At 39.6% G+C, this 207,020-nt stretch overlaps 3 protein-coding genes across 3 annotated transcripts; 2 read left to right on the top strand and 1 right to left on the bottom strand.

Moving 5' to 3' along the window:
- Positions 1 to 3,377: 3,377 nt before the first annotated feature.
- Positions 3,378 to 31,233, top strand: PCCB (propionyl-CoA carboxylase subunit beta). The gene is made up of 15 exons (XM_060768054.2): positions 3,378 to 3,578; positions 8,457 to 8,576; positions 9,958 to 10,026; positions 16,680 to 16,736; positions 17,491 to 17,604; positions 18,638 to 18,748; positions 20,057 to 20,165; positions 22,085 to 22,205; positions 22,778 to 22,859; positions 24,010 to 24,133; positions 25,823 to 25,930; positions 27,235 to 27,335; positions 29,035 to 29,133; positions 29,289 to 29,382; positions 30,818 to 31,233. The coding sequence occupies exons 1-15, from the start codon at positions 3,405 to 3,407 to the stop codon at positions 30,937 to 30,939; spliced, it is 1,605 nt and encodes a 534-aa protein (XP_060624037.1). The 5' UTR covers positions 3,378 to 3,404; the 3' UTR covers positions 30,940 to 31,233.
- A 7,057-nt stretch (positions 31,234 to 38,290) lies between these two features.
- STAG1 (STAG1 cohesin complex component) lies at positions 38,291 to 150,786 on the bottom strand. Its single transcript, XM_060768053.2, has 34 exons — positions 150,621 to 150,786; positions 111,626 to 111,762; positions 92,008 to 92,110; positions 79,765 to 79,929; positions 78,820 to 78,916; positions 76,338 to 76,414; positions 74,499 to 74,703; positions 72,494 to 72,645; positions 70,237 to 70,310; positions 69,486 to 69,609; positions 68,858 to 68,956; positions 60,434 to 60,513; positions 58,767 to 58,874; positions 56,404 to 56,518; positions 56,010 to 56,127; positions 55,253 to 55,356; positions 54,791 to 54,883; positions 54,596 to 54,685; positions 54,224 to 54,427; positions 52,300 to 52,370; positions 51,586 to 51,673; positions 50,296 to 50,376; positions 49,733 to 49,825; positions 49,108 to 49,282; positions 47,960 to 48,099; positions 46,874 to 46,975; positions 46,278 to 46,426; positions 44,990 to 45,118; positions 43,842 to 44,047; positions 42,235 to 42,406; positions 41,153 to 41,263; positions 39,803 to 39,917; positions 39,292 to 39,372; positions 38,291 to 39,192 (listed from the first exon to the last, which is right to left on the bottom strand). Exons 2-34 carry the CDS (start codon positions 111,652 to 111,654, stop codon positions 39,169 to 39,171), a joined length of 3,774 nt encoding a protein of 1,257 aa, XP_060624036.1. The 5' UTR covers positions 111,655 to 111,762; positions 150,621 to 150,786; the 3' UTR covers positions 38,291 to 39,168.
- A 35,366-nt stretch (positions 150,787 to 186,152) lies between these two features.
- Positions 186,153 to 205,873, top strand: MSL2 (MSL complex subunit 2). Its single transcript, XM_060768055.2, has 2 exons — positions 186,153 to 186,376; positions 202,244 to 205,873. Exons 1-2 carry the CDS (start codon positions 186,232 to 186,234, stop codon positions 203,815 to 203,817), a joined length of 1,719 nt encoding a protein of 572 aa, XP_060624038.2. The 5' UTR covers positions 186,153 to 186,231; the 3' UTR covers positions 203,818 to 205,873.
- The last annotated feature ends 1,147 nt before the right edge of the window (positions 205,874 to 207,020 follow it).

Raw genomic sequence — 207,020 nt, 5'->3', positions numbered from 1 at the left:
GGTATGGGGGGGGGGGGTAGAGGTATAGCTGTAGACCCTCATTTCTTGATACAAATATGCGGATGTATCTGCATGACCGAGCATGCATCTTCCAAATATGTCAATCCTTTTGCTCCCCGACATACACCACAAGACAAGACACAACATAACACGACATAGTTAAAAGTGACTTCCATTCTGTTTTCCAATGGGTTATCCATCTGTACCTTTTGCTCTCCCTTTACTTTCGGGGGAGCTGGAATATATATATATATATATATATATATATATATATATATATATATATAGACCCTTCCTTCTTCATATTTATGCTATCTTCCTCTCACCTTATTTATTTTATTTATTTTATTCTAATGTTTTTAAGTGTCATCTATTTTACCATATTCGTATTCCTCCAGGCAGGCCGAGTCCGTCATGTTCGCTGGTCTTCCCAGGCTGTTTCTTAGGAGGAATGTCAGCTTATTTACTCAAATGTAATGCTAAATTGCATCATGAAAATTAGGTTGTGCATTAGATTTGGGTAAATACTATATTATTACATTTATTTACAACAACAATTCTTTATTGATTAGTCAGTTTTGACCATATCAAAACATGCAAAACATACAAAGCATTTATTTATATTTCACTTTTTTTCTGTAAAAGAGACTGAAAGCAGCGATAAAACAATAAAAGATAAAGGTAAAGGTTTCCCCTTGACATTAAGTCCAGTTGTGTCCGACTCTGGGGATTGGTGCTCATCTCCATTTCTAAGCCGAAGAACCGGTGTTGTCCGTAGACACCTCCAAGGTTATGTGGCCGGCATGACTGCATGGAGAGATGTTACCTTCCTGCTGGAACGGTACCTATTGATTTACTCACATTTGCAAGTTTTCGAACTGGCAGAAGCTGGGTTTAACAGCGGGAGCTCACCCCACTCCCTGGATTCGAACTGCCGACCTTTCAGTCAGCAACTTCAGCAGCTCAGTGGTTTAATCCGCTGTGTCACTGGGACTCCAAACCTATGGTAGTACTATTTAAAAATTAATAATTAGAATAATTTAAATAATACTATTTTTGCCTTGCTGTGAGTTTTCTGGGCTATCTGGCCACATTCCAGAAGCATTCTCTCCTGACATTTTGCTCATATCTATGGCAGGCATCCTCAGAGGTTGTGACGTCTGCTGGAAACTCGGCAAGTGAGGTTTATATATCTGTGGAATGTCCGGGGTGGAACTGCTTGAGGCAAGTGTGAATGTTGCAATTGGTCACCTTGATTAACATTTAATGGCCTTGCAGCTTCAAAGCCTGTTTGCTTCCTGTCTGGGGGAATTCTTTGTTGGGAGGTGCTAGCTGGCTGATCGTTTCGTGTCTGGAATTCCCCTGTTTTTTAAGCGCTGCTCTTTATTTACTGTCCTGATTTTTGAGGTTTTTTTAATACTGGTAGCCAGGTTTTGTTCACAAATAATATTTTTAGGCAATGAGTTTAAATCCCCTCTTTAGGTTGATTCTTAAGAGAAAATCCCACATTATCTGAGTATGGACTCAGATAACTCAGTTCAAAGCCGATATTGTGGGAGTCTCCTCCTTGATATTCTGTTATATACTTACTTAGGCAATCCCTCGTTGTCCAAGTAGGATTGTCTTCCAAGATCAGTGTACTGGCAGTGGGTCTGTAGGTGACTGTAGACCTGCATGTTCTCCCTCAGTGAGGACATTGGTTTCCAGGTGGGAGGCAGAGGTTAGCTTGACGCGCCTTCCTCTTGGCATGCTTTTCTCTTTCGCCCTCCATTCGTGCCTCTTCAAATTCTACACCACTGCTGGTCACAGCTGACCTCCAGCTGGAGCTCTCACGAGCCAGGGCTTCCCAGTTCTCGGTGTCTATGCCAGAGTTTTTAAGGTTGCCTTTGAGCCCATATTTGAATCTCTTTTCCTGTCCATCAACATTCTGTTTTCCGTTCTTGAGTTCGGAGTAGAGCAACTGCTTTGGGAGACAGTGGTCAAGCATTCGCACGTGCGGTCCAGCGGAGTTGATGGTGGCGGACCATCACTTCTATGCTGGTGGTCCTCGTTTCTTCCAGCACACTGACATTTGTCTGCTTGTCTTCCCAAGAGATTTGCAGGATTTTCTGGAGGCAGCGCTGATGGAATTGTTCCAGGAGTTGCATGTGATGTTTGTAGACAGTCCACGTCTCGCAGGCGTATAGCAGGGTTGGAAGGACCATAGCTTTATAAACAAGCACCTTGGTATCCCTACAGATGTCCCGGTCCTCAAACACTCTGAGCTTCATTTGGGGAAAAACTGCACTCGCAGAGCTCAGGCGGTGTTGTATTTCAGTGTCAATGTTGACACTCCAATGTTGTAGAGAGGTGGCTGCCAAGGTAGTGGAAATGGTCGACATTTTCTAATGTTACACCATTAAGCTGTATTTCTGGCATTGGAGAGGCTGGTGACTGCTGGAAGAGCATTTTGGTTTTCTCGATGTTCAATGACAGGCTGAACTTCTCGTATGCTTCTGTGAAGGTGTTTAGAGTGGCTTGTAGTTCTTCTTCTGAATGCGCACAGACGACGTTGTCATCAGCATATTGGAGTTCTATAACAGATGTTGTTGTAACCTTGGTTTTGGCTTTCAGTCTGCTGAGGTTAAATAGCTTGCCATTTGTCTGACAGATGATTTCGACGCCGGTGAGAAGCTTCCCATCAACAAGATGAAGTATCATAGTGATATGCCATTGTAGAGTGAACCTTTAATATCCACTGTAGTTGGATATTAGTTGGAGCCCCCGGTGGCGCAGTGGGTTAAAGCACTGAGCTGCTGAGCTTGTCGATCGAAAGGTCGCAGGTTCGATTCCGGGGAGCGGCGTGAGCTTCCGCTGTCAGCCCTAGCTTCTGCCATAGCTTCTGCCAACCTAGCAGTTCAAAAACATGCAAATGTGAGTAGATCAATAGGTACCGCTCCGGCGGGAAGGTAACGTCGCTCCATGCAGTCATGCCGGCCACATGACCTTGGAGGTGTCTACGGACAACGCTGGCTCTTCGGCTTAGAAATGGAGATGATCACCACACCCCAGAGTCAGACATGACTGGACCTAATGTCAGGGGACTACTTTTACCTTTACCTTGGATATTAGTTGTAGTTGTAGTAGAATGGTGTCCCTGAGGCTCCTCTTCTACACTTCCATATATCCTAGACTATCAAGGCAAATAATCCACAATATCTGCTTTGAACTGGGTTGAGCCCACACTGCCATATAACCCAGTTCAGATAATTGAGCTATGTGGAAGAGGCCTTAGGATCCCATTGCATTAAGGCATGGTCATTAAAGCGGTGCCTAACTGTATATATAGGCCGTTTAGAGGCGGAGCTAAAAAAGAGGCCTTCTGCGCATGCGCAGCCTTAGCCCAACTAGTCAGTCAGTCTGTCATGGCGGCTGTGCGGCTGCTTCTCGCCTCCTGGCGCCCGGCGTCGAGGCTTTGCCGGCCCTTCAGCACCAGCTCCTCGCCCCGCGCCCTCACGGTCCCTGAGCGCATCGAGGAGAAGCGCCGAGCGGCCTTGCTGGGCGGGGGAAAGGCCCGCATAGAGGCCCAGCACCGCCGGGTGCGTGAGGGGACTCTCCACGGCCTTGAGAAGGGGAGGGAGGGAATGAGGGAGGGCCATAGAATAGCCTTCTGTGCCAAAGAGTGCTGGTGCCTCCCACCAGACTGCAGAGCCCAGGATTCCATTGCATTAGGATGGCAGTTAAAGCTGTGTCAAACAGCAGCATACAGTTTGGGCAAACTTGGGCCCTCTAGGTGTTGTGGACTTCAACTCCCAGCATTCCTAACAGCCTCAGGACTCTTCTCTTTCCCCCTCAGCCGCGGCTGAGGTGGAAAGAGAAGAGTCCTGAGGCTGTTAGGAATGCTGGGAGTTGAAGTCCACAACACCTAGAGGGCCCAAGTTTGCCCAGGCCTTACATATATTCACACTTCACACTTGGTGGATTCCTTGACCATGTCTGAAACTTTTCCTAGGCTCCTTCCACACATCCATGTATAAAATCCTCATTGAACTGGATTATATGGAAGTGTGGACTCAGATAATCCAATACTGTAGATCAGGGGTCCTCAAACTGTGGCCTGGCGGCTGAATACGGCCCTCCAAGGTCATTTACCCAGCCCTCGCTCAGGGTCAACCTAAGTCTGAAATGACTTGAAAGCACACAACAATCCTATCTCATCAGCCAAAAGCAGGCCCATACTTTCCATTGAAATACTAATAAGTTTATATTTATTAAAATTGTTCTTCATTTTAATTATTGTATTGTTTTTAGGTGCTTTTTGCACTACAAAAAAGATATGTGCAGTGTGCATTGGAATTCATTTATGTTTTTTTTTCCTTCAAATTATAATCCGGCCCTCCAACAGTTTGAGGGATTGTGACCTGGCCCTCTGTTTAAAAACTTTGAGGACCTCTGCTGTAGATTATCTGCTTTGATATTCTGTGTGGAAAGGCCCTTAAGAGACAACTTGGTTATGGGGAAATTATATCCTTCGTTGACAGAATTAGACATCTATTCCCTACTCTGTTTTGTTTCCCCTTAAGTGGACAGTTTTGGGAGTATTTCAGATTTTGGGATTTAGGATAGGGGATCTCCATTCTGTACTAGAAATGAAGACAACCACTCCCCTGTTAGGGCAGCTCCATTGGTTGCATGTCTGCTTCCAGGTTAAAGACAAAGTGGTGGTTATTACCTTTAAAGCTGTAAATGGCTCGGGTCCAGGCTATTTGATTAATCGCATCTCCCCTGATACACCCAACTCGGACACTGTGGTCATCGGAGGAGGCCCTCATCTCGGTCCCACCCCGTCTCAAGCATGACTTCTCCTAGATCCCCCTCCCCACCTCTGGAACTCATTCCCTAAGAAAATTAAGAGTGCCCCACCCCTCCTCACTTTCAAAAAACAACTGAAAACATACTTCTGCTCATTGGCTTATGAAGAGCAGGAGGATTAGATAATGATACTATTACTATGTTGTTGTTCATTCGTTCAGTCGTCTCCGACTCTTCGTGACCTCATGGACCAGCCCACGCCAGAGCTTCCTGTCGGCCGTCACCACCCCCAGCTCCTTCAAGGTCAGTCCAGTCACTTCGAGGATGCCATCCATCCATCTTGCCCTTGGTCAGCCCCTCTTCCTTTTACCTTCTACTTTCCCCAGCATAATTGTCTTCTCTAGGCTTTGCTGTCTCCTCATGATGTGGCCAAAGTACTTCAACTTTGTCTCTAGTATCCTTCCCTCCAATGAGCAGTCGGGTTTTATTTCCTGGAGGATGGACTGGTTGGATCTTCTCGCAGTCCAAGGCACTCTCAGAACTTTCCTCCAACACCACAGTTCAAAAGCATCTATCTTCCTTCGCTCAGCCTTCCCTAAGGTCCAGCTCTCACATCCGTAGGTTACTACAGGGAATACCATGGCTTTGACTAGGCGGATCTTTGTTGCCAGTGTGATGTCTCTACTCTTTACTATTTTATCGAGATTGGACATTGCTCTCCTCCCAAGAAGTAAGCGTCTTCTGATTTCCTGGCCACAGTCTGCATCTGCAGTAATCTTTGCACCTAGAAATACAAAGTCTGTCACGGCCTCCACATTTTCTCCCTCTATTTTCCAGTTGTCAATCATTCTTGTTGCCATAATCTTGGTTTTTTTTATGTTTAGCTGCAACCCAGCTTTTGCGCTTTCTTCTTTCACCTTGATTAGAAGGCTCCTCAGCTCCTCCTCGCTTTTGGCCATCAGAGTGGTGTCATCTGCATATCTGAGGTTGTTAATGTTTCTTCCAGCAATTTTCACCCCAGCTTTACATTCATCAAGCCCCGCACATCACATGATGTGTTCTGCATACAAGTTAAAAAGGTTGGGTGAGAGTATGCAGCCTTGCCGTACGCCTTTCCCAATCTTGAAGCAGTCTGTTGTTCTGTGGTCAGTTCTTACTGTTGCTACTTGGACCTTGTACAGATTCCTCAGGAGAGAGACAAGGTGGCTTGGTATGCCCATCCCACCAAGAACTTGCCACAATTTATTATGATCCACACAGTCAAAGGCTTTAGAATAGTCAATGAAGCAGAAGTAGATGTTTTTCTGAAACTCCCTGCCTTTCTCCATTATCCAGCGGATATTGGCAATCTGGTCTCTCGTTCCTCTGCCTTTTCTAAACCCAGCTTGAACATCTGGCAACTCTCGCTCCATGTATTGCTGGAGTCTTCCTTGCAGGATCTTGAGCATTACTTTACTGGCATGAGAAATAAGGGCCACTGTACGGAAGTTTGAGCAGTCTTTCGCATTTCCCTTTTTTGGTATGGGGATATAAGTTGATTTTTTCCAGTCTGATGGCCATTCTTGTGTTTTCCATATTTGCTGGCATATGACATGCATCACCTTGATAGCATCATCTTTTAAGATTTTAAACAGTTCAGCTGGGATCCCGTCGTCTCCTGCTGCCTTGTTGTTAGCAATGCTTCTTAAGGCCCATTCAGCCTCACTCCTCAGGATGTCTGGTTCTAATTCATTCACCACACCGTCAAAACTATCCTCGATATTATTATTGAGGTGCTCAAGCTCCAGCGCCACGACAAGGCGGTGATCTTTTGCTGGAGACTGTTACTATACCTCTGATTAATATTTGTCATCCATATTCGGGCCCTGTTTACCTTGCTAGCCTAGTTAACATCTTTGGCAATAATCAAGGAATTCAATCTGTTCTGGCCAATTGAGGCGCCTGTTTGATGCTTTGTTCTATGTTGATATAACTTATTTGATCTTAATTTTAGATGTTAAGTTATATTTTTAATACGTTGGGTTATTATTTGTTGCTATTATGTATGTATTGGTTTTTGTATTCAGGCATTGAATGTTTGCCTTTTTGTGATTGGAATCTCCCCATAGTACCTTTGGGGAGATAGGGCGGAATATAAATAAAATTTTATTATTATTTATATTTTACTGACACAAAAACATAGAATGCCACAGCAAACGAGATATATATGCTGGATTTTGTATCACAAAATCACAAGTCAAACACTTCCCAAGCGTCTAGGACTGTGCGATGTATTATTATTATTATTATTATTATTATTATTATTATCATCATGACCTTTCACAGGAAACCCGTATTAAGTTGCTATGACTATATGTGCCTTGCATTAGTTTGTTTAGCAAATCTGCAAAAGTAGAGAAATTACAAAACCTGGACTGCAATTTGTAATATCCATCCTTATAGAAATTGCATTCTTTACATTTCTGGGTTTTATTTGGATAGAGCACATCATATGGCATATATTCTGTATCTCAAAAGCTAGAGCAGGTGGCAGGAAATTTGTGCCGTGTTTGGAATCAGCACATCAAATATACCCAGGAACAGGGCTAAGATTTCAGACACCAAACTGTAATCATTCTTTTACAAAACCAAGTCATTTAAGGATTAGATGGTTAACTATTCTCAGACTTCCTAGTTGTGTTTTTTTCTTTAAGATTATCCATAAACTTCTAAGTTGGATCTGCTGAAATTCAGTGGTTCTCAACCTGTGGGTCCCCAGATGTTTAACAACTCCCAGAAATCGCAGCCAGTTTACCAGTTGTTAGGATTTCTGGGAGTTGAAGGCCAAAATATCTGGGGACCCTCAGGTTGAAAACTATTAGATGTAGTAAAAGTACATTTCTACTTGCTCCACCTGTCAGAGAAATGCAAATTACTAAACTCTGCTTTTGTTGTGTTTAATCTACATGCAACTAGATTGCTGAACATTTATTATGTCCTATTAATTACAATAGGAAGATTTGAATTCTAGTCTCAACTGAGCTATGAAATTCACTGATCATGGACTTGTTACTAAGCAACCTTAGGTCAGTCTCTCAAGGCTATTGAGAGAATAAAGTGGAGAGATGAAGAGTTATGTAAACCCTCTTCGGCTCTCAAGTACAAAGAAAGGATATAAATGTAACTACTAGATTAATACATCAATCCGTTGCCGGTGCAATTAGAAATATATTCATCTTACAGTGGAGATAATCCTTTCCCCCTTGATAGTCCCCTCTTCAACTAGAGTTCTTTACATGTCAGTGATTTTGCTTTTCCACATGCGCAGTTTTCCATGTTTGAAATGAGAAATATAAAAAGAAAAAGCAATAAATTTCAAGGAACATGATGATGACATAGGACAACAATTTATAAAAGAGAAGGGTAAGATAGTGAGAATATTAAGGAAATAGCAGAAATAGGGAGCAAATTAGTGCCTGCATAAAATTTTAAATTGGAATTATTTTCAATATATACTGTATTTCTTTCTAAGATTATATTATTTTCCGTTGGTACTGAAATTAGTGGGCATCTTACAATTGATGGCACCTTAGAATCAAAGAAATGCATTATTTCTAACAATGTGTAATTCCAATTTAATGTAAAGGACTCAAGTTTACCTTGTTAATGCTATTCCTTCTCTTCAGGGTAAGCTCACAGCCAGGGAGCGTGTTCTTCTCTTACTGGATCCTGACAGTTTCGTAGAGTATGACATGTTTGTGGAACACAGATGTTCAGATTTTGGGATGGAGGATGACAAAAACAAGGTACCTGATTTTACTTCTTTATTTTACTTACAGTCTTGTGTACTTCCATTATTGAGAAACATGTTGTTTCATCTACAGCATCTGGGATGACCATTGGTATGCTCTAACAGAATGGATTGTCTCTGTTTTTCCATATGCATAAGCCTGTGTTACATATAAAATTGCTAAGTTTAAGAATATATAATTGAAAGTCTACATTCATGTCTTTCTGATTTCTGTGCGTGGTTACAAAAACCAGATAGTGAATAAATCTGACAGGAAGAGAATCAACTAAATTGAAATGTGGAGCTAGGAGGAGAACTCTACAGATTCCATGGACTTTGAAAAACACAAATGGGTCCTAGAGCAAATCAAGACTAAACTCTTCTTAAAGGCCAAAATAACTAAATTGAGGCTCTATATCATGGGTTAAATGATTCATTGTACAAAATAATAATGCTTGGTAAAGGAGAAAGTAGTACGAAAAAAGGAAGTATTATTGAGTGATTGATTTAGTCAACAACAACATTTTATTATGGTCCAGAGATCTTTATTGTACTGCAGGGTCTAAATCCTATGGATTTGGTCAAAGAAGCCATAGCCCTGGGTTTCAAGACCTAAGCAAGACTGTTAATAGTGTGGTTTCTTGGAAGTTTCTCATTCACCGTGTCATCATAAATTGAAGTTAACGTAATGGCAAGCAGCAGTGGCAAGCCTCACTTTTTTTGTCCCAGGTTATTTTTATGTAGTAAACAGAATTGAAGGAGGCTCTTGGATATGTTTTCCTTTTTCTGTGGATGATAATATTTCTTTCTGATCTGATAATTTCATAAGTGCATATAAAGAATTGTTGAAGGATCTAATTGGAAATGTAAAGACCCAGAGTTTCAGATTAGCAAATACAGGCAGTCCACAAGTTTCGAACAAGATAGGTGCTGTAGGTTTGTTCTTAAATTGAATTTGTATGTAAATCTAAACATTTTAAAGTGTATCTCAAGCCAAATATGTATAATTTTTAGCTTTGGATAGCATAGGCAATAGTTAATACGTGGTGTTTGTTTTGCTGTCTGTGCCCCTGTTCAGAAGATTTCACATCACTTTCTGTCCCTGTGATAATTGGATTTTGAAAAATTGGCTAATTGTGGAAGCAACAATTGGTTATAAAGCTTCAATGTGGACACCTTTTCCCCATTACAACTCTTATAGGAGTGAATTTCCCATCTCATAGGTATATTTCTCTCACTTCTTGTTGTTTCACCCTCATTTTTAACTATGAATAATTTGTAAGTCGGATGTTTGTAACTTGGGGACTGCCTGTATTTGATTGGTTTATTCTGAAAGTGATTTCATAATGTTAAAATGTTGGTATCCTTAATTGTGCATTCTTTGTTTTTTGTTGCAGTATCCTGGAGACAGTGTGGTAACTGGTCAGGGTAGAATTAATGGTAGACTGGCATATGTCTTCAGTCAGGTATTGCTTTTCATCGATTAAATTATAGAACTTTATTTCCTTATTAGCACCTTCATACTTTTTAAAATTTTGTTTTTACTTCAAAGTGCATGTATTGTACCTGTTAACTGAATTCTTATTTTGTCAAAATGACAATTGTCGGGCATATTTTTGACAGGCATGAGAAATACTTGGTTTTAAAAATTATATACAATATGAAGATTTATGGTGTTCAAACTAGATAGATGTACTTTTTGGCTACATCTGCATATTTATCTACTTGATTTTGAAATGTATGAGTTAAAATGGCTGTTTTGTCATAGCTAAAGATAACTCAGTAATATGCTTATTATTTTTTAATGTTATTGGTATTCAGAATTGCACCTGCTGTACTAGTATGAGTAATAACTCTTCATATCATTCACTGAAAATGTTCTGAATATTTATCTGAAATATTGTAAGAGAGCATGAAGGACAGGAGCATTTTATAATGGTAACAAAAGCATGAAATAAGTGAATCTGGCATCATAAAGAAATACATCTGACCTTCAGTGAGCAATGAACATATTGACCTTTCCATCTAGCTCTTTCCTCTTTTTTAAAAAAAACTGGTTTTCTGATAGTTTCTATATTTACTGTTGTATAATTGTATAAATATTAATAATTTTATTATTTACATTGTGTTGTGATGTTTGCTGACTTCCTTTGTATAGAAAAGCATGATGACCACCTTGAAAAATACGCAAACACTAAAGCATATTATTTCTATAATACCAAGTTAGCAGAACTGCAATTTCCATTTAATTGTGGATTGATGTCATGTTTTCTTTAGTATAAGAAATAGATGCATTTGATGTTGCTGTGAACAAGTGTATAATGAAGCATGTTTTGATCTCTGTAGTTTTTCTTAGGCCCCCTATACACTGTCAATAAAAATCCAGATTATCGGTTTTGAACTGGATTACATAACAGTGTAGACTCATATAATCCAGCTCAAAGCAGATAATGTAGATTATCTGCTTTGTTAATCTGGATAATATGGCAGTGTAGAAGGGGCTTTAGTGTCTTGGGTCTTGGATGAGGTATTTTTAATGGCCTCAAGAATATTGTTCTGTTCTCATACTTTATGGGTTGCTTTGCATGAAAAAGTGTAATTTGCTGGGGTGCCTTTTTGCTTGTCCATGGCCCCTTCCACACAGCTGAATAAAATCCCACAATTTCTGCTTTGAACTGTGTGCTGTCGCACGCTGGGCCTGTGCATTAAACCGTACACAGGACATAAATTCTCTGTGCCCAACGGGACGCCGGGGCTGCCTCAGAATAAAGGCCCTTAGATTCCCCCAAACAGAGTCTTTAGAATGCTTAAAGTAAGTCCAACAAAGTTCTTTTATTAAGGAACAAACAGGTATTGTAGAGCTTTAAAGTATCAGTTCTCTCAAACTTGTCTGCAGGGAACAGGCACTGTCTTCTTAACTATAATTAACTAAAGGGGAAATCCTAGCTTCTAATCTGGGCAGTCTGTACTTGCCTCTGTTGACGTGGAGCCCCTGCACCCGGTACCAACTGCGTCTGGCTTCCGCGAGCGACCCTTGTCTCAACAGAGTTTTGTAGACCTCCAGGGAAAAAGAAGGAGTTCAGGTTGCTGTGATGGCCGGCTGGAGTCCCTCAGCCAAGCTGTGGCTGTATGTCTCCTGGCCAAGCCGTAGGGCTGTATAACCCCGGCCAAGCTGTAAAAGACGAAGCTTTTCTACAGGAGCCACTTCGTTCTATGTCCTGTGTGAAAGGCTTCTCTGTGAGAACTAACTCAAAATGGCTTTTTTCCCTCCAAGACTCAACAAGGGGCGGGATCAGGGAACCTAACTATAACTGGCAGGTGGCTTACCCTATAAATGCAAATTATAACAGGAAACCCCCTGCTGCAAAATCCCAAGCATGGGATTGCACACAAACATTTAAACACAGCAAATACATCTGGAGCTCCTGGAACAGCTGTTCCAGAACACTCCTGGCCTAGATTTCTCAATGATGAGAAATCTACACTATAATAAACGGTAAATCTAATTTGGCAATGAACAATTATCCTTTCAATAACAACACAACATCACAAATAGGTCTGTGCAACACAGAAACATTGCCATTTTGGCACACTCTTAGTTTCACCTTCCTTACCAATCCATACATTTCCACCCACCCCCCATGTGAGACGCATGCAGTACATTAAACAACCATGAAACCTTTTCTGTACTCAAATACCTATTGACACTGGGTCCTATCTGGGGGCACTTTAAACTTAGGGATGGTGGCATCAGATGGAGCAGTCTCGGCCCTGGCCATAACAAAACCTAAAGTGCAAGAACTAGAGCCCTTTTGTCTGGCATAAGCCACAGCTGAGATAGCTTTCTCTGAAGCATCGCAAAAGACATGGAGTTCAGTGTGTGAGCCTTGGAAAGGGCTCCTGGCCGTGAATTGGCGTGGGATGCTCAGCTGGTGTAAATCTTGAGCCTGACCGATTTGCTGTTTGGTCTTGTGATCACGCTGTAACTTGCGTCTCAAAGACTGCAGTCTTTTATCTGCTACCTGTCTGTTGGGAGGCAGGGTAGGCCGGTCTGCTTTGAAGGGCAAAGGGGCGATCCAATTCCCTTCCTCACTGAGAGTCACCTTGGAGTTCATGATGTTCAGGAACTCTTGTTCATCTCGGGACAGCGCTGTGTTCTCGTCGTCCTGGGATACATCGCAGATGGATGAAACCTCAGATGAAACTCCTTGGCAGCAAACAGAAATGTGGCTGAGGCAACTTTGCATGAGGGTGACTCTGCCACAATTGAGGGTGTTGGGCTGATCTGGACACAGAGAAGACGGAGGATGCATTCTGTCGACACATACAGGTCCCTGTATGGTCCATCCGAATGGAGTCTTCTGTGCCAAAGGTGCACCAGGAGGACCTCTCTTCTCAGCTCGGATGCTCACCAAGCTGGGGCAGTTGGATCCAATGAGCAGGACTATGTCAATGCCCGGCTCAAAGGGTGGAATGAGGTCCTGTAGTCCTTTCAGGTGAGGATGCGCTTGCATCATCTCTCTGGTAGCAATCTGGTCCTTATTGCGTGGGATGGACGCACACTCAATAAGGTCAGGCAACTCAAAACGAATGTCTTTGCCACATGGCGAAATGATAAATCCAGATGCAACGCGGCCCTGTCTTTGTTGTTTGCCTGTACAAGTAGAAATACAATAGTCAATAGTCTTTGCCTGCCTCTTAAAGATTTTGAAGAAGTCAGGGGTGGCCAGGGAACCGTCGCTTTGGTTGTCAAGGGCCACGTACATTTTCTTCTTCATCCAAGGCTTGCTGGCAGGAAAAACCTCTGCCAAACAAATGGGGTGGCAAATCCTAGTCTTTTTTGGGCTGCCGCAAAGCTGTGTGCAGGCCACAGAGGGTGCCTCAATGCTCGATGAAGGTCCAGCTGAATCTCCTGGAGAAGCTTTTGGGGAGCGTGGACTTGTGGCTCCACTCTTGAGGGCACGAAATCCTTGTCATGCATAGCTGAGCAATGCCTTTCGGATTGGCACACCTCGCACTTCACCTTTTCTTCGCATGACTTTGACTGGAGGGGGGTAAAAGTGAAGTTCTTCTGAAATGTAGAAGGTCCATTCCAAGGAACACCTGTGGCCTCAGGAATGGGCGAAACTCTGATTTCTGGGCTGGGCTTTGTTGCCTGAGTTGGCGGCTGTGGGCTCCTGGCCCTGAATTGCTCGACCAGCCTGCGTGGCGTGATGTCGCTGTCCGCATGCACCAGCTTGCCGTCTTGGAAACCAACGTGGGCTGGCAGAAGAGGTGTGGTTGGAGGTGTTGGCAAACGGTTGACATTTTCTTGAGACAATTCTCCTTGCAGCGCCTTTGCCAAGATGTTGGCACGGACCCTTTTCTGCGCTGCCTCCTGCTGGATGCGCGACAACTTTAGCTTCGCCTCTAACTCGGCTTGCGCCTGCTTCTGCTTTGTCTCTAACTCTAGTTGAGCCCGCTCGAAGTTCAGGCCTAGGTCTGCCGCTGCAGCCTCAGCTTCTGCTTCTAGGATTTTTTCTCGCAGTTTGAGACGCCTTGTTTCTCTGTTGTAAAAGGCCGCCATAGATGAGGAGCTGTTTCTGGAGACAGACGATCCTGATGCGGAGCCATGTCTGCTGCTATGCCTCTTGCTGGTGTGGCTGTGCTTGCTTTGGCCAGAAACACCTCCCTGACTGCTCTGTACACTTAAAGCCTTTGGGGAATGCTTAAGCGGCTCTGGGATCACGCTGCCAACGGGCAAAGCTTGACCATCTTTGTCCCTTCTGGGGGAGGGATCAAAGTAGGCTGCATGAAAACTGTGGGATCTTAAATCATAAGGCTTGTCCTCAGATTTTGGGGAACCTGAGATGTTAGCCATGACAACAAATTGCCCAAACAGTATAGAAATGCAATCACAATAACAAATAATGTCAGTGTAGTAATAATCCAGTCAATAGAGCAGTGCAATATGTCAATGCAATTACAAAGCAGTCAGTGTAAGAATGCAGATATAACAGATAAAACAAGCAATATATCAAAGCAATAATGCGCACACACAAATGGCTTATCACTTTAAAGCAATGCAGTTAGGACAGAGCAAGCAATTCAATCAATGCAGTTGCAAACACACTCAAAACCTTATAACTTTAAAGCAGAGAATAAACACAGCAGATGCAATAATTCAGATGCACATTGAACTCTTGCTGAAAGGCTGCAAAAAGCCAAAGGCGATTGCAAAAAACCCTTTCCAGGAATCTGGAAGCCAAGCACCAAAGGCTTCTGCAGAGCTGAGCTTCAAAAAGGGCGGGAAAAGCTTGCTCCTGCTGGAAACTGTAGCAGGACCTAGCAGAGCTTGCTATGTAGATACTTTAGAAAGGACGAGAAGAATGTTGCAATTCCATGCAGACCTGCTGTGCAAAAGCTGGAGGAGAAATGTAGCAACTTGCAAACTGAGTAGATCTTCAAAATGGTGGGATGAGAGCTGAAGCAAAGAAGGAGGCTGCCAGCCCCTCCCTTCTGGTCTTCCAAAATGGCCGAAAATGAAGAGACGCAGACAGATGGGCTCCTCTTCAAGATGGCCGAAACTCCTCAGACACACAGATGGATGGATCCAGGTAATGAAGACTTGAAACGGCTTGTACAGGCTTCTTAAACACTGTTCTGTAGCTGTAAAGTCTTTTTCTCTATTCCCGGGTGGCAGAAGCCACCAGCTTTGTCTTTTACTGTGCTGTCGCACGCTGGGCCTGTGCATTAAACCGTACACAGGACATAAATTCTCTGTGCCCAACGGGACACCGGGGCTGCCTCAGAATAAAGGCCCTTAGATTCCCCCAAACAGAGTCTTTAGAATGCTTAAAGTAAGTCCAACAAAGTTCTTTTATTAAGGAACAAACAGGTATTGTAGAGCTTTAAAGTATCAGTTCTCTCAAACTTGTCCGCAGGGAACAGGCACTGTCTTCTTAACTATAATTAACTAAAGGGGAAATCCTAGCTTCTAATCTGGGCAGTCTGTACTTGCCTCTGTTGACGTGGAGCCCCTGCACCCGGTACCAACTGCGTCTGGCTTCCGCGAGCGACCCTTGTCTCAACAGAGTTTTGTAGACCTCCAGGGAAAAAGAAGGAGTTCAGGTTGCTGTGATGGCCGGCTGGAGTCCCTCAGCCAAGCTGTGGCTGTATGTCTCCTGGCCAAGCCGTAGGGCTGTATAACCCCGGCCAAGCTGTAAAAGACGAAGCTTTTCTACAGGAGCCACTTCGTTCTATGTCCTGTGTGAAAGGCTTCTCTGTGAGAACTAACTCAAAATGGCTTTTTTCCCTCCAAAACTCAACAAGGGGCGGGATCAGGGAACCTAACTATAACTGGCAGGTGGCTTACCCTATAAATGCAAATTATAACAGGAAACCCCCTGCTGCAAAATCCCAAGCATGGGATTGCACACAAACATTTAAACACAGCAAATACATCTGGAGCTCCTGGAACAGCTGTTCCAGAACAAACTGCAATATATGACAGGGTGGATAACCCAATTCAAAGCAAATATTGTGGGGTTTTCTATCTTGATATTCTGGGTTATATGGCTGTGTGTAAGGGTCCTGTATTGCTTATGCTTGAGGATCTTGCATTGCTGGATAAGGATGCAGATGGTGTTCCAGAGTCATCCATGGAAGTCATGGATTGTTCAGCTGCAGTATATCTGCCTGTATATTTGTATGACCAGATGCAAAAGAAGAGTATTTCAGGAGATTTAGCCTGTCATGCAAGTTGAAATCCCTTCTTTAGCCCAGCTACTAAAGATGCAGAAGCCTTCTTTTCTTTCTTTCTGTAGCATCTGGCTACTGCATTTTCAGTAAACACCGAGGTGGAATGGAGGACACGTCTCTGAGCTCTATTTCAGACCCTATCCGCATGGATAACTCTGTTCTATAACGTCATAGTATTAACTGCATAGCTAGTTTTTATTTTCTATCCTGAAGACTTTTCAAGAATATTGAATGAAGTGTGGAACATAGCATCTGTTTTATACAATCTTTAAAAAAAAATCTGTTAAGATTAGAGTTGGTCTCTGAGCTAATGCTGAACCCAGTATGTACATTTAGTGTTTTAAATTATATCTGTCTTCAATATTACATTTTTTTTTAGGATTTCACTGTCTTTGGGGGCAGTTTATCTGGTGCACATGCTCAAAAGATCTGCAAGGTGAGCCTTGTAAAAGATTATAAGTTCAGTGTTTTCCATTTAGGTGTACCCTGCAGAATACAAAGACGAAGCATTTTTCATATAGTTTAAAGTATATCTTTGCTGTGTGGAAATTCCCTGCATCCTGTCTTCTAAAAGTAATGTGGCTATATTTTCAAAATGATTTAATCCTTCCTAAATCTCAGAAAATCTCATCCTACTCAGTTCATGCGATCACATTTTAGCAAATCAATCAAACTAATCAGTAGGTTTTTTGGTTCTATAAATCTTAATCCTATTGTTTATCTAACGTCACTGAATTCCCTCTTTCCAAACACACATATTTCAGAATGATTTTATGTCACTGAATTCCCTCTTTCCAAGCACACACTTCAAGAATGATTTTATGTCTGTCTTGGCAGTAGCCAAGAAGTTGATACAATAAAAAGCAGTGAGAGTATAATAGAATGGAAATATAAATTCTATAATAGTAAGTGAATAATAAATATGGTTTACCATTGGTTACAGGTATGCTTCGATTTGTTACACTATACAGTTTCTGTGTAGTTAGTAGCAGTTTAAGACACTCCAAAACTAATGAAAAGAGCATAAACGAGCAGAGTTAATTCAATATGCAGGTGGAATAATAGTACTGCTGCCACATGGGACACTGTGGTGGACCAGCAAGTAATTTATCTGTAAAGACTATAATTGGAATCAGAATTTTATCTTGGAACCATCATGACTGGGGGTAATAATAGCTTCTGTTCTTCAGATCATGGATCAGGCGGCAATGGTTGGTGCTCCTGTGATTGGATTGAATGATTCAGGAGGAGCCCGCATCCAAGAAGGCGTAGAGTCACTGGCTGGCTATGCTGATATTTTTTTGGTAAGGATTCCTTTCATTAAGAAATGTCATTAAAATTAAATAAGCTAGGAACCAATTCAGAAATTCTGAAGAAACAGTGACAGTATGAGCAACATAAAGACTTCTTTTCTTGCTTTTTCCAGGTCTTAGGCCAATTAAAGTTGAGAGGCACAGTTGTTTTGATGTAGGAAAAATGTACCTCTGATCTCTCTTTTCATCCTTCCACACATTATGTTTTAGATTCTCCTGCTGTAAATAACAGGGGAAACGGCCTTTTGAAATAAATCAGTGCTTTCAGAAGCTATTTATTTTTCAAGGGTTGCTGCTTAGACACAATGATACCTATTGAAATCTCCATTCTTCTTGTATGTAGACCTGCAGCACCAGATTAATCTGCTGTATACTGCATTGCACGTCAATTATCTTGTTTTAGACCTCTCCTTGTCCTGCAGCAAGCTTATGAAGTTATTATTACTGCACACACTTCAGCCCCAGAAAGGGGGAGAAGTTTAATGGAACCTTTTATAACAGTGGTTCTTAGCCTTTGGAGATCCAGATGCTTTGGTCTTTGGCTTTAAGAATTGTGCCATTAGCCATATTGTCCAGGACTTCTAGGAGTTGAAGTCCAAAACATCTGGAATATATATCGTCTTTTTTTCTTAGTGTGGATGGCCAGATAGTGGCTGCAACCATTCTTTCAGTGCAAGAAGAAAGTCTGGAATAAAACCAGACTGAAAAAGCTCTGTGATGTCCTTACGCTTCATTTCCTTTTTTGTGTTTTTGATGCCCAGAATGTAAAAGTATCTGATTTGGCAAAGAAAATGCTGGGAATTCAGGATCCAGCTTATTAGCTAAGCCAAAAACATGTGACAAATCTGTTTTTCTTTTTGTAGGAATCTACTGCTTTATATTATATTATTTTATAGGTAATTATTATAAAACTTAACACAGGATTAGTTAGGTGGAAAGTTTTACAAATATAATGATAGTGGAAACTTGCTAGAAGGCATTACTAAATATTTATTTAAAGATTGAAACTTCTTTCCTCCTGCAGAGAAATGTTTTGTGTTCTGGAGTAGTGCCACAAATCTCTCTTATCATGGGCCCCTGCGCAGGAGGTGCCGTCTATTCTCCTGCTTTGACTGATTTCACATTTATGGTTAAGGTAAGGATATAGCATGCTGCCTTGACTGCAATCCTAAATGTTTAGTAGGGCGTACGCCTCATTGAATATAGTAAAATCACTGTGAGTCATCTTGTTTGAGATTGTGTTGCTAAGATTTAAAAGAAAACCATGACCTGAATGTTTAATGGGAGAGCAATGATTGTGGGATCAGGAGGCAGGGAAAGGTATCTCTATTTTCTCTTCCTCTCTCCTCACCTGCTGAAGTCAAGTTAAAGATTTAATTCTCATTCTTCATAATGCAAAAGTGATTTTTTTTCAGGTTCTGATCTCCTAAGCTGGCTTTTAAAAAATTTACTCTTTCAGTTGTGCTTTACTCTGAGATAAGTAAATAAACTTTTTGTTTCAGGGTTGAGTCCTATTGGGAATACTTGTTTCAGGATGTTTTTCACCTACAGTGGCTAATTTGGGAAGCATTTATATTTCTGTTGCTTGAAAGCAAGCATGTGCAAACCACATTGTAGCCCCTCCAAGATGTGGGCTCCCCTGGAATTGTTGGGGGTGGAGGAGGGGGGAGGTCAGTCAAAAGTGTTATAAAATTAGTGCAAATCAGGACTGGCTTTTAAAATGCTTTCTGATCTGATATTTTTGACTGATTTCAGCCCCAAATTAAGTGGTACACCTGTGGCCGGGGTGAAAATTGCCCCCTACTGGAGCTCTCTGCTCTTGCTTTAAATCTTTTGCTGCATGCAGGTTGCATTTCCTCATGGTTAGTCTCACTGACAGACATCTGTATATACAGACACTATTCATATGCATGTACACATAAATACATATATGAGGTGGCTGATGGAGTACATTTAGTTTGAGGATGAGATGAGGGAGATGTGGTATGATAGCCAGCTTCAAGGGCTATTATATAGAAGATGGAACAGTATTTATTTCTGCTTCTCCACAGGTTTATCCCAAAACAATGGGTTAAAATTATGTCATGTTTTAAAGCAATTATTAGTAAACATTTCCTGATAGTAAGAGGTGCTTGAAAGTGGAACAGACTGCCTTGCATGAGTTCTCCTTATCGAAAGGTATTAAACAGTTTGAGTGACTGTGTTTCAGATGTACTTTAGTTGCCTTGTCAAACATAAAGAGGTACAATTCCAACAACAAGATGTTGATCAATGGGAGTGAATACCTAAGCATGGTGATTTTAGTTAAATGCATTTATGATTTAAGTCAGCATGAGTTAGAAATAGAGCTCTATGCTTTTCAAATTGCCATTTTGCAAACTCCTAAGGGGTGGGAAATACAGTATTGGAACTTATACCTCATGCTTTCATTTTCCCTCTCTAGGATACATCTTATCTGTTTATTACAGGCCCTGATGTTGTCAAATCTGTTACCAATGAAGATGTTACTCAGGAGCAACTTGGTGGTGCAAAAACACACAGTGCAGTATCAGGTGGGAAATTGCTAAAGTATATTCTTTATACAGTAGAGCATCGCTTATCCAACCTTCGTTCATCCAGTGTTCTGTATTATCTAACACAGTCTGCCTTTCACCTGGATCCACAGCTGTTTCAATACATTGCGATGTTTTGGTGTTAAATTTGTAAATACAGTAATTACTACATAACGTTACCGTGTATTGAACTGGTTTTTCTGAAGATTTGTTTTGGTGCTTAATTTGTAAAATCATAATGTAATTTGACATTCAGTAGGCTTTTCCTTGGAGCCCCCGGTGGCGCAGTGGGTTAAAGCACTGAGTTGCTGAGCTTGTTGATCGAAAGGTCGCAGGTTCGATTCCGGGGAGCGGCGTGAGCTTCCGCTGTCAGCCCTAGCTTCTGCCATATCTTCTGCCAACCTAGCAGTTCAAAAACATGCAGATGTGAGTAGATTAATAGGTACCGCTCCGGCGGGAAGGTAACGTTGCTCCATGCAGTCATGCCGGCCACATGACCTTGGAGGTGTCTATGGACAACGCTGGCTCTTCGGCTTAGAAATGGAGATGAGCACCACACCCCAGAGTCAGACATGACTGGACTTAATGTCAGGGGACTACCTTTACCTTTACCTAGGCTTTTCCTTAATCCCTCCTTATTAGTTTGTGAATGAGATAGTGAGACGATAGTGAATGGCTTCTGTAGTAATTGTTTATTAACTGTGTAATGTGTAGGCTGTTAATTGTTTTTATACTTAGCATTGAATTCTTGCTGTTGTTTGTTGTACACCGCTGTGAGTCGCCTTCGGGCTGAGAACAGCGGTATATAAGTAAGGTAAATAAATAAATAAATTATTATCCAACGTTCTGCTGGCCCATTTATGTTGGATAAGCGAGACTCTACTGTAATTTCATTCTAAGTTTTTAGGAAAGCAACATGATTCGGATTGTAGTCTGTTGTTGTGTGCCTTCAGTTTGTTTCCAAGTTATGGCAACCCTAAATTAACCCCACTACAGGGTTTTCCTGGCAGGATTTGTTCAGAGGGGGGTTGCCTTTGTCTGTATCTCAATCTTAGCGTGTGTGACTTGCCCAGTGTCACCCAGTGGGTTTCAGTGGCTAAGCAGGGATTTGAACTCTACTCTCCAGATCCATAAACCAATGTTTTAAATCAGTATGATTTTTCAAGGATTGTCCTATTTGATTGGACCAAAGATTCATTTAAACTAGGAATTCTAACTCCAACAGCAGTCAGCTTGATACTCCTGGGAAAGTTATGAAGGTCACTGTGAAGGCAATGGTTCATTCTCATTGCCTTTCTAAAAATACATATTTAGAGTTTCATTATCTCTGTATGGATAGTCCACTTATGTCTCATAGCTGATATATATTGAAAGGAATATCTTCTGTTGCTACATATAGTGATAACCATTCCATAAATAAATACATACTTTGTAATTTATAAATAAAAGAATACTGTGCACTCACGTATGTTGTCTGTATTTGCACAGTATGATAATCCAGGATTCTTGGTAAATAATAATGATAATAATAATAATAATAATAATAACTTTATTATACCCAGCCACCATCTCCCCAACGGGGACTTGGAGCTGCTTACATGGGGCCAAGCCTGAACAACAAACTACAATATAACAGTACAAATAGCATTAAAATAAACAACATAACATTAAAATGTAAAACATAAAAACATAGAAAACAATATACACAGAACGTAGGAACCAAACATAATGACAGAGAGCGGGCTGCATGAACATAAATCTTGCAAACCTTCAATGTCATGGACAAAATGGCACTGAAAGTTAAGGTGTCACTTACTCTACTTGTCGGATGCTTGTGGGCTTTCTTGGGGGTGGGGTCCTCATTGAATGTTTCATGTACTCCTTGCAGATTAATGTTTGTTTCTGGTGTTTCCTCATAGGGGTTGCACACAATGCTTTTGAGAATGATGTAGATGCTTTGCTCAATCTCCGAGTATTTTTTAATTACTTACCTCTTAGTAATAAAGATCCAGCTCCTGTCAGAGAATGCCATGACCCTAGGTAAGTAGTTTTTTTTCCTTTTAAAACAAATTATAAATCTTCAGAGAATTGAAATGAGTTTTATATATAGTTCATCCCTTTGCATAGTTAAGATTTCTTAGAAGTCTATCACTGAAGAGGTCAGTCTTTTCAACTGAAAATTTCTAAGTAGCTTAGTTATTCCTAGTTTGTGATTCAAGTTTCTTAGGGTCTTCGTCCTGATATTTCAGGTACTACAGGTTTGAAGAATAAAAAATCAAAATTGTCCTTTTATAATTGTGGAATTGTGTCATGTGGTTGGCAATCAGTTAATGGATCACGACGTTCTGTTTCTCTTTCATTGTTCTCTCTTGTTGGTATTGATTAGTTCTTTGGTTGTTTTTCTGACAGAATAAGGGAGCATGCTGCTATTTTGATATTTCCTTGGTGTGTGAGAAAATGAAAGCAGCTGGCTAAAAAGGAATTGAATCTGAAAATTTGGAATATTAAACATTAAAAATTATTTCCTTCAGCTCTCCTGTAGACTGAATTTGCATTAGGTTCATGCCTCACAGGAGTAATTTTTTTATTTCTTTTGATTCTTTTTTTTAAAGCAACCGCTTGGTACCTGAGTTGGATACTATTGTTCCAATGGAATCAACTAAAGCTTATGATATGGTGGATATTATACATGCGGTAAGCTTTCTGCACCACTGCATAATATTGGCCAGACTCCTGTATGGAATTTATGTATACATAAAAACAGTTAATAAGTTGCTAGGCAGTGAATCCTGGACCAACCTCCCCTATCCCTACTTCTTGAGGAGCAGCTGCTGCAATTGACAGGAGTCTGGTCACTTGTCACTTGGGAAGCAGCCTAGTGTGGTGGAAGAACTGTTAGGCATTTGGGGAAATCTGCAAGGGTGAGATGTGTATAAGTTCTTGCCCTTAATTGTTTTCATGATCTTTTATGACATAAAGTAACTTAAATATTATACACTATGTGCACAGTATATGAGTCAGTGATTGGGATTCAGCTATCATAGGCAAAGTGCTGAATGGTAGGCAAGATAATTTTCTGCTCAATTGTTGCTTAATTTTGATGGCACAATGGCAGAAATAAGTGGTTTCTTGAAGATAAAATGTACATTGTGTGCACAGACTTTGTTTTAAAGTAGAACTGGAGGTGTGGGGGTACAGTTCTGCCTTAAAACACTCCATACTCTTTGTGCACCTTGTGCCGTTTTAATGCACCTGCATCTATGAAATCCAGTGCAATGAGTTCTTGGGTTGATGCCAGAGAACGAGCAGAGTTATGTGGGTTATGTTATGCCCTCTCCTTGACTAAATATGAGCTAAACATTCCTCCCTCCAATCATTTTTCTGTCCAAAAATTGTCACAGCTTTGACCCAGTAACCTCACAGTAGAGCATGCAGTGCTCTGCTCATCTTTCCTCCTGCCCTGATTTGCCACATTGTCAGAGATTAAAAGAAAAACAAATGTAGGTTGTCTCATCAAGCTGAGTATAAAATGTTCCTGAAAAGAATAAAACAGATGAAGACTACAGCTGGACAAAGTAAATTGTTTAGGAGTAAGAAAAGCAAAACAGCCTCTCAGGAATTTAAACGTATAAATTGTTAAGTCTTGAAATCCGTGCAGAGAGGAATGCAAGAATTGTTGTTATAACCACCACCATGTAACCATCCCCTCTCAATGAGACTTAAGAGCAGTATAGTGAAAAGGATTTTTAACCCTGTTTTTGCTGTCTTATAATCTGAGTTGTCTGTATAAAGACTAGGTTTTGTCACCCTGCTGCAGTAAAGTGTTTGTGTCCAATTTATGCAGATTGTTGATGAGAGAGAATTCTTTGAGATTATGCCTTCCTATGCCAGAAACATTGTAATTGGGTTTGCCAGAATGAATGGAAGAACGGTTGGAATAGTTGGCAATCAGCCCAAAGTAGCCTCAGGTGAGAGAGTTGTTGCAGCAGCTTGAAAACCTTTATGTCTGAGAAAGGAGGTTGAAGTATTTCTTTTTTCATTTATTCATGTGTTATAAGCTCACTGTTCAAGTAGATAAAGGCTTGCTTTCAAAGATTTGTTTCTCTCTGAAGATGGATCTTTGGGATACCAAATATAAAACCAAAGCAAGAGAAGCCTGTAGGAGTGGAGTTGGCATTCAATAAATGCTGTAAATTAGGTACAGAGATGTGGCCCTAAGGCAGTGGTTCTCAATCTGTGGGTCCTCGGATGTTTTGGCCTTCAACTCCCAAAAATCCCTACAGCTGGTAAACTGGCTGGGATTTCTGGGAATTGTAGGCCAAAACATCCGAGGACCCACAGGTTGAGAACCACTGCCCTAAGGGTTCTGTTTATGAGAACTTTGACCAGGAAAAATCCTCATGAAATTATGCTTCTTCCATGGCAAAATCATTAGTGTGTTTAAATGTAAGCACAGGCAGATGGCACAGCTTTCACATATTTTGCATCCCTCAATCTCCCCATGCAATGCGTTAATGCCAGCTATTTCTTCCTCTCCTGTTAGTCTTGCCAGACAACTTTACATTGGTAGCAAGGTATTTGAAATTTACGTAGATAATGTTTCATGCTGATTACAATGGCTAGTTGAAGATGCTATAATATATATTAAGGCTAGGGTTTGGCACATTTCTTATCATGTCTCTTAATAGCCATGGTGTCAACATAAGCCATTCTCCTCTAATGTGATTTGTATTTTAAGAGTTGTCTCTGACAACATACTGTTGAAATTTTCTGTTCATGGAAGAAGGTAAATTTCAAGGAAAATACTATCAGTGGTTCATCACTGTCAAGAGTATCCTCACTCTTCATTGGTTAAATGGGCTAAGATTGATGAGAATTTCAGTCTGGAAACCCCCGGGGAGCCAGATGCTCTCCATCCCCTTTTTACTTCATATAAAGCCAGAGAAGGGAAACCTGCAGTCCCAGTATTTAGAAGTTCTGCCTGAGCTCCAGCCTTTTTTTGCAGTTGAAAGATTGGAATTCACAGGGTATCTACCTTTCTAGATGTATTTCCCTTTACCTGTTGCTTTTTGAAATGGGACAGAATGAAACCTACTCCTGACTAAGGCATATGCAGATCGGATGAGGTTTCACTTACAGTGGACCTTGATATTTGCTGGAGTTTGGTTTCAGGATGCGCTGTGGATACCAAAATCTCTGGATGCTCAAGTTCCATTATATACAGTGGCATGGTAAAATAGTGTCTCCTTTATAAAACCAGAAAGTAAAGGTTTGCTTTTGGGATTTAAAAAATATATATTTTCAAGTTGTGAATGGTTGAATCTGTAGGTTTAGAGGGCCAACTGTTACATATTGTCCTTAACTGGGAACAGAAGAGTTGATGATGGTATCCAGAACAAGACCATTTCCCATAATACCATAAGATTCCCTCCACCCTGCATTCTCCAATAAAGGCTTTAGCTACCTCTGTATGAAGTGTAAACAATTTAAAAGATTTTAAAGTTTCTTTTCAAATCAGGCATTTTAACATTTTAACTCTTGTCGTTGTGGTGTACTAATGTTGAAGAGAAGTGGTATGTTGACTTTGAATGAAATGCTTGAGCATCGGACCATATTGTAACATCATTACCTACCTTTTTGTTTTTAAAACAAATTAGGCTGCTTGGATATAAACTCTTCTGTGAAGGGAGCCCGATTTGTTCGTTTCTGTGATGCTTTCAACATACCTCTGATAACATTTGTAGATGTGCCTGGATTTTTACCAGGTATGTTCTTTGCCGTTTTCTTTTATTGGCAGTGATGGAAGTTGAGAGGATATTCATTCTTTCCTCTCCAATCTGGAATTGAAAGTTGTCAAAAAGAACCAGTTACAGGTAAGCATAAATTCCATGTGAGAGGGAGCTGTTTCTTTGCGGAGCATCCTTTCTGTTGTACTTGTAGAACACGTTGCAGTACTTCCTTCTCTGATAATGTGGTTGGGCATTTATACAAAGTTCATTTAATTCTTCTTGTTCCTTTAGTAATTGTTTAAAAACTACTTAAAAATCACTAAGAGAGGAGATGAACATTTGTCTTCCAACCTAATTACTGTAGCTTACATTTTGTAATCCAACAATTAATTTGCAAATATGATAAATGTGGAAGTATTCTTTTTAAATTGCACATGTCTATGGAGGCTGGACATGGAATTCTATTTTTCCTTTATAGCGTTAGCCTCCTAGTGTAACTGAGCACCATGTTCTGATCTTTAATTCCATTAATTACAAAAATAGAAACTGTGTCTCTTCTAGGGGTGGACATCACAGCTGCAATTCTATTAGCTAGGTTAACTAGGAAGCGATAATGCAACCATTGGAGATGTAATGATAGCTGAGGCAGAGACAGATTGAAACTATCTCTTTCTGGAGAGAAAAGGAACTTTCCTACTGTAATTCAATGAAAAAGCTAAAAAGCCAGCTTCCTTTTCTTACAGAAATGCCTTTTGTTGTCATGCATTCCTCCAACTACCACAACTCACAGCAGGAATTACTTATAACATAGTAGCAAGCAGATACAACAGTGAGCATCAACATTCAAAAGCAGTGGAGATGTCTCCTTTTCCATTGTGCCAGGTGTGGCCATTTGTGATCCTGTGAATGCTAGGTTACATTTTCCACATATTCTAACCAGCACTGCTGATGGTAAAAGGTGATGGGAATTGTAGCTTAATACATGGAATGTCAGAAGTGGACCACACTTTTGTTAGGCAATTGTCTAAAGTGATAAATTAGTGCTCTATTTTGGAGAGCAGATTTATTGCAACATATAATTAAAAGCATAGTCTGTGGATAGATTTTTCCATTATTCATCAAACCAAGAATTAACACACAGATGTTAACATTACAGCCTAGCTGCAGTTGGTTGACCTACATGTTGTATTTTGATGCAATCATGCATTCCACCTGTCCTCTTGTTACTGTAATGACATCTGAGGCCTCCAACTGTGATCATAATTAGCACTGGGGATATGGTTTCTTATCATGAGGATCATTACCAGAGGCACTAAAATTCTTGTTTTATTGATTTCCAGGGACAGCTCAGGAATACGGTGGGATTATACGTCACGGTGCAAAACTGCTCTTTGCTTTTGCAGAAGCCACTGTGCCAAAAATCACTATCATTACAAGGAAGGTGAAGTAAACTGTATTTCATAGCTACTACCTCTCCTGCATTATTGATAATGTGTAAAAGAGACATGCCCTATTTTTAACCCAACTGCCTAATCAGCACAAGTGTTTCCAAGCTCCCTCTGTTCTTGATTTTTCTGTCTTTGCATAATTACTCCGGGGCTCTTTTTACATTCTCTGCTTCTTTGCAGCTATTTGATTATCTAGATACCTCATGGGCAAAGCCTGTTCTTTAAAAATGCTGTCTTCAGTCACGAGACTTTAAAGTTTAATCTTGTGTCAATCTAAAGACTACACATACTTTCTACATTTAACAAATCGCAAACTTCTGTACCATATATTTCTATTTAGAATTCTAGGAAGCAGACCAAGACTTTAAAAAAAAGATCCACATATTTAAATGCGTAACTTGTGAATGAGGGGAACACAGCTCTGTAGGCCCCGAAAACTTTAGGGATTAACTATGTTCTAGCTATATTTATATTATTAATGGCAATGTTTGATATGTGATATAAAAATTAATATATTTTAAAAAGGACAGGATTTGTGAGCCAGGGAAAATGTTTTATGATTATGGCTTATATGGGAAGCAAGGTCTTGGTTCTAGCATGATCTAGCTTTTCGTCTAGTAACTGATTTTAGTGCTTGTCCTTAAGGAAAGATCAAACTGGGAGCAAATAGTCTGTGTATATAAAGATATAACATGTACATGGAAATCTTGGTTTATTGTGTGAAAGGAGTATTCTTATGTGCATTACTATATTGTTTAGGGAAACTGTAGTGAGACGAGTCATTGTCGATGGAGAGTGTTCAGCATAAGAATATTCGGATTTTGGCTAATTCACATTATCAGTATTGAATAAGTTCTCAAAGAGGCTAAAGGAGAACAGTCTTCTCCGGAGTCCCTTCGGGGGGAGAGAGAGCAAGTTATAAAGTTTATTATTAATCTTTCATACTATACATTATTTACAATAGAAATGCAGAGGTTGTCTCCTTAGGGGCTCTGAGGTTCCCTGTTCTTCCTTCCCCCTCCAAGCTTTCCCTCCTCTTTCCTACTTCTATCCCTCCCCTCCCTTGTCCCCAAAGCCTTTTTTCCTGGTCTTCCTCATCTATTGTTATTGCTTATTACTATTATTATACAGGCTGGGTGGCCCTTTGTTGAAGGTGCTTTTATTGTGCTTTTTCTGCATGGCAGAACAGACTTGAACTCGATGGCCTCTGCAGCTACTACTCTGCAGTACTACTACTACTACTACTATTATTACAGAGGCTGGATGACAATCTGTTGGGGGTGCTTTGTGCTTTTGCTGCATGGCAAAAGGGGGTTGGACTGGATGGCTCCTTAGGTCTTCCACTGAAATACTGTTGTTTATGTTTGCTAAAATGGTTCATTTAAAATATTGGATTGTTCTCCCCCCCCCCCTTTTTTTTTTTTGCACTAGAAACGAGATATATGCAGTGTGCATAGGAATTCGTTATTTTTAAAAATTAGTTCACACAAACACTCTCTATCCATCTGCCACTGGCCCAACCTGTCTGTCAAATTTTGAAACACAATGCTTCAAAAAGTTTACCCATGTCTGATATAACATTTTTTGGGGCTCCACAATAAACTTTGCTTCAAAAAGGGCTCTGCAGCTGAAAAAGTTTGAGAACCCCACTTCTAGAGAATAACCTGACATTTACTGTATTTCTTTTTCTAGGCTTACGGTGGAGCGTATGATGTGATGAGTTCTAAGCATCTGAGAGGAGATGCAAATTATGCCTGGCCAACAGCAGAAGTAGCGGTGATGGGAGCCAAGGTAATTACAGGCAGCATGTACTTTGGTCTTCTGACAATCACCACTGCATTGGTTGTTTTTTCACATTGTTTCTTGTTTCACTCTGTTTGTAAGCGTTTAAAACCACAGATGGAAAGATGAATTCTAGTAAATCTGCTCTTTTGTGCTCTTCCTAGGGAGCTGTTCAGATAATTTTCAGAGGAAAAGGGGCACATGCAGAGGCAGAGTATGTGGAAAAGTTTGCAAACCCTTTCCCTGCAGCAACCCGAGGTATAGTGACTTTGAGAATTTATATTACTAAAACCCTTTGTAATGCAATTACAGGCAGTATTACAGTTGGTGGGGAAATCCTGACTAGCAGTCTTTTAAATAGTCATCTTTTCCCTCTTTCTTCATCCCACTCTTGACACCTTTTCCATCTGTCCTTATCTACTGATGCCCACCACCTGCTGTGCATTTTGGCTTAGTTCATTTTTCCCTGTTTGGTATGAAAATAGAACACAATGGAATGATTTCCTCTATGGAAAGACAGGTGTCAACAAAGGATTTCCCTCCTTCTTTACAGTTTATTTCCCTCATTTCTGGAACATACCGTAGTTTGTTCAGGTCTTTCTCCCAGGATACTTCACTCATTTTTCATTCAGTGTTATTTTATTTATATTTTATCTTTCCTTGAGTATAGGACCCAAGGCAGCTTCATTTCAAAACACCTAGTTTTTAGTTTCTTGAAACGTATAGTAGTCTCGCTTAGAATACAGAACTCATTCAACGTTCTGCATTATCCAACACAGTCTGCTTCAGTTGTTTCAGTACACTGTGATGTTTTGGTTCTAAATTTGTAAATACAGTACTGTCGATTTGTTGTGAAACATGATGTTTTGGTGCTTAATTTGCAAATCATAACATAATTTAACATTTAATAGGGGTTTCCTTAATCCCTCCTTATTATCCAACATTTTCACCTATCCAATGTTCTGCCAGCCTGTTTATGTTGGATAAGTGAGACTACTGTATCTGCAAAAATTCCTCTTCTTTTTTTCTCCACGTTCCCTTTTATAATTAAATCTTTTAGGCTTGTTGACCGAAATAAAGGCTACTGAATAAAATCTTTTTGTTTACTTGAAGCTTTGCAGTGTATTGCTTCCTTCTCCCTTCTGTCCATGGTTCTTTTAGGAAGCATCCAGCAATATGCACTTTGCCCATTCCTGCAATATTGACTTTTTGGGACTGCAAACCCTCCCAGCCAGCATGGTCAATGATAGACATGCTGGGAATTGTAGCCTGTAACATCTGGGGGACCAAGTAGTTTTGTTCATTCCTGCACTACTGGCTGACCTTGCTGAGTTTTTCCCATTTTTCTATCTGTAGCCCCCAAGGATGGATTTGAGGCAAAAGATGTTCTGGAACTGCCTTACAAAAAGCATACTAATTGCTACCCCTAGTTTGTAAGGGTTTCATTTACTTTTTTTCATTGAATATCCCCTTCAGTGAATTTGGAATGTTATCATGACTTTCATGAATAAGATCTATCTCACTTTAGGTTTAAGCTATATAAAAGCATATGACTTTGTGGAGGTCCATCAGCCCTTTTACACCCATCAGCCCCTTTGAAAAGCTAATATGGGTAAGTTAGGGTTGATTCTTAGCATGGATGTTGTTGCACAACAGTGAAAGTAGATTACCGTGTTCAAAATCTGTTCAACAGGTTTCGTTGATGACATTATTCAACCTTCGTCTACTCGACTTCGTATTTGCCGTGATTTAGAAGTGTTGGCCAGTAAAAAACAGTCCAACCCCTGGAAGAAGCATGCCAACATTCCACTTTGAATTTGAAATTACTTTAATGGAGAGGATGAATGCAATACATGGGAAATCAGGGGACTCCAGGTGTGCCTATTGATTCAAATTGTTTGAAACACATGGAAATTTAGGTGGAGTCCAATAAGACTACAGCCCTTTCAAAGAAATCAATGTCATCTTTATGTATAAATTGTAAAATCGTCAATTGTCGAATCTTGTAAATAATAAACACAAAATAATTCAGAAATGGAAAATCTGAACACCATTAACAGAAATCATAGACCACATGGAAATAAAATATTTACATTCCTTTCAATAAAATATGTATGTCGGGAAGTTGTTTCTGTAAGATTGAGAAGAGGATCATGCAAACAAAGGAGATGGAAATCCTTTAGATTTCAATGAGAAAAAAGGGATCACGGGCTTTTAAAATCAAGGCAGACCTTATTCATTACAAGTCTGCCAACATCAATATGGATCAACAAGTGGCAGACTACTAAGAACAGTTGCTTACTTGTAACTGTATCTTAAGAGTGGTGATCTGTGAAATTTGCACATATGGGTCTTTTGCTTTTTGAACTTAGATCCCAGGTAGAAACATTTTGGCGGTATCCCTTCCCACTCCCCCCAAACAATATAAATGCCTGTGGGTGGAGATGGAGCCTCAGTTCCCAATTCACAGTGACAGCAGCTAGGAACTTGAGGCACTACCATAGAGGGGAGGATGGACGGAGATGTGTGAATTTCACAGATCATCACTGGAAATAGTTATAGGTAAGCAACCATTCTTCATCGTGGTGACTGAAATCGCACATATGGGTGACCAAGCTACTGCTCTTTGGAAGTGGGGTCATGCCACGCTGGAAAAATGAACAGCTCTGCCAAATGCACAATCCTTCTGCACCAGTGTCCAACTTGTAGTAGGAAGCAAAGATGATTGGCATGGACCAGGTTGCCACTTGGCAGAGGTCTTCAAGGGGATTCTGCGGAGGAAGGCCATGCAAACTGAAGGCTATGTACCCCAGAATGGACTGAATGTTCCAGGTGAATGCATGGCTTCGAGCCTGCACTAGATTGATGGCTGACTGTAGGACTTGGAAGTGGTCCTCCGGTAGGTTTGCCCTTTCTGTGGTCAAGTCTAAGGTTGCTGCAATTAAATGTATACTTCGGTTTGGTGACAGGTGAGACATCTTGAGGTTCACAATGAGGCCTAATGACTGAATCAGATATAAGGTTGAGTATGTCAGACAGAAGCTGTGTCTTGGAAGTCTGAAACATGGAGCCACTCATCAGTGTATGGGTACACCACTACACCATGTTGATGGAGATAGGCTACCACAACTGACATACATTTGGTAAAAATGCTGGGTGCCATGGATAGGCCAAAAAGGTATAACATTAAATAGTAACAGTGCCTGATTGCTAGAAGTCTTCCTGTTGAATGTCTTTGCCAGGTTTTGTTCCTCTTGGGGAAGGTCAAAGTAGGGAAAGATTTCCCCCCATAAATTCCCATATTCGCCCCATAGTACCCCATGCGTGTGGAAATGAGAAACTAAGGAGAAAAAGGAATGTGCAAGCTGAAGAATATCCTGGAAAAAGAGCTTCTTTGTTAAAGGTTTTGTTAATTGAAGTATGCATGTACTTTTCCGAAAAAATGACTAGTTTACCAGTCTTTAGGAACATGCTTGTCTCAACCATATCTTACTTTAAAAATACGGTGATCACTCATCAAATGTAATAGTAAAGATGATATTTTAAGTATCTTCGCTTGGATCTTGTTCAAACAATAATAATAATTATATTTATTTATACCCTGCTTTATCTTTCCCGCAGGACATTCAAAGCGGCTTAACATAAAACCATACAATTTAAAATATACAAATATGCAAACATTAAAATAGGGTTACAGTAAATATAAACAGTATTTTAAAAATCCTAGTTAAAACCATTAAAATATGTTTGAAGTTAAAAACCACTGCACCTCCTGAATTGATTTTTAAGACTTCCTTCTTTAAAAACCTGTCTAAATAAAAAGGGTTTCGTCCACCACCGGAAGGACAGCAGGGAGGAGGCCATCCTGACTTCCCTGGGCAGGGAGTTCCAGAGTCGATGGGTAGCTATCGAGAAGGCCCACTCATTCCCACCAACCGAGCTTGAGTTGGAGGTGGGACCAAGAGAAGGACTTCTCCTGAAGATCTCAGGACTCGGGCAGTTTTGTACAAGGGGCTATGGTCGGCCAAATAGCCTGGACCTGAACCGCCTAGGGGTTTAAAGGTCATAACCAGCACTTTGAATTGTGACCAGAAACAGACTGGCAGCCAGTGGAGCTGCTGCAACATGGGGGTTGTAGTCAACCTCAGCAACCCGGCTGCAGCTCTTTGGACCAGCTGAAGTTTCCAAATATTCTTCAGAGTCAGCCCCACGTAGAGTGCATTACAGTAATCCAGATGAGGTGTAACTAAGGCATGTATTGCCATGGCCAAATCTGGCTTTTCAAGGAACGGGCATAATTGGCACACAAGTTTTAATTGTGCAAAGGCCTTCCTGGCTACTTCAGACACCTGGGCCTCAAGGTTCAACACTGAGTTCAGGAGCACCCCCAAACTGCAAACCTGTGTCTTGAGGGGGAGTGTGACCCCCATCCAGCACAGGCTGAATCCCTGTTCCCTGGTCTGGTTTCAGACTGACCAGGAGCACCTCTGTCTTGTCTGGATTAAGTTTCAATTTGTTTGCCATTCCAGACACTGATTTAGGGTAAGGACAGCTTCCTTGGCATTAGGTAAAAAGTAGAAGAGTTGGGTGTCATCTGCATATACGTGGCACTGTACTCCAAAAGTCTGGATGACCTTTCCCAGTGGTTTCAGTTATCTGTGACAGTATAAAGAATATACCATGCAGATAATCATCTTATTTTGTGCAGAGATTTTAAATTCAATTTGGGGTCTCTACTACAGGTAAATTACCAATAGTATTGCATTTGGCTAGATTTATGAGGAAGTGTAGGATAGAGATATGAACAGCACCAACAACTGTAGTAAGAGCTGAAGTATAAAAAAGCATATCCAGTTAGACTGGTTGAAAATATAATGGGATTCCAGAAATATAAGCAATGTAGTTTGATCTAGACCGAGGATGGAAATTATGCAGCCCTTCAGATGTGGCTAGACTATAATTCCCAACATCCCTAGGCAGCACAGCCAGTTGTGAAGAATGCTGAGAGAGCTGTGTGATTTTAGATATTGTACCAGATCAGCTGAAATCAATGGCATTTAAAGTTATTATGTTTCATGGATTTCACTGCAAGTACGACTAGGTGTGAACTCAACGAAATATATTTTGTACATACAAATAAACAGAGAAAAAAGACTGAGCAAAATTTTTCAAAGATTTCCATGAAAAGTATATGTTTTTGGCTTTGCCAGCAGATTATAAACCTAGATCAGCAATATATCTGGGCATGGAGTCACATGAACTCATTTAAAAACTGATAAACAAATAGCCAGTTAACACACATAAAACAAATACCATAAAAATACAAATTAGGAAAAAACCATCATGGTTTATTATACCAGAGTAACCTGTTTTAAGATTCTTCTGTACTTGTTAGTAAAACTACAATAAATTTTCAGTACAAACAAGAGTTATACAAATGTGTACTTATATAGACCCAAGTATTTACAAATTCTAGGTTAGTCCATTTGCTACTGTAGCTGAGAGATAAAATTTAGGGAGCAACTCATTCACATTTACATGTGTGTTGGTAAAGGAAGAAATTGAGTAGAAAAATAGGGTTAAAACAAGATGACACAAGAGAGCATGGACACATGATCACATATGGTTGAGGTCAGAAACACAATATCCAAAAGTCAGAATTAGTTATTATTCATGAATTACATATCTGCTGAGAGCCATATTCATAATCTCCTTCTGCTAATTAAAAAGAATAGTAAATTCTGTGTGATAGGAGAAACATAAAAATAATTACTTTGGACAAGATCACCTATCAACATATATTAAATATGGGTCAAGACCAGCAGATGTGGGCAAGATATTATTGAGAGGGAAATAAATTTGACTGATGCAGCCGAATACTATCACACGTGTTCCAAATGGCATCTTCCGGTCAAGCAAGCACCTTGCACTCGACATATAAGCTAGGCAAGAAGTGCCAAATGACAGCAAATCATGAACTCTATTAAGATTAGAGGCTTTTGTGTGACAAATTTCTTTTATAAAACCTTATCTGTCAGTCCTTTTGGAAAGAGATTGCTTCAATGTAGCACTCAATATCTCTAATTCTAAAACCTCCCATTAAATGCTAACAGTACTGACATTTAAGCTTTCTCTCAAAAATTGCAAAGGAACTGAACACCTCTGTCATTCTAATGAATTGTTTTATTTTAATTTGCTCAAGGGTTTTATAAGATAGTAAAAACAGCTAAGATTCTTTATCAAATTCATTCTGTCATTGATTCCTTCTTCCATTTGTGCATATGTTCGCTTATACCAACATGAAGTTTCTACATCCTTCTGAAAAGCCTTCCCCTTGGATAGGATGAACAGAAGTGAACCAAACAGAGGTTTAAAAAGCACTTTGTGTAGAACTATTGAATCAATTCTGCTTTATACACCAACATTTCCAATAAGTGCTGTACTGCTCCAAGAACCTACTAGCAAGTATAAAATATCAAATGAAACTACATAAGACGTTGCCAAATAGCAAGAATTCCCAGCATCCAAGACATGGGACCTACAAGAACTGAAGCTATTGTAAGAGAGGATAAAGTAACATGTCTGGAGAAATGGAGAAGGCAGTTTGTCTACTAAACTCAGTACTACAATCTAGTTTTTTTTTTTCCATTTCAGGAGTGACTTGAGACAAGTCACTTCTGGTCGCTTCTGGTGTGAGAGAATTGGCTGTCTGCAAGGACGTTGCCCAGGGGAGGCCTGGATGTTTGATGTTTTACTATTCTGTGAGAGGCTTCTCTCATGTCCCCGTGTGGGCAGATAGAGCTTGACAAACCAGGGGCTTACCCTGCTCCCCGGATTAGAACCACCAACCTTTCAGTCAACCAGTTCAGCCAGCACAAGGGTTTAATCCATTGCACCACTGGGGGCTCCTGCAATCTAGTAGTATGGCAGTATGGCAAACTTTCAATCCTAAAAGATGCTCTTTCCTGTACGCCTGGCAAACCGGGATGTTGGAAGACTTCCAGATGATCAGTTTGGACAAAGCAGGGATGTACTAGAAGCCCAAGAAAGGTTTCTAGCCATTTTTCACCAAGAACGTCTCTAAAATCCTTACTTTTTCTTACATTGCCAGGCAAAAGTATCAGTACATCACTACTTCAAGACAAAATTATGATTTTTGGCCTACCTATCAGTGTTCCAATCATTTGCTTAATGTTTAATTCTGTATTCTGAATTTAAATACTTGTGGTTTTGTAAAATTTGGATATTTATTTGGCAAAATAAAGCAACAACAAAACACAAACCCCAAAGGAAAATCTTTAAAATGGAACAAGACAGTAATAAGCACTGGGCAAAAGCAGTGTATCAACAAGGGAAATGAGCATCTACTGAGGCATGGAAGATTTCTGAAGACACATGTTACCAACATGAAGGCTAAGAAAAAAAGCTGAATTGTACCCTGCATCCATTATCAGCTTCTGTAGAAAATGGTATAAATGTTGTAGGCCACAATAATAGTCCTCATATCAACTTCATACCCTCTCTGAACCGGTATTGATTGCACATCCCAGGTGGAGAACAACAACGATGGAGACTGCTTGAAAAACATTCATGGTTTAAAAAGGAACCGAAACATTTGTTTTTATTGCACAACAAAAAATCTGCAGAGAAAGCAACTGTAAAAAACCTTAGTAACTGCTCCAGCCCAGAATGTTGGGCAAACAGCAATATCAGCAGACATGAAGACTAAAACAAGAGCTTTTTGAGCTTCACTGCAAGAAAATATTTTAGTGGAAGACAAACCAGAGAAAGCACTCATTTACAAATGCTTTTGTGGAAAAGACTCCACTGCACATGTGATTTTGAGGAGTTTATTAAAGGAAAAGTGAAGCATCAGTTTTAAATTGTACAAAAGGAAAAAACCTCATATTGTAAATGTACAATTTACAGAATTACTAGCAAAACCAATCAAGGAGACACATTAAAAAAACCTACTGGTTGCAAACTGAACTTGAAACCCATTGGAGGTAACTTGCTTGTAAACAGTTTTTGTTTTACAGAATTCTGTCATGATCAATGAAAACTCAATTTTCCATCGGAGGGGCTCTGGAGCACAAGGCTTATCTGAGGTGGTCCTCAGCCAGGAGTAGTTATGCCACTCTGTCCACAAGACTAAATAAATGGCTACGGTGCCCTTTCCTGACCACTTTTTTCAAGAGAACTTGTCCCGAAGCAACGACCCAGTGATTCAGCAACTCTAAAATTCCCAACAGCTACCTTGAAGGAATGACTGGATTGGTGAGTAAAATGCATTTGGCAATCAACAATTTGAGAACTGTACACTTTAAGAGAAAAAGTCCAAATGGGCAAATAAAAGAAACACAATCTGTTTGGGTTTTGCCTTTGTCTCCCCAAAAGGTAAGCAAGCATCATGTCCACCTTGTATTCATTAGAGGATCTTTGCAGAAAGAGAGAACATTACAGTTACTTTGCAGCTGCTATAGAAACATCTCTGAAGTGGGTGCACTGCATTTGAACCAATTTAGATTTGCTTTCAAGCACACTAACATTCAAACTCCCAAAAGATTATTATGGCCTTATTTTCACAGACGCTCTTATTAGCAGGAGCTGCGCTCAACACCAAGAGGGGAAATCAGTCCTTCAACTACATTAGCAGCTACCAGAAAGAATCGTAATAGTGAAGCAGAAGAAGAGTCCAGATCACTGAAGACAATAAAAATCTCTTAGAACAATGAGTTAGCTTATTACTTTTTGGATTGTTCTGCCTTTTTTTTTAAAAAAAGAAAAATCATTCAATAATTACTCTTAATAATGCACAGTTAACACTGATAATGTAGCTGTATTCCATTGTAAGCTTAAGAACGTCACCATCTAAGCACAAGTTTTTATGCAGCACATACAGTAAATCTAACTGGCAAAATTAATTTACAAAAATAGCACAAAAGGGTATTTACGGCATGAAAAGTTAGACACTTCTCTATGGTACAGTTAAAACTGCTCTGAAAATGCAAGTGACTACTGTTCCCGCCCCGCCCCCTCCCTCCCCCTCCCCCTCCCCACAATGTATGTATGCTTCATAGGAAAAGTTGCTGCTTTTGTACCCCAGGTCTGGCAGGGCATGAAATAGGTAGTAGAAACAGCAGATAGATTACTGTAGAACCACTGGTTTATTTTACTGAGAATATTTTATTTGCTGGTATAAGTTGCTAAAAACGCACAGAACAAGTACCAATAGAAAATGTGCTGTTTGTGTGTTCCCCTAGTGCTATATAAAATGAATGTTACACAGCATCTGTTGGAAAAGTGGCTTCATGGACATCTCTCATTTTATGCCCTAATATAAATAAAAAATAAATCTTCTCAGAAGTATAAAATCTGGGTTTTTTTTCCTCTCTTCAGAATCTGACTTTTTGGCAGAGATGCGCACATCTGACTTCCAACCTCTTTTGCAAGAGTGTTCCGCTCTCAAATGGTCAGAGAACATCTAGAAGCGTACCATACTGCTAGTCACATCCAGTGTGTTTAACAACACTTCTCCAGCCAGGATGGCCTGCGGATAGATAGCATCGCTGCTGGTCAATGGCTGACAGGCATAAATTTAATAAAAATGGCTAGCTTCTAAAACATAAAAAGGCAAATGTTAAAACATTTTGAAGTTGTACAGCAGAAAAATAAAGTTATAAAGTTTTGTTTTCAATCACTGTTTTCTGAAAACATGTGTAGAACAATGTTTTAAAACTGTTTTAATTTAAAAGCTTCTTCCCCCATCCAGGAAAAGAACCTGCAATAGGACTGTCAAGGACAGGGAAACAAATGATTTGTAGGTCAGCCTTTCTGAGGTGATTGATTGACCCATATTCCTTTGTTTTTCATTAAGAAGCTCCTCTTCTCTGTCATTACAAAAAGGAAATGACCTTAATCATTTGGTTAAAAAATCAAACCAAATCACATCAAAAATGTGGTTTTCATATAAGCTATCACAGTATATAGGCCTTGAGCTCTAAAGAACAGAGTTCCACGTTTGTATAATGTCTTCACCAGACTTCAGAACATCGGCATTCCGAATCCCTGAAAAGAGGATATAGGGGGAAAGGTTAACCATTGAAGGAGAAATATTCACTGCTCAGCGTGGAAAAAAATAACATTAAAATAAGCGAAATCTCTCACCGAATCATCCTCAATAATAGCCGCAGAGTCAAAGAAGTCTGGCCTCAACTCTGCTCGTTCTCGTCGGTTTCTTGAAGGGGGCTGGAAAGGAAAACGTTGCTCTCAGTAAGGAATATATGTTTTATCACCAAGAAAAAAGATTTTATTCCAACACAGTGGTTCTCAACCTGTGGGTCCCCAGACATTTTGGCCTGGGATTTCTGGGAGTTGTAGCCAAAACACCTGGGGAGCCACAGATTGAGAACCACTATTCTTACGCTATGTAACAAGGATGCTTATATAACATTCAAACCACAGTGTACTGATGGCTATAGAACTGTATATTACGCTCCTACTTGGCAATTAACATTAAAATGCTGTGGCAAAAATTAGGTGGCCAAAAGAAATTAGGGATGGGATTGTTAGGTATGGACATTATGCCAACTAAATTGTACTAAAATTATTCTTAGTTGCCCAATATCCTCAACAATCACATTTTTGTGTCAAAGGTGCATTTGTAAGATTTACTAACCAGATCAATGACCATGGTATCCTCAAACTCTTCATTCATGTCCTCTAATTGACCTCGCGAGGACATCATTACATCTTCAAAGATGGGCTCAGCATCATCCTCCATTAGACCCCGCCTTGTTGGAAAAGAGAAAAATATATACTAACTATAAGGCCCAAAGCACTAGCTTTACTCTCACTCATTTTATAATACTGGATTGGAATCATTGGGAGCAGTTCTCAATTTCTGGCAGGGAGGGTTCAGAGAATTATTTGAGAATCTGACAATTTTTACTAGTTTAAATGTTCTTCAGACAGACTAACTGGGAACAAATTTTTTTACAATGTAACTCATGAAAATACTGTTTATCTGGGACTCCTTGTACCCTATCTATGGACTTCCAAGGTGTCCAAGGAAGTTATTGAAAGCCAAGAACACTAAATATATTACTGTAGCCAATAGAGGTATGCAATTTGGCCAAAAGGCATCCTGTTTCAGGGCCCATTGTCAGCTAACTCCTCATTCTGTTTACCGGGATGTTACTTGAAAGGGGAGGAGTGTTGTCATTTTCATTTGGCAAAGATTTGGTCCATTACCTACAATGGGTAATTTTAAAGGCCCAATCCTCAGTCATTTTAAGGCTTATCTGCATGAATCCTACCTCAGTTGTAGACCCCACTTACAACTGCAGGCCTGCCAAGTTTCAAAACAATTCACCAATTCACTGTTTTTTTGTAATTATTTTAAGTTTTAACTGTAACATTTTTAAAAATAAGACAAACTTCTGGAGAGGGTTCTAGGAGTTGTAGTTGCCGGTTATGTCTATTCTTGGCCAATCAGAACATGGACACAATCAGGCTTGTTATTTGCTGAGAAACAGGGAGAGAGAAAAAACTTCAACTCCCATCATGCTCTGAGAGGAACATTTCAATGTCCACCCAATACAAGTGCTGCTGGGAAAATGAGTTCCCAGCAGGGCTCTCTATGGAGGAAGAGCCTAGGAAACTTTCCAAAAAAAAAGAAAAAAAAAGGATGCCGAGAGATAGAAAAAGACACTGCAATAATCCAATCTTCTCCAGGAGCTCGGCGGCAGACCCTGCCCCAGGAATATTGCAGACTTAACTCTTTCCTCTCCTGTAGCCATTAAAATCTGGCTCTCTTAATCTGTTTTGCCGGACTTTTTGGCTCCCTCCTCCCCGATCTGTTTTCGGAGATTATACAAAACAGCCCACTGAATACTACAAATCTTTTTCATTCAAACTGATTTGGGCCCAAGCCTAGTAGCCAAGTAAGTTACATTCATCTTCTGCTGAATTATTAGTCACCAAATACATCCCTGCCTCTTGTCAACACTGAAATCCGAACACTTACACAGCATGCCTTACACCACTTCTTCCTTTCATGTAGTTCATTGCCGTCCTGTCCTTTCGACTTAAATCTTCTAATTTCTGCTGTCCCAACCAAGATATTTGCATCTGAGGACTTAAGAGTGAAATCAGCCATGGGATTAATAGGTGTCATACTATATTGGAGTTTCAAATTAGGACCAAAAGCTTTCAACTCATCTTCTTACACATGAGTCTCCCACCCTTCAATTTCCCAGCTGGGCCAACACGGCTCTTCCCGCCCCCACAGAGGAAAAGCAGCAGGCAGGTGGCACTGCTGACAGAGGGAGATGCAAGAGAGTCCTCAGGGTTCCCGTCAATCAGTCTTCCCAAGTGAACCCCACTATGGTGCAGGTGGCCTGTGTGAGTATATGAAATGGATGCTATAGGTAAAGGAGAACAGAGTGGGAGAGGGAAGCCAGGATGAGCCTCTAAGCTGGCTGTCTCCCCTCCTGTTGCTCTGAACTGCCTTCCCTCGTTCACCTTGCTAAGGTTGGATGTGAGTGGAGCAAACAGCTTTCGCCAGCAAAGCAGAGCGGACTAGCCAGGGAGAGGCTGTGAGGTAGGTAAGGTGCCCTCTTTAACTGCCAAAGCTTAATGCTATGGAATTATGAGGGTTTTATTTGGTGAGACACCGGTGCTCTTCGTATTAGAAGCTAAAGACTTTGTATTAAATCTTAACTAGCAGAAGGGGGAACCAGTGAGAGTAGACGCCTCTTCAGGCTGCCCAAAATCCTTTTGGGTGCTGCATGCGTGCCGTATGTTGTGCAGATTTGATCTAAATTATTCAGAAGATACTAGGTGGGTGAAGGTTAGAACAATTCATATCAACCAGTTATGGAGCTAGACTTAAACAATATGGAAGGGTCTTAACTGTATATTACTGTGTGGCATGACTTAGATTAGACAGTCCTTGGAATACCTTTCTAATATTATACTACATATCCTTCCATTTCCTTAAATATACTTTGATAAGCCCAAGTGCATGCAGGTTGTCAGAATTTTCCATTTGGTATTATTTCCAACACAAATTTCCTGTCAATATAAAAATATTTAATTTGTACATACTTGTGTAAAAAATCTTGTTCAGATCCAGGTTCTGACTCATGTTCCTGAATTGGCTCGCCAATTTGCCGAGTGTTCTCTCTCAACACTGTGGATGTGAGCTGTGGGGTCTGTAAAGCACTTGGAGTCTGGATGCTGTCATTTCTATTCAGCCAGGAACCTTCAAGATTCTCATCTGATATAAGGTAATAAACGGTAATAAATGGTCTAAGCGACAGCATAATGCACTATTCTACTGAAATAGATAAAAGCTTTTAAAACAAGGAGTCATAGTCCAACCATGTACAGAGAAACAGGTTGGGAAAGGTTGCTGTGGGCCATAAACAAAAACAGTGTCTTTGAACACCACACAAATACTGCTTTCCTGTATTAACTGAGTTAAACAGAGTAAGACATTTACTGAACAAAATGTATTGCTGGATCTATTAGTATTCAGTATAATTATCTTCTATTCCAGATTTCGAAACATTTCACACAGTCTGCAAAATATTATTTAGCATAACAGAAATTATGTACGTAGTTCACCTGCCACTTTTCCACCTATTGAAACCACATGCCAGGGTGATATGGAGTGTGTGTGTGTGTGTGTGTGTGTGTGTGTGAGGTGGGGGTGGGGACAGTGGCAATAAAGTAATATCTTTGCTTTGGCTTGGGGTACAGGAAACAGATCATAGTGGATAGATCCTTAATGGAGTATTATTGGATTTCTCTAAATATATAATTTGGAATCAAAAAAGTAGAAATACCGTTTTGACTTTCAACTGTAACTGTCTTAAATGTTTAAGTTCAAAACAGAGGTTCTTTAGTCGCAAAGAAACCTAACTAATTTAAAAGAAGAATGTGTTCGAGCAACTACAAGATGACTGAAGGCGAACTCAAAGTAGACAGCAAAGTTGGCAGTTCTCAGTTCAGTTCTGGTTTGATGATCCAAACAAAAGGAGAAAGTTCATACAGATTCAGAAAGTACTTTAAAACCCAGTTCATGCAAGTCGTTTTTTAAACAGTTAAGAGGGGCTTACTGTAAAAGCCTATCTGTCCCTATTAAATATGGCTACCACCATCTCTCTGCAGAGAAGCTTATGCAAGAAGCCCTTATTAAAAATGGTCTCCACTGCTCTGCACCTCAATCACCAGCATGATGATGAATGCTGCTTGGGCTGAAAAGGGAGAATAAGGAGGAAGGGTCGCTTTTCTTTCTCCGGTCTGGGCGAAAAGGTAATGGGGTGGGAGTGTTTTTTCGCTCTGGCTCTTGTCACGGCCTTCATGCTGGGTTCCTATTCCAGCATGACCCAGAATAGTGGTGGTGGTGGGGGGCTGTCATTTTGTTACAGATAAATACCTACCAGATGACTTCATTGAACAGACAGAAACAAACACAAAACAACATCAATGCCATGTTTTCACACATGGCCATGTGAAGTTTTTAATTTTCTCCATTTCTGTTTAAATAGTAACATAATAAAATGTTAATATTTAACTGTTACTGAAGTTATTTGCTAACACATATCAGTTCAATAAAATTTATTTAAATACTGTAGTATAAAGTCACAGGTACTGCCCAGTTTTAAGCTAATTCAAGTCTGGTCTACATTCCTCAAAACCATACTTACCCTCAACTCTTTTCTTGTGCAGTGGAGGCCGGCCTTTCTTATTTCTTACTGAAGATGCTTTGCTGCTGCTGCTTCCACTATTCACAGACATCCTATCATCCTCACCACCGGTAACTAATGAATTTCTATAGGAGATCAATGGTAGCCATACATCTTCTCTCCTTTCCATCATCTGTTCTGTTAGGAATTTTTCCAAGTAGCTGTGACTGGGAGGGAGGGTGAAGAGGAAGGACAAAGACATGAATAAAATGGCTCCTACTGCTATATAACTTCTGACACCATCTATCTGGTACACATCTGGATCTATTTCAAAAGGTGCAAACATGAACTTTTATTCATTATATAATGCATCCAGCCTTTGCTGTTATTTGATGGCAGAATGTTGTGATACATGCGTGATATAGTAAGGAATAAAATGACGTGGGATCAAATATATGATTTGGCATTTGAGGCTCAGACCCACCTTTGCCATGTATTCAGTACTGAGGCAAGATGGTTGTTTTTTTAGCTTCACTAAATTGCTTTTTGGAAAATGGGTACTTGGGACATGCCATGCCATATTTAGAGCAGGACTGGATCGCATATCCTTCTAGCTGCTGTTGGAGCAGGACTGGATCGCATATCCTTCTAGCTGCTGTTGGATTGCAATTCTCTATTTCTGCCTTGTGGAATTCCTTGCCTCTCTATTTGAGAGCCATGTGTGACTTGGGGCATTTTGTCCTGGTGCTTAAGACCTGGCTTTTTACTGGAGCATTTGACTCATGTTAATTTTAATATTTGTATGTATGTGTTTTATCCTGTGTAATTTCTGCAGTGTAAATCGCCTGGAGCATCTCGGATGGAGGGCGATTAGTAAGTAATTAAAGATGAGTAAAGATGAGATGAGATGAATTCCTAGTAGCTCTACAGTTAGCAAAGCCAGTGGTGAGGAATGCTGGGCCTACAGCCCAACATCTGGAAAACTGCATGATTATTGCTTATATTTTTAGGATGAAAAAGGGTGCTATTGTAACACAACAAAAAACATGGAATGCCAAAATTCCCTTGAGAGAGAAATCTATTTATAGAAATTATAATGACAAGTGACTGTAAAACATACAACAGTCTTAGCTAAAATGCATTCTGACAACTAAGGAAATATTACTTACACTGTCTTTTTGTCCTGTCGCAGGAGTTTAGAAGAAAATTCACTAAGCACTTCCAAGAAAGCTAGATTAGGAGGTGGATATTCTTGTCCTTTCTGATTTTGATATTTAAAGGCAAATTCTATACCATCCCTGAAATAAATGCAAGGGACACAATCATTTACAGCCACAGAGTTACATTTGTATTTCATACATCTTGTATTTTTTAAATTGTGTTTTAGCTGAACTTCCCAAATGCAGAACAAAAATATAAGGTGAACATTTTGAAGATACAGGGCAGAAACTGGTCTTTATAAGCATTCCTGCTGCATCAGAGTGAATATTTCCTATTACTATTGTGATAAGCCTAAAGACTCTGAGTATCCGTAATCTTTGGAAGCTGAACGGGTTAGGTCTGGTTAGCATTTGGATGGGGGATTGCTAAGGAATACATTTCAGAGGAAGGCAATGGCAAAATCCTTCTGAGTACTCCTTTCCTAAGAAAACTATGAAAGTCACTATGAGAGGTGATTTGAAAGTATTTATATATAGAACCATCTTGGTTCAACATAAAAACATCTAATACCAAGTCAAACCAGTCTATTAACCTTGAAACTGGCTATTTTGGTGGCAGTTTTCAAAGGTCCTTCCAACACTTACTGAAATCCTAGAGACTGAACTATCAACATGCAAATCATGACTATGAGCTCACCTTCACTAGATGGATTTTTAGTATATAGATGGGAGTACGTATTCTCAAGCAGGACATAAGTTATTGCATGAGCCTAATGCCCTCCACTACCCCACAGGATCACTCTCTGCATTTAATAACTTCATAGTGACTTTTTTTGTCATGTCAGGAGTGACTTGAGAAACTGCAAGTTGCTTCTGGTGTGAGAGAATTGGCCGTCTACAAGGACGGCCAATTGCCCAGGGGACGGCCAGATGATTTGATGTTTTTATCATCCTTGTGGGAGTCTTCTCTCATGTCCCCGCATGAAGAGCTGGAGTTGATAGAGGGAGCTCATCCGCCTCTCCCCAGATTCGAACCTGCGACCTGTCGGTCTTCAGTCCTGCCGGCACAGGGGTTTAACCCACTGCGCCACCGGGGGCTCTATAGTGACATATAAATCCAGAAATACAGTAATCTCTGTTATTTGCAATTGTTTCTTGTACTTATGTGCATATTCTCACCTCATTCAACAGCACAATTTCTGGAATTATTGCAATTTTGATTTGAAAAACTACTGATTCTCCATTTAAACATGGTCATACAAATAAACTGTCTTTTAATATATTCTTGACTACTCACTTGTGTAATGTGGCCACTGCCTCTCTTGTTTTGATCTGATCCAGGCCAAAAGTAAGAGCAAACCTTCGGGCCAACTCCTTAATACCACTGACATGCGCAGATGTCCTGTCCAAGTTAGGACCTTGCTCTTGAACAAGCTCATTAAACAACTGGAGAAATAATTAAACACATTTGAACTGTGAACTCAGTAACCAAAACACAACTAAATATTTTACGACATATTTTAGTTGACATATAATTAGAATATAGTATTTTATTATTTATATAATGATTTATGGAGCATTTATCATTTAGAGTTGTGGAACTACCTCAAAGGAAGAACAACTCTTACTCAAATTTGTTTCAAAAGTTACAATTACATTTATAGAGATGGTTAATACTACACAGGAGACTAATACTGCACAGGAGGCTACAATTTCTAATTAATCAGTCATGGAACATTAAATTCCTTCTATACAACAGCTTCAAGGGGTATATCCCCATCACAGCAACTCTTCCATAATCCAGAGCAAGAACTAAATACTGTAGTAGTTTAAACAAGCTGACTTATATTGTAATCATAGGACTACAGTAATAAAATATGTAACTTTAATTACCTGCTGTAAGCTGAGAATTAGTGTTTTTGCACATTGAATTTTATCAATTTGTCTTGTTTTACTCAATGTCTCCTTAATGATATCCCCATAATCATTGTAGTACTAAAGGAAAAAGAAACACATTCAGTTAGTGGCACAACCAAACCTTTTACCATGACAATTTTTTTAAAAAATTTACCCTTCATTTGCAATTATTATACTCTTTCCCTACTGGAATAATTACAAGAAAGATTGCTGAATTTAAGAACATGACAACAATCCAGCCAGAGAGAATCATACGTGTATGTATGTGTGAAGAAACAATGTTGTAGGATTGTACTCAACGGCAGCTTTTGTTTTAGCAAAAATTTTTGTAATACAAGCAGTAACATTCTTCATTGTTTGTTCGTTCAGTTAATTCCAAGTTTTCGTGACCTCAAGGATGTAACACTCTACTTTTGTTGATTTCACCCCCACCCTCTATCTCTCCCACTATCTATAACAGCATTTGTCAACCTGGGGGTCGGGACCCCTGGGGGGGTCACAGGGGTGTGTTAGAGGGGTCGCCGAAGACCATCAGAAAACACACTATTTTCTGTTGGTCATGGGGTTCTGTGTGGGAGGTTTGGCCCAATTCTATCATTTGTGGGGTTCAGAAATTACAACTCCCAAATGACAAAATCAATACCCCCACTCCACCAGTATTCATATTTGGGCATATAGAGTATTTGTGCAAATCTGGTCCAGTGAATGAAAATACATCCTGCATATCAAATATTTACATGAAGATTCATTACAGTAGCAAAATGAGAGTTATGAAGTAGTAACGAAAATAATGTTATGGTTGGGGGTCACCACAACATAAGGAACCGTATTAAGGTGTCGTGACATTGGGAAGGTTGAGAAACACTGATCTATTACATACTTAAGATTCTCCAGCCACTAGCTATATAGGGAATTGGAGATTGACTTAGCATGTTGTGTCAACAAAAAATGTGAGTGTTGGTATTTTTCCTTTATGGCAATGGCACTGTTGCATAAAATCCATGCATTTTAAGGTACAGTCTGACTTTCTACCAGAAGAAAAGAGCAATTGTGGAACCCCACCTTCATATAATGTTTGAAGATATCAGCTGCTGCATGCATGTCTACAATATCATAGATGATAAGCTTGCTAAAGGCAGCCAAAAGGTTCCTCCTCTTGTGCAAAGCTTCAATTTTATTAGCTTCGTCCTCTTCATCCCCTTCTAAATAGCAAAGAAAAGAAAAAACTTCTTGTCTTTCAAATAGATGCTAGATGGTCTTATTGCATGCACACCATACAAATGAGCAAAGCATAGGTAGATGTTTCAAAAAGTAATTTTCTTCAGACTGCACCAGGTGGAAACTGCAAGAAAATGTTGCATCATGAAATGCTCCCGGACATGACTGGCTGATTGGAACCCTGCCTGATTTCGGAATAGTCCAATTTCTCTTTCTCCTCCCCCTCTGTTTTCCATTCATTTTCCTTCCTGTCCAAATCAGCAAGCATTTCATGACTACTGCATATATTTAATTCCTGTTAGTTCCCTATTCCACTTTTTTTGCCTGAACTTTTACATTTCTACAAAACTCAACACTTTTGTGCACATGTCTGCCATATAAAGATTGAATTTTGGAAAACTAATTTTGTTCTTAATACATATGATTCAGTTGTAATTTCCACTGGCACAGCTATTTATAAGTACTTTTAAGAATTTAAACTCTACATTGCAACTATATAACGAACATACAAATTCAACCTTCTGATCGAGCCAATGTTTAAAAAAGAACTACACCTCAGTTGATTATCAGTTCACAGTTTTACAAACATATTATTATCAGCCCAAGAGAAATATCTCTCCTCATACTACTTTTAACACTCAGGTATACTATGACTACCACCTTGTCTTGAAAGTACTTACAAAAGCAGTGTTGTGCATTACTGTGTTTTGGAGAAAAAACAGAGTCATTTCTACAAGTCTACTGTACTCTCTCCAAAACAGATCCTCTCCGAAACAGATGATTACTCATATTACATTTTCCACACATCCACAAAGTAACCTAGAAATGGAGTGTAGAAGACAAGAAAACTGCTGAAGAAAAATAAGTATGGGGAAATTGCTGCCCATAGCTTGAAGAATTATTTGGGTAATTTGTGCTACAAAACACTTGTACATTTTTCCTACTATATTCGTAATTATCTCTGAATACTTATCAGGGTAATGAATACATACCCATGCTCTGGTTCTCATCATCTTGGTCAATGAAGACATGGTCCATTACAAAGCTTAGGAGTTCAGACTGCAGGCCTGAATCAGGGTTAAATACCAAAGGCTGAAGACCTTCCCGGCCTCCACTCATCAGCTGATGGCTAAAAATCATCAAAAGATCACAGAGCAGCATGAAAGCCTACAATACAAAATCACTGCAGTCAGACACGGCACACACTTCTTTCTAGAAAAGCATCGGAACACAGATTCAAAACCAACCCCAAGGAAAGCAGAAATTTAAACACAAATGTGGACTCAGCTATGTACAGTTTACATGGTTATATTTTTGATGGAAAACAGGAAGGGAATACAGAAAATATAATTTTTAGGTAGCACTATAAGGACAAACTTTGCAATTAAGACTTGAAATTTAGAAGTAAGTCAGTATTCATATTTGCAATCAACTGAATCCATATTCATTATGTGGCTATTTACATTTATGCTTTAAGAAAACATCTCAAAATGAACATACATTTTATTAGAAGAGAAAATTACATGGATAAAACATGTTTTTGAAATGATTATAAACATTAATAAAGCGAAGTCAGCATTCTGCTTTCAGTAAAAGAGGTATGAAAAAACATTTTACCTGTTCTTTGACTGGTGTGTTGACGTTGGAGAGACACTGTTGGCAGACAGCCAGAAATGATTTAACCGTTTTCCTCAACACCAACAAATCATCCTGCAGGAATCATTATGAGTGGGTGTTTACATATTAGTCAAAATCTGATGTTAAAAAATAACAAATGTGTAATAGTAGGATTATGCATTTGCGCATGAATGTCACAATGATTGAAGGGATATGGGACGGCCATATATCTATTTTTAATTTGATTCCAGTCACTTTTATAGGAAAACGAACCACTACTCGCTGGTCCTCTCATGCTTTCAAAGCTTTCCCATCCCTTCTTTAAAGTGGTGTCTTCCCAACTAAAATCAATCCTGTACTTTGGATCAGTAGTATACAATCTCTTTTAGCTTCAACAGCAGCAAGCAGTGTTAGATGAAACCTACCTCTAATAAGTCTAAAGAAGATGAAACACAACTAAGCATGCATATATGTAAAGACACACAAGGGTACAGCACAGCAAAAAGTATGAAAATCATAGGCATGATCCCAACTGAAAGACTTGAATCTAAAATACCCCTTACTTTTGAAGGGGATCCTTCCGTAATTTTCACTAGCTGCCATAGAATAGAATAATGGGAACACTGAAGAGCTTGAACCACTATCTGAAACAGAAAGCACATAAATAAGATACTAAAAACAAGGTTTATATAATTCTGCATATTTAAAAATTATTTTCAAAGAAAAATGGCAGGCTGCATAATATTCAGAGTTTACTACTTTGCTATACTTTTGGATAAAAGCTTGTATTTTGAAGGACAAACAAGAAAAGCTGAAGATGGGGGAGGGGTACATTGTGGTGCTTTGCCTTTCAAAATGGTTTAAAGGAGCATTTACACTTTAAACAGAAGACAAACATACTCTAAAGTGGAACTCATCTGGCTTGTTAACCTGAACAAAGATTGCTAGGGCACATTATTATCATCATCCCAAGCAACCTCAAGGAGGCATCACAGAATTATAAGAACGCATAAGCTAGCTAGAAACACACAGATTGATTCTTTATTACAGATGGAGACAAACCAGCCTATCATAAAATCAATACATCAGAACTTTTGAAACAAACTTGCTACAACAGTTGTGGAGCATTGATCAAAGTCTTAAGTACTGTGAAACACAGATTCCTTAAATATGATATTTGCACAGAGATGGTATTTATCCTTCTGCTTTTCAAAAGTTTGCTGTGAACCCAAATCTATGTGATCTGCTCCATGCATCTGAAACTGTCTTAGGAAAGATTATGAAAATGTTCCTAGCATCACAAAAACAAATCAGCGAATAGTTCATTGTAGAAAATGCCAGGAGATTGCTGTCTTCTCCAGGCAAACTGGAAAAAATTATGGAAACCCACTGGGTGAATGGAAGGACTTTTTTGTTCAGGCAAGAAATTATTTCATCTAAGTTATTTTTCAGTTTTTTGCAGCCACATACTTTAGAATGAAATGAAATGGAAAAAATAAAAAATAATTTAGCAATAAATGGCTCTTAAATAGGTCTTGTAACGGTACCATTTCTAGCTTTCAAATGAGGAAATATGAAACAATCAGAATACAAACAAGATAGCAAAAACCCCACATTTGTTACATTGGAGTGCAAATAAAACATATTTCGATATTTGTTTTACTTTCTGTTTAAATATTATAACTCAAACTTATTTTTCTTTTTCTAACTAGGAAAACTGAAATTATTAAAGTTGTCATTCCATATGCACTTAGTATGAATGATGCCAATTCAATTCTGTCAACTATATATCTATGTAAACAAGCATGGGATTGCACTGCAGTTAGATTCTAGTCATAAATTACTATTCTTACCTGCTCTGGCATAGCTCCATGTTCAATTCCAGTCCTCAATAATCTGTAGCAGTTACTAAACAAATCCCATTTTGTTAGATCATGAGCACTGAAAAGCAAATAAAAAAACCAATTGGTATGCTAAATAAAAATGTTTTCTTTATAATAAAGCTGCTGCTATGATAAAATAGATTAATGTCTGAATTGCATGACATCTCTTAACAATGACTTATATCACAAAAGGCATGCTTCAGAGCATCTTGCTTAAACTTTGTATACTTTTGTTAAACATTTCCAATATATACATCAAACACTATCAAAAACTCAAAACTTCTGAAACTACTCAATGTATAATTTTTCAGAGCTTATTAATTCATTCATGCAAGTGAATAGCAATAGTCCTCTGGGCAGTGTACAGAAATATATACTAAAAGACAATACATAATGGAGAACAGCAAACCACAGACCACTTACTACAATGCGGTCTGATCCCTGCCACATGCACAATGGAGGACCTTCTCACAGCCACACCAGAGGCATGCTAGGTGGTCTGCTTCTGGTCAAAGGACATTTAGTATAATGTCAAGTTTTAAACTTTGTGTTTTTAAATACATTATAACTGAACTCTCAATTTGCTTCTGACACAATAAATAAATAAATAAATAAATAGTACATAATACAACCTATTGTGCAACTACATCATCTGATATGGCTAAAATATGTAAATCCACATACTTGTGAAAAGATGTTAACCTCTTTAAAGTAGAAAGAACATTATATACATCATCATCATCAGCTTCCTCTCCCTGAAACCAGAAAACAGTGGATAAAGGATTCAGTATTTTATACTTTAGTTAACCTGGTTAAGAAGTAACTGAATACTCATGCATAGACACCTGAATAAAGTGAAAAATGTTATTTTCAATAACCAATATCCCTTGTTTCAAACCCTCTCAATTCTCCAAAGTTCATAGCTGGTAAAAGGGCGATACTTTGATGCAAGCTCAACCTGACAAAGTTGCGCCTTCTCATTTCCACCCAAATCTAATAATAAGTAATAATACGTAATAAGTAATAGATGAATCCTAGATGGAAAATTCCAAGCCACTTAAGTTACATTCCATAAGTTCTGACAGTAGTTGCCAGAATCCATGGGAACTGCTCTTCCTCAAGATCCCTGTTTTGACAATGTTATGCTTCTGGTTGTTTGAAAGCTTGTAGCAAGATTTTGTTGCAAAGCACCATGAAATCTATCCAAAAACTGAAATAAAGGATGAACTCTAACTTGACAGTAGTTTGCAACATAAAGTTTTATTTTAAGCTTCAAAATTCCTAGATGAAGAATATTTTCTTTTAAATGTTGAATAACCTCAGATACAGAAATTACTTACAAGGCCAGAGGAAAGACCAAGGAAAAGATATAAAACTTTTATGGATAATAAGGTAAAGCTTTCCCCTTGACATTAAATGTAGTTGTGTCCAACTCTGGGGGATGGTGCTCATCTCCATTTCTAAGCCAAAGAGCCAGCGCTGTTCGTAGATACCTCCTAGGTCATGTGACCAGCATGACTGCATTGGCGCACTGTTACCTTCCTGCCAGAGCGGTACCTATTGATATGCTCACATTTGCATGTTTTCTAACTGCTAGGCTGGCAGAAGCTGGGCCTAACAGCGGGAGCTCACCCCACTCCCTGGATTTGGACTGTCGACCTTTTGGTCAGCAAGATCAGCAGCTCAACAGTTTAACCCACTGCGCCACTGGGGGACCCCTTTATGGATAATATTAAGGGTACTGAAAAACACAGTATAAATGACTGAGATAAATTTTCTTCATTTACTACATACCTGAGCTAAACGAGGAGCCACATTCAGTCTCATGGCATTTGTGAATACTATTTAGATCCTGTTCTTTAAGGGTAAGCAGATAAAAATGATTGGACACAACGAAGTTTGTTTTTATCTGCCTTTAGTAAATTCTGACTTAGGGCAACCTTTTCACAGGGTTTTCTTGGCAAGATTGTTCAGAGGAAGATTGCCACTGCCTTCTTGAGTCTGAAAGAGTGTTATTTACCAAAGTTCATCCAATGGGCTTTCCCGGCTGAGCTGGGCTTCAAACCACAGTCCTAGTCCAGCACTCACACCACTATACCATGATCATTCTCAACCAGAAAGTATTGCTTTCTATTTTTAATTTTTAATTAATTTAATTTTTAATTTAATTTTAGTTTTTAAAAAAGATCCATAAATAACATTATAACAGTAACAGTTACATAAAAACTCACTGCATTTTACAGAAGGCAATATCTGTTTAAATATTATTTCACTATACCCTCTATGGTTACCAAATTAAACTAAAAAATACATATGCAAAAGCCACACAAAAAATCTCAATTCAAATTTAATTTACTGTTCAGTTTCCTAGCATCATATCACTCTGCAATCTAGTGCTAACCAAACCCTGATATTAATCATTAAAACAGAAATTGATTTTTCTCTCTTGTATTCATCTTCATGGGTTTTTTTTTGTCAATATTGTATCATGTTTCAATGCTTTCTTGTCTTATGAATCTAATAGTTTTGTAATATGAACAATCAATCAATCGGCTTATGAAAGTTCTGACCCAAATTGGGAAAGAGAGAAAGAAGAGAAGATTCAAACCTCATTTAATAGATCCTCTACTGAATGGTTGAATCGATCCACAAATTCATCAATAAGCTGGCTGTGAGCGATGTCGACTCTATTCTGAATGGTATATTCTTCACTGCATAGAATGCTGTAGGTTTTACTGCAAGCTTCAAGAACATCTGTTTCCACATGCTTTTCTACAACAAATTTAATCTGTTTCAACAGTGCATCCAAATGCTGTGGAACAGAGAGGGAAATTGGTCATTTCTTAACCTAAACATTAGAGCACCACTGAAGAGAAACACAAGGCAGCAATGAAACAAAAAGCCAATAACACTTCAATGTAAGTCAATATTATTTGAGTTTTTGAAAGTTAAGCAAATCAGCATTTTAAGTTTACTATACCTTCTCCATTCTTCCTGTACTGTAAATTTCCAAGTCAAAATATTGAGGGATTTGAAGAAGATTTGCAACCTTCTCTGCATCAGCTGAATACTGGCAACAGAGACAGAAGAGAGAAAAAATAAGAAAAACAAACATAGAAGTTTTAAAGTGGAATGATGTAATCAATATTAGGAAATAACATTTTTTCTAATATACCTTTGACAACAGCATAGGAAGTGCAATAATAAAGTGTTCTGTTAATTTGTTTCGGTCATCTATCTGGGTTTTCCTTTCTTTTGCTGTTAAAACCTGTAAAAATTAGAAGTGTATTACATCATGAAGAGTCGTAGTGTCAATGTCCAGGAAAGCCTAACTAGTACTGCAATAGCAACCCCCCCCAAAAAAAAAAACCAAAAACCAAAAAAAAAAAAAAAAAAAAACCAAAAAAAATCAGTGTGCTTTTTTCAGTAAATTTTGAATATTTTTTCATTACGTTCCACTATAATTCCATATCAAAACTGCATTTGTAAAGCTTGGAAAGTTTAACCACAAATTAATTAATTAATTATACAAAAAACTGTCAATACCTTACATTTAAAAGACTTTGCTGGTTCCAAAATAAAATGAAATACAAACATCAGTGATAAAACTATGTGAAAAATAAATTTGAAAACGTACCCTTTTCCCAGTTCCCCTGCCTACTGGAGGATGTGCTTCTGCAGCTTGTCGAATTGTACATACCATCAGTTCTATAAGTGCACTTTCCTGCCGATCGGACATTGCTATAACAAAATATAGCAAGAAAACAACAAAGGAAATAAGAGGTATTAGTCTAAACTGCGAAGTTCTTTAAGCACAGTAAATTTAAATACTGGAATTTTTTCAGGAATTAAAGAATTAAAGAAAACTAAATTAAACAGTATGAATTGACTCACTGATTTCAATAGATCTAGAGAATGACTTAGTTGACATCTACACCCTAAAGCAGAGGTAAGGAAAGTACACCCCCATAACCACATATGTCCCCGCCAAGGCTTTTAACAATTTTGGGAAAAAATGTGTCTCAGAATGCTCCCAACAGCCAATGGGAATTTTGTGGTCATCTTCCCCATGTTTTTGAAGTCCTAACCCATTTTAGAAGGTTGACTTCTATACAAAAATATCTTTCCTGACCCAAAATGACTAAAAAGGACTAAAAAAGTGGCAAAATTGTCTGATACACTGTTTAGAGAACACCGAAGGAGAGCCTTTTAGGACAAGAATTGACTTCTTAAAAGAGAACGGTGCAATGCCCCAATATGGCCCCAAGTCCCTGACAACAGCTGACTCTTGTCTCAAAACACAGCAGTTAAGATGATTGTCATCTGAGCATTCTATGTATTCCTAAAATGGAAGGACCAGCCTATATAATACTGACAATATATCTGATAAGTACCTTCTTCGCCTTGAACAGGCTCTTCTAGCAGCAATTCTGTCATGCATTCCCAGTCTTTTAACAATTCTTGAGAGCTCTCCCATAAACTGTCCACCAGGTAAGCTGCATGTTCATGTAACTAGAAATAACACAGAATCACTTAATATCAGGTACTGCACATAGGCATATTACTTCATATTTGCTTGGTGTTGTCATTGCTGTGTGCCTTCAAGTCACTTCTGACTATCACAGGGTCTTCTTAGCAAGACACTTAAGAGGGGGTTTGCCTTTCTGAAACTGAGTGTGACTTGCCTAACATTATCCAGTGAAAGGTGGGCAGCAAGGATATACTATCAATAGAAAAAGGTTGCTAAAATTTAATAACTTATACAAAAATTGAAAAACATAATTTTACCTCACTTTCTAGAAAGAAAAGAACAAGCATCCTAATAAGATTTCCGTTTGGACTATTCCGCCCTCTCCTCTTGGCCAGAGCTTCTTCTGCTTGAGGATCATGACGACTAAACAATCTACAAGAAAGAAAACAGTACCTTTCAATTTAACAAGTTTTCTGGCGGAGCTTTCTGGGAGCAAATTTATTCTCCCATCAGATTTGATGAAACCAAAGCAAGCATTTATTGGCAAGTATAGGCTCTTCTGAATGAACTCTGGCAAAACTACAGTTTTCTTATTTCTATTGAGCTATCTATCATCTGTGGAAGAGCATATATGAAAGAGGTTCTTTCCAGCAGGTAACAGCTAATACCACATAAATCACTACAAAAATGAGACGAGTGATGACAATGAAGGCAAGAAATAAGAATTTAGGAAATAGTGTAACAGGTCACTATCAAGAACTGATTCAAAACACTGAAGGTTGCATGGATAGTGATTAGGCAGAGGCTGTGAGATTTTAATGCATATATGCCACTGTTCATAATCTGTAGAAGAGCGTTATTTATTTCGTAATCCGCTAAACTTTGGTTCTGGATCCCTCATGGACAACAAAATCTGCTCAAGTCTCATTATATACAATGATAGAATAAAATAGTATATAACATGACAAAATCACAAAGTTTGCTTCTTGGAACTTTGGGGAAGGATATTTTCAAGCAGTGGATGGTGAAATCCAATGATACGGATTCTGTGGATATGAAGGACTGGCTGTATATTCTGCCTTTCCTCTGATGGGCTCAAGGTGGCATACATAGTTCTTCTCCTCCATATTTTATTTTCACCATAATGTTGAGGTATGGCAGACTAGACCAATGCCATCCAGTGAGTTTCATGGCCCAGCAGAGACTTGAAACTGGCTCTCTCAAATGTTGGATCTCTCAACTAATACTTTAACTGGCCTAAGACTTGGGACCGAGCTCCATGTGAACTGCAATTTATAAAACTAAGTGTAATTACTCATAAATTTATCTATGGCATAGTAGAATTACTATGAATATCTGCTCCATTGTTTCCCTTGCATTCTTTTTATCCTGTTTTCAATGTAGTACGTACTTCAGTTATCATTAAATTTGCATTTGCATGAGAAGTCATATATCTCTATCACAACTTTATCATCTGCATCATGTGGATCATTAATATCAAGCTGAGGAGAGGCATAATTTATATTTCAGAATCATATGATACTCTCTATTAATTTAAAAGAGTGTTAATTCTCTAATATCACTAAGTACTTTTCTTCATATTTTAGAAGTTATGCAAATAGAAGAAATATCACGATACAGATATAGATAATATAAAGTAAGTAACATCATCTCAATATTGGCAATATTAAAATGTTCTGTACTGGAGATGGCTTTTTATGGATATCTTAATAGGACACATGCATGGAAAATTAAATCAATATTTGGTTGTGCAACCATTTGTTTATCTGACAAAGATACAAAACAATTATTTAATAAATGGCTATTAAGTGAAAGTGTAACCAATGTTTTAGAGGTAACTACATATGATATACATAGTTTTATAGCACAACTAGTAAAGGATCCACAGCGATTCTTATCCACAAGCACCCTGTGAACCAGCCCATTTTTCAGATTGGTTACACAGCCTGAGATAACAATTTGCAACATCTTCACTCCTTTATGCTTAAGACTACAAATATGAAAGAACACCTGGAATCTGAACATAGAATTAGCTGTATTAATTCACAGGTAAACATCAGTATTATAAGGAAGCCTATTGCAGTGAATGATAGCTAAGCTAAGGCCACGATGATTGAAAATGCTTAAGTTACATGGCAGATAAAGTTTAGATTTATATTCCACCTTTCTCCCAAAAGTGAGACTCAAAGTAGCTCATGTTAACCCTGAATAATCTGAATAAGATAACCCAACCCAAACAAATCAAATGTTAACAAATTAAATTAAAAGGGGGATTTAAAACTAATGACTAGGTAGCTAATATGATGTAGACTCTAATATTTGATAGAGAGGAGTAAGTATTCAACTATACAACTGAGAACATACATATTTCATTTAACTCAAAACATGCTATGGGAATCTGATGCAACCCTTTGATGATATCAGTTATACTTTTAAATTATTTGTGCATCATAGCATCAGACAAAAAATGAAGTTAAAGAGTTAATATTATAACTATCATTTTTAGAGCACCTTTCTTTTCAAATAATGGCTTACAAAACTGAAATGCCACTTTACCAGTTTGTCCACCAAGCCTCTAACAACTGTCTTCTAACTTTCGTCAATATTTGTTGTTTTAATAGATAGATAGATAGATAGATAGATAGATAGATAGGCTTACTTTTTGTGAAGAAACTCTCCTGCTGCTACTGCAACAGGCCGATGTGCAGAATACACCAAATGATAAACATTCTCACAGTCTTCATTGGACAAAGCTTCTTCACTTCCACTGAAAAAAGTTTCAAAAAATCCACTTGAATTGAGGCACTCAGTTTCGGTTTTACCTTCTTCTTTAAGTTGCCACTAGAGCATGGATAATATAACTGATTGGAAGTATCAGTATGGATTCTTCTCCCTGACAGACTGAAGGCTGGGCTTGACCGGGAGCCTCTATGGGGCAAGTTAAGTGTGAAGAACCAAGTTTTCCAAACCCTCATTTAGAACAATAAACTTACTTAAGTGTATCCAAGTCTCATTCAAAATTACCTTATTACAACTTTTTTTCTATAAACATTATTAGATGCTGATATACAGAAATAATTTCCAAAAATGTCAAGAAAAACACCTTACTATCTCATAGTATATACTCGAAAATTCAAAGTTTGGGAGTATATAGACTATCTGTGGTGACTTCTACCAATGTATGGCAATAAATTACAGTACAATCCCCATACCAGTGATGCAAAAACCTACAAAACATTTATTGAAACCTGATAGGACTCTTTTATACTTTTCATTTGTATAACTTAATTTCACAAGCATAAGGAGGCATAATCTCCAGTTGGTTTTGGTTTTAAAAGACATTCATATCCAATGAATGTATGTGGACTTCAAATATAAAGGACTAGATTATGCTTCCTAGTTTTGTAACGATTCTTTATTTTTGCAAGGGATTATCAGGCCTATTCTGATAAGAAAAGCAGAGCCTCTTTCTATTAAACCCTTCTGCCATCAAAACTACAAATCACATTAAATCAAAGGACCTAAAAAGCATGCCATCACATTGGCACTGCAAGTTTCTACTTTGATGTTTCCTTTACACGGTAGAAATCACAGAATACAATCCATCACCAATCTGGCAGCCATACACAAAAAATCCTGCAGAAGAGAAAAAGTGGAGGACACAAAAATCTCCCTCCGTCCTGTAATTTACTTTTATGACTTATATTCTGTACAGCAGATACTTTGCCTGAGTAACTAAAATAATATAATAAATCAACGATTCAACACTAAAATAAAGATAAAACCTTAAGAGGCTAATGAAGCAATAAATATAATAAAAGCTATAAAGAGCACTACTGGATATTAAACTATAACTTCAAAGGCTAACAAAACCTGTGCTTGTTACTTCGGCTCCTGGCAAGCCTTGGTGGGAAGACCAAACCATAAATGCGGCAATAGAGCCAGCCACGTTTAACACTAATTAGGACAGTATTTGTAATAGTTTGAAATAGGTTTTATGTCCTGATTTTACAAGGGCAACCGTGGTTATCAGTAGATACAGCACTACTCCACAGTTAAACCAAATTATGGGAATGACTGTGGAGAGGAGATAAATTTGCAATACACAGAATCATACCATTTTGAAACCAAGTCTTATTACCTTTGGGAAGAGTTAACACAAGGGCATAGAATCAATATAAAAAAACAGAAAGATACAAAGCCAGCTATAACGGAGCATTATGTGAGTTAAGAATTGAATTATCTTTCATTACACAAAGAAGAATTATATTGCTATTACAAATATTGCTGGCAAATTGAAATTGTACTACCTTAAAATATACTCACTGAAGTATTAGAGTAACTAATCGGATGGCTTCTACAGCAACATCATACTCCTTATCAAGTGTCATTGATACAATGCGATCCTGAAAAAAGAACACACACAGATATTTTCTGAACATGGTGTCTCCCTTGCCAAATAAGTATGAAAAAAAAGGTATTTCCAAAAAAACAGAGTAAGCAGACTTTATAAATTACACATAACAATGAATTACTAACAGGCAAGTATATAAGCATTTATATACAATGGGGTAAGCACTTTGCAGTCATCGGTTTAAAGACATGATGGTCTTGACACCCCCCCCCCACCCCCCCACCCCGAAAGTCCTCTGAAAGTGATCCCTTTACATCCCAGTTGGATAAGAAGAGGGAAGGTATTATGGGAAACACAGCTATATACAGACAGACAGAAAAAGGAAGAGATAGATATCCACACTTTTGACCTCATTTATCATATATTTCAGGATTGACTACTGCAAGCATGAGGAATTATTTTCTGCTCTAGAAAGGGGATTTGACAAGGCTGTATTTTATTATGCTATATTTAATTTATATGCAGAACATATACAGAGAACAGGATGAAACATGGAAAGAGGAGGCATGGAAACTGGAGGAAGGAACAACAATATACACCACATTATTTGCAGCAAAACGCAAACACTTTGGAACGACTTGAGATGAAAGATGAGTGCAAAGGCAGGGTTTCTGCTGAACATTAAGATGACAAAAATAATGATTACAGAGGATTTATATGTTTTTAAAGTGACACTGAGATAGTTAAAGACTTCCCATAGTTTGGCTTAGGTTTTAACTCATATGAAGACTTTAGTAAAAAGTTCAAACTATAATTTGAAAAGGAAGACATTAACGAGCTTGATAAGATCTCCAAGTATAAAGGCATATAATACAAAGTTCAAAAGAAACCAGACTATAATATTTCCACTTAGGAACCCCCTGTGGTGCAACAGGTTAAATCCTTTTGCTGACATGACTGCTGACCAATAGGTCAGTGGCTCGAATCCAGGAAGAGCAGGTTGACCTCCCTCTGTTAGTTCCCAGCTCCCCATGCGGGAACATGAGAGAAGCCTCCCTCTGTCCGATCCAGCTCCCCATGTGGGGACTTGAGAGAAGGCTCCCCTGGGCAACGTCCTTGCAGATGGCCAATTCTCTCACACCAAAAGCAACTTGCAGTTTCTCAAGTTGCTTCTGACAAGAAAAAAATCCACTTTAAATTAAATTAAATGAATTAGAAATGTGGTTCTGGATAACAGTCTATGAGTACCATGAACATTAAAAAAGGCAAATGAGTGGAGTCTTATGACTCTCAACTCTCAGTAAATGAAAAGACGATTAAATTAAGGTTGTTTTACTTTGGACATATGAGATAACATGAATAATTGGAAATGGCTGTAGGAAAGAAGGGAAGGATTTCAAGTGAATTGATTCAGGATCTTGGAGGTCTCTCATTCATAGGTGAAACTGACTTAATAGCAAATAACAATAAGCATGAAACCAACAACAAGAAGACAGTTCTTGACAGGTAAAAAAGTTCCCAACCCCTTTATATAGAATGAAAGGTATAGGAAATTAGCCACAGAGTATATTTACATCATCTGAGGCGAATGCTGTATTACACTTTCTCTTTCTATCCATACCTTTTTTTACGTAATGCATAAATGTGAGGAGAAGGTTAGACATGGTAACATCCATAAAGCAGAATAATACAGTATTATGACTATATATAAAGTTTGTAACAACTAGAAATTAATTTGAACTTTTTTTTTCATGTCAGGAGCAACTTGAGAAAATGCAAGTTGCTTCTGGTGTGAGAGAATTGGCAGTCTACAAGGATGTTGCCTAGGGGACCATCCTGTGGGAGGCTTCTCTCATGTCCCCGCATGGGGAGATGGAGCTGACAAACAGGAGCTCATTCTGCTCCCCGGATTCGAACTGCCAACCTTTTGATCAAGCAGTCCTGCCAGCACAAGGGTTTAACCAGGGGCTCCAGCAATTAGTTTGAACTAGGAAATTAATCTTCCCAGTTATTTCCTTACAGCTGTCCTTGAGAAAGATCGGGCTCAAGCATGAATTAAGTTTGGATTTTGTTTTCTTCTAATGTTAGTGGATGGAAATAAGAGCACTCCAATTGTGCTTACTTTCCTGCATTTGCATCCATATGTTAACAAATATATGTAGGAGTGGAATACACAGTATATTAATCAATGAAATGTATTGCTACTCATAATGAAGAGCCTTTCTGTAGAAATGCCGAAGAGAAATCTACAGTCATGTAGAATCAACTCTTGCATTCTAAGTTTTCTAAGATCTACAGAGACACTCGCTGGAACACCTCAGCAAGCGAGAGTCCAAAAGTGGCAGGCCCAAACCCAGCACCTCAATCAATGGCTGATACCCAGTGAGAGACTCCCCCCTGGGCACACAGAAGACTGGGCGTCTTGGAAGGCGCTGAACAGACTGCGCTCTGGCACCACGAGATGCAGAGCCAACCTTCAGAAATGGGGCTACAAAGTGGAATCCTTGGCATGCGAGTGTGGAGAAAAGCAAACCACTGACCACCTGCTGCAATGCAACCTGGGCCCTGCCACATGCACCATGGAGGACCTTCTTGCAGCAACACCGGAAGCACTCCAAGTGGCCAGATACTGGTCAAAGGACATTTAACCAACTACCAAACTCACAAAATGTGTATTTTTCTGTCTGTTTGCTTTGTTCTGTTAGAAATGTAATATATAATGGACTGGTTGCTCTGACACGACAAAATAAACTCTTGCATGCTGGATCAGCCAAGGGATCCTCTGGAGCGTTCCCCACATATTGTAGTATGTTTCTAATTTGCAAGCCAACACACAGGGGAGGTGGATTGCTCCTCTATACCTCTACTGAATGACTCCTCATGCTTAATTCTCTGACAGGTGCAGTGAAGTAGCCCTTAATCACGATTTCTAGGAAACCAGAATAAATTCTTGTTGAATGACAGAACAGAAATAGCAAAACCCTTCTTAATGATGTTATTGCTACTCAGAAGGTAACTCATTCAATGGTGTAAGCTGTAAAGATGTTTCCTACAGAAGCTCAAAAGATGGGGCCTTAAAAACACATAAACACTAGCTTTTAGATTTGATGTCAAGAAAATATAAAATCTTTGATGGATGTTAAAGTTTTGCCTGTACAGAAATCTTTTCATGTAAAGATGAGATACAGACGCCTATCATTTCACTGTTGCCAAAATCACCACCTGTCTACTGTCTTGGGAATTTCATTATGATTGCCCACAAAGATGAATATATTTGATGCATTCAATTCCCTGAACCTTTGAAATTAAAGTTTCAAAGACTAAAGCAGTTCTCTGACCTAAATTATTTTAACTGTTTTTATAAAATTACACTGTAGAACTTGATAGATATGTCTGGGAAATCAGCCAACTAAACCAGGTGAGTAGATAATTCAGGAGTTAGAAATGAGAGAACGTGTATATTCTCAATTCTTGAAACAGTCAACTATAATAACATTGTTGAAAGTTTTGCTTTTAAGAATATGTTCCTAAAAGAATACCTATTTTAAGTGTCCCTAGTATCTGACTTGAACTTCAGAGCAGAACACCCTCTCCACAAAAGATCAAATGGTTTTAAAGATGAAATAATGTACTGACAACTATGAGTTCAAAAGAATATGAATTCAAATCTTAAAAAAAGAACACAGAGCCTTCTCTTTAATGAACCAAAATTCAACTGCAATAAAGCTATGAAGAGAAAAAATTGTATTCAGAAAAAAAGATGTTGGGCAAATAAAAAATCTCCATGCACATAGGCTAGCAATCATCATGTTTACAGTAGGGGCGGGCAGCATGCAGGCTTCATCAGTTTTATAATTCCCAAATATGACTCCCAACTATTACAAAAAAAAATTTCAATGTCTTTTTTTTCTCTTTAAAAGTAAAGTTCACAGTCCATGTAAGCCTTTTTAATAAGCAGGTTCATATTCTTTGAAGCCACCTTGAAGCACCATTCTGCTTGTAAACAAAATGTGCAGCAGTCTTTGTTTTTAAGAAAATAATGGCAATCGTAAAGGCAAGAAAATATTTCTCATTACTTTTTTCATGATAGCATTCAGGGTATGTGTGGATAGTTGCTGGGTTTGGGGGAGCGAAAATAGGGTTGTAAGCTACAGACACTGTGGTTTACAGATATCGGGAGGTTATGTTCTGAAGGCAGTTATCAAATTTATTCTATGGCATTTTAATCTATGTACTATGTATTTTAATATATGCATTTTATGGTGATGTTTTAACTGTGTTGTGTCCTGCCTCAAGCTGTGAGGAGAACCAAGTAACAAATAATTTTGATAACAACATCATATAATGTTTCCTATTACAGAAAGTCACAAGAGATGGGACAGAAAGGAAAAGAAAATTGCAAGAAAAGAGACGCGCGTTCGAAAATACTGCTAAGACAAAGCAGTAGTCACAGATGAATAAAGCAATTTATATAGCCTATAGTGCAAGTTAAGTTAGCTTTCAAAGTCTAAAATTTATGATATCAAAAGGAGTTGCACCATAAAACCCAACTGTAATTTACACATCATAGCACATTATGTCACGCAAGTTCCAAAAAAAGTTTTTAGGAAACTTTTACAGCTAGTAACAACAACAACACTTTATTTGTATTCCACCCTATCTTCCCGAGGGGACTCAGAACAGATTTCAGCATACAGACACAAGCAAACATTCAATGCCTCGAAATAATGACACACAGACACACAGATAAAGGTAAAGGCTTCCCCTTCATCTCTGGCTCTGAGGGGTGGTGCTCATCTCCATTTCTAAGCCAAAGAACCTGCATTGTCCATAGACACCTCCTAGGTAATGTGGCTGGCATGACTGCATGGAGCCCCGATTACCTTCCTACCGAGGTGGTACCTATTGATCTACAGGTCAATGACTGGCTTAGAAAATGGTGTCAGGAGGAACGCTTTGGCTTCCTCGACCATGGCCTGCGTTTCCAGGAGGATGGCCTACTGGCAAGGGATGGGGTGCATCTCACACAAGTAGGAAAACACCTTTTTGCTCACAGACTCGCAAACCTCATTAGACTCACTTTAAACTAGGTCCACCGGGGGAGGGGGACAACAGCCTTGCGAATACTACTTTACCCATAATGTCTGGGAATCGCCAGAAGGCTAAACGGAGGGCTGCACAAACACAACAAGGACCAAGTACCAAAAGCACAATAATCCCAATTAAACAACTCAAGGGAAGATCCCAGGGGCTCACATGTCTTTACACTAATGCACAGAGCATGGGAAATAAACAAGACGAACTCCAACTTTTAGCACAACACCACAAATATGATATCATAGCCATCACTGAAACCTGGTGGGATGACTCCTATCGCTGGAATGTAGATATCGAGGGGTATAACCTCTTTCACAGAAACCGAACAAAGGGGAGAGGAGGCGGAGTAGCTTTATATGTCAAAAACTCTTATGCTGCAGAAGAGATTCAAGACAGCAATCTGGGAAACCAGCTTGAAATCATCTGGATAAGAATCAAGGGAACTGGGACGCAAAAAGATGTCATTGTAGGCGTCTACTACAGACCCCCAAGCCAGGAGGAAGAACTTGATGAAGTCTTCTGCCAACAGTTGACCAAACAGGCACAGAGAAGAGATGTAGTAGTCATGGGCGATTTCAACTATCCCGATATTTGCTGGAAAACAAACTCGGCCAAGAGTACAAGGTCCAACAAATTCCTCACTTGCCTTGCAGACAATTTCATGGTCCAGAAGGTAGAAGAGGCAACAAGGGGGTTGGCTACTCTTGATCTCATCCTAACAAATGCGGAGGACCTGATCGATGCGGTCGAAGTGGTAGGATCCTTAGGGGCAAGTGACCATGTGCTCCTGCAATTTGAGGTACAAAGGAAGGCCGAAACTAAGACAAGTCAAACCCGCATTTTGGACTTTAGGAGAGCTGATTTCCAAAAAATGAAGGAAACGCTGAGCAGCATTCCATGGACACAGATACTAAAAGACAAGGGAGTTACGGATGGATGGGAATTTCTCAAGAGTGAAATACTCAAGGCGCAATTGCAAACCGTGCCAACAAAGAGAAAAAATAGGACAAGTGCAAAGAAGCCAGAATGGATGTCCAAAGAACTTCTAACTGTGCTAAGACACAAAAGAGACATGCACAAGAAGTGGAAAAAGGGAGAAATCACCAAAGAAGAATTCAAACAAATAGCCAACACCTGTAGGGAAAAGGTCCGCAAGGCTAAAGCAAAAAACGAGCTCAGACTTGCCAGGGACATTAAAAACAATAAAAAGGGCTTCTATTCTTATGTCAGTAGAAAAAGGAAAAACAAGGAGGCGATAGGACCTCTTCGCGGAGAAGATGGGGCAATGCTAACAGGGGATAGGGAAAAGGCAGAACTACTTAATGCCTTCTTTGCCTCGGTCTTCTCACAAAAAGAGAGTCTTCAACCTCAGCAAGATGGAGTGGATGAGGGATTGGAGGACATCCAACCCCAAATTGGGAAAGAAGTCGTCCAGGAATACCTGGCCGCTCTTAATGAGTTCAAGTCCCCAGGGCCAGATCAACTACACCCCAGAGTATTGAAGGAACTAGCGGAAGTCATTTCGGAACCATTGGCAACCATCTTTGAGAGTTCTTGGAGAACGGGAGAAGTTCCAGCAGATTGGAGGAGGGCCAATGTGGTCCCAATCTTCAAGAAGGGAAAAAAAGGATGACCCAAACAACTACCGTCCGGTCAGCCTCACGTCGATACCAGGCAAGATTCTGGAAAAGATTGTTAAGGAAGCGGTCTGCAAACACTTAGAAACAAATGCAGTCATCGCTAATAGTCAACATGGATTTATCAAAAACAAGTCATGCCAGACTAATCTGATCTCTTTCTTCGATAGAGATACAAGCTGGGTAGATGCGGGGAATGCCGTGGATGTAGCGTACCTGGATTTCAGTAAGGCCTTCGACAAGGTCCCCCATGACCTTCTGGCAAGGAAACTAGTCCAATGTGGGCTAGGCAAAACTACGGTGAGGTGGATCTGTAATTGGTTAAGTGAACGAACACAGAGAGTGCTCACTAATGCTTCCTCTTCATCTTGGAAAGAAGTAACAAGTGGAGTGCTGCAGGGTTCCGTCCTGGGCCCGGTCCTGTTCAACATCTTTATTAATGACTTAGATGAAGGGCTAGAAGGCATGATCATCAAGTTTGCAGATGACACCAAATTGGGAGGGATAGCCAATAGTCCAGAGAACAGGAGCTGAATTCAAAACGATCTTGACAGATTAGAGAGATGGGCCAAAACTAACAAAATGAAGTTCAACAGTGACAAATGCAAGATACTCCACTTTGGCAGAAAAAATGAAATGCAAAGATACAGAATGGGGGATGCCTGGCTCGAGAGCAGTACGTGTGAAAAAGATCTTGGAGTCCTCGTGGACAACAAGTTAAACATGAGCCAACAATGTGATGTGGCGGCAAAAAAAGCCAATGGGATTTTGGCCTGCATCAATAGGAGCATAGTGTCTAGATCTAAGGAAGTAATGCTACCCCTCTATTCTGCTTTGGTTAGACCACATCTGGAATATTGTGTCCAATTCTGGGCACCACAATTCAAGAGAGATATTGACAAGCTGGAATGTGTCCAGAGGAGGGCGACTGAAATGATCAAGGGTCTGGAGAACAAGCCCTATGAGGAGCGGCTTAGGGAACTGGGCATGTTTAGCCTGAAGAAGAGAAGGCTGAGAGGAGATATGATAGCCATGTATAAATATGTGAGAGGAAGCCACAGGGAGGAGGGAGCAAGCTTGTTTTCTGCTTCCTTGGAGACTAGGACGTGGAACAATGGCTTCAAACTACAAGAGAGGAGATTCCATCTGAACATTAGGAAGAACTTCCTGACTGTGAGAGCCGTTCAGCAGTGGAACTCTCTGCCCCGGAGTGTGGTGGAGGCTCCTTCTTTGGAAGCTTTTAAGCAGAGGCTGGATGGCCATTTGTCAGGGGTGATTTGAATGCAATATTCCTGCTTCTTGGCAGGGGGTTGGACTGGATGGCCCATGAGGTCTCTTCCAACTCTTTGATTCTATGATTCTACTTACATTTGTATGTTTTCGAGCTGCTAGGTTGGCAGGAGTTGGGGCTAACAACGGGAGCTCACCCCGTCCCATGGATTCAAACCATCAACCTTCTGGTCAGCAAGTTCAGCAACTCAATGATTTAACCCATTGCACCACTGTGGTCTCCAATTCATCATGAATTATAATGCTCAAAACAACAAATCTCAAAAACCAAATGTATCCTACAAATGTGAATGTCAAGAAACCTTTTATTATAATACAAATAGCTTTAAGAAAAGGTTAATTTTTATGCAGTTCTTAACATTATAAACTTACCTTAAATCTATTTGTAAATAGCTCCAATTTGGGGAACAACTCTCTGTTGGTATATAAACTCTGCAAAGCTTTCAGACACTTCAATCTCACTTCACCTTGCTGAATAAAGAAAACTGGAATTTACTGGAACAGAACTAAATAAGCAAATCAAACAAAAACTTTTATTAAATATTCCTTTTAATCTAATAATATTTCTTAAGAATGACTATTCATCTGTTGGACTGAGTCTGAATTCAAAGAGTACTGTGTTCTCACTTGCAATGGCTCTTATAGTTTTGGAAAAAAGGTACCCCCATTTTCAGATGAGGAGATTAAACAACAGTACCGTCATCTGTAGAAATCTGACAGTTGACACAAAGCAGAATGCTTTTGTTACAAGTATGACTTTTAGGGGCCATTAAAAGAAATTGCTAGATGATTTGGGGTAAGAAAGTTGAGAAGACAAAGTGTATGAATAATGTTATTGGTAAATGAACCAAACATAACCAATGTAATTAAACTGAATGACCACAACTAACATAGTTTGAAAGAAATCTGAGGAAGTAACATTTTCTTTTTAAATCAAAAGAGAACAAAACACAAGATTATGTTTCATCAGGATATTTAGATTACAGCATGTAGCACTTACTCTGTCATGAAGTGTCCAACCAACATATTTTAAGTAACTATCGTTCAGGAAGGCATCACTGTACATTTTCATCCATACTCCAATTTCTTCAATACAAACAGCTCTAATTTCAGCAATAGCATCACTGTAAAAACAGGCGGAAATAGTTTGCCCACTTACTTTATTTTGTGTGAGTGTAAGGCCAGTTCTCTAACATTCTGTAAAATGCTATGTTTCTCTGCTTTTAACTATCTGGAACATTCTGAACACTCAACGATTCTTCTCCTTCAAAATGAAGCCACTCTTTTTCTCTTGCTACCACTATGCATAGAACCCCAAAAGACCACTGCTTCTGCTTCCCAAAATCAATTTTTCCACAAGGCCTTTGTCATAATTCTTTAGACCACCTATTCCACCTGTATAATTGAAATCAATATTTTTTTCATTCTGCTTTCATTTCTCTTCCACTATTGTCTCCCCTCCCCTCCTTGGAATTACAGGCTTCTTCAATCAAGGGTATATTCTCTTAATCTTGTCCATTAATAGTCTTGCATACAAGCACAGACATATACAATAAAAAATAAAAAAATCAAGCGTATCATGGTTTCTTTAGTAAAATATGAATATTTATACACTAATGAGCTTCAAAAAAGTAAAATTTCTGAAGTACATGGATTCTCAAAACATTTTTCTAGGTATTCATAACTTTTAGCCATCAAAAGATCTGTTATCCACTTACTTAGATCAAATAATGCCCTTTCCGCTCACTTACCGATATCGATGGACGAAAATACCCTTGAAAATGGAATTCATCATATTTTCAATTTCATCCTGATTTTCTTGCAGCTAAGACAGAAATTATTTTTGAAATTCAAATATTTTTATACCTGCATTTTTGTCCAAGTTTGCTAAGCTAAAAATTACCAATAGCCCAGAAAAACAATGATATATTTTGATATAAAACTCTTCTCTTCTTGCATTGCTAGGATGAGGACATTCTTTGCCTTCTGCTGGTATGGCTCTATTAAAATACTCTACTTCAGAAGCATTATGTATCCAGAGGCATTTCAGAACTCTTGGGAGCTTTGATCCTGGTCAGTTTTTATAGTAGTTTCCCAGCTGATTAGTATACTATGAAAATGATTCTAGCTACTGAGGTTCTTGCTGTGATACCCTCTCCAATACTACCCTCTCCAATACTATGCAATGAAGAGAAAAAAGAATCCAATGTTTTTTGTTTTTGCACCAGGATTAGGTGTTAACAATTCTGGATGGGATTGCACTGTTTTTGAAGCCACATCTTCACAGGTCTGGATCTAGATGTCCATATGACACTAAAGATGAGGACTGCCAGAACCTATTATAATGTCCTCTGCTTTGTATGGATCTCTCCCCATACAAATTGATCCCATGAATCGGTGGAAATAAATCAAAGTCTGATAGTCCTGAGTCAATTTGATTCAGACACAGTTGATGAAAGATCCTGGGATGTACTTTGGAACAAACCAGAATCTTGCTTCAGAAATGTGAAGCCTTGTGTCTCTTCACAATCACTGGAAATAAATGCATTTCTATAATCATTCTCATTTTCTGAAATGAACATCTTTTTAAATTTTTAATTAATTTTATCATAATTCAATACATTTGTTATACATAGTTTTACAGCAGACACATAATATTGAATACAATCTATCATACATCAACTTTTGGCATCTACTGTTATTTTTATGCTTGTACATAAACAGTGCAATCCCATCCAGAATTGTTAACACCTAATCCTGGTGTTGGACGATTTGGCTCTTTTAACTAGGATGTTAATATTTTAATGTGTATGGTGCTGATATTTTAATCGTGTAATGAAGTGGCATTGTGTTGTTATTGTATATTTTTTGTATGTTAACACATGTTGTGAACCGGTCCGAATCCCTCTTTGAAGGTGAGAGGGTCGGTATATAAAACCTCGAAATAAATAATAAATAAATAATACATATTATTGATCCCTCACCACTGTGCTCCCCCCCCCCCCCCCAAAGCCAAAGCTTTTATATATCATCTGTCCAAAATTTCAATCCTTCTTGTGGATGTAACTTTCCATCTTTCTTTTTTAATCCTTTTTCAATAAATTTTCTCTATACATCATCAAAATCACTATGTTTCCATACACCTCTTTTAACTTTTAATACACATGTCAGCTTATCATTTATTGCCAATTTCCATGCATCCTTACACCACTCCTCTATTTGTATATTTATTTCTCTTTTCCAATTCCTTGCTATAAGCAGTCTTGCTATGTTAATAAGTTGGTTATCACATCTTTATCCTGTTTTTTCAGTTGCTTGTTCTTATATAATGATAATAAAGCTATACTAGGACTTCTTTCTACTTTAATGTTCATTATATCCTCTATTTCTCTAAACACTTTCTCCCAAAAATTACTTGGCATCCTCTCCAGCAATTCTTTAAATCGTTTTATTGGTGTTTGCTATTCTTATTGGTGTTAGGTACCATTTCCATATTGACTTATAATAATTTTCTTTAACCCGTATTGGTAATTTTTTCAAATGTCTTTGCCTCCATAATTGTAGCAATGCCATTTCATTTATTTTCATCCCTAAATCTTCTTCCCAGACCTCCTTGAGGGTGTTATTTTTTATTTTTCCTTCATTTATTTCAATTATTATTTTATATACTTTACTAGTTATTCCATTCAAAGTTTCATGCTCCTCTAGATCCCTTTCTGAAATGAAAATTTCCAAATGTCCAATTCATTGTGCAATGATGGTATTTTTAAACTATTTCTTTTCAAACAGGTTCTTGCTAATGCTCCAGAATTTTTTGAGAAGATAATATAGGAGCTCAGAGAGGATATACCTGCAAGATACCACTTCTTAGAGAAGAACGTCATACAGTATAATCAATATTTTTTTCAACTGCTTTCAGTTGAAAACACAATAACAATAAAAAATAACAATAAAATTGTTATTTTTTCTACAATAACAATAAAAAAAATCTACATCTCTTAGATTTACCTCTTTCCTTTTCTGAAGGAGGAGCTCCAACCGTTCATTGGCTCTTTTACCGATCATCTTATTTCTCTCAGCTTCATACTGCCTCTGTGTATTATCCTGATGAATACTCAGGTTTAAGGCAACATTCACAAGAGCAGTCATAAGCTTCATAGCTGAAGAAAGTACACAATTAATGTTTGAGGAATTTGAATACTTGAATTCAAGTCAAATTCAAGTTAGTATTTGGTTTCCATGCCATAATAACTTAATCTATACATATAATAAAAGTAAAAGTATTTTGTTTGTTTGTATCTTTGTTTGCATGCAATTTTCCAAGATTTCCCTGTGACTCCTGTCAACAACAGATCTGGACCAAATTTGGCATGCAGACCCCCCCCCCCCCCCCAAATTCTTAACTTTGACAGATGGGTTTTGGGAGCCTATGATAGTGAACAATGGAACTATAGTTCATTCATGTGCAAAAAGCACTGTGAACCCCACCAACAATGGATCTGGACCAAACTTGGCAAACATACCTTTCATGACCAACTTTAACTGCTGGCAGGGTTTTGGAGGGGATTGACTGGGGATGATGGGAGTTGCAGTTCACCCACATGCAAAGTGCACTGTGAATCCCATCTATGATAGATCTGAATTAAACTCGGCACACATATCCACAATTATCAATTTTAAGTACTGGTGGGATTTGGGGAGAAATGACAAAGGGTGATAGAAGTTACAGTTCAACAGTATCCGACAACCACATACTCACCATGACCTACTTTAGCTGCTGGGGGGGGGGGGGGCAGTTAGGAGGGGGGAGTAGACCTGGAATGATGGATGTTATAGTTCACCCATATGCGAAGAGCACTGTGAACCCCACCAATGACGGAGCTGGACCAAACATGGCACACATGCCCACCATGACCAACTTTAACTGTTGGCGGGATTGAGGATGATGGGAGTTACAGTTCACCCACATGCAAAGTTCACTGTGAATCCCACCAACAATAGATCTGGAGTGATCTTGGCTCACATACCCACCATGACCAACTTCAACTGCTGATAGAGTTTTTTTTTGGGGGGGGGGGGGTTGAGCTAGGATTATGGGAGTTGCAATTCACCCACATGCAAAATGTACTGTGGAGCCCACTGACGATGGATCTGGACCAAACGTGGCACACATCCCCATCATGACCAACTTTAAGTACTGGTGAGATTATGGGGCAGTAAGAATGGATGATGGGAGTTACAGTTCACCCTTATGTGAAAACCACACACCCATCAGGACCTACTTTTACTACTGGTGCAGTTTAGGGCAATGACAGATGAGGGAGCTAAAGTTTACCCCACATCCTTATAAATTTTCAAACTCATAAAATAAAAAAGACCAATGACTCCATCTAATATTTATCCTTACACAATACCATACCCGACCATTACGAGGTACCTAAGCTAGTTAAAAAATAAAAACAAAGATTGAAATATTTAGCTTTTTCCAAATCCAGCTCAAATTGAGTACAGTTTTAAATAAAAATACTTTCAATGTATTATCAAAAAAGGAATGGAGCCAGCATGACCTGATGTATGTATTTGGTCTTTCACTAATATTTTGGAGGGAAAAAAAACATTTTGAAAAAACAACTAAGGATTTGTATGCTCCCTCCTTCCCTTTCCTCATGGGGGAGAAACAATTCTAAACTTTTATGTCTATACAGCAGCATAATATTGTTGGTTGCTGTATACAAATGTAGCAAGCTCATTTGCTGAAACTAAAATTTGTCACAAATTAGGATATCAAAGCAGAATCAAATCATGGTTTGAGCACATCTCCTTGCCATTTCAGGACAAAATCAAACTATAGTCCGATTTTAACATAATATGAGAATTTCTAATTCTCTCTCCTTGGAGTATATAGAAGGAGATGGAATAGGTGTGTGGGTCTTAAGTTTATGTTCAACAGCTATAAAAAAAACTCTGTCTGAATCTCATTGAAAACTTACAGTATTTTAGAAAATGAACCTACCAGCGAGTGTACTGGTATGCCTGAAAGCTCGGACCTGTGAATCGGACAAACCAGTCAGGAGCGAGATCACTGTGTCCATCATATATTCATCATATATGATGCTATATTGACACTGTCGTATTAAAACGCCTATAAATTCACAAAAATTCGACCGGAACTTTTTCCACTGAGGCCCAGGCATGGTAAGTGGGTAATCACCACTGTCCTGAGGGAAAACAAAATACACATACTATATTTAATGCATGTTTGGCTTTTAGCTATATTTTAGTTAGGCGCTTCTACGCTTTAGACTGCTATAGCGAGGAAACAAATGATGTCGAAGAAATCGAATGTGTATTTTAAGGGAAAAATAAAACATTTTATTAAACTGTTTAAAGGCCATAAATAATTTCTTCTGGATAAATAATTTCTTAACTGAAGTGACAATTAAAATGTTCTACATTATGATTTGGTGTGACAACAGAGCAAAGAAGTTCATACAGATTTGTCCTCCTCAGAGTTTGGAATTCTACAATTCTCACACTGCCAATTTATGCTTATTGTCTGTTTAAGGAACACTGATGGATAGCTCTAAATGAAATTTCAGATTCAGTACTTAGGCTCTCTTGATTTGGTATTATTGGGTTATGTTCCCATGGTTCGGGTCGAAACTATCTGACAAACCACATCTCTGTATATAAACCAGCCCGAGCACTGAGGTCAGCGGAGGAAGCCGTGCTCTCGGTCCCGCCCCCAACACAAGCACAGCTGGTGGGAACTAGAGAGGGGGGATTGCCTCCCCACCTCTGGAACTCCCTCCCTAATGAAGTAAAAACGGCCCCTTCCCTCCTCTCCTTAAAAAAAAACCCTACTGAAACCAAATCTTTGTTCTCGGGCCTACGGAGAGAAGGAACATTAGCAATGTTGACTACAACGCGACACTTTACCCTGGTTTACTGGTGGCAAATAAATTATATAAAAATGGCTTAATTAATTTTTAACTGTTTTTAAACTAAGTATTTATTTATTTATTTATTTGGTTTACTTTTACCCCGCCCTTCTCACCCCGAAGGGGACTCAGGGCGGCTTACACAGAGTAGTTGCTATTTCATTGGCTTAATCGGACTTACATGTTTGAATTATTTATATTTATAAAGTAGCTATTGTAATTGTTATAGATGTTTTCTTCTTGGGCATATTCATTTATTTTTGTAATGTTTTATGGCATTGAATGTTTGCCATCCTTTGCTGGAAACCGCCTTGAGTCCCCTTCGGGAGATAGGGTGGGTTACAAATAAATCTTCACTTGATTTTTTAAATGTGTGGTTGGGTGTTTCTACTCTTTTACAAAATATTTCTGATATCCTAAGATAACAATAATCCTGTGCACTTGTATTTTGAGGGATATTATGATATTTTTATTGATAAAAATGTTTCAAGCATTAGGATGCAAAGCACGCTTTATATAAAAAATAACTGTAGAATTCTTGGTGTTCTTTAAATGCAAAAAATCTTCCCTGAATCCAAAAATAAGGCTTGATAATCTCTTCTCCGCCTTTAAATTTCTTTCTACTGCTAATGCAAAACTTCAGTGGAGGATTACATACATGTTAAATATCTGCCACCGAAAGAACTGGGACTCAGATCTTACTACTTTGTGTAACTATTCTGCAGCAGGCTACCTGCTTCTCCCATTTTCAAGATCCTTTTCTTTCTTTCCTACAAGTGTAAGTTATTTAGTCAACCAATGTAACTACTTAAGTAACTAGACCATTCAACCTTAGAGTGAAGGCATTTTGGAGGACCTTCTCAACAATTTCACTCAAAGCTAAAAACAATACTGAATTTTTAACACCATACCTCATCAAATTCTTCAGTCATTTTCCTGATGATTTCTGCATTTTGCATGTTCCTAAACATTTCAATACGTACAGTGCCTGTAATAAAATTAGTAAGCATAACTGAGTGTTTTACTGTATTTAAAGATGCTTTAACACATCTTGAAAATTCTGAACCACATATTAAAGGATATGATGGCAAATAAAAAGCTTATCAGATTCTTTTCCTCCAGTAATAATTCAGCATTCTAGATATTAATATTCTAGAACAGATGGTTGGAGCTTTTTACAGTGGGGAAACTCCTGTGTATCTCTGGAGAATGTCTCTCTCAAATCAGAATATTTCAAGAACTGTGGCAGATCAAATCTGCATTCTATGCAGCCAAACTCTCTGGAAAGGTTGTTTGTTTCTGTCTCCCCTTTGAAAGTAAAATAACCTACGCTGCAACAGAAGAAAAGGAAATTCTACATCACCAATAAGGGAATATTATTTTATGAATATAATCCTAGTATTTTCTTAGCTGAAAAGAATATACATCACTTTTTATTTCTATGCAAAATCCGTATCTGAAAATCTCCTCATTGAGATAATACAGAATCAGGATCACACCCATTACAAAAAATAACTTCAGTACAGGTGCATTTTAAAATGAATCAAAATCATACAAATTTCCTTTAGCATCATGTTGAAATACCAAAAAGAAAACTAAGAACAACGGAAAATACATTAAAAGAGACATTCTTCCTGACCATATAACCAGAAGCTGAGAACTAAATAATAGGTATCTCAGGTAATGGATGACTCTATGATGCAAGAAATTTTAGTATCAAGGCCTTTGAAGCTACATGCATAAAAATACTTTTGTATAGGAATAAACATCCAAATAATGTTGTTCCGGTACAAATTTCTAAGGGTGTTCAAGCAAAACTATTTTCTTATGTTTCCTAAGAGGAGTCTGGAAGGAAGAGCCATAACTTTATATATATCAGATGATAAGCATGGCAGTGTTCAATAAAGCAATACACATTTGCTTCTCTTTTTGTTTCTCTAAACAGGAAAACATAAAAAATACTTCTATTAAGTCAAGTTACTTCCTGCATTGTAAACACACAAGGCAGAATGAAAAGATCAATTTCACAACTCAGACATTGAGGTCTGCATTGCACTTCATATTTTAATCTTGTAAGCAATCTCAATCTGTGTTTACACGGGGATATATAGAGAGCACTGACTGAATTCACTTCAATATAGTAGACAGATTTAATTAGCAGCAATAAAGGTGATGAATGGTCCTGAGAATTCTGCTTTATCCTAAGAAAGCAAAACAACCAATATGTATATTGTGCTACAAGTTTTTTGAGAGACTTTCACACTTGTGCATGCCTAGAAAGCTTGGTCACCAGAGAGTTGTGGGAATATCTGATTTTCTACATATCTAGCTTTTACACTTCAGGGTCATACGTTGTCATAATGAACATCAGAAACAACTCACACACTATAGAAGTCTGGGGCCCATCTTTTCATAACTTGCTCATTTCTTTAGCCTTCAATCAGGCACATTTCTTGGCACCTTAGATTTGTCTAATCCTCCACTGCACTGCTATATTCCCCTCTGACTAGGTGATTGCTATTTATAGCCTGGCAATCTGCCCAGTATTCTACATTTATTCACAGCAAGACAGGTGGCTTAGAGCCAAAATAGCTATTCATACACATCAAGACATTCTGGTTACCTTACTACATCTGGTGGAACTAAGGCGGATAAATGTGAGGACTAGAACTAGTGGCAGTTTTATTGAAATACGAATAAAACACGTTCTTTGAGTGTCACTTCCATTATAGATTCAAGATGTGAATAAATATCCATAAGTCACTCTAGTTTTCCAAACTCTAAATAGAAGATACTAGCATTTAGGTAGACATGTAGATAGACAAAAGCTACATAGTTAGAAACTGTGCTCCCAACTTTCCCTGTATACTTCTATTGATTTGTACTTTTTGCAAGCACCTCTTCAAAAATTCTGTACATAAAGCCTGCAAACTATGAATAATGGAAAATTGTTCCACCACAGGCAAGTTCACCATGGGCAGTGCACCACAGGATATCTCCAAGCAATCTTTCCCTCCACTTGAATCTAACTTGCTTTTCAAAAGGGCCAGAGGTTCTCCTTTATTACACCAGAAATTTACCATGACTATTCTGGAGAAATGATTTATATTTATGACAAAAGTTTCCTAACTGTACAGAAACTACATGTAAAGAAAAACAACAGTAGTTATTTCCAGAAAAGCCCTTATATTAACCAAGAAACCTGTTCTGCATAACTAAGAATTAAATCTTTCAAATCTTTTAATTCTTGACTATAGTTACTACAATTTTCTTTATAGAACTGTACTTTTAAGGAAGTGCGTGGATATAAAATATACAATTTATTATTGCACATACTCCCCTATAAAAACACTGGATGGAAAGAAATTATATAACACTCTTTTTCATCTGTACCTCTGCATCCTGAGCACTGGATGAAGAAATTGATTAAATCCAGAAGTGCTATGTCCCTGTCTTGCTTATATGATTCAATCCAGTCATCTACCACACACTGTAAATTAAAGAGAAATATATTAAAATACTTAATTCAGAATTTTTACAAAATGTTGGGAAGCAATATCCCTTTCTAGAATGGCAGATACATTTAGAACACTGTTCATAACTATAATGCTTTTATAAACACTATTACTTATTCTCCACATGGCCCCATATGCATATAATGTTAAATGATGGTGTATAACTTATGTAAGAAAAGCAGGCTAGCCTGCCCATACAGATGGGAGGAGATCAGAGGATTTCCCTTTTGTTTTTGGAATAAGCATTGACTGGCACACATATAATATTGAAAAATAAAAATATAAAGTTGGCCAGTCAATTGTTAAATGCTATTCCAGATAAACCTTAACAATAAAATTAACAAGTATGTATGTATAAATACCAAAGGAGGGTGAAACTTCAGTTAACTTCAGTTTGTCATATTGTTTGAAACAACAATGTGGCCAACACTGTATTTAACCACAAATAAAGTAATTTAAACCTTGGATTGTCAAAACTTTTAAAAACTTATGTTGAACCCAGAGGAGATATAAAATAGTGGTTAATAACAGGTAAAGGATGGGTTTCTGATCACCTCTTTTAAGCCACACATTAGGCCTAGTTATAAAAATACCTTCCTAGAAAGACTTATTACGATAAACCACAGTACTGTTTCTCACCTCAGTCTGGGTTTTCTTCCTACAAACGTAATCATGTATCCTGCATTTTACATCTCATTTGAGACTTAAGCAGTCTGTTAAATACCCACAGAGATATTCCTTTTATGTAATTTCACACTAAAGAGCTAGAATGTTAACATTCAAATATCTTAATGAAACGTATAACAAGCATCCATAAATTTACCTGCATAGCGCTCTTGCCCATTTTCACCACTTCAAACAAAGTTACAGGGTCCCCTTCTCCATTCTGCTGTGGGTGACCATTAGCTCTTCCTCGGCCTGTCCCTCTACTTCCAGTTTCAGAACGAAACTTTTCCGCTGGAGTCTTTCGAGGCTTCTTATTGGCAGACTGAGAAACAGAAGAGTGGGTGGAAAACTTTGATGTCTTTATATCACATTCATTATTTTTGTGCTTATACTTCTTCAATTGCTAAATAAAGAACTATGAAGAATCATACATGCTGAAGAGTAAGCAAAGGGGCCAGAACATTACTAAAACTCGTCTTAAGGTAGCAAAATGTAACATATGGACAAGTTGCTTACCTATAAATGTGGTTCTTTCAGTTGTCATATATTAATTCATACAAATGGGGATTCGTGGCTGCACTGAGCTCTATTAATATACTTCTAGAATAGAACAGCTTTTTGGCAATAACTTTGTCTGCCTCTTCTACTGCACACATTTGCATGCATCAAATTATTCTGCTGAGTTCTAACAGAAAAGGAACATCTGGCATGACATGAGTGGAAGTAGATGACCATTTCAACTATCAAGATTACAAGTAAGTAACCTGTTGTTTTTCCTTATGGTTTCTGTGATTTACACAAATGGAAGACTAGCTAGCAGACAGAGGCGGGATATTTCATGCCAGTAGTGACAAAAGAATGACCAAAGGAAACATCAGCGCAAGCTTAAAAATTCAGTCTACAGCACAAGTATAAAACTCAAGGTCTATGGGTCGAATCTAGACTGCCATGTCGTTTATGTAACCCTCTAGATGCTGGACTACAATTCCTGTATTCCGCAGCATTAGACAACATGACTACAGCCGATGGGAGGTGGGATAAAGTAGTATCTGTAAGGCTGCAGTTTGTTCTGTTTAGTCAGGGTAGTGGGGGTTTGACTTTAGATATAAGGCTTGTGGATATGATGTCTGACTTTAAAATGTCCTTTCCCCAACCTCAGAGCCACAAGTGCTGTTAGGTTGCAACTTCCATGATCCGCACTCCAACGGCAGATAATAAAAAGTGATGTGAGTTGTCGTTTAGTAACTTCTGAACACCCAAATTTGTGAAAACTAAAGTGCACCAACCATTATGTAAATAAATTTGAGTTGACCCTCTATATCTGTTGATTCTCCATTGATGGATTCAATGGTTTTTTGCAGGCAACCATAAGGTTGATGTGGCCCTCATTGAAAGCAGTTGTTGTAGCTGTTCTTTTGCAAAATGAGCCCCGCAAAATGGATGGAAAAATAACCTGACCAATTCATATGAGAAATATACGAACTGTGAAATGGGGTCCCTCGGCATACGTTGTTAACATGGGTTCACCAAGTCAGGGTTTGGAGTACCACTTTTGGGATCATCAGGAAGCAAGAGTTGTGGTGCCAGATAAGGTTGAAGTGGTCGATGAACCATCTCTGCAGGGGTCGCAGACAGTCATGCAAATGGTGTAATCGCTATCATCAATGCCATGTGGCCTTGTAGGACTTGGGCAGCTTTGGGTCATACCCGATGCTGGGTCTGGCAATGTCAAATTTCTCTGTGGAATGCCACAAACCTTTCGTGAGGGAGAAAAGCCATTTGAGTAACAGAGTTGAACATCATCCTGATGTGGACGGGTCCAGATTTGACTTGTCAGCATTTAGTCTGAGGCCAAGTGAGTCCAGTAGGGAAAGAGTGAAGTCGATGTGAGTTTGTAAGATGGTCAGTGAGCAGGCCACCAATAACCAGTCGTCTTGGTACGGGCAAATGACAATGCAGTGTTATTGCAGGCACACCGCCACTACTGGCATTAACTTTTTGAAGATTTGAGGAGCTGAGGTATAGCCAAAGGGGAGAACTGTGAATTGGTAACAGGAACTTCTGATGTGCTGGGCACACACTGAGGTTCAAGTATGTGTTGCTGAGATCGATGGTGGCAAAGCAATCTCTCTCTTTTAGCAAGGGCAGGATGGTTGATACCATCACCATTCAGAACTTCTTTAGGACCAAGAAGGTGTTTAGATCTCACAGGTTCAGGATCGGACGAAGGCCTCCATCCTTTTTGGTGATGGCAAAATTTCTGGAGAAGGCTCTTGCATCTTCCTCAAATGAAACTGGTTGGATGGCTCCCTTGGACAAGAGAGTGCACCTTGTAGATTATGGCTTGAGAGGTCTGAGTGTTGTGGATATTTCCCATTGAGGAGTTCTTTGAATTCTAAAGCATAGCCTCTTTGGACAAATGTCCAGAAGCCATGCATTTGAGATGATGTTCACCCAGGTGCTGGTGTAGCATGCAAGGCAGTCAAGAAACAGATGAATCTCAAGGTTGACAGGATCTGTCGGACGTGAGATGCTCAGTGGATAGTCAGGTGTGGAGGTGGCAGCAGTAGGCAGAAAAAAAAAACCTGGCATCGTCAAACGCCCCATCAAACTCAGTGTTTGAACTGGCTGGCCAGTCGGGTTTGTTGCCTCTGGTTGTGATGGGGCTGATGCAGAGATTGTACCAGCAGGGCTGGGGGCGTCCTCTGCTGTTGGTGGTACTGAGGCTAGTTAAAACGTCTGTAGCTAGGCTGGTGCCACCAGGATCTTTGGTGGTGTTGAGGCTGCAGTTGCACTTTGCTGTGAGTAACTTGAAGTCTTGGTTTGACTTCAATTTGTTGTCGGTATTGGCATTGAAGAGACCTGTGGCATCAAAGGGTAAGTTTCAATAACTCGCTGGGAGGCTGTCAAAAGACCGGAAAATCAGAGTCATGTGTGTCAACAGACTGCAATAGTGTGGGCGATAATCTTGCCTGCATTGTAAGTGGTGTTTTTCACCTTCTGGATCTCATGATGTGCCAGGGATGTGACTTCTTGCTGGAATGTAGTGAGTACTGCTTGGTCCTCCTCCATGAGTTTGGAGTGGAAGGGCTGTGGACTCTCCTGAATACGGGATCAGTAATGATCTTAGAAGTTTGCATTATTTCAAGGCAGAGATCATCTGCCATGCAGACCATTTGATCGGAAGGCTCTGATATTGTCTATGGGAGATGGCAGATCCACACAGTAGGCATCAGGGTTCGAGGAGAAATTGAGGCCCAATGAGAGCATGGACTCAGATCGAACCGATTTGGCTTCATCTTGGCTGAAGTCATCATCTTCCGACTGATGGGGCTGGTAGGGCAATAGAGGAGCAGCTCATAGGGCTGGCCTCTTTGTAGGCACCACTGGTATCTTTGGGGCCCTAGAGGTTGATGCAGTTATCAGGACCTGCTTCGATGTGTACCCTTAGGCCGCTCTGGCCAGGTTAGAAGTCTGGCAATCCTTTTCTGGTGTTGCCTCCGGTACTGAAAGAACTTATTGTCAGAACTGAACTGGAGCAGTCAGGGTCAACTCAGGCTTGGTCAGCACTCACAGGAGTTTGCAGGTTGATTAAGACAGAAAGTCTTGAACCTCACGTCCTGAAAGCGGTTCTGCGAGGAACAGAGCGGTTGGGCTGGCTGGGGCCATGGACGAGGTTGCCTGCTCCTTTCTGAAGAAGGAAGAGGAGAGGGTCTACTGGACCTTTTAGCAGACCTCTGCTTTTGTGTCAGAGTCAGGGAAATTTGGAGGGATGGAAACTGTACCGTCTTCTCTACCTGTGCCCACCTAGGCTCTTCATGGGCCCGTTTAAAGGCGATCCTCATCGAAGAGGTAGAGAGTGGCATGACCATAATCAATCAAGTTGATCGTACCGAGGCCATGGAGCTCAGGCGGCGGTGACACTTGCCTGTCCCAACATCTTCAACATGAGAAATGTCTTCAAAGTCTTCAAAATGGTTGAAGATCTCAAAGAAACAAGTGAAGGTGCCAAAGTCAGAGGCACCGTGGAGGTTAAAGGGACCAAGGCCTGCTGATAGAGCTAGGTTTTTAGTCTGGCTGCTCTATTTTTTCTCGCCTGGGCCGTGAATGTTTGGCAATGGTTGCACGAGCCGACCACATGGCTTTCTCCAAGGCAAAGGAGGCACTTGCAATGGCCATCGGAGTCTAGTATCTTCGATGCATACTGGGTACAGTGTTTGAAGTGGGTCATCAACATCCAGGAAGAGCTGCTGCAGTGGTGGAAAAGGGAACTGGGGGGAGAATGAAGACAGGGTGCCTTTTATGACTAGTGGAGGAGTGGGGGGGGGGGTTACTGCCAAAATTTGAAATATCACAGTTTGGGAAGCTTCCGTTAGAGCCTGTACAGGCACAGTTAACTCCATATGTGGGCATTCAGAGACCATGAAGAAGAAACTTAATACTATTAATGTTATTTTAAAGAAAACAACAACAACTCCTCCTACTACTACTACTACATTTTTGTACCCGCCTCCATTTCCCCGAAGGGACTCGGGGTGGCTTACACATGGCATGAAGTGCCTAAAACAATACATAAAATAAAATAATCACACAATACAAGATAAAGCAGTAATAGAAAAAGACAATGTTTAATCTAATTGTTTTGTGCTACGCACAGAGGGGGGCAAGTTCATGCCAGTTTTTTAAAAACAGGACTTCATGGTCATGTCATGAAGGAAGCTTACAATGTAACCTGGAGGCAATGCAGGAAAAGACTAGCATCTAAGCACCTCCTTGGTGAATTACAAATCATTCTTGATGAAGCCACTGAACTTGTTTATTTTATAAAGTAAATGATTTTTAAACACTTTTATGAACAGATGATGAGTCTTCATGCCACATAAATACAAAAATATGAAAGGCCTCTCATTGCAAAGTTTTTACCCAGTTGTTTGGCTTTATATGTGAGGTCTAATTTTTTAAAAAACACAATTCTTTTTACCTAATTTTGATGCACCTTTTTACCTAATTTTAAGTTATTTATAGTTACAACATATGCATTTGAAATAGCAACTATATTAATTATAAACATTTTGATAATATTAAGGAGTATAATTTAAGGAAATAGGCTCCTAAGAAGTACAGGAGTCAAAAAAGGTTGGGAACCACTGCTCTATTTAATTATTGAGCAATACTTTATGTGCATGTGAATATGTGCATGCACCCATGCACACACAGTTGAAAGATTATCCCAATTCACAACAAAAGCCATAAGACTGGAGGAGGGGATCTTGGTCTGAACAGGAATGTAGGTTACTGGCCCTTATTAACTAAATGAAATTTATCATATTATTTTAATTCCAGGAATTATTTCCACATTTGCAGCTATACAAAAAAAAAGGTAGCACAGAATGTTTTATATAAATATATGAAGCTATCATTAGCATTTTCTTCTCAAACACTTCCACATGACTATAATCCCTTATGCTTTGGGAACAGTTTAGATTTCAAGATCAAAATACCTTTTAAAGAAAAGGAATAATAGATTTTTATTTTTCAGTTGGAGTATGAATTTTCACTCTCTTTTTCTTCTGCCTTTCTACTTTATCCAAATCCCTCATGTCAGGCCCAGAAAAGGATATTCTCCTTGAATATCATTTATCTGATGAAAGCCTCTCACAGAGTGGTGGCAGTAGAGTGTTTAGTCTACATATCTGATAGCACTTATGACTACAAACATATCCATGTGGTATGAACAGAGTGGAATTTTAGGTAAGTTTTAAAACTATGCTCCACTCATATTTTCTTTCTTGCAATTGATCACAAAATGATTTTTAATTGTACTTTTAGAGAATTTATGTAACAGCAGTTTAAACAGCTTGTCAATTTTGGAACTTTATGTGAAGCATACACTGTTTTCAGCTAGCCCTACTAAAAGATAATAATAACCCCTGAAGCCCTACTAAAATTTCTTAATATCTCCAAATATCTTTCTACCCCTCATTTCTTTGTATTCATGACTCATTCCATCTACTGTAGTTCCCTTATTGCTGAAGTCACAAACTTTGCTCTGTGACTTCATATTTCACTTTTAGCAGTCGTATTAAAAACTGCTGAATTCAACGAAGTATATCTGGCATTTTAGGCTGTTTGATTTGCTATCAAACCTGTTAATGATTCAGATTAAAGAACCAAATATACTTTTTTTTCCTTTTCAGTAACTCTGAGAAAGGAATGTTTGCACTGTAGATATGCCCATCTCAGGCTAACTCACAAAGATGCTGCATTTTCTATTAGTGACTGACAAGGAAACTTTCAGCATATAAAGCATATTATTTTGCAGCAGCTTTCAATGCTGTGTCAGATTATTCTGGCTCTATGTGCACTGCAATTAGATGGTTCTATTTCCTACAACTGCACACACAAAAAACTGGTTGTTGTTTTTTTGTTCAGAAGCCCCCAGTAGCACAGTGGGTTAAACCCTTGTGCTGGCTGAACTGGTTGATTGACAGGTCGCAGGTTCGAATCTGGGGGAACGGGGTAAGCCCCTGTCTGTCGAGCTCTAGCTTCCCACGCGGAGACATGAGAGAAGCCTCCCATAAGGATGGTAAAACATAAAAACATCCAGGTGTCCCCTGGGCAACATCCCTGCAGACGGCCAATTCTCTCACACTAGAAGCGACTTGCAATTTCTCAAGTTGCTCCTGACACACACACACACAAATCCAATCTGTTAAACTGTTGTGGATTACTTCCCTTGTCAACTCTCATGCCATATTCATTAACAAAATGCTCAAGGTTCATGCTACTTAATTATTACTATATAAACCAAAAACACTATTGGCTTTCTGATGTAAATTTGCACTCCTCATTAATCTATGAATTCTCCTAAAGGACAGCTGCGAAGACCTCTAACCTATATATCAAATGCCTGGCCCCTGCTTCTGGCATCCATGATTCACAAAGACACACACACACGCCCAGCATGAAGCTCTATATCCTGTCACTCCCAGCTGTTCACTAAACAACACAAGTAAAGCATACCAAAACAGAATTGGGAAGAACTCCTTTTATAAAATGAAAGCCAACATTAAAGGGAAACTCTACTTCATGACACAGTTGTAGATTAGTGTTTTTTTTCTAAAAAAAAATATGTTGAGATTCCTGGACTTCACTTGTATCTTGAAAGAGTCTGAGTGCAACAGGCATTTGTTATCTACTGCGGTTTGGTCCATGGATGCTCAACTCCCACTTTATACAATGACATAATAAAATGGAATACTTTTGGTTTCAGTTCGATTGTTTATTGGTTATTGTTCGTCTTTGGCATTGAATGTTTGCCATTTTTCTGTTGGAAACCACCCTGAGTCTCTTCGGTGAGATAGGGCAGGTTAAAATTAAAGTATTATTATTATTATTATTATTTGATACACAATAAGTTTGGTACATAGCAAACAAGATCATTATGTTAGTTGTTTATTGGATCACACGTCGGACACTTCTCAAGTGTCTAGGACTATGTGATGTATCAGCGAATAATTCGTGCAGATCCCAGTAGGGTGGCCTTTTGAAGCTGACAGATGGTAATTTTATCAGTGCCAATTGTGTTTAAGTGCAGGCCAAGGTCTTTAGGCACTGCACCCAGTGTGCCGATCACCACTGGGACCACCTTGACTGGCTTGTGCCAGAGTCTTTGCAGTCTGGTCTTTAAATACTCATATCGTGTAAGTTGCTATTATTATTATTATTATTATTATTATTATTATTATTATTATTGCTTTTATAAAATGGATTAAATGGATTTTAATTGATATTTTATTGGTATGAATTAATTTAATGTGTTTTATTTAGTCTTATGTCTTTTAATAGTTTTATGTTTAGGTTGCTGTGAGTCTTCCAGGCTGTATGCCCATGTTCCAGAAGCATTCTCTCCTGACGTTTCACCTACTTCTATGGCAGGCATCCTCAGAGGTTGTGAGGTCTGTTACAAACTAGGCAAGTGAGGTTTGTATATCTGTGGAATATCCAGGAAGAGAGAAAGAACTATTGCCTGCTTGAGGCAAGTGTGAATGTTACAATTAGTCACCTTGATTAACATTTAATGGCCTTGCAGCTGGGGAAATCCTTTGTTGGGAGGTGTTAGCTGGCCCTAATTTTTTCCTGTCTGGAATTCCCCTGTTTTTTGAGTGTTGCTCTTGTTTTATGTCTTATCTATGTGTTTCAACTATATTGTACCCCGCCTTGTTTGGGGGGAGGAAAGCACTGCAAAGGCAAATGCAAAAGAAGAAGAAGAAGAAGAAGAAGGAGGAGGAGGAGGAGGAGGAGGAGGAGGAGGAGGAGGGAGGGAGGGAGGGAGGGAGGGAGGAAGAAAAGATGTAGGGAACTGCATGTAGCGAATGGTGTACATGTCCACCTTTTTCTCTGGGTTGGAATTTAAGCCAGTTCCAAGACTTCTAAACAATTTCATAGTTGGGCTCAATTCTGAGACTTCTAACCAATTTCATAATTGAGTTCAGTCTAGGTTACACAAAGACTTACTTACTTCTGGCCATGGCCAAAAGGCATTCGCAGTTTATTAAACAATCAATGCTAAACGACTATTACTAGTTTGGCCCTGAAGGGACATAAAATAATTTTTGCACAAAAGCAACTCTTTTTAAAATTGCCAGTTAGTAACCAGCTAATTATTCCAACAAGCGCAGCTCATTTTTTTCTCTCCTTGACTCAGAGACCTAACAAATCTATAGCAGGTTCTCCTAACATTAAGACATGAGGCATAAACCAACTTGGGAACACCACCAAGACAGGGGTTTTTAATCCAATTTCCCGCTGCACCTTTTTTCTCACCATGGATGAGGGCAGAGAGATGACAGAGCTATTTACATAAGAAAGCAGGAGACAGAATGCAATCTTGCAATAAAGAAACATGAACAGATACCCCCCACTCACACACACATACTTTGGGGTGGGGTGGGGGGTTAAGAATGTCTGGCATGAGGAATGTAAGTATTTATTTATTGATTGTTTATTTATTTACTGAATTACTATACCACTTTTTTCCCCCCTGGGGGGACTTCAACAAAAAATGGCAAAATTCAATGTCAAACATAAATGTGGAAACCAAGGCATATTATCGAGGCAATAATATATAACTATGAATTAAGACATAAAACATAAACAAACATTTAGACATTGAGACATAAAATTAAAACATCTTAATATAAACATTAAAATCACATAATCTACTTTCTTAGTTAAAAATCTGTACTTGCCCCAAACAAACAGCTAAATTTAGGTAATGTATATCTGATCAAAGTTAAGGCATTCACACAGTTCACAAAACAGTTAGACTATGGTCCACATGTAATTAGCTCCACTCTCTGTGTGCTCAAAGATCTGAAAGAACATGCATTCAGCTATCCTTGGACAGGATTTTCAATGTGACAGTATTTCAATGAACCCCCAACAGATAGTTTTCTACAATTAAATAAGGGTTCCAAAAACCATCCTTTTCCCACATCCACCGTATGAAAAAAGCATGCATAAACAAACAAGGCTCATAGAGAAGGATCTCCAAGTCAGAAAATGGCAGATACTATTCCTTTCTCAATTGATCCATTGGCTACCACTAATTCTCCAGCAGCCAAATAAATAGATAAATAAAATGATGGGGTAAATACATAATCTGTATTCACCACAGGAGATAAAAATATTGTTCTTTTGGATCGCCCAATCAGGAATATTTCCTGAAAGTTAATATTACATGAGGGCTCAGTCACTGACTGAATAACACTTTGTTCTATCTTCAAAGTTTATTATCAAATCTGAGTACCATTTAGAAAAGAGACAAATGAATAATATGTCTTTCCGTTCAAATGGGACTGAAGCACCAAATTACAAATAACTGCATTAGTTAAAATTGTTAAAAAAGTATTTGATACCATGCTGTCCTTAAAGTTTTATACTGAACCTTTGAGAATGTCGCACTGCATATTTTCTCCAAAAGTGTCGTCAAACAATGTCAACTAATTAAAAGAGATATCTTCCAGATTAGTGGAATTTTTCTCATACGAGTTTAGTTTCTATTTCTACATTAGAGCAACAGTGTTGCTGGTGTTCATACTGAATTGTCTGTTACAAAGTAGACAGATGTAAGAGATATGTTTACCTGTCTTAAACCAATTTTACATATCCAGGAACACAACCAGGCTGTCAAAATCTGTCATGGAACCCTGATGACTTTTGAGCTATTGCTAACCTAAACATCTTTTAAAGGAATGCGTTTTTGCTCTCACAAGATATTATTTCCTGTTTAACAAGGAGAGAATATTGTGAGTCACGTTTTTATAATCCAGGTCCATTACTGCAATTCACTGAGAAGACAATAGAGACTGAGTTTAGTACTGAGCACCCACTGAAAATCTAAGGAAACAAAAGTGCTTCCATCTGATTGAGTTAATGACTAAAATCAAAGAAAACAAATAGCGGCCAAAAGGTACAAAGTAGTTGCCTGATCCATCAAGGCACACTTCAATAAATTATCCCAATTCTTGCTAAGAAATCTGAATGTCAATTTTCAAATATTTCAAATCCAAAAGAAAGTGAAATGCAAAAGCAAATATTCATGATCTGAACTAGGGAGGGGGAACAGAGGACACTGATGACAACATAGATCAAAAGTTAAAAAAATGAATGCAAAATATTTTGCGAAATGATCTTATTCATGTTTATTATTTCAACATCAGCATCAATTAATTCAACTAGGCTTACTACCCAGTACTGCTGGATTGCTCCTTGTGCCATCCTTTTTTATTTTTAAATTATCTTTATTTGATTTTCAGTGAGTATATATACAGGATTTGGGGAGTGGAGAGGGGAATACAGGATGTGATAGGGGCAAAAGGATAAGAGAGGGAAGAAGGGGAAAAGAGAAGAAAAAAAAAAGGGAGAAGAAGAACAAAGGAGAGAAACAAGGGGGAGGGAAGGGGAAGGGGAGGGGGGTGTTGCTGCGACTTCCCGCCAGTCCTCTGGGGTCCTATTATCATTAAACTTTCTTTTTCTTCTTTATTGTCAGCTCCTTGTGCCATCCTGAGTATAGAAGTTAATCACTATTTGAAACATAAAGGGCTGGCATCATACCAAAGGAAGTTCATACACAGATAACTGTCACAAACCAACAATGAAGCAATTTTAAAATCATGTTTAACAAATGCCTTTAATTATGCAGGCGTTAGGAACTACTTATGGGATTCAAATTACATTTTAAAATAATTGCCAAATATTCAATGAAGATAAGCACGTTTTAAAGGGAATGCACCCATTATTTGACAGTTAAGGGTCCCATCTTACCACAGGCTTCACCTACTGTCATATCATAGTTGCCATCATCATCATGGCATCTTCGTTTTTTTATATATTCTACTCTTCCCCAAGGAGACCAAGATTTACCAACATTAAAACAGATGCAGAAAAACTACACACAAGTAAAAGCATTACAGGGTTACTATTAAAAAGTAGTAACTCACAGAATTAAAAACAATCTGAAGCATATACAGAAGACGAGAAAGAGAAACAAGACAACACACTATTGAAATCTATTTCCTTCTAAAGAGTCTACTCCCAAAAGCATGTAAAATTATTTTAATAGCCCTCACTTGCTATCAGGAGGACAACCAAGAAGGAAGCAGCTTAGCCTGCCTATGGAAACAGGCACCATTGAGGTATGTTTCACATGTATTGAAACTGACACAGAAATTTCAAGCATTTTTCCATTTGGGTAGCAAATACCCTGCCCAGCCCCATAGGAAAAAAACTCCCAGAAAGTAACGGAGGAATAAAGAACATTGAAGGAAACAAGAATGAAAATAGAATAAATACAAAGAGATAATAGAGCAACAGGAAAGAAATTAGTAACAGGCTAGGATTCATGATACTACGGGACTAATTGACTAACTGTAAAGGTGATTTATTAGAACTCTAAAAATGCGTTACTTAGCATTTCAGTGTAGCAGAAAAACCAGGTTTTCTATAACAGATTGATTAAAATAATGAAGCGAATAAAATGTTTATGCACTAATAATTCAACAACTAATAAGACCAAAGCAAAATGTTGTAAATCTTTTAAGTTTTCAGTTCACAGTGAAGTAGTAACATTATATTTTGTAAGTATGTACATTTACATGGTAATAAGAGGGCTTAGATTATTAGATTAGTGATACTATGAGGCAATACTCTCAAAAATGGAAATATAAAGGTGAATCCCTCTCATAAGCTATCATTTACTGTCTGCATACCAACTGCATTGTATACATTACAAATCTTCATACAGGTTAAGAGAGAAATAATTCTTCATGTATAAATTAAGACAATGAGATAGAACAATCCTTAAACACATATTCAAAGAAAAAAATAAGTGGCATACTGGAGGTCTGCCAGGACGGCCACGTTTTCTTTTCCCCTTCAGTTCAGTTTCTTCCAGCTCACTACCAGCATCAGAATGTGCCGTAGTTTCATTTGTAGAGTCCCTGAAGAAAAATGCCAGTTAAAATAAATTAGTAACCAAAACTGAGTAAACGAAAGACTAAATTAACATTTGGTAGCAACACAAACTACATTTTAAATAAACCAAGGGGACACTCCATTTATTCTTTTGTGCATGCTCTCATGTAAATGTAGCTTCTCACTCACAGGCAGTCTACAGAGAGACAGCATGAAACACAGAAAGGAACACTAATACATTTTAGTCATCTACTCCTCTTATTAAAAATGGGGAGGGGGTATCTTGTTCAATAGCTTTACAGGATTTTAATCAGAAACAAAGGAAATGTACACATGAACAGATTACTAGTTTTGCCTATCTTCAATCCCATCTTATCTTCTAACACAGTGATTCTCAACCTGTGAATTTTCAGGTGCTTTGGCCTACAACTCCCAGAAATCCCAGCCAGTTTACCTGCTGTTAGGATTTCTGGGAGTTGAAGGTCAAAACATCCAGGGACCCACAGGTTGAGAACCACTGTTCTAACATGTTGCGTCCTAGCTTTATTATGTAAATACACTGTGTCTTCCTCACTTTCTCCAATATAAAGTCTTTAGAAATAGAATAATATTTCTAAATAATAGAAATATTATTCAATAATATTAGTAGCCATTTAACTTACAAGCCTCCTGAAGTTTTAGAATTCTATCGATTCAGACGACACCCAGGAGAAAAACACACAAATTTATTCAAGTACTGTAAAACCTTCCAAATGGCAATCAGCAGCTCCAATGCAAAAAAAGTGAAAAGTTCTATTGTGCCAGTGCACTATTTAAGATACGCAAGCATGTGAGTATGTACCTTTCCTCAATTTGCTTGTAAATTCAGTTTTGATAGGCCTATTCAAAGTCAACTGTGTTCAATTAACCACAAATAAAATGCATTTAAACCAAGACAAAAAGGTGATTGACATTTTGCCTTATACAAATAAACCTTCAAAAAAAGTAAACTAACAGAGGATCTGAAGATTCTTCTTGCTTTCTGTGTGAGTGGATTAGAAAAAGCCCTTCAAGCATACCACTACTCACTAACACTGATCTAGATTTAAAAACAGATCAGATTATTTGTCTCCTAGTTCACAATTGTCTTCACCAGTGCCCCTTTCTGTGACTTCAAATAAGATCCTTTTCAGTATGTGCTATGTTGAAAAATGTATCATAATTCCCCTGCCCAATCAGAAGATATAATCCTGAAATAACACAATGACATTGCCAAGTGAGATGCTATCAAGGCTGATACTGTTATATGAAGCTAATCTGACATTAGAGCAGACATGGGTAAACTTCGGCCCTCCAGGTGTTTTGGACTTCAACTCCCAAAATTCCTAACAGCCTACTGGCTGCAAGGAATTGTGAGAGCTGCAATCCAAAACACCTGGAGTTTGCTTATGTCTGCATTAGAGTATCTTCTTTTCCTTGTGCTTCAGCTCTAAATGAGTTCCCTGTTTAGCCTTGCCAATTTATAAGCTTTCCTTCCCAGACATGGGAGAAAAGCCAGTTTATCAGATATTGGTACTGATAAACTGGAAGAGAACTCAATATTGACCATCACTGTACTTTAGACCGACTTTAGAAAAGTAGACACTTCAACATGGATGGGGATCAGAAAATACAACTGCCGAAAGGAGGCTGATCATGCATCCTTGACTGGCACTAAAAACCGAGGAGGTAGCAATTTTGTTGACCAAACTATCAATAGATGAATCATATAAGACTGAATCTTAGTGTCTGTGGTATAGGAACAGAAATTTCAAAGCATCCTTCCACAAGTATATAACACTCCTATGTTTGGAACCTAAAGATTACATGTGTACAGTGGGGGGAAAAGTATTTAGACAGATACCAATTGTGCAAGTTCTCCCACTTAAAAAGATGAGAGAGGTCTGTAATTGACATCATAGGTAGACCTCAAATATGAGAGACAACATGAGAAAACACATCCAGAAAATCACATTGTCTGATTTTTAACAAGTAGTCAAGGGGCCACTACTGAGAAGGCCCTATCATCCCCAAAAATGTCACCTGTGAAGGAGGTGGGACCAAGAGCAGGGCCTCCCCAAAAGATCTTAACCTTTGAGTTCACAGAGGGAGATATGTTAGGACAAGTAAGCTGGCCCAGAACCGTTTAGGGCTTTATAGGCTAAAGCCCTCCAGCAAAGGATCACCGCCTTGTCGGGGCGCTGGAGCTTGAGCACCTCAATGATGTCATGAGCGAAACCGTGAAGGGCCACCCAAGACGGGACGGTTGTGGCAGAGAGGTCAGACCAAGCGTGATCCCTGGGGAAGGCAATGGCAAACCACTCCAGTATCCTTGCCAAGAAAACTAAATGGACCAGTACAACCAGAGATATGTCGGTATGCCATTGGAAGATGGGACTCCCAGGTCGGAAGATGGCCAAAATGCTACTGGGGAGGAGCAGAGGATAAGTTCAACTAGCCCCAGATGTGATGACGCAGCTAGCTCAAAGCCGAAAGGAAGGCTAGCGGCCGACGGTACTGGAGGCGAACGACGAATCCGATGCTCTAAAGATCAACACACCATAGGAACCTGGAATGTAAGATCTATGAGCCAGGGCAAATTGGATGTTGTTATTGGTGAGATGTCAAGACTAAAGATAGACATTCTGGGGGTCAGCGAACTGAAATGGACTGGAATGGGCCACTTCACATCAGATGACCACCAGATCTACTACTGCGGACAAGAGGAACATCGAAGAAATGGAGTAGCCTTCATAATTAATAAGAAATTCGCTAAAGCAGTGCTTGGATACAACCCAAAAAATGACAGAATGATCTCAATTCGAGTGCAAGGAAAGCCTTTCAACATCACAGTGATCCAAATATACGCCCCAACCACAGCTGCTGAAGAAGCAGAAGTAGATCAGTTCTATGAGGATCTGCAGGACCTACTGGATAATACACCAAAAAGAGACATTATTTTCATTACAGGAGACTGGAATGCCAAGGTGGGAAGTCAAATGACAACTGGGATCACAGGCAAGCATGGGCTGGGAGAACAAAATGAAGCGGGACGCAGGCTGATAGAATTCTGCCAGGAAAACTCGCTGTGTATAACGAATACTCTCTTCCAACAACCTAAAAGACGGCTTTATACATGGACCTCACCAGATGGTCAACACCGAAATCAGATTGACTACATCCTTTACAGCCAAAGGTGGCGGACATCCATCCAGTCGGTGAAAACAAGACCTGGGGCTGACTGTAGCTCAGATCACGAACTTCTTATTGCCCAATTTAGAATAAAACTAAAGAGATCAGGGAAAATACACAGACCAGTTAGATATGATCTCACTAACATTCCTAGCAAATATACAGTGGAAGTGAAGAACAGATTTGAAGGACTAGATTTAGTAAACAGAGTCCAAGAAGAACTATGGACAGAAGTCCGCGACATTGTTCAGGAGGCGGCAACAAAGTACGTCCCAAAGAAAAAGAAAACCAAGAAGGCAAAATGGTTGTCTGCTGAGACACTGGAAGTAGCCCAAGAAAGGAGGAAAGCAAAAGGAAACAGTGAAAAGGGGAGATATGCCCAGTTAAATGCGCAATTCCAGAGGTTAGCCAGAAGAGATAAGGAACTATTTTTAAACAAGCAATGCATGGAAGTGGAAGAAGACAACAGAATAGGAAGGACAAGAGACCTCTTCCAGAAAATTAGAAACATTGGAGGTAAATTTCAGGCAAAAATTGGTATGATAAGAAACAAAGATGGCAGGGACCTAACAGAAGCTGAAGAGATCAAGAGAAGGTGGCGAGACTATACAGAAGATCTGTATAGGAAGGATAACAATATCGAGGATAGCTTTGACGGTGTGGTGAATGAATTAGAACCAGACATCCTGAGGAGTGAGGTTGAATGGGCCTTAAGAAGCATTGCTAACAACAAGGCAGCAGGAGATGATGGGATCCCAGCTGAACTGTTTAAAATCTTAAAAGATGATGCTGTCAAGGTGATGCATGCCATTTGCCAGCAAATATGGAAAACACAAGAATGGCCATCAGACTGGAAAAAATCAACTTATATCCCCATACCAAAAAAGGGAAATGCGAAAGACTGCTCAAACTTCCGTACAGTGGCCCTTATTTTTCATGCCAGTAAGGTAATGCTCAAGATCCTGCAAGGAAGACTCCAGCAATACATGGAGCGAGAGTTGCCAGATGTTCAAGCTGGGTTTAGAAAAGGCAGAGGAACGAGAGACCAGATTGCCAATATCCGCTGGATAATGGAGAAAGGCAGGGAGTTTCAGAAAAACATCTACTTCTGCTTCATTGACTATTCTAAAGCCTTTGACTGTGTGGATCATAATAAATTGTGGCAAGTTCTTGGTGGGATGGGCATCCCAAGCCACCTTGTCTCTCTCCTGAGGAATCTGTACAAGAACCAAGTAGCAACAGTCAGAACTGACCACGGAACAACAGACTGGTTCAAGATTGGGAAAGGCGTACGGCAAGGCTGCATCCTCTCACCCAACCTTTTTAACTTGTATGCAGAACACATCATGCGATGTGCGGGGCTGGATGAATGCAAAGCTGGGGTGAAAATTGCTGGAAGAAACATTAACAACCTCAGATATGCAGATGACACCACTCTGATGGCCGAAAGCGAGGAGGAGCTGAGGAGCCTTCTAATCAAGGTGAAAGAAGAAAGCGCAAAAGCCGGGTTGCAGCTAAACGTCAAAAAAACCAAGATTATGGCAACAAGAATGATTGACAACTGGAAAATAGAGGGAGAAACCGTGGAGGCCGTGACAGACTTTGTATTTCTAGGTGCAAAGATTACTGCAGATGCAGACTGTAGCCAGGAAATCAGAAGACGCTTACTTCTTGGGAGGAGAGCAATGTCCAGTCTCGATAAAATAGTGAAGAGTAGAGACATCAGACTGGCAACAAAGATCCGCCTAGTCAAAGCCATGGTATTCCCTGTAGTCACCTACGGATGTGAGAGCTGGACCTTAGGGAAGGCTGAGCGAAGGAAGATAGATGCTTTTGAGCTGTGGTGTTGGAGGAAAGTGCTGAGAGTGCCTTGGACTGCGAGAAGATCCAACCAGTCCATCCTCCAGGAAATAAAGCCCGACTGCTCACTGGAGGGAAAGATACTAGAGACAAAGTTGAAGTACTTTGGCCACATCATGAGGAGACAGGAAAGCCTAGAGAAGACAATTATGCTGGGGAAAGTGGAAGGCAAAAGGAAGAGGGGCCGACCAAGGGCAAGATGGATGGATGGCATCCTTGAAGTGACTGGACTGACCTTGAGGGAGCTGGGGGTGGTAACGGCCGACAGGGAGCTCTGGCGTAGGCTGGTCCATGAGGTCACGAAGAGTCGGAGACGACTGAACGAATGAACAACAACAAGGCTAAAGCCAGCACTTTGAAATGTGATTGGTATGAGTTCTTTATAAGTTGAATGTTTGTAACTTGGGGGACTGCCTGTACAGCAAAGTGGAAGAAAACATTTTATTCCCTGTAAGATTAGTGTTCATTTCTCTCTCTAATGTGACAGGTTTTCTTTTATTTTAAAAAGGCATATTTAGGTTTATATCTAAAAATCTGCATGGCAAGTAATGTTGTCTCTCATTTCCCCTTTCCAAGGGGTTGCCTTGGTGTGTCCCTCCTCAATTTAAGCCCATCCTGAAAGGGTTCCATAATCTATATCTAGAAATGTGTCCTTTGGGTCCTTCTTGGAGCTTCCTCCAATATTTTTCCACATTGCTGAGTAAGCCTCTTAAATTAATGACAAATTGTGACCAGAGGTATCTGTCAGCCAAGACAGTGTTTTCAGTAGCAGACATAACATCAAAATGTGAAAGAGATGGATGCACTTTGCTGTGATATATCCTTCCTGCAGCTTCATAAAGATACATTTGTTCTTGTAACAGATGTTTTTTCTCAAAGAGAATTTTTCCTTTCATCGTTTGTAAGACATCATCCTTTACTCCCTCAAATCTAAAAGAGATTGCTTTGCATTTCTTAGATGCTAAAAGAATGCTCACTTTTTATCTTTCATACTGTGACCAAGACTATATACCAGATTATTAAATTGGGTGTCCGTAATTTAATGGGGGGGGGGGGCTGAGTTTGATTCGGGAGGGGGGGTCTGAGTCTGAGTGAAAGAGGGTCTACCCTAGCAAACCTTTTGTTTCGTTACCCCAATACCCCCATGCATATGAGATATATTGAGCATGGTGATCAGGTCATGATATGAATAAACATAATAGTCTAAATAATGTACCAGTAAGGCCTTTTTGCAGACCACCATGAGAATTTGGTGCCCCCAAAGCCCCCCCCCCCCCCCCCCCCGGAAATTCTCCCCCGGCTACATGCCTGATCAGGACAGATAACCCTAGTATAGGTAAACAAAAAGATGCTGAAATATTTAGAGACCTCTTGGTAGCTTCTTCCAGGGATGATTTCTTTCACCATAGTTTGATAGCCAAAGTATGTTTTTTTTAACATGCTGGGTGGAGGCAGTTGACAAGGAAAGGTTATTTGTTGTTCTCTTTTCTCTCTGTTTTTTCCCCATACATGCTTAATATAACATTCTGGAGGGGGTTGCTTAGCCTGTTTGTAAACATGTATATATAACTACAGTATGATAACCTAGAATAAAATCTCTATAGAGTAAAATGTTGCATTGTAATGCTAACTGCACACATGCTGCTGCAACCCTGCACCAAGAGTCTTTCCAGCTACCCATCACCATCCTCCCAGTGTCAATTCAGCTAAAATATTTTCAGATAGGGAGAAGGTAAGGAGAAATAAGGAGCTTATCTTCAGAGGTTTTTGAAACTGAGATATGCCTGCATATGATGTGGACAATTTTCCATGGAAAAATACAGCACTGAATTATTGAGGACAATTTCCACCCCATGTTTTGCCTTTGTTCTTGTGTTGTGGCCTACTCAAAACTGCGGGAAAAGTCATACATATGGAATCAGAGTTCCTTCCCAAAACACTTTCTCAGCAATTGAAGTGTCTGACTGCCTCTGTATAGGTAGAAGGAATTCCAGATGTGTGTTATCGCAGCTCAATCACCGTTAGAAGTAAGCTACTTACTGTCCCCCCCCTCCTTTAGTTACAAAGTAATATGATCCTATACAATCTCTTGCTCTTTTCCTAACTCCTACATACCCTGTAATATATCATAAATATATTAGAAATCTTTTTAAAATTTCTGTCCGTGCGTGTTTAACAAGTTGAGTATCTCTTATCCAGAAATCTAAAATACTGGAACAACCCATGCACGTGAGTCATAGAGGCTACAAAGGAGAATAACACATTTCACGCAGATACTATTTTTGGATTGGCTACCAAGGGCAGTCAAAAATGTTGACTCTTGGATAAACAGAAGGTAGTATATTTCTAGTTTCTATTACGTTCTAGCTGAGTTTAAATGGGTCATTATAGGGAGACAAAGAACTCCTGTAATTTTGAGCTCATCTTATTTACATGTACTATTGTATCTATTTATATTAGCTGATTCATTTCAATATATGAAAGCTCACTAAACATGTGTCCCTGGTTGTATCCAGGTAAATTAAGAAGCAATGTAAACATGTATAATTTGCAATCTAGGCTTCTTACCATGACTGACTAGAGCAAAGAGGGGTTGGGATACGGTTCCATGAACATGATGAATCATTACAATTCCAACAACAAAACCGGGAAAAGGTTGTATGCCAGACAAATTGAGCAGCAATGTAAATTAAGCAATAGAATAAGGGAATCAGGCTAGTAAACTTCCTTCTCAAGCATACATATGCTTCACTTAATGTCTTAAATTCCTTAGAAACCAAAGTAAAATTCTAGTAGAAGTGACTGAGATAGGTGGAGGAGAATTAATGCTCATACATTTGAATACCAAACACCTTTTCTTCTGGAACTGTTACTTATAAATGCTTCAGCACAATCTTTCTCATGGACACAACAGTGAATCTTCTCCACTCTAGAACTGATATTTAAGCTAGCTAAATAGCTAAAAGCCTTGCTTAATGGAACTGTACAAACATCTTCTGAGACTCTGATAATAAAATTATTCATAAAACAAGAAGATGTAGATTGAAGAGTTTAATCAGGTGTACACACTTCTTATCATTACCCAAAGAAAAAAATGTGCCATAGGTTTGTCAGTTTCTGTTTTTTGTTTTAAAAACCCTGTCTTACCTCCAAGAAATGGTAAGACATAAATTAAACAAAAAACAAAAGTAAACCGGAGCCAACTGGGGCTCCTCCCTTCTCGGAGGTAAGAGAGGGAGAAGCCAGCCAGCTCTTAATGTGATGATTAAATGAGGAAAGGCAAGAAACCAATTTTTGGATCCCAAAAGTAGGGTATGACAATTATGTGGTGGCAATTATTACACAGTGAAATATGTTACGTTTTACAAAGACTAAAGGTTTCAACCCATGCTGCAGCATTGAAAAAGATTTTAAAATAGGATGTTTTCCTCAAGATCAATCTTCTGGCATCCTTCATATACTGCACATACTGTGCACAGGATCCTTCTTTTGCAGGAGCATCACCTGCCAAACAAAATTTGGCAATGTATACTACTGGAAGTTACGCAAAGCTGGATCATTGGCTTTCTTGGTTCAATACCAGGCATATTTTGATGTAAAGGGGAAAGGTTGGCTTATTTATAAAGCAATTGTGATTAGTCACAGAGTGAATCGAAGTAGTACAAGGATCAATACTATCACAAACAATGAAAACTCACTATGTGAAAGCCAATCCCCCTATCAAATATGTTTATACTAACCACAGAGTAAAAGAAAATTAGTATTCTTAAAAATGTCCTAGAAACAGGACAAAGTGAAATGATACCGTTTGTGCCTGCGCAAGCTCTAATGAAAAGCTTCCCAAGCTGTGATTTTCAAGTTTTGGCCGTAACCCCTTCCATTCCTTCGCAGGGCATAAAAGGCACCCTGGCCCTGTGCTCAATTCCTGAGTCACAGTAGCAGCTAGAAAGGAAGAAGTTTGCATAGTACAGGGGAGGAACAGGTGCGTTTCTGTGAATTCACAGAGGACCACTCAAAGAAACACAATTACAGGTGAGCAACCTATCCTTCTTAATGAGATCGATGAAGACACATATATGGAAACTAGCAAGCTGAGGTAGAGGTAGAGGGGACATATGCCAAACCGGCACCAGGTAGTCTGGAAACCAAAAGTAACATTTATAGGAACGTAGTAAGAGAAAGTGTGAGATACTGCAGTGCAAAAACACATTTGTCATCAGGTGATGGCGAATAATGAGAAGTGACCGCAGAAGGTACAAACAAGTAATAACAAAACGGTCTGACGACGTAGTGCAACAAGATGTACCATATGGAATGACGCAGAACACAAGAAGAACTTTGCATTGTTTATGTATAAACATTATGATAACAACTGTCAATAAAGCATCTCTCAAACATCCAGAGAAAAAACTTGTTGACTATCATTGGTACAATCTGGAAGGGGTTTTAACCTGAGTGGGAACTGGTCAGATGTGGAGACTAGGTCAGGCAGGAGGAAAGGACTGATCTGCCAAAGGCAGAGTCTGCATGCAATCTCAAATTCAGTCTATAACGGGACACAAAAGTCAAAGTGTTGGCCCAAATTGTTGCCCCGCAAATAGAGTCCTCAAAGGAAGGCAGTCGAGGTTACCATGCCCCTCGTTGAGCGAGGTCAAATAGTGGATGGATGAAGATGACGGGCCAGCTAGTAGCTAAGTTCAATGAGATGTATGTAGGCCTAGCTTGTTCAGAACATAGGCTATGAACAGTTGCAGGGACTTCCTTTTATAGTCCTGTCCCTGTAGATGAGCAGAACCCTTGTGACATCCAGAAGGAGAAGTTTCTTTTCTAGGGGACTGGAAAAAGGTCCGGAAAACTATCTCCTGGCTAGTATGGAAGGCTGACACCACCTTCGGGAGGAAGGTGATTTCTGTGCAGAGAACTACTCGATCCTGGTGGAAGATAACGTAAGGCTCGTCAACACTTAGTGCTGTCAGTTTGGAAGGGCGACAGGCTGTTCAGTATCTCAACTGGTTTGTGTAGGATTAGTCAAGAGACGTTGCAGAGAGCTTTGAAGATTATCATGTTCAAGATAATTGATATGGTATTTCCTTTCTTCTGTGGATGAGAGGTCTTGGAGTGTTAGGTCATTGTAGTGCACTCGGTAGTTGTTGGAGTGTGTTGTAATAGTATCCACAGGCTGTGGATTGTGGAAGGGGACCCCAAAGCAAATGTTGTCTAACTGGGTCCACCAGATCAGTCAAATCGGGTCCACCAGATCAGGATTCAAAGTACCAGTCTCGGTATGTTCATGAACTAGAAGTTGTAGTGTAAAAGAAGGTTTAAGTGGTCGATAAATCATCTCTGCAATAGTCGAAGATGGAGACGGGTGTGGAGCGTGACTGCTACCATTGATGCCATGTGTTCAAGAAGGACCTGGATGGCTCTGGCTCAAACACGACACTGGCCCCAAGGCAATCTCTTTCTGGAGGGCATTAAAACTTTACTGAGGCAAGAAGGCCCTTTGTCTGGTGGAGTCAAACACTGTCTTGATGAACTTTATTGACGAGGTTTGATTTCTCAGCGTTGAGCAGGAGCCATAACAATTCTAGAAGGGATAGGGTGAAGCTCATGTGGGATTCCAAAGTTGTTGGTGACCAGGCCACCAGTAGCCAGTTGTCAAGATACGGGAAGAGGACAATACGAAGGTTTTGAAGATATGCTTCCACCACTGCCATGCATTTCATGAAGATATGTGTTGCTGTGGCCAGCCCAAAGGGGAGAATTCTGAACTGGTATGTCTGCCGACATACCCTGAAGGCTACGAATTGCCGGTGTGCTTGAAGCACTGCAATGTGGAAGTATGCAACACGGAGGTCGATGTTTACGAACCAATCTCATTCCTTGAGCAGGGGCAGGATGGAGGATACTGTCACCATTAAAAAAAAATCAGTATCAGGAAAGCATTCAGTGCTAGCAAGTCTAGGATTGGCCAGAGGTCATCATCCTTTTTTTGGCTAGGCGAGAAGTCTAGCAACACTTTTCAGGGGATGTCTCCATCACTGGGAAAAGTTCCTGGCAGGCTTGCACCGATGAAGCCAGGCGTGGTTGGAGTTGGTTGGGGGCCCAGACAATGATGTGTTGATTGGGAAGGAGAGTACTGTAACTCAACATCCAATAAGGACTCTGTGTAGTGCATCTACTTCCAATCAGGCCTATTTTAGGCCTAGAAAAATGGTAGGCCCAAGGAATTGGCAGCCATCTTAGAAGAAGGTGCCGAGGGTCTCCATTTTGGTGGCTCATTTTCCAGGAGGGGGCGTGTATATTTAAATCAGCCTTTGGAGGGAAAATGAGAGAGGGGCGTGATTGGCCAAGTCAGAGGAGGTGGAGTCTGGCTTGCCAAGAGGAAAAAACGTGCTTTTAAAAAAGAGGTTTTTAAATCCATGTGAGGAGTTGAAGTTTGGAGTTTGAAGAGAAAGGGTGTTTAAGAGTGGAGTGGTGTTAGGATTAGAAGTAAAGGCCTAAGACTGGACAGAAGTTTGCAGCTAATCGATTAGCTGGGTAGTAGCAGGATAGTATCAGGCTAGATCTATCTGGGCTACTGAAGAATCTCTGGCAGAGACACTGTCCTGTTAGGTTTCTTGTTTTGTTTGGAGGGAGAGAAGATTCTCTTGTTTAACTAAGACAGAACCATTCATGTAACCATCACGCTTTTAAGACTCAACTTTCTGTAACAGCCAAGATATTAACTGCATTTGTTCCTGTTCTAAATAATAAAATTTGTTGATTATTTGTTCATCAAAACCTGCCTCAAGTGTACCTCTATGCTTGAAGAGTTCCAAAGTAACTTTGAGCACTTTTGAAGAAACTGATGGTGGCAGCATACCTTTGAAGAAACAGCTTTTAAAAAGGGAACCTCAGTAACATAAGCCTTAGGGAAGACACACACTCTTTCACCTCATATAAGCCTAAGGCTTAACAGCACTGTGGAGTGGGTGGGTGCCAGTGAACTTTCAAAAGGGTTTGCATTTGGCCAGGCAGTGAGTTGCCAGCTTTTCTATATCATATCAACTTTTTGATTTTTTGGGATTTTTATTATCGAAATAAATATTTCCCAAAATAAGTTCCCTCTACTCTATACTCTGCCACAGATTCTGGGGATGAACATGGAAGTTGAGTCGTTTGTAGAAAAGACGATGAATGGCGCGATGAGGCTGCTGATGAAGTTGCCTGTTCCACCCTAAAAGAAGAGGAGGAGAGCTGTTGAACCTTTTGCCTTTTAGCAGACTTCTGTTTTTGCTTCAGAAGTGGCACCTTTCCCGGAGTTGGCGGGACAGGGAGGGAAGGAGGGTGATGCTCCCATCTTCTCAACCTCTGTTCTCGTCTCTTCATGGGCCTGTTTAAAGACTATTCTCATAGAGAAGGAAGGTGGTGTGGCCGTGATCGATTGAGCTGAGGTGATCAAACTTCATCTCAGTGGCGGCCTCGACGGTGTTAAGCGTTGGGGTGGGTTAGGCCTCAGGCTCAGCAATCGAGACTTCTTCAAAGCTTGCAAAGTATTTGAAGAGTTGATCCTTTACAAGGGGCCATCAATGTCACCAACATGGATGGCACCATAGTGGCTGATAGAACCAGGACTTGCTGGTAGAGAAGCGTCTTCAACCTGACCACCCTGTTTTTGCAAGCCTGGGCCGCGAAGGCCTGGCAATGTTGGCATGAGTCGACCACATGGCTCTCTTCAAGGCAGAGAAGGCACTTGGAATGGCCGTCGGAATCTGCAATCTTCAACGCACACTGGATATAATATTTGAAATGAGTCAACATACTTGCAAATGCATGAGATTCACGTGACCGAAGTTTCTGAGAGCTGCTGTGGCGGCAGACAAAAAGAAACTGAGAAGCCCAGGGCCAGGTGCCTTTTATGCTCTGGGAAGGAGTGGGTTGGGTTACCACCCAAACTTGAAAATCAGAGCTTGGGAACCTTTCTGTTAGAGCCAGCAGAAGTACAGTAAACATTTTTGTTGTGGATGAGTCTCTGAGTAGTAGTAACAACAGGGAGTAGGAGACTAGGCAGGCAAAAAGGTCTACTTGGGAGCAATAATCTATTGAAGAGCAACAGCAGAAGAGAATTTGGTAAATACTTACTGAACCCACTGATGAAGAGTCTTTTGAAGGTTTTGATGGGGATGATGGGTTTGGCAATGAAGCAGATTCTATGAGAAGTGCTGGGAGTGACACTGATGGGGTGGGGATGAGATGGATTGGACAAAAGTAGGAGAAGTGAGAGAAGTGTGTGAGGAGCCTACAAGTAGTGACACATTCAGAGGGTTTGCTGGGGATGAAACTTAGAGGGAGGATGATTTGTCTATTGTTTGGGGAGATGTAAGTAGAAGCAGGAGAACGACCTCTTGGCAGGCAAGGCAAAGAGCAGCTTAGGCAGCACAACTGGCAGTTGAGCATGGGGTGTTGTCTGATTCTAGTTTGGAGGAGAATGCAGAAGCAGCTGAGGGTGGGGCGTTGTCTCATTGTAGCTCAGAGGAAAGTTTGTAATATAAGGAGAGGACTTTGCAACTGGCAAAGTGTTTGCTGGGTTGCCTGCTACGCTGGGTTGTGATTCCTGAACTTCGTGGACCCTCTGCTACTGCTTTGGCTTGGACCTTGGAACGCTTCTGGACATCGCCTTCGCTCTTCTGCCCTGACCTTGGATTGGATGTTTGACGCTGCTGCTGTGGTATCCTGTTTGCTGTGAATGACCCCTGGACCGGCTTGACTACGACTTTGCTACACCCTGGAACGTGCTCGCTGAAACGATAGCGAGTGACCTTTCCGTTGCTGTATTTTTTGGTTAGTGGGTTGGGATTTTTAGGACTTTGGGACTCTCTGATTTGCCTCCTTTTTGGCCATTTGGTCCGTGTTTTGTTTTGGTATACTATTTTGCTGCTGTTAAGCATTTTTGATTCTTTTGAACTGTACCTTCAACAAACTGTTGTTACTTTGCACTTGGGACTGACTTTGTGGCATCTGTACCTTGAAAATTTTTAACTATAGTGGAATATTGTGTAGTTTCCTATACATTTTAGTGATAATGACTGCAACTGAATGAACAAATTGTGCAAATTATAAAAGTTATAAAGGTACCTACATTTGAACAGCATCAGTACTCCACTTCTGTAGTGATTAAACTGCTCTGGAGGTTTTTAAACATAGGCTGGATGGCCACCCAGGAGTAATCTGATTGTGGATTCCTGCCTGGCTGAAGGGGAGTTGGACTAGATGCTACTTGGGTGTCTTCCAACTCTAGCGAAGTATAGACTGTTTAGGAGTTCAGTGGAATCTCATTCTATGGAGGTTTTTGAACCGAGACTAGATTACTCTGTTGGGAGGACTTTGGCAGTGTCTTCCTACCTGGCTGAAGTGTGTTTGATTAGATCCCTTTGGGGGTCTCTTTGGGCTTGTCCTCACTCTCCTTCTCCCTCCCTCTTCACTTTAGGCACTGTCATGGGGGATGGGGAGTGTGAGGCAGGACACTTTCAATTTTCAAGGACACTTTCAATTTTCTACAATCATAAACCATTAAATGTTTTTCTGTAATCTTAACCTAGATGGCTTACAATACTGAATGAAAAAATTTAACGGTTCAATTAAGTAGCACAAACTTATAATTATGTTTAAAAGCAACTGAAAATTCCGAATCAACCTGATTTTCAGGCAAATACATGCTTTACTAACACATTTCAGATATTAAACAGTGTAATGGTCACTGACAATCTTGCTGTGTCATGCCGAAATTACATGGGAGACCTGTTCTTGTTTGTTATTCGCCTGACATTTTAAAATGTTATAGCATGATCCTAATAACTAAAAACTAGTCCCATTCTCCCTGAGGGCTTTGCACTTGTGTTATTTAAACAGCAGTTACACATAGCAATCCACTCTTGAAACTACACAGACTTTATGAATCATTTGGCAAGGCTGTCTGTTATTCAAAGGAAAAGGCTCAAATCACACTGGCCACATATTAAGCACTCATTAAAAAGAAAAGCAGCATCTTAGAATGAAAAAACTCAATCCAGGAATGCAAATACAACAGAAGAAATATATGAGAAGAACTGAGAAACTGTCATGCAAACCTTTGATTGTCTACATACAAGTGAACTTAAAAAATCAGAATGGTTAATAGTCTACCATTGTAACACTGATTAAAGAAATAAACAAGTATTTTCCCACAATGATTACTTACTAGACTAGAGTAGGATATGGATATTGGATTTTGATTTTAATTTTGGTGCTGACATTAGCTGAGCTTCTATTCCACATGTTCCCACAAGGGCATCCAAACCCACAACTCTTGCTCACACAATCACAGTAGATTACCCTTCCATGCCACTGAATAATTGGAAGATCAGTTGTACCTTTCACTGTTCTTCCTACTCTTCCTTGCAGTTCTTCATAGCAAAACAATCACATTTTCTTCAAACATTTCTGGGAGAGGCCATGGGTTCTAAATTTACGCTACATTCCCTCCAAATGAAGTTATATAACAGGCGAAGTAGTGATGCCAACTATAGTTATATCTACCTGTCAAATAAGTAACTCTTCCTCCCTGTCAAAGTCCCAACATTAAATTGTATGGTCCTTATGGCACCTCAATTATGTGGCTTCACTGAATTATGATTCCCACAGGTGTGGATGATTTTAACATACTTGGCTATTGTAAACGTTCTGTACACCATGTCATGATTGCTAAGAACCAGCAGTGTTGCACAGATTTTGGAATATGTCTGATATCGCTACATTTTGATTTATTTATACTGCATTATCTATTGTTGTGTTTTTCTTTAAGCTTTGTTGCAGAAGGTTACGCAGTCTTGATTTTTTTTTCCATGTCAGGAACGACTTAAGAAACTGCAAGTTGCTTCTGGTGTGAGGGAATTGGCCATCTTCAAAGGATGTTGCCCAGGGAACACCGGGATGTTTTGATGTTTTACTATCCTTGTGGGAGGATTCTCTCATGTCCCCACATAGAGCTGGAGCTGATAGAGGGAGTTCCCCCTGAGTTGAATTCGAACCGGCAACCTTCAGGTCAACAGCCTAACCTTCAAGTCATCATTCCTGCCAGCACAAGGGTTTAATCCACTGCGCCACCGGGGGCTCCAATAGTCTTGATAACAACATTGGGATATTACACTAGTATAAGTGCCTATTGTCATCATCAGAATTATATGATTATTTTATCACCAGTATCTCATTTAACTTGGAACTACAATCCAAAAAACCTTCTAGCATTTTTAAACAAAATGTAACTACTTCTATTGTAGTCCAAAAGTGCTGATGATGTATCTCCATAAATACTCTTCCTGGCTGAAATGCAGGAAAACTGAAAGATATCATGGTTTCTTATTTGATATCCCAATTCTGTTCAATAAACTCTATCCGTGTTTTACTGCACATCAGAATCAAATCAACAAATAACACAACTCAGCTCTTGCGTAAGGTTTTTAGACACCACTTTGTTCCCTTTAAAGCAAAACACACACCTTAGTAATTTAATTTCTTTTCTGTAGAAAAGTGATATGTTTTGCCAAAACACATCTGACAGAGTAGCTTATATCCAAGTGCCCAAGGGAAAAGAAAGAATACTGTGTTCCATAAGATGGGACTTTACATTCAATTCTAGACAAGGTTGGATGACAAAAGGATAGGAATTGTAAACTTCCAAGGTTTAAATACAAGTTTCAATGGAGAAAATGATCATCTTCTTACTTTCTGTCACTAGAAAAAATTTAGTGACATAAAATGACCTTTTCTCTGTAGTATACCAACACCAAAACGAAGGGTGCTTAATAAATTTGCTTTTAAACTTCAATTAAAAAAATAAAAACATGAGAAATATGCTTACAATTAATGCAAATCTTCAAACTAGTAGTGTATAAACATTTTAATGAAGTGGCTTATACACACACACACACGGTATGGGACAAAGTGACATCAAAAGCATTTCAAATTCCCAACTTCGCCTTTGCTGCAGAATTCTCAAGTGTAGTGTACTTATAGTAGCAATATTAACACACTTTATTCCACAGGCACTAATTTTCATATTTTGTATATATTTTGGCTCATATACTACATATGGTAAGAAATAGTATCAACAGTGGTAGAGTACATAATTAGTTGTTCCAATTTGAGGCATGAATGTTTTGATTCAGCAAATTCCATCCACTATCCTAAAACACATTTTAGTGAAGAGAAGTGGCATTGACTCTTCAATACACTCACACATATGCAAATTGATAATATGACTTTGGGAAATACCATCCAGGTTAATCAAATACAGGACAGAATACACCTCTTATAATTTTAATCTATAACAGGGGTCCTCAAACTAAGGCCCGGGGGCCGGATACGGCCCTTCAAAGTCATTTACCTGGCCCTCGCTCAGGCTCAACCTGAAACGACTTGAAAGCACACAACAACAACAACAACAACCCTATCTCATCAACCAAAATGGGAAGTATGGGCCTCCACACTTCCCATTGAAATACTAATATGTTTATATTTGTTAAAATTGTTCTTCATTTTACTTATTGTATTGTTTTTAAGTGTTTTTTTTGCACTACAAATAAGATATGTGCAGTGTGCTTTGGAATTCATTCATTTTTTTTCCAAATTATAATCTGGCCATCCAACAGTTTGAGGGACTATGACCTGGCCATCTGTTTCAAACGTTTGAAGACCTTGGTCTATAACCTACAGTATTTCTTTTTTATGATATATATGCTTGTAGCCCAACTATTGTAGGCAGGCACCTGTCTGATCTTGGAAGCTAAGCAGAGTCAGCTCTTTGCCAGGAGATTGCCAAAGAATGCCAGATGCTGTAGGCTATTTTTCAGAGGAAGAAAATAGCAAAAATACACTTCTGAGTGTCCCTTGCCTAAGGAAGCCCTATGAAATTCATGAGGTCACTACATGTCAATAGGCACATACACACACTCAAGGAGCCTGTATTTGACAGAGCAGCTATATCCTTCTGAACTTCAATATCTAAAATCCTTTGAGGTACTATCTCTTTTTCAGCTTGGATTTGGCCACTAATTTGTTCTGCCAAGCATAATTTTCCAGATTTTTAATTTCTGACCAATAATTGAAGACCCTGATTTTAGTGAGTTCTTCAATGGAATATATTTCTAATTCTGCTCTTGCAGCAGCAGCAGCAGTCCTTATGTCTACCTTCAGCATCAGTCTTAGGAATTTTGATTGTATTTGTTCCATTATCAATGATTTGTTTAGACCTCAAATTTCCGCCCCATATAATATCATAGGGACAATCTTTGATTTCTTTATAAGCACATACACACACTCAGTAAATGATAATAATCCAGTTTCAATTTGTTTTTAGAAAATTGCAAATATATTTTGATGTAGGGTGGCTTTCTGATTTTGGAATTCACACACTTCCATGTGTGAGAAAGGGCACAATGGCTGCTACACTATAGTTCCACTGCAAAGATTACATGAAAACACATACTTTCATATATATATATAACATGAAGTCTTGAAATATGAAAAGCCATTTTTTCTCAAATCATGAAAAATAGACAGTGACATTTGTATTTTTTTTCAGAACTGAAATCAAGCATTATACATAAAAAAAAAAACAGTAACCAAGAGGAACAACCAGACTGCCACTGAAATATAATGCTGGTCCTATCTAGAGTAGAGTTTATTTCCTTTTGAATGTATATCAAACATTTTAACTGGTAATATTAAGGTGATATGAATAATTAAATGTAATTATATATTAAACAATTTAACAAACTCAGCAAAACAAAACAAAGGGCAAGAAATTTGCCAGAACCACATTATGGCGACTGGGCCTCAAAACCTTGAGAAGTTTTAATCTGGTGCTGAAGTGAAGCCAATGTCAACACTAATCAAGCCTGTAAAGGAAAATTCCACTGCAAAGTTAACACAACAGAGATCTCTAACGTCTCCACATTACATATTATTTCCAATGGTGGGATACAGATGTCAGCTTCCTTAGCAAATGATTTAAATCGGTGACCACTATTTGTTGTCTGTTTTTATATTGTTTTTATATTGTTTATATGGTTTTATACTGTTTATACTGTTTTATATTATTATTACATTACTGTTAATGGTATATTTATGTTTTGATGTGGGCGCCATGAGGTGCCACCTTATCAGCCGCCCTGAGTCCCTCTGCGGAGGTTGAGAAAGGACGAGATATAAAAGCCCTAAATAAATAAATAATAAGTCCCCATGGTCACGAAGTTATATACAGGGGGAGGTGGAATTAGCACAACTAACTTAAGTACAACTTATTTCAATTGGTTTACTGTAGGAAGATCTAACACACAAGTCTTTATATTATCCAAAAGAACAGTCTTGCCCTCAAAATAATTTGCTACATTGATTATATTTGTGAGGAACACAAGCACACACAAAATTGTATTTTTAGGAAATTTACTTACTGTAACACCGGTAGTTCTGAAGTAATCATTTTGTAGCCCGCTATGAACTGTTAATAGAACCCAAGGAGTATCTTGTAACCGTGTATTTAATAGCCAACGTTGTAGTTACTATTTTCAAAGCAATCTCCCAATCCAACCTACAAATAAAACAAAAGTTAGTTAAAATGACAAACCAAAAATGAAACAGATCAAATGCAAGAAAAACATTTTTAAAACTTCCAAATTTTTAACATCAGGTTTTGATGTAAAAAAGCAACAGGAAATATTTCACAATATCCTAGCCATATTTGTCTATAGGCATTAAAAAATTTTGTTCACTAACAAAATCCTGATACTGTACCATATTTAAAACTGCCTTTCTAAAATACTCAGCACACCTTAAGAAGAAAAACATGATATGCCCATGTTGTGAGTCAGCCCTAACTGTATCAATGAAAAATACATAATTATATTGAACAGCAACTACATAGATGCTTTTACACTGAATACAAAGTTATTTTTTTGTAAAGTTAAAGCTTTCAATATAAAGGAATCATAGAATCATAGAATCAAAGAGTTGGAAGAGACCTCATGGGCCATCCAGTCCAACCCCCTGCCAAGATGCAGGAATATTGCATTCAAATCACCCCTGACAGATGGACACCCAGCCTCTATTTAAAAGCTTCCAAAGAAGGAGCCTCCACCACACTCCGGGGCAGAGAGTTCCACTGCTGAACGGCTCTCACAGGAAGTTCTTCCTCATGTTCAGATGGAATCTCCTCTCTTGTAGTTTGAAGCCATTGTTCCGCGTCCTAGTCTCCAGGGAAGCAGAAAACTAGCTTGCTCCCTCCTCCCTGTGGCTTCCTCTCACATATTTATACATGGCTATCATATCCCCTCTCAGCCTTCTCTTCTTCAGGCTAAACATGCCCAGCTCTTTAAGCCGCTCCTCATGGGGCTTGTTCTCCAGACCTTTTATCATTTTAGTCGCTCTCCTCTGGACACATTCCAGCTTGTAATTAGACTTGATACTTTAAATTTAGGTAAAATTTTGTTCTATTTTTAAAGTAAAGTTATGTTCTTTAAAAACATGAGAATAATTTAGCTCTTATAGTAGTTCTCAAATGCTCAGGTGTCAAGAATAATAACTACCCTTCAGTTATTGCTATCTCAAAGTCAAAAATTATAAAGGAAGACTTGCAAACTTAATTTTTTACAGCTCTTTGTTGTTTATTCTTTCAGTCATTTCCGACTCTTTGTGACCTCATGGACCAGCCTACACCAGACTTCCCTGTCAGCTGTCACCACCCCCAGCTCCATCAAGGTGAAGCCAGTCACTTCAATGATAACATCCATCCATTTTGCCCTTGGTCAGCCCCTCTTCCCTTTTCCTTCCATTTTCCCCAGCATCATTATCTTCTCCAAGGTATCCTATCTTCTCATTATGTGGCCACTTTGCCTCTAATATCCTTCCCTCCAGTGAACAGTTGGGCTCTTTATTTTATGTAAATTAAGGTGAACATTGCTACTGGTTTAGGGAGAAAGTGAAGGATCTACAGTTTGGTTCTCGTATGAAAATTACATTTCAGACTACAGACAGTCCCCAAGTTACAAACAAGACAGGTTCTGTAGGTTTGTTCTTCAGTTGGATTTGCTTGTAAGTCAGAATAGGTACATTTTTAGGTGTACCTCCAGCCACATACATGCACGCATGCATGCATACATACATACATATTAACACACATATATATGCTTTGGATAGCATAGGGACGGGTTAATACTCCTGTGATGTTTGTTTTGCCGTCTGTGCCCCTGTTCATAAGATTTCATCTTACTTTCTTTCCCTGTGATAATTGGACTTAGAAAAAAAATTGCTTGTTGTCATGGTGAAAAAGCTTTAGTCGAGCTATCTTTTACCCATGATAACTCTTTCAAGAGTGAATTTCCCTTCACTTGGTTTCTCTCACTTCCTGTTGTCTCACCTCTTAACTATAAATCATTTGTAAGTTGGATGTTTGTAACTCGGGAGATTGCCTGTATTCAAGTCTACTGCCAGGCTAGATTTTTGCAGTGTGAATACCCTAGCAACAACTAGCTTGATATGCTCTGAAACAAAAGGAATCCAGGAAAGAATGGAAGACACTACATGAGCTTATGGAAGGAATGTGAAGAAGATCAGCATCAGAAAAGTAAGGAAATGGAAGACAGACTGAAATGAAGGAATAAGAGAAAAATGAAGAAATCTGAAAGAAATTATAACTTGTTCCAATTTTTCACAAAGGGAATACCAAAAAACTTAGCATAACCATAAAGAATTAATTGACCACTTCTCACAAACACAGTTGCTATATGATTTTTTATACTTTGCATATTCTTTGTTCCTTACAAATAGGGTAATAATTAAAGCTTTGCTTATCTGACAATAAATTATTTGCCTCTCTCTGTTTAAAACCACCCTTAGGGCTGAACTTAACATCAGGCTTGCAGTTTCTTATTCACCTGGGGCAAGTAGCAAATCTCGGAAATATATGTCCTGTGACATATATGCCTGAGATAAACGCAGACACAAGATGTCAACCTTTTGAGCTGAATGTATGGAGTGCTAAAATCTCTGCTGTTGTCCTCTCAATGTCTTCTAGATGGAACATTAACACAGTACCCTCTAAAAGCTTTATACACTTAACTTATTTTAGCCTGTTTAGAATTATATAAGAGAGATAAATCTGAACCTATAATTTATTTAATTCATTTGTATTCTACCTTGTCCTTGATGATGGGCCTCAAAACAACACAGATTAAAAACTATGTAACGGTTGCTTAAAAGGTAGCTAAAATGTATAAAGCTAAAGCCATTAAAATTCATTAAAAGATGATACACAAACCACAGAACAACACAGTATAACAGTATAGAACTAAAAGCCAATCTCTGCCAGCTTTTAAAAACCTGACAGAATAAGAAAACCGTGAGCAAGAAAGGGGTCATCTTAGCCTTCATAGTGAGAGAATTCCAAAGACTGGGAAAAGCCACCAAGAAAGCCTTCTCCCTTGTTTCCACCAAACAAGATCCAGAAGCTAATGAAAAGACAGAAAGACATATCCTGAAAATATTAGAACTCAAATGGACTCATGAAGGGATATACAGAGCCAGCATGGTGTAGTGGTTTGAATACTGGACTATGGCTCAGGATACCAGGGTTTAAATCTTCACCTAGCTATGACTTCCATTGAGCAAGTGAAGGTTATCTTTCCTCAATAAAATCAAAACACAGATAAAGTATTTCTACCTAATATTCAGAGAGCCCTGATTCCATCATTGTCCTGCATCTCAATGTCCAAACCATTCTGGGTAGAATGGGGGAGGGGGTAATACCAAGGGGAGGAGGAAAGAACTTTACCTTTATCACAAATACTATGTTTAAGGTATCCTTCCAACATTCTGCCAATAAATCAAAGTACTTAAAAAAACATTTAAAATATAATAGTTTTGTGCAACTTTATTTTTCTACAATTTTTTCTTGAAGCTAAACTAGTGAAAACGCTTCTTTTCCCTCCCCTAAGAAAGTGAAAGCAACACTAGCAGGACTGAAACCAACTCCACACTGATACCAACTCCACACAAAACCATAACATGGCAGCTCCAAGTGACACCAGTCCTGTGTTCATCATCCTTGCAAGAGTTTGTAAGCCAAAATGATGAAGAAACAGGGAGACTCAGCCACTACAGACTAAGATATAGTCAAAACCAAATAAAATATTTTTTTCTCATGTATTTCATCTGTACAACATTATTTTACTGCCTCTGCCCTATCTTGTAGGTATATGGAGGATGGTATATCAAAACACTGTGCATGCACTAATTACTGATATGCAAACTCATAAAAATGTAGCCAAGCTCTTAATACTGATTTCCTTGTTATCCTGTCATGTGACTTTAAGACAATTTAACTTTACATAAACAAGAGCAGTTCTTCACATTACACAACCACAAAGATAAATATCAAGAATACTGTAAATGAAGAAAAACTGAATCAAAATGTAATAGGAATAGGAAATGTACAGCTTATGACAATCTTGGCAGTCTCCCCAGAACTCTACTCCTCATTGACGAGCAACCCATACACTGACCGCAGGACTGTAAATAATTGGTTTATCTGCTAGTTACAGTACTTCAAAACAGCTCTTCAGGAAATAATTTCATCAGAAGGTTTGTACTCCTCGCATTAAAATGAACCTCTAGCCACAGAGGGAAGAGGAATATGTTTAGTACATTCAAATAAAAGAGTCATTATCTTGTGCACTTTGAAGAAAAAGTACAGTGGCCTATGCATATCTCACATCTGCCCTTAGTCTAGGTCAGAGGTAGGCAAAACTGCAGGAGACTGAATGCCATTTCTCATTCCACACTCTTTCTAGGGGTTGCACCTAGATTGTGGGTTGTGAAAGAAATTTGTAACCCAGAATCTAGTTTGTACAACAAATAAGAACTATTGTTCCAGGATCAGGTTTACAATGTAAACATCAGAACATTATATACATCAAAGCGTTGAGCTCTCCACAGTTCTGAATTTAGTGACCCCAAACAATGTGCAAAAAATATGAGATAAACTGTATGAGATGCCTCCTATGCACCAAATCAGAAGACATAAAAGGAAACCAAAACTCTTTGGACAGCTATTCAAGAACAACTGGGCTGAGAAGGGTGGTATAGAAATATAGTAAATAAATAAATAAACATTAATAAAATTTGAGAAGATTTCTGCTCAGAGGAGGTTATCTGCACTAGAGACTTCAAGTAAGCGAACAGAAAGCTTTTCAGGCCTAGATCTATTGATAATTCTGTTTCCTTCATGGCAGATGGTTGATCTGAGGCCATGCTTGTCAAGTCTGCTGGGTCTAAAGCACCTTTCATCCACCAGACCTATCCTCCATACTAGCCTGAAGCTGGCATAAGAAATCTCCCAGCCCCCCACCTGCAGTCGAAAAAGTAGGGTTTGCCCTCCATTCCAGTTGAATGCACAAGCAGGGCTTAGAAAACGAAAACTTATCCACTGATTTACCTTATCTTTCAACCCCACTTAGGACTGAACTAGAAGACTTGTATGAGGTCAGCAAAGAATAGCACTGACTCAGTTAATTTAAACAAATTAAGCTGAATAGAAATTAAATCACTAACAGAAAAAAATAACTGATATTTATGTAATGCATAGTATATGCCATTTCAAATTCTAATGGGATGGGATTATGTATTCATTCTATATTTAAGCATAAATAATTAAATAATTCCACTAAGTTATAACATTAGCAGTAATTTGTGTCACAATACAGGTTACAAAAGATTCCAGCTCTTTCCTAGCTTCTGTGTTTCTCCTTTCTTCATCAGGCATATTAACGTGCATTAACAGCCAGATCATATATACACAACACTGCCTGTGACCTACTAGCAAGTTGCTATAGCAACCACTCCTTTCTGCAATACATGTTATGCATTTTAAGTACCATCACAGTGAGTATAACATGCCTGTCATTAGCAAGCATAACTCATAAGAGTTTAAAATGAGACGCTCACCAAAAGGAAATATCTGGCATGTAGAAATCATCTTGTGACCTTGACATTTGACATAAGCTAAGCTAAGAACAAAGATACTGAAAGACTCCAAGATTATATTGTACAGATCCACATTATCGGGAAGAAAAATACAAAAGGAAGGACTCAAGAAATGAGACGGAAACGACTATCCACTGGAGGTACCTATTACCTTGTGTATCAATGTTGAAAGATAAATATTTGTGATCATAGCATGAGCAGCATACAAGCACTATCTTCACAAGTATTATTAAACCATATTTTAGCATTCAGTCATGAGTAGTAATGAGTCTGCATAAAGCTCCAGGGCTTACACATGCCTACTCCGTCCTCCTATGAAGTCAGCAGAAGGAATAAATCAAGCTTCCAGCAGACTCTTGGGTTGTAATAACGTAAGAACTAAGAATCATGGTTTGAAATAAAATTTAGTTCGATAAACAAATTGTAAGTCTCAAGTTTAAAATTGTTTGTTAATAATCAACAACTGCCAATTTAACTTTCTACTGCAATTCCTATGTTACACTTATAAGCCAGGAAACTCCTGAAGTGAAACCGATTTTGCTTTCCTCAGAGGAAAAGCTACAAACAAATAACAAGTCAAGGACTCTATCTTAAATACAGAAAGCTATCAACTTTATCACAGCCCATATGCTACCATTAACATTTACCAAAAACACTTGACTGCTAGGATCTCAACAGATTTATAAAGGCTGCACTTAAATTCATGATATTATATGCAGAAAATAAGTGTTTTAGATACGTAATACATCTACCATTAAACATGGAGTCGAATGCTCAGTAGGCTTACAAATTGTTAAGTAGACAGAAGAGAAGTACTGAATGTTATCTTGTGTAGAAAAGACAAAAACTACTGTATATCACGAAAGATTATGAGGAATTGAGAGCTGAGGCAGTTTGTTTTTAAACACAAAGAGATAAGTTAACACAAAGGCCTTAAATGTTGACTCCACAAAACGTAATGGCAAAAAGGCACAAGGAAATCACAATAGAGATCTGACTATAATACTGGCATTAGCCAAATAACATTAAACACATCTGTAGGATATACAAGTAATCTAGAAAAAGATCAAAATGTCACCAATCCTGAGCTACAGAATAGAGATTGATTTTCCCTCCTCTCATTTAGAAGTCGGAATCAAAAAACAACATTAATTTGAGCCTTTTAAGGTAAAACATTTATAGGTTACTGACAATTTCATACTAAAGTCAGGGGAGTTCCAAACCAAATAAGATGAAACACATTGATGATGTTGTTTCAGAGGGACAGGCTTTCTGTAATGTCTATAGAGAACACACCTAGTGATCTCATCAACATATGCCCAATCTATTGTAATAATTAATGACCTGCTCCATTTGGTCCTGAATTGTTTCAAGGCACAATTCAAAGTGCTTGTTATGACCTATAACCTCTAAAACACACAGGGCAGATTTTGCTATTAGTCCCACCACCTGCACAGACACATTTGGTGAGAACAAGGGCAAAAGCCATAATGCACACTTGTGAGTGAGGACTCCCACCACAGGGAGTCTAGGATGATTCCATCTTTGCCATCCTTCTCCCAGCAATAAAAACATTTTTGTTCACGAAGCCTTTTAGAAATCAACTGTAATTGGGTGTTTTTAATGGTGTGCTGTCTTGTTGATATTTACTTTCCATCTTTTACTGGGTTTTAAATGGTTTTAATTTTGCCTATTACACTATGCAACAAAATTTGAAAGATGTTGGCGTTCCTGGTTCGAAAGTGATATTTTCTGTTTAATTGTGTGGTACTTACTTTGAAAGTAGGTGTTTCACTTCAGAAACTTCATTTTTGTGGCTGCCACAAATTATGCTGAATTGGTTGAGACTCTAGAATATTCACTGAAAAATTATAACAAAATGTACTGCAGGATGCCCTCCAAAAACAACGTTTTTGAAGTTTAATAAACCTTTTCCATGTTTTCATGGTAGAACCAATAAGAAAATGACATTTATAACCTAGGAACAAGTATATTGTTTACATAGTGTTATTTAATTGTAACACTGATGATTTATTGATGTTTCTATATGCATCTTTATTGTTGTTTATTCATTCAGTTGTTTCCGACTCTTTGCGACCTCATGGACCAGCACATGTCAGAGCTCCCTGTCGGCCATCACCACCCTAGCTCCTTCAAGGTCAAGCTACTCACTTCAAGGAGAACATTCATCCATCTTGCCCTTGGTCAGCCCCTTTCCCTTTCTCCTTCCATTTTCCCCAGCACCATTCTCTTCTCCAATCTTTCCTGTCTTCTCATTATGTGGCCAAAGTACTTCATCTTTGCCTCTAATATCCTTCCCTACAGTGAGGAGTCAGGCTTTATTTCCTGGAGTATGGACTGGTTTGATCTTCTTGCACTCCAAGGCACTCTCAGAATTTTCCTCCAACACCACATTTCAAAATGTGGTGTTCACTCAGCCTTCCTTATGGTCCAGCTCTCACATCCATAGGGTGCTACGGGGAATACCATTTGCAAAGAAGTATTAATGCCACCGAATGCCACCAAAAACTGTAAGGAACCTCCGACAATGCTAATTAAACTGCCACCATAATGTATAGAGACGCTGGTATTAAAGTCTCTGTTAGTCTCTATTTGCGTTGTGAGGTAATTTTGGTAGAGTGGAATGCACCGAACGTAAAATCAATGGAGATGAGGCAGTTTTTAAAATAACAAAGAGAACAAATTTATTGTTGAACAAAGCTTGTGGTTGCAATATAAAGATGTTCAGCTTGGCATATACTTGATGGTTACAATATGGAGAGGTTATGCTTGGCATATACTTGATGGTTACAATATGACTTGGTAGAGATACAATTCAGCCTTTGATGTTACAACTTTTAAACTCTTGCTCTGGTGAAGGTGTCTATTATTCAGTGTTCCCTGCTGTGAATATTCTCACTGTTTGATCTATACTGGATCAAATAATAGAACTCCAGTCTTCCACCGACTGGCAATCGTACAAAGCCTCTGTCAGTTCTTTTTAACTAAAGAAATCTAACAAAGTTTTACCCTTCAGCTCCCTAGCTGAAGAAATATTCATGAACACTAACTAACTCTACACTTCTTCACTCCTCAGAGTCTCTTCCCTGACTCTGCTACTCTCTCAGAGTCCTTATCTGACTCTGCTACTCTCTCTCAGGGTCTCTTCCTCCTGACTGAAACTTAACTGTCACTTTCAAACCTTTTTCTCTCTAAGCTCCTCCCACCTCCTCTTCTGCCTTGTTTCCATGGCAACATATCTCTCACAGCTGGGCCGCTCCAGCCACAGGCAACCAATGTAAAACACAAATACAGATTTAAACACATTATAATAAACACTTCTGTACACCATTGCTTTAACTATCTCTGTTGCCAATGTCTCTTCTCTTAACTATTTTATTGAGATTGGTCATTGTTCTCCTCTCAAGAAGTAAAAGGCTTCTGATTTCCTGGCTGCAATCTGTCTCTGCAGTAATTTTTGTGCCTAGAAATACAACGTCTGTCACTGACTCCATGTTTTCTCCTTCTATTTGCCAGTTGCCATAATCTTGGAAGGGGGGGGGGGGGTTGCATCTTAATCTGTATTTATTTTAAATTAATGAGCTGGCCTGATCTCCAATATTGGGAAAAAGAAGTATGCACATAAAATAACAACACCAACAACAGGTAGCAATAAGAATTTTTTTTTAAGTTTTAAAATCAAAGATAATCTGGTGCTTGAATGCAGTGAGAAGCACTTCAATGTTTAAAATTCTGATAAAACAATAACGTGTTATTCTTTAGTCAAAATTTCTCGCTTGCTTTTACACAAGAAAACACATGAATTCTTCAGTATATAACAGCAGCCCAGGTGCTTTATGCATAATAATGAAAAGGACGAGAAGTGCCAACAAGGATGCTGAAAATTCTTATTACATATAAGACAGTAGAAAATTTTAAAGATGGAGTCTAATAATGGAATTAATAAAACATAAATGAGGGCTAGAGTCAACTTTAGCCTTTTCATAAATAAGTAGCTTTATCTATATGTAAATTTATTATAGTATGATTAAGATGAAGAGTCAGGTGATTCATATCTCACTCACATCTAAAATAAAAGCCAGGCTTTAATGCATTTATAAAGTCTGGTAAAGCTGTGACTTTGGCAATATTTTTAAGCTAACATTTTTCAGCTATATGACTATTGGATGAGATCAGATACACCTAGGTGAGGAAAACAGAAAAGCATAGTCAGTCACTGGCAACTCAAGGAACAATTTACTGAGAATGAGTATTTGCAGCCAGATTATTTTAGGTGAATCACCACTCATTTTGCCCTTTGGCAACATCTTCCCTCCTATCTTTGGCCCCCAATGACCATGGTTACTACTAAACTTGTCACCTCATTATTATACTCACAAATTCTGCATTTCTACAATTATTCACACACACAATCTGTCTATAAAGGTCTGTTGTTTTACTTATCTTATTTATTCACTTTATTTTATCTCATCTTTCTCCTGATGGTGACTAAAAATATACATAAAACAATACAAATGCATTAAAATATAGATGTAACACTTTAAAAAACCAATTAAACCACTGATGTCATTAAAACCATGAGAATGTTAAATGCATTAAAACTCTACACCAACCACAAAATCCCAATACCATCCCAAGAAGCCCACCACTCATCTATATAAATAAAAATGTAATGTTCGTTTGTGGGATTAACAGAACTCAAAAACCACTGGACAAATTGCTGCCAAATTTGGTCACAACACATCTACTAACCCAAGGAGTGACCATCAGTCAAAATTTTTGATTTTTGTCATTTGGGAGTTGTAGTTGCTGGGATTTATAGTTCACCTACAATCAAAGAGCTTTCTGAACTCCACTAGTGGTGGAATTGAACCAAACGTGGCACACAGGACTCCCATGACCAACACAAAACACTAGAAGGGTTTGGTGGGCACTGACCTTGAGTCTGGGAATTGTAGTTCACCTACATCCATCAAACAATGATGGATCTGGACCAAACTTGGCACGGATATTCCATATGAACACAGATGGAGTTTGGGGGAAATAGACCTTAACATTTGGGAGTTGTAATTGCTGGGATTTATAGTTCACCTACAATCAAGGAGCATTCGGAATCCCACCAGCAACAGAACTGGGGCAAACTTCCCACACAGCACCCCCTTGACCAACAGAAAATACTCAAGGACATCCAGTCCAACTCCCTTCACCAGGGCAAGAAAACGTAATCAAAGCCCTCCTAACAAAGAGCCATCCAGCCATATATATATAGATAGATAGATAGATATGATTCATACACAGAGATATATAGTATCATAGATTTGAAAGGGACCCCTAAAGAAGGACAATTATATGTTGCATGTTCCCGAGTAGGCAAACCAGACAATCTCCACATCAACACTGACAAAGAAACAACAAGATATACTGTTTACCCACAAGCATAAAGAAATTACATATATTAGAAACCAACACTTTCTCATTACTTTATTTTCCAGATCACCAGACTGGCCACAGCAATGCGTGGCAGGGGACAGCTAGTCTGTCCATAAATGTGTGATGGTAGAGGAATGTTTTCATCTGCGTAAATAGGCCAAGTAGGGATGGTGCCATCCTGGCCTCTCTAGAGAAGGAGTTTCAGAGAAGCTTTCTACCTTGTTTCTACCAAACAAGTTTGAGGATGGTAGGACCTAGGCCTCATCTACACGGCAATATAAAATCCAAATTATCTGCTTTAAACCTGATTTTTGAAATATATTACCAAATCATAAGCTGGGACTAGAATTTGTGAATTGAGAATCTGCAAAGAATCGCATTCAAGATGTACTAAAGAGCACCATGCAGAGTACATGTCTTTTAAAATGTACAATGGGATGGACTCCCTTGAGTCAGAGTATTCGGCTCAGCTGGAAACATAGAGGTAGACTGTTGAAGGAAGGCAGTGGCTCTGTCCCTTCTCTCTTGTACACTTACAGACTCAAGTAACAGCCAGCTCATTCTTCTGAAATACCGCATACATCATTTGGCAGTCTTCCATTCAAATGTTAACTAGGGCTGACCCCACTTAGTTGCCAAGATCAGATGGGATCTGGTGCTTTTAAGACATTCAGCTCTGCACAGGTAATGATGGATTAGTAAATCTTTATAAATTTCTTCAGCTCTGCAGGTGAACAGTAGTTAGAAGAGAGATCACTTATTGGGCAGCCATCTTAATGCAATCATGGGGAAGATGTGGTCTGTGAGACAGCCTGGACTTAAAGCATATAGGGCTTTATAGGTCCTAATCAGCGCTTTGAATTTTAATTGAAAATAGACTGCAAGCCAATATAGCCACTGAAGCAGGAAAGGAGGTATATGATCTCTGTAATCAGCCACAGTAAACATTCTATATTTGTCTTTGTTACCAAATGAAATTTCTGAACACTCTTCAAAGATATAATCAATTAATATTCCAATTTAGAAAATTAAGATATAGCGAAATACTGGAATAATTAGATATCTAAGCTCACTTGAGAAGTGGAACCAATAAATGATACTGGACACAACATAACCACAGAAGAAATGTTAATATATAGAACTGAATCCAAGCCTCCATCATTTAAACATCATCAAAATTTTGTCATACATCCAGTAACACACCAGCATGGCAATGCTCCTCCCCAAATTGATTTTCCCCAATTTCACTGACAGAAGCAATACCATTTAGTAGGTCTCTCCCTATGATATAAATCTAACACAGATGATGAATAGGTAAAGCAACATAATCTGAAGAACAAAAGTTAAAGAATTATCATTAAAGCTACAAATATTATCATCATTTAAAATTCTAATTCAGTTCTCCAAAGTTTACATATCCAATACTAATGTACCCAAATTGGCAACAGCAAAGTACAAGAAGAAATATCAATAGATGTGGGTATTCTATATTTTGCAGATTTAAAAAAATAGTTGGGGAAAAAACCCTAAAACAAACCACCAAGGACATAGAACGAGCATGCTCAGTGCCAATTCGATGTGACCAATCACTGTCAGGAAATAGAAAATCAAGAGGGAATAGGAATTAGTAAGAAGAAAGAGATAAGAAAAGTGACGTGTAGAAATGCTCACATCTATCTATTCAATTCCTGTTCATTCAATTTATTTGGGCAGCTTTCTTCCTGACAAAGGATACATATTTTGTTTTAGAGCCAAATTTGTCCCCTCTAGTGTGGATGCAACAAACATAACAAAAGCAAAACAAAAAGGAAGAAAGAAAGGGGGGATATATTCATGGTACAGGCACAGACCACAGATAGCTAATAAAAGTTGCCACTTACAAAACAGCAATAATATCTTCAGCTCGTTGTGTAACGGTCAAAGTCATCCCCGTTCCGTCCTCCCGCCCCCCCCCCCCCCCAAACCTGTAGTAAAAGTCTCTTTATTCCAAACATGAGGGTACAGATTGTGGTTTTGTCTCTCAAACCTCAAATACAAGCAAACTACGTCAAAATGGAACTACCTATGCACAAAATACGTAATATCAAGGGAGGAAACATTCAAGCTAAAAACAAGTGCAATAACTGATATTTGTCCCCCCAAATAAGGAAAACTACAAAATGTACACACATGCCCTTTCATATATAAGACAGAAGGGAGGAAAGAAGCACACATAAGTCACTAAAGTAAACACTGTGCGGGGGGGGGGGGGGGGGCAGTTTATCACACACAGCCAGTAGAGCTCCTTTATCAAAATGCAAATCACCCCCACTGGTAGGCAACTGCAGAGATAAAGAGCTGTAATGCTCTTCCGCAGCAGCACTGCCATCACCACATGTGGAACAGTATTGGGTATGTAACATTTAAGGAAAAAAACACTTACTGATCATTTATATTTTGAATAGCCTATTACAATTTTTCATGGAAGGACAGAACTATGACAACTAAAGTGAAATTTTGTGATTTGCAAGAGAACTGGCCACAATTTGTGCTTCTTCCTTGGCCACACAGCCACTCATTTTTTCATGGTGGGCATATTTGGCAAAGCATCAAAAATAATGCTAGCTCTCCTCCCTAGTTGGCATTGTCCCAAAGGAAAGAATTGATAATCAGAAGCATACACTGTCGGGTTCCATTTCTTGGAAAGTGTATGGAATACTCTCCATCAGCAAATGCAGGACTTCCAGGAGAGACGAAAGAGCATGTATGCTGTGGAGAGCTGTTAACTAAGAGTATATTGGACAAATCTACTTAAAACTACTTTATGTGAGTCCTTAGAAGAGAACATCTGTTTTACTGAGACTATAAATCTATAGGCAAGATTTTAATATACTGTATAGCACTGATTATGTTCAAAGTGGACACATGTCTTATGAACAGCTCCCAGAAATCATTTCACTGCATTTCACTGACATCTTGTAATTTAGACTTTTGTGACAACATTTAGTTAGAATAGTTAATATATTGTCGCATTTTTGCACGCTAAGCAAAGAGCCTGCAATTTCAGTCATTTTCCCAAGTATAGGGAGGGGTGAGTGGAAAGGAAAAACAGATGTAGTTATTACATCTCACTCTTCTATGGTTTGCAATTTGTCGTCCATCAATATTTCCATCATATTTCTACGTTTATCCTTTGTGCACGATAAACCTTACTAAAAACTAGAGACAATTCTAAAACAGAAAAGAGAAACACTGCAGCAGCCATCAATAACCTAGATTCAAAAGGCAAGCAACATTCTAAATTCATAAAAAGGGCAACACATAAAAAACGGCAGCATTAAATGTTGAGGAAAATGGCCACCTTGAGTAAACCATAGGATCCATAATACACCTGAGTAGCTTTAGCACCTTATAAAAGACCTTTTCATAACAGTCATGCCAGCATGTTCACATGCTTTTTTCTGTTGTGGTGAGAATAGTGGTAGCTGCTGGCACTCCATCCCCTGCCTGCAACTTAGAATCATAGAATCAAAGAGTTGGAAGAGACCTCATGGGCCATCCAGTCCAACCCCCTGCCAAGAAGCAGCCTCTGTTTAAAAGCTTCCAAAGAAGGAGCCTCCACCACACTCCGTACTTGTACAATTTAATCAGCAGCTGCAGAGAAAGTTGGAAAATATGAGTAGCAATCCCCAATATTTCTGCTGGTAGAGTTGGCAGATGTATTTTTAACCAAAATGACAGGGTTATCCATCTCCCTTGTTGCTCATTTTTCACTTTATGCCCCCACCTGGTACTTCCACTTCCATTAATGGATGTGGCAAGTGGGGCCATAATAAGTGAAAAACCAGCAACAATATTTGTGGATAAAATTAGCTGACAAATCATAAGGCAACTACCTGAACAGATCATCAGAACTTCTTGGACATCCTCTAACAACCATATCTGCCTAGGGTAATCCCCCCTCCCTTTTCCATACCTGTAGAGGTTTTGGAAGACTTCAGATGCACTTTGGAAATTTCCATGGTACTCAATAAAAGTGAAAATGCATTACAATTTGAAAGAGCTAAAACATGACAGGAGAAAGGATTGAAAAATATATCATGAAGATAGGAGAATTGAGAGGGAGAATATGACAAGCCACAGAGGTGAAGCAAATACATATAACCTGAGCTGAGAATGATCTAGAACAGGCCTGTACAATGTGCACATACACATACACACCCCAGTTATTTGGGCCTCCAGCCCCCAGAAGCCCTAACCAGATTGTCCAATGGTAATTAATTCTGGGAGCTGAAGTCCAAAACACGTTGTCCAGACCTGATCTAGGAGAATAGCAAAGAGCCTAAATTAAGAATTGTTTGATGATGTGTCATATACAAGCTTGCATGGCAATGATAATTACCCCACTCATGGATGGTTCCCTCTCCGCAGTCTGGGAAAGATTGTATCTACAATAGATGTTTATTTGTATGTGCAACAAATTTACTTCTGAATTTTGATCTGCAAGTGCTACATTTGATCCTATTTCAAAGACTTTACCCTGTAACTGCAATTTACAGAATACTGCCAGAGTCATATTTATATGTTTTAAGATTAAATTATCCAATTTTAAGTAGTTTCTATTTAAAATAAAATATAAACAATAGTGAGGTTTCAAGAAATCATGCTATGTAGGTGATACATTTATTATAATCAAATTGAAGCAGGGGAGAAGCCTCCATCCCCGACAAAAAGAACTCCACACTTAACTCAAATATTTGCTTCAATATATGAATTATCAAGATTAGGCTAAAAGCAGCAAAAATGAACTAATAAAAATAATCCCTATTTGCAGGTTTCCAATGAAACACATAGACCCTCAGAGAAACAGAGAACTTATACCAGGACAGCTAAGGAAAATCCAAGAACAGAAACATGACCTCTTCAATTTTAATGAGTTACAATTACAGGCTGTCCATCAAGGACTATCATCCTGAACATTCAAAGGATGCTAGTATCCTCAATATATATAATTAATTCTTTCTGGATCTGCCAGTATCTGCGGCATTATTTAAACACACCTCCTTCCTTTCTGATTGGCCATCATGCCCTCCCTCTTTCCAGCTACAGGACAGGAGTATGAATATGAGCAGGCTGTCTGAGGTGCTGGCACGCTTTGTGCTTGGTAGGGTCAAAGGGAAGTGATAATATACATAGGAAATAGGAGGAAGCTTGCATGGGAATCAATAACACTTCTTATCAAGTAAGAAGGTGAAGAGGGTGTCTTTTTCTTGTTGCTTGGGTGTTGCTAGATGGAAGAAGGAACAGAGAAGGCTCACAGTGAGTCATTCTTTCAATGAGGGGCGGGAGAGATAACAATGAAATAACGGCAGAGGCTCTTTGCCTTCTTGTGTAGTGCTGGGAGTAGCAGGCAGAGAGTTAGTCTACGACACTATTTACCTATGGATGTTAGCTATGTGGAATTAAATTGGGATATTGAGATTTTTTTTTCGGTGCAGTAGCACTGCCAAAAAAGAAAACCTTTTAAAATCAAAAATGTTTTGATTCCTCACTTATTATATTAAAGTGTAAACAATCTCAACTGAGTGATACCTGTGAGGAAGCCTGGACCTTCCAACTACCTTAGGGATATTTCAAATACAACGTGGGTGAGAAGAAAATACATGCAAAGCATCCGTAATTTTCTAGGAACATGAGCTCAAACTAAGTGAATTGAGAAGAGGATAATCAGATACTGTGTTTTTGCTTGAACAGGTATCCTTAATTGCAACAGTTCTCTGAAATGTAAAAGCTCAGAGTGACACCATCAATAATGAAAACTTGTCTGTACATATAAAATATTTTGAAAAGAAATCACTATATATATTATGAAGCAATGCTGCTTGACTAGGGATCAATTCTCATACTAAATGCAAAGGTATACAATAATGCTATGATTGCTCTGTAATAATAATAATAATAATAATAATTTTATTTCTTACCCGCCTCTTCTCAGGGCGGGTTACAGAATAAAACACATACACATTGTAAAAATACCACATATTAATACACACATTAAAATGTATTTCTATAAAAGATACCCATTAAATGTCTTTCTATAAAATAAACTGTTTACAAGCTGCTTACAAGTGACAGAGAAGCTGTTAAGAGGGAGAATGCATGACATGGTCCTTGTTTAAATACTGGATTCCAGAGTGTTTTTCAGCCCTCTATTTTTAATACCATTTGCAAGGATAAAAATGCACCTATAACATGAGCCTAAATCTGGTAAAGACATCAGATTCTATCCGATTGTGGAAACTAAACAGAGCCAACCATTAGTTAATACTTAGACAGGCCACTGCCAATGAACTCCAGGTGCTGTAGGCCAGAGCTTCTTAAGCCTTTTCTACTTTTTATGCAACCCTAAGTATATAAAGGAAGGAAGGAGGGAGGGATGCAGACGCATGAGAAAGGGGAGGGGAGAGAACAAAAAGACATGCGCTGGAGAGAGACAGAGACAGAGAGAGGAGGGCAAGCACAGAGGAGAAGTGCACATTAAGGAGAGAGAAGGGAAAGCAGAGAGATGTGCACAAGGAAGGGGGGGGGGAGAGAGAAATGAAAGCAAAGAGAGACTCATGCAAGAGAGAGCGAAGGAAAAGAGGCACATGCAAGAGAAAGAAAGGAAGCTGAGAAAACCATTCATGGAGTTACCATATGTTGACAGCCGACTTGAAGGAACATACATACAGTTTCCAAGAGAGAAAAGCAACTTGGGGACCAGCTTGGATGAAGGGTTAACCACCACCTTCTTCACGCAGTATTACAATTTTCTTATCAAAATGCATCAGGAGACAGTTACATGTCTTTGCATATAATGCAGTTCAATTCAATGGCCCCTTTCAGTAGGGCAAATTCCCTGGTTGTGCTTTTATAAGAAATCTATATCCTCCACAAACCAGTCTGTATGTGTGTATGCGCAGCATTTGTGGGGGTGGGGTGGGCTGAATTCTAAGGTAATAATTTTTGTGTATTGGAATGTCGATTATGTCTTGTGTATATTTTTCTGCGTGATATTCCTATTTAGGCAGCATATATGTGGCAGAATTTTAGAAGAATTTTTTCAGAGATCTTGAAAAATCTGACATGTAATTTCTTCAGTGTCTTGGGCCAGAAAACCACTGATTCAAAACAATGTGTTGTTGTAATAGTATATTCGTTTACTTACCATATTGTATAGTAGGCAAGGTAGACAGGTCATATTTTTAACCTGTTTTGTGGCTGGGATGGAAATTTGGTTTATATAGCTCGTTTTAACTTCAACTTATTGTTGCATTGTCACCAGTTATTTTTATTTGAATTTGAGTTATATTCTGTTATTTCTGTAAGTTGTTACATTATGTTATTTGGTGCTGCTTATTGTTTTTGGCAATTTTTGTTGTATTTTGTATTTCACTTTGTTGCTTTGTAATCCAATTCAAGCTTCTGCTGCCATCACACTTTACCGTAAGAATCACAGAGCAGGAAAGATATATGCATGCACACATGTTCCATGGAGTAGTCACATATTTGGGTCCAGTAAGAACAAAATACTTTTGAGCCCAAATGTATTTTTCAAAAACATATGGTCCTTGCAATTGTTTTCACAGACACAAGCATTTAAGCCTTTTGTACCTGTGCAGTAAGCTACATTTTTATGGTTGCTTAATATCCCAGATTAGGGAGAATACACTGTCCAACATTTGCATCTGGCTTTTAAAAGAAATGCTGAACTATTTTATGTAATTCACTGAAAGCATTTATTTGGCAGAATACAACAAGTGTTTAAGATTTTGGGAGACTTATGGCAAGTCTTCCAAATAAATAGCAAAAAACCTATAGGATTGGTTCAAACAAATGGATCAATACCTTAATATCACAATATTAAAGTCTAATTTGGTCTGTCTGAAATTTAATTTTGGTGTTACATTTATCCGCACCGTGGCTTCTAAGCAGTTGACTTACTTGCTATATGTTATGTTTCAACTGCAACAAAAAAGGTGACAACAATGTTTTAAAATATAGATTTCACTTTAATGCCATATTAAAACATGTACCTCGAAGAAAGCTTAGGTCATAATAAAACTTGCAAATCTTTAAAACACCGTAAGATTCTTTGTTGTTGTTGTTGTTTTCTGAAATTGCCTAACATGGGTATCCTCTTACAGAATCCCTTAAATCAGCGGTTCTCAACCTGGAGGTCGTAACCCCCAGAGGGATTGATTGGCCGTTTCCGAAGGGTTGTGACACTACCTCCTTTGGCCCTGCCCCCTACACCTCCCTGCAATGGCTGCCGGGCCCCTGGGGGCAATGCAGGAGAGCCCAGGCCCAACAGGGAGGCAAATTTGGCGGCGCGGAGGAGGAGGAAAAAGAAGAGGAGGCCACGTCCCCGCAGCAAGGCCTGTACCTCCATTTGGAGGCACCCGCACTCCTCTTGCTGCCCCCCTTTGAGGCCTCCACTTCAGGTGGAAACCTGGAAGAGCAGTGAGAGGGTCGCAGGGCAGCAGTGGTAGCACCGAGGCCTGCCTTTGTCCCTCTCCTCTGGGCTCTTCCTCCTCCTCTCTGTTTGGGCTCTCCAAACGCAGAGGAGGAGGAGGAACCTGGAGAGGAAGAAAGAAGGCAGGCCTCGGTGCAGCCGCCGTGCCCCGCGCTCCTCTCGCTGTCCTTTGAGACCTCCACTTCTGGTGGAAGCCTCGAAGAGCAGCGAGAGGGTCAAGAGGCAGCGGCGGCAGCACCAAGGCCTGCCTTCGTCCCTCTCCTCTGGACTCTTCTTCCTCCTCCTCTCCATTTGGGCACTCCAAATGGAGAGGAGAAGTAGGAAGACCCTGGAGGACAAGAAGGGGGGCAAATTGTACTACTGCTTCCCTGCACCATTCTCTTCCCCACTGCCGTCCTCCTCCTCCTCTGGGCTCTTCCTCCTCCTCCTCCTGTTCTCTTCCAGCAGAGCTTCCAAATGGGGAGGAGGAGTTCAGGAGAAATTTTCAGGATGCTCTTTGATGGCAGGTGAACTATAACCCCAGTCCTATTTTCCCTACTTTCCTCAAACCTCACCAGTATTTACTGTTGGTCATGGAGTTTTTTATGCCAAGTTTGGTTCAATTCCATGTTGTTGGTGTTCAGAATGCTCTTTGATGGTAGGTGAACTATAACTCCAAGCAACTGCAACTCCCAAATGTCAGTGTCTATTTTTCCCAAACTCCACTAGTGTTCAAATTTGGGCATATTGAGTATTCCTGCCAAGTTTGGTCCAGATCCATAGTTGTTTGGGTTCACAGTGCTCTCCGGATGTAAGTGAACTACATCTCCCCTAAATCACTGTCAACTCCTCCAAAACCCCTCCTGTATTCTGTTGGTCATGGTGGTTCTCTGTTCCAAGTTTGGTCCAGGTCTATAATTTGTTGGGGTCTCAGTGATATGTGGAAGTCAGAGCTGAATCAGTTGAAGGTATTGCAAATCCCATCATCCGTTGTCCATACTCCCCCAAGCATATTGTTTTTGTGATGAATCACTATGCTTTAAGTATGTTCAATTTGTAACACTAAAAATAATCCTGCATATCAAATATTTACATTACAATTCATAACAGTAGTAAAAGTAGCAACAAAAATAATTTTATTTTGGGGGGTCACCACAACATGAGGAACTGTATCTAGGGGTCACGGCATTAGAAAGGTTGAGAACCACTGCCTTAAATAAAATTTACAATCATGCTGTAGAAGCTGGTAAACCAGACACGACTTTATATATCTTGAATGCAAGCAGATGCTCTCATATGCAAATCATGCTGCAATTCTTTGGTCATAGTAACTAGAAGAAAAAGTACCTCATGTAGTGAAGAAGCTCAAGCACACAGTACTGAACAAACCACAAGTGAAGAAGCTGTACAATAAATCAGAAACAGAAAAATACAAGTATTTGCTGGAAAAAGGGGGGGGGGTTGCTTTGATTTCAGTATTCGTACATAACCAAAGCATGTGTAACATGGACCAATATACAAATACCCTAAATTCAAACATTGTTAGAACACTTATAATCATGACAGATCACACTGAAGTATGTAACATTACAACCAGGATCAAAAGCATAACATCCTATAATTAAAGTTCACTAATATCTGTCCTTTCTTCTAAACATTAGGAAAAACTTCCTGACAATAAGAGCTGTTCAACAATGAAGCCCCCGGTGGTGCAGTGGTTTAAACTCTTGAACTGACAGAACTGAAGACCTACAGGTCGGAGGTTCAAATTCAGGGAAAGCATGGATGCGCTCCCTCTGTCAGCTCCAGCTCCCCATGCGGGGACATGAGGAAAACCTCCCACAAGGAAGGTGAAACATCAAAACATCAGTGTGTTCCCTGGGCAACTTACAGACGGTCAATTCTCTCTCACACGCACATAACCAATGGAATATGGTTCCTCAGAATATGGTTGAGTTCCCTTCTCTGAAAGTTTTTAAACAGAAGCCGAGTGGCCATCTGTTTAAAGTGCTTTGACTGTGTGCATGGCAGAGGGTTGGGTTGGATGGGGTCTGTGGGGTCTCTTCCAACTAGAATTCTATAATTCATTCAAATTTGATCATTTTACTACATCTGCAGTTCACTGTTATTGTTGTGTCTTCAAGCCATTTCTGTACAGCGTTTGCTTGACAAGATTTGTTCTTTGCTTTCTCTGAGTTGCTCAAAGTTAAGCAGAGAAAGTCTGACCAGGTCACTTCAAAATACAAGATAGTACATGATGAATAAAATATTATAATCAGGATTGTCCTATCCCAAACATTATCCTTAGCTGAATTAAAAAAAATATTCTCTTGCATATGTACAAGAGAAGACAGAATATGAAGCATTGGCTTACATTTATTCTTACAAAGATAGCTTGTACTGAACTGGCTGATAAAAACTCCATTAAGTAATATGATTTCTTAGAATTAAAACAGCTCTTCTCTCTGAATTCAGGTCAAATAGTACAAGGCTGAATTGAGTCAGAGTTTCAAAAACTGACTACTAACGAAACCAGGGAAGTGAAAAGTGACTGCTTCAATTAAGATGTACTAGAATTCTATCTAATACTTTGTGATGAACAAGAAGCAGAAATAGTTGTTAGATTTTTGTATAGAAAAGAGAAAAAGGACTTTGTATGGATAAACGAAACGATGGATAATATCACACCCTACTGAAATGAAGTTCTTCTGGCTCAAGTATAACATAAAGTCATGTAGGAGGACAAATATAATGCGTAGAGGTGATACATTCTGTATCTGGTCACATGGATAGTACCAAATCTAAAGAGTGACCAGAATGTATCACCTCTACGCATTATATTTGTCCTCCTACATGACTTTATGTTATACTTGAGCCAGAAGAACTTCATTTCAGTAGGGTGTGATATTATCCATCGTTTCGTTTATCCATACAAAGTCCTTTTTCTCTTTTCTATACAAAAATCTATGGCAGATAGGTCAAAAAGGTATTAATTCCGTTTGCAAAAGTAATGAAAAAGTAATGAAACCGATAAATGTCATCCCACCAATTATTAGTATCATAATGGATATATTATGGTGTAATTTATGATAAAATATACAGATCACTATAAACAGTTATGGTTCCTACATCACAAAAAGAGTATTCTTACACTGGAGAAGTGCAGGTGCTATATACAAAAAATGATCAAGAATTGAGAGCATCTTCCTTAAATTCTAGACTACAGCACCAGACGCTTAATATCATAGAAACCAAGGTAATAAAAGCACATTTGAAACAAAGACCAAAATATTACAATACATTTCTAGAGGTTAAATATACAATTATTCTTAAAACTTGGGACCTGAGGTTTTGAATTTTATTTTTTAATTTTGGAATACCTGTATTTGCATATAATATAACAACTTAAGAAGAAGAGGAAGAAGAAGAAGAAGAAGAAGAAGAAGAAAAATAATACTTTATTTTTATCGTGCTCTATCTCCCATAGGGACTCAGATATAGGTACATGATATCTTGAAGACAGGACACAGGTATTATTAGATTTTGGAGTATTTTGGATTTTGAAATTTTGAATATGGAATGCTCAATCTATACCTCTCACAATATTATAAAAAAACTATGTTTTTAAGCAAAGATTTGAATAATTGTATCTCCTATGCTGGTAAATTAGAAATACAGTTGTGTAACTAACCAGGACTGTTGGTAAATCTAATACAATACAATGAGGAGGAATGCAGGGAAGAAAAATAAAGACAACATATATTAGTACAAATAAATTATTTAATGTTACTACAAATAATGAAGCTATATATACGACACCAAACTGGGCACTTGATAAGCTTGATGGTTTTCATTAGACTACTTAGGTCCATTAACTAAAACCAGAAGCAGAGAATATACTTTAATTCTTTAATTCTAACACCAAATGAATCAAAATAAGTCTCTATACAAAAATATACTCAAAGCTTCTCTGTCCATCACATTTACTTTGCAGTGGTTTTGTTATTACTCCTAAATCATGGCAGTCAAAAATCTTTATTTATCTACTTCAATCAATGAGAAAACCATCAGCTTTTGTGTGTCTTTTTTAACCCTCCCTTTTGTTTTCACACTCATTTATTTCGAAATTCCCAATTCTTGGCCAGGGGTAACAATTTCAGATGTTAAAAAATTAAGTTGCTGCAATACAATAAAACCCTTTCACTCCCTCAAGAATTGTTTCATAATTGGTGAAGCTACTTTTCTCAGAAACATATTCCCAAAAGGAAAGGAATTGCATAGAACCGAACCTATTTAGAAGATACTTATTAAGGGCTCAACATTCCTGATATTGGTATAGTCAGATGGCTACCATATATACTCATGTACAAATCAAAAAATCTGTGTCAAAAATTGGCCCCAAGAACATGGGTCGATTTACAAACAGATCACCATGGTTATCTCCATCAGTCATAGCACCAGTTCTGGCACTCTGAAAGGTCCATTTAAAAAATGGTGGCAGCAGAGGCTTTGTCATGGGCTCCAGCACTTCTTTCATGCTTTCTCAGTATGGACGAAAATCTGAGACTACAAGTAAAATAATTCTGGGCTGGGAAATCATGAAGTAAGCCACCCGCTGCACTCTTTGTAGCAACTTCCAAGTCACAGCAGAGAGCATGCGAGTGGGGGGAGGGGGGGTCTACTTCTCCTCCTGCAGCCACCTCATTCCTGAAGCGCACTGGGTTGCATAGTTTCTCCTCATCCCAGTGGCAAAGCAGAAGCAGCAGAGTTTGAATTCTAAGGGAACAGCCCGGTATCCTCCCTAATGCCACAGTTTCTATCGAATTAAGAATGGCATGATTGTTGAGAGGAAGGGAAACTAAGCAACTGAGCATTCTCTGAGCCAGCTTTGAGAATGAGCCTGCTGGGCACATGCAGGAACAGAAATGGAGGCAGCAGGACAAATATGTCATGGCCAGCTCGGATAACGAGGATAAGGAATTGCCAGAAGGGCCAGCTGAGGAGATGAAGTCCAGCAGCTCCCAACAATCTTAGTTCTGAGACGCTCTTGCTGTGGACATCACTATCTGGCTCAAATCCAACGCCTGTTTGCCTTTGAACTTGGACATGAGTCCGCTGCTTCCCAGTTTGTTACCAAACGACTTCTGACTTTGATTTCTGGAATTCTCAATTTTGGCACTGGCGTCTTGGTTTGTTTGTACTTCATGTTTCTGACTTTGGAACAGACTTCTATATATTCTGCTGTTTTCCAAGGACTCTTGTATCAGGTATTTCTCACAATGGATCATTGACACTAGCTAGTTTAAGTACTTCAGTGTGTTTGTTTGGACCTAGGCCCTAATCAGTGACTGTGTTTATGACAGAACACCATGCCCAAGAACAAGCCTGCTACCATCTGGAGAAACAGCACTGAAGTCAAATAGAAGGAGAAGAATACACACACACCACTCTCTCTGCAACAGATGGGAAGCCACAAAAGAGCTGCTGCATAAAGATCACAGGAGTGTCTATACTTCCTTCAGGAATTCATGAGAAGTGATTATGGAAAAAAACAGTGATGGTGACAAGGCAGAATTGGGGCATTCTTCAGCTTCTCAGCTGAGACATGAGAGACAGCAGTGGACATCTGAGGCAGCTTCTGCCGAATTCCTCCAATAAATTGCCAGTAAAGAGGTGACAAAGGGAGCAGGCAAAAGATAGAGAGGTTGGCAACAAGGAGGAGGTGGAGACTAGTAGGCCAGCTATACATGAGGTCAACATATACACAAGTATATGTGGTATCAATCCAACTCTTACAAGAATCTTATGGGGCAAAAGGATCATCTAGTCCAACATTCGACCATGTTGGAATATAAAAATAAGCATTCCTAAAATATGTTCACTCAACCTCTGATTAAAGACCTCCAAAGAAGGAGGTAGTTCTTACAGCAAGAAGTTTAGGTGGAATCACTTATGTTTTCTTTCTAATGAAGAGAATTTTTGAAAGAAAAGCTACTGGTAGATTTGGCCTATTTTTATACCTGATGAAAAAAATGCAGTCTCTATATTTTACAGCTACTTGCAATCACTTGATCGTGGGTTTTTATGTTTAATTGGAAGCAAACAATTTACATGTACTACTGTTGCTTGACAAGCCAAAACACGTATGACTGTTTTACTGCTCCACAGAAGATTATCAGAAGGGTCGGTCTCAGAACTGGGAAATTTAGACCGACTGCATATAATGCCTGAATGATTTTTCAGAGCTGACTTCATATATTAAATTATTTCCATTCAACCAAGATTACAGTCCCTCTGTTTTTCATCAGATTAAGTATGTACTAACCACCTAAAATCTAGTTTAGTAATCCCATTTCCCCACATTGCTGCCTATTTATTAGACTTGTACATGGATTCGTAATGGTCGGTACCTTTTGGCCAATCTGGCTTGGTCGGTTTGATTGGTTGGCCGTAACGATAAGGTCCCAGGCATCACTATCTCCTGTCTGTAACAGAACTACATGGCAGCCGGTCATGGCTCTACCTCCCTTATTCGGCATCACGCATCATGAAGAGGCTGCCGCGTACTGCTCACACAGGGTTTCCCTTTGAACCCTGCCCAGTGAATCAATCAGAATAGAAGAGCGCTGTTACATGTCTTACACAAGCTGCATCTATGCAAAGGGACAATATTAATAATAAATAATATATAGAAAAGCCTCATTCTCAGAAAACTGCTACCTACTTACCTCCCTACATAATAATTTCATTTCGTTGCAAACCACAAGTTCTCTGTTTATATTTCTCTCTGTGTGCTCTTGATCTCTCTGCCTTATCTACCTATCTATATTTTCATTCTTTTGCACACAAGTTCTCTCTGTTTATATTTCTATTTTCTTGATTTTTTCATTTAGTGAAACTGGGAGTTGGAATGTGCAGGTGGGGTGCGTACGTTTTGGGGACTTTGGAAGAAAGAAAGAGCATCTCATCTCTTTTTGCTCTTGGTATTGTGTGCTTTCCTTTAAAATTATTTGGGTGTCCCTTAACCTTGAGTCACCCTTTAGCTTCTTTTTCTCCTCCCCTCCTCTCCTGCAGAAAATACTTTTAAAAGATCATAATTATTATCATTGATATTAATAACAAACAGCAAAGCCTCATTCTCTAAAACTAAACTACTAGTACCTACCTATCAAATTATTTCATTCATTTGCAAACAAGCTATCCCTGTTTATATTTCTCTGCCAACCTCTCTGCCTTCTCAATTTCAATTTATATAATAAGACATAAGAAATAATCCTTGCCATCAGTATCCTTTGTCTGTACTTGCCACCAGTATTAAAATTCTTTGGCTGTACTTGCCCCCAGTAGTAAAAGAACTACAACATTTAGTGTTGGCTGGGCCTCTGTGCCTGTGGAGATACTTTGTCATTTGCCAAGCCAACAGAACCCATCGTCTCTCTCTCTCTCTCTCAATTCCAACCTCCATCAGGACATAAAAGATTATTGTTGTTGTTAATCATAATAATTGTACTAGCAAAAAACACCAAGCAAGTTCTACCAGCCTTCCTTCCTCTACCTCCTTGATCAATCAATCACCCTTTCTCTGCCAACCTCTCTGCCTTCTTAATTTAAATTTATAATAAGAAGAAATAATACTTTTCCAAACTACGAACACAGACAACAACTATGTTCAGTATGTTGATGCTTTGGATCCTGAGAATCTGTGGAAATGCCCATATGACAAAGGTCATCAGTTTAGGGCATGTAGCTTACCCTACCGCCGTGAAAACTTCCTGATATTGTGTAAAAGGTGGTAATGTGCCCATTTAATGCCCGTCATCAGGTTCCCAGAGAAGATCTCAGCCAACACATAGCAAACTGTGATGGTAAAAAAAAAATCATCGAGTAGGACATCACAAATGGGCAAAATATCTATAAAAGAGAAGTTAATGTCTTAAGTTCTTCATGACAGTCTTCTCCATGTGAAGAAGACTGGGACAAAGAGCTGGAGGACCCACTACCAGCCTCTGCATTCATTTAGCCCACCAAGTTATGAAACATGGTGGGCTAACATTGGTAGATGTGTCCCTTCAAGTGTGATCGTTTTCTTCCTGCTAGCTCTAAAAATGATGGGAAGGGGACCCTGGGTAGAGCGTCCATTTCTACCAAAAGACCGGATCTAGCCTCATTTTTTACTGCAATCCAATGAAAACACCATTTGACTGCATGCTCGTTTTCGGGAGGCATGCAAAAACAGATATGGGGGTCTACTGATATCCAGCCAGCAGAAACAGATTGGGGTTCAGCCAAAATGCATACACCTACTATTTATGTCATATGCAGCAGAATTTATAGCACTCAAGGCAGGCATTACAAATACACTTATTCACTACTAATTATCATCTCTTTAAGCATATCATGTTTTCTCAATAAGCCTGATGCTTCATCTTTCCTCAAAAATACTGATCTTCACAATTAATTGATATTTGAAGACTTTATTGGTTATAAAATGAATAAATATTAGAGGGTTTGTAAATAAAAATATAAATGTAGGTTATAACAAAACTATGATAAGTACCAAAATGAGCATGTATTACTTCGCTCCTTGCTTGAATGTTAAACCCCAAGTCAAATTGTTAAGAGTCAAAACTGTTTCTACATATGTTGAACTGTATGCTGAACTGAAACATCATATATAATGAGGTTTTCTTGATCTCTTGATTATTCTCTGGCCCGGGGAACAACAAGGAGAAGCAAGAACTTCAGGTCAGCAGAGATAAATTGAATAGTCTTTTCATCTTCTATTGAATCTCCAGACAGATGGTGGTACTCTTTTGGATTCACTACTGCAATTTACTTTGCTACAAACCACTTAGAAATTTTTGCAACTTAAAACTAATGTTCTTCAACCAGAACTGTCCTACTGGGCTCTTTAATACTGAACAACTGTAGTCACAGATTGTGAGGTGAGGTGAAGTGAAGAACAAGAGGCATCTAGATGGCAAAAGGGGGGAGGGAAAGAGACTTGGCTAACTAGCTGTCGGGTGCCATCTGTGCTTCATCAATGGGATTCCTAACTCCTTTAAAGAAGGTTTCAATGCATTTATTTGATACTTTAGTGATTGAAGAAACACTGGATTAAACATATTAATTAAGAATGTAGATCAGCAAAAATAAAGGAGTAACAATATGAACGAAGGAAAAAAGAACATGTTAACCAAGACAACAGAATAGTTACTGGAATCTTGTTCTTAAAACCTACCAGAAAAGTCATATTAGGGTTAACATAATCTCCATCCCATATCTAAGCTGAAAAGGAGAGAGATTAATCTTTTTAAGTGCATGAAATAAGCCAGTAGTTCCCAAACCTTTTCGGTCACTGAAACCTTAACGGAACCTTAATTCTGTTCCTGATTTTTATTAAGCATTGTGAATCCCAAAAGTCTTTCTTCTTTCATCTTGCTTTGTATAACATAGCATATTTGGAAATAAAGAGAATAGTGGTACACTAGTCCTTGTAAGACAATGAACCTTCTGGATGTTGCTAGAAAACCCAAGAGCATTTAGCATGTGTGCAAGGAACTTTCTTGACACTTTCATGCACTTTCTCTAAAGAAGTAATGTGGGTCTGAGGTATCTGGCTGTAATGATATTACTTCGGCTGGCAAGTACATATTCTGAAATAATCTGTGTTTCCTCTTCCTAGGCATTAGAGACAATAAAATATTTCACAGTGTAGCTTTATTTTAAAATTCATTTTCAATTTAATTTTTAAGATTTTTTTTTCATTGAACTTTCTATGATCCTTTTGGAGAATGGTACAATTCCTCTGAACAGTTTGGGAACCACTGAAATAAACAATCCTTTTTGTTTGTTCACATGCTTTTTTAATTCAGAAAGTTGTTGGGTTTTTTTGCAAAATAAGATTCTAGATTCTGTCTTTTCAATTTCTGGTAAGTATGAATAGTCTTCTTTGCAAGGCCGTAAGTCTGCAATCTTCATTTGGATTTATCATCATATCCCGCATTTGACTGTGTCACTTGCTTGAGATGTAGAATAAAATATGGGCCTTTCCAGGGATGGCTTCCTACTGGAAGATTTGCTAGTGGGGCAGGGGGGTGAGAGACCAAGGGGAGTCATCCCTTTGGTGGGAGCTACAACAACAATGGCCATGCTATTTGAGAGAAGCAATAAGGACTACCTGCAGGTTCAGTAATACTACCTATTTTTGAGGTAGTACTACCTCAGTAATACTACCTATTTTTTTATTACCTACCTCAGTAATACTACCTATTTTTGAGGAAGCTATTTTTTAGCTTCTGCCTACCAAGTATTTTAGCAAATGAAGAGGGGAAGGTAAAAGGAATTAAGATACAGCCACAAAAGTTGTAACAAGCAGAGGGGAACATAAAAGGGAAAACAGTTGGATTAGCATAACAGAGGCAGGTTGGTCACCTCATGCTGTCCTCAAATTCAAACATTCTTGATTGCTTTGGCAAGAGTCCCTAGGGCTGAAAATTGTGTGCTGTATATGAAGACAGTATACAGAAAAATGGCAGCTATCCAGGCTTGATTTTGGATAAACAGGTTGATCTGGCTTGAGTAATAGAAATCTGGCTGGATGCTGCTGTGAGTGTCAATCTGTCAGCTCTATCCATCTGGGTTCTCAGCAGATGAGAACCAGGGAATAGAGTTGAAATGGTTTATTGTGTTTCCAACCATCTGATCAGGTGCCCTATCCCGCAGTTTGCTGATTTCAAGTGTAAAGGTGACCAAATCAGAGTAGCAATTCTGCTGGCATATTGACTTGCCACACTGCTCAATACTCTCCCTGCATGAGCTGGCCTTGAAAGCTGGAGTTTCTAAGCTTTTTGTACTCTGTCTGAAGACTTCTTTGTGAGGACTACCTAAAAAATCCAAGTCTTGGTTTCAATGGTATCACTTAGGATTTCACTTTTGTGCAGAATGAGATGATGATGATCTTAGAATGGAAAACCTTTCTACAGTTCCACTGACAAATTGCTATCTAGTGGAGTTTAAACTCAGTAGGGCTTGAAGCCTCTTGAGGAGGAGGAAGGCTATTTTTTTAAAAAAAATTACAAGTTTGCAGCTCCTGAAGCAAAACAAAACAAAAACATACAAAATAAAGGAAATGCATGAAGATGGTCAGCAAGACAGGAGCCATTTTAGTCATCATGGATGCAAGATTCCATTACAGTGGTATGATGCCCACTATAATTTGCATATATAAAAAAACATTCTTCTTGTTTTCTTACTTCCCTTGTTGAACCAGTGCTAACCCATAATTGTTTCAAATTTGATTTTTACTGGTAAATCTAAAAAAAATCTACTGCAATGTTACATATGGCTGACCTTGAAAAATATTCAGAAACTTCAACTGCCACCAAACTACTGGCTACATTGGACACATTATTTACTTGGTACAGCTCCATCACTTTTTGGACACAATTTAAAGTGGTAGTTATAGCCAATAAAACCATTTATGATTTCAGCCAAGGCTAGCTGAAGGACAATATTCTAGCATACAATCTTTCATGGGTTCTGGGATTACGGAAAGAGGCCCTCTTCTCTGACCTGCCATCCTCACAGGGGTATCTGCTGGAGATGCTGAAACTCTTGTTTCTATGGCCCATTCCACACAACTGTATAAAATCCCACATTATCTGCTTTGAACTGGGTTATATGGCAGCATGGGCTCAGACAGCCCAGTTCAAAGAAGTATTGGGGGTTTTCTGCCTTGATATTCTGGGTTAATATGGTTGTGTGGAACGGCTCTATATTAGACTGGTCTTCCCCTTGTTATTCCCTCCAAGTGATAGGTAAAGACTTCTTTACTTCTACAGTTTTGGGGAAATTAACTATTCTTAGTACTTGTGTGCTGTACTGATGTCTTGCCTTTTTAGTTTGTCATTTCTGTTATAAATATTTTCATTATATCTTAATGATAATCTTTGGGTTTCCCCATAGGTACTTACTTTATTTTGTAAGCTATCTTCAAGGAAGGAAAAGAGCAAGATATAACATTGCTGCTTCTCCATTATTAAAACAACAAAAGACTGATACTATTTATCAGAGTAAAAGATTAAAACTTCTTAAGAAACTGGAAATCTTTCTCCACTTGTGAATTGTAGTTTTTTTTTTTATTATTCTCAATAAAAACTTAGAAAACAGGAAAGGGGTTTACCCTCCCCATTCTGTAAGATTTCTCCATACAACTAGGTCTCTCTGTAATATATTCCTTTTTTCTGTGAGGCATTAGCCTTTTGACTCTAGAACAATTGAAAAGCTATTCAGTCACAGCTAAAATGTCAGCTCCTCTCCATTAACCCTTTCTCACCTTGACAAAGTGTTACAATCTAATCTAGCCAGCTAGAATAGTCAGAAATAATTTCCTATTCTCTTAAAGAGTTTTTTGCCCAGATATGTACAAAATGTGCAAAAATATTCTGGATTTTATTATATGTGTCCTAGTCATGTTTCACACCTATGTTAAACATTGTTAAACTATCTTCCCTTGGGGAAATAGGGTGGAATACAAATAAAGTTATTTATTTATGTATTTTATTGGTATAACTATCCACTTAATATATCAAAAACAATGATGTGCCATAAATAAATCTGTTAACTGGGTCATATCTCTGAATTCCATCCAAAAGTTATTGTTTTGGTTTTTTTAAGAAAAGGGAAATCTGTACAGCCATGTTATGTATCAGAACTCTCCATCAAGTTGGGTTACATTCTTTCCAAACCAAGTTGCTCACCTCTAAAAAAGTGAAATGGGTAAATAAATAAACATAATGTTTCCTAAGAAGTAAAATGTCGCCTGCTTATACAGACAGTCCCCAAGTAACAAACATCCAACTTACAAACAACTCATAGTTACGAACAAAGAAGAGACAACAAGAAGTGAGAGAAATCTACCCCTCAGATGGGAAATTCACTCCCAGAAGTTTCCATGGGGAAAAGATGTCTCCAGTAGAATTTAATCATCAATCCTTGTTTCCACAAGTCAATCTTTTTCCAAATCCAATTATCAGAGAGACAGAGAGTGAGGTGAAATTGTCTGGCCAGGAGCACAGACAGCAAAACAAACTCCACAGAGGTGTTCACCCTTCCCTATAAGATCCAAAACTAAAAGATACACACTTTTGGCTGGAGTTACACTGTAAAAATGTACCTGTTCTGACTTACATGCAAATTCAACTTAAGAACAAACCCTAAAAACCTATCTTGTTCATAACTTGGGGTCTGCCTGTATTATACTACAGCCAGCATTTATTTACAATAACTTAGTTGTTGTTTTTTATTGATACCAGAAAAGTATAATTTGTCAACATCCTGTTTTTTATAATGTGCACCTTTTAGTCCCCTTCTTTTAACATCCCTCAAAAAGGCCAAATCAATGTTTTCTGAGCTGAACACTTTCAATAAATTGTGGAATTTTTTTAAATCATCATGAAACTAGGTATCACCTTTAAATCAGTTTTTATTGGCTGCCTCCAAGTTCTCTCACTTGCAGGTTATATCAGGGTCAAGCGTCTCACTTGCTTCTTCCATTTGACTCAGCAGTATGCTATCCTGCTCAAAAATTCAAGACTACATAAGTGGCATTGTACTATATTGGAGTTCATTTGGAGGAAATAGCAGCAGCAGAATGTGTGGCGTGTCTTGAGATTTGGGAAGACAAAATTGATCCCCAGGCAGTGACATGGGAGAAGTAGGGGAAGGAAAAAAATATTCTACCAAAATTGTTCACAACCTCACAGCGCAAAGAAAGGTTGTGAGAATTGTTTTGTCAAGCAAATTTGAATAGCAGCTGTCATTAAGAATACCAAATATTCCACAGCTTCCACAGCTTGAACATAAGCTAGTCAGTCTCATTGAAAAATAAACTCTCTTTTGGAAAGAGTTACAAATTCTACTTATAAATGTAGTATTTATTACGCACTATCTCCAGTTTGAGAACCAGTATGTTAGTGGTTTTAGTGTTGGAGATCAGCGTAAAAATCCCCACTCAGCCATAGAAACCCACTGTGTGACTTGAGTAAGTCATACTATCTCAGTTTCAGATGGAGACAAAAGCAATTTTCCCTCGATAAACAAATGTTGACAAGAAAACCTCATTAAGGCTTTGGCTTAAGGTTGCCATAAGTCAGAAATAACACAATTAACAATCGTCGTCTCAACTGAACTAGAGAAACTAGAATCAGGACACTATCTGAAGCTAGTTTTTAATGAGCTGGTTTTGCATTTTGGTAACTTACTCCTTTACCCTGTATCTGCTTCTTTTGGTTTACTGATGGAGCCTTGCCCCCACTTAAACATTTTAAGGGCAGGAGAGAAGGAAGACAGTAATCTAGTGTCAAAGTAAGTTTATCAACTTTCTGGCACTTCACAGAAAAGGCTGGAGGCCTACTTTTAGCATTTTGACTTATACTCCAAAAGAAGTGTCAACGCATTTTGATGGCAGTTAAAATTTCCATCAAAATATCCAGGGAATATTCAGATTGATGAAGAAAAATAAAACCAAGGAGTCCCGTGATGTCTTGAAGATGAATTTATTATAACATATGCTACAAGCTATACATGACAAATTAATTGCTAAAAGAATTGCTGTTGTTTTTGTTGTATCCACAATGCACAAGAACAAAATCCACTACACAGCTAGGCAGTTGTAAATATAAAAATGCTGATTCAGTCTTAATTACACAAACTGATTGCATACAGGCTACTTTAAATATGAGTTTTCTAAAAACAATTTTGTAATGTCCAAGTGAGGAAAAAGACAACACCAAGGTAATAACAGGAACTAGTCAGTGCTTCCAGGATGATTGAGTATACAGTACCTTTTACCCGCACCACCACCATGATGCTATATGTTATCCTAGGTAAACATGGCCATTACCATCCAAAAATGGGGGGGGGGGGGTAAAATCTGAGCAGTGAGTTATTTGGTTCACTCATGTTAGAACTCTTTGTTCCGAACAAATTTTGAGACCACACAATTTGGAACCAGGTTATCTGAAGTTCAGCTGCACCCCGACCAAATCTGCTTTGGTCTTAAAATCAGTCCAAAGGTGTCTTCTTTGGTATGCTACAAAAAGATCTAACAGGGACAGTGCCATTTATGTGGTGGCACCATATTTGAGAACATCTACTTCAACTTCTTCTTTAGATATTTTTAACCAGACCCATATGATTCCCATGTTTTTATTCTGGCCACTTATGGTGCTATCAATGGTTCAATTAGAAACACACACCCTCCCTCTCTCCTACATTCTGAGACTTTTTCCCAAAAGGCTGGGTAAAAATGTTTTAAAAGTAAGCAAAAAAAAATAACAGTGGAGGACTGTACATGGCAAATTATAAATAAGTCCCACTTAGTCCAATAATACTCTCAAGAAATTCTGCATCGGATTGCAACCTCTGTGGCCCTAATATGGAGTTTCCAAGTAACTGTACCAATATAAAACATCTTTTACAACAAAGAGTAATCTGTTATCCCAAAGCAACTGCCCAAGTGCACTACTGAATTTCAAAGTTATGTTTATAACTTCAATCGGTTTGGCAAATCCACAATGGATCATAAAGTTATGAATTTAACATGACACATTTGTTTTAATAATCCAACAACACAAAAGGAAATGTATTAACTATTCCTTGAAATATTGCCACACAACAGACTTTTTGAAATTGCTGGCTGATTAATAATATTTATCATTTGGAAGACTCTCTCCATGCTGAGTCTTATCTCTGTTAGGCAGAACATTGGAAATACAACTTTAAAAGTTCAAATAAAGTGTGGGCAGTAGTTTTTTCAGCCCACAAGCTATAAACACTCTTCAAATGTTATGTATAACACAGTAGCAGAAATTACCATGTAATTTTGAATTACCAAGCCTACAACTCTAAAAAAGATGAATATTCTTCTGAGATAAGATTGAACAAAAAGATAGTGATGAAAACAAACTTCTTCAGGTTGCCTTCGGTCTCACCTGCTCACTTCCTGACTCCTACACAACGCAAAATAATACTGAGAAATACAAACCATGCCTTGACTTACATACCAACTGCTAGATATCCTGTAATCACAGGTGTCTATTTCTAAAATAGCTTCTCTGGTACAAGAGGACTTAAGTACAGTGAGTTCTCCTAGAGATAACATCAAAGTAAGTGGAAAGGTGGGTGGTGATCCAAGAAGGTTAAAATAAATGTATTTGTCTCAAAGACGCCACAGGATTCCTCTTTTTATTCTGAAACTAACACTTCCTCTGTGTGAACAGGACAGGATCCCATTCAAGAACCAAAAAGTCCAACTTAAGGCAGTTTGACACCACTAACTGCCATGAAATGCTATGGAATCGGTTTTGTAAGGTCTTTGGCTTCCTCTGCAAAAGACTGCTGGTAACTCAATCAAACTACAAATCCCAGGATTCCATAGCAATTATCCATAATAGTTAAATTGATAGTGAACTGAATTCTACAATGTAGATGTACCCTACCAGAGGGCATATCAAAACATGCAAAAAGTGGATAGCAATGCACATGCTTAAAGATGCCACATGACTCCTTTTTAAAACAAAGTGTGAAACAAACTAGCACAGCTACTTTCTCTGTGGGAACAGGACAGGATTATGTTGAAGTTCAAGGGCACATGTACAAAGTACAATGCAGTCTTGACATGGAAACCGTCTTTCAAAAGTTCTTTAGGCTCTTCTGCCAAAGAGTACTGATGCTTCACTAAAACTGCAAACCCTAGGATTCTATAGCACTGAGCCAGGGCAGTTTAAGTGGTGTCAAACTGTGTTAACTCTGCAGAGATGTGCTCCTAGATCAGATCATGGAGTTGTGGCACCAACAGCCATTGTCAGAGAAGCCCTTATAAAACTCCAATTCCTAAAATTCCATAGCATTGATGATGATGATGATTTGTTAACCACCACTCATCAAGACTTGAGGCGGGGTACAAAATAGTTGAAATCCACAGGTAAGACATAAGACCATTAAAATACATATATCACGGCCCCTTATACCACACTCAGGCCCCTTTCACACAGCTGAATAAAATCCCACATTTACCACTTTGAAACTTTACTTGTATAATTCCTTATCTCCCAAAAGGGACTCTGGGTGGTTTCCAACATATAAGGCAAACATTCAATTGCCAGAAAGAAAACCATACAGACCATTGCATCAAAATAAACACAGTCGACAATATACCACAACCTAATTTAACCTAACAAAATAACAACTAAAAAAATCATAAAATTCCAAAATCTTGTTAAAACACACTAAAAATAAAAAAAATTAAAAACCATTTCATTGTAGTTCCATCAGTAGAGATTCAACAAACCAATACATGGCAGTGTGGACTCAGACAACCCAGCTCAAAGCAGATAATGTGGGATTTTATTCAGCTGTGTGGAAAACACTGGCGTAGGATTAAACACATCTGAGGCAAATCTAAGTTAAGACTCATAGGTTAAAAATGGCAAAAACCACGTCGAAGATTCCTTGCCCATAACAATAACTTTATTTGTAACCCACCCTATCTCCCCGAGGGGACTTGGGCGGTTTCCAACAACATAACAAAATGGCAAACATCCCAATGCCAAATAAACACCTATGAAATTAATTTACTATATTAATACCTCGCCCTTCTCAACCCTAAGGGGACTCAGGGCGGCTTACAATCTACAGCAAAACTTCAATGCGTGATCATAGAATCAAAGATTTGGAAGAGACCTCATGGGCCATCCAGTCCAACCCCCTGCCAAGAAGCACATAACATTAGCATTATCCAAAAAGGTATTTGTTGTACTGTAGGGGACCCCCTGCTTGGGGTCCTTGCTGAGTCCGTCACAGAGGGCAGCAAAATGAAGAGAGTCTAGTCTCTAGAGGTAAAGCAGAAATCTCTTTATTTCAAGTGTGGCCACACAGGGAGAAACAGCCCAGACAGACCAGTGTCTTCAAAGAGAGCTGTCTCTGATATTTGGATATTTCAGTCTCCTTATATACATGTCTTTTCACTGTGTCATGGGCACACACCTCTCTTATCGGATCAACCATTCAAAAACATGTTTTTCTCATATTTTGCCACTCCAATGTCTTTCACTGCTAACCTTCTACAAACTACGTAAACACACACATTATTGTTACAGATAAGCATTTTGGGTGTTAACCCACCCTTGGGTACTCCCTGGGCGTAGTAACCCACCCTGGGTGTACTTGACAATACAGCATCTTGTGTCTTCTAGATACATTATCTCCTCTTAGCTTCTGGTCTTCTGCAGGCCAGAGGAGAGGCACAAACCCCTCTCTAGGTTTGCATTTTAGAATTTCAACATTTCTGAGTTCTGTTAGCCCCTTCAGTACAATATATTCGAAGTTCTACTTTCAAAATCTGGGAACTGTTTGCAAACAAAACATTGACTTTTCGGTTTTGTATCACTAGTAAGTAACTGGATTGGCCATCATGCTTATGTTCTCAGTTCAAAGTGGTGCCGACCCGCATTCGTCCTGTGTAGCAGGTCTTGGGACACTGGGGCAAAACTTCAGGAAGTGATGGAGTTGATCAAACATCCCAGCCAAGGAGCAACATCCCAAGCGCTTCTCACTCTCTCTATACAAGCTCCCAAAGCAAGACACCTTCCACCTTCAATCAGAGCAAACTTGGGCCCTCCAGGTGTTTTGGACTTCAACTCCCACAATTCCTAACAGTCGGGCAAACTTGGGCCCTCCAGGTGTTTTGGACTTCAACTCCCACCATTCCTAACAGCCTACCGGCTGTTAGGAATGGTGGGAGTTGAAGTCCAAAACACCTGGAGGGCCCAAGTTTGCCCATGCCTGCTCCAGACCGTTCTGTGCGGCATCTCCTCCTCTTTCCAAGTAGTAAACAGGTCCTCGCTTCCCTTGAAGCGGCCTCCCGCTTTCCGCATTCTCCCGCCAAGAGGAGAAGAACCTAACCAGCCATTTCCAACCCACTCTTTCCTTCTTTCCCGCCAATGGCCCCTGGAGAGAGAGAGAAAGAGGGAGGGAGAGGGAGGGAAAGCGAGAGGCGAGGGCCCGCTCCCGAAGAAGGCAAGCAGGCGGGAAAGCGGGAAAACACACACACACACAGGCCACGCACACGACGCAAGAGGGCGAGCTTCGGGCCCAGTGCAGGCCGCCGCCCTTCCATTGTCACGCGAAAAGCAGGCCCGGCGGGGAGAGAGAAAGAGAAGGCCCGCGAGGAGCCGAGACCCAGGCGCCCCCTTCTTTCCCTCCTTGACCCCAATGAGAGAGAGAGAGAGGCTGAGGGAGGGAAAGGGAGCCATGAAGCGGGCCTCTTCTTCCTCCTCCTCCTCCTCCCTCCTCCGCCTCGCTGCCCCCGCCCCTCGTGCCTCCATCTTGGATCCCGGCCTCCCTCCCTCCTGCCTGGCCCCCTCCCTCCCTCCTCCTCCTCCTCCTCCTCCCGCCTCCGCTGGCGGCGGTTTCTGATGTTGTACCTCGGCGGGGCCGGCGCCCCCGGGCCTTCCGACGAGGGAGAGCGAGGGGTCCAAGCGGGCCGGGGCCTCCACAACGCGCGGTAGTGCCGGGGGGCCGCGCCTCAGCGGAGCCGCAATCCTAAACCGCCATCTGGCGGCGTTTCCGACCCGCCAATGGCGCAGCCGCCGCTGCCGCCGCCAGCCGGACCCCGCGCGCCCCCTGCCGGCCGAGGGCGGCACTGCGCCTGCGCGGCCAACCGCCCCGCCCGCCCAAGGCGCCCAAAACAGCTTTTCGCGCGGAAATGTCTACGCATGCGCGGTTCGGTGTTTTTACCCCTCCTTCCTTCCTCCCTTTCTAGCCTTCTATACTGCGCGCATGCGCAATTCGGTTTTTTCTTTCCTCCCCTCTATCCCTCTATACTGCGCGCGCAGCTTCGCCATTCCCTTTCTCTCTCTCTCTCCTCTCCACCTTAGGCGGAAGTAGTCGACGTGACACTTCCGCTCTTGGCGTCCCCTTCGCCATTTTTGTTGACGCCCAATCCCAGGCTTGTGTAAGAGCCGCGCTTGCCAATGCGGGAAGCCAACACCAGAGGGCGCTGAACCCCTGAATGTGTTCAGTCTTCGCCGTGATGGACAGATTAGGCATTGAAGGCCGCCTGAAGTGCGCAGAAAATAAAAGGCTTCAATACAGTGGTATCTTGGCACTGTTGGGCCTTCACATGGTTTATAAGCGTTAGCCTATAAAGCCCTAATTTATTTATTTATTTACTTTATTTATAGACCGCTGTTCTCAGCCCGAGGGCGACTCACAGCCGTGTACAACATGAAAGCAACAAAATTCAAAGCACGATAAAAACAATTCACAACATTATACAAAAAGCAGTAACATCATTTCTACAAAAACCATTCCGCGTCGTCTCATCGTCCAAACCACAATCCTATGTCGTATTCCATTATTCCGTTCCTATAGTCATTACCAATCATTGCACTTCTTGTTCGAATGCCTTCTTAAACAACCAGGTTTTTAATTTCCTGCGGAAAATTATTAGAGAGGGGGCCAGTCTGATGTCCACGGGAAGGGTGTTCCACAGCCGAGGAGCCACCACCGAGAAGGCCCTATCTCTCGTCCCTGCCAGCCGTGCTTGTGAAGCTGGCGGGATCGAGAGCAGGGCCTCCCCGGAAGATCTCAAAGTCCTGGTGGGTTCGCAGGTGGAGATGTGGTCGGATAGGTATCTTGGGCCAGAACCGTTTAAGGCTTTATAGGCCAATGCCAGCACCTTGAATTGGGCCTGGTAGCAAATCGGCAGCCAGTGGAGCTGGTACAACAAGGGGGTGGTATGCTCCCTGTGTCCGGCTCCTGTTAGTATCATGGCTGCAGCACGTTGGACCAATTGTAGCTTCCGGGCCGTCTTCAAAGGCAACCCCACGTAGAGAGCGTTACAGTAGTCTAAACGGGATGTAACCAGAGCGTGGACTACCGTGGCCAAGTCAGACTTCCCAAGGTACGGGCACAGCTGGCGCACAAGCCTTAGCTGTGCAAAGGCTCCCCTGGTCACCGCCGAAACCTGGGGCTCCAGGCTAAACGGTTCTGTCCCTACTTACCTCTCCGATTGCATCTCCTCCTATGAACCAGCTAGGACACTAAGATCATCTGGGGAGGCCCTGCTTTCTGTCCCGCCTGCATCACAGGCGCGCTTGGCGGGGACGAGAGACAGGGCCTTCTCAGTGGTGTCCCCTTGGCTGTGGAACGCCCTGCCTGCAGATATCAGATCGGCCCCTTCCCTGCTAGCGTTTCGGAGGAAAGTGAAGACCTGGCTGTTCGAACAAGCATTTGATTAAACAGTGCAATTGAACCTAGGAATATGGAATAATGGATGATGAGACTGGATTCTGATTTTACTGTTGAAGCGCTAATGATTGATATACGGATGTTTAATGATTTATGTTACAGTTGTTTTTAATTGCCCTATACTTGTCTTGTGATGTATTGTATTGATGTTCACCGCTTTGAGTCGCCTGAGGGCTGAGAAAAGCAGTATATAAATAAAGTAAATAAATAAATAGAAACCCAGTGGAGGAAACCATGAAAATGAGCAAAATCTGGCTACCAGTATTAAAAAAAACTTTAAAATTACAACAGCAAAACAGCAGAGAGGAAACAATCTAGTACATCTAATCACCTCTCAACAAAAGATTGCCCCAGGCACTGCCAGGCCATCAAATGCTAATCAAGGTGGTCAGTTGAAACATTCACACCTAGCTCCAGCAGACAAGAGTCCTTTGTCCCACCCTGGTCATTCCACAGATATATAAACCCTTTTTTCCCAGTTCCAACAGACCTCACTACCTCTGAGGATGCTTGCCATAGATGCAGGTGAAACGTCAGGAAAGAATGCCTCTTGAATAAACCTACAAAAACCCAGATTAGACATTGAAGGCCACCTGAAGTGTGCAGAAAATAAAAGGCTTTAATACAGTGGTATCTTTTATAAAATTGGTGCCAATACCACTGGGTTTTTATTGTGGCCTCAAACCATGTCAAGGTCTATTTCCCCCAAACTCCATTTGTGTTCATATTTGGGCATATTGAGTGCTTGTGCCAAGTTTGGTCCAGATCCATCATTGTTTGAGTCCACAGTGCTCTCTGGATGTAGGTGAACTACAACTCCCAAACTCAAGGTCTATACCCACCAAACCCTTCTAGTGTTGTCTGTTGGTCATGGGAGTTCTGGTGCCAAGTTTGGTTCAATTCCCTCATTGATGGAGTTCAGAATGCTCTTTGATTGTAGGTGAACTATAAATTCCAGCAACTACAACTCCCAAATGACAAAATCATATTTTTTGAGTGATAGTCACTCCTTGTGTAGTGAGACTTTTTGTTGCCAAATTTGGTGTGATTTTGTTCATTGGTTCTTTTGTTTTTAAGGAACTCATTATGCACAGAGCATTTTTAAAATATATATATCGATAGATAGAACCAATTTTTCATCTAAAATTTGAGTTCAAACCCGAATACTTCCTCTTAGGAATGACGAATTTTGAGATGGAGAAAAATACAGATTTTTAAACAGGTAACGGCAGCAAGGATTAAGGTAAAGGTAAAGGTTTTCCCCTGACAAGTCCAGTCGTGTCCGACTCTGCGGTGTGGTGCTCATCTCCATTTCTAAGCCAAAGAGGCAGCGTTGTCCTCCAAGGTCATGTTGCCACTGGCATGACTGCATGGGGCATCGTTACCTTCCCGCCAGAGTGGTACCTATTGATCTACTCATATTTGCATATTTTTGAACTGCTAGGTTGACAGAAGCTGGGACTGACAGTGGAAGCTCACACCGGTCCCCGCATTCGAACCTGCAACCTTTCGGTCAACAAGTCCAGCAGCTCAGCGCTTTAACCCACTGTGCCACCGGAGGCTCCTCAGCAAGGATTAGTCTGACCCAATTATGGAAAATACAAGAAACACCCACCATTGAACAATGGATTTTAAAAGTAATGGATATTATGAATATGGATCTGCTAACACAAAAACTAGCACAGAACGACTTACAACTACAAATAACAGACTAGGGAAAGTTCAGGGAATTCTTAAATAGAGAAAAGATAAAGATATATGGAAAAATGACCTAAAAGAAAGGTCAAATTGAAACCAAAAAAGAAAACCGACGTGAGGGAACAAAATAGTAAATTAAACGAAAGAAGACTCCCCAGCCGGAAGAGACCTGGAAGTACAACTGTATACTTCCGGCTTTTTCTTTTCCCCTTTTTTCTTTATTTTTTATTTTTATTGTTATTTCTATCTCCTACCCCCCTTTTTTTCTTTCTTTCCCCTTTTTACTCCTTTCATTTTTTCCACTTTCTTTACTCACATTGTTCACCCACTTTTTATGTAAACAAATACCTTATACCTTTTCTTTCTGGAATCTTTTATTCTGAATAAAAAACAATTTTTAAAAAATCCAGTGGCATTGCTCAACAGTGATTGTTCCTAGCCCCATCCCAAAAAAAATTATTGAACAACTGTTACTACATCACCCACTGTCTAAATGAGGGATTCCTTATCTTTGAGACTGCTGTTTCTATAGTACTATTTGACAGTCTTATTAATTAGCTTGACATCATCCACCTTTATTTTTAATTTCCATCAAATCAAAGAGAAACTATTGTTTCCCTGAAACAGTGTTACAATATTGTTGAGATGAACAAGTGTGAACAATCTGACACAGTATCTAGACCAGTAGTTCTCAATATTTTTTTTGACCAGAGACCACTTTGACATAGGAACACTTTGACCAGGGACCTCTCTCCAACATTCGTACCAAAAGGGTTACAAATCAGTTTTTTGTCAACCTTAGATTTGGTTTGCTTATTTGGGGTGCTGATTCAGAAAACTGCAGCTCTAGTTTCTGATGCAGAACATATGCCATCCAGTAGTTGCCATCTGCTTGCCCACAGAAAACCATATTTAATAATCTAGAGCAGATGTGGTCTATCCAATGCAATTTTCTGAATCTGCACCCCAAATAACCCCAGGAATTTATTTATTTACTGTATTTATATCCTGCCTTTGTCTACCCCTAAGGGGACTCAAGGCGGCTTTACATATGGCAACTATTTGATGCTTTTAGACAACAGACAATTAAATACATTTAAGATAAAATTAGAGTTAAAATGCACATTCAAACATAAAAACATTAAAATCATGCCATCCACAATTCCAAGAGGCCTAAACACGAAGACATCATGAATTTTTTTTTTGGTTGAGCTATGTTATGAGCCTCCACCACACTCCGGGGCAGAGAGTTCCACTGCTGAACGGCTCTCAGTCAGGAAGTTCTTCCTCATGTTCAGATGGAATCTCCTTTTTTGTAGTTTGAAGCCATTGTTTCGCGTCCTATTCTCCAGGGAAGCAGAAAACTAGCTTGCTCCTTCCTCCCTGTGGCTTCCTTTCACATATTTATACATGGCTTCCTTTCACATATTTATACATATCTCATCTCAGCCTTCTCTTCTTCAGGCTAAACATGCCCAGCTCCTTAAGCTGCTCCTCATAGGGCTTGTTCTCCAGACCCTTGATCATTTTAGTCGCCCTCCTCTGGACACAAGCAGCTTACATTTCTATACAATTTCAAATCTACAAATATATGAAACATTACAACAGGAATAAATATTAAATATCATTGGTATTCTTTAAAGCAGGCATGAGCTAACTCGGGCCCTCCTTGTGTTTTGGACGTCAATTCCCACAATTCCTAACAGCCTACCTACTGGCTGTTTTCACACCAGGAGCCTGGATTTGCCAAACAGAAGCAGAGGACAAAGAGGGGAAGAAAAAGAATCCCAGGTTTTGAGGAGACATCTTTCCTCGGGGAGGCTGGCGTTTCTGGAGGCTTCTGGGCTGCCTATTGGCTGCACAGCTCTGTGTCTTTTCTGGAAGAGCAGAGGCAAGCCCCAACCTCCTCTGAGGAAGAAGAAGAAGAAAGGGATATAAAAAGAAGAGGAGATAGGGAGAGAAAAAAGAGGGAGAAAGAGAGAAGGGAGAAATAAAGAGGAAGAAAGAAAAAGAAAAAGAGGGGGGAAAGGGGGAGAGACTGAAAAGGGGAGAAAGAGAGAGAGAGCGCATGAGTGGGAGACAGAAAAGAACTAAAGGATCTCTGCATTAGCAGAGCCAAGACTGATTTCACCAGCAGCGGGGCCTCCTTCTTGGCGGGCCACATGTGGCCCGCGGGCCATAGTTTGAGGACCCTGGTTTAACTGCTAATTTAGAGAGGATTGTGAGCTTTCCTGTGGCACAAACTGATGGGTTCTCAAGTCTGGGAACTAATGGTTCTGTGATAATACCTGCTCAGAAAGTGCAGGGTGCCTCGGGGGCATTCAAGGGAATCAGAAATAACAAGAGTAGATAAGGAATCGAGTGAAGAGCTGAGTTATAAGGAGGGTTCCCATATAAACTACCTGTAACTACAGAGATAAAAAAGGTCTTCATTTACAAATCAGAACCAAAAATAGATTGTGTTGTTCAGAGAGATTTCATGGGAAAGTTGTGAAGGAAATTCACAGGAAATGATTTCTATCAGGGCCATCTTTCAGGGGTGCTTTGAATGCAATCTTCCTGCTTCTTAGCAGTGGGCTGGACTGGATAGCCCATGAGGTCTCTTAGAACTCTATGATTCTACGATTTCATGGGTGTTTATTAAACAACCAGTTGTTTACCTTAAGGTCAGTTCAGGCAAAATTGCGTTAGAGTGAGAAGCTAAGCCTGAGTTTTCTTGTTCCTGGTTCAAATCAAGCTTTGATTTTGGATTTTTTATATATCCTGGAAGTTTTCTATATTCCTGCTCATAAGTTTTACTACTTATACCTTCTTGATTGTGGACTTATGCTGTATCTATTATTTCCGGCTCTTAATGGACTTTGTCCCCTCTGGAACTCTATGAGACATTTGGATTATGTTACTAAAACTTTTGGACTATATATCTTCCTTTTTTAGTCCTGATTTTTATATGTTTCTATAAGTTTTACAATACACTATATTCCTGGACTCTTGTGTGGTGCGGTCGTCATAGGTGTTTCCAGGCCTGGAGTACAACAGGTTTTATTTCACATTGTATATTTTAAATATGTTGTGAGCTGCCTTGAGTCCGCCGGAAGAGAGGAGGCATAGAAATCCCTGAAACAAATAATAAACAAACAAATAAATAAAGCAAATAAATCTATATATATAATAAAGAAGAGTGTTTGTTTGTATTGGACAGAGGAAGGGCGGCGGGCGGAAGGGCGGAGGGCGGAAGGGATATGTGCCAGCGTTCTGATTGGCTGCCGCTGTGGTGCTATTTGCATATGGTCTCTGATTGGCCAGCTTCAATAGGAGCCCCTGGTGGAGAAGAGGGTTCATGGCAGAAACGGGGCATGACAGAAGGAAATTTGCATATGGTCTCTGATTGGCCAGCTTCAAATCCAACATTCCGAGATGACAAAGAGAGGAAAGGAAAGGCCAAAGGGGGCTGGGTCAGAACACTACCAATATAGACCGAAATAGGCACACAGAGCCCCCATCACCCACTCGACATCCTACTGCAGTTTGGAGGACTATGAACCATGGATGATGGGACTTGCAGTACCACCACTCACATTCTGAGACCGCTGTTAACCTTATCCAATGACTGATCAGGACCAAACTTCGCACATAGACCTCTCATGACCCACTTTATGTCCTGGTGTGGTTTGGCCGGGGATGGACCGTGGATTATGGGACTTGCAGTACCATTGCTCAATTCTTCATACCACTGCAACCCTCATCCAATTACCAATAAATACCAAACTTGGCACACTGAGTCTCCATGACGCACTCTACATCCAGGTGCAGTTTGAAGGAGGATGCACCATGGACAATAGGGCTTGCAATACCTGAACTCCCTTCCTAAGACCATTACAACTGCCAACGATGATGGATCAGGACCACAATTTACACAGAGAGTCTGCATAACTCACTCTACATCCTGGTGTGGTTTGGAAGAATTTGACAATGGATGATGGGACTTGCAGTCACTTCACTCACTTCCTGAGACCACTGAGACACTCGCCAATGACTCATCAAGACTAAACTTGGCACATGGAGCTTCAATGACCCACTCTACTTCCTGGAGCAGTTTGGAGGACGACAGACCATGGATGATGGGACTTCAAGTACCTCCACTACCCAAGACTGCTGCAAAACTCATCTAATGACCAATCAAGACCAAAGTTGGCACACAGAGCCCCCATGACCCACTCTACATCCTGCTGCAGTTTTGGAGAAGGGTGGACCATGGATGATGGAACTTCCAGTACCTTCACTCACATTATGAGACCTCTGCAAACCTCATCCAATGACGGATCAAGACCAAACTTGGCACATAGACCTCTCATGACCCACTTTACGTCCTGGTGTTGTTTGGAAAACTTTGGAGATGGATGATGGGACTTGCAGTACCTTTGCTCACTTCCTGAGACCACTGAGACCCTCGCCAATGACTAATCAAGACTACACTTGGCACATGGAGCTCTAATGACCCACTCTACATCCTGCTGCAGTTTGGAGGAGGACAGACGATGGATGATGGGTCTTCAAGTACCTCCACTCCCTTTCAAAGATTGCTGCAACCCTCTTCTAATGACCAATCAAGACCACACTTGGCACACAGAGCCCCCATGATCCACTCTACATCCCGCTGCAGTTTGAAAGGGGATGGACTTTGGATGATGGGACTTGCACTACCTTCACTCACTTACTGACACCACTGCCACCCTCATCTAATGACTGATAAAGACCAAACTTGGCACACAGAGCCCCCATGACCCACTCTATATCCCGCTGCTGTTTGTAGGAGGATGGGCCATGGATGATGGGACTTCAAGTACCTTCACTCACTTCCTGAAAATAATGCAGCCATTATCCAAAGACCAATAAAGACCAAACTTGGCATACAGAACCGCCATTACCCACTTTCTCTAATAACCCGGGCAACGCCGGGTCCCCAAGCTAGTAATAAATAAAGCAGCAGGTGGGCTTTTTGTGTAGTGCAAAAATGCAAGCACCGAAATGCTGTTTACTTTGTAGCCATGTCAACCCTTTTTGTGTTTATTTCCAATAATAAAAAAGGTTTGTTGCTTTAATTTTTGTTTTGTTATTTACTTTCAAGGCCACACTGTTCCCAAAGCTATCCATAACATTTTTTAAAATCCACCAGCCATTTCATTATAAAAAAATTCACATTACTGGAATAAATGTCAAGCTGTTGTTATAATTATTTCCTGCCTTTTTCCTAGTCTATGGGCCCTTCCACACAGCCCTATATCCCAGAATATCAAGGCAGAAAATTCCACAATATCTGCTTTGAACTGAGTTATCTGAGTCCGCACTCAGATAATGTGGTATTTTCTACTTTAATATTCTGGGATATAGGGCTGTGTGGAAGGACCCTCAGATAACACAGTTCAAAGCAGATATTGTGGGATTTTCTGCCTTGATATTCCAGGATATAGGGCTGTGTGGAAGGGCCCTGTCGCTCAAGCCTGCTATAAAAAGTTAAAATAGGTGGCAATTAAAAACGATTACCCAAAATTAAACTATCACTGACATTCAAAGCTGTTAAGATAATTATCAAAAAGAAAAATATAAACAAAATATAAAAATATATATAAACACTGGAAGAGTCCTTTAAAAAACCCCGACAATGGTGTAAGCACCACAGAAGATTTGGAAACAGGTTTCTTGGGACCCTTCCACACAGCCATATAACCCAGAATATCAAGGCAGATAATCCACCATATCTGCTTTGAACTGGGTTATCTGAGTCCACACTGCCATATAACCCAGTTCAATGTGGATTTTACACAGCTTTGTGGAAAGGGCCTTATTTAGAGAGATGGGGTCTTTCAGAAAACAATATGTTTAAATAAGAGAATTAAAGTAAATCTAAGAACCACAAAATCTAAAAACTGCTCTAAGCAGCCAGAAAAGGCGCAGTACACATAATTAAATCTTGCAATAAAACAGATGAAACTTAATGGATAAAAAAATGTCCACAACGTATCTATATACAGAATGGACATTTTATTTATTTATTTGGGTTCCATTTTATGTCGGTCTTCCTGCCTAAAGAGGTTAAGGCTGTTAACAAGCTCAATAAATAAAAATCAATCCTTAAAAAAAACAAGTCAGTGACAAATAATAACCACATTAATCAATAGTAGCATCAACAAATAACAATTTTCACTGTGGTACCAAAGCCTGCCAAAGTAGGTATGTTTTAAATAACATCTAAATAAAAGGCTGAGGATGGAGATGGAAACCGGTAGGCAGAGAACTGTATCTTTATGGGGAAAGAGTTCAAATAAATGAGAGCGGTCACCAAGGAAACCCTAATTCACATCCTAGGTGCTTGTCGTACTAGAAGGTTGTTTGTTTCTGGCCATTCCATTTGAAAGCCACTTCTGTCCTCAGACAGGCAGCAAAATGGCAAGGCACTTTCACACCATCATTATATCTGTACTTCAATAGCATTCGTGTGTTTGCTTTCTCTCACTTGAAAAAATAACATTATGGTAATTAGTCTAGGTACGTATTAGATCCATCTGTTTGTTTTAGATTGAATTTTATTAGCTCTAGCTGTTTTAGTTTTATATATTATGAAAATTTGCTTTCCTCTATTTGCTCTGTAATTTTCCCTTTATCTAGCTGTATAATGAAAGTGAACCTATATACAGTATGTGGGTGAGTATGTTTGCAGACGATTTCCTATGGGCTCCCACTTCCAGAGACCATTGTGACCCCCACCACTTGGCACACAGATGTGACAGGACCAACTTTGAATGCAAGTAGGGTTGGCACAATGGAATACTGACAGGTGATGACAGGGAGTTGTAGTTTATCCATATTCTTATGCACTTTCTAATGGGTCTATTGTTTGCATCCAAAAGCCAACAATGAATGCTTTATATGGTTCTCGTTATAAAAGACCTACCCTTAGCTAGGCTATATATATGGTTGGTTTAAATCACAAAGGCCCCTCCAGGGCTTGATGGATTTGGACCAAACGTGAGACATTATGAAATCTAAAATAATTGAGGGGTTTGAAGTAAGGAAAACAACCTTTTTGCACCAAGTGTTGAAGGAAAGAAAAGGATCAAAGTGGATCGGCTGTAGCTACATGAAGGATTGGCTATGGTGAGGTGAAGTGGCCCTCTGTGCTGTCACTGGGAGCAAAAGGGAGTGAAGTGGCTTGTCTGCTGCTAGGTGACATATGAGTGGAAGGGAGGGAGATAAATAAGAGAAAAAGAAGGGAACGAAAGGAAGAGGCAGAAGGAAGGGAGATGGGAAGAGAAAGGGAAAAGAGAGAAAGGAAGGGAAAGAGTATGAGGGGTGGGATGAAAAGAAATAAAGAAACAAAGAGAAAGTAGAAGGAAAGAAAGTCAAAGAGAAATAAGAGAGAGGAAGGAAGGGAAGAGAAATAGAAGGAAAGAGGAAGGGAGGAAGGGAGGAAGGAAGGAAGGAAGGAAGGAAGGAAGGAAGGAAGAGCTAAGAAAGGAAGCAAGTGGAAGGAAGGGAAGGGTGAAGGATGCATGAGGGGAAGCAAGAGAAACAATAAAAAGGGGTTATTTGGTTATGTCAGTAAAAAAAGGAAGAAAAAGGAAAGTAGTGTTAGAGACCCTAAATTGGGTCTTCTTAGGTCCACATCACGGGAACACGTAAGGAAGGAGACAGTCCCAAAAAAGATTAAAAAAAACAAGGTTTATTTTAGTTTCTTCATGAAGAAGACGGGCAGCCTGGAAGCATACGCAGATGCTAACCTTCAAGTGACTGCCGCCCCCCTCCTCTTTTTCTGCTGACTTTTATACTCAAGTAATAGGTCATGGAAAGTACTCTCTTTCTAGCCCCTCTCCCCTGACCTTTTGATGGAAAGTACCTTCTTGTACCTGCAGACTCTGCACTTAACCACAACCTTTGAACTTAACCACAACGCAACTTCCGACCTCTACATGTCATATCTTGTTTCTTAAAAACATTTTCTTCCCTGTTGCTCCTTTTCTACAGAGAAAGGGTATGTTTCTCTTTTGCTGTTAATTTCATTCAAAGCCCCTTGCTTAGCATTTGCAAATTTTACTCAAAGACCCTTTCAGTAGGGGATCTTTGTGGAGAAGGTGGTGAAATGCTAACAGGGGATAGGGAAAAGGCAGAGCTGCTCAACACCTTCTTTGCCTCAGTCTTCTCCCAAAAGGAGATTGATGTTCAACCTGAGCAACTGGGAGCAGATGAGGTAAGAGGGGAAATGCAACTCAAAATAGGTAAAGAAGTAGTCCAGGAATACCTGGCTACTCTAAACGAATTCCAAGGCACTTCCACACAACCCTATACCCCAGAATATCAAGGCAGAAAAACCCACAATATCTGCTTTGAACTGGGTTATCTGGGTCCACACTCAGATAATGTGGGATTTTCTGCCTTGATATTCTGGGATATAGGGCTGTGTGGAAGGGTCCCAAGTCTCCAGGACCAGATCAACTACATCCAAGAGTATTGAAGGAAACTGCAGAAGTCATTTCAGAATCACTGGCAATAACCTTTGAGAATTCTTGGAGTTCAGGAGATGTCCCAGCAGACTAAAAGAGGGAAAATGTTATCCCTATCTTCAAGAAGGGGGAGAAAAAGACACAAACAAAAAGACCCTGGTATTGATGTCAGCCTGACATCAATACCAGGAAAGATTCTGGAGGAGATCATTAGAAAGAAATACTGTAAATATTAAAAGTCAACATAGATTTCTGGAAAAACATGTAATGCCAGACTAATCTCTTTTTTTGACTGAGTTACAAGCTTGGTAGATGTAGGGAATAACGTGTATGTAATATGTAATATTTTAGTCATATACACCATGTTCACATGCCTCTTACTCCATTATGGTATTTTTTCCTAAGAGGAAGCGATAATTTGCACAACTGTGAATATGATGTGTATACACACTATTCTCTTTTCCCCACAAACCAGCACTTGCTCAGTTCTGGTTTTATCTATTACTACTTAAATTTTCATATATTTACTCCTTAAACCTTTTCTGAACCCTGTGGTTTATTTGTGGATAGGATTATGTCAGAATTGTGCTACTGCACTACTACCCTTATTAAAAAGGATGTAAAATATGCAATAGAATGGAGAACAAATGTACAGTGCTATTATTGGGAATCTTACTGGCTTCCCCGTGCAACTGGAAGTAGTGGAAATCCCTGGAGAATCCCAAAAGGGGCGCCTTTAATCTACACCCACACTATGACACTATGTTCCCAGTATTGCAAAAACGAAACAAAAGAACAATCAATTTGCACCCAAAGTGGTTCCTAAATTGTAGCAGGATAGAGGATTGTTAGCAGATTATTTCAAGTGTGAAAATAATCCCCAAATGTCCCAACACCATATTGCACTAAAAGAGCCGAAACATTGGAAGATAAGCACTAGGCAGTACAAATGTAGTATCATGGTTTAGTCTGATAAACTCCCTAGCTAACAACAGCCTATTGCCCTCACTGGTGGAGCTTCTCCTTGATTGTCCACATAACGTTTTGAATGTACAGTGGGTCCTTGGAATCCCCTTGGATATGGTTCCAGGACCCCCCATGGATACCCAAATCCAAGTTTTGTTATATAGAGTCAGTCCCCTGTATCCACAGATTCCACCATCCACAACTTGAAAATATTCAGAAAAATTCCCAAAAGCAAGCCTTGATTTTGGCATTTTACATAAGAGACACCATTCTACTTCAACTACACCATCATACATAAAGCGACTTGAGCACCCAATTGATACTAATGGCTCACTCTACAATGGTATAGTAAAATGGTGTCCCTTATATAAAATGGCAAAATCAAATTGCTTTTGGATTTTTAATTAAAAAATTTCAAGTTGTTGTTGGTTGAGACCATAAATATGAAAGTCTGACTGTAAATGGTATAGATTTTGAAGTCAGATGAAAGCACTGCGGGGGGTGCGGGGGGGGGGGATAATCCTAAACCAGAATTTAGCAAAATGCAACCTCTCAGTCTTGTTAAACTGCAGATCTCACCAGCTCTAGCCATCATAACCAGTGCTGAAATCCTTGCTAAATGCCTTCACAAATGTCTCTTGAGTTGTAGACTTTAGTGTTTTTAAAATACATAATGGTCCAACCCTTTGGAGAATGCTCCCTACAACTGTGTTAGGTTTCTGCAGAAGATCCCTAAAGTAGGCTTTTCCTCCTACAGGCAGAAATAATTGGGTTTTTAAAAGGAAATAATAGTTCACTCCGGACTATTTTTGTTTACGGACTATTGTCATTGCCTGCAGCATGATTTTACCATTTTCAAAATATATGATAAATATTAAAAAGAAAAATGCGGAGACTGAGCAAGGATTCCACAGTGTGATTGGAGAAGAGGAAAACGATGTAGGGGAGACTCTTGTTGATGTAAACAATCCATTTTAAACAGAATTTGAAAAACATTATTTTTGCTCAGAAGAGTTTATTTTTATGGATTATGACTCCCCTATGTTAAAAACAATTATTGAAAAGTATTAAAACAAAGCCAGGGAATGTTAGTGCGGGATTTCTGTTTAAAGTAAAACATAGAAAAACCATTTCATGGGTTGGTCCACAAACTCTCATGTGTTCTTAAAATCCATGTTGCTAAGAGTTTAAAAGCTACTGGAAAATAAGAACACAGGAAATGAAAAAGAAAGAAGCAACAGATGCCCCATTAGATAGAATTATTAGCTGGAAAATAGAAAAAGAGAAAGGAATTATTGGGGAAATAACTAACAGAACTATCCTACAAGACAAAACACACCTTAGTAGAGGCTTGGAAACAAGACATAAACTTTAACAAGAACTTAGTCAGGTCTTGGATTGACAGAACCCAAAAAATTAAACACCTAAGGATCAAAGAAACTCAATGAAAAGTAATTACAACATGCTTTAGAACCCCCTTACAATTGGCACACATGATGGGAAACATTTCTAATAAATGCTGGCATAAGTGCAGGGAGTATACATAAGTGTACATTATCACATATGTGGTGGGATTGTATTGAAATCCAAAAATATTACAACACAATCAGAGGAACAATAGAGGAAATAATAGGGCAAAAATTATATTGGAATAAAGCCAGATTTCTGTCACTCACAATAGAGGTAAAGGAGAGGAATAAAGAATGGAAAGAAATACATAAATTTATGATATCTGCCATACACGCCACAATCGCTTGAGGTTGGAAAGACAAAACAAGGTGGGATCTGGAAACCTGGTGGTCTTACTTCTCTGAATATTTGATTAACAACTTTATCAATCAAAGGAAAAGTAAATATTTGAAGAGTTACTCAAAACAAGACTGGAATATGAAATGGTATATGAAAAGGGAAGGAAATGATAGGTACAGAATTTTGAACCAGGCCATTCAAACAACTAGATCAATATATTAATATAAGCTGACCCAGGTGGGGGGTGGGAAGAGGGAGGGTAGGATCCAAGGGAAACGAATGATCTATAATAAAAAGGGAAGTGCAAACTGATCTCATGGCATAGTTACAAAAACTGTAAATAGTCATCTGCACATTAATCCTGCCTCATCACACTAGAGAATGAATCCACTTTAAATCCAGTTTCTTCCTCCTGCAGAATTTTGGGGTTTGTAGTTTAGGGAGGAGCCTTTAACATCCTCACTAAAGTACAACCCCCAGAATTCTGCAGGTGGCAGAAACCAGATTTAAAGTGGATTCATTCTCTAGTGTGATGAGATCCAGAAGTTTTGTCCTGTAATGCATTGTTATCCTCCAGCAAAGGATCGCCGCCTTGTTGTGGCGCTGGAGCTTGAGCACCTCAATGATGTCACGAGCTAAACCGTGAAGGTCCACCCAAGATGGGACAGTCGTGGCAGAGAGGTCAGACCAAATGTGATTCCTGGGGAAGGCAATGGCAAACCGCCCCAGTATTCTTGCCAAAAAACTAAATGGACCAGTACAACCAGAGATATGTCGGTATGCCATTGGAAGATGGGACTCCCAGGTCGGAAGATGGCCAAAATGCTACTGGGGAGGAGCAGAGGATAAGTTCAACAAGCCCCAGATGTGATGACGCAGCTAGCTCAAAGCTAGGACAAAGCCGAAACGATGTGAGAGCTGGACCATAGGGAAGGCTGATTGAAGGAAGATAGATGCTTTTGAACTGGGGAAAATGGAAGGAAGAGGGGCCAACCAAGGGCAAGATGGATGGATGGCATCCTTGAAGTGACAGGCTTGACTCTGAAGGAGCTGGGGGTGGTGATAGCCGACAGGGGACTCTAGCGTGGGCTGGTCCATGAGGTCACGAAGAGTCGGAAACAACTGAACGAATGAACAACAACAACAAGCATTGCTATCTGTATGTTTTTATAATTCAAACAACATTTTAAAAAAAAGTTACTGGAAAATGTTTTTGTCTGTTCCATCCAGAGTTTAGAAGACTTAACTTTCAGCTAGAGAAGCAAATTGTTATTTTTTATTTCAATTACACCTTTGAGCAGCTGTGGTTGATGTTTAATGCATCATGCTTAAATACATTAACAAGACCTGTTCCCTGTTCCCTGTGACATTAGGTGCCACTCCAAGTCTCAGGTTTTGACTTCAAATTGCAGGTTCTAAAAAGCTTCCTGACCTGGCAGCCTTCGATTCCAATCCAGACATGAAAGGATTGGAATCAAAATCACTTTTCTAATCACACTTTTATCAAATCCACAAAAAGTGATACCTTTATTGGCTAATACACAAACCACACTAAATAAATTATGCAAGCTTTGGAGCTTCACTGGTTTCTTCATCAGGCAAGAGATGTTAAACATCATACATGAGAAGAAAACTGACAGTGTTAGAGTCACAAGCCAACATTTTCAGTCCTCTTGTATTCCAGTTGTTCTGGAGTGATCTCAGAGAAGGCAGTGGCCACTCCTCTTCTTGGACTTGTGGAACTGAGAAAAAGGATAATAATATTTAAATTCCATCAGAAGCAGTAAAGTATTTTCTCTTGGGATTCAGACTGCCCACGTCACCCCTAAATACACATCTAGAAGCAGAGTTAATGATAGAGGCAATATAGCTTTTGAGAGGCCTACCCTATGGCATGTCCTTCTGTAGGCTCATCAATATTGTCAGTTGCTCTTCCAAATCATCTTAAACATGCAATTCTATAAATGCTTATTCAAAAGTTAGTTATTGAATTTATACTGACACTTACCTTAGTGTTAATACTCCAAGGATATCTACTTTACTGTAACAATTATCTAATCATCTTTTTTGGGGGGCAAGGTGATTGAGAAAGCAGTTGTCCTCCAACTCCACGTAGTCTTGGAGGACACAAACTTTTCTGACCCATTTTAATCAAGTTTCAGAGAAGGATATGGAGTTGAGACTGCTATGGTTGCCTTAGTGGATGATCTATGGCTGAACATTGACAGGAGGGTGTGTTCCTGTTGGTGTTTTTTATTTCCCCTGTGAAATTAGATTATCAACGTCCCTCCTTTCCTTTGGAAAGAAGTTAAAACCGTGGGTGTGGGACCAGGCCTTCGGGTAATCTTGCTGACAATGACAGTGACAATGATGACAATCACTATGGAAATGGACTATGGGCATGCTTGATGGGGTCTCTAACTACAGAATTTGGCTCAGATAAGGCCACCAGGCTATTATTGAAACAGAAACAGATTGTAATTAATTAATGTAATTTAATGTTTTAAATGCATATAATTATTGGATTTTATTATGTATTTTATTATGTGTACATTGAATTGGAGGCATTGAATTGTTGCCGGCTGGAAGCCGCCCTGAGTCCCCGTCCCCCCCCCCTTCCGGGGGTTGAGAAGGGTGGGGTACAAATATCTGAAATAAATAATTAATAAATAAATATCTCGGCGGTTTTCGATACCAGCACAATTCAAAGTGCTTTCTTTAGTCTATAAAGCCCTAAACAGTTCCGGCCCAGGATACCTGTCCAAACATATCTTCCTGTATGAACCAGCTCGGAGACTAAAATCATCTGGGGAGGCCCTGCTCTCGGTCACGCCTGCCTCACAAGTATGGCTGGCGGGGACAAGAGACAGGGCCTTCTCAGTGGTGGCCCCTCGGTTGTTGAACTCCCTCCCTAGCAACATAAAATCAGCCCCCTCCCTACTAGACTTCAGAAAAAGAGTCAAAGCCTGGCTCTGGGAGCAGTTTTTTGAAAATAAGGGCAATGCAATATTCTGAATATAGAATTATGTGCAATTTGACATTGGAATGGCCTTAGACCTTGAAATCTGGATGGTGTGTTTTCAACTTTGTATGTATTTGAATCATGTCTAAAATGTTGTAATTTTAAACTTTATTAGGTGAATTTGTTGTTTTGAGGTACTCTTGAGTCCCCCTGCCGGGGTAGAGAAAGGCGGGGTATAATATGGCAAATAAATAAATAAATAAACCACAGTATCCTTCTGGAATTCCTGGGGATTTTTTATGAATTAAAGGCCCCACATGGTTTGGATTCAGGTTACTTATAGGATTGCCTTCTCCCATATAATCCACCCTGAACACACAGGTCCTCAGGGGTACATTTAGTCCAACCATCCAAAACTCAACTGGCAACCACCATTCAGAGGACCTTTTCATCCACTGTCCCTAGATCATGGAATGGTCTGCAAAAAGAGATTCAACAGCTAAATGAGCTGTCAGAATTTAAAACCAAATTAAAAATGTATTTTTTCCAGCAGGCCGACCCAGTCAATTTTAAACTATGAATTTTACATTTTATTGGTATGAGTAACTTTAAAGTGTTTTAATACTGTATCTACTTGAATTGAATGCTCACCTTTTTTAGCTAAATTACCTTCCCAAAATTAGGTTGCACATTGAATATGGTAATCTTAGTGCTGAGCCAAATCAAAAGGGGAAGCTACTTCAGGAGCTGCACCTGAGCTCTTATTTGAGGGGAAAGGTTTGATTGTGTGTGTGTGTGCACGTTTGCTTTAATCTGACTCTGGTCCACTATAAATCCCATGATGAAAATCAGTCTGGTGTGGCGCTTCACTATTTCTTACACCTGCCCCTTAGTGTTTTCTGCAGATTAAACTATTGTATTTTAATCTCCTTGTTTCTAGTATCTGATTGGAAATAGTACAAGAGATTTGGGCACTAAGCCTCAATACAACAGTAATTGGTTTCCATATGCATAACAGAATGGCATAAGCCATTCTGAGCCACGAGCAAAAAGGTTCAGGGATCTCATGGAGCAGGAAAGAAACTCTAGATCCAGCTGCAGAGAGGGCTGCAATCATAACTTATGCAGTGGCAACAGCAATGGCACAGCTATCATGGCTCCATTGCTAACTATTCCTTAGTTGTATTGGATGGCTGCTGCAAGTCTGCGTTCTCGACCGACATGGATGTGCAGCCTCTGAAAATGCCTCTTCTCTCAAAAGTGTCTTCTACCGTCACCACACCAATGCTTATTGCTATTCCTTCCTGCTTTTACTTCCTTTTCTTCTTTGATATTTTTCTTCTTCTTCGATATATTGGGTGGTATAGAGATAATAACAGATGACGATATTGCTCACCCTTTTAGAATAAGGGGAAGGATTCTTGTGGGTTTTTTCGGGCTATAGAGCCATGTTCTAGAGGCATTTCTCCTGACGTTTCGCCTGCATCTATGGCAAGCATCCTCAGAGGTTGTGAGGTCTGTTGGAAGTAGGAAAAATGGGTTTATATATCTGTGGAATGGCTGGGGTGGGGCAAGGAGCTCTTCCCTGCTGCAGTTAGGTGTGAATGTTTAGCTGATCACCTTCATTAGCATTTGAAGGCCTGCCTGAGCCTGGGAAAATCTGTTGCTGGGAGGTGTTAATCTGTGCCTGGTTTTTTCCTCTCTGTTGTTTAGCTGTTATAATTTTAGAGTTTTTTAATACTGGTAGCCAGATTTTGTTCATTTTCATGGTCTCTTCTAAGGGAAGAGACCATGTTCCTTTACTATAAATGGAGAGAGGATGAGTGCCAGAGGACTGCAAATGAACTTGACAGAAGGGGTCGGGAATGCCTTAACAGCTGAACTGAGGTCCAGTCTTCTGAGGAGACTGGTAAACCACATCCAATAATCCCAGCACAAGAAAATGGGGTGAGAGCTATTGTCTAACATCTAGAGATTATGACATTGCCCCATATACAAAATTCAGATTTGGAAGAGATCAGGCAGGGCCACAGTGCCAAAAGTTTCATCCTCCAGCCAGGAAGGGAGGGAGGTTCCTGGTTCTTCTAATGTAGGGCTTCTTAAGCTTTCCCACTACAATCCTTTTTGGCCCAAGACATGTTTACATGTCCCTAAATATGTAAGTATATAAAATAAGCTTAAAATAGAACATTTACTGATCACAAATCAGCATTTGCAAGGCCTGCTCAAACTGATTTTCCTTTTTATAAAGTACACCTGAAGCATCTTCTGCAGAATTTATTATTATTAATTTATTTACATTATTTATATCCCACCCATATCAGCCCGCAGGCGACTCAGAATTCACTGTAAACCCTGCTCAACAATTATTATAAATGTCTACAACAGTCACTAGGTCAGGTTCAGAAAACGTTTACCGTTGCCACATTTTTCAGGACCTCATTCGGGTCAGGACCCACAGTTTAAGAAGCAGTGCTCTAGAGGGCTCACAGGATCATGGGAAACAATTGTTTGCTCATGGAAGTAATCATTTTCCCAGGCAGACCACCCTATACTCTCCCTTTTAACCCTTGTTAAATCTTGTTTTTTAAAAAGAGTTTTGTTTGAACCAGTTTTTTTTGTGCTTTGAGCACTTCTGTTCACTTGTATTAATACTGTTTGCAACGACACAGTGTGATCTCAGGCAGCTGTAGGGCTTTTTTGTTTGCTGTACTATGTTTACTGCTCCAGCACTCTCCAAATTTCATTGTGTGTAATTGCCAAAAGTTGGCACCTGTCCTACCCACCTACTGTTCTGTACTAGTTGGTACTTGTGTGCTTTTAATGAAAATAAATGCAAACAGATGCTTTAAAGGAAAATTACATTCTTTTATATTATTATTTAGAAAATGTTCATATTGGGTAACAGGGAAGGCAAAAGGGAGGTGGAAAGGGGTTTTCAAACAAGAGGAAAATTACTAGGGCGGTGGGATGTGGGCTGGGAGGGTGTCCAGCCCACATTGTGTGGTAGCCATCTGGCCTTCTAGGTCTGACAGCCTGTGTTCAGCCTTAGCACAGAAAAGGGATGGGTTGGGATTACAGGTTGCAATTATACTGGATGTTGTATTCTGTTTTTGGTAGGATATTTCTAGTCCAGCAAGGCACTCTATCAATTTATGTGCTTACCGGTTCCCATCCCACTTCTATTAATGGACAAGATTGCTATTTATCCCAATTTCTGCCTTGCCTCTGATTCAGCCAGGCAACAGGGACTATCCATCCACCCTAAACATCCTATGTTCATTGTTACCTTTACAGCATAAGTAGGGGGAAAACATTCATTATTATAGTCAGTAGATAAGCACATATATGTTTTATCGTTTCACCTCCCATCCTAAACAGCTAGATATATAATCAGCAAAGTGGATACCAATCAGAGGACAGGCTGGCAGTGTCCACCTATGGTGATGGCACAAGCTGAGGAAGACTGGGTTTCTGCTTCTCTTCCCCCATGTCACCATGACCGAAGCAGCTCGGTTAAACACAACTGCATCCCAATGAATTATCCATGTGGCATGAGAAAGCTGTGATAAACTAGGTGGCAAAGGGTTTATCCATTTCTCAGGGTCTTGAAATTAACCTGGAATGCCGTAGGGCAGGGGTCCTCAAACTAAGGCCCGGGGGTCGAATACGGCCCTCCAAGGTCATTTACCCGGCCCTCGCTCAGGGTCAACCTAAGTCTGAAATGACTTGAAAGCACACAACAACAACAATAAACCTATCTCATCAGCCAAAAGCAGGCCCACACTTCCATTTGAAATACTAATAAGTTTGTATTTGTTAAAATTGTTCTTCATTTAAATTATTGTATTGTTTTAAAGTGTTTTTTTGCACTACAAATAAGAAATAAGAAAGGAATTCATTCATTTTTTTAAAAAATTATAATCCGGCCCTCCAACAGTTTGAGGGATTGTGACCTGGCCCTCCGTTTAAAAAGTTTATGGACCCCTGCCGTAGGGCCTCCAGCTGTGTCCTGGAATGCCATAGGACCTATGCCATAGGGCCTTCAGCTCTTCAAATAAATGGTGCCCGCAGTTTGGTGGAAGTTCCAGACTATAGGCTTCAAGGGTACCAAAAGTGTTCTTTAAGGACCTTTAACTTGGTTTAGTCTATTCCAGGTGAGGTATGACCAAAGCAGAATGTTATCTTTCTTTCCTTGTTCTAGACCCCTTGTTCCCAATGTGGGACACACACCCCACAGGGGGCAATTTAATTTCTAAGGTGGGGGTTATTAACAGGGGGGTTGTATTTCCTATGGTTCTATGGGCCTCATACACTGTACATAAAATCGGAAATGTACACAATGGTCAGCTGGTGACAATGGAGCGGGGAAAAGCCAGCTAATAGAGAGGAGCGGTGAGAGCATAGAGTGAACTAAAAAGTTTGTGAGCATAGAAAAGTGAGGTCATAGAATCATAGAGTTGGAAGAGATCTCATGGACCATCCAGTCTAACCTCCTGTCAAGAAGCAGGAAAACGTATTCAAAGCATCCCCGACAGATGGCCATCCAGCCTCTGCTTAAAAGCCTCCAAAAAGGAGCCTCCACCACATTTTGGGGCAGAGAGTTCCACTACTCTACAGCTCACTTTCATTCCAAACATTCCCACTTTTCTCAGTGTTCTTTTAATATGACAAACTACACAAAATATATTAAAATGTCTTTGGAAGCTTGTTTAGACCAAGTTAATGGCCTTTTAGGCATCCATCAAATGAATACTTCATTTTTTGAATAAGAATTACATGTATCCGGAGGTGGAGGATAGGAATCAGGACTTTAGAGGTGTCTAGCTGGGACATGGCCAAAAAAAGATTGGGAACCACTGATCTAGACATTATTGGTGGAGCCTAGAAAGCTGCCACATCACACTTTTGACTCAGGGCAATGTTGCTTATGACCCCTAAAACATGATTACAGCTACTCCAACTGATTTGTGAACCCACAAATCACGTTGTGCTACAGTTCCCTGGAGTGGCATGGAGTAGGTGTGCTTCCTGTTGATAATTTTGTCCCTTTGCCTTACCAGTTAAATTATCTGCCAGTAGCACCATCCACAACACTCATCACCTGCGAGAACCCGAGCTCACAGAACCTGAACACTATCTGTAGAAAGGAAGGTGAGGAAGGCCCCTTCCACACAACTGTATAAAATCCCCTTTTAACTGGGTTATATAGCAGTGTGGAATCAGATAATTCAGTTCAAAGCAGATATTGTTGATTATCTGCCTTGATATTCTGGGTTAAATGGCTGTGTAGAAGGGCCCAAAGTGGAATAACAACAAAAACAACAAAAAAGACAAAATCTGTGCAACATCTGAAAACATATTAAAAAATTCAATCATTATAGTAGGCAGCAACGACAATTATGCACATATCTGCATATGAGTAAAGAGCCAGGTGTGTCTGGATTGAATTGAATATAATGAAAAGTTATGCACATATATGTATGAAAGCTTTTGGGAATTATGGTCATAGAATGCTTATTTCCTGAGCATTTCTGAGGAAAATAGTGGGAAGTAGAAGTGTCACTGAAATCAGCTATCTGCCTACAAGGGGACAGTGCAAGTTCATTGCCTGGCACGTTGTGCTAGTTTGAAAGCCAGCAAGATGACCGTGTTTGAAGGCAGAATCAGACATTTTATTCATCTGACCAGAGGGATGTCAGAACAGCGTAATTACCAAAAGAACTAATATAGCATACAATATGGTGCAAAACATTTTATCTTCTTTGGCAGCGATCCAGAAAACCCACTCAGGAATGGTTCAGGAATGGTCAAGCTGGGATCTGAATTGTTATTGGCTGAGGACTTCTTGTGATGTCAGAGGTCGGTGGAGTCTCCCTTGTGGCAGGAAAAATGGAGAGCTGCTCTTGTACATTTGAAGCTGAAGCCATTTGGAAGAACCTCCCAGGAGGAAATGGGCAAGACTTGGGGGATAGTCTGAATGGTCTAGAATGGGATTATGGGGTTTACAATGGGAGCCAGCCCCAGACACAAAAGATAAATCTTATGCACACTGAATAGGAAACATACTGTATAATGTAATACAGATTTCATTGATGCACATGCCCTATCTGATATTTCTGAAACATCTGGATGGCTTTCTTGGAACCGGACCTTAATTATATCTCTAATGAAGCATTGCTTCCCCTGAGGGAATTCTCTCTCAGCTGGATATTGGGCTAGCTTCCTGGATATTCAACCTCCCAACAGTTTAAAAAACTCATATATTATATCAAGTTTCTTTGGGTGGCTGGGAATATGTCTATAGTTGTACCCCAGTTTTTATGTGTATATATGTGTGTCTTCTCCTCTGTTTATTAGCAAAGAACAAAACAATCTAGACACAGCAGTTCCAAAAATTTTTGTCAAGGCAAATCTCTATAATGGGCGTGGGGCCATTGTGCCTTCCCCGAATAGGAAACCCCAATACCAAGTCCCATAAGCACTTTATTAAAACTAAGACTGCCGCACACTGCACACTGCACTTGCCCTATAAGCCTTATATTCCACCTGTCACATCAGCACTTTTAATTCCTGTACCCATTACTCTGGCCCGGCCCAGTTTTATTGTGTCTTAGTGTATTGTTTATTGCTTGTTGTTTAGATTGCTTTAATTGTTTTTAATTTGCCTTAGGTTTTGTATTGTTGTATTGTGTGTTGAGGCCTTGGCCTTTGGAAACCGCATCGAGTCCTCCGGGAGATGCTAGCGGGGTACAAATAAAGTTTAATAATAATAATAATAATTGTCTTTTTTTTTTTTTGATGGACATTGCCTCTGGCCTGAGGGGTTTCCCGCCAAACCAGTTTTTCAGTTTGTCTTTTAGGCTTGATAAATTATTAGATTAATCCTCCCAGGAATGTTTGGGGCTAGGATGGGGCTTGAGACCCAGCTAAGATCTGTAAAAATATGTTATAAATTTATAATTCTTATTATTAGAGAAGGGGGGGGGGTCAATTTTTCAATAACATAATTGCCAACTTGAAAGCCAGCATTACCTCCGTATACCAATTGCTTGTCCCTCTCTGACTAATTTGGAGCTAGAAATGGATCATAAGAAGAAGACTAGACATTAGCTAGTCTGTTCAAAATGGGGTAGGGCTTTACCAGAAAATCAGATTATCCCTATTAGTTGGCTGGAGTAATTTGCTGACTCAGAAACCTCTAATTAAATCCAGCAGTTAGACCTAACTAAAGTAGACCCATTTAATCAACGTGAACATAGTGAATCCACACTTGTGTAAATTGCATTGACTTAGTGGGTCTAATGTAATCGGGATTAACAATGGGATTATGCCTTCCACTGATGTCAAGAATGGCATCCAAGTTGCAACCAGTTTTCATGTTTCCAGGAAAGTGTTTACATAACATATTTTTACCCCAGCACGCTTTAAGTGGTTTAAATACAGTCACTCTGCAAAAACATCCCAAGGCAAGGCTCCCTGCAGATTTCATGGCCTATTTTTAAAAAGAGAGATCTTTCTATTTAATTCCCAGTTTTTTGGACGGGTGGGGAGAGGGCACTGAGGACTTAGAACTTTTGAGGCACTTTAATTTTTTTTAATAAATTAGCTATGATTTTTTCTTTGTTTTTATTTATATATCAGCATGAACGTCTTTAGATTGCTAGTACTGACAGATCTTTTGGAGAGATGTAATAATAAGATTTCAAGATGCACCAAAGAACATTACACCATGTTCTCTCTTATAGCTTCCCCTAACTAGAATTGTTTCTTCTTTTCATTTAATATATTGGACTTTTCCCGATTAAGCAAAAGAAGTATGAGCTCTTTAATCCTTGATAGGTACTGCTAGTTGTGATTGCCTTCACATTATCAATTTTCCTATAATTTATTTATTTATTTAAAACATTTATATCCCGTCCTTCTCAACCCCCAAAGGGGGACTCGGGCGGCTTATAATTGACAATCATTAGATGCCAACAAAGAACAATCACAGCACAGCAATTAACATAAACAGGTCAACTACAGTAAAAATACATTAAAATACATTTAAAATACATTACAAATAATAGCCCTTCAAATATTAACACAACCAAGTTTGAGTCCGCAAATCCAAATCATAGTCCAGAATTCCAGTCCAAGTTCTCCTCATTGATAATTCTCATGAGTCATTACATTTGTTGCTCAGCCAGCTGTCTGAATGCTTGGTCCCAGAGCCAAGACATGAGTTTTTTCCTGAAGGAGAGGAGAGATGGAGTTGCCCTGATTTCACTGGGGAGTGCATTTCAATGACAGGCAGCCACCACCGAGAAGGCCCTGTCTCTTGTCTCCACCAGTCGCGCTTGCAAGGGTGGCAGGATCGAGAGCAGGACCTCCCCTGATGATCATAAACTCTGAGTTTATTAATGGGCTCATTTCTGTTGGGAGGGAGAGCTGTTTGTTGCTGGATATAGAAATGCCTTGGATCCTTACTAGAAATTTTCTCTGCTCCACTAATGATGATGATGATGATGATGATGATGATGATGATGATAGGGACATGTTTTGTTGAGATTAAAATATGTCCCTGTTCTGAAATATTTTTGTTATTTTTCTGAGAATAGAATTTTAGAACAAAAGTCATATTTCACAGATGCATTATGATGTTATTACTTCCTCCCACTTTTATAAAGAGTAAAAATAAGGGGGGATTATTTGCTATCTTCAAATTGTCTAGCATGCCAACACTACAGCTTACCTCACAATACATCATTTATAATGTGGCAAAAAAGAAGTAGGAACCACATCTATAAATGCACCTTTAAAACGTGATATGAAGCCTCTTGCAATGGATTAAACCCTTGTGCTGGCAAGACTGAAGACCAACATGTTGGATGTTCGAGTCCAGGGAGAGCGCGGATGAGCTCCCTCTGTCAGCTCCAGCTCCGGAAGAAACCGGTTGTGCTGTGCAGATGATTAAGTTGCCATTTGTATTACAGGATAGAGGTCATGAAGGTGATTATATTTATTACAGGATTGGACCCAAAACTACTATGTGGGTTTTTATTTTTCACCCTAGAGATTCACAACACCACTCCAGAGGCTTAGGGGGTGAAGGGAAATAAAAAAAAAGGGGGTTTCAACAGTGGAGGCAATCAATTACTTGTTCCAGTCAAGTTAACCACCTCCTGCCCAACCATGACCTTGGGATGTTTTTAACAGCTGTCACCCCCCCCCCCCCAAAGTACTTCAGCAGGTGTCTACAAAGCATTTTGCATTCTGCAGACACGTTTTTGGCCATGCAATGTGCTTTACATTTGGGGCTTGCAACACATTAAGGGACTTAACTCCATCTCTTCCCCACCCCAACTTTTCTTAAGGTGCTTTATTGGCCTTCATTCATGATGCAATGCACATGAGCAGCCTGTGTTTTGTAGCTGCCACAGTTTGAAGTTGGCTTCAAGCTGCATTAAATGGTCAGTGTGAAGCCTTATGTTGTGTGAACCCTATGGTTTGTAGCAGCACATTCATGTAGTGAGAATGTATTGTTTCCCATTACATATGTGTGAGAGAGATGCTGGATAAAATAAATCATTTACTGTATGTGACAAAATAATACTGCTGGTTTTTTGTTGTTGATGAAAAAGCAACTACTTGAAGCCTTTCCTTATGTCAGTATTGAATGGTGTTGGTCTTTTTCCTGCATCAATTTAGCTTGTTGCTTCAATAGCATAAGGGTTTTATTCTGACCAATATGTGTTAGAGCTACTTCTGCAATCCTTATTTAGGCACTAGAGAAGATCTACAAGTGGGGTTAAGTGTGCTCTCAGACTGTAGGGTAAACTACAACTCCCACTATGCTGAGTCTGTCCCCTCAAAACCCTCTAGTAGCTTGAGTTAGTCGTGGGAGTTCTGGGTGCCAAGTTTGGTCCTGGTCCATCATCAGTAGAGGTCACAGTTTCTCTGGTTGTGGGTGAACTACAACTCCCGGAAAGGAAGGTCAGTTCCCCTCAAACCCCTCCAGTAATCAAATTTTGGCATGTCAGGTATGTGTGCCAAGTTTGGTCCAGATCCATCCGTGTTTGGGTTCACAGTGCTCTCTGGATGTAGGTGAACTACAACTTGCCTAAATCAAGGTAATTTTTCCCCAAAAATCTCCAGTATTTTTTGCTGGTCACTGGGGCTCTGTGTGCCAAGTTTGATCCAATTCCATCTTTGATGGTATTCAGAGTGCTCATTGATTGCAAGTAAACTCTAAATCCCAGTACCTACAACTCCAAAATGTCTAGGCCCAATTCCTCTCAAAACTCATCAGCATTCAAATTTGGGCATATTGGGTGTGCATGCCAAGTTGGGTTCAGATCCACAATTTTGTTTAGTTCATAGTGCTCTCTGGATGTGGGTGAACTACAACTCCTATAAATCTCTCCAAAGACCTCCAGTATTTTTTGTTGGTCATGGGGGTTCTGTGTGTCAAGTTAGTTCCAAGTCTGTCCTTGGTGGAACTCAGAGTGCTCTTAGATTGCAAGTGAACTATACATCCCAGTACCTACAACTTCTGTAAATAATTATGAATTCCTCATCCCCAAACCTATGTTCAGTTGCTGATCAATTCTTCTGTTTCCTGTGCACCATAGAAAATAATAGAAAAGGGCTAAGGGAGAGGCAATGGCCAGGGTCATGCAAATTCCACACCAATGGAGAGAGTAAGAAACAATGGGATGACTGTGGTGGAGGAAAAACAGAAAATATAGGATAGAATTGTCCCCGAATGAAAGCATTCACTTGGGTGGTGGGCAGTTTGATGTTTGTGGAGGACACTGGTATGGCTCTTGTACATGTTTATGGTGCTCACTATAACCTGCAATGTCATTGGAGGGAGGGCCATTGGTGTCTCCTGAGTAATGGAAACTACAGCTGTTTGTGGAGGAAGGAGGTTGTCTGTGTAAGCGGACGCTCCAGCCACATACACACATACATATTTTCACTTTAATTATGTGAAAATTATTATGTGTATAGATAGAAAATTACTAAAAGGCTACTTCCACAAACTGTAAGAAGTTCTAACAATGTGATACTTATTTGGATGTATTGTATTGTTAGAACTTCTCACAATGTGTGTAAGTTGCCTTCTAGTAACATGTTGCAATATGTTACAATTACTCCAACCCTCTGCCATGTTCAAATATTTAACTAAAACATTATCAAAAGATGACCAACCAATCATCTATAATGTGGCTTCAAAATGACTTGAAACCACAGCGGCCACAAAACACATGCTCCCAAACCAGTTCCAAGCTTCTTTATAGTGTGAGTGTAGAGTTGGGAGGGTATTCTGCTTGGCTCCAACACCCAGCCAGTTCAGTCTCTGAGGGTCCCATCCACAGGTGCATCTACATTGTAAAATTAATCCTGGGAGCTGTAATTTCAAAGGGGTTTTCGCCTTCTCTGCCAAAGCATACTGCTGCCTCACCAAACTACGGGCCTTCTAGACAGGCCCTATATCCCAGGATCTGATCCCAGGTCTTCTGCTTTAAACTGGATTATATGGGATAAACAGAAAACCTAGGATCAGATCCTGGGATATAGGGCCTGTCCTGAAGGGCCCCATGACTTCCAAGATCCCATAGCATTGAGCCATGGCTGTTCAAAATGTCAAACTGCACAGTGTAAGACCCTTTCATACAAGTCATATAGCCCAGAATATCAAGGCAGAAAATCCCACAATATTTGCTTTGAATTGAGTTATCTGAGTCCACACTGCGAAACATCCCAGTTCAAAGCAGATAATGTGAGATTTTACTCAGCTGTGTGGAAGAGGCCGTAGATGCGTGCCAAATCCTTGGGCTGCACAAACTGAAACCCGCCGAATAACACAAGGCACACAGTGAAACTAGAAAGAAAAGCAGCCTCCAAGCAGATTTGAGTGCTTTTGCCTGCAGAGTTTTTAAGATCCTCCGAATATGCCATCCACAAAGGCAGGCCAAAGAGCAAGAGAAAATGCTGCTTGAACACGGCCATACATCACGGAAAACACACAACACCCCTGTATTGTGAGCTCTTCACAGCAGGCAGCCTGACAGCCTCAACAGGATCGCCTGATGAACTGTGTTTTAATTTCATGTGTGTGTTTAAGCGCAGTTGTTTTCAAACATTCAGGTTGTTTTGAGAGCCTGCTGAGGTTGTATGAAACGTGTCAGGCTAGACATTGCAAACCACAAAGGTACCTGATATAGAAGAATGGGAAAAATACATCACCTGATTGCTGATAATGCTGTACTATTGACTGTACTATTAAGAGAGCAACTAGATGATTTCATTAAAGAAAGGCAGCCTGCAATCCAACACCTCAACAATAATGTAAAGCTATATTAGATGTAGAAATGCTCGCAGAGGAGCTTATAAGGCCACAGGCAAAGAGGAAACAGATATTAAGATCTATGATGCTCTAATCTGTCCTACCCAGAGGGTCCTTAATTAAAGATATGTGAGAAATTATCTATGGATGCCTGCCATAGATGTGGGCAAAACATCAGGAGAGAATGCTTCTGGAAAATAGCCATACAGCCTGGAAAACTCACAGCAACCCTATGTGAGAAATGTGAATAAACTATCAACAGCCTGAAAATACAAAACTATATGCAACAAATACTTACATTAATACAGAAATAATAATACTAACAATAATAAATGTGTCAGGCTATTACAATTGCTTAGAGTTAATGCACCTTCATTTATTTATGGGAGCATATGTAGATTGGTGAGGTTCCTTCCCTTTGCATATCTATACATATAAAAATGCTATGTTTGTTTTGAGTGACATCATAACTCAAAATCTGTTGGAAGAATTGCTGCCAAATTTGGCCACAAGACACCTACTAACCCAAGGAGTGACCATCACTAAAAAATTGATTTTGTCATTTGAGAGTTGTAGTTGCTGGGATTTATAATTCACCTACAATCAAAGAGCATTCTGAACTCCACCAAGTTCTGTGTGCCAAGTTTGGTTCAATTCTATTGTTGGTGGAGTTCAGAATGCGCTCTGGTTATAGGTTGACTATAAATCCCAGCAACTACAACACCCAAATGACATTTTTTTTAGTGATGGTCACTCCTTGGGTTAGTAGGTGTCTTGTGGCCAAATTTGGCGGCAATTCGTCCAGCGGATTTTGAGTTATTTCACTCAAAACGGACTGGAGAGCAAACAAATTGAAAGTAAATCCAGACAACACAGAGGTCCTCCTGGTCAGTCGTAAGGCCAAAGAGGCCATAGGGTTACAGCCTGTGCTGGATGGGGTTACACTCCCTCTGAAGGCGCAGGTTTGCAGCTTGGGAGTGATCCTGGATTCATCGCTGAGCCTGGAACCCCAGGTTTCGGCAGTGGCCAGGGGAGCTTTTGCACAGTTAAAACTTGTGTGCAAGCTGCGCCAGTACCCTGGGAAGTCTGACTTGGCCACGATGATCCATGCTCTGGTTACATCCCGAATAGACTACTGCAACACACTCTGCATGGGATTACCTTTGAAGAGTGCCCAGAAGCTCTAACTAGTCCAACACTCGGCAGCCAGGTTGCTCACAGGAGAAGGGGACAGAGAGCGCACAACTCCCTTGTTACACCAGTTCCACTGGCTGCCAATTAGCTTCCAAGCACAATTCTAACTGCTGGTTTTAAACTATAAAACTATAAAGAGTTCCGGCCCAGTTTACCTGTCTGAACGTATCTTCCCCTATAAACCATCAAGGACTTTAAGATCTTCCAGAGAGGCCCTGCTCTCAGTCCCACCCCCTTTGCAGTTGCACTTGGTGGGGAAGAGAGACAGGGCCTTCTCTGTGGTGGCCCCCCCGGCTATGGAACTCTCTCCCCAATGAGGTTAGGTCTGCTCCCTCCCTCCTGACCTTCAGGAAGCAACTGAAATCCTGGCTATGGAATCAGGTATTTGCAGATTAGAAGTACTGACCCGTTAAAGACCAAGAGTTATTGGAGTTGATTGGATTGAGTTGGATGATGTTTTTAACTTGGTGAACTGTTTTTTTTTTACATATATTTTATAATTTATTTATTATTTATGCTGTTTTAAAATGTGATTATATTGTATAGCATTGAATTTTTGCTGTTGTAAGCTATTCTGAGTCCCTCCACAGAGGTAGAGAAGAACGGGATAGAAAGGTTCTAAAGAAATAATTAAATAAAATGAACAGTGTGTGTGTGTGTATATATAGATAGATAGATAGATAGATAGACTATATATATAAAAGATAGATAGAAGATAGTAAGATATATATGCAGAGGGAAGGAACTTCACCAATCTACATATTTATTTATTTATTTATTTACCGCCTTTCTCAGCCCGAAGGTGACACAGGGCGGTTCACAATCAGCAACAATTTGATGCCTCCACAACTATAAAATACAAGTTTAAACAGATTTAAATAAAGTTTAAAACATTAACATATAATATATAATATAAAAACCATACAAAGCCATAAAAACATAACCTTCAACGTCTCCTTAAAGCTGTAATCCAAGTGCACTGTCAAATCGTTCCGAATTTCATCTTTATCTATGTTGCATTGAAGTTTGCTTGAAGAGCCACGTTTTAACTTTCTTACGGAATGTTAGGAGGGAGGGGGCCAATCATATATCCGTGGGAAGGTTGTTCCACAGCCAAGGGGCCACCGCTGAGAAGGCTGTCTCTCGTTCCCACCAAACGCATGTGAAGGAGGCAGGACTGAGAGCAGGGCCTCCCCAGAAGATCTTAAGAGTCCTAGATGGGTCATAAGGAGAGATACGTTCAGACAGGTAAGCTGGGCCGGAACTGTTTAGGGCGTTATAGGCCAAAGCCAGCACTATGAATTGTGCTTGGTAGCAAACTGGCAGCCAGTGGAGCTGGTGCAACAGAGTTGTATGCTCCCTGAGTGCTGCTCCCATTAGCAACCTGGCTGTCACGCGTTGGACCATTTGAAGCTTCCGAGCAGTCTTCAAAGGCAACCCCATGTAGAGTGCGTTGCACTAGTCTATACGGGATGTAATCAGAGAATAGACTACTGTGGCCTTGCCCCTTGCTCCTTGCATGGCCTCTTACATGTTGTTGTTCATTTGTTCAGTTGTTTCCGACTCTTCGTGACCTCTTGGACCAGCCCACGCCAAAGGTCTGTTGGCCGTCACCACCCCCGCTTGAAGTCAATCCACTCACTTCAAGGATGCCACCCATCCATCTTGCCCTTGGTTGGCCCCTCTTCCTTTTTACAAATAAAGTTAATAATAATAATAACAACTCCCAGATTACTACAACTTCCATCCTGTTGAGTCAGTCCCCCCAACCCCCACCCCAGTCTGTTCAGTTGCTGATCAATTCCTCTGTGTTTGCTGTGTGCCATAGGAAAGGGTTAAGGGAGATGCAGTGGGCAGGGCCATGCAAATTCCACACAATGAACCCAGGGATGCCTGCCTGTAGTGGAGGAAACACAGCAAATCTAGAATGAAATTCTCCCCGAATGCAAGCGTTCCTTGGGTGGTGGGCCCTAGTGTTTGGTGAGAACATTGGCAGCATTTGGGCTACATGTTCATGGTGCTCACTATAACCTGCAATGTCAGTTGAGGGAGTACCTTTGGAGGCTTCTTAGCACTTGGAACTATAGCATGAACTATAGCCGGTTCCGCGGTCATGAGGCAGGATGCTGTCTGTGAAAGTGGGCACCTCCACCACATATGCACATACACATTTTTTTTCATTTTTATTATGTGTATAGATAGATAGATAGATAGATAGATAGAAGATATAGATAGTTGTTGTTCATTCGTTCAGTCGTCTCCGACTCTTCGTGACCTCATGGACCAGCCCACGCCAGAGCTCCCTGATGGTCATCACCACCCCCAGCTCCTTCAAGGTCAGTCCAGTCACTTCGAGGATGCCATCCATCCACCTTGCCCTTGGTCGGCCCCTCTTTCCTTTTACCTTCCACTTTCCCCAGCATAATTGTCTTCTCCAGGCTTTGCTGTCTCCTCATGATGTGGCCAAAGTACTTCAACTTTGTCTCAAGTATCCTTCCCTCCAGTGAGCAGTCGGGCTTTATTTCCTGGAGGGTGGACTGGTTGGATCTTCTCGCAGTCCAAGGCACTCTCAGAACTTTCCTCCAACACCACAGCTCAAAAGCATCTATCTTCCTTCGCTCAGCCTTCCCTAAGGTCCAGCTCTCACATCCGTAGGTTACTACAGGGAATACCATGGCTTTGACTAGGCGGATCTTCGTTGCCAGTCTGATGTCTCTACTCTTTACTATTTTATCGAGATTGGACATTGCTCTCCTCCCAAGAAGTAAGCGTCTTCTGATTTCCTGGCCACAGTCTGCATCTGCAGTAATCTTTGTGCCTGGAAATACAAAGTATGTCACGGCCTCCACATTTTCTCCCTCTATTTCCCAGTTGTCAATCATTCTTGTGGCCATAATCTTGGTTTTTTTGATGTTTAGCTGCAGCCCAGCTTTTGCACTTTCTTCTTTCACCTTGATTAGATAGAAGATATATATAACCCCCCCCCCCCTCTCTCTGTCATCGGCTGGGTTCAGTGTTCTCTGGATAAGGGTGAACTACTACTCCCAGATTACTACAACTTCCATCCTGCTGAGTCAGTCCCCGACCCCCAAGTCTGTTCAGTTGCTGATCAGTTCCTCTGTGTGCCATAGGAAAGGGTTAAGGGAGAGACAGTGGGCAGGGCCATGCAAATTCCACACAATGAACCCAGGGATGCCTGCCTGTAGTGGAGGAAACACAGCAAATCTAGAATGAAATTCTCCCCGAATGCAAGCATTCCTTGGGTGGTGGGCCCTAGTGTTTGGTGAGGACATTGGCAGCATTTGGGCTTCATGTTCATGGCGCTCACTATAACCTGCAATGTCAGTTGATGGAGTACCTTTGGAGGCTTCTTAGCACTTGGAACTATAGCCCGACTCTGAAGGCAGGATGCTGTCTGTGAAAGTGGGCACCTCCACCACATACACACATACACTTTTTTTCATTTTTATTATGTGTATAGATAGAAGATATATATATAACCCCACCCCTATCTCTCTCTATATGTGTGTGTGGGCTCAGGGACATTACTCGTGTTCATGCTGTACTGAGAATCAAAACAAGCAACCCTGTCGGCCAGGGCTTCTGGCTTGAGACTGAGCGACTAGGCCGCAAAACAAGCGGTGCGTCGTTGACGTCGAAGCGAGTGGGAGGGGGGCCTGCGCGTGACGTCGACGGCGCGTAGACGGAGGCCCCGCCCCCTGGCTTTCTCCCTGGGGAGAGGCGTCCGGGCGCGCGCTCGCTCGCTCGCGCTCCTTCCCTCAACAAGACGGGGAAGGCGGAGGGGGGTGGGGTGGGTGTGATGAGGAGGGGAATGGCCGCGCATGCGCAGTGGCGACGCTCAGCGGCCGCGGCGATGGCTGCGCAGTGACGGTTGGACCTAACGGTTGCTATTGACATTGGGGCCGGGCGGGAGCGCGCGCGCGCGTGCGGCGGGAAGTGATAGAGAGGGGGGGGGCGGTAGGAGAGCCCTCGAGAGCGCGCCTCCGCCGCCGGTTCCGCGGTCATGAGGCCGCGCTGAAAGTCGGGTGGGAGGCCCCGCGTCCTCCCCTTCCTTCCTGCCTTCCTTCCCTTTCCCGCCGGGCCCTCCACCAGAGCCGGGCCTGCCGCGCATGTAGGCCTCCCGTCGGCCTGAGGCCTGCAAGGCCGCGATGGAGTAGCAGCTGGGGCCTCCCTCGGCCGCTCGGAGCAGAAGCGGGCAGGCCGGGGGCCGGAGCAGGCGCAGGCCCTGGCGGTGAGGGCGCCTGGACGCGGGGGGGCCCGGGCCGCCGCCTCCTCCTCGGCCGCCTCCTCCTCCGCCTGGCCTGCCCTGCGCGCCGCGCTTTCGCCTCAGCCCAGCGCCGCCGGCCTCAGCGTCTGCGATGAACCCGGTGAATGCCACGGCCCTGTACATCTCCGCCAGTCGCCTGGTGCTCAGCTACGGCCCCGGAGAGGACCCGCAGTGCCTGGCCGAGATCGGCAAGCTCCTGCCCTACTTCCGGCAGTCGCTCTCCTGCTGCGTGTGCGGTGAGTGAGCCAGGCGCCCGCTATTGTTCGGGGCCTTCCCTCCCTCTCTCCCTCCCTCGCTTTGCCTTGTTTTGGCGTCGCCTCCTCGCTCGTTACACCCCCTCGAAGGGGCAGGGAGCCGAGCCGCCCTCCTCCTCCTCCTCCTCCTTTCCTCCCTCCTCCTCGGGAGGATGAAAGCGAGGCGCCAGCCCCTCCAGGAGTGCGCGCTCCTGCTGCTCCTCCCGCCGCCTCTTCCCCTCTCCTTCCCCTCCCCTCCCGCCTGGCCAACGGGCGCTTTAAATGCCAGGGAGCCTGGCGAAGGAAGAAGGGGAGTGGAAACGGGCAGGAGGACCCGGCTGGGGAGGCGGCTTTCCCGGCGCAGGAACGCCTCGCGGAACACTTTGGAAAGTCTTCACAAGTTCCCGGCAAGACCTGTTCTGTAGAATCGGAGTTAGGGTCCTCCCACACAGCCATATGACCCATGATACCAAGACCGGAAATCCCACAATATCTGCTTTGAACTGGGTTATGTAGCAGGGGATACTCAGGGCCCTTCCACACAGCCATATGACCTATGATACCAAGGCGAGAAATCCCACAATATTTGCTTTACGTATTATCATTTATTTACAATATTTGTATACCGCTTTTCTCACCCCGAGGGGGACTCAAAGCGGTTTACACATAAGTAATGGCAAACATTCAATGCCAGTACAAACAATTACAATTATACACTGCAATTAGACATAAATCAGATTAAAAAATACATCCATGAGCAATAAAACAATCTGGGTTATATAGCAGTGGGAACTCAGGGCCTTTCCACACAACCATATGACCCATGATATCAATAATAATAATAATCATCATCATCATCATCATCTTTATTTGTACCCCGCTACCATCTCCCCAAGGCAGTCCTGTAGCCGGGGGGGGGGGGGGGTTAGGGGTTCAACCCTCCCCCCCCCCAATTTTTTTTCAAAATTTCAAAAAAAAAAACAACCTGGTTTACTCATGAATTTTAACTGGTTAACCAAATCCCCATGCTAAGTCTATGAGACGCAAAAAATTAAGAGTCCCTAGGAGGCAGGTTTAACCCCTCCCCCCCGAGATTTTCAACCCTCCCCGAATTTTTTTTCTGGCTATGGCCCTGCCCCAAGGGACTTGGTGCGGCTTACATGAGGCCAAGCCCAAAGTACATTAAACAAAACATCAATAACACAATATTAATAATGATACCAAGGCTGGAAATCCCACAATATTTGCTTTGAACTGGGTTATATAGCAGTGCGTACTCAGGGCCCTTCCACACAGGGTGAGAAGGGCGGCATATAAATGTCGTAAATAAATAAATAATATATCCCAGAATATCAAGGTAGAAAATCCCACATTATCTAAGTGTGGACTCAGATAACCCAGTTCAAAGCAGATATTGTGGGATTTTCTGCCTTGATCTTCTGAGTTATACTGTATGACTGTGTGGAATGGCCCACAATATCTGCTTTGAACTGGGGGCCCTTCAACACAGCCCTACATCCCAGAATATCAGGGCAGAAAATCCCACAATATCTGCTTTGAACTGGGTTATCTGAGTCCACACTGCCATATATTCCAGTTCAAAAGCAGAGAATTTGAGATTTTATTTAGCTGTGTGGAAGAAGCCTTAGAAGAGACCGCAAAGGCCACCCTTATAAACCTCTATTATTAGGTTATGTTTTTGTTTTGTTTTTTTTACTATAGGGCTCGGAATGTTTAACTTGTAGAAAAGAAGGTTGACAGAAAGGGGCATAATAACCATGTTTAAGTATCACTTTGAGGAAGGGGCAGGATAGAGTTCTGGTGCTATGGAGACTAGGGGCCCTTCCACACAGCCATATAACCCAGAATATCATGGCAGAAAATCCCACAATATTGGCTTTGAACTGGTTATCTGAGTCCACACTGCCATATATTCCAGTTCAAAGCAGAGAATGTGGAATTTTATTCAACTGTGTGGAAGAGGCCTAGGACACAATGGAGCAATGGATTCAAACTGCAGGTTAAGAGACTCCACTTAAATATTGGGAGGAACTTTCTTTTGACAGCCTCTTGGAGCGTGTTTCCTTCTCTGGCAGTTTTTAAGCAGAGGCCGGACGGCCATCAATTGAGGGTGCTTGGATATTCTACCATTGACTTTAAAATGACTGTTTAGGAACAGTAGGATTTCAAAGGGAGATGCCACCGTGAAACTGTTGAATTAGAACTTTCCAGGTGGTAAAATATTACTTGTGACTTGAATTAGAATAATAGATTTTTTTTATCAAGCTACATGTGTTAATAATTTTTCATATTTATGTTATAAACACCATAGCTTTGTGTGGATGGCCATTGTTAATAATATTGATGCCACTACTGTCACTGATAAGGCTGAGAAAGGCAATATACAAGTATAATAAATAAATAAATAAATAAATAAATAAATGTTATTGAGGTTTCATTTTTTTCTGACCTCACTGTTTACATTCTGTCCCAGTCATATATTTGTATCTGGCAACTTTTGAGTGTATTATATCATAATACCCTCCAAATGTTATCCACCTCAAATGCCACAATATAGCTGTTAGGATTCTAGGTGTCAAGACTCCTATAATAGATTTCTTGTCCTACGAAATGAAACATTCTTGCCATCATTCAGATAGGAAACAAACTGCTTTTTGTAACATATAATTGAGGCGATTGTTTGGACTTTTCTTTGTATAATAATATATTTAATGTGTTAGTTTTGACTTAGGTGAGTGGCCCAAGGGAGTGTGAGGGATCATATAATGAAGGTTAGATTATTCCTGGACTGATGGCTCGGGTTTTTTGTTTTTGTTTTGTTCAGATAACACAGAAACTTGCACACAGACAAGCTGGGTGTTGAGTCACCAGCGTGTAAGGTTATGCTTCTGTGTTCAGCCGGCTTGCAAAATGTAAACAAAGTTACACTGCATAAGGAAGAGTTGTAAAATGTTCTATATTCACTGCCTTCTGGTTATCACATCTTAACATCAGAGAAGCTAAATATGTTTAACTTAATATTTGGAGAAGAGCTTATAAAAGACATTCATAAAAGAGAAACATGAAGTGATATGTTTAAATTGTTCTTGCCAGACTTTTGACTTCATGCCCATAATCCTATTTTTAAAGAAATTAAAAGCAATTAGGGTGAAACAATAAAGTGAAAATAAGAATTAGCTTCTGAGACTAGCTAGCTCATCATATCTTGACCTTCCAGGCAGAAAATCCAGATGGTGTCCAATCTTATGCTGCACTCACCTGATCTTCCCATCAATTCTGTATGCTTACATACATTTGTTATTATTATTATTATTATTATTATTATTATTAACTTTATTTGTACCCCGCTAGCATCTCCCGCAGGACTCGATGCGGCTTACACAGGCCAGAGCCTCAAAACACAATACAATAGAACATAACACAATAATAAACAAAGCAAATCAAAACACCAAGCAAAATAACAACAATAACTACCTTGTTGCTGTGATGAAGCCTTCACTACTTTAATTCTCCCTGCTTTATACCAGTAGAGCGCAAACTTAGTATAGTTTAAATGATATCTATATGAGCTGGCATGATAGTGGTTTGAATGTTGGACTATAACTCTGGAAACCAGGGTTTGAATCCCTGTTTGTCCACAAAATCCCCAGGGTGGCCTTGGGGAAGCCACATTCTCTCAGCCTCAGAGGAAAGCAATTGCAAACCTCATGGGAACAAATCTTGCCAGAAAACCCTGTGATAGGACTCTTGAATGCACAAAACTAAATACACACACACATATATTAGCCATCCCTTGCCATGCGTTGCTGTGGCCCAGTCTGTGTATATGTGTTTTGTGTGTGTGTATATGTGTGTGTTTGTGTATATGTGTATATATGTGGTTTTGCGCATGTGTTGTAATGTACTTTTGGGGTTTTTTTTTTTTTTTGGCTTTTTAAGTCCCTTTCGCTGTGTTTTCCAGTGTTTTTATGAGTGGTGGTCATTCGTTAGCCTGATAGGTGTATTGTGTCCAAATTTGGTGTCAATTCGCCCCGTGGTTTTTGAGCTATGTTCATCCCACAAACGAACATTACATATCTATCTATCTTTAAATAAATAAAATATCAGGCCAGTTTCTTTATGTCCATGGATTTGAAGTAACAGTTTCATCCTGCCTTATGATAATATTAGCTTTGAATATTAGACTGATGTGCTAATTTTGGGATTGATATTACGGTGATTTTTGTCGTTGTGTTCTAATGATTGTGTGTATGTTATCAGGTTGTCAGACACTGGCTGGAATATATATCATCTCATATATTGAATTCTTCCCTTGATAACTTTATGTACTTAAGCTGACTTCAGTTATATACATACAAGTTTTTTTTTCCTGTAACCAAGTCATGCAAGATTATTTAGTCTCTAAATTGAGTGGGAAACTGCTATAACTGTTCCCCCCCTCCCCCCGCTTGCAGCCAAACTGCAATATGGAAGAAATGCTCTTCTGATGCCTAATTGGTCTGGATGTTGGTTTCTTGTCACATCGTGGGTTTAATTTTGGTGTTTGGAGAGGTATAAAAGGCCAAACTCATGTTGAGACTTCAGGCAGAGTGAGCATGTGCAGAGGTAAAAGCTCTGAAATGAGTCCCTAAGTGCACTCCTGAAAGGCTTCAATTTTATTCCTCTTGCTAATGATAATAGCCAAATAAATCCATGCCCTGTTCCTGTCCCATCATAGCCAAGACTCATTTGAAAAGAACAAACCCCGATGTATGGTCCTGGTTTGTGAGAAGAGAAACATTTCAAGGATCTCGGTTTATGCACAACACTGAACTATGGATATATGTTTCTTGATTCCTTTAACCACTTCTACTGGCAGAGAGAGCTGAATGAAATGCTTATTCAGGTGCTCCAGAATTTTCAGCAGTGCTGTTGACATGTGAACCAGTGCAGAAATTGTTGCATTTATTTAGTTTTAGTTTAATGCCCCTTTCATTTTTCCCCTTCAGTTTTTCACTGTAACTGTCCTTACCTCCCTTAATTTCCCAAGGATGTTCTTAACACTTCAGAGTGGAATTGAAAATGAAAAAAAAAAAAAAGAAAAAAAGAAGAAAAACAAACGTTCTTTAAGTGCATTCATAAAGTAATTGGCAAAAACAATGTTTTATAATAATAATAATAATAATAAAAACTTTATTTATACCCCACTACCATCTCCCCAAGGGACTCAGTGCAGCTTACATGAGGCCAAGCCCACAGTACATCAATAAACAAAGGCAATAACAAAACTATCAATACAAAACAGTTAATATAAATCTCATAAACAAAAATAAACAATAACAATAACACACAAGCATTTAAAAACCTATGGCTGGGCCAAATGTAATAATTTAAAAAATACTGCTGGGCATGAACAAGGTAGGATATAACTGGGATAGGGTTTTCAAGGAGAGATGAGGGCGCGCAGGCAATCCTAAATCAGTGGTAAAGTGCATTTTGCGGGCATATTGCTGAGAGTTTTCCTTATTCTGGGAAGGCACACTGGAACAACCACGTTTTCAGGCTTCTCCTAAAGACTGCCAACATTGGGGCATGTCTGATGTCCTTGGGAAGTGAGTTTTATCCCAAAATGTAATGTGTGTACAAAAAGCAAGTAATTAGGCATTTTTGTTAGCGTCTGTAGTAGAAGTATGGCACAGATTTTCCCACACCTGCTTTTTCTTCCAGGGAGAAATGAAGCAGGCAATGGCTTGGTTACTTCCTTAATTGTATCACTTTCCAGTACTGAGACAGTTCATCTTAGACGTAGATCAAGCATGTAAGGCCATTCTAATAATTAAATTCGTGTCTTTCGTCATACAAGTACATCACTATATGTATAGTGATATAGTTTTTGAGCTTGTGTCAAGAAAACCAGAGGTACTGGGATTCTCTTGTGCCTTTTCCATACTAGCTGTAGCAAATGGTGAATTGTTTGTTTTCATTGGTGCATTAGAATGCAATTACCATGGTTCTCCTGCATTCATTTTCCTGAATCTCTCCACTGCTGATAATAACAGAAGTGTTGTTTCAGACTGTCTTCCTAATACATCAGTTTCTCTCTTCCATAATTTCATTTTGTGTCACCTTTTCTAGTGTTTTCTTATTTGGTAATGTATTTGGTGAGAGTTTCCTTGTTCACAGAGAATGCTTTACTTCATTTTGAAAAATTGGTCATAGTAAAGGGTTTTGGATATATCAGACACTATAACTGAATAAAGTAGAAAAAGGTAGGCTTGTTTTGATATAGTCTCCTTATCCTGATTGATTTATGGCCCTTCCAGACAGACCCAATATCCCAGGATCCGATCCCAGGTTTTCTGTTTTATTACAGATTACCTGGCAGTGGGGACTCATGTAATCCAGTTTGATGCAGAAAACCTGGCATCAGATCTAAGGGCCCTTAGATCCAAAACAAAAATATGAGCTGGCCCTTTAATTTGGTTTTTACAAGAAAAATATCTTAACTGTGGAAGAAAATACCACCTGCTTCTCATCTGTTTCCCACTTGCCATTCTTGCTAGTGTGTGTAACTTCTACTTTAACAACTGACTTTTTATACATCTTGTATAAAATGTTCCATAGGTTTGCTTGTGGAATAAAGCTTGGAAACAAGAGACAGTTGCTTAAAAATAAAAGCACTTAAAATTCATATGAGTCTCTGTGATTTAACTTTATAAGGAATTATTATATTTATTTATTTATTTACCTTACTTATATACCGCTGTTCTCAGCCCGAAGGCGACTCACAGCGGTTATATTAAGTTATATTAATATAATATTGTTATATTAAGTCTGAAATTAACACCAGAAACCACTTGCATATCCTATTTATTTACTCCCTTACTTTATTTGTATCCTACCTTTTTACTTTATTTGTATCTTACCTTTTTCTTAATATGAAAACTCAAGGCAGCTAACAATTCATATAAAACAATGCTAATGAAACTATGTTATGATATGGTCCTTCAGATAACCTGGACTCCAACTGTACTCTCTCAACTTTGGTTAAGACTAAAAAAGTTGACTGGGTTTGGGCACTAAACTGCAGTTAAGAATAAAGTAAAATGGAAATGAATAAATGTAATAAAGAAAATGAAAAAATGCATATTATAGGAGTTGGACTGCACAAGCCCCAGTTCATTCATATAACTATAGTTTAATGCTGTGTTTGAATGAGGCCACTATTTATTTCCAGAAGTGAATATGTAAAAGTGAGCATTTGTAGCCTTACCACCAAATAGAATGGTCTTATATATTCAAATGCTATCGTACAATTTGCTTAGTCTTAATGTTTGCTTTGACCAGTAACAGCTCTCCAGAGTTTTAAGCTGAACTTATTTCAGCTGAGACTCTTTGAGCAGAAATACAATCTGAATAAAAGTATGATAATATGGTATGAAATGAAGATATTGTTTAACACCCTACTTTGTGTAATAGATCTTTCTCTTCTTCCCTAAAAATTTCTAAGGGTTAAGGAGATCCATTGAATAGTTTTCGATAGAGAGGGGAGTATCTGCTCCAAATTAGGCAGATTTTAATATCAAAGAATTCTTAGAGTCAAATATGTCCTCCGGTGCTCACAATGCCCACTAGTGCTCCCTAATCCCCAGGAGAATATTTGTGGAGATATTGAGTGAGAGAAGCAAAAGATACATTGAATGAGCTGCATTCTGTTTGAACATCATGGAGTTACACCCATTTTTAACCCAAAATATTGACAAATTTTGGCAGTTGGAGTACGTAAGGAAAAGCTCAGAATGTAATAAACATATTGGATGCATTTTAAAATCAGCAGTTTGAACAGGATAAGGAATCTAAGGATATGGATAGTAAATCTCTTCCTGTCTAAGTAAATACAATTCTAACCATCTACCAAGTTTGCTGGATTTAAATTACAGTTTTTACTTTTTGTAAGCAACTTTCTATATTTTAATGAAAAGTAGCTCAAATATGTGTGTTTCTGTCTCAAACAGGAATCATCATTCAAGGGAAGACTTTTAGCAGTGTGCTACATTCTGCCATTATGTTGCCTTTCTGTGTCTACTAAGATACTAGTGATACTGTTTTAGTTTGCTGTTACTAGAAACTGACGAGATGCAGAACATCTAATTGTATTTTTGTCTGCCGTTCAGTAAATTGGGATTAAATTCCAATTTCCCAGTTTGTATGTAATGGGAGATTGTGGTTTTAAACAACCGAAACAGAAGCACTGAAGCTGATATGCAGATAGGGTGGGGCACATGCTTGTTACATCAGTGCCAACTAGAGTCCATTGCTAGAAGATATTAGATTAGATTTAACCCAATGACAAAAATACACTTATCATTTGAGGGCTTTATGAGCAGATTAGGAAATATTGTATTACCTTGAACAATGTCTATTGTGCTGTTTTTGTGGGTCTCATCACCTCAAAAAAGGTGAGGTGCCTCTGAGCCCATTAAAATTATAAAATTACAGCAGTACAGTTTAATTTTAATTGCTTTGACTACATCCCATGCAGTTTGGGTGCTGATAATTCTGTAAGGCTCTAGAGTTCTTTGGCTGAGGGTTCTACCATATATACTCTTGTATAAGCTGGGTAAAACTGACACAGAAAATCTGGGTCAGCTTATCCACCAGTCAGTGCTGGCAACAGGTGATCTCTCAGCAAGGTTTGCTAATAATGCCATTTTAGGCTTTTGAAGCGGAGTGATGGTGGCACACAAGAAATAACACAACTATCTACTAGGCAACAATATTTCATATCCGTAATAGTATAGTATATAAGCAGCCCTTCTATATTATTTAACTTTTCAAAAAGGGGTTTTCAAAATCAGAGGTAGACTTCTAGACACATACTTGTTCTTTTCTTTTTCAGCGTGTTTTGCAGGCTCTAAACCCTCAATCTGAATAAGTCACACACAGAGAGAGATTTAGGGGCAGTTAGACACAAGGCATCATTATCAGTGCTTCTCAAACTACTAATCCAAGTGTTTTGAACTTCATCTCCCAGAAATCCCAGCCAGCTTACCAGCTGTTAGGAATTGTGAGAGGTGAAGTCCAACACATTTGGAGGAGCAGAATTTGAGAAATATTGAGTAAAAGGCACACCCCTGAGGTCGATCTGAAATTGTAGATGTGAAGAATACAGACACCCAAGTTGCTGTCATGAAACATGGAGCATAAATTCTGAAAGAGATGTACAGGGTTAGTCAAAATGCATAGGCCAATAAGCCATTCAATTGAATGGCTTATTGGCCTATGTATTTTGACTAACCCTGTATTTTTGTAGTTCAAGCATAAGTTCAGGGTCTGTATTGTTCTACAAAGTCCTAAATAACTTAGAGCCTAAATAGTTGAAGGAACACATCTCCTTGCATTGGGATGACAATGTTCTGGGGAGAGGTTGCTTTTGCATTTACCAGGAAAATGCATTGGATTGTCACATCAGATAAGTCCTTCTCTGTGGTGGTACTCCATCTTCACACAAGAACATCTGGTGTCAAATTCACTGATTGACTGGGCTGAAGTTTCAGTGTTTGTCAAATCTGGGATTGATGTAATATTTCTGTTTCCAAATGTTTTGACTGTCAATTGGAGTGGCAAAATTAGCCTTTTTTCAAAAGGCACATTGAACTATACAATTTTAAAACTGCATAAACATCACATTTGTTCAGTAAGTTAGAATCACAGTAATAAAAATATCTTTTTTCACCAGTGAATTGGGAAGCGAAAATTGTTAAGAATAAAATGCATAGCACAGGTACTGATGTATTTAGTTTTCCTCTCAATATCTTTACAGTTAAGCATGAATAAGAGCTGGGATTTCTGTTGAAAAAATAATAATGCTGTATGAAACCTTGTCCATTGCATATTGAAATGGTTACATAATGTGAGTGGTGCATAGCAAAGCTGTAATTTTAATATGTCTGTATTTTCTAGTCAAGAAACCACTCAAATAACATGGGAAAATATATCTGCATTTATTCAAATCAGAAATGAATGTGATGATTCAAAAGATATTGATTTTCCTTAAAGAGCTGTAATTGGATTTAATTCCAAGAAATGGAATAACAGATAGAGTAGTTGTATTTGATTAGACAGATTGGGAAACTGGTGCCCTGGTATACCAGTCTATTGTAAATTCTTATCTGCTTCACAATAAGTATTCATACACATTCACATTTTTATGATAGTTTACTTTGCTACTGAACAAAGTCCAAGATGAGGGAATGCTTCAAATCAAACTGTGGTTTAGGAACTACCAGCCCTTAGACATCTGTCTAGAATGTGTGGTATCACATAAAGATATGGATACAACTAGGACTTAAGATTTAGTGAGATATGAATGGACTTTCTGACACATTTAAGTTGAATTTCAGAAGCTATTGATGTTAAAGATTTGTACCTTGAGTAAACATGATAGACATAAAAATAGTTACATTGCAGCACACACATAAACTGGACCATTATGTGTCTTTCGCATTTGTTCTTCCTGAGTATCTTCTTCAGGGCTACTTTTTATACAGAACTAGCGGTCCTCTGCCACGCGTTGTTTTGAGTGATGGTCACTCCTTGTGTTGTGAGACGTTTTGTTGCCAAATTTGGTGTGATTTCGTTCATTGGTTCTTTTGTTTTTAAGGTACTCATTATGCACAGAGCATTTTATATATATAGATAATAATGTATTTGATTGTTTGTTTGTTGGTAGTTCTAAAATAGAATTTGTTATCTCAGGAAATGAAGTGTTACCCAAATTAGTTCATTGAAACTACAAGATGGAAGAGTTTTTTAAGGGTTTCACAGGTATTTCAACTGAAACACTTCCATCCCATACATCAACACCATTTTAAGACTCTAGAATTGTTTCTTATTAATCGAGGAGTAATTAATGGACATTGATGCTCTCCCTTGCATCTAAGATTGCTTTGTGGTTGAATAGCCAATGGCTGTTTGTGTCTTTTCTCGAACCTTATGTATATTTGTGAAGTGTCTTAATTTTGTATCTCTGTTGCATTTGCTGAGTTGGATTATGAGTAGCTTTATCCTGAGGCAGGACACCTATGTGGAATTGAGATCACAAACTCTATCAGATTGTCCTACTTTCTTCTTTAACAAATATGTTGTCTTTCACCACATTGTGCATGCGAAGAGCTTCTGTTATGTGGAGTGACCTTTCACTATAGTTCAGATCTATTTTTCTTCTTCTAAGTACTGTTGCTCAGCCACCTGGTCTGCAACATATGGTTCTAGCTTCATTCATAAGTGAAAACATTCATCTGTGTATTTTTATTTCCATATTTTTAAAAAATCTGCTTATGTTTAAGCTTTGATTGTTGTCAGAAGGAAATGTGAGCCGAATGAAAGAATAGAGATTGATAGAAATGTATTCTAGTTTTTAGAGCAATGTAACACGCAGCTTTTAATCTTTATACTATGTATCCACAAGGGAAGAGTGTTTCTGGTAACGGCAGATCTGGACACATAAAAATGCCTTAGTTACACCCTGTTTGGATAGCTGTAACATGTTCCATGTAGAGCAGTGGTTCTCAACCTGTAAGTCCCCAGGTGTTTTGACCTACAACTTCCATAAATCCCAGCCAGTTTATCAGCTGTTGGGATTTCTGGGAGTTGAAGGCCAAAAGATCTGGGGACCCACAGGTTGAGAACCACTGAGTAGAGCTATCTTCAGAAACTTCAGGTGGTCCAAGAGTGTTGTTACTAGGCTGCTACATAGAACGTACAGTTCCTTTGTTACAACAGTTTCATTGGTTCAACTCTGGGAATAAATCAACATGTTGATTATAACTTGGAAAGCACAGCTTGGAGCCAGGCTATTTAAAAGAATTTATTTTGTTTTGTGGCCCTACTGTACTACCACTTTGTTGTTGTGTCTAAGAGCCCTGCTCATCATTAGCTGTGCTACTCAGATCAAGGCTTATTAGTGGTTGCTCCCATGTTTCCTTCCCAAGGAAGGCTATGCCCTCTCTCTCCTTGTTACAATCCCACCCTCTGAAAAAATAAAACAGTTAAAGTTTTGGTATGAGTTTTAATCTTTTTCTATCTTGCTTGTTTCCATTTGAAATCACCATTGGATCTTTAAATAACATTTGCTCTTTACATTTCATTGTTAGCCAACTTGGGCATTAAATTTAGTGAACAAATATAATGTAAATCAAGTGAATAGGCAGACTGTTTGCCTCTGTTTTCTTGTTTCTTGTACAGATAGTCCCCAAGTTACAAACAAGATAGGTTCTGTAGGTTTGTTCTTGTATGTAAGCTGGAACGAATACATATTTTAAGTGTAACTCCAGCCAAATCTATCTATCTTTGGATAGCATAGGGAAGGGTTACCCCTGTGATGTTTGTTTTACTGCCTGTGCTTCTGCATAGAAGATTTCACCTCATTTTCTGTACCTGTGATAAATGGATTTGGAAAAATTGACTTGTTGTGGAAACAAGGATTGATGATAAAACTTCCGTTGAGGCACCTTTTCCCCGTGATAACTCTTCCAGGAGTGTGTTTCCCTTCTCAGGGGTAGAATTATCTCACTTCCTGTTGTTTCACCACTATGAATTGTTTAAGTCAGATGTTTGTATCTCAGGGATTGCCTGTATACTTCTGGCTTTGAGCTGTGACTAGCAAGTGTATCCTTAGACAGTGAGTGGAAGTCCAGTTAGGCAGGTATTTACTTCTGTATCTTCCCAGCAATGGCAACTTTGTACAGTAAGTTCTGCTATGACGGAATAGTTGCATTTCTTTAAAAGTCCCCGTTTCAGAAAATTGCACTAAAATGTCATTAAGGTTAGGTGTTGATCTCAAAAATAGCTAAGTTATTCAATTTGCCTCCAATTTTAATTAATACATTTTAATAATAAGCATAAATGGTAACTTGTATAATTGAGAAGGAGTGAGCAGGTTTTAGACTCTCTCTGAAAAGTGGAGAGACTTCTCTCTCCCGCCCCCCAGATATTTCAAACAATTTTATCCCACTGTGTTATTTTTCTTTCTTGTTTGTACTTAGAGTTATTATGTGCTGTATGTATTTTATTTTGTTTATTGTATTTGTCGGGCTTGCCTCATGTTAGCCGCCCAAGTCCCTGAGAGAAGATGGTGGCAGGATATAAATAAAGGTTTTTTAAAAACCAATTAATAATAGTTGCTGTGGCAGTCAAATGTACTAAAGATCCCTTCTTCTTCCATCCACCTCACAGCTTAACATTTCATCCTTTGCAAATATTCCCACATCCTCTTTCCATTTACCTTACTTCATCCCACAAACCCACATGGTTGATGAACTGAACAGCAAAGATGTGAAGTGATGGGGTTGCCACTTATGGATTGGTGCCAATTTTGAATGCTCAAGATGGAATCATACTATAGACAATTAAGAGTTTGTGTTCTGCAAATAGCATTCCTGTATTAACTGAAAGGCGCTCCATGCAGTCATGCCGGCCACATGACATTGGAGGTGTTTACGGACAACGGCGGCTCTTTGGTTTAGAAACTGAGATGAGCACCACACCCCAGAGTCGGACACGACTGGACTTAATGTCAGGGGAAAACCTTTACCTATTAACTGATTGTTCTATTGCCAATTTACATTGTAAAAATGTGTTCTAGTAAAATTTCCTGTAATAACAGAATATCAGTTTCTATGATGTTTTAAATCATTTGCTACATATATTTGTGCATAAGTCTAGAAATTTTAGTTAGAAAAATCCCTCCCAAAGTTGTGTTGACCTATCCTGTACTTTAACACTTATCAAAAGAGTTCCCACGAGAACCTAAGAAGCACTACCCCCATTTACTCTTTCTGCTGCACTACTACTTTTGTCCTTTCTGAAAGCCAGGCCAGAAGTATGGTCTGAACATTGGCCAACCACACTGGAGACCAGATTCAAATCCATGTTTGGCCATGAAACCCCTTGAATGACCTTGGACAAATTACATTCAGTCAGTGTGAGAGGAAGACAAGGGTCAGCAGCTGGTCCCTTGAGGCATCATTTCCACTTTCCCCCCTTTGTGAAATGATCCTCAACTTATGCTTGGATCATATCAAAATCCATAATTTTGACCTCTAAACCTGCCATTGACATGTGGTAGATAGATAGATAGATAGATAGATAGATAGATAGATAGATACACACACACACACACACACACACATATATGACATGCTGTTGTTGGGAAACTACCAAGAGGCTCAGGAATGACTTTCTTTCTTATAAAACATCAGGAAGGAAAGGCAATACTACAAAAACTTAGAGTTGATTTTGAACAAAAAGGAGCATTCAGCATAATTGCAATCCTCTACAATTTCCACTCTCCTGTCTTTACCTCCATGTTCCTTAAATCTACTTCTAGGAAGTTTGTGTGTGTGTGTGTGTGTGTGTGTGTGTGTGTGTGTTTTTGAGAAACTGCAAGTCGCTTCTGGTGTGGAGAGAATTGGACGTTGCCCAGGGGACGTCTGGATGATATTATGTTTTTATCATCCTTGTGGGAGGCTTCTCTCATGTCCCCGCATGAGGAGCTGGAGCTGGTAGAGGAAGCTCATCTGCCTCTCCCCGGATTCGAACCTGTGACCTGTCGGTCTTCAGTCCTGCCGGCACAGGGGTTTAACCCACTGCGCCAACAGAGGCTCCTTCTAGGAAGTAAAGTAGGAGTATATATCATGTGACCCTCTAGATCTTGTTGGGAGTACAATTTATAGCAGCGTTAGCAAACTGAAGGTGAAGAATGCTGCAAGCTGCAGTCAAATAATGTTTGTAGGCCACAAGGTTCCCATCACAATGTAAACATACGTTGATATATAAGGACAAGTTGCTGCATTTAGGCTGGCCTAAGAAGTGTTTAAGGGATGTTAATTTCTTAATTTATCTGAAGCCTTCTGGCCTTAAAATCCACAATGAAGCACTTTTATGAAAAAGCACTTTTAAAAAACTATGTAATATTTAAGAAAGGGAAAGTAGAGCACCACTTGCAGATGTGCTTTTATTTATGAAACATTTGTGTTTGTTTCCCATTGCTGCTCTCCGTTATACCATTCTTGTATACAAAAAACTGTTTAATATTGGGGTGGTGGAAACCCACCTTTGTACTTTGAGACCCTTGCAACAAATATAGACATTTGTGCACAAGAATCAGAACAGTTCATAAACATTCCAGAAAATTTCATTAATTGGGACAGAGAATGTACAGCAAACACTTTGGAGGGTTCAAATAGTCACCTTTTAAAATATAGTTAAGGATATTTTCTGATCAACGTTGTAGAATGGAGGCTATTGTCTGGTCTGATCTTCTAGAATTCTGGGAAATGTCGTTTAGGGAAGCTGAGGATCTTTCTAGCTGAGAATTCCAAAGGTTCTGCCCCAAACTACATTTCCCAGAATTCTGCAAGAGTAACTCCGATGATTGGCAAACAATAGCTGCTGTTCTATAATGCTGGTGGGAAAGCATCCCAGTTAAATGTCTTTGCCATGATATTTTTCTGTATCATCTCTGAGATAAATTGCTAGAATCCAGATTTCCTTGTCTTATGTTTTAAATTCTGTACTTCATTTTTTGTCTTTGTTATTATAATAAATTGCTTTTTAAAAATACTACTATTATGCCAAAAGTTTTAAAAAATACAATGTGTCTGTCTATTTAGTTTGGGACTATGAGCATAGAAAATTAGCCAGCAAACAAAGGAGCATTAGTCTATCCTTTGCTCTGTGTGCAATTTATGCCCCCATCAACAATCTCTGCCTGTTGGCTTATGACACCGCCAAATATATTTTATCAAATATAACTACTGTTACAGTAAAGTCTTTCTGGTTTTATAATAATTTCCTTTTTTCTCTTAGGAAATCTTCTACAAGATCCAATTGCACCTACCAACTCTACTTGTCAGCATTATGTCTGCAAGAATTGTAAAGGCAAGAAGATGATGATGAAGCCTTCATGTAGTTGGTGCAAGGACTATGAACAATTTGAAGAAAATAAACAGTTAAGCATTCTAGTGAATTGCTATAAAAAACTTTGTGAGTATATAACACAAACACCATTAGCCCGGGATATTAAGCAAGCTGTTGACACATCTCCGGATCTTTTGACTTTGCTTAAAGATGGCTCCCCACTTGATGAGGATGCAGAAAAAACATCTGATGAACCTTCAGCATTGTGTTTAACACGTTCCCCATCTCCTCCAGCCTCAGAGCCTGAACCGCCAGCAAGTAGCTCTTCTGTAACTGAAAGCACACAAGACTCTGATGTGAAAGACTCTGCTGTTAATGGATTGCCCAATTGTAATGGGCTATCAGCAGAGAAAGTTGAAGCAAATATTCCTTCTCTTGAACATTCAAATACAGTCAGTGTGTGTAGTTCTGAACAGTACATGAAAACTGATGATATTTCTAGCAAACTTGAACCTGTCTGTGACATAGTTTCTTCTAGTGACTTGTGTACAACAAGAATTCACAGTTCGAGTGAAGATGTCAAGTCTAGTGATCCTCTTTTACTTAGTGTTGAAGAAGTGCTACAGAGCTTGGACTCTACCCCAACAGTCTGCAGTCCTTCTTTGCAGCACAATGTGGAAACCAATTTATCCAATGGTCCTGTTTTGCAGGCTCCTCCCCCACCTCCAAATCATAACTTGCTCATGTCAATGGGTTCTTCACCTCATGGGATTTCATGTACAGCTGCAACACCTAAGGTAGTAAAATTAAATAGAAAACGATCACGATCAGAAAGTGACAGTGAAAAGGTTCAGCCCCTTCCTATTTCCAGCATCCTGTGTGGCCCAACATTGGGCGCCTCAGCTCCTGTAATGGTGAAACCAGAGGCAAAGATGTCTTTGCAGCCTATAGCAACTGTACCCAATGGAGGCACTACACCTAAAAACAGCAAAACCGTGTTGTTATCAAATAAAAGCATGAAAAAGAACCTAGATCATCCCACCAAGAAATCTCATTCTAAATCCAAATCAGGAATGCTGAAAACAAAGTCAAAAGAAAAAAATCCTAGTAGCCACGTTACTCCAGGAAGTCCAACAAAAACTGTGTATAAAAAGACACAAGAAAAGAAAGGGTGTAAATGTGGCCGAGCCACCCAAAATCCAAGTGTTCTTACATGTCGTGGCCAACGCTGCCCTTGCTACTCAAACCGAAAGGCCTGCTTAGACTGCATATGCCGTGGCTGCCAAAATTCATATATGGCTAATGGGGAAAAGAAACTGGAGGCATTTGCTGTGCCAGAAAAGGCCTTGGAACAGACGAGGCTTACTCTGGGCATTAATGTGACAAGCATTGCTGTTCGCAATGCCAGCACAAGTACCAGTGTAATTAATGTGACAGGGTCACCAGTAACTACATTTTTAGCTGCCAGTACAAACGATGATAAGAACTTGGATGAAGTGATAGACATCAGATATGACTGCTGAGTTTTTCTCCCCTCACCTTTTTTCCCTCCCTTTTTTAAACATTCTCTCCTGCCTTTGGTAGGGGGGTTGCTACAATTTTGAAGGCAGCTATGGTTCTGTTTAACTTGCCGGAGCTCCTGCAAATAGATCACTTGTATCAAGTGTTTTTCATTGCTATGTTGTGTGTTAGTGTCTGGGAAATAGTTTGATGGTAATTACAGAGTTACCCTGAAACTGTCTTTAGTTCTTAAAGCACCTCATAGTTTCAGATCAAATGCTAATGTAAATGATTTTTTAAATACAAAATGACTTTTTTTTGGCAAACACTGACCTTGTACCAGTTCGTGCTTTGTGCTCAATCAGAGATTGATGAAATATACAGAAATAGTATCTAGTCAGTCCATCTTAGTTCTGCTAATTTATAATGTAGCCATATTTATTGTCAGACTTGAAGAAAAAAATACCACTTTGCTCATGCCAGAAATATCAAAAAATGTAAACAATTATCTTATACCATATTACTTGTGGACAGCAAAATTAATAATACCTTAAATTTCTCACCAAAAATGAAAAATATAAGTTTCCAACTAATATAAAATGGTCAATCCAAGCACTACTTTCTCTTTATGTCTCTTAGATTTCTCAAGTACTTTATCTTCTGTTTTGAAAATAATTGTCAGAGTTCTTTTGTGATGAAGCAGCTTCTTGGGATATTTTAAATATATATACATTTTCAAACGTTTAGACAAAAGCTTGCAGTTTAAAAGCCAGCAATATGTTTCACAATGTGTCATACTATTAATATTGATCTTAAACTTACTGCTCAATTGGTTATTAGAATAAATGTTGTATATTTTGATGGTAGATTGGTAGGCTACAATGTCATTCTCATGCCAAAGTTACCAAGACATTATTTTGCTGTGTGCATTATAATTTAGCTGTTTCAAAACCCTGCTGCTGTTCCAGGCTAGTATCTTGTACTGCTCTTACTCAGGAGCATGCTTTAACACATAGTGATGAGGCACAGCAGGGCTTTGGCTGAATGAAGTGCTGCACTTCAGCCATGGCTGGAATAGCAACGGTATACCAAAGATGGAACTGATGTGGTTGGTATGCAGTTATACTTGGATCCCAGAAGGGCTGCTCCATCTCTTCCCTAACATTTAAGATTTCATCTGCCTCATCACTGATTTAAATTGTGAGAAGACACAAACTCGAAACTGGAAAATATAGTTTAAATCAACTCTTTGTTGAAATGTCTGTCAAGTACTAATATTCCTAATTTTGAATAAAAGATGCGACTGACTAGAAAAGACTGGGCTTAATCCAACTAGCTTCTTGCATCAGTAGAATAGATTCTGTCAGTAGAACAGGGAGGGCAAACCTCCTCTACAGCCCATAATGGTATTTCACAATCCTTTCCCAGTGGTTGGAAGATCATTTGGGACATATTTTGGGAAGCTGCCGAGGATAAAGAGGAGAAGAAATCCTGTTATGTGAGCATAGGTCAGCTAACATAGCATTGGATTTGCCCTCCATGTCCTAATCTGAATCAGTAGTTGTTTTGAGATTAGTAATGTCACATTTTCTGAAAGTCATTATATTTGCCATCTAATTGTTCACTAAGTGTCATTTATAGTAAATTATGACATCATACACTTTGGATTTGGCACAAAGCATGTACAATGGTGGGTACTAGGTCTGAAAAGTAAACAAAAGGTTTTGGCACCAATTCAATGATGTCTCCTTTTTGTTCTGTAGTGTACCATGGTGTCATTTTATGTGAATGTGGTCAAATAGCGTTTTGTTGGCTTTCAGGTTTGTTTTTCCCCTGTCTTTCTGTGGGTAGGACAGGGTGGGGGGGTTAAAGCCATAGGAAGAAGAATGTGATGTAAGTGTTCAGTATGTATTTTTTTGTTTCTGTTTTGCAAGAAGAGTTGAAAATATTTTTGATAATGAGAGTAAATGGTGGAAAATGCTCTTTAGTATTCTTGTCTCTTTTTTGCCAGCTCAGATTTCTGAATTCTGTGTTTAGTTTTGAGGTTTGCTATGTCCTATTAAAACATAATTAGTTAAATATGTATGTGATTTTTGTGTGGGCCAAATGGGATCTACCATTACTTCATTGTTTCAACTTTAATTTGCTAGTGTGAATCTGATTATTATTTATGAATCTATAAGAAGACTAATCAAACATGCAGAAAGCAAGGAGTGCCGTTTTCTACAGGTTGGGTGCTATCTGGAAATTTTTCTAGAACCGTTAAAAGTGTTTTTCAAAGACTACTACTGGTATAGTAATAAAGTTCAAATATGTCATTAGAATGCCTTGATTCCAAAGTGTGGGAACATTTTCAGTCTGTTTTATAGCAACACTTAAATCACTAGCTACTGTAGCATTCCAGTAGTTAGTGATTTAGGTGAAATGCACTTTGGCACATTTATTGGAGATTCCAGACCTTTAATATGTCACTGGTAGTAAATTCAGGTTCGTTTTGAAATCTAGTTCCTTCTATTCTTCCACATTCTTAAGCTGTATATTAAAATTTGAGGTGATCAATAAAAGTTACTTTTATAATTTTATTTTGTAAATTGCCCAAGGAAATAATTTGGAGCCATTTGTGTTTTGAAGATCTTGTTTCTAAATGATAATTTATTTCTGCATATTCATGTTCAAAAAAGTAATGAATTAAAAAGTGGAGGATGAGTATAGTGCTATTAAATGATACAACTGGATTCAAGCTAAAGAATATTCAACGGCTGACATGATCACATATGAAAAGAATGTCTGAAGCTGCACAACACACACAGTAAGTACTGAGCATCCACTTGAGCTCTATAGTCTAGTCCATAATGTTGTGTAAATGTAGAAAACTATGACTACATTGCATAAGTGCATGAGTTTGGAAGCGGAGCTCCTGAAGCAAAGGAGCAGAAGATGCCATTGCCCTGGTGGAGTGAGCCTTCGTGCATTCTGATATATGTCAATTAGCCAGCTAATACAAAAATCTAATAGTCTGGACCACCCAATTAGAGAATATTGGTAAGGAGACCTGATATCCTGATATCCTTTTGGAAGTCCATGATAACAGATAAAAACCCTGTTAGTCTGATGAAAGGATGGAGTGCATTGAATATAAAAGGTAAGCACCCTGCATATGCCAATACAATTAAGGGGCTTTTCTTACCCAGAAGGATGATACTTTCATTGAGAGAAAATTGTGAGA

Source organism: Anolis sagrei, chromosome 3 (genome assembly GCF_037176765.1).
Source record: "Anolis sagrei isolate rAnoSag1 chromosome 3, rAnoSag1.mat, whole genome shotgun sequence".
Taxonomy (NCBI): domain Eukaryota; kingdom Metazoa; phylum Chordata; class Lepidosauria; order Squamata; family Dactyloidae; genus Anolis; species Anolis sagrei.
This window is presented reverse-complemented; position numbering and strand designations above follow the sequence as displayed.

What these genes read in the sequence shown, in the direction of transcription:
- PCCB (XM_060768054.2), top strand. Translation starts at nt 3,405, where the DNA reads ATGGCGGCTGTGCGGCTGCTTCTCGCCTCCTGGCGCCCGGCGTCGAGG. An exon ending in TAGAGGCCCAGCACCGCCGG is followed by an intron (nt 3,579 to 8,456) that starts GTGCGTGAGGGG and finishes CCTTCTCTTCAG; the next exon opens with GGTAAGCTCACAGCCAGGGA. An exon ending in GCTATGCTGATATTTTTTTG is followed by an intron (nt 17,605 to 18,637) that starts GTAAGGATTCCT and finishes TTCCTCCTGCAG; the next exon opens with AGAAATGTTTTGTGTTCTGG.
- STAG1 (XM_060768053.2), bottom strand. Translation starts at nt 111,654, where the DNA reads ATGATTACTTCAGAACTACCGGTGTTACA. An exon ending in TCAGAACTACCGGTGTTACA is followed by an intron (nt 92,111 to 111,625) that starts GTAAGTAAATTT and finishes ATTTTTCTTCAG; the next exon opens with GGACTCTACAAATGAAACTA. An exon ending in GCATACCAGTACACTCGCTG is followed by an intron (nt 72,646 to 74,498) that starts GTAGGTTCATTT and finishes TACTTTCTTCAG; the next exon opens with CTATGAAGCTTATGACTGCT.
- MSL2 (XM_060768055.2), top strand. Translation starts at nt 186,232, where the DNA reads ATGAACCCGGTGAATGCCACGGCCCTGTACATCTCCGCCAGTCGCCTG. An exon ending in GCTCTCCTGCTGCGTGTGCG is followed by an intron (nt 186,377 to 202,243) that starts GTGAGTGAGCCA and finishes TTTTTCTCTTAG; the next exon opens with GAAATCTTCTACAAGATCCA.